Source organism: Artibeus jamaicensis, unplaced genomic scaffold, assembly GCF_021234435.1.
Source record: "Artibeus jamaicensis isolate MK-2021 breed Jamaican fruit bat unplaced genomic scaffold, CSHL_Jam_final scaffold_286, whole genome shotgun sequence".
In the NCBI taxonomy this organism is placed as follows: Eukaryota; Metazoa; Chordata; class Mammalia; order Chiroptera; family Phyllostomidae; genus Artibeus; species Artibeus jamaicensis.
Window position 1 is genome coordinate 1302254 of NW_026522034.1, and position 246602 is coordinate 1548855.

At 46.6% G+C, this 246602-nt stretch overlaps 1 protein-coding gene across 2 annotated transcripts; it reads left to right on the forward strand.

The window, feature by feature from the left end:
• The first annotated feature begins 48189 nt into the window (after window positions 1–48189).
• Window positions 48190–205461, forward strand: INSR (insulin receptor). 2 transcript variants are annotated; one of them, XM_037139999.2, is made up of 22 exons: window positions 48190–48725; window positions 63513–64064; window positions 135191–135512; window positions 140949–141097; window positions 142377–142521; window positions 145709–145923; window positions 146851–146977; window positions 155426–155676; window positions 156764–156931; window positions 161139–161340; window positions 162899–162934; window positions 167718–167992; window positions 168866–169002; window positions 179935–180094; window positions 184214–184316; window positions 185272–185339; window positions 187986–188230; window positions 189607–189717; window positions 189805–189964; window positions 191583–191712; window positions 198715–198849; window positions 200631–205461. In XM_037139999.2, the coding sequence occupies exons 1-22, from the start codon at window positions 48629–48631 to the stop codon at window positions 200971–200973; spliced, it is 4131 nt and encodes a 1376-aa protein (XP_036995894.2). In that variant the 5' UTR covers window positions 48190–48628; the 3' UTR covers window positions 200974–205461. The 2 variants fall into 2 exon arrangements, with proteins under 2 accessions (XP_036995894.2, XP_036995895.2); XM_037140000.2 differs by lacking the exon at window positions 162899–162934 and having other exon boundaries at window positions 48191–48725.
• Window positions 205462–246602: the final 41141 nt, after the last annotated feature.

The window sequence follows — 246602 nt, forward strand, 5'->3', positions numbered from 1 at the left end:
TGCTATATACTCTTCTCTATTGATATAAAATATAGCTGCACAGTAAGGCCTCAGTTAGCATCATTGGTAGGTTCTGCTTGAAGCAAACCTATGTGTGATGGATTCGCCATAAGCTTATGCACGTAAACAGAGTTGGTTTCCTGAAGCATCTCATTGACATTACAATGAAATGATGTTGAAAGAAATGATGTTATTCAAGGACCTGCCATATCTGTCTATGTATCTATCTATCCACCTATTATCCATCATCTACCTGGTTATATGCTGTACAATATCTTCCCAGTTCCATGTTTGGCAACATTGCGCTGGAACTTGTGTGATCAGGGTGTTTACACCATGGAGACTGGCAGATGCAGTAACTTGGCACCCTTCCCCTGAGAGCTAGTTAACACCAGCACAAAACTGTGCAAAGGGACCACGCCTGCAGTCACACACGTGTGGGAACCTGCAGAGGCACACACGAGGCACTAGGGACACACAGGCACGACAGGCCCGTGAACCCCTAGAGACCAGAGGCCGCAGTGACACACCCTGAGAGGGCGCAGGGGAGACGCAGGCACCGGCATTGGTGCTCACCGACGCACATTCGCACAGGAGCCTGTGCTGTCGCGTTGGCCGCCCTGGACACCGTGCGACCACACAGTGGACTCGAATGCACACGCACACAGGTGCAGAGGCTGGGCGGGAGAGGTCATACTTGGAGATGCTGCCTCATGGGTGCCCACGTCTCCCCCGCACAGCCAGAAGCACACAAGCCTCCAGGGCCCTGAAGCCCGCATGACCCAGACCTCCGACTCTTGTCCTCAGGGGTGCACCCAGGACGCCCGGCTACACGGATGCGCGGGCTGGCGTGCACGCGCACGCAGTCTGTTCCCAGCTGAGAGTGTGTTTAGTGCGACGCGCACCCCGAGTGCCCTGTGCAGGCGGGTACTCTGCAGACACCGAAAACGGGACCGCCCCCCTGCTCTGGGGCGCTCACGGCCCAGTGCGGGGCAAACCGGGAGGAGGAAAGCGGCCCCCATGGTCCTTCCAGACAGGAAGTAAACCTGCGCTGTGACAGGGAGGTGGCTGCTCTGGCTGCGGGGCCCGGGTTGGCGCTGGAGCTGGACCTGGAGGCCCAGAAGCAGCGGGGCTGCGGAGCGAGGGTGTGGGGGAAGGGCGCTCAGGGAGGAGGCTGCGGGGCCAGTCCTGCAGGCCTTCGGGGGGCCTGTAGGTGCGTTTATGGGCACCACTGGAAGGGTTTTGGAGTAGGACATGAAGGGGCAGAGTGGGGACAAGGTGGCTCGGAGGAGGCGGGAGCGCACAGCCCCACGCAGAGGCCGGAGGGCAGCGCCAACCGGGGTAGGCGGGCCAGGACCTGCGTTCCCCAGGGGCTGCTGTCTGCCTCTCTTTGTCTCACATGCTCTTCATTTCTCACCAGCCCTTTTAAAATGAAAAACTTTCTAAAACCACAGTTTATGTGCAGTCTTACGTTGTACTAGATTCAGGTGTAGCCACAGTGGCTGGACAATCCTATACAGTCGTCCCTCACTATATCCGGTTCACTTATTGCAGCTTCACTGTATCGCGGATTTAAAAAAAAATCTAATTCTGTATCGCTATAGTGAGGAGTTTTTGCTATATAGTGGGATTTTGCAGTATATAGGTATTTATATAATATTTATTATTTTAATTATTTTTACCAAAAATTTTAAAACAATATAAAATATAAAAAATGTTAATTCAAACATTAAAAGAATATTAAATCGAAATAAAAATACAGCATGTGTTTCATCAGCGGATGAATACCGCCCTGTATACAATGGAAATGCGGCTCGCTGCTACCGCTTGCACAAGTTTGCCCCCGGAGATTGTGCACGGCACACTATTGGCTGATGGAATGGAAAGCGACCAAGCACAGAGCTGTGTTCCGTATCCTGGGCGCTGATTGGCTCAGCGATCACAGAGGCGTCCGTTTGCTCTTCTACATGGTGCACACACGTTCAGCATCTCTCCTTGTCCACTTCAATCGAGGCCTGATCGCTGCGCGAAGTGTTGCTCTGTGGTGTTGTGTTTTTGTGGAATTCTTGTAAAAGTTAGAATTTATTTCAAGCACTGCGATGCCACCCAAATGTTCTGTGCCTTCTAAGGCTTCTGTCAGTGAACCCAAGAGCCAGAGAAATATGCTTACCATCAAAGAAAAGGTGGAACTTTGCAACATGTTAAAGGAAGGCAAAAGCTACACGGTCGTAGGCCGCCATTATGGAATCACGAATTTACTGTTCGCTACATAGAGAAAGATGAGAAGAATACTTGGTCTACAGCAATAATGACTTTTAAGAAGACCGCAAAGAAGGTGGTCACTTCCCTCAATAAGGCCACAGTGAGGATGGAGTCTGCATTGGCCCTGTGGATAAATGGCTGCGGAAGAAGAGTATCTCCCCGGATACCAGCACCATCCGGAGGAAGGCCAAGAAACTTTATGGTAGTATTGTGGGAAGCACTGATGTTCACGACATGACGAGGATGAAGACGAGGAGGACAATGCAGAAGCAGGGTCGTGGAGTGCTTCTCCCACCAGACTAACCCCATTCAGGCCCAGCAAGGGCTGGTTGGACAAACTTCAGAGACGCTTTGGACGTGGGAGCGTTTCTCTGCATGGAGAAGCTGCCTTTGCGGATAAAAGCAGCTCCAGCAACTCCCCATAACTGTGTTCATCACTCGGAGGAAGAGATCAGTTACGCCTATGCCTTTAGTGGAAATAGAAGTTACGGCCCAGGGGGAAGACACTGCACCGCCTGATGAAGCGCCTGATGCAGTGGTGCCTTCAGAAGAGCTGTGATGCTCTTCTTGGCTGTGCAGTACATTCATTTCATCATCATCACTGCCATCACCATCAGTACTGCACAGCTACATAACTCATGATCTTCATCATTTAAATTGTAGCATACTTCACTGGTGAGTACCCATATAGAATTTTATATGTTGTTAAAATTACATAGGTTTAAGAGTGTAGAAAGTGTTTAAGAGCATATGAAGTGTTTGTAAGAGTGTGAGAAAGGTTAATAAGAGAGTGGGAAAGGTTTATAGGAATGTGGGAAGGGTTTATAAAGCCTTAAAATATATATAAATAATAAAATAAATATAACGCTGCTACTTTGAGGATTTTCACCTGTTGCGGGGTCTCTGGAATGTAACTTTCTTAATAGGTGAGGGATCACTGTATTAGGTATTTTATTTGATGCAATTGTAAATAAGATTGTTTTCTTCGTTTCTCTGTCCGATAATTCATTATTGGTATATAAAAATGCAAGCAATGTATCCTGCTACTTTACTGAATTTATTTATCAGTTCCTGTAGTCTCTTGGTGGTCTTTAGGGTTTTCTATCTACAGTATCATGCTATTTGCAGATACTGACAATTTTAATTCTTCCTTCCATGTTGGATGCCTTTTATTTCTTTTTCTTGTCTGATTGCTCTGGCCAAGACCCCCAGTGCTGTGTAGAGTGAGCGCGGTGAAAGTGAACATCCCTGTCTTTCCCTGGCTTAAGGAAATGCTTCCACTGTTTGCTCATTGAGTATGATGTCGACCATGGGTTTATCATGTATGTCCTTTATCTTGTTGAGGTTGTTCCCTCGACTCCCACTTTCCTGAAAGTTTTTGTCATAAACAGGTGCTGGATTTGGTCAAAAGTCTTTTCTGCTTTTATTGCTGGGATCATGTAATTTTATCCTTCGTCTTGTTTCTGTGATGTACCATGTTAATTGATTTGTGAATAGCACAGTGTCCTGGTATCCCAGGAATAATTTCCTCTGGTTTCTCCCTTTCTCTCTGTCTCTCCTCTTAGTCTCCCTTCTCTGGGCTCCCCCTGCTGGAACTTGAGCTCTATCAGGCCTCACCCCTGACTCCACTGCTCCCTACACACCTCTCTGTCCTGCTCCTTCCTCTCATGGTTCATTTGCTTCAGAATGCTGTCTGCATGCTCTGTACCTGCCCCTCGCACTCTGCGCCTAGCCTCCATGTCCACTGCTGGGGCCCCGACTGGCCTCTTGAACACTGACCTCTCACCTATGCACACCTCGGCCCCTCCGCTTCCCCCTGCCACCTCCGGGGAGGGCCCTTACACCTGCACTACCCTTTCCTGCTTTCCTTGGCGGTAAAATAGACAGGAGGTAAGATGTGTCACTCTAATGACAGCTCAGTGGCATTAATCACATTCACATCACTGGGCAGCCATCGCCCCTGTCTACTTCAGAACCTTCTCATCTCCCCAAACTGACCTGGCCCCTTTAAACACTGACTCCCCACCCCGCTCCCCAGCCCTTGCTCCACCATCTACATTCTGTCTCCATGGATCTTGCTCCTTTGGGTACTTCACACCGTGAGGGTGATCACACAGTGTTTGTCTTTGTGTCTGATTTTCTTCGCTGAGAATAATGCTTCTATGGTTTATTCACATTGTAGCAGGTGTGAGAATTCCTTTCCTTTAAAAAAAAGGTTTTATTTATTTATTTATTTATTTATTTATTTCTAGGGAAATAGACAGAAATATCAATGTGGGGTTGTCTCTCATGTGCCCCTAACCAGGGACCTGGCCTGCAACCCAGGCATGTGCCCTGACCGGGAATCGAACCAGTGACCCTTTGGGTCACATGCCGCACTCAATCCACTGAGCCACACTAGCCAGGGCAGAATTTTTCAAGGGAATAATATTCTGTCGTGTAGATGGACAAAATTGCGTTTATCCCTTTGTGTGTTGATGGACACTGGGGTGGTCCCCACCTTTCAGGTTTGTGAATGATGCTGCTGTGAACACGGGTGTGCTGATGTCTGTTCAGGTTCCTGATTCCAATCCTTTTGGGTGTTTACTTCTGGAGAATTTAAGCCCAGGCATATGAACAGAGATCTTTTCAGCTTTAAGACGTGGCTTTTTCTTGATTGCCATTGTTATTATTGCAATAGTCACCAGAGGGCAGTATTTTCCATGGACTTCTCTGGGCGAGCTAAGACCCCAGGTCAAAAACAGGAAAACCAGGCCAGGGCCGAACACCCCTCAAGGCCAGCGTTAGTGAGGGAGGGACCTGGGTGTGGGACACAGATGGCCAGTCGGTCTACCTTTCCTCTTCCCACTTTTGATAGAGATGTGGTTCAGTGAAATATTTCTGTGTTGCAGAAAAAAAATAAAATAATTTCCAGATAGGCTAAAGATAAAATATAAACCAAACAAAAGTAATAAAAATTGTATAAGAAATTCCCAAGGCTATTTTTACAACTAAACGTTAAAAAAATTTTAAAGAGAAAACCAAAACCAAAATCAAACAAAACAAAAAACCCCCAAGACAGTAAACCCAGAAGCCATGAATGAAAAGATAGGAATAACTGATTATATATAAACTAACAAAAATTTTAGGGTAATTATATTACAAACAAAACATGAGAAAGTTAATACCTTCATATGTAAAGAATTTGTACACATTGAGCCCTGGCTGGTATGACTCAGTGGATTGAGTGCCAGCCTGTGAACCAAAGGGTTGCTGGTTTGATTCCCAGTCAGGGCACATGCCTGGGTTGCAGGCCAGGTCCCCAGTGGGGGGTGTGTGAGAGGCAGCCACACACTGATGTTTCTCTCCTGCTCTTTCTCTCTCTAAAAATAAATAAATAAAATGTTTTTTTTTAAATATTTTATTTATTTATCTTTAGAGGGGAGGGGAAGGAGAGAGGGAGAGAAACATCAATGTATGGTTGCCTTTCGTGCGTCCCCTGCTGGGAACTGGCCTGCAGGGAACTGGTCTGCAACCCAGGCATGTGCCCTGACTGGGAATCGAACTGCAATTGCCTGGTTTGCAGGCCTGTGCTCAATCCACTGAATAAAATGTTTTTAAAAAAGAGTTTGTACACATTGAGAAGAAGAAGGCAAACATGAATAGAAAATTGAGAGAGGACATGAGCAGGCACATCTCAGACATCAAGAGGCAAGAACCTGTGCAGGCAGAGTTGTAGGAGCCCAGAGAATGTGGATTGCAGTGACAATAAGCTGTCATTTCACCCCAGTAGAGTGGCCACCACACTCTTGGTGCAGCCCTGGTGCAGGAGCAACCACAGGAGAGTGACGACATGCATTGATTATCGTCTCAGGGTCATTGAAATTGTAGTAAAAATCAAAAACATGTGAGATTCTGTAAGTTTGTTCATGATTTCTAATATTTTCTTTTTTTTATTTTAAAAGATTTTATTTATTTATTTTTAGAGGGAGGGGAGAGGAGGGAGAAAGAGGGGGAGAAACACTGACTGGTCGTCTCCCTCATGTCCCCGACTGGGGACCACCACAACCCAGGTCTGGCCCTGAACAGGACGCCAACTGGCGACCTTTTGCTCTGATATTTTCTAATATTGAACAAGAATTTTTAAGCTGTTGTTATAAAACACGTGAAAGAAAGTGCTAAGAAGCCTAAGAAGGCCACTTCCACAGGGCAGAGGCCGGGTGGCAAACGTGTCCAGTGTGTGGCCCAGCAGCCCTGCGTGGCCCTTGCCAGTCAGCATGGCTGCTTTTGCCGCAGCTCAGCTTGGTCTCTGGGAAGTCCCACAAGTGCCTCCATGAGGAGCTCCACGAGGGCCTCCTGGTGACAGGTGTGTCTGAGATTACCCACAACTCCGTGGGCACAGGTAGCCTGCTTAACCACCTCAAGGTCACAGATTTGCTGGCCATACTGTGTACTTCAGGGAGGATGCAGCCAAGGGCAAATGTGCATTTACCACAGAAGATCATAACGTGTTTGAAAGTGTGTTGTGAGAGCAAGGGAACAGGACAGATACCTGACCACTTGGCGATCCTAGACGTGAAGCGTGGAGTACAGGGGAAAGATTACGGAGAGACTGTGAAGACTGCGGAGCTCAGACCTGTAGAGGTCGAGCTGTGGTACCTAGAAGACCTTTCAGAACCTGTCATTCATGATGTTGTCTACGAGACCAAGCAAGAGGGGAGGATGCACCACACCAACATGTCACCAGCACCCGGGGCCGGCTCTTCAGCAGCTGTTCAATGCTCCGCCTCGCTAGGCTGGCCACTGGTCTTCTACCTGCATTGTTTCTTCCAGGCTCAGAAGTCGATCGAGGAGTGAGTCCCACTCTCGTCCCACCTGGTGTCTCAGCCGCTGGAGCATCACGGGCATGTGCCTGGCCTCTGGCTTCCCACCAACAGCAACCGCCAGGCACGGGGACACTTCCTTGCCAGGACTGGTCTGTCTTGGTGTGGGAGGGTATGGCTTACCACCTGTACCTCACAAGTCAATGAGGGACTTCTTTATTCTCTTTTTGTTTCAGATTTTATTTATTTTTAGAGAGAGCGGAAGGGAGGGAGAAAGAGAGGGAGAGAAACATCAGTGTATGGTTGCCTCTCATGTGTCCCCCACTGGAGACCTGGCTTGCAACCCAGGCATGTGCCCTCATTGGAAATTGAACCCTTGACCCTTTGGTTTGCAGGCTGGTGCTCAATCCACTGAGTCACACCAGCCAGGACAGGGACTTCTTTTTAACTTGATGGGATTTGGGCTGGTTTTACAATAACAGGACTATTATTGGAGTTACCTATCACAAAAAGTAAGATTTACCTAGATAAGGCCACAGCCAGGATTTATACTGGGTTTCCTCCTACAATCTGTTGGAACCATGTTTTCTTGCCTTCCCCGTTTCTGTAGACAGTCAGGGAGTGCCAGGGAGTCTCCCCTGTTGGCTAAGACGAGGCCAGCGGAGGTTCTTACACTGAACGCACTGGAAAGCTAGAAAGATGAATGGGCAGGACCCAAGTGTCCGGAAAGCTAGCAAGGTGGTTGTATAGAGGAAGAGCCCTCCCCTCCCCATAAGGACCACGTGCATGAGAAGAAAGAGTAGGTAGTCTTCGAGATGGGAGTCCCCGGTTATCCCAGGTCGGGTGGCACCTGCATGAACCTCTTTCCTGTTGCACTGTACCTGCCTCGTGAGTCTGGCCTTTGTTGATGCGGGCGGCCAGACCTGCGTTTTGCTTACTGCCTCACTGGCTCACCGGCGTGGGCATCCACTCCAGCTCCTTCACCAGGAGTAGGGTGACCACATGGGGCTCGTTTCGTTTTGATTTCCTTTCGTGTTTCCACGTGGAACACTGCGAAGTTTACCTTAACCCTCAGCTCCTGGTGATGTTCTTTCAAAATTTCACATTTTTTAAAAGGGTGATGGATGTGACACCTTATGGAAATGAGCTCTGAACTATAGACAATTCAAAGAAAATTTTGTTTGAAAGGATTGAATCATTTGTGTTCAAGTGTTTGAGAAAAAGAAAAAACCTAAAAAGGCGATAACCCCTCCTGCGGGCAGAGCCTCGGAGAATGGGCGCTGGCGCTGTGATGGATCAGTCGGAGGCTCTTTCTGCGACGGCAAGCAGGTCTCAGCTGAGCCCCTGCTCGGTGAAGTCTCATTTCAGCACTGAGCTCCTTTCCTCTGGTTTGAGTGCCCTTTCCCACCCTACTCACGGGAGACTGGAGGCAGTATTTCGCCCTTCCTTCCATTTTAAACAATGAAATAGGATTCCTATCGAGTGAAACTCAACCCTCCAGCGTACAGTCTACGAGTTCTGACTGATCCTTACCGTCCAGCATTTGCCACCACCATCGAGACATAACACAGTTCTGTGGCCTACCCCCAAATTCCTCGTGTCCTTTGTAGGCACTCCCAACTGCTGGAGTCCCTGACCTCCCTCCCCATGGTTTCGTCTTTTCCAGGACATGGTAAGTGGAATCGGAGTTCCGTCTGAGTCTGACGCGTTCCACACAGCACGCAGCGGTCGAGAGCTGTCGCGTGGCTGTGTGTATGGGCGAGGCCCTGTCCTCCCACTGACAGGTGTCCATTGTGTGTGTGTGTGTGTGTCCATCCACTGCTGGTTGCCATTCAGCTTGTATCTCGTTGTGGACAATGATGAATAATGCCGCTATAAACATTTGTGAGGAGGTTTCTGTGTGAACAAAAGTTTTCATTTCTCTTGGAAAAATACCTAGGAAAGGCGTTGCTGGGTCACGTGGTGCATGTACCATGTTTAACTGTATAAGGACCATTTAAACTGCCTTCCAAAGTAGTGTGATGGCTGCACCATCCTGCATCTGCACCAGCCTCACCCTTGTCAGTGCAACGGCCCTCGCCGCCGCCGCGCAGTGGTCTCTGCTGGGGTCTGGGCCCCTTGTATGCAATAATGTCAGGAAACGTGCATGTTCCCCTCTGGGTGTTTTGCGATCCCTGCATGGAGAATCGAGGTGAAAGAGTCTGGGGAGCACTAACAATGTGGGGATCAGGGCTCACCTCGTCCTGCCAAGCACGCGCGGGGAGCCCCTTGTGGATATAACCCCTGCCCAAGTGCAGTGCCACCTGGAACACTCCCAGTTCAGAGCTCCAGGGGAAGGGCGCCTGACAGGATTTCGGGAACCGGGCCACCCCGGGCCTTCGAGCAGCTTCTTCTAATGGCAGCTTCCCTTTGTGGGAGTAGTATTCTGGTCCTCTTGCAATGCACAGCTGTGTGTGTGTGTGCGCGTGCGTGTGTCCATCAAGGCCTTTAATCCAGGGTCCCCAGCCTCCCTCCTGCCTGGTCCGTAGCCTCCACAGTTGTTACTGCCTGAGCTCCGCCTCCTTCTCCACCCCTCACCCCCACCCTAGTCGGTGGGGACTGCTGCTTCTATCTGCATTTTCAGAACTAAATGACACTTACAAAAAATAGACTTACAAACATGCAGTAGACATTATCTATTCTGAGAAGAGAGGGTCCCCAGCGCACCTGAGGACTCACAGTTGCCAGTTAAGTATGTGTTTTATTGACTAATTGAGGGACCCCAGTCAGGGACATTTTACTTTAACTGCTATGACCCTGGGGCTGGTTTCCCAAGTTCAAAGAGTAACACGTGGTTGGGGAGACAGGGCCCCTTCTCTTGCTCACCCCTTGCTGAGGAACCCCAGAGAAACCACAGGGGACTCGGGTTTCCAGCAGGAAAGCCACATCTTAATATGACCCAGGAACCCACTGTTCCCATAACCAGATGCCCACAGAGGCCCAGAATTGTTTTCTCGTATTTCCACCTGTAAGGTGCACCCTGAGGGGACTCCCACCCACGTCTGATTTGGGACGTAGCAGCGGGGTCTCCACTCTCTGAGCACTTCCTTTGGGCTCATTTCAACTCGTTTGATCTTCAGAGCCCTCCTGGGAGGCAGGTCCCATTGGCCTCATTTTGCAGATGAGGGAGCTGAGGTATGGTGAGGTGAGACCCTGTGACCCCCCCCTACTTCTGGGCCATGCTGTGTAGAAGCACTTACAACTTCTGCCTCGTTCAGGGCGCGTGGGGAGTGTGAGCCCCTGGGCAGTGGGGCGTCCTGCTGTGTCAGGGCCCCCGAGCACCCAGCTGCTGACCCTGCCTGTCTCTGCCAGCAGCCCGGACCCACGTGGGGGGTAGAGTGAACCTGGACCCTCTGCTCACCACTGCACCCACGGGAGACACATCAGGGAGACACATGCAGGGCTGTGCCCCTGCAGTTCCCCTCCCATCACTGCATTCTCCAGCTCGGGGCTTCAGCCTTCCTGGAAAACACTGGGCATTGCTGTCCTTCGCCAGCATCTCACCACTCTCCGCCCACTCCTGGAGCGTTTTCTTCCAACACCACTCCTGAGGCAGGAGAGAGGAAGGAGGAAACTCCGGAGGTGCCCCAGGGCTGAGATTAAGGACATCCATACAGGACAGAGACCCTGTTCTAAGACCGGTTGTTCCTGCTTTCTGGAAAAGCACTGAATCATGAATGCACCTGTACAGAAGATGCTACTTGACCCCTGCTTCATTATAATAGCATTATCATAAATTAACATTGTGCGACCGCTTCTCCAGTGGCCAATCAAGGAAAATCACGAGAGACCACATGCGCCGCAGCTTTAAAGTAATAACAACCACTTGTACCTGCACAACAAAAGCCCGCCGAGACTATCCGAGAAGGATCCGCCCTGTAAGAACAGAATCCCTCCAGCCACTGAGGTCAGTCTCAGCTCGGAGTTGGCCTGCTCCCATGTTCTGTGGATGCACTGTCACTTAGTAAGTCTATTCTCTCTCTCTCTGCTATAAACTCTCCAGGTGTTCAGTTCAGTTCTTTGTCCGCAATCACCAAGAACCTGGTTACCTGTGCCCACCTGTGACACTCCCTCTCGAGGTTTGTGTGGAGTGGGCAGGGGTCATCCTCAGCTGCCAGGTGGGGCACACAGAGGCTGGGGAGAGATGGTGTCAAGCCCTGTCTTCTCATGATCAGGGTCCCCGACAATGAGAGGTATTGAGTGCCCTGACACCAGGGGCATCCAAGCCCCCTACTAAGGAGAGTCAGACTTTCAGTTTTTAGACTCATTCTAACTGAGGGGATCGCCTAGCTCTGCCTGCGTTGTGAGCCAGGAGGGACTACTGGCAAGTGCTAGGTAAGCGCCCAGCCCCCTCATCCATGGAACAGCAGTGGGACAGTAGCAGGGTGCCCCCTGCCGTCACAGTCAGATGAAACCCGCTTCCCACACAGGATAGCGCATGGTATTTGCCGAGCGTCTGTTTTGGACCAGACACGGTGCCAGGTGTGGGAGGCCCTTGGAGAGCTCAGGGCGGGAAATACAAGCATATGGTATGTGCTCTTGTGGGAGCCCAGATGAACTTGGACGTGGGGGTCCAAGGAGGCTTCTTCAGGAAGTGATGCCCAGTGGACACCTGAGGATGAATGAGGCCAGGGGACCCTGTGACAGGACAGGTCCACAGTGGGGACCAGCAGTGACTGCCCTGCTGCAGAAGGAACAGCCAATACAAGGAAGCTAGAGACGGCGGCCTCTGTGTGCTGGGTCTGAGGGCAGGATTTGCTCCAAGGGCAGTGGGAAGCCATGGGGGACAATATGCATTGGGGGTGGGGGAATGGTGGCAAGTTCTGGGCTTCATTTAAGGAAGATCCTTCTGGCCGACTAGGGGGAGAATGGATACAGAGTGTAGGAGGCCAGGAGGCAGGCTGGGGGGGTACTGTCCCCTGGGGAGGGGGCAGCGGCTTAGCCCAGGCACAGGAGGGAGGGAGAGAAGTGGGTGGCTCTGAAGGAGATTCTGGAGGTAGGTGGGCGGGGTTTTGTTCAAGGACAGGAAGTGAGGTGCCTCCTGGCTTCCAGCCTGGTTCCCTAGAGGACACAGGGAGGGCCCAGGGTCAACATTTTGATCACATAGCACCAGTTCCCAGCAGTTCATGGGTGTAACGCCCCTGCCTGCTTCCTCCTGTTTGCCCACCCGTATTTCCTGTGCCTGGAATTTCCCAGTAGCAACCCCCCGGTCACCTTTGAAGGGAGAAGGCTGGAGGAAGATTCCCCACCCCAACAGCTGACCCAAAGGCAGGTGACCGCCCAGTCCTCCATCCGCAGCTGTCCTCTCCACCCGGCTGCCCGTGTCCGCCCCTCCTACCATCTGGGTGAGTGTTTCTTCCTTAACTCCTTGGTTGTCAGACTTCCGTACAGTTTGATTTTCTGTCAGTTCTGGTTGTTTTTTGTTTTTAAATTGTCGTCCCTCTTTTGGTTGTGCAAGGAGCCCAGTGTGTCTACCTATGCCTCCATCTTGGCCAGAAGTCTGTTCTAACGTGCACAGTTTTGATGCCTAACAAAGCGGTGCATTTTTCATGTCTCTTCGTCATGCATTTCGTCTTTTTCTTATTGATTCATAAGATTTCTTACATATAAGTACTCTTTGGCCAGTGTTTCAAATATTATTTTTTAGAGGTTCTTTTCTTGTTTAAGGTTTAAAAAATGTGTTTTGGTCACTGAATGTCAACTATTGAAGAAAAAATGAAGAAAAAGTGTTTTGGCCCAGAAGTTTAAAGTTTTTATGTAGGATAATTTATTAGTCTTATAAAAAATTATCTCTGGCTGGAGTGACTCAGTGGTTTGAGTGCTGGCCTGTGAACCAAAGGGTCGTGGGTTCGATTCCCAGTCAGGGCACATGCCTGGGTTGCAGGCCAGTTCCCAGCAGGGGACAAATAAGAGGCAACCACACATTGATATTTCTCTCCCACTCTTTCTCCTTCCCTTCCCCTATCTCAAAAAATAAATAAAATAAAATATTTAAAAAAATAAAAATAAAAAATAAAAAGTTATTGAGACTTTTGGTAAATATTCATCTTTATTTTCCTCTAGTGGTGTGCTATTGCTGCTTTTAACTTTTAACTTTTTACCCGTCTGAAATTTACTTGATTTTGAGAGTTGAAGTGAAGGTCAAACTTAATGTTTTTCCAAATGATTCATCAGTTGTCCCAGATCCATTTATTGAATAAGTAGCTTTTTGCATTCAGATTTGAGGGTTCTTACTTATGAATACCAAATAGTTATCTATATTTGAGTCTGTTAAAGACTCAAATTGTCATAATATTGTCATAATATTCTTCCCATCCAGGAATCTTTATCTGTTTAGTTTTTATACATCCCTTAACTATTTTATGATTTCAGTCATATTAAATTAGTATAGTTATTACCAATTATTTCTACGTTATACATAGTTTGCTTTGATATTATAAAATGAGTCACTTCCTTGGTTACATTTTCTGGTAATGGTTGGTATGTAGCAAAACTATTAATATTTGTGTATTTACCTTGTATCCCCTTACTCTCCTGAATTCCTATGTTTTTCAGTTAGACTTTTTTAGGTTCAATAATGTATCATCTGTAAATAAAGATGATTTCATCTCCTTTTCTCTGGACGCCTCTTTGTGTTTTTGTTTTTCCTTGTCCTGCAGTGGCGGTCAGAGCATCCGCGTGCTCGCGGACAAGTACCACGGCGTTCTGACACTGGGGGCAGATTCTTTCCTCAGCTGTGACATGGAGGCTGTGTTTCCCTGTTAATCACGACGCAGCAGCTGCTGGACACTTGGTTTCTAGGAAAGTGCGACCTTTCCCCCCCACATGTAACAATTAATAGCAATAGCTACCATTTATTGCTGGGCCCTTTTCTAAGCGTTTTACAGAATTGTTTCGCTTAAGTCTTTCAAACAGCCCTCAGAGGTAGGTACTATTGTAGTAGACATTTACACGGGGGAAAAAAACTTGTATTTAGAGAACCTTCTCGTCCTCCAAAACAGCCCATGGAATAATCAGAGTTTAAATGCAGGTCATGGAACTTGCAAGCCTGCGTGTTTAACTGCATGCTGTCTCGCCTTCCTTCCCAGACAATAAAAACCTCCTTCCATTGCTGACTTAGTTTTGATGTGAGAGAGAAATCTAGAGTTTATCAAAGAACTTCCTGCCTACTTTGGAAACACATATGCACTGTTTTTTTCTTTCACTTACTAAATTTTGTTTAAAAGACTTTTAAATGTTCAGCAGAGTTCTGGTAAATAGAAGAAAGTCAAAGCTCTTGCCAATTTCAGTGGTGTAAACACTCCTGTCATGGCTGGTTGCAGGCTCCCAACGTGATACTGCTGAGTGAGGAGACGGGGAGGGACGAACTGCCAGCCCTGCGTCCTGCCTGCATTCCTGACACAAACCTCCCAGGTGGTGGTAGATTATTGCTTTAACACGTGCACACACATGTACCACACTGGGTGTGACTGGGTTGCTACCTACAGCCTCAGTGCCCTGTGCAGAGCCTTGTAATCAGGAACATCGATATTTTAGCAGCAAAAATGCTTGAATAGTCACATTCTTTGTCATAAATACTGTAAGGAGGCTCCCACCACTTTGGATCCATTAGGTATTGACTTAGTTTTGGCACCGAACTTACCCAAAAAATCCATTTTGCAGAACTTTCTGATTTTCAGAATTGTGGACAAAAGTCTGTGAACTTGGGTTTTATTTATTTCTTTTTCTCTATTTTTTGAACTTGATCTTAAACTTTGTTTCTAGGTTGTCAGGTTTCATATCAGGGTTGAAATATTTATAGAATGATTGGGACATTTTTCATCTCTTTTGAAAATTTTCACTTGTTTCTTGAACTTTAGAAAGCTGAACAATGGTATAACCATTTGGGATTGACCTTTTTGGGATAGATTATTCTGGATGATGTCCTTAGTTTTTTTTTATCATTTATTTATCCATCTGGGTGTTCTATTCTTTCTCGAGTTAATATTGGTAATGTACATGTTTATAGAAAGCTCAGTTTCTCTGAGATTATAAAAAAATTCAGTACAGAGTTGCATATCATTTTTTAAAATTTAAAGACCCTGTCTTTACCCGTGTTTATAGATTTTTTCCTGTATCTGGTTTTAGATAACTGCGCATGCCTCCTTTCTTTGTTTCTTAACAAACTAGCTTGAGTTGTGGCTGTTCATCTTCCGAGTCCCATTCTTTTCTGCTGTGATCCAACAGGTGAGGAGCTACTCTGTCACCCACAATGAGCTTCTTCCCCAGTTTGTTCCCTTTCTCCCCGACTTCTGGAGTTGAATGCTTCAGAAGTTCTTTTATTTCCCCAGTAGAAGTGTACAGTGGAGGAAGGAGTTTATTTCATGAAATGCAGGAGAGACGGCACAGGAAGTAAACTGGAAGCTGGGTTTTGATGGATGAGTAAGGGTTTCCTAGTGGAGACATTCTGTGTGGTTGAGACAGCAGCCACAGAGGGATGAAAGACCAGCTGTTGTCTAGAAATGACCCCTGGCATGGTGCACTTGAATGGACAAAGGAATGGCATTTGTAATAATGTACATATTTGTTATATTTATAATAAATCAATATCTTTACTACACAATGTAGTGAATTATAAAGTACAGTTTAGTGAACACAGCTTTTTCCTGGAGCTGACGGCTGGTGCAGAAAGACGTGATTTGGCCGGAATGTAGGGACCTGGAGAGAATGTGGTGGGAGGTCAGCAGCAGGACACCCTGAGGGGCCACTGGGAGTCCCGGGAGTGGCGTCACACACAGAGTCTAATGTATTTAGGGTAAAGCAAAGCCCCTGGGCAGCAGTGCTGAGAATGGACAGTAGGGGGCAGGAGCGGAAGCTGGGTGGTGTGGGTTGGGAAGCTGAGGCACTGGAGAGAGGAGAACCTTTCGGCGCCGCAGTGCGAGTGTGTAGAGCTACTTTAGACTCTTGTTTTTTATTGCTATTGGCTTGTTGAGGCATCGCTAGTATATAATAAATTGCACATTTTCACTGTAAAAAAATTGGATTTGTTCTGACACATTTGTACACCTGTGACACTTTATCACAAGATAAAGTAAGATAGAGGGACACCAGCCTAACCCTAACCCTGATCCAAGTTTCCCGCTGCCTCTTATTCCCACAACTTTCCTTCCCTCCCATTTCTCTCCTCCCTCCACCCACAATTAAAAACAAGATAAACCACTGACATGCTTTCCGTCACTACAGACTAATTTGTATTTCCCGGTATTTTATATAAATGGAATCAAACCATATATACACTCCTTTTCTTTTTGTCTGAGCATGTGGTGTGCTCACTCAGTGTGATGATGTCAAGACTGGGCCGCGGGGTCTGTTGTGCCCACACTTGTTTCTTTTCTTTTTCCTGTGAAGGGACGCCCATCCTGCAGGTGAGCCAAAATTTGTTTACTGGGTGTCTCTGCAGTTGGGGTAACTATAAACAGAGGTCTGAACACTGATATGCAAATGTCTGTGTGGACGTGTGCTTTCACAGTTCTGAGGAGACATCCAGGGACTTTTTCTGCAGCCTGGCCAGAGACTCGGCAGCTGGAGTCCAGCCCCTGATGGCGATGGGAGAACCATGCAAGGCCCAGGAGGGCTGTTTGGAAGGGGACTGAAGCGTCTTTGTTCCATGTGCAGTGTTTCTTGCACCTGGCATCTTTTTCAATAAATGTGTATTTTTCATTTTACATGGCTAGATATCTTCTGGACAGACCTTATATACTCAAATAAATAAATAAGTAAGTAGGTAAATAAGAGCCATAAATCTTCCCCAAATGGTATAGTATCATTCATACTTTTCTGCAATTTCTTTTCAACCTAGAAATAGATTGAAAACAGACCTTCATGTTTATCTTTCCATGTTGTGACCCGGAAAACAGGCGTGATATTCCATAGCAAGGTTTGGCGTGCTTTTTCTTAAAGGGCCAAAGAGTACATTTTTTGGCTTTATGGATCAAGTGGCATCTGTTGCAACTACTCAGCTCTGCTATTGTGTTGGGAAAGCAGCCACCGACGCTATATGAATGAATGGACATAGCTCTGTGCCAGTAAAACTTTATTTACTAAAACTGGCCTTTGCTCTGTGCATCCTCATGCATCAGCTGGGAACCTCCCTCTGCTTTACAAATGTAGAAACTGAGGGCTAGAAAGACGTGGTCACAGAAGTGAGCAGGAGAGAATCGAAACAGTGGGGTTTGTTTGCTACAGTGGCCAGTGTCATCCTAATGTGGCGGTTCCCAGAGACATGGTCGATATCTGGAGACACTTTTGGCTGCCTCACTGGGGAGGTGCTGCTGGCATCTGCGAATAACACCCTACACGGCTCAGGATGGCCTCTGCGTAAGGAATTATCCAGCCCATAATCTCCACAGAAACCCTGTGCTAGCTTAATGAACTGCCCTCTTACAATCATTTTACCTATTTTTTTTCTCCACCATTGAGCAAATTCACATTTCTCAACCAAGGAGAGGGAAGGGGCTTTCTGGTCAGGGCAAACTGGGTGTGGGAATTGCTCAGCGTGGAGCCAGCTTATCATTTACTGATTGTTTTGGCCTTGCCTGACGGGTGGGCAGAGCATGTGACCTCAAAACTGACCTTTTGGAGTGAGCGCAAGCATCAGGTTCAGACGGATCTACTCCTCAGACTTCAAGGTCAGGTTACCTTGGAGAAGGGTGAGGCTGATGCTGAGTTCTAGGAGTTTTACTGGCTGTTGACATCCTGGTGGCGATGGTGGGAAATTATTATTTTATTACTGGTGCTGATTGTGATGCTCCACTTTTCAAGATTTAGCCCCGTGGACTTCTTTGCTGTTCTGTCAGCACGCTGGGCTCAGTCCTGCCTCAGGGCCTGTGCGCATGCTGCAACCAGTCTTCTCCCAGGTGCCCTTATGATTTCTTCCTTGACTCCTTCAGGTCTCTGCTTTAATGTCACCTCATCAGAGGTGGCTTCTCTGACCACCCTATTTAAAATCCCACCCTCGCTCCATCAGATTCTCTGCAGTCTGGACATTTGAGTGAGACAGAGGGGCATGTACAGGTAAGGCAAAGTGAATGTGCAAGCAGCTGCTTCTATTTCTTTTAAGAGGAAAGAGAATGGACTCCCCCTTTTCATGCAGATGTGTTAGAGCTGAACTGCGTCTGCTCAGATTTGTATGTTGTAGCCCTAACCCTTAGTACCTCACAGTGTGGCTGTATTTGGAGATTGGGCCATTAGTGAGATAATTAAGTTAAAATGAACCCACGAGGGTGGGTGCTAATTTAAAATGACTGAGGTCCCCATAAGGAGAGATTAGGACACACAGAGAGACACCAGAGATGTGTCTGCAAGCCAAGAAGAGAAGCCTCAGGAGAAACTGACTCGACCTGCACTTGACCATGGACCTCTGGCTGCTCAGCCAGTGGCACTGGGTCACAGCAGCCCAAGCTGACCAACACAGGACATAGCCCTGCTGGTGCCCGTGTCTCTGCACTCCAGCTGCCACCCTCGTCACATCAGAGCCTGGCAGGGCCTTGTGTCACAGATGGGGACCTTCAAGCTTAGAGAGGTGGACGGCCTCTCATTTAGGTGGGATGTGGCAGAGCTGGGGCGGGCTGCCTTTGTCTGGGGCCACAGAGAGGGGTGGGGGTGGAGTGGTGAAGGTCAGAGGCCCAGGACTGTGGGCTGACTGAGGGATGCCATCCTGAGGGTGTGGTGGGGTGGGACTTGCGATGGGAAGGGCTGGCCCCAGATGGGAACAAAGTGCCTCTGGAGAGGAAGGAAGACGAGGTGGATGGGTGTGGATGGAGGTTTGGTACAGGTCGCAAGGGCATGGCATGGACCCTATGACTTCTTTTCCTTCCAGGAGTGGAGAGGAGGTCACCAGCTGGGTGTGTGTGAACTGGATCTGGGAGCTGGTGGGAGTTGAGGAGAACTGGGAGGGGCCATGAATCTGCCTGTGGGGAGCAACCAAGAGACAACTGAAGAGGGACTAGGGGAAGCATGTTCCCGGGGCCTGGAAGACCCCATACAAAAGCCGGTGGCAGCATCTGACGTGTCTCAGCCAGCTGGAGCCTGTCTCGGGCCGCCTGCAGCCCGGAGACGTGCAGGGATTGAGCCCACGGGAGGAAGTGCGGTGCCCTCATGGTTAGGACTGTGAGCTGCAGCTGTTCTGGAAGCAGATGCTGAAAAGGAGTCAGGGTGCAATGTGTTTGTTAGGTCAGACCACCAGATTTCAAAAATAATGCTTGTTGGGAGAAGGGTTGGATGTCTGTCTCCAAAAAAGACATACGAAGGGCCAAGCAGCATTTGAAAAGAATACGACATCACGGTCATTAGGCCACACTGGTCATTAGGTCATTAGGGGGTCAGGTCTAAGCCACACTGAGATACCACCTCACACCAGTTAGAGTGGCTATTATTAAAAACAAAAGAAAAATGAAAAATAGCAATGCTGGCCAGGATGTGGGGAAACTGGAATACTTGGGCGAATGTGAAGTGGTGCAGAAGTTGAGAAAAACGGCTTGTTGGTGCCTCAGAAAGTTAAGTAAAGGGTTACCATCTGACCCAGGCATTGAACTTCTGGGTATAGTCTCAAAAGAATTGAAAATGGTGTTTATTTCATTTTATTTTAATATATTTTATTGGTTATGCTATTACAGTTGTCCCGTTTCCCCTCCCTTTATTCCTGTCCACCCTGCACACCCCTCTCACCATCATTCCCCCCTTTCGGTTCACGTCCATGGGTCGTACATGTAAGTTCTCTGGCTTCTACATTTCCTATACTATTCTTAGCCTCCCCTTGTCTATTTTGTACCTACCATCTATGCTACTTATTCTCTGTACCTTTTCCCCCCTCTCTCCTCCCCTCCCACTCCCCTGATGATAACCTTCCACGTGATCTCCATTTCTGTGATTCTGTTCCTGTTCTAGTTGTTTGCTTAGTTTGTTTTTGTTTTTGCTCTAGATTCGGTTGTTAATAGCTATGAGTTTGTTGTCATTTTACTATTCATATTTTTTATCTTTTTCTTAGATAAGTCCCTTTAACATTTCAAATGATAAGGGCTTGGTGATGATGAACACCTTTAACTTGACCTTGTCTGAGAAGCACTTTATTTGCCCTTCCATTCTGAATAAAAACCTTGCAGGATAGAATAATCTTGGAGGTAGGTTCTTGTCTTTCATGACTTGGAATACTTCTTTTCAGCCCCTTCTTGCCTGCAAGGTCTCCTTTGAGAAATCAGCTGACAGTCTGATGGGAACTCCTTTGTAGGTGACTGTCTCCTTTCCTCTTGCTACTTTAAAGATTTTCCCCTCATCTTTCATCTTGGGTAATGTAATCATGATGTGCCTTGGTGTGTTCCTCCTTTGGTCCAACTTCTTTGGGACTGTCTGAGCTTCCTGGACTTCTTGGAAGTCTATTTCCTCTGCCAGATTGGGGAAGTTCTCCTTTATTATTTGTTCAAATAAGTTTTCAATTTCTTACTCTTCCTCTTCTCCTTCTGGTACCCCTGTGATTCAGATATTGGAATGTTTAAAGGTGTCCTGGAGGTTCCTAAGCCTCTCCTCAATTTTTTTGAATTCTTGTTTCTTCATTCTGTTCTGGTTTAATGTTTCTTCCTTCTGGTCCACACCATTGATTCGAGTCCCAGTTTCCTTCCCATCATTGGGAAGGTACCCTTCCCAATAATGGGTAGGAACCCAATGTATTGGTTCCTTGTACATTTTCCTTTATTTCACTTAGCATAGCCTTCATTTGTTTCATCTAATTTGAGACCAAATTCAACCAATTCTGTGAGCATCCTGATTACCAATGTTTTGAACTGTGCATCTTATAAGTTGGCTACCTCTTCATCGCTTAGTTGTATTTTTTCTGGCGCTTTGATCCATTCTTTCATTTGGGCCATTTTTGTTTTGTCTTGGCATGCCTATTATGTAGTAAGGGGCGGAGCCTCAGGTGTTCACCAGGGCGGGGCAATCCAGTTGGCTGCCTTGTGGTGCTGTATGTGGGGCAGGGGTTTGGGAGGGAACCGTGCTGCTTGCATGGCTCTCGGCCAGCTTTCAGTCACTTCCCCCACTATCCACAAGCAAATTGGGCCCTTCCGGTGCTGATTCCTGGGTGGGTGGGCTTGTGTACGTTCTAGGACCCTGTGGGTCTCTCCAACGAACTAACCTGTGAGGCTGGGAGTTTCTCCCACTGCCTCAACCGCCACACTGTTTTCAGTCAGAGGTTTGAGGCTTTATTTCCCTGCACTGGTACCATGGGTTGTGTGGTTTGTCTCGCTCCCCAGTTGTTCCTCCAGTTTATCTGTGCACGAATGTGGGACCACTCTGTTTGCAATCTGCCTCCTCACTGTGTCCACCAGTCATGGCTTGCTGCACGACCTCTCCACCCAGCTGCCCGTCTCAGCCCCTCCTACCATCTGGGTGAGTGTTTCTTTTTTAACTCCTTGGTTGTCAGACTTCCATGCAGTTCGATTTTCTGTCAGTTCTGGTTGTTTTTTTGTTTTTAAATTTGTTGTTGACCTTCTTTTGCTTGTGGGAGGAGGCACCGTGTGTCTACCTACACCTCCATCTTGGCCAGAAGTCCTTACAAATTTGAAAATGGTGTTTAAACAAAACACTATACCCACATGCTTATAGCAGCACTATTCACAAAAAACAAACTGTGGAAACAACCCAAATATCCATTAACCAATGAGTGAATGCACAAAATGTGGTCTATCCAGAAAACGGAATATCGCCGGACCACAAAAAGGACTGAAGCACTGACACTCGCTACAAATGTTTTTCTTGTTTTTAAAAATATTTTTATCGAGTGGATTGGGGTGACATTAGCTAATAAAATCATATAGGTTTCAGGTGTACAATTCTGTAATATGTCCCTGTATATTGTAGTGTGTGTTCACCACCCCAAGTCAAAGCCCCTTCTGTTGCCTTTCATCCCCTCTCCACCTTCTGCTGCTTCCCCCACCCCATTTCCCTCTGGTAATCAACAAGTTGTCCTCTGTGTCTGTGAGGTGGTTTTTTGTTTTTTGAAAGACTTAGGATAAAAGAAGCAATAGAAGAAGCTGCAGAAGTGAGCCAAGGTAGGGCTGCTGTTAGTTCACTGGGAAGTCCGAGAAGAGGGGCCTTGGAGACAGGTTCAGGGGGTCAGCCCTGGATGAGCTGCTGCTGCCCACTGCTCCCCGGTTGCAAGGCCAGTGGGGACCCTTAGAGTTTAGGGGATGTGTGTCCATGGGGGAAGAAAAGGGGAGAGGGTCCCAGAAGGGGGAGTGTGCCAATTTTTTTTTGCTTAATCTCTTCACCTTTTTCACCTAGTCCCCCAGCCCCTCCCCTCTGACATCTGTCACTCTGCTTTCTGTATCTGTGAGTCTGTTTCTGTTTTGTTTATTTTGTTCATTAGATTCCACATATGAGTGACATCATATGGTACTTGTCTTTATACAACTGGATTATCTCACTGAACATAATGCTCTCTGGGTCCATCCACGCTGTCACAAAGGTTAAGATTTCCTTCTTTTTTATGGCCGAGTAGTATTTAATTGTGTAAATGCACCACAGCTTTCTCATCCACTCATCTACTGATGGGCACTGGGGCTGCTTCCAGATCTCAGTGATTGTAAATAACGCTGCAACGAACATTGGGGTACATGTATTCTTTTGAATCAGTGTTTTGGGGTTCTTCAGATAAATTCTTCAGAGTGGGATCACTGGGTCAGAGGTCGATATATTTTTAATTCTTTTGCAGTATCTCCATACTGCTTTCCATAGTGGCTCACCAAACTGCATTCCCACCAACAGTGCACTAGGGCCCCCATTCTCCACGTCCTCTCCAGCACTTGCTGTTTGTTAATTTATTGATGAGGGCCATTCTGACAGGTGTGAGGTGATATCTCAACATGGGTAAATCTCAAAAACGTAATGCTCAATGAGAGAAGCCAGACACAAATGCCATATGTTTCATGGTTCTATTTGCAAGAGATATTCAGAATAGGTGAATCCACAAACACAGAATGTCAATTCACGTTGCCAAGGAGGAGAAGAAAGTGGGTGTGGGTGGCTGCTTCATGGGCACAAGATTGCTTTTTGGAGGTGATAAAATGTTCTGGAGCTAGTTGCAATAGTTGTACAACATTGTAAGTATACTAAATATCACTGAACTGTTCATTTTAAAATGGTTTTCTGTATGAATTTCATCTGTTTCAACCCTAAATCTAAACCTAATCCTAGCTCTAAACCTTAACACTAACCCTAAACCTAACATTAATCCAAATTCTAACTCCAGCACTTACCCTAACCCTAATTAGAACTTAAACCCAAATCCTAACCTCAAAGCTATCTCTAACCGTAGCCTTAACCAGAACTTTAATCATAAACTCAACCCTAACCATAACCCTACCCCTAACACTAACCCTACTCAAAACCTAACCATAAGACAAAACTTCAAGTTCAATTTAGTCCTAAGTATAACTATTACCCAAAACCTAACTCTAGCCTTCATTGAAACTCAAACTCTAAACTCAAACTAATACTATGACTAAATGTAACTGTAATCATAGAGTCAACTGTACCCCTCACGCTAACCTTAACTCTAACCCTAACTGAGAGAGCAAACCCTGATCCTCACCCTAACACTAATCTTAATGTAAAAATATAGGCACTACACACACATGTATTTGTATACATATAAATATGTATTTATATGTACTTATATACATATAAACACACATGTATACACATACACATAAATGGACGCACATACACACATGCATACACATGCACATATGCACATATATGTAATGATTTCAGGGTTCACCCAGCCTCATATCATGCAGGTTAAAACATTTATTTTGGGTTCAGAAGCAATCAACACGTGACATCGTATTAGTTTCAGGTGTGCTGCACAACGGTTTAGTATTTGTGCTCCGTGAGATGCTCACCAAGTAGGTCTAGTCAACACCCAGCTCCTCACACGGTCACAGTTGTTTTCTCCTGGTGAGGTTTAAACCCTGCTTTGTAGCGGCTTCCGCCCGTGCACACCCACTGTTGGCCACAGTCGCCCGGCCCTGCGTGGCACCCCAGGGCCCGTGTGTCCATGGCCGGAAGGGCTGTCTCTTCTGCCCACCTCCACCCATTTCCCTGCCCCTCACCCCCTGCCACTTGCAACCACCAATCCACTCTCTGGATCTGTGAGCTCAGGTTTGTTTTATTTATTATTATTTTTAGCTGCTTCTTATAACGGCATCATACAGTATCTGTTTTTCTCTGTCCGATTTATTTCACTCAGTATAATGCCCTCTAGGTCAATCCATGGTCTCATAACTGGAGGTGTTTCCTTCTTTTTTGGGGGCAGAAAATATTCCACTGTGTGTATACTCCATGTTCTTTATCTATTCACCTGCTGATGACTTTGGGGTTGTTTCCACATCGTGGCAATTGTGAGTGATTCTGCAGGGATCACAAGGGTGCAGACATCTCCTCCAGAGAGCGTTTTCGTTTCCTTTGACGAAATGCCCGGGAACGGTAGTACCAGGTCACACACTGTCTCTATTTCTACTGTTCTCGGGAAACTCCACGCTGTTTGGTTCCCACAGTGGCTGTGCCATTTCAGACCCTAGCACGAGTGGGCGAGGGCTCCCTTTTCTCCACATCCTCACCAGCACGTGGCATTTGGTGTCTTTTTGATAATTAACTCTGTGTATTTTAAATCAGAGTATAGTTTCTAGAAGTCAGCTCCTTACTCACCCTTCCACTTAATTACCTGTGCCCTTCAAGCAGAGTCTATAAACCTTGATGGTGAGAATTGGTGTACAAGCATTTGAAGGGGTAAAAAGTGCTGTTGCTTTCCTATAAGTTCTAGATTTCGCATCACACACATACCAGCATCTGGAGCCACTACCAGTGTGTTTGAAATTTGTCTAGGTAGATACGCTGCTAATAGCTGGGAAGCATCTTCGTGCTGGTGTGGCTGGCCGTGGTTCTGTTTAGTGTGCTCCACCAGCTGCATGGAGTTTGAAATGCATACTTGCCACCACAGACCTCTGGTGCTTAATTCTGTCCCGTTGAAATGTCTGCAGCATAATTGTAATCTCTAATGTAACGGCGGTCTCCATTGCCCAGGATGGCTACTGGTTTAATTCTTATGGACTTACTTTGTAATTAGAGATGGTGGCAGAATTACTGTATCAGAGGTGATACACTTTTATGAGTCTTGGTGTTTTCTTTTTCCAAACTGGTGGTGGTGGCATTAATGTAAAAGCAAAGGACAAGAGGACACTAGGTTTGCCTCCTCTCCAGCAGGTGGCCACACCACTGGGCGGTCCCCTGTGGCATGCTACTCTTCTTGGCCATCTAGTGTGTGATATTTTTAATATGGTATCGCATTCCAGTGTTTTATTTTGTTCACAGCTCTTGCTGTTATCTGCAATTATCTTTATTATCACTTCCCTCCCCCCTGCCCTCATGTTTAAGGCTTGTTTTCTCCACTGCACTTGACAAACGAGGCGGAGATCTTCTTCGCTTTCCTTAAAGCCACATGCACCAGTGCAGTGGGTGGAACGATTGCCCCTCCACAGATGTCCACATCTTAATCCCTGCAACCCGCAACTGTGTTAGGTTACAGAGGGAAGGGTAATTCAGGTTGTGAGTTGGCTGACCTTGAGATGGGGAGATAATCTGGGATTATCTGGACGAGTTTGGTGCCATCACAAGCTCCTCAAATGTGGAAGAAAGAGGCAGGAGGAAGAGGGAACCAGAGGGACAGCACTGCGAGATGTGCTCAGCCTGTGGCTGCCAGCTGTGAAGATGGAGGAAGGACCCGCGGGCCAAGGAATGCAGGTGGCCTCCAGAAGCTGGAAAAGGCGAGGGATTTTTTTCCTTAGAGCGTCTAGAAGGAATGTAGCCCTGCCAACTCTTTGATTTTCACGTAGCAAGACAATTTTTAATTTTGGATCTCCTGAACTGAAAAAAAAAATATAAGAAATGTGTTGTTTTAAGCTCCAGTTTGTTACAGTAGCGATAGATAATGGACACACCCAATTTGGCTCTGAGGAAATGTTCAGTAAACATTTGTTAAATGAATGACCAGAATGGCGACCTCCAGACAGGGGCTGGAGAAGACAGAGTAACTTTAAGTTAGAGAGGCTATAAGGCAGCCAGGAGTTGGGGGTAGGCCTTGGAGTCAGTGGGGAATGCCTGAGTCAGGCAGTGAGTGTGAGGGGGCGTGGATTTCAAGGTCAGAGCTGGCTGGTGCCCAACTCCCAGAAACACTCGGGAAAGAGCACAGGGTTGCTTCCCAGTGCTGTTTTCATGGCATCCCGGGGATGGTGTTTGCCGAGGGGTCCAAGACATTCTTCCATTTCTTTTTTAAAAATTATTTTAAGATTAAAAATCCTAAAATTATTTATTTTAAAAAAGATTCTTTATTTTTAGAGAGAAGGAAAGGGAGGGAGAAAGAGAGAGAAACATCAGTGTGTGGTTGCCTCTCATGCACCGCCCCCTGCAACTGGAGACCTGGCCTACAACACAGGCGTGTGCCCTGATGGGCATGAAACCAGTGAGCCTTTGGTTTGCAGGCTGGTGCTCAGTCCACTGAGCCACACCAGCCAGGGCCTAAAATTGTTTCTTTAAGGCAGTTTTAGGTTTACTGAAAAGTTGAGCAGAAAATAGAGAGTTCCCATATACCTTCTTTTCCCTCTCCCTCAATTTCCTTTGTTACTAACTCATCCTGAGTTAGTATGAACACTTGTTACAACTGATGAACCAACATCTTCGACATCATTAACCGAAGCCCATCGTTTACAGGAGGGTTTGCTCTTGGTGTTGTGTCTTCTTGGAGTTTCGACAAATGTGTAACGACATGAATTTACCATTGCTGTGTTACATAGCACAGACTCACAAAGCTGTGCTCCTCCTGTGCAGCCCCACCTCCTCCTTCCCGGGAAACCACTGATCCTTTCACTTCATGGTTTCGCCTTTTTCTGAGCGGCCATCCAGTTGGAATCGTAGAGTATGTAGCCTTTCGGACCACTTCCTTCACTGAGTGGTGTGTGTTGAAGTTTCCTCCTCCATATCCTGTTTGTTACTTTTTAAAAAATAATGGATATACACACACCATATATATATATATATATATATATATATATATAATATATATATATATATATATATTATATATATATATAACCTACCTTTTAAAACATTTTTAAGTATGTTCAGCAGCATTAAATACAATCACAACATTGTGTGACCATCACCACCATCTGTCTCCGGAACTTTTCTTTGTGTTTATTGAAGTACAATTGACAAATAAAATTGTAGTGTATGTTTAAAGTGGTGATTTGATCTACATCTGCTTGTGGAATAACCGCAGTCAGGTTAGTTAACACACCTGTTAACTCACACATTGTGTGTGTGTGCGTGTGTGTGTGTGTAGTGAGATGCTCATTTCTACTCTCTTAGCAGATTCCCAGATTTTTTTTTTATTCTGAACTGAAATCCTCTACAGTTAAACAGCTTCCCTTTATCCCCTCTCTCCAGCCCCTGGTAACTTGGTAACTTCTAATGTACTCTCTCCCTATGAATTTGACTATTGTAGATACTTGAAAGAAGTGGAATAATACCATACGTATCCTTTTCTGTCTGGCCTGTTTCACTGAGCATAATATCTTCAGGGTCCATTTACATTATAGCAGGTGTCTGAATTTCCTTTCTTTTAAAAGCTGAATAATATTTTAGGGCATAGACGGGCCACATTGTGTCTGTCCGTCATCTGCCAGAAGACATGCAAGCTGTGTCTACTGTTCGGCTGTTGTGAATAATACTGCTGTGAGCACGGGTATAAAAACACTGCCTTCAGTTTTTTTTTTGGAGGGGGAGCATATACCTAACAGTGGAATGGCTGGATCATGTGTATTTGTTTCCTTAAAAAAAAACAACTGACAAGTACATCAGATAAATTGTGGCGCCCACGCAGGTTGTTTTCTTGGGTGGAGAGTGAAACTGAACACTTGGCCCCTTGGCAGTTTTTTTTCTCTTGGAAACAGTCCCTTCACACCATGTGGTTGTCCTATTTTCCCTTCTTCTCAGCCCGCAAACACGCCTTATGTACAATAGATACAAATTTATTTATCCTGCTTATTGAATATATTTTCCCATTCTCTTGCTTGCATTTCTATTTTGGTAATTTCCTTCTGGATATGTAGATATTTTTATTTTCATGGAGTGGAATATTGATGCTGTAACTATTTCTTTGGTGACTTGGTGACAAATGCTCTCTTGGAAGATTGATTCTTCTTCCATTCTATATCCTCCTAAGTTGTTCTGGAAAAATAGAACTATTATTAATTTTTAACTTAGCAAAAATTTTAATTTAACAAATTATAGTTAAATGTTCTTTCAGATCTATTCATTAAAGACTCTAGATTTCCCTCTCAAATTATCAGGCAATTATCCCACTCCTTTTTGTTGAATGACAGTGTTAGAGAAAAAAAATTTCATTCTAAATTACTGGAATGTACTTAAAAATAAATTACTAGATTCAAGAGGGTGGCGGAGTAGGTGGATGTTATACTCACTACCTCCCAGGACCAAACTGGATTTACAATGAAAATATAGGGCAACCCACCTGAAAAACCAACTGAAGACCAGCTGAAGAGAAGTCTCATAACCAATGATTTACAGAAGAAGCCACATCACGGCAGGTGGGACAGGCAGAGATGAGAGAAGGGCTGGCCCCACTCCCATGGCTGGCAGCTCAGATTCTGGAGGGGTATCTCAGCTGCAGAGGTCCCTCCTGACAAGCGTGGGGGTCTCAACTCCACGCCAGTCTTCTCAGCCCAGAGCATCAGAGCTGGGAAGAGGTGCCCGCATACTACCTGCCTGTGAAAATCAGTGGGGATTCTTTCCACAAGGGAGAGTTGGGAATCTGCTGGAGATACACCCTCTTAAAGGGCCAGTGCACAAAATTTCATTTGCAGCCACTTACCCTGGACTCTGGTGGAGTGGAGTCAAGTCTCCTGAGGAGAGATGGAGGTTTGTGGCTCTGCAGAGAGGGGCGAAGGGGCAGCCACAAGGATCCCCGTGTTGAGCCCTCTCCCACACCACAGATGCCATCTTGCTTGGTTGCATCAGCCTGAGTGAGCCTTGGCTGCATGGCCCCTCCTCCATGCAGCATCAGCCTGAGGAAATGCAACAGCCTCATTCTCTGGGCTCCCTGTTGCACCTGCCCATAGAGCTTGGGCCCTGTAAGGAGTCAGCTGCCTGGGCTAGGGCGTGGAGGTCTGGGCAGACTCCAGGGGTGTCCATGACTAAGTTGTGTGGTTTTGGGGTGGGACATTCCCCACACTTTCCTGTGAACTTGACCCACAGTGTATCCCCTACACGGGAAATCCACTGGTTCCACCTTTCCAAGTGCTGGTGGCTCTGCGCTGCTGAGGTCTGGGAAGAATCTGGGATAGTCTGAGTGGTGGCTCTGGGGTCGGGGGGGTCACTGTTCCCACCTTCCCCAGGCCTGACTGACACCTCCTACTTGTAGGAGATCTACTAGCCCTACCCTCTGGACTGTCCCTGCTGAGCTTGGACAGACTCGGGGACAGACAGTTGTGTGGCTCTGGTACACAGTCATTTTTTTTCCTCACATGCCAAGCTGGTGCAGAGCCCTCCCATCACAGGGCCAGATCTTGGTCTGTTTGGACCAGATAAACTCTGCTGGTCTCACCTGACTCCCTGAGACCCAGCCCCACCACAAAGGTGTGCGAGCAACCAGCTGGTGGCAGCTAGACTTGGTATACCTGGAATGTTAGCTGAGTCCACTCAGACCCAGAACTGGCACCACGTTTGAACCTGTTTCAGTCTGGTGAACACCTCTCGGCCCTCTCTGGTGTCTCACTGAGGACCCGCCTGTGACAACTTGACTACAGCCAGTGGCTGAGCGTGATAGGCAGAGGCAGCAGAGGTGGATCTAAGGGTGCATTGGGGCTTTTGCTGATCTACCTTAGGGCATGGTGCAGGTAAAAGCCAGCCTTGGTGTGCTGCTTGGTCCTCTCTATGCACACCTGGGCCCAGCAGAGGCAGCCAAAAACTGTAGATCATTGCGTAGCTCCAAACAGGTTGCCCAGAGTCAGTCACAGGCGGTGTCTGACATCGGACTGCCCCAGAGTCCCTCCCGGCAGGCCCAGAACCAACTCGCTCAGTGGCCAGCTTCAGACCACATCAGAGCAGGGTCCAGTTAGCTTCACAAGCAGCATATTTATGGAAAGTCTCAGCAGGCACCAGATCCTGCAGAAGCAAATGCTACTCCACATGGTCAGCACCTGCACAACAGCTCGTGCAACATGGTCAGGGTTGATCAGCCAGCCTGAGGGTCGAACCCATGCATAAACAGGCCACTAGCAATCAAGACTCAATTACAACAGGAGGATCCACATAACCCACACAAGGGACATTTCTAGAATACCTAGCTCAGGTGATCAAGGAGACTGCCACTGGACTTCACAGGACGCCTCGTACATAAGTCTACCCTATAGAGACTGGGAGTCACAGCAGATCTAGCTAATACATAAAACAAACACAAAGAGGCAGCCCGGTGGTGAGAGAGAGCAACCTGCCTCAAATAAAAGAACAGAAGAAATCTTCAGAAAAAGAGCTAAAATCAAAGGAAGCAAGCAATTTATCAGATATGGAGTTTTTAAAAAATGGTTCTAAAGAGCCTTAAGGAGCTCAATGAGAATTACAACAGCATGAAAAAGGATATAGAAGCCATTAAAAAAACTCAATCAGAAGTGAAGAACTCGATATCCAAAATTAAGAATGCACTGGAAGAAGTAGAGGTTGTATGAAGCAAAGGATGGATTCAGCAATTTGGAAGACAAAAGTAGCAGAAAACACCCAATTGGAGCAGCCAAATAAAAAAGGAATAAAAAAATAAGGAGAGTTAAGGGGCCTTTGGGACAACATGAAGTGAAACAACATTTGCATCATAGAAGAACCAGAAAAAGAAGAGATAGCAGAAGGGATTGAGAACCTATTTGAAAAAATAATAACTGAAAATCTCTCTAACCTGGGGAAGGAAAAAAGACATACAAATCCAGGAAGTGCACAGAGTCCCAGACAATCTGAACTCAAAGAAGCACACACCAACACACATCATAATTAAAATGGCAAATTTTAAGACAAAGAGAAAAACTAAAAGGCAGCAAGAGAAAGACAGTTACCTACAAAAGAGCTCCCATAACACTGTCATTGATTTTCCAACAGAAACATTTCTGGCCAGAAGGATTTGCATGTGAAAGGGTCAGGCCAGCTTTCTGACCTGCCTGACTGCTCATGAGTCGGTTATCCCGACTCACCTGGTAGCTCGCAGCTTCATCAGAACTTTCTCCCACCTTGCATAATAGACACCTGGTACCAGACACAATGGCCAGTGGTCAGACTGACCTTCCTGCACCTGGGAGTAGCCCAGCCCTTTACCTAACCCATGGTCCTGACTCACATCCTAAAACTCTGAGGCAACAGTCCAGAAGAACAAGAAACTAACCTCTACTTTATTCCCCCACAACCCCATGCTTTTTCTTTAAAAAACCCCATTCCTGCCTCCCTCAGCTGCTGCAGTCTGCTCAGACTCAGCTTGCTTGTAATGCAGCTCCAAACGCGGGCATTTGGATCAGATCATCCAGCTCCTCCCATCTCTATCTCTTGTGCATTTCTGACAGCGTGGGATATTCAAAGTGATGAAAAACAAGGACCTATAATTGAGATGCTTCAGAATTTAGGCTAACATTTAGAATTGAAGGACATCTAAAGAGCTTCCAGACAGGAAAAAAACTGAAGGATCTTATCTTTTTTTTTTTTTTTACAAGAATTGCTAAAAGGTCTTCTTGAAGAAGAAGAGGAAGAAGGAGGAGAAGGAGGAGAAGGAGGAGAAGAGGTAAAGGAACTTAGTTAATAGAATAAAATGGCAATAAGTACACACCTATCGATAATTGCTTTAAATGTAAATGGCTTAAATATTCCAATCAAAAGATATAAAGTAACTAAACTGATAAGAAAACAAGACCCATGTATATGCTGCCTACAAGAGACCCACCTCAGAACAGAAGATACACACAGACTAAAAGTAAAAAGATAGAAAAAGATATTTCATGCAAATGTAAATGAAAAAAGCTGAGGTAGTAATACTTATATCTGAAAAAACAGACTTTAAAACAAAAACTATAATAAAAGACAAAGAAGGACACCACACAATGATAAAGGAGCAATGCAACAAAAGGAGATAACCATTGTAAACATTTATGCACCCAACATAGGAGCACCTAAATATATAAGACACATGTTTATGGACATAAAGGGAGACATTGAAGGTAATACAGACAGAGTAGGGGATTTTAATACCCAATTGACATCAATGGATAGGCCTTCCAGAAAAAAACCAACAAGGAGACAGAGGTCTTAAATGACAGACTAGATCAAATGGGTTTAATTGATATCTCCAGAGCATTTCACCCCAAAGTAGCAGAACATACATTCTTTTCAAATGCACATGGAACATTTTCTAGATAGACCACGTGTTAGGATACAAAACAAGTCTCAATAAATTTAAGAAAACTGAAATCATATCAAGCATCTTCTCTGACCATAATGTTATGAGACTAGACATCAGTTACAAGAAAAAAACTCTGAAAAGCACACAAAGACATGGAGGCTAAATAACATGTTACTAAACAGTGAATGGGTGAACAATGAGATCAAGGAAGAAATGAAAAATACCTAGAAACAAATAAAAATAAGAACACAACCACCCAAAATCAAAGGGTCACAAGGAAAGCAATCCTAAGAGGGTAATTAGCATTACAGCCTACCTCAGGGACCAAGAAAAATCTCAAATAAACAGTCAAGACTTTTACTTTAAAAAAGGAAGTAGAAAAAAAACAACAAGGAACATAGTGAGTTGGAAAAAGGAAATAATAAAGATCAGAGCAGAAATGAATGAAATACAATCCAGAAAAAATAGTACAAGAAAAAAAGATAGAAGGCCCAAATAAATAAAAACAGACATGAAAGTGGAGAAGTAACAACTGACACCCAAGAAATGCAAATGGTTGTAAGAAAATGTTACAAACAATAACTATATGCCAAAAAAATTGGACAATCTGGAAAAAATGGATAAACTTTTAGACATATACAACCTTCCAAAATTGAATTAGAAAGGACCAGAGAGTCTGAATAGACAGAGTATGCCTAGTGAAATTGAAGTAGTAATAAAAAAACTCCCAACAAACAAAAAGCCTGGGCTGGATGGCTTCACAGGTGAATTTTACCAAACATTAAAAAAACTAACGCCTATGCATCTCAAACTATTCCAAAAAATTCAAGAGAAGAGAAGGCTCCCAGGCTTATTTTATGAGCCCACCATTATCCTAATTTCAAAACCAAATAAAGATACTACAAAGAAAGAATATTATAGGCCAATAGCCCTGATGAATGTAGATGCTAAAATTTTCAGCAAAATATTAGCAAACCAGATCCAGCAATAGACTGAAAAGATCACACACCATGATAAACGGGATTTATACCAGAAATGCAAGCTTGGTACAATATCTTCAAATCAATAAATGTGATACATTAAATAATCAAACTGGATAAAAACCACATGATCATATCAATAGGTGAAGACATATCATTTGATAAAACCTAGCACCCATTTATGATAAAATCTCTCATAAAGTGGGAATGGAAGGAACATACCTCAATGTAATAAAGGTCACAGCCAACATCATACTCAATAAGGATAAATTATAAGCATTTCTCTATAGAGTGAGAACAAGACAGGATGTCCATTTTCACCTCTCTTATTCAACATAGTACTGGAAGTCCAGCCTCAGCAATCAGACAAGAAGAAGAAATAAAAGGCATCCAAATTGGAAAGGAAGAAGTAAAACTGTCATTATTTACAGGTGACATGAGATTGTATATAGCGAACCCTAAAAATTCCACCCATGCTGGCAAGGATGTGGAGAAAGGGGAGCCCTTGTGCACTCTTGGTGAGAATGCAGATTGGTGCAGCTACTGTGGAAAGCAGTGTGGCAATACCTCAAAAAAAATTAAAAATGTATCTTCCTTCTGACCCAGTAAAGTCCAAAGAAACCTTAGACAGTGATTTGAAATAATATATGTATTCCTATGTTCACTGTAGCATTATCTGTAATAGATAAGATTTGGAAGCAAACCAAGTTCCTGTCAGGAGATGAGTGGGTAAAAAAGCAGTGGTATAATTCTGACCAGTGTGGCTCAGCTGGTTGGGCACTGTCCCGAGGAACAAATGGTTGCTGGTTCAATTCCTGGTCAGAGCACATGCCTGGGTTGCGTGTTTGATCCCTGGTTGGGGTCCACAGGAAAGGCATGTTTCTCTCTCACACTGATGTCTCTTCTTCTCTATATCTTTCTCCCTCCCTTCCCCTCCTTGTAAAAATAAATAAATAAAATCTAAAAAAGAAAGCAGTGGTACATTTATACAGTGAAATACTACTTGGCTATGAAAAAGAAGACATTCTTACTTTTTGGGACAGCATGGATGGACCTGGAGATTATTAAACTAAGTGAAATAAGCCTGTCACAGAAAGATTTGTACCATGATATTTCACTGGTATGTGGGATCCAATGAACAAAACCTAACATTATAGAAACAGACTCACAGATGCAGAGAATAGACTGACAGCTGTCAGGGCAGAGGGGTTGGTGTGCTGGGTGAAAAAGGTGAAGGGATTAAGCAAAAACAAAAAGCAAAACACAACACAATTTATAGACACAGACAACAGTATGGTGATTACCAGGGAGAGAGAGAGAGAGAGGGCGGGGTGGCGGGTAGGAGAGGGTTAGGGAGGAAAAACGGTGAGGGAAGGAGACTTGTCTTTGGGTGGTGAACACACAATATGATGTTATAGAATTGCATACCTGAAGCCCATAGAATTTTACTAACAAGTGTCACCCCAATAAATTCAATAAAATATCCATATACTTAAAGCATAAATTACTAAAAACTAGGGTATATTTCTAGATGACTCATTCACACATATTGATTCAACTGCCCTTCCTGGTACCGATTTACATTTATTTTAGCTTTATAAGATTTAAAAGTTTCTATACCTGAGAATGTTAACTGCCTTCCCAAGTACCTTTCTTTCCCAGAGTTTTTCTATATGCCGATTTAATTGTTCCTTTCAGAGCAGTGGTTCCCAGCCAGGATTTTGCCTCTCAGGTCCCCCTTGGCAATGTTTTGAGACATTTGTGGTTGTCCTCTGGCACCCAGACCAGCGACGCCTCTCGACACCCCGGATGCACGAAACTGCCCGTTGGTGAGGGGTGGCCGGGCCCAGGTGTTTGCAGGCTGGAGACGGAGGGGCCTTCCTGCACATGAATTCCAGAAAGACTTTCCTACATTCTTTTAGACATAGATTTTGATTTGAATTGGATTTGTAAATTATTTTTGAGGTAGAGGAGAGAATGGTCCCTCTGGTTTTCTACCCAGAAATAAGGTCTGTTTGTTCATTGAAGCCCTATGTAATGTCCCCCCGGAAGTACTATAGTTTTTAAAAATGGGAGCGCTGCTGATAAAATATTTCCTCTGCATTTTATTTTATTTCAGTTTGTACATGTGCTGGTGTTATTCTGAGAGGTGATGGTGTCTCATGCTGATTTTTAAAAAGAAAATGTACTTGCAGGGTTAAAACAATCCAGACAGACAAAAAGGATTTCCAGTTTCCTGTTTATTTGGGGGGAGATATTTGTAAGTGTGGAGACATCTATGAATGAGTATATATGAATTTGTGTTGATCCACCTCTTGTAAAATACAAATGGCAGTATTCTATTTAGATTACTCTTCATTTATTATTATTTTTGTATAAGAAGACATACCATGGAGATTTTCTCATTTCAGTACACATAGATTTAACTGATTTTCTTAGAAGGTCATGGTGTATTACTGAATATTTTCCCATTTTTTAAATGTTAGAAAACAGTTTCTTTAATTATAAATTTTTCCATAATACTTTTCTACCTAGGTTCAAGTGTCTTGTCACTACTCTCAGCCCAGTAGGAAAGGGTCCTGTACATTGCAACTATGAAAATAAATGCTTTTGAGAAGTAGAAATATTTTTACATGGCTTCCTCACGTCTTCCACCTTTCTCGAAAACTGCGTTGGGCTGGGCGGGAGGACAGCAGGCAGAGGCGGCCAGATCGCAGTTCTGTCTACCCACGCATCGGTGATACGTCCTTAGTATTTTTTTGTCCTATTCAGGTACAAATAATAGTTCTAAGTGGAAGCTTCCCCATCTTCTAAGCATTGTACTCCATGCGTTTCATTGCCATTCAAACTCTCTGGAACTTACTAGGATGAAACCTCAGTTTTGACGGCACCCTAGCAGCACCAGGCGCCCTGGGCTGTGCCTGCACCACGCCCCAGGCCTCGAACCACGTGGGCTGGGTGCAGCCCCGGGGCGAGGGGCACCTCTGAGGACCCGCGTCCCAGTGGAAACTGGAACGGCATTTAGCCATTAGAAAGAGTGAGGCACCTTACAAAACGCAGCTGAAACTTGGAAATACTATACTGTGGAGTGAAAGGAGCCAGCCACAGAGGGTCACATACTGTAGGATTCCATTTATAGGGAACATCTAGAATCGGCAAATCCATAGTGACAGAAAGGACACCAGCAGCTGCCAGGGGCTGAGCGGAGGGGGAATGAGAGGTACTGCTTTATTACAGAGTTTCCACCTGGGGCGATGAAACATTTTGGAACTAGACCGTGGCAGTAGTTGTGCAACATCGTATGTTGTATGTCACTGAATTCTACACTTTAAAGTGGTTAAAGTGGTAAATTCTCTGTTATCTGTGTTTCACCATGAGAAAAAGTCAAACAAAACCAATAACCCAAAGTATTCGAATAAGGGCCAGAAACGGAGATTTTAGGAGTGACAGAGCACGTGGCATTGTCGTGATATGTCTTTGTGTAGATGGATAGTCACAGACCTCTTAAGTATAAGAGGCCTATTTACTTCTTTTATTCCTTTTAAAAATAGTGTGCTATGCCCTGGCTGGTGTGGCTCAGTGAATTGAGTGCTGGTCCACCAACCAAAGGCTCGCTGGTTGGATTCCCAGTCAGGGCACATGCCTGGGTTGTGGGCCAGGTGCCCAGTAGGGGGTGCTTAAGAGGCAACCACGCATGGATGTTTCCCTCTCTCCCTCTCTTTGTCCTCTCTAAAAATAAATAAATAAAATATTAAAAAATATGGACAAAACACTGTGTATGTTTAAGATGTACAGTGTGTTGGTCTGATGCACACACCTCTATTGTGTAACAAGTTTATAATTTCTTTGTGTGTGTGTGAGTGTGTTGAGAACAGTTAAGGTGTAGGCTCCGAGCAACTTTGAAGTAGTAACTTAGCATCACTGACTGTATTCACAACGTTGTGCATTAGAACTCCAGAACTTATCTGCTAGTTGGAAGCTGTGGCCAGCAGCATCTCCCCAGTTCTACGCCCTCCCCTGGGCCCTGGTAACCACGATCCCGCTGTTTTCACTAGTTCAAGTGTCCATTTTCTTACACCAATTTCACAGCCTGGCTCCATAGCCTCAAAGTTTCAAAGGGGGGAAAAATAAAACTCACGAAAAATATTAGAGAATAGTTTACATTAATATAAGAACTTGATGCAAATCATATGTGAGTGGTGTCAGAGAAGAAAGAAAAGAGGAATAACAGGAAATGAAAAATGTTTGAATCGATTAGGCAGTTCTTGTGGAGAATGTATAGGTGTTGCTGAAACATTGATTGGTTGCCCCTTGTACACTGACTGAAACCTCAGCCTAGGCCTGGGCCCTCCCTGGCAGTAGAACTGTGACCTTCCACTTTGCAGGGTGATGCCCAACCGACAGAACCACAGTGGTCAAGCTCAGTTGGATATTCTTTTGAATAACTGCCAGAAGGGAGACCCATGGGAAAGAGGGTCAGCACAATTTAGGTGTTGAAAGTCATTCCCAAATTGCCACTGGAGTTGAAACTGTTCACACTGGTGATTTTTTGAGAGGGTCAGTTTTCTCACAAACCTCTGCATTATGTTTTGTTGTGTGTTGACAAACTCAGTGACATGGGAAGGCTACGAGGCCTTTTCTATGTTTAAATACCTTTGTGTTTCTTTTTTTCTTTGTTTTCAGTGGTCTGTTTCTGTGAGCTGCCTATTTATATGCATCACCATTAAAATTTTTGGAAAACAAGGGTTTTGATTATTTTTCTCACTGGAAAAATTAAATTATGTATTACATATTATATATTATAATGGAATGTATGCCTTTATCTGTCATTTGAGTTGTCTATTTTTCTCACTTTTAAAATGACTTTCGAGTTTATGCATGATTTTTTCTTTTCATGTAATCTTAATGTTTACATAGCCAAATGTCTTATTTTTAGATTTGGGATTCATGTCTTGAGTAAAGAAATATTCCCTGTTCTGAACTTATAAAACAAAACTTCCACAATGTAGAATCTTCTGGTTTCATTTCTGGATGGCTGCAGAATTCATCACATACACGTGTAGTAGCAGGGACGAGCCCAGCATGAGCCTCCGTCCTTGCCCTGTGACTGCAGTGACCCCAGTGACTAGACTTCCTAGCACCGAACCATTTTTGCCGTCCTGGTCCGAGTTCCACTTTGTCCTGGTGGTTGTGAGGGGTTCTTTTAATCTTCTGCCTGATTCTGTTGTGAATTTTCTCTGTTGGATTTTTGCACTGTGATTCACAAATGAAATCTGTAGTCCTCCCTTCTCCACTCTCCTACATGTAATGTATTAAAGCAGGTTTCCACGACAACACCAGAATCAGGATTTACATTAAATTTCCTGCTTCAGTGAAATGGAAAGAAGCTAGATGGAGCGAGAGTGTGCCCAAGGGACCTGCTAAAGACAGACCCCAGGTTGTGGGGGGTCTCCCCAATCCCTCCTTGATGGGAAATGAAAGTGGAGCACTAGATGCTGATGTTCCTGAACCATGAACCCATCATGTATCAGAATACCATGTGTTTAAATGTCAATCCAAAGCCAACTGAAGAAAAACAAACAAAACGAAGAAAAAACCCAAATGGTTTTTCAAACCTTAAAACTTCTTACACTGACATGATGACCGCAGGAAGGCTGAGCCAGCAGTGTGGGGAACCCATGCGCACCTTTTTCCCTGTCCACCACTTTTGTCACCTCGATCACATCTGCTCTGTCTGCTTTCCCTGCTTCTTTTTCCCCCTAAAACACTTGAGCATAAGTTGTAGACATTATGTCCCCTTGGCCCCACATTCTCCATTTAGTATGCATTTCCTAAAATCGGGGACATCCTCTAACATCACCTCAGTGCAATGATAAAAATTAATATTGGTACAATCCCATTATCAAATTGACCTTTTCAGTCTTCAGTTGTCCCATTAGTGCCTTTTATTACAAAATATATTCAGGACCAACTTTGATCACTTAATTAAAGGGCATGAGGACAGGTGCAAGATGGCAGAAAAGTGAATGAAAGTCACCCTAAACGTCTTCCCAGAGCCAATATGGAATTACAACTAAATTGTGGAGAAATCACGCAGAACAAACTGAACAATAGTGAAAGGGAAGACTTATAATCTCGGACAGACAAAAGAATCATCTTCAGCACTGACTGACTGTAAGGAGTGCAGTGGAGACTCAAGAAGGCTGGCTGGGTGCACACAGGCGGCAGTGCCAGAGGGACAATTAAACAACCGGTTGGATCTCCCTGAGAAATGTGGTGTCTAAACCCTAACCTGGGATCCCCAGCCTAGAGCACCAGAGCCCGTAAAATACACAGATAACAACCAGTTGTGAAAAGCTGCAGGGTTGCTCTCTGCCAGACACGAACAGCTGGAGATGCAAAGAGCTGTTTAAAGGGCCAGCACATAAATTTTCATTTGTAGTCACTTACCCTGGGGTCCAGCAGGGGCCGGGGTGGGGTGGGCTGGCGAAGCCTTAGGAGAGACTAAGGACAAAGGATTTGGGGAGAGAGACCTGAGAAACTGGTGACTGGGATCCTGATACTGAGTCATCCCCCATACAGCAGCAGCCATCTTGCTCGGGCAGACCACTCCATTCCAAGTGGCAGCAGTCTGAGGGGGAACAATAGCCCCAACCCCAGGAGGGACTCTCTCCCAGATCTGTGGTGCTGAAGCCTGGCTGCTGAGTGCAGAGTGACTGGATGAACTACTGAAGGAGTCAGCCACAGATGGTAGATCCCTAGCAGTCTCAGAGCAGGCTGCCTAAGGTCAGACGGGGTCAACATCTGAGATCACCAGAGGCAGATCTGGAAAGAAAAAACAGTGGCAAATACTAGAGACTACCAAGATGAAATCCAATGTGGTCTTCTCCATGATTTGTGATATTTTCTTTCCTACATAGCTTTTAAACATTCATTTCTTGTTCATCAAATATGTGCATGTTAAATCTCTAGATTTTATACTATAGTTTATTTCTCTCCTTTATTATAATATTCTTAATTTCTTTACGCCCTTATTAATACTGGTCATTTGCTGTCGAGAATGGGATTGCAGGGGGTGCCGAGTCATTTTTGCAGATGTGGGTTTGTTTCCTGGGTTTCGTTCTGGCAGCACCTGCACAACAGCATACAATATATTGTGGGCAGAGTGACCCTCAGTCAACCAGCTTGAGAGAAGAACCCACCAAAGAATGACCCAACAATAATCAAAACTCAGTTACCTCCAGAGAGCCAGCATATACAGCATAAAGGGCATCCCAAGAGCATCAAGTTCAGAATATTAAGGAGACTGCACTACTGAATCTCACAGGCCTCCTACCATAGAAGTTCACACCACAGACTCAGAGAGTCAAAACAGATCAATTTAAGAAGCAGAAGCAAAACAAGAAGACTCTCACAAATACTTGTAAGACAAAAAAACAACTCCCCAATCAAAAGGAAAGGAGGAATCCTCTGAAAGAGTGCTAAATGAAATAGAGGCAAGTCAACTATCAGATATTCAGGTCAAAACAATGATTATAAAGAATATCAATGAGCTCAGTGAGAATTACCAACAACTACAGAGAAACTATGAGAAATTCACTGCAAACTATACCAGCATGAAAAAGGATATAGAAACTATCAACAAGGCCCAAAAGGAAATGAAGAATACAATTTCTGAATTAAAGAACACAGTAGAATGAATCAAAAGCAGGCTAGATGAAGCAGAGGACTGAATCAGTGAGCTGGAGGACAAGGTAGAAAAAAACTCCCAGATAGAGCAAGAAAATGAAAAAAGACTAAAAAAGAATGAAGAGGGGTTAAGGGAACTGCAGGAGAACATGAAACCTAATAGTATCCATATAATAGGGATACCAGAAGGAGAAGAAGAGGAGCAAGAGATACAAAAACCTGCTTGAGAAAGTAATGATGGAAAAATTCCCTGATTGGATGAGAGAAAAAGTCACACAAGTCCAGGAAGCACAGAGGGCCCCAATCAAGAGGAACCCAAAATGGCTTACTCCAAGACACATAATAATTAAAATGGCAAAATTCAAAGACAAGAGAGAATCTTAAAGGCAGCAAGGGAGAAACAGGTAGTAACATACAAGGGAGCTCTGATAAAGCTAGCAGTGATTTCTCAACAGAAACACCACAAGGCATAAGGAAATGGCAAGAAATACCCTCAGTGATGAAAAGCAAAGGCCTGCAACCAAGGCTGCTCTACCCAGCAAGACTTCAATGAAAATGGGTGGTGAAATAAAGACTTTGCCAGACAAAGTAGACTCAAAGAATATACCTCTGCCAAACCAGCACTGCAAGATATGCTAAAAGGACTGCTTTAAGAAGAGTAAGAAAAAGAGCAAGAGAGAGAACACAGGTATGAAGGAAGTAAAAGGACAATGGATAAGTACACATCAATAATAACCTTAAATGTAAATGGCTTAAATGTTCCAATCAAAATACATAGGGTAGCTGAATGGATAAGAAAACATGACCTGCACGTGTGCTGCCTACAAGAGACCCACCTCAGAACAAAAGACCTATACAGACTGGAAGTGAAGGGTTGGAAAAAAATATTCCAAGCAAATGGATAGGAAAAAAAAAGCCAGGGTAGCAATACTTACATCAGACAAAATAGACTTCAAAAAAGGCCATAAAAAGAGACACAGAAGGACACTTCCTAATACTAAAGGGAAGAATCCAACAAGAAGATGTGCACACTGTAAACATTTATGTACCCAACATAGTAGCACCAAAATATATAAGAAAAATCTTGAGTGATGACCAGGGCAGATCTTGTCATGACTTGTTGCAGCTAGTGTGGAGAAAGGCAGCTGTCAGTGAAGGAGCTTGTCAGGGGTCTGCTGGGAGAGTTAGGACTCAAGAACTGTGAAACTTCAGGAGCCCTGGCTGCCTCCCAGGCTCTCTTTGCATCACCCTTTGAATCACCCACAGAGAGATACAGGTGGTTGCTCAGCTGCCAGCCTAAGGCTTGGAGCATTAGGGTGGAGCAGGGAAGGCTGAACAGGAGCGGGTGGAGCGAAAACCCAGAGTTTTTCTGGGAATTGGCTAAGGTGGGGTTTGAGGGGATGGATCTCAGAATCCCTAAGCACCTCTGGCCATGGGTGAGAGATGTGGGGGAGGTCATCACTGTGGCCAGCCTGGGAGCCTGACATGTGGGGTGAACCAGACAGAGGGATGAAGGTCTAGGGGGACAAGGGTAGGAAAAAAAGAAAAAGAAAAATCTTGGAGGACTTCAAGAATGAGATAAACAGCAACACACTTATAGTAGGGGATTTTAACACCCCACTGTCAAAAATGGACAGATCTTCCAAGCAAAATATCTGTAATAGTAATTGTGCCACTGAACAATCCCTTAGATCAAATGGACTTAAATGATATATACAGGAACTTTCATCCAAAGAAGCAAAATACACATTCTATTCAAATACACATGGAATATTTTCAAAGATAGGTCACATGATAGAACACAAAACAAGCCTCATCAAATTCAAGAAAATTGAAATCATATTAAGCATTTTCTCTGACCACAAGGGCCTGAAACTAGAAACCAACCTCAAGGAAAAAAACTCAAAACCACTCAAATTCGTGAAGATTGAATAGCATGCTATTAAACAATGAATGAGTTAATAATGAGATGAAGGAAGAAATAAAAAAAATTTCTGGAAACAAACAAAAATGAACACGCAACAGTCCAAAACTTATGGGACACAGAGAAGGCAATGCTGAGAAGGAAGTTCATAGCGATACAGGCCTACCTAAAAAAGGTAGAAACATTTCAAATAAACAACCCAAACCTACATCTACAAGAACTGGAGGAACAATAACAAAGCCCAGAGCTTGTAAAGGAAGAAAATAACCAAGATCAGAGCAGAATTAAGCAACATTGAGACTAAAAGAACAATTCAAAGGATCAATAACCAGGAGCTGGTTCTATGAAAAGAAACAAACTCAACGAGCCTTTAAACAGAATCATCAAGAAAAAAGGAGAGAGGACCCAGTAAACAAAATCAGAAATGAAAGAGGAGAGGTTATAACTGATACCACAGAAATACAAAGGAGTGTAAGAAATTAGTATGAACAACTATGTGCCAAGAAATTTGAAAACCTGGGAGAAATCGACAAGTTTCTAGAAAAATATAATCTTCCAAAACTGAATGAAGAAGCAGCAGAAAGCCTGAATAGACTGATAACAGCTGGTGAAATTGAAACAGTAATAAAAAAAAAAACACCTCCCCACACAGAAAAGCCCTGGACTGGATGGTTTCACAGGAGCATTTTAAAAAACATTTAAGGAAGAGCTCACCCCTATCCTTCACAGACTATTCCAAAAAATCCAACAAGCGGGAAGACTCCCAAACTCTTTATATGAAGCCACCATCATCCTCATCTCCAAACCAGAAAAAGACACAAGAAAGTAGAAAACTACAGGCCAATATTGCTGATGAATATAGATGCTAAAATCTTTAACAAAACATTGGCAAACTGCATCCAGGAATACATTAAAAAGATCATATACCATGATCAAGCAGGATTCATCCTAGGCATGCAAGGATGGTACAATACTCACAAAACAATAAATGTAATAAATCACAAAACAAAAGGAAAGACAAAAATCACACGATCTTATCAATAGATATGGAAAAAGCATTTGATAAAGTACAGTACCCATTTTTTATAAAAACAGCAAATTGGGAGTAGAGAGATCATACCTCAACATAATAAAGGCCACATATGAGAAACCTAAAGCCAGCATCATACTCAATGGACAAAAACTAAAAGCTTTTTCACTAAATCAGTAACAAGATAAGGATGCCTGCTTTCACCGCTTCTATTCAACATAGTATTGGAAGTCCTAGGCATAGCAATAAGACAAGAAAAGGAAATAAAAGGCATCCAATTAGAAAGCAGGAAGCAAAACTGTCATTGTTTGCAGATGACATGATGGTGTACATAGAAGACCCTACAGACTCCACCAAAAACCTGCTCAACCTAATACATGGATTTGGCAAAACACTGGGATATAAAGTCAATATTTATAAATCAAAGGCATTTTTGGACACCAAAAATTTCAACAATGAAATATCAGAAACAGAAATCAGGGGGAAAAACTCATTTGCTATAGCAATAAGAAAATAAAGACTCTAGGAATAAACCTAACCGAGGAGGTAAAAGATGTGTACTCAGAAACTACAGAACACTGAGGAAAGAAATTAAGGAGTACAAATAAATGGAAGCATATACCATGTGCTTCTTCATGGATTGGAAGAATTAGCATCATCAAAATGTCTATACTATCCAAAGCAATTTATAGATTCAACACAATCCCTATTTAAATACCAATTACATAATTCACAGATGTAGAACATTGCTAAAAAACAGTTTTCTTTATTTTTTTGAAGATTTTATTTATTTATAGAGAGGGGAAGGGAGAGAAAAGGAGAGGGAAAGAAACATCAATGTGTGGTTGCTTCTCGCACGCCTCCTACCAGGGACCTGGACCACAACCCAGGCATGTGCCCTGCCTGGGAATCAAACTAGGGATCCTGTGGTTCACAGGTTGGTACTTAATCCACTGAGCCACACTAGATAGGGCTTACATTTCAAAAATTTATAGGGGCAGAGCCTTAGGTATTCACCAGGGTGCAGCAGCCCAGTTGGCTGCATTGTGGTGCTGTCTGTGGGGGGAGGGTCAGAGTTGGAATAATGCTGCTTGCTGGACTCTCCACTGGCTTTCAGTAACTTCCCCCACTATCCACAAGCAAATTGGGTCCTTCTGGTGCTGATTCCTAGGTGGGTGAGTTTGTTTACATTCTAGGACCCTGTGGGTCTCTCCACCAAACTCTCCTGTGAGGCTGGGAGTTTCTCCCACTGCTGCAACCCCCACAGATTTTTACAGTCAGAGGTTTTGGGGCTTTATTTCTCCTGTGCTGGAACCCTGGATTTTGTGGTCTGTCTCACTCCCCAGTTGTTCCTCCTACCATGCAAATGTGGGACCACCTGCTCTGCCAGCTGCCACCTCACCTGCCACCTCCATGAGAGTCCTCTCCACCCAGCTGCCCATCTCCACCCCTTCTACCAGTCTAGATGAATGTTTCTTTCTTTTTTTTTTAAGCATATATATTTTAAAGATTTTATTTATTTATCTTTAGAGGGGAAGGAGAGAGGGAGAGAAACATCAATGTATGGTTGCCTCTAGTGCTTCCCCTGCTGGGAAATAGCCTGCAGAGAACTGGCCTGCAACCCAGACATGTGCCCCGACTGGGAATTGAACCTCGATCCTCTGCTTCGCAGGCCTGCGCTCAATCCACTGAGCTATACCAGCCAGGGCCAAATGTTTCTTATTTAAATCTTTGGTTTTTGGACTTCCATACAGTCCAGTTTTCTGGCAGTTCTCATGGTTTTTTTTTTTCCTCATGGGTTTTTTATTTTAAATTTGTTGTTGTCCTTTTCGTTGTGCAAGGAGGCACATTGTATCTACCTACGCCTCCATCTTGGCTGGAAATCTCTATTCCAATGATATTAATAAAAGGCAGAGGTTGACTTTCAATTTCCAGGTGCTTGCTTTTGTGTGTGTGTTTCTAGAGGACGGCATATCCCCTTTCACACCTTTTTCCTCCTATGCTGCATCCCTGTAGTTGTGGTGGCTTTCCTGACTCCCATGGGTCACAGGAAAGCCCACAGCTCTGTATAGGTTTGCACAAGAAGAAAGGGGAACAACATTATCAAATGCATACTTCTTGCAATTCTGGGACTGCAGCGGCCTTCAGTTTCTTCTCCTTGGGTCCATTCTTGCTGTATTGCCAATGGTGAGAAATCACTGGGGAAAACAGCAGATTATGTTAACCCTTTTGTGTAAACCCCAGTGCCTACCCATTTCTTCTAGGGTTAGTGTGACAGGAATCCTCAACCTGGCGTGCTTGAGGTTCTGCTCCTTCTTGTCCAGCCCATGAATTCAACTTCCTCTTCCGTGCTCCAGGTATGGTGCCTGTTTCAGTTATAAGAATACCTGTCCGTCCTCCTCTGGGCCTTTGCACATGCTGTCCCCTCTACCTGGAACACTTCTCTGATAGTTCCCTTGGCTGGTTACTCCTCCTCATCTTCAGATTTTAGATCCAAATCACTTCCTTGTAGGAACCCCTCACCCCCTATGGCTGTTTAATGAATGGTCCTCTTCCCCCACTAGACTGAATCTACAAGGAAATGGATCATGTTACTTTGCTTATTGTAAATCTCCATTACTTATTGCATGTTGATTCTTTCATTCAATAAATATTTATTAAGCAACAGAAATATCAGGCACTGGGTGTAAAACAATGAACAAGATGGATGAGGTTTCTGCCTTCACAGGGAGGGGAAAACATACACACATGCAGAACAAACAAAAATTTCAGGTGGACATACAGTTGTGATGTAAACAGCAGGGAAGAGAACAAAGGGATGAGGGGAGGAGTGTTCAGCTCACCAAATCTGACAGGCAGGTTATACAAGAGAGGCCAACTCGAGAGAGTGAAGTCAGTGGTTCAAGGTCACATGGGAAGTGAGGCCTGAGGAAGCCAGACTCTTACTCCTGTCTGGTCTCCTATACTTCAGGTGCCTTACCTCCCTTCAGTAAGGTGAGCCGACCGTCCTCATGCCCTATTTTGAATGGCATTTGCTTGATATTCAGGCAAACAAGGAGTTCAGGTCTTCCAGTTGAAAATTTGGTGTTCACCTGCCTGGTACCCAGGATGTCTAGAGCCTGGTTTGCACTTCGGTGAGGTTCTACACATTCTCTCAGATGTTATTTTTCCTACTCCAACGACAGGCTGCCCACAGAATTGGTGCCTGGAGCCCATTGAGGGCAGGGGCTGTGCATATCAGGGACCTGCGGTGAGGCTGGGAGAGAGTGGGGGTGGGGGTCGGCCAAACATGACGCCCATCGTATGGGCTCTGGGGCCGGGTAGGGGGCTCTAGGACCAGACTCGCTGGCTGGGCTGAGAGAACTCTTAAGGGAGTAACAAAAATTCAAGTGACCAAGATGAACCATATTGGAACGTAGTATTAAAAATTTTATTCATTGATTTTAGAAGAGGGGAGAAGATGCAGGAGGAGGGGGGGAGAGATTAATTTGTTGTTCCACTTATTTATGTATTCATTTATTGCTTTACCCTGGCATGTGCCCTGACTGGGAATCGAACCGCGATTGTCTGGTTCGCAGGCCAGCGCTCAATCCACTGAGCTACACCAGCCAGGTAATGCAGTATTTTTAAAAAATCAAAAGGAATGCCCCAAAGGCCATGAAGAACAATATAGCAAAATGGGTTGGGCATCTGGGGCGCCCCCACGCTCTAAGACCGGGAGCTCAGTCTGGGCAGGGATCTGGGGTACCCCCTGCGCTATTGCGTGACGAGGGCCTCCAGCACCTGGGCCCAAGAGCTCCAGACTGGCGGGAGAAGAGGGACTGCACCTCCCTCTGCCGGACCTCCCTCAACCCCTCCCATGCCCCTCCCCAGGCGCCGAGTCCCTTCCAACTTTGGATCCGCGCCGCCTTTTCTCGCTGCCTGCACTGGGCCCAGCTGACGCGCTACGTTGTTTACGGGTCGAGCTGCTCTTGCTCCCGCCGCCCGCTACCCGCCAGCCTAGGTGTCCGTCTGTCCTTCTGTCCGCGTGTCTGTTTGTTCAGGCGTCCGCAGATCGTGGCCCAGAGTGTTCAGGTCCGGGAGCCGAGAGGCCCAGGAGGCAGCGCGGGTATCCGGGCCCGGAGATCACTGAACGGAGCCCGGGCCTCAGTGGCCTGGGGTTGGGGCCGCGCTGCTGGATTTGTAGTGGCTGAGGCCGCGCGCCCCTCTGTAGGGACTGAATCAAGGGCGGGATCTGCGGCCCGTAGGTGGGCTGCCGGTGTGGAAGAGTAGAACTCACGGCGCCTCCCAGGCAGCCACCTCGGAGCATGACCCCAGCGGTCCCACGCCACCCGCTCTGATCCGCTGGGACCCAGCGCTCCCGCAGCCATGGGCGCTGGGGGCAGACAGGGGGCGGCGGCCACGCCGTTGCTGGCGGTGGCCGTGCTGCTGGTGGGCGCCGCGGGCCACCTGTATCCCGGAGAGGGTAAGTCTGGGGTTTCAGGATTGGGTGGGAAGCAGCGTGGTGGGGAGGGGACCCCTTACCAAAATGGAGCCGCAGTTGGGGACTCGGAGCTCTCCTCGGTGGAGAGTGGGTGGACGGGATCGTTGCTTGGGCTCTGCAGGGGCAGGAAGCCTCTGACCTTGGCCTTTGCCCGCTTGGGCTAGCGGCTCTGTGCCCCTGTGCGGGCCCCAGACTGGAGGAACCTTCCCCCAGTCCTCACCCCGCGCCGCCGTGGGCGCCTCTTGCTAACGCGCCTCTGATCCGTGCCTGGCCCTCTCGTAGCCCTACTCAGTCCTCACTGGGTCGCCTTTAAATGGCGAGATCCCTGGGTCTGGGCGGCCTCTGATAACCCAGTGCCCTGGATACACGCAGTTTGCAGCCAGAGTCGAGGGGAACGGACTAGAGGGTCCTTTGTGGTCCCTGCTGGTAGGTGATACTGCCAGGGTGGGTCATTGTAACCCCCTCCCCCCCTGTCAGGGATCTAGGCCCTTGGCCACCTGGGACTTCAGGTCCATGTTTACACTTTTGGCTCCTGTTTCCAGATGTCCAGAGGCAAACTCCAATGCTGTGGCAACAGCACAGTATTACTAGCAGTGACTGTTGTTACCAGGTTTATTGTAATCAGCGTCTCTCTGAATGCCACTGTGCTGGGCCATCTTATCTCTGGATTCTCATAGTGGCCCCTGGAGGCAGACAGTGCTGTCCACCCATTGCGAACAGGAGTGAACAGGAGCAAACAGGTTCGGGGAGCAGACACAACTTACTTGCCGGAGGGAGGACTTGGACCTCTCTGTGTAAGGCCTTGTGGCCAGTGTCTCTCCGCTCACGTCCTCCCACAGCTGTGCCTGCATGGAGGGTCTTCCTGTTGGCCCCAGGAGTTCTGTCACCGTGGGTGAGCCTCTCGGTCCACCTAGTCCTTCCTGGGCGTCCCTGTGCTGGCAGCAGGCTGAGGCAAGCCCCAGCCCCAGCAAGACTTTCTGCTGGTGGGACAGTGGCTGGAGAATCCGTTAAGAGGATATAGCTGGCCTGTTTCCCCGTGGGGTCCGAGGCCCCACTTCAGACATAGCTGTTGGGTTCCTTCAGATTTGCCCGTGAAAGAAAATCAGTCTCGATGAGGAAGGACTTGGGAAGGGACCGAAGCTCCTGAAGTCGGCGATGGGGAACGAGGCCCTGGGAAGGCACACATGGGCCGTGGGGCCGACGGAGCCCGATAAGTGCCGCCGCAGACTACACAGTGTCTCGAGGCTGTTGAGTGCCTGGTATACCGTAGGCGTTCAGTGAAGGGCGGCAGTCGGTTTGGGTTCTTGTTAAGAAAATCCAAGACACGTTCTTAGGCTTCCACAGGCCTTGTGTTTGTGCGCGTGCGCATGCGCGGCTCCCTGCGTCTCTGTTTCTTGTGACTTTGGTAATTGTGGATTTGTGCCTGGGCTTCTGGGGGTCCGTGGATGGCATTACCCCTTCTTTACATGTGTACAGTTTCCACAACGGCAGAGGCTTATGTTTCTTGCATTCATGGCTGCATTTCCAGAGCCTAGAACGGTGCCTGGCACCTAGTAGGTGTTTGTTAAATATTTGTTCTTGATTTGGCTCCTACCTCATGCTCCCACTGGTACTCCTTTATTTGCCAGACAATGCTGAACTAATAACAATAGCTAATACAAGGTGGGTGCTGTTTTATATGCTTTGCATATGTAATTCCAGTTAATCCTCACCACCACCCTGTGAGGTAGTATGGTTTATTGCCCATTTTCCAGAGGGTGAGGAAACTGGCTGCAGAGCCAGCTGGAGGCGGAGCTGGGATCGGGACCCCACCCAGCCTGGTCTCAGCGCCCTGACTTCTTCCCAAGCAGTTCTTCGCTTGGTCTGGGACTCTGTCCCAAGCCCTGCAGTAATGGTTAACAAAATCCTATCAGGTGAATAAGATAGGGTGCCCCGTGGGAGGTTTGGGGACGGGGTGGGGGGGGGCAGGAAACTTTACAGATCATTAATCTCTGAAGTCAAGCAGTAGGGCATTCTGGCTTGGGTGGGGGCAAGCAATGTGATTTTTAAGGAAGGAGGGACTTTTTCTCGGAGTTGTCCTCAGCCCAGTTCATCTTCCGTGAAGTCTGTGTTGCTTTGCTGGATGGGACAGTGGCTTTCTTCTGGGGTTAGCTGGTTCTGGCCCGAGATTACCAGTGGGCACTGCCATGTCAGAGAAGAGCTTCGGGGAGTCTGGTGACTTGGCTGATTGGGGTGGGAGACACTTGCTTTCAGATCCCCTTAATTTCTCAAGGCAGTGTGAGATGTTTTTGTTGTGTTCTCTCTCTCTTTATATGGGGGTTTTAAAGATTTAATTTTAGAGAAAGGGGAAGGGAGGGAGAAAGAGAGGGAAACATCAGTTTGTGCTTGCCTTTCAGGTGCCCCCTGCTGGGGACCCGGCCTGCAGCCCCAGGCATATGCTCTGACTGGGAGTCAAACCTGTGACCTTCCTGGTTCACAGGCCGGCACTCAACCCACGGAGTCACACCAGCCAGGGCTGTTGTGTCTTCTCATGTGAGCCCCAGGGTCCTAGGAGCGGAATGTCCACCTGCTCCGTCACCTTCCTGGTGTGATTCCTAACCTTTGCTTCTCCTAGAGACCTGCCCCTTGTCCCTGACCACCTCACTCATAGAGGTCATTGGCATGAACCCCCTGGGGTCCCCACCGTACCATACTCCATCACTGACTTCCATCCTTTTTTTTATTAGAGCACTACCTCTCACTCTCAGTGACCTTGACATTTGGGTTTGGGTTCTGTTGGTTGTGGGTTATACCATGTTGAGCAGTGTCCCTGTTCTCCACCCACTAGATGCCAGGAGCACCTCCCTTCTCCAGGTCAAGACAACCAACAGCGCCTGCAGACATTGTCTCCAACTGAGAGTCCCTGCATTCGAGGAGATAGCTACTTCTCATCTAGTGCACGTACCCACCTGGGTCCCTGCTCTTTCCCCTGTTTGTTTAGGGATTGCCATCTGCCCAGGAGCCTTCCCCTGAACTCCATCACTCACTGCCCAACTCTGGCCTTGCCCTTAAATCCCTCCTCACCCCCACCCCCTTCTTGCTGGTCATCACCACAGTTGCTGTGTAACCTTTCACCCACTGTTCTGCCCCTGGCATCTGGCTTGTGTCTCCATTGCTTTGCTGATGGCTCCAGAGATGGTGATTCCTCACCTCCCAGTTTTCTTGTTTCCTGCAGCCTCACCCCAGTCGACCTCTCTGTGTTTGCCACTGCCCGCTTGCTCCTGGAAGGCACAGGTTCCTGGGAGGTTTTCACCTGCAACCGGCTTCTCCTGGTCTTCTCTCTTCCCCTCCTCTGTCCCCCCTATTTCTCACTCCCCTGTCTTTTTGAAAAGATTTTATTTGTTTATTTTTAGAGAGGGAAAAGGAGGGGGAGGAGAGAAACGTCAGTGTGTGGTTGCCTCTCCTGCGCCCCCTACTGGGGACCTGGTTCACAACGTAGGCATGTGCCTTGACTGGGAATCCAAGGGGCAACCCTTTGGTTTGCAGGCTGGCGCTCAGTCCACTGAGCCACACCAGCCAGGGCCTCTGTCCTCTTTTGGGCTAAGATGTTCATGTTCTTCGCAGAGGGCCAGTCCTTACCCTGACCCTTTCTCAGCCCACTTTAAATTTATATGTATAGTCAAACTCACCTAGAACAAGAACCAGCAAACTGAAATGGGAGGGCCAAATCCTGCCTATTCACGTCTGTTTTTATAAATAAAGTTTTATTGGTAGTGGCCATACTCATCATTTAGGCATCACCCGTTGCTGCTTTTGTTCTCCCAATAGAGGCTATTGCAAATGCATGGCCTGCAAAAGCGTTTACCCTTTGGCCCCTTACAGAGAAAGCTTGCTGACTCTTGATTTAGAACTAAATCCTTGAGGATCATGAGAGCCTTGCCTGGTCAGCTGCTCCTATGGCCCCTGAGTGTGGATGAGTCTGGTCACATGAACCACCCGGGGATGCAGTGTCATTTTTCTCTGCAGAGCGAACCCTACGAGATGAGTGGATGCATTTGCTGTGCTGAGTGCGTGGGCTCTGATAGTGAGAAGGTAATGGGGGTGCTCCCTCGTTAGCTGTCCTTGCAGGAGGGTTCTGTGCCATCAGCTTTGTCTCTAAAGCCCAAAAGAAGTGGCTTCTGCCATGAGGTTTTCTCTCAAGACCCCTTGTGTTAATTACTATCAAAAATAAGTAAGGGGCCCTGGCTAGTGTAGCTCAGTGAATTGAGCGTGGGCCTGTGAACCAAAGGATGGCGGTTCAGTTCCCAGTGAGAGCACATGCCTGGGTTGCAGGCCACTTCCCAGCAGGGGATGCACGAGAGGCAACCATACATTGATATTTCTCTCCCTCTCTCCTTCCCTTCCCCTCTAAAGATAAATAAATAAATAAATCTTTTAAAATCAATAAGGGGTCGTGTGGTTTATGTTTTGCAGTTGGACTGTACTTAAGTTTTTTTAAAAAATAGAATAACAAGTAATGCATTTAAAAAATAAATATCATTTATTTTTTATTGTTTTTCAAGTACAGTTGTCTTGATTTTCCCTCACCAATCCCCCCTGCTGCAGCCGTCCCTGCTTCCCACTCTTGATCCTTCCCCCTTTGGACTTGTCCATGGGTCCTTTATACATGGTCCTTGACAGCATTTCCCCGGTTTTCCCCCATTTTCCCCCATGAACCCTTTTTCCCTCCCCTCTGGTCACTGTCAGTTTCTTCTTTATCTCAATGTCTCTGGGTATATTTTGCTTGCTTGTTTGTTTTGTTGATTAGGTTCCACTTATAGGTGAGATCACATGGTATTTATCTTTCACTGCCTGGCTTATTTCACTCAGCATAATACTCTCCAGTTCCATTCATGCTGTCACAAAGGGTAGGAGTTTCTTCTTTCTTTCTGCTGCATAATATTCCATCATGTAAACGTACCATAGTTTTTTGATCTGCTTACTTACCAATGGGCACTTAGGTTGCTTCCAGCACTTGGCTATTGTAAATAACGATGCTATGAACATTGGGGTGCATAGGTTCTCTCGAATTGGTGTTTCAGGATTCTTAGGGTATAATCCCAGCAGTGGAATTGCTAAGTCAAAAGGCAGTTCCATTTTTAGTTTTCTGAGGAAATTCCATACTGTTTTCCACAGTGGCCTCACCAGTCTGCATTCCCACTAACAGTGCACTAGGGTTCCCTCTTCTCCACAACCTCTCCAGCACTTGTTTGTTGATTTGTTTATGATGGCCATTCTGACCAGTGTGAAGTGGTATCTCATTGCAGCTATAATTTGTATCTCTCTGATGGCTAGTGATGCTGAGCATCTTGTCTTATGTCTCTGGGCCCTCTGTGTGTCCTCTGTGGAGCATTTTTATTACAAAGAAATAGAAAAGTATAGAGAGGAAAAAACAAGTACTTAATTTCAGATGTATCTTTAAAATTTTCTAAACAATCATACAGTAAAATTGACTCTCTTATTTTTGGTTGCAGTTTTTAGTTTCGACAAACCATGCAGAGAGTTGTGTGTCTGTCCCCAAAATCAGGGTGCACAGCAGTCTCTTCCCTCCTGGCCCAAACTACCTTAAGCCGCTGTTCATCCTCCACCTCCCTACTGCCCCCCACCACTGATCTGTTCATTTCCAGTTTTCTCCAGACTTTAAAAAATATCTTACAATTGGTTTAATGTACTTAGGGTTGACAGCTTTAATTTAAGGACTTATTAGATCCTCATTGTTCCTGGATTCCATATTCATGAATTCACTATTTGCTAGAATTTATTTGTAACTCTGTAATCAATATTCAGAGCTCCTTTGTGGTCACTCCCAGACAAACAGAGCACTGAAAACTTTGCCGTGAGAGTCCCAGCCGTGATTAGCCGCGGCCGGGTCTGCTTTCTGGCTTCAGCTCTCCTTGTGTGGATTCATATAGTCCTCGAGGATTAAAACAAGGGTCCTTTTTGTGATATATCGACTGGTATGTTTTCCTAATTTTTGTGCTTCTTGGTGGTGATTTTGTTGTTTAAAATGCCCCCCTCCGTGCACAGCACTCACGCGCCATCTAGACTCCGGCAGCGGCAGCGGGAGAAGGCTTTGGCGGGCTTCCCCAAGGAGCGCCCGTGCTGCGCAGGCGTCCAGGACACTCCTCGTTCATTCGGTGCCGACTCCACAGTGCACATCAAGTAGTTGTTTCAGGCAGGGTCGCCCTTTGATAGATCCTGGTCTTGGGGGCGTTGGCCCAGTGGCTTTTGGACTTTTACAAACATGTTGTTTTCAACAGAACAAGCTTTCCTGTTCTGTGTTGCCAAATGCCGATGGGCTAGAAGTTCCAGCTGGAGCTTAAGTCAGACTTGCGAGGATTAAAATCTGATTTCAAATCTGGACTTCCAATTTCATAAGGGTATGAAGGGTGTGACGTCATGGTTGTACAGTCACCTGTGTTTTGTGTTCCCAGGAAATGCTTGCTTCCCCTGCATGCCCTTTTGGGAATGGGGAAACACAGGTGCTTCCCAACCCCCGCGTTCTTGGACAGGGTGGGAGAAGTGGGGCTTGGACAGGAGGGAGAGAGACGGTGCGGCCGCACTGTGTTCTGGGGGCCTTGCCATGGTCCTTGCTGCCAGCTTGTTTTCAAAGGTGTGCCCTCTCTTGCAGAAGGCCAGAGAAGGGAGGTGTGTTGAGGTGTTCCTTCCCAGGTGTACACAGGGGCATCGTGTCAGAGCCACCTGCCGCCACTTCTCCCACCTCTCCTTCCTGTCTCCTCTGGCACTCTCCATCCCCAGTGTAAACCAGGAGGTGGGACTCCTGGGGACCCTGGTGCGCGATGTCCTCAGGGTCACAAACCTACGGTGCCGACTGGAGAAGTTAACTTGGGTGCACCCAGGTTTCCCGCCATTTTCAGATATCAGAGGCGTTGGTGTAAGGGCAGCTTCAGGTCTTTGGCCCCCTCTCTAGTTCCCTGTCCCTAAACACTGTGCCCTCCCAACCCCCTCCCATCCTTTTCTCCTCTTAGTTGCCCCGTCTCCTTCTGGTTATGTCACCTATTGTCGCCATTTCCACTAGTGCTCACTTGCCCTTTCCACAAGCTCAAGACCCACACCGTTCTATCGACCCACGTCTGTGCCGGATCTGTGAACACCCCCAAGCCCTCACACACTTAACACACCCTCAAACTGAGCTTGTTGTCCTTAGCACCCCTAACCGGTCCTATCCCAGCCTCTCCAGGTTCATTAATAACCTCCCTCACTTCTCCTTCCTCTCCTCCACCTCCCTGGAGACCAAGGCCCAGTGATTCTAATTCCCCAGCACCTCTGTGATCTCGCTCTTCTTGTGCCCACTCCTGAGATGGGCCCCAGGCCCTGTCCTGTGCAGTGGTGGTCCCAGCCTGCCCCATTCAGCCCCTTCTCTGCCCTGCTGCCAGAATGATGCTTCTGTGATCTCCGGGGTCCCTCCCTGGCCTCAGGCTCAGTTCCTTCCCCACCACTGGGTCTGGCTGCAGCTGTGTGCAGCCTCACCAAAGCGGACGGCAGCAGCTCCTGGAGCTCCCTGTTCTGCATGCGTCTGCATTTTTGCTTGAATTTTCTGTGCTCCAGTCTTCCTTCTCCCCTCTTTTCCTCCACAGCCTCCTTCTTATTCCTCACAGAAGCTGATCAGAGGTCTTCCATTCCTCCGTGGCCTCATCACCCACCCCTTCTCTTTCCCTTTCAGCACAAACTGGGAGTAGCCCTCTGGGTCCCCATAAGCATTGGTCTGCACGTCGGAGATGTGTTCTGGGACCCTTCTGGTCCTCTGGCCACTCATTTCCTCTCCCCAGGGACAACCAGTGTTGCAGTTTTCTTTTTTGGGACATGTTTACCCTTCAGGAGACTAGTGTTTGCATATATTAGTAGGCATGCATGTGTATTTCCATATAAGTTATAGCATCTTTTTAAAAAGATTTTATTTATTTTTAGAGAGAGAAGAAGGAGAAGGAGAGGGAGAGAAACATCAATGTGCAAGAGAAACAGAGATTGGTTGCCTCTTGCCTGCCCCCAACTGGGGACCTGGACCACAGCCCAGGCATGTGCCCTGACTGGGAATCGAACTGGTGACCTTGCAGTCCACAGACCAGTGCTCAATCCACTGAGCCACACCAGCCAGGCTGATCATTTTGTTTTTTACTATTAAGATCATATCCCGGAGATCTTAGCATATTACCCATTAGGAGCTTCCTTGCTCTTTTTTTATAACTGTGTAGTATTCCATCTTATCAGAGGTTGATACATAACAGCCGTAGGTCAGATGTGGTTCACCATCTGCTTTTGTACAGCCCCTGAGCTGAGAATGGTGTTCACACTTTTAAATGGTTGAAAAAACTATCTGTGGCCCTGACCAGTGTGGCTCAGTTGGCAGGGTGTCATCCCACAAAGAGAAAGGTCGCTCGTTTGATTCCCGGTCAGAGCACATGCCTGGGTTCAGGGTTCAGTCCATGGTTGGGAATGTACAGGAGGCAACCAGTCGATGTTTCTCTCTCACATTGATGTTTTTCTCCTTCTCTTTCTCCTCTCTCTAAAAAAATAAAATATAAAAAAACTCTGGCTATGATTTTGTAAATTATATGGAATTTGAATTACAGTGTTTCTAAATAAAGTTTCCTTGGAGCACACACGTCACCTTGTTGCCATGGTTTTAGTGCCGAGAAGAGTTGAGAAGTAACGGAGATGGCATTGCCCACAACACCAAAAATGTTTGCTCTCTGGCCCCTTATAGGAAAAGTTTGTTGACCCCTGCATTCTTATCATTGGTTCTTGGACCTGATCATTTGTCAAGGTCACCCAGAGGGCATTGTCAAATGCAGGTCCCGGGGCCCACAGCCCCAGAGTTTCTGATTCAGGAGGTAGACATGAGAATTTGCATGTCTAACAGGCCATCAGGTGATGCTAACTCTGAGTCCTGTGGAGGGATCATCATTGGTTTGACAGGTACCCTTTTGATGGACAGCTGTGTGGTTTTGGTCTTAGGCCGAATGGACCGGGCTGGGTTGGATGACCAGCACAAGCCCCGTGTTTCACGCTGGCCTGCTACAGACTCTGCCAGAGCAGGGGTCTTGGGAGCTTCAAGGCCTCCGCCTCTTCTGCCTCCATAGTGCCTGTGCCCAGCATGATGGCCAGGACACATTTCTTGAATGAATAAAGGAGTGATTTTCACACAGTTGACTTGTAGTTCTAGAACCTGCCACCTGCTGCAGCTCCCTTGTGTCTCCTTTGTGGAAGTCAGTTTTAAGAGCCAGTCTTCCAGATGCGCAGAGCACCGTAAGGGCATCTAACAATGCAGTGTGTCCGAGCTCTAAATCTAAAGGCAACACATCTGGGAATCTGTGATTTGGAGGGGAGACGAACAGCAGTGTGCGTCCAGACTGCACGTCTCTTCCCCTCCTCACAGCTTTTACCACGCTGCTGTCCTTGTTTACAGGTGAGGATGTGACTCAGGCTGCACAGCTGGCAGGTGCCAGTGCCAGGGTGGGAAGCCAGGTCTGTTGGGTTTCTGTGGTGCCCCCGAACCAGAACGGGTGGTGGCCCGACCCCTGTACCCAGGCTTATTGGTGCGGAGCCCTGACCTTTGGAGTGAGCCGTGTTAAGACTGGAAAGAATGCAGAAAGAAACATGTGACCCTAGAATAGGTTCCTGGGGAGCATTTTAAGAATGCTCCTCCTGAGGAACGAGCACATTCCTGATTGAAAGCAGAGAAGTGTGACACTCCTAGCACTGTACAGGATTTCCAGAATCTTCTAGATACCTCCGAGTCTGCCCCCTTACACTTTTCCTTTGCTGCTCTCACGGTGGAGAGAAAACCAGGGGACAGGGGGCGCTTTTCAAGACAGCTGTCATGTCAGTCTTTTCTGGGAAATTCCCAGCTTCCTCTGGCAGCAGGGAAACGCAGACCAGCAGCAGGTCCTGGATGAAAATTCTGTGTCGATGGACAGTTCTGCGTCTGCACTGTCGGGGTGGTGCCACTGTCCACACTGGGGGCTCCTGGAATTGTGCCAGCACGGCTGAATTTTTTCTTTTATTTAATTTTAGTTTACTTAAATGCAAATGTAAAGTTTTGTTTAACTTGAGTTTATTGAAATTCCAAAAAATCAGTACTTGATTCTGGTACTGGTAAACTCTTCTGGTGTTTGGACCACCTTGGGCATGTGGACCTGCATTTTCAAGGTGCCGTTTGTGAAATCGGCCGATGTGGATCAAGCGTTTCTCATGAAATACGGCATCTGAATTGAGACATGCCGCATGTGTAAAATGCAGTGGCACTTTAGAGGCATAGTGTGAAAAAATCCTGTAGAGTATCTCATCGATGTTTTCTTAGTATTATTTACATGTTAAAGTGAGGTTTTTGGATACACTGGAGTAAATAAAATATATTGCATTTCATATTTCTCTTGTTAGAGGAAGTTTAAAACACCATATGTGGCCCACATATTTTTATCAGATGCTGCTGCTGGAGATCCTACACACTGGTCATCCACAGGGAGGAGCTATCATTTGCCATCGCCCTTGACCTTCCAGTGAAGTAGGCAGAACTGATGAATTCTTACTGCACTGTTTGTTTAGGTTTTAGTCCTGGCGTCACCTCCTCTGGGAAGCCCTCCTTAATTGCCCCAGACCAAGTCAAAGAGTGCATTTTTATGAAGTCTTGTAGATCCTGGAGCTCTCCTCCGTGGTGTCCTCTTCAGTCACGCTTCAAGTTGATTTGGGTAGTTAATAGCCACTGCTAGTCTGTGCGATCCAGGGCAGCATCTGCCCGTGCCCGCTAGAACTTCCAGCACTTGCAGCAGCGGCTGGCATGGAGCAGGTCCTCCGCAGATATTTGCTGAAGGATTGAGTGAGGGAGGTTCTCCTTATCAGCTCTCCCCTGTTGTCACAGCGCGGCAACTCCTGCATTGTTTCCTGAAGCCTGGGGCACCTGCTTCTTCACTCTGCACGTCTTTGAGAAAAAGAGTGCAGTAGAGTCACACCGCAGCAGCAGTTGCAGCGCCGACTTTGCCTTCGACGCAGGATTGCAGTCGTGTTGGCACCTCCTCTGATGGCCTGTGTGTGTCTGTGGGCGCAGCATCTCCTCTGGGGGTGGCGTTTGGAATCCGACAGGAGAGAACGTGCTCCAGAGCAGGGGCCACGAGCTTTCCTTGCAGGGTGCTTAGAAAACACTAGTGTCACCGGCATCCGCCCCCTCCTGCTTCTCGCCGTCCTTCCCCACCTGTGTGTGGAGTGGCGGTTGGCCAGGCGGCACTCACTAAGAACTCGAATGATCCTTGGTTTCCAACCCGGGGCATCAAAAGCCAGCAGAGGCCCCCTGTCTATTTCTGGCACCATTTCTGACTTCCTCTGGGGAATTTTTGTCCCAACAGTACATGCATCTATTGTCTCAGACTAATAGGGACACATATGGCTTCAATGAGTTGAGTTAGAGTCACTGGAAATTGAAAAGAGGGCAGTGCTTTATTGTCCCTTGTAATCATAGTCATTTAATCTTTTTTAATAACAGCTTTATTGATCTATAATTCAATAGCATGCAATTCACCCATTGAAAGTGTACAATTCAGTGGTTCTAAGTACACGCACAGAGTTTTGCAGCCATCACCACAATCAATTTTAGAACATTTCTTCCCTTCCACGAGAAATTCCATCCTCTGGCTGTCACTCCCCAGCCCCTTGAAACCACTGATCTGTTTCCGTCTGTACGGAATGCCCATTCTGGACATTCCATGTGAACGGAGTCAGACGCTGCTGTGGTCTTTTGTGAGTGGGCTCTCTCACCAAGCACCATGTTTTCAAGGTTCATCCACAATGCATGGCAGTAAGTGCTGCATCATTCCTTGTTGTGGCTAAAGATGCCCCCACTGCATGGCTGGACCACATTTTGCTCGTGCATTTGTCAGTTCACAGGCATTTCAGTGGCTTCCACTTTTTGACTATTATAGTTAATGTTACTTCAGGCATTTGTATATAAGTCTCTGTGTGAATGTGTGTGTTCACTTCTCTTGGGTGAATACCTAAGGGTGGAATTGCTGGGTCTCATGTTATAACTATTTGCTCAACCTTTTGAGGAACAGCTACACTGTTTTCCATAGCAGCCACACCATTTGCATTCCCATCAGTGATGTCCGAGGGTTCCGATTTCTCTACACCCTTGACAACACTTATTGTTGTCCAACTGTTTGATTTGAGCCAACCTAGTTGGGGCGAAGTGCTGTCTCATTGTGGTTTGGATTTGCATTTCCCTGATGTCCAACAGCTTGTTAATCTTTGAATGCGTGTTCACATCTGATTTTGATTCTGTCACAGCCTGGAGAGGATGGTGGGTGTTCTTTGTGCTGGCACTAATTTCACGTGTGTGTGTGTATGTGTGTGCGTGTAAAATAATAGAGGCTCAGGCTTGAGGAGCCTAGAGTTATGGCCAAATTGAAGCTGTATTTTGCCAGGTAAAACACAGGACACCCAGTTAAATTTTGATTTCAGATAAGCAACAAGTACTTTCTTAGGACAAATATATCCCATGCAGTGTTTGGGATATCCTTATCCTAAAAAGTTACTCGTTTCTATGGAATTCAAATTTAACCGGGTGTCCTGGGTTTTTATTCACCAGATCTGGCAGCCATGCCTGTCACTCATGGGCTCTGTTCCCTTGGGTGACAGGGTTTGTCTCTCAGAGGCCCGATTGTCCCACCGGTGGGGTGGGGGTGGGGCTTGCTGAGAGGCATCAGTGGCTCAGTACCGTAGAGACCTCTGCCTGAGGGTGCTGTTGGTGTGACGGTCACAGGGAGCTTCAGGCTGGGCCTGGGGGGGCGTGAGTGTGTGGGCCGGGATGTGTGTCCTTGTCTTCTGCAAGTCGCTGCCCAATTTCTTAATGAGGGAGGGAGTGGCTATGCATTTTCTCTTGATTTAGCCTAATCTGTTCGGAATGTGACCCAGGAACATTGCTGCTTTGTTTTCCCCAGTTTGTTGCTTGGCTGTTTATATTCTAGTTTGTGCTTCTTTTGCCAGTCACTCTCAGGGTGCATTTTAAAGGGGATTTTTCTATTATCCTCTAGAAAAGTTCCATTTGCCTCAAGATCAGAGAGGAAGGGTTAGTGCCTTGGAATACAGTGAGCAGGGGCTGTGCCCTGAGTGGCCTGTTACTGAGGGCTGTATGTGCGTTTGGCAAGGAGAAGATGTCCGAAGAGTTTGATTCTGGTGAATGTTAACTCAAGTACAAGGGGCACAAGAAGAGGAGAAAGATCCAAATAGATGTACAGAGGAAAGGAAAGCAGAGAAGGCTGCCTGGAGAAGGTGGCATTTGAACTGGATCTTGAAGGATGACGGGCTGGATCGAGAAACAGGGAGCTGAGGTTTAAAGGACTTTGATGGCCCTTGTGGCCTGTGTGCCCCTGTCCAGGGCAGTGGCCACCAGTCTTGTGTGTCTGTTAGCTAAGGTGAAGTTCAGTGTTCAGTTTTTCAGTCTTACTAGCCACAGTTCAAGTGCTTGTGAGCCGCAGATGGCCGGTGACTTCCACAGTGCGTGGTGCAGATACAGGGCATTCCCATTACCACAGAGAGTGGTTGGACAGCATTGGACTGGGGCAGGAATGGCCAAACTACAGCCAGAGGGCAAACCTCTGGCCTGCTGCCTGTTTTTGTAAATAAAGTTTTATTGGAACACAGCCAGTTGCACTCCTTATATTGCCTCTGGCTGCTTTCACAGTATAATGACAGAGTGGAATAGTCTCGGTGCAAACTGACCACAAAGCTGAAAATATTTATTATCTGAGCCTTTATAGAAAATACGTGCCTATGCTTGCTTTAGGGGAATGAAGGCACAGAGTCTAGAGATGACTGGTAACGTTTGGGAGAAGTAAACAATAATAACATAGCTGACATTAATAAGTACCTACTGTGTGCCAGGCACTGCTTGTGGGCCAGCCCTGCATCGCGTTACTCCTGGGTCATGCTGCAGCGGGGGACGCAGAGCCTTGGCGCTGTGTGAGTGGTGGGCAAGTCTGTGTCATGCAGCACAGAGGAAGGAGGGACGAAACCTTGAAGACTGAGGGAGGAAAGGGCAGGGTCGTGGGGAGCCATGGAGGGCGTCTGAGCCTGGGAGGGACTAGCTTCAGGAGGATGGGTGAGCGGGCACCCTGAGTGTTTGTCAAGGAGAGAGCAGACTGCTGGGAGGCCCTTGCCACTCCCAGGTAAAAGGCGAGGAGGCCTTGGCTGCCGGCCCGGAAGGAAGGAAGTCGAGGAGAGCCAGTGGGGTGAGAAAACTAACAAACAAGCCTGTCACTCCTTGTGGGCACCTTGACCCCCACAAAGTCATCTCCTGACTACTTTCCCCTGTGACTCCGTGGAGCCAGCGCCCCTCCCATCCTGCACCTGCCACATTGCTCAGTCCCCGTGATCCCAGTGTCTCCGTTACGTCACGTCTCGTGCAGTGACGTGAGGCTTCTAAGAGGTACTGCCAAAGGAGTTATTTTCTTTGCATCTCTAAAGTAATTACTTAGACACAGAAACCACAAGAAAAGCCGCTAATCAGGGTTGGCTATAGAACTCGTAGGTCTCAGTGCAGAATGAGAACATGGAGCCCTTTGCTCAAAAATGGTTTAAAGGTTTGAAGATGGATGGGAGAGGGTTAAGCCAAGGGCAGGACCCTGATGAGCAAGTCTGGGACTCAGGTCGGATGCCCATGAAGCTGGCCCTGCCATTGATTTTATGATTCATCTATTGTGTGCTTGCTCACTTGTCACGCTCTCTGCATTTCGTTTGCAGTGTGTCCCGGCATGGACATCCGGAACAACCTCACGCGGCTGCACGAACTGGCCAACTGCTCAGTCATCGAAGGACATTTGCAGATACTGTTGATGTTCAAGACGAGGCCTGAGGATTTCCGAGACCTCAGTTTCCCCAAACTCATCATGATCACTGATTACTTGCTGCTGTTCCGAGTCTACGGGCTGGAGAGCCTGAAGGACCTGTTCCCCAACCTCACGGTCATCCGGGGCTCCCGTCTCTTCTTCAACTATGCGCTGGTCGTCTTCGAGATGGTTCACCTGAAGGAGCTCGGCCTCTACAGCCTGATGAACATCACCCGGGGGGCCGTCCGCATCGAGAAGAACAACGAGCTCTGCTACCTGGCCACCATCGACTGGTCGCGCATCCTGGATTCGGTGGAGGATAATTACATTGTGCTGAACAAAGACGACAATGAGGAGTGTGGGGACATCTGTCCAGGCACGGCGAAGGGCAAGACCAACTGCCCTGCTACGGTCATTAACGGGCAGTTTGTCGAGCGGTGTTGGACTCACAGCCACTGCCAGAAAGGTATGCGGGGTGTGCAGGCGTCAAAGCCGTTGCTCAGGCCTTGTTCCAGAGACGGGGGGCGGGGTGGCCAGTCTTCTCTGAGAAGCCTCTGGTATCACATCCGTTAGGCTTTGCAGGCTGCATGGTCTCTGCCGCAGCGATGCAGTGTTGCCGTGGGAGTGGGAAAGCAGCCACAGGCAGCGCGAGTGTGTGGCTGGGTGTGGGTAAAACTTTACTCACAAAACCCAGTGGTGGGCAGGATTTCCCATCTCCTGTGCTAGACAGACCATTGAATGTTTCTCTTGCTTGAGGAGAGGGGTAGGAGTGCATAAGTGTAAAATTTGTGGTTGAAGAAACACATTTATTTCTTATCAGGTTATAGAAGTAACATTGCTCGTGATAGACATTTGGAAAAAGAAACATGGAAAGAAAAAAAAAACAGCAATCCTTGTTCCATGGTTACTTGGGCTCTTTCTTCTGGTGGTTTTGTTGTGTATTAACCTACTTAACTGTTCCTGTCATTGGGTGTTTAGGTTCTTGCCAGTTCACAAAGAGGGAGATGAATATCTTGGGGCTGGAGGTTTACTGAGCATTTGTTTCTTTAAGGCCTGCATTTTCAGAAGTGAAATTTCTGGGTCAAAGGTTCTCGATCCTGATTGCCCAATGGCTTTCCGGAAATGTGCCAGCAGAGCTCCTCCTAGCACGGGCTGAGAGGGAGCACATCGGCCGGCTCGGGTCGGCTGGGATCACTGGAAGAGTCTTTCCTAACTCACGGAGGGCGGAGCGGCTTCGTCATAACTGTTCTATTTGCATTTCTTTGATTGCTATCAGGGTTGGATCTTTTAAAACATATTTGTCCTTTGGGTTTTCTCTTCCTGTTCATATCCTTTGTCTGTTTATTTTTTAGGACCTCAGCGGTTTTTGAAATATTAATCTGTAGGCGGTTTTCATAGATGCAGGCCGTTAACCCTTTGCCGGCTGTGCTCTCAGGCATTTTTGTTCAGATGCTCTGGGTGGCCACTGCCAGGCTCACTCAGGAGGTCTGTGAGTTCACAGCTGGATTTGCACGTGCTTCTCGGGTTGCTTTATGCCTAGAGAATCCCTTTGTCCAAAAATGAGTGTTTTTTCCTAAGTTTTCTACTTCAATTGCTACTGTTAAAAAATATTCACCCTGCTCATTTGGGATCCATTTGTGCGCATGATTCGAAAGGGTATCCATTTTCACCAAAATAACAATTGGGGTCTCAATGCTGTAGACTGCAGAAATCTACCCGTTTGTCGTTGACTTGGGGTCTGGTTCTGGGTATTTGTAAGTACATCTGTCTTTTCTGGCACCAGGGACATTACCATTCTGATCACTGTCGTTTTATAATGTTTAGACATCCGGGGAGGGAACTTCCAAACACACACGCATTACTCATTTATGACCCTTTCCTACATGGTGGATTCCCTGGGAAGAGTCAGTGCACATGAGATCAAGGTGGAAGGATGTGAGTGGGTTGTTGTATCACACAAAATAGGTGAAGGGAAAAGGGAGGGTCTTCTGAGAGGCTGGGCAGTGAAGGGAAGGAGAACCTGGAGGGTTGTGGGCGGGGGAGAGGCTGTGGTTACTATATTGTGGAAAAAATCTTGAGAATGTTGGCAGCTCAGGGACAGAGAGAAGCTAAGCTACAGCTGCAAGGGAAGCTCTGTTATCCTTGCTTTAGAGACCAGAGAGGTTACTTAACTAGCCGAAGACCACACAGCTAATAAAAGACAGCTGGGATTTGCACCAGGTCTGAGACAAAACAAAAACAAAAACAAACACATGTGTGTCTCTTTGGGGCTTGTCCCCTGTGTTTAGGAACAGGAGAGCCCCTTCTGGATGGGGAAAACAGTGAACACTGTTTTACCCCAAGGCTGAGTTCTCCAAATTTGGGAGCCTGTTTGAAATGCTCTGGGGTCATGTCTTGGGATATAATTTAAGACATTCTTCTTTGGGTTTATTTATGTATCCATTTTAGTCAAAATGTCCGGGACAGTATTATCTGCAAATGGCCCTGATATTTTCAGTTTTTTTTTTAAACCCTTTTGCTCTTGAGAAGAGCTTGTTTTTCCAGCACTGGTGTCTCCTCACCGGGGACGGTGCTGCTCCGCAGGCGGCGCTGCAGCTGACACTGGCCGGGGTACTTAGTTCCTGGCACTGGGCCGCTGGCTCAGCTGCTGCTGGTGCGTAATCAGTGGTGGGTCCCCTAGGTGAAGCATTGTCCCGTCCTGGTGACAGATGTCTGCAAATCGTGATTCTTTGAATTGGTGCCTATCTATTTTTTATTGTGATAAAATACACATAACATAAAATCTACCATTTTTACCATTTTCAGTGCGCAGCTCAGTAGCATTTAAGTACATGTCAGCATCTTGCAACCATCGTCATCACCCATTGCTCGGACTTTCTCATCCTTGAAAAGAACACTGTCCCCATTGAACACTCACTCCCCACCCCCGCTCCCAGCCCCCGCTCCCTGCCCTAGATCTCCTCTCCGTCTCCATGGGTCTGGCTCCTCTAGGGACCTCCTATGAGTGGACTCACAAAGCCTTCGTCCTTCTTCGATGGGCGTCACTTAGCATGACATCATCAAGGTTCATCCATGTTGTAGCAGGTGTCGGCGTGTCTTTCCTTTTTAAGGCTGCATAACATTCTGCTGGGCAAATGGACCACATTTGGTTTGTCCATTTGCTTGTGGATGGGCCCTTGGGCTGCTGCCGGGTTTTCGCTCCTGCGGTTAGTGCTGCGGTGAACATGGGTGTGCATCTCCAGCTGGTTAGATGTTCACCTCGCCCGTTGTTGTGGCTTCTGAAGTCCTATTTAATTAATGTTGCATGGGGTTCCTGAACGCCAAGCAGACCAAAACGAGCCCTTGGAGGCTCTCCCCTGTTTTGGAGACACGTCTGGTCTCCTGGAACCCTCTCGAACACCCTCGAGCATCCACAGGCTTAGTCTTCTTCCTGCGCATTTGCCAGGCTCTGGGAGCCTCTGGGGACTGCTCAGCATTGGGGACGAAGATGTGGGTGGTCCTCTGGACCCAGTTTACACATTCTCCGCAGTGTCCCTTTTCCCACATGTCCCTGAAACGATAATGCTGTAGGCAAGAGAGCACAGGAAAGTTCTTAATGGCTAGGGTTCTTAATTTAAAGGAAAAAGTCACTTTGGTGTGTGGCTTGAGACTTTTCTTCTCCATCATTCTGTCTATAGATTTTGGGTGAAGAAGCCAAGAGAGGCCGAATGCAAGGAGCTCAAGGCACGCAGGGGGAAGAAGCCCGATCATGTTTGTCGAGAGCTGTGTGCCGGGATTGCGGGTCTTCGGAGAGGCTCTTCTGGTGGCACATACAGACACTGAGCACATGATGGAGTCCGCTTGCAGGGAGGGTCACAGCACTGAGATGTCTGTGGGTGAAAGCATGGTTGAAGCCTTAAACTTGTCCTTGGGGTCGGAGAAGCTGTGTGTCATTAAGCCCTTGCAGTTGGCCCCACCAGGTCTGTTCCAAAGTGTTTACAGGAACGCTGGCGGGGGTCCAGGGAGTTGCTGGGAGTCCTGTTCAGCGATTTTGGAGCAAGCCTCGGTTTTCTCATTTGAAAAGTGGGGGTAATTACGGGACCCGCCTGTTAGGTTTGTGGTTCCGGGGTTCAGTGAGATAGTGCAGGAGGTGCACTCAGCCCATTGCCTCTGCAAGTGTTCTGGAAGCTTCTCGTAAGTGCCATGGGTCCACCACTCTTTTTGGGCAGACAAGCCAGTGAATTAATGAAAACCTGTCAGTGTCAGCTGTGTTTCTGTCTTTAGTGTGAGGGCCGGCCAAGGAGAGCCCACCACACGAAGCAGGTTGGGCATGGGGCCTGCCATTCCAGAGCGAAGACCACCCTGCTCCCCTGTGCCTCAGCTCCCACTGCTCCGAAGACCTGCAGTTGGGTTCTCAGGGGTACCCGAAACCATGGGCCTCACTTGACCAGCTGCTCTAGCCAAACTCACTGGCATTTTTTCCCTGGGAGGCCACTGCAGCTGCTTGCTGCCAATCAGAGGGGTGGGTGAGGCGGGACGTGCTGGGTGCCAGGAAGATGGCTGGTGATGCCACGTACAGACACCAGCAGGAAAGCAGGAGCAGGAAGCAGAGGGGACAGGCCCTCCTCCCTGGGCCTGCATTTCCATTTGTGTTTTAGATTCTCAGAAAGTTGGGTGCTCTATTTATATTAAACATTAAATATTTAAATGCATGCCTGCTCTTGAAGGGTTTGCTTTTAAGCTGAAGTTTAGCTTCATGTTGAAACTTTTTATTCCTTCTCTAACGGTTTGGCTCTGCCTTTAGCATTTTAACAGTCGGAATCTCCTTGGCAGCCCGTGCTTGCTGGGTGCAGGGTGCTGCGGCGCTGCGCTCCATGCTGCCGGCAGTCCCTGTCACTGGCGAGGTCACCAGGGCCCTTGCTCCAGGTCAGATCCCTAGTAAAGCACTAGAGAAAGGATTCAAACTTGAAACCTGGCTATTCTGGCTCAGAATCTGAGCTCTGAACCGCCAGAGAACAAAGAACTTGAGGGTGGAGGGGCCCCTAGAATTTGTCCCTGCCAACATTCTGGCTGCCTCCTGTACGGGCCTTTCTCATTCCATCTTCAGTTAGCTGCCTCCCCCATCAGGCTGAGGTCTCTTGAATATGGGGACTGTGGCATTTATTGCGTACCCAGCACCTGTCACGTAGACAAGTAGTGGCATCTTTGACCACTCGTGACTGATGTGATTGGACGCTTGCTAGGTGCTGAGAACTCACGGAATCCCCATCATAGGAGAGGGTGTTACTTCCGTTTTTCTGGACGGGAGTGCTGAGGCTCGAAGAAGAGTTCACTTCTCTAGGAGACCTGATTGGGAGGTGGGTCGACCTCAGGCTCGTCAGGTGCCCTTGGCCAGAGGCCAGCAAACTACTGCATGAGGTCCAAGTGTAGCTTTTGGATTGCCTGTGAGCTGAGAGTGCTTTTTATCCTTTAAAAGTGTTTTTTGGGTAATCTTGAGGATAATATTTTGTGAGAGGTGAAAATGATGTGAAATAAACATTTTGGTGCCGCTGAGTGAAGTTCCACTGAGATGCGGCCGAGCTTGCTCACTTGCCCATGTTTCCTGGTGCTGGGAGGGGAGTGGGGCAGTCGAGACAGAGGCCATGTGGCCCTTTACAGACAAAACAACGCTGACCCAGTTCCCGGCTCTGCACCTTGTAAAGATGAGTGGGCGTTTGGAGATGGAGGCTGTTCTCAGAGAAAGTTGGAGCACCACAGGATCAGTCTCCCCACTCCTTGCTGACCCTGAGGGGTGACCAAGTGCGGGATGTCATTCCTGACCCTCAGGAGCTCTTGGTGTAGCTGGGGAGTTAGAAGGCAGGAGTGGCTGACCATTCAAGGCAGCAGGGAGTGCCACAGACAAGGTAAGCCCCCTGTCTGTCATCGAGCTGGTGGTTCTAGATACCTTTGGCACCAGAGCACCTGGAAATCATGATGTTCCTAGACAACTTGACAGAATCTTGATAAATTATGTTCCTTTGTGGCTGTGTCACTGTAGTCCCTGTAGAATATGGGAAAGTTTAGCATGTACCCGTGGTAATAGTGACTTTTAAAAGAATGGCAGATCATGTAGCACATGAGGTTAATTCATATTTATTCCTTTTTGTATTGTCACAGATCTTTTTAAAAATCTAGGACAGAATTAAAAGCACTATACTGAAAAAAATTCTATGGTCATTGTAACTTCTTTATCTTAGGATGATTGGAATTTTTCTTTCCCTTTTTTTTTAAGAGGGAGGGGATGGGAGGGGGATGGAAACATTAATGAGAGAGAATCGTCGATTGGTTGCCTTCTCCACGCACCTTGACTGGGGACCGAACCCACAATCAGGCATGTGCCCTGACTGGGAATCAAACCCACAACCTCTTGGTTTGTGGGACAACACCCAGTCAACTGAGCCACACTGGCCGGGCCAGATGATTGGAACTTTTTTTTGGAACTTTTAAAATGACTTTCAGTTTTGGAGATGGTTGGATCTCGAATAGTGGGGAAAGAAGAATTGCTCTAGTGTGTGTGTCTCTGAGCCCCCCTCCCCCCTTGCCGGACTGATGATAAATTACCACTGGCCTATGTGGACGGAGGGAGATTGTTCCAGATGGTGGTGGTTATAATGCTGTGGTTTGGTCTGGGTGGCAATGACACTTGGAAAGAGAGGAGGAGGCGGGTAGAGTGTTCAGGGGGGTGGGAGGCAGTGACGGAAGCAAGGTCTTCTATGGACATGAGTGAGAGGGCTGCCTCGAGTTCTGAGGGGCGGCCTGGGCCAGTCTGTTCACTGAAGGCAGACATGCCCCCATGGACATGAAGGAGCAATCATGCAGCTACACTGGGGTTGTGTTCAGGATGTGCTCTTTCTGCTGATACTGACAGTGCTGGGCCAGGCATGTTTCCAGGACCCCAGAGTCCTTGTTGAGTTGGGGAGAAAGTCAAAGAAGTAACTGTAAGGTTGCAAGCCAGGTAGGCACAAAGTCTTACTGTAGGGTCAAAGACACACTGGGAAAAGGTAGACCAGTTGGCCACATGGGCCTCCCGGGAACAGTACTGTCCACAATTTTAGTAGTGAAGACCCAGACTTGCAGTTTTAACAAGAGCCCAGCTTTCCCAAGGGGACTCAGGGCTTAGCCACCTTAGCAACTTAGCTAGCTTTTTGCCTAGAGAACTAAATTGGTCCAATCCACTGGCAGAAGGTGGGATGGAGTTAAATCTCATTCTGGAAAGGTGGCTGTGTAGTAACTTGGTAATTAGTCTGATGAGTTGTTTTTTTTTTCTCCCTCCTACTTGACAGAATTCATTGACCAGCTATTTCTTCCTGTGTCACTAGACCCTTTGTCAGAATTATAATCTCTGTTCTTTGTGACTGGACACTTGAAATGCCCCCGGAGGTCCCCGGGCCCTCAGCTCCTATCAGACTGGGAGCTTGGGGCCTGGCTCCCCGTGGTTTGTCCTCTCGCCCTGCACCTGCACCTGCCAGAATATTCTGTTTCCCGAGTCGTGTGCCTTTTCTCCTCACCCCCTCCCTCTTCCCTCTCTGCTTCCCTCTTCCCCCACCTTCCCCTCTTTTTAGCTCAGGCTAAATGTCTGCACACACTTAGAGATAAATAGTGTTGACAGTGGGAAGCAGACTAACCAGAGACTTGCTTTCTTTTTGGCCTGTCGTGGGTGGGCCACGTGAGTGACCCACACTGGGCTGCTTTTCTCCGATTTCAGGTGAATCTGACGCGCTCTCCCAACCCAGCCTGAGGAGGCAGGGAAAGAGGAGGGGAAGGAGACATTGGGGGGAGGGGGAAGGAAAGCGGTGGGGCCCTGGTCTTAAAGCCTATAATCCTTAAGTACCTGGAGGGTTTTGGGTAACCAGTTACTTGACCTTTTTTATAGAAGTTTCTTTGCTTCTGGCTTTGTCCCTCAGGGAGAGTCCTTGGTCTGTAAGTATGGCTGCAGCCAGGAAAGCAGGTCCGCTGTGGGGCTGCAACTGCAGAGTGTTTCCAAGTGGTTGCCTAGGAGGGAGACTGTTCTCATCTGAAGGTCTGGTCGGAGCAGGATCTCAGGAGCCACGCTCCAGTCGCTTTGGCCTGGGCCTGTGCAGTCCCGATGCTGGCTGTGGACCACATTGCGCGTCTGCGCAGGCGCGCGCGCACGCACACACGGCCGGGGTTCCCGTCCCAGGCTGCCTCATTGGCGGTGCCCAGGTGAAGGGTTTTCACATTTACAAAGCAAATGCATACATAGCAGGAAATAATGCAAAATAAGACGGGCTGGATCCCGAGCATTTCAGATAGCTCTTTAAGGAACAGTGTTTTTTTTTATTGTAGTAAAGTGCACGTAAGATTTACTGTGAGTGACACCTTAGCACATTTGTGGTGCCACACAACCACCGCCACTGTCTAGCTCCAGAACATTTCATCAGCTCACAAGGAAACACTGTTTGGGGAGCAGCCACGCCCCACTCCTTTCCCGCCAGCCCCTGTCAACTGCTGCTGGAGTTTCCTTCTCCGTGGACTTACCTGTTCTGGATGTTTCCTGTGAATAGAATCATACATCATGAGACTTCCGTGTCCTGCTTTGCGGACGTCATATAATTTGGAGCTTCTACATTGTAGCATGTGTGAGGACTCCATTTCTTTGATTGCTGACTAATACTCCGTTGCACTGACTGATGGACATTGCGAATAGTGCTGATGCAGGTGTTTCTGTCAGCTTTTGTTTGAATACTTATTTTCAGTTCTCTTGGGGGAATATATCCAGGAGGGGCATTGCTGAGTCATTTGGTAATTCTGTGTGTAACGTATGGAGTGAAGGTTCCTTTTTTTTTGCTTTTAGTTTTCTTTTCCTTAAAAAATGTCAAACAAACAGAAAACCACACAAAACAAAGCCTAATGAATTACTCTAAGGTGGACAGCCTTAGCCCCCACCTCAGCTGAGAAATAGTTCTGTGCCAGCACCACCACCCCCTCCCGTGGAAGCCCTTCCCTGGGCTCCATCCCCAACAGGGGGATGGAGATGGGGGATTCCCGCCCCCCCAAAGTGGACACTGTCCTGTCTGTCCTGCTAGTTGCTTCCTTTCTGTATAGTTTTATCGCTCAACTATGAATCTCTAGACAATACAGTTAAGTCTTGCCCATTAAAAACATTGACATGTCTCTTTGCACCTACAGCAGTGATTCTCAACTGTGGGTGACTTGCCTGCCTGGGGATAATCGGCAATGTCTAAAGACAGTTTTGGTTGTTACAGCTTTGTGGGGGGGGATGTGCTACTGGCATTGAGCCAGTGGGGCCAGGGATGCCGCCCAGCACCCTGCAATGCAGAGGGGTCCTGACCACCAGGCGTGGTCCCGCTCTCAGCCCCAGCACCCATAAGCTCCAGTCTGCAGGTTTCCTGTCCCCTTTCCTTTCCGTACACTCTCCCAGCTGGAGAATGAAACTGCTGGGCCTGACGCATGTGCCCCAGTGTGAGTGGGGCTGACTGTGCTCTCGTGGCCCCATGTCCCCTCGGCCCAGAGTCAGGGTCAGACTCAGGCTGTCCCTGCAGTGGGTTTTATTTACCGTGTACCACCCCCTCCAGCACAATGTACTGCCAGCCATTTCGGAGGGGTCCCTCTGCCCCTTCCCTGGGGCACAGCTGTGAGAGGTGGGGTGCACTGTGGCTATTTTTTTCTTTTTTAAATTCTACGAATTTTGTCATTCTGTCCAGTGGTATTCATGGGCCTCCTTTTATAGGTTTTGGTAAACAAGGCACACGCTGATCTTCCTAATAAAACTGTCTTCTTTACAAAGGCAAGATTTGCTGAGAAAGTTATGTTGATGCAGGCAGGAGGTCTGACGGTCATTTGCAAAGGAATGTCATAAGGGCGAGAGAAAAACCAGGCGATCTTGGGGTCACGACTGTGAGGAAGACAGAGCAGGCAGCCGGCCTGGAGACTCAGGGCAGAAGGGGACCGCAGATGGGCCTGGCAGAGCCAAGGTGGCTCACATGGCGCTGAGTCCGAGGAAGAAAGAAGTCGTCTTACAGATGCCCACGTGGTTCAGAGGAGGACATAATTTTTTTAAACTTAATTTTAATTGTTGACACTAATAGATGTGCCCACTATCCCTGGCTTTGCCCGCCTCCATGCGGCCCCTCCACTCCCTTTCCCTGAGGCCATCACCACACTCTCGTCTGTGTCCATGACTTCTACATGTGTGATCATTGGCTGATGCCTTCACCTTCTGTCATCCAGGCCCCCGACCTCTCCCCTCTGACAGCTGTCAGTCTGTTCCATGTGTCCAGGCCTCTGTTTCTATTTGGTCAGTTTATTCTGCTCATTAGATTCCACATATAAGTGACATCATATCGTATTTGTTTTTCTCCGACTGGCTTCTTTCATTTGGCATAATAATCCACACGGTCCCAGAGGGTAGCATTTCCTTCTTTTTCCCTGGCCATGTAGTATTTCATTGTGTAGCTGCACCACAGCTTTTTCTTCCACTCATCTGCTGATGGGCACTGGGGCTGCTTCTAGACCTCAGCTATTTAAATAACGCTGCTTATGAACATAGGGGCTTATGTTCTTTTGAATGAATGTTTCAGGATTCTTAAGATATACTTCCAGAAGTGGGATCTTTGGGTCATAAGGTAGTTTCATTTTTAGTTTTTTTTCAGGAAATTTCATACTGTTTTCTACAGTGGCTGCACCAATCTGCATTCCCACCAATAATGTGGTTTTCTTCACATCCTCACCAACACTTTTTTGTTGATTTATTGATGATGGCCATTCTGGCAGGTGTAAGGTGATACCTCATTGTGATTTTAATTTGCATTTCTCTGATGATTAGTGACATTGAACATTTTTTCATGTCTCTTGGCCTTCTGTATGTCCTCTCTGGAGAAGTGTCTGTTGAGGTCCTTGGCCCATTTTTTAATTGGATTGTTTGTCTTCCTGGTGTTCAATTATATAAGTTCTTAATATATTTTGAAAATTAACCCCTTATCACATGTATCATTGGCAATATGTTATCCCATACAGTGGGTTCCCTTTTCATTTTTTTGATGGTTTCTTTCTTTTTTTTTAATGTGTGGGTTTTTTTTAAAAGATTTTATTTATTTATTTTTAGACAGAGGAGAAAGGAGGAAGAAAGAGAAGGAGAGAAACTTCAATGTGTGGTTGCTTCTCATGTGTCTCCTACTGGGGACCCGGCCCACAACCCAGGCATGTGCCCTGACTGGGAATTGAATTGGCGACCCTTTGGGCTGCCAATTCAATCCATGGGCTGCACTCAATCCATTGAGCTATACTAGCAAAGGCTGATGGTTTCATTTGTTGTGCAAAAGCTTTTTAGTTTGATGTAGTCCCATTAATTTATTTTTCCCTTTGTTTCCCTTTCTGCAGTAGTAACATTGGAAAAAATACTGCTATGAGAGATCTCTGAAATTTTACTGCCTCAGATTTTTATCCATTTTGAGTTTATTTTTGTGTATGTATAAGTTAGTGGTCTAGTTCCATATTTTTGCATGTACCTGTTAAATTTTCCCAGTACCATTTATTGGAGAGACTGTCTTTATTCCATTGTATGCTGTTGTGTCCTGTGTCAAATATTAATTGACCGTGGGTTTATTTCTGGGCTCCTTGTTCTGTTTCATTGATTTATATGCCTGTTTTTATGCCGGTACCAGGCTGTTTTGATTATAGTGACCTTGTAGTATAGTTTAATATTAGGTATTATGATACTTCCCACTCTGGACTTCTTTCTCAAGAGTATCGAGGCTATTTGGGGTCTTTTTTGGTTTCGTGTACATTTTTGGAATATTTGTTCTAGATCTGTGAAATAGATCTTTGGTATTTTATTAGGACCTATGTTGAATGTACAGATTACATTGGACAGTATGGGCATCTTAATGATGTTAATTCTTCCCATCCATGAGCATGATACATGTTTCCACTTATTTGCATCTTCCTCAGATTCTTTCTTCAATGTCCTATAATTTCCTGAGTCTTTTACCTGCTTGGTTAAATTTATTCCTAAGTACCTTATTATTTTCATTGCAATATTAAATGGGATAGTTTTCTTATTTTCCCTTTCTGGTAGGTCATTATTGATATATAAAGATGCCACCAATTTCTGAATATTAATCTTGTATCCTGCTACTTTGCTGAATTCATTTTTTAGATGCAGCAGTCTTTTAGTGGAGTCTTTAGGGTTTTCTATGTACAATATTACATCATCTGTGAATAATGAGTTTTACTTCTTCTTTTACAATTTGGGTGCCTTTGGTTTCATTTTCTTGTCTGATTGCTGTGGCTTAGTCTTCCAGTACTATGTTGAATGAGAGAGGTAAAAGCCAACATCCCTGTTTTGTTCCTGATCTGAAGGAAAACGCTTTTAGTTTTTGCCCATTGAGTATGACGTTGGCTGTGGGTTTGTCATATATGGCCTTTATTATGTTGCACTATGTTCCTTCTCTTTCCACTTGGCTGAGAGTTTTTATCACAAATCGTTGCTGGATTTTTTAAAAACATTTTTATTGTTGTTCAAGTACAGTTTTTTGCCTTTTCCCCCCAGCCCTCCCCACCTCCCTTGCCTGTTTCCACCCCCCCCTTGTTATTGTCCATGTGTCCTTTATAATTGTTCCTGCAGACCCTTCACCCTTTTCCCCTATAATTCCCTCCCCTGTCCCCTCTGGTTACTGTCAGCCTGTTCTCAATTTCAGTGCCTTTGGTTATAGTCTAAGCAGCCTCTGGGACAACTTCAAATGTAGCAACATTCAAACCATGGGGTGCCAGAAGAAGAAGAGGAAGAGCAAGAAATTAGAAACTTATTTGAAAAAATAGTGAAAGAAAACTCCCCTAATTTGGTGAAGGAAATAGACATACAAGTCCTGGAAGCATATAGTGTCCCAAACAAGATGGACCAAAGAGGACCACACCAGGACACATCATAATTAATATGCCAAAGGTTAAAGGTAAAGAGAGAATCTTAAAAGCAGCAAGAGAGAAGCAGAGAGTTACCTACAAAGGAGTTCCCATAAGACTCTCAGCTGATTTCTCAAAAGAAACTTTGTAGGCAAGAAGGAAATGGCAAGAAGTATTCCAAGTCATGAAAAGCAAGGACTATAACCTAGCTTACTCTATCCAGCAAAGCTACCATTTAGAATCAAAGGGCAGATAAAGTGTTTCCCAAACAAGGTAAAGTTAAAGGAGTTCATCATCACCAAGTCCTTATTATATGAAATGTTAAAGGAAGTGGTTTAAGAAAAAGAAGATCAAAACATGGCAACAAATTCACAACTATCGAAAACTAAAAAACAAACTGAATCTAAAAAAAACTTGTTTGTTTTTTAATCTAAAAAATGAACTGAGCAAACAAGTAGAACAGGAACAGAATCATAGATATGGAGATCATCTGGAGGGTTGTCAGCAGGGTAGGGTGGAGAATGGGGGAAAAGATGCAGGAAATAAGAAGCATAAATGGTAGGTACAAAATAGACAGGGGGAGGGTAAGAATAGTATAAGAAATGTAGAAGCCAAAGAACTTATATGTATGACCCATGGACATGAACTAAGTGGGGGGAATTGCTGGAGGAGAGGGGGTACCCAGTGGAGAGGGACAAAGGCGTGAAATTGGGACAACTGTAATAGTGTAATCAATAAAATGTATTTTTTTAAAAGAACATTTATAGAGGACTTCCCTAGGTTTGGTGGCAACCCTGTTCCCCTCATACTGCTTTCCCTTTAAGGTTTTGTCTTTCAATTCCCACTCTCCTGGTTGTTGGTTGGGATTTAGGCAGGTGAGGTTGTTGAGGGTCCCACCTTGATGGTGGTGTAGAACCACATTGGTGATATGCTAGAGCCAGCCAGTAACCCACTAGCCATGTAGCTAAGTTTACATGGATTAAAGTTAAATAAAATCAAACATTCATCCCTCAGTTGAGCTCACCACGTTTAGACAGTGCAGATGTAGAATGTTTCCATCATTCCAGAGAGTTTACTGTTAAGCAACACTGCCTGAGAGCATGTTATGTTATGGTAAAAGAGAGCTCTGCAGTTAGACAGACCTGCATTTGAACCCTTTATCTGCTGTGTGACCTCGGACAGACTGCCTGGCTTTTCTCAGCCTCTGTTTCCTTGTCTACAGTGAAGAATTTGTAGAGGAATCAATATTAATTTTTCTCTCAATTTTTAATTGATATCCTTTTCTTTTCTGATGAAAATAAAAATACTATTCCTCTTGTATACTTTGAGTTTTCTCCTTAAAAATAAAATAGAACAATCAGTTTTCCCCCCCAGCCTCTGTGCCCCTTTGAGAATCTCTGGAATAGACAAAGAAGTGTTTTGGGAAAGTTGAACAAAACAAAAAGGCTATTATAGGCACATGTGGCCGAGAAGAAAAGAAAGGAAGGGGTAGGTATGTTGACTGGGGCTGAGAGTGTCATCATGTTTGTGGGTGGCCAGGAATGAGGCACGTGTCAGATCCTTCCTGGCTTCTCCTCTCTCTCTGGGAACAGGGAACAGAGTGCTTTTCAGCATAAGCAGAGTAGAAAGCCTGCGGGTCCAGACGAACTGGAGTCAGAACAGGGAAGCAAGTCTGGGAGGGAACCTCAGCCTGAATCTGTCTTCTTGCCTTAGGGTTGAGCATCTCAGTGACCTGGGGATTACAGGAAATGAGAATCTACTCAGACTAACTTAAACCCACAGGGGGCAGTTTGCTGGGGAGAGAAATAGGGCCTTCTCTGGGAACTTGTCTCAGCTACCTTTTGCTGTGTAGCAGAATGTTCCTAGACATAATGGCTTTACACAGTTGTTTATTTGGCTCATGGTTCTCTGGGGCTGGTGGCTGGTGGCTGGTGCTGGCTGTCAGCTGGAACGTTTGGTTTTTCTCCCTGTGGCCATGCATCCTGCGGTAGACTAGCTTGTACTTGGATCTCATGGTGGTTCTGAGGTTCCATGGGCAGCAAGAGATGAATCCTTAGTGCCTAGTGCTTTTCTCTCTGTGCATTAGGTGTTCTGATGTCTCTTTGGTCAAAGCAAGTGGCATGGCCAAGGCAAGCGTGAGGGAAGAGGGAGTATAGAGACTCCACCTGCTGACTGGGGGCGTCAACCATGTCGTTGGGCATCAGTGTAGCACCAACAGGAATCCTCCATTTGGAAGGCAGTGAAGAAGGAAACCACTCAGTGTAAACAGCTCAATCGGATACAGCATGGCTGTGAGACAGCTAAATAGTGTTGCAAATCACTTACAAAGCAGCAGGGCAGTGACGTGGCCCTGGGGCCAGCCCCCTCTCCAGCTAGACAGCTCTGCTCCCCTTTGCTGCCCTGCCCTTTCTGTTCTCTACTCTGGTGCAGCAAGAGACATCTTTGGTGTTTCAGCTCCAGCCAGGCAAATGCAGTCTTTGGTGGAAAGGAAAAGTTCAGGCTTCCTAAGCCAGAGGGGAGCTAATGTAGACAGAAGTCTCTGCCTCCCAGTCCCTGATTGACTTGTCATAATGCAGATGATGCAGTTTGATTGGTCCAAAAAAAGCATTGTCCTGATTGTTCAGAATAAAGATGCTCCGATTTGATTGGTGAAGATGTTGATGGGGATATAGGGGCACAGATCTGATTGGATGGGGAAAGCCTTAGTCCTGTTGGTAGAAATAGGATACCAGGACCTCTGTATAAGGAAGGGCTGGCGCAGAGGACAGAGGCACAGTGCAGGCGGGCAGTTCAGTTCAGGGGGAGGCAGACACCTTAGTGCTGGCTTTTTCCTTAGTGCAGCCTGCGTGTGAGGCCCCTGTGCAGAAACTGCCGCTAGGCTCTGTTTATAAATTTGAGCCCAGTGAGCCACCAGGAGCCCTTCTTGGTAAGTATCTTCTATCTTAAGGTCTACAAGAGGAAGAATTTGAGGCCATTTTTGCCATCTACCACAGAGCCCCAAGGTGGGAAGCACAGTGGTAATCATGAGGCATTTACACTGGGACCTGGAGCTCCAGCAAACACCTAAGTCTGTGTGTGGTGCAACTGAGAACCTGGAGTGACTTCCCGAGTAGTTTTTTAATTTCCTGACTGTCGGTTATTGAAGAATCAATTGTTTTCCCAATGACTTTTTAAAAAGATTTTATATATTTATTTTTAGAGGGGAAGGAAGAGAGAAAGAGAGGGAGAAGAACATTAGTCAGATGCCTCTCATACATTCCTGGATCAGGGACCAAAACTGTAAACCAGGCACGTTCCCTGATCAGGAATTGAACCTGTGACTCTTTGCCCAACCAACTGAACCATACTTGTCAGGGCTCCCAGTGACATTTGATTTTTTTTTTATCATTTACTAAATCCAACCCCAAACCATGGTCTGTTTCACTCATCTGTGTCCATTAGGCCAGTACCGTACAATTTAATTGCTATGCATTTAGATCCATTCCTTCTCTGTTACACTTCTTCAAAGTGTGTATTTTTGTTGCTCAACTTTCAATTATCCCCAAATCTGCCTCCTCCAGTACATGTAAAACCCACTGAGGTTTTGATCAAACACTGTTAATCTGTAAATTAATTTTAGAAATCAGTACCTTAACATTTTTCCTTTCCTCACAGTACATGATCAGTTTTTCCATTTGTTCACATCTTTTCATATTTTTCTTTCAAAAACATTGATTCCATCTACTTCCTGCTGTGATCAGTTCTGATCCCTGTATCGCAGAGATCTTGGTGTTAGTTGCTGCTGCTGTGAGTCAGCATATTTATACTGAACACCTTGGTGAGGTTGATTAGTAGGTTTAAGATTTTTTTTATTCACTGTGTGCAATTTTATCCTTTAGAATTTTTGAACATTTTTTTTACAAAATCTTGTCTAAATGTTGTACCTCTCATTTCAGTTTTAAATTCTATTCCATTGACGAGGGCTTCAAGACTCACATTAAATATTTAACGATGGTGTTACCTGACACCTGTGTTTAACAGATTTCCTAACATAAAGTTGTTTGCTTCCCTGCGGCAAACCATACTTGAGTGCGATGAATTATTCTCTTAGCATAATGTTGGATTTGACTTGCTAAGTTTGCACGTTTAAAAAGTTTTTATTTTTGCTGTATCTGTTCATAAGTGAAATTGTGCTGTGTTATTTGGTTTGTTCTCTTTTGCAATCTCTTCAATTTATTACCTGATAATCTAGCCACATAAAGTGAACTAGGTAAGCTTTCGTTTTACATGTTTTAAATGATGGCATCAACACTTCTTGAAAAACCAATCATTTGTTGGAAAAATGGTGCTATAATCTTTTGGGGAATTCTTTGATAACTTGATAATTTTTTATACTAGATTGTTTGAGAATTCAGCTTAAAATTTTTTTTAACCTTTGGTAAGATCTTTTTAAGTCAAAATTAAAAAAAAAACTTTTTAATCCTCACCTGAGGACATCTTTTTCATTGTTTTTAGAGAGAGAAGGAAACATGGATGAGAGAGAGAAGCACTGATTGTTTGCCTCCAATATATACCCAGACCAGGCACTGAACCCACAACCCAGGCTTGTGCCCTGATGGGGAATTGAACTTGCAACTTACTGGTTACAGGACAGTGTTCCAATCAACTGAGCCACATTGGCCAGGGCTAAGTCAATTTTTTTAAAATAATTTTTTATTTTTCAATTAAAATTGACATACAATATTATTATATTAGCTTCTGGTTTACAATATAGTGATTAGACTATAATTTACAAAGTGACCAGCCTGGTAAAACTACTCCACCGTACTTAGGTATCACAGTGTTATTGACTATATTTCCTGTGCTGCAGGGTACGTCCCCATTACTATTTCGTAAATACCAATTTGTACTTCTTAATCCCTTCACCTTTTTCACCCAGTCCCTCAAGCCCTTCCCATCTGGCAGCCATCAAAATGTCCTCTGCGTCTATGAGTTTGCTTCTGTATTGTCTGTTCATTTATTTTGTGTTTTAGCTTCCACATATAACTGAAATCCTGTGGTATTTGTCTTTCTCTGCCTAACTTGTTGTACTGAGCACAGTACTGTCTAGGGTTGTGTTGTCGCAAACATAACTGAGTTGTATTCCCTTGTGTGTCGCCCCACTTCTTGGTCCAGTCACCCAGTGCAGGGCGCTTAGGTTGCCTCCATGTCCTGGCTCTGGTAAACACCACTTCAGTGGACATGGATGCGTATGGTTTTTTGAATTGAATTAGTGGCTCAGATTTATTCGAAAAGCGGGTGTTCATGGTGGAAACCATAATACCTCCCTCTCTTCTTCCCTTCCCCTCTAAAGATAAATAAATAAAATAAAAATAATAAAAAAAAAGAAGTAGATTTTGCTGGGTCCTTCAAATTCAACTTTTGTGATTTATGTATTGTTAGGCATCATTTCATTAAGATTTTCAGATTGAATAGCATGTTATTAAACTTGGTGAAATCTTGATAGTATGTCCTCCTTTACCTCTATTTTAGATTTGTTCATTTTACTTATTTTATTTTTCAGAAAAGTAGATCTTGGATTTATTTATCATTTTTTCCCTCAATGAGTCACCAGACACCTGAATCCTTTTTGGGATAAATTGGGTAATGAATGAATGAATGAAGAATTTAATACCATTTTTTTTAATACCTTGAAAGCTTTTAAGGCCATGAATTCATCCCTGAATATGGCTTTAGCTGCCCTCATGGATTTTGGCTACATAACATTGTTTTCTAAAGAGTTTATGAAAATAATTTTGATGTGCTAATTTTCATAATCATCATCATGAAAACTGCTATTGAGTGTCCACGATTTTTCAGTCACTTTATATAAATGTTCTCATTTACTCTTCATAGCAACCCTAGGAATTATTCTTGTTTAACAGCCTTTTTTTGTGGGGGGCAGCTTTCCTCACAAGTTCCCCCATGTGCAACGGATGAGAGTAAACATGACAGAGACATGTTGTGATCTGCTTGGGGAGGAGAGGTAGCCAGTTTCCCAGAGGAAAAAGGCCTTGAGCAGTGGTCAGTTTCTCAGGGGAAAAAGGCATTGAGCCCCCTCCTCTAGAGACTTTTATTGGGTTCTAATACACAGGAATACAGGGTGGCAAGGATCAAAGAAATCTGAGGGCTTAGTCTGAGTCAGAGTCTGTCAGGCAGAGAGTTTTAGAGTTTCCTGCTTGAACCCTTAACATATGAATGAAAGCACTCTTAGCAGAGCATATTTCACAGGTTTTTCAGGAAGTCTTTGCAATGCCAGATTTTTCCCCTGGACGTGCTCTAGCAAGGCAAGGAGCTGCACCCCTCCCCATCAGGTAGGTATTCAGGCTTAAGGGGGTTAGAGCCAGGAAGCAGTTCTCCCAGAGGTCATGGGGACTCGGGCTATCTCAAAGCCCTTGTGGGGGCAGGGAGAGCTGGAAGGGGCAAGAGTCCATTGCTCTTTAGAAGTCCAATGCGCTATCCATTGTGCCACGGAGCCAGCTAGTCCATTGCTCTTTGTTGCAGCCCCTGAGTCCTTCCATGATGGCCTCCCAAATGATTGTGTCTGGCCTAGGTTGCCTTTCTCTTGAGGGGGCATACCCGCCATGGACATCGACCATGCTTTGGGGGAAGGAAGGGAACTGAGGCAGCATTTGCTACCAGAGACAAGCTTTGTCTTGTGCGGCTCACATTCCAGAGGTCACTGACTCCTCCTTAGCCACAGGGGGTAGAGTTACAATTCCTAGAACCAGGCAGAGCGGTCCACAACATGTTTTGACAGTGGAAGAAACCGAGTTCCCAGAGAGGTTAGGTGACTTGCTCAAGGTCGCACAGATAATGGGGTTGGGGTGGGGAAGGCCTGGAATTTAGACCATGGCTTGTTTTGACTCTAAACCATGGGCGTTTCTGACTCCACTACATGGCCTCTCCAGTTGACTGAGTTTTAATCACTAGTTGTTAGGGTTTAAAAAAATTAACTTCATTTTAATGGGTTTTCTCAGTCTCCAAGTTGATGAGATTAAAAAAATTAACTTGTGACCTGTAGAGTTTCTGCAGTTGCTCGTGGCCCCTGGTTAGCTCAGGGACTGTTGGACCAGCCTCTGTAGATGTTGATGGGAGCTGGAACCATTGTCCAGCTCTGAGTCAGAGCTCGGAATCTGCAGTTGCACAAGGAAGACTTCCCCTGGGGCCCACATGCACGTGGAGCGTGAAAATAAAGGCTTAACTTTGCTGGCAAAATGTCTCTGCCCCAGAAGACTTACAGAGTGTTTCTGGAGAGTTCTTATTTCACAGTCGCTCTATTATCCCAGCTGCCCTGCCTCCCAAGGTAGCTGGAACTGATTTTTCCAAACACACTGTTTCTGTCCGTCTCCCATCCTGTGCGTATGGTTTTGTGGTGCTGGCTGGAAAGGGTGAGGGCCCTGCCAGGTAGGGGACTTGACCTGTGGGCTGACTGGCCTTTTAGCCCTGAGTTCTATTTCTGGGTCTTGCTCTCATCACGACTTGCTGCAAGTCAGTGTGACTTGTTGTAACATAATGTAGTCAAAGCCTTTCCTTTAAATTAGGCTGTGATTCATCTTTATTTTTATGGTGCTCTATTATATTAGAAGTACTATAGTAGGAATTTTCACTTGAAATCTAATAAAGGTTTTAATCTGCCACCTGGAATCTGTGTTCCTTACACTTTTTTATTGTTCATGACTAAGAGTGGTGTTGCGGGGAGGGTCAGGAAGTGGGTTTGGACAGAGTGTTGGCCTCCGTCGGAAGCGGGGTTCCCTTACCCAGCCCTCATTGTCTGTCTTGGCTGTGACAGGAGACGGAGAGCAGGGTGCTGGTCCTGAAGTGTCCTGCCCTGGATTTCTTTTCTTTTCTAATAGTTTCGGAGATATACAACATGCACATGTTTCCAGTGTTATAATTTTGCACCATAAATTTTCTCTTATTTAACATAGAATCATTGATGGGATAAAAAAAAACCTTTTTAAATTAAAATTGAACATAAAAAGAAGAACAAAATGGAGACTGATGATTTTTCTAAAGTCATCAACTATAAAAAATTGTTAATTTTTACTCACACTGGTAGGAAATTAAAGTCACCATTTTTTCCTCACCTTTCCTCCAAATGAACAATGTTAGACTTTTTAGTTTGGGTGAGTGTGGAGGGTGTGGATGGCACATTGGTGGTGGCTTTACGCATCATCTTGATCACCTAACAAGCTGGCCATCTTCTGTGACTAGAAGCCCCCCCCATATTTATTGACCATTTATATTATCTCTTGTATTTTTCAGAAAAGCCTATGGAGGTATGTATGTATTTATTTATAGGGGGCAAGAGAGAGGAAGAGGTGGAGAGAAATGTTGGTGTGAGAAAGAAACATAGATCAGTTGCCTCTTATAACACGCTCCGACTGGGAACCACACCTCTAACCTAGGCATGTGCCCTGACCAAAAATCCAATTGTTGACCTCGCACTTTGTGAGAAAATGCCCAACCAACTGAGCCACGGTGGTAGGGCTATTTTTTTCTTTTTTAAACGTGATTACTTTATGCAGGGTTTCTCAACCACAACGCTGCTGATATTTGTGCTGAATGATTCTTTGTCCTGAGGGCCAACCTGTGTATGTAGGAGGTTGAGCAGCATCCCTGCCTCCTTCTCCTACATGTTAGTAGCACACCCCCAAGTTGTGACAACATATACGTCTCCAGACATCATTGCCAAAAGTCCTCTAGTTGAGAACTACTATTCTAGGGTGAATGCCTTCATTACTTTCACCGGCTCAAGAAATAGCACTTTGCCAATTCCCACTTTAGCCTCTCCATGAGCCTTGTCTGGTCCGAGTGCCTGTTACTCTCCTCAAACTAATCACTGTCCTGATTTTTATAGTGATTACTGTCTTGAGTTTCTGTAGAGTTTTATGACCAAAAGGAGTATCCTGGGACACATAGTTTAACTTTGCCCACTTAAAAAATATGTATGTCAACTTCTGGCCAAGATGGAGGCATAGGTACCTACAATTTACCTCCTCACACAACCAAAAGAAGAACAGCAACAAATCTAAAAATAAAAAATAACCAGAACTCTCAGAAAATTGGAACTATATGGAAGTCCAACAACCAAGGAGTTAAAGAAGAAACATTCATTCAGACGGTAGGAGGGGCGGAGATGGGCAGCTGGGACAGAGAGGACACAGGCAAGGTGGCAGCTGGTGGACCAGGCGGTCCCACATTCACGTGCAGATAAACACGGAGGAACAACTGGGGAGCGAGAAAGACTGCACAACCCAGGGCTCCAGTGAGGGCAAATAAATCCTAAAAACCTCTGACTGAAAAAACCTGGTGGGGGTTCTGGTGGTGGGAGAAACTCCCAATCTCACAGGAGAGTTTGTTGGAGAAACCCACAGGGTTCTAGATCATACACAAACCCGCCCACCTGGGATTCAGCACCAGAGGGGCCCAATTTGCTTGTGGGTAGCAGGGGAAGTGACTGAAAGCTGGCCAAGAGCTGAGCAAGTGACCTTGTTCCCTCTGTGACCCCTTCCTCTCACACACAGTGCCACAAAACCACCAAGTGGGTTGCCTCACCCTGGTGAATACCTAAGGCTTCACCCCTTACATCATAACAGGTGCACTAAGACAAAGAAATATGGCCCAAATGAAAGAAATCAAAGCTCCAAAAACAGAAGTAACAAAGAGACAGCCAACCTATCAGATGCAGAGTTCAAAACACTGGTAATCAGGATGCTCACAGAAATGGCTGAGTATAGTTGAAAAGTGGAGGAAAAAGTAAGGGCTATGTAAAGTGAAATAAAGAAAAATATACAGGGAACCAACAGTGAAGGGAAGGACACTGGGACTCAAATCAACAATTTGGAGCAGAAGGAAGGAACAGACATTCAGCCAAAAAAGAAAAGAAACAAGAATTTAAAAAAAATGTGGAGATGCTTGGGAACCTCCAGGACAACCTCAGACATTCCAACATCCAAATTGTAGGGGTGCTAGAAGGAGAAGAGGAAGAGCAGAAATGGAAAACTTACTTAAAAGCATAATGAAGGAGAACATCCCCAATATGGCAAAGGAAATAGATTTCCAGGAAGCCCAGGAAGCTCAGAGAGTCCCAAAGAAGTTGGACCCAAGGAAACACACACAAGGCACATCATCATTACATTATCTAAGATTAACGATGAGGAGAGAATATTAAAAGCAGCAGGAGAAAAGGAGAGTTATCTACAAAGGAGTTTTCATAAGACTATCAGCTGATTTCTCAAAAGAAACCTTACAGGCAAGAAGGGGCTGGAAAGAAGTATTCCAAGTCATGAAAGGCAAGGACCTCCATCCAAGATGACTCTATCCAGCAAAGCTCTCCTTTAATTTAGAATTAAAGGGCAGACAAAATGCTTCCCAGATAAAGTCAAGTTAAAGGAGTTCATCATCACCAAGCCCTTATTATGTGGAATGTTAAAGGGACTTATCTAAGAAAAAGAAGATCAAAACTATGAACAGTAAAACAACAACAAACTCACAACTATCAACAACTGAACCTAAAAAACAAACAAACAAAAGCTAAAACAAACTAAACAACTAGAACAGGTTCAGAATCACAGAAATGAAGATCACATGGAAGTTTATCAGTGGGAAACACAAGGGGGAAAATGGGGGAAAAGACACAGGGAGTTAGAAGCAGAATAAGTAGGCACAAAATAGATAGGAGGAGATTAACAATAGTATAGTAAGTGTAGAAGCCAAAGAACTTATATATATGATCTGTGGGCATGAACTAAGGGGAGGGGATGCTAGTGGCAGGAGGTGCAGGGTAGAGGGGAATAAAGGAAAAAAAATAAAACAAGTGTAATAGCATAATCGATAAAATATGAAAAATAGATAATATTTATGTCTTGAAAAAAATGCATAGTCTTAGCTTCTAGTCAAGACAGTGGAGTAGGTAAATGCTGTGCTCACCTCCCCCCACAACCACATCAAAATTACAACTAAACCACAGAACAACCATCATTGAGAAATGCCTGAAGTCTAGCTGAACAGAAGTCGTATAACTAAGGATAGAAGCCACAAAGGCATGAGCAGAGAGAAGCAACGGGCTGGTCCCACACCCATGTGTGGTGGTTAAAAACTGAGGGATATCTCTGCTGCAGAGATCACCCATGAGGAGTATGGGGGTCCTAGCCCCACACCAGGCTTCCCAGCGTAGGTTTCCAGTTCTGGGGAGAGAAGTCACCATAACTCTGGCTGTGAAAACCAGCAGGGACCTAAGCTGGGAGAGAAGGAGGTTCCTGGAATCACAGGTGTTCCTCTTAAATGGACCATGTATGGACTTGCTCGGACTCACTTGCTGTGAGCTCCAGTGCTGGGGCAGTAGCTCCTGTGAAAGGTGCCAGGGACGTAGGGAGGAACTGAATTATCTGGCTTTGCAGTCAAATGCTCTGCCCCAAGGTATACCCCCACTTTGGCTTTGTGATGAGAAATGAAGGGGCAGATTTATTTCAAACAGAGGGACTGAGAGAGGCCATTGTTCCTTTGCTGAACCTTTGGGCTGCAGCTACCATGTCTGAGTCTCCATCAACCTGGTTGACACTTTGCCTCACCCTGGTGATTCCCTGAGACCCTGCCCTACCCAATTTGTGGGCCCACCCAAGCTGCTTCCAGTGGCTTTGCCATACTAATTTAGGTCTGTCTTGGCTCATGCCGTGGACTTCCTAAAATCTCTCAAAGGTTCACAAACTCCAAACAAGCAGCTTCTGGCCTTGGCATGCCCTGTTCCTCTTGCTAAGTGACCCCAAGACCTGCACGAGTGGCAGCTGGACTCTCCTGGCCACCTGCAAGCCCAGCACAAGTGGCAACTAACTATAGATTATTTGTAGTTTATACCAGGTGGCCTGGGGCAGGGCACAGGGAGTGGTTGATATTGGTCTGTACCTCATAGGAGGCCTCAGAATCAGCATACCCAATGGCCAGCTTCAGAGTCTACCAGAATACCAGCCAACCACCTCTACCAGTGACAACACTCAAAGGACAGACTTGGTGGGCACCAGAGCTCTGCTGAAGTGAGGCCTGCTCTGTGGAGGCTGGCCCCTGCACAGCTGATCCCCCAGTGTAGTCATGGCCAGTCCTCCCAGCTAATCAGCTTTAGGGTCAGTCTCCCCCATTGATGTGTCAATAGCACTTAAGGGTCAACTACAAAAAGGGGTACACACAGTCCACACAAAGGACTTACCTGGAGCACCTGGCTCAGGTAACCAAGGAGAATAGTCACCAGGCGCCACAGGGTACCTACTACATAAGGCCATCCTACCAAGATGGGGAGATGTAGCAGCTCTACTTAATGCATAGAAACAAACTTAGGGAGGTTGCCAAACTGAGGAGAAAAAAAGAAACATGTCCCAAGTAAAAGTACAGAACAAAACTTCAGAAAAAGAACTAAACAAAATGGAGACAAGCAATCTACCAGGTACAGAGTTCAAAACACTGGCTATCAGGATATTCAGTGATCTCAGTGATAACCTAAGGAAAGAGGTAGGAACCATAAGAAAAAAGAACCAGTCAGCAGTGAAGAATACAATGGGTGACCCCCAAAACCCAGAATTTATTTATAAAAATGTGTATTTATTCTTACATGTTTAAACTTAAGTCACCTTTGAAAGTGCTCAACATGGCAGGGTAGGGTTGAGTGTAGGAGGTGGGTGTGGGTGGAGTGAGAGAGCGGTGGGAAGGGGAGTGGGGTAACTATAGTTGAACAATAATTTTAAAAAAAGTTTTTAACCCATCAATTTTGATGACTTTTAGTGCCTCTGCCATTTTTTCACCTCTTCCACACTGGCAAAATGTTTCCCTTTGAGGACTTTTTCATTTGGGGAAATGAAAAGTCCCTCTGGGTGAGACCAGGTAAACACGGAGGGTGGGGCATGGATGTCACGCCATTTTTGGCCAAAGACTGTTGAACACTTGGTGTGGTGTGGGCAGGTGCACTCGTAAATCACCCATAATGCAATGGGCAAATGCACTGGAAATCCTAAAAAATTTCACTGAAGCCAAGCACAGCCTCTGACAGCAGTGCCAGCTGGTACAGTGATACAGGTGGGTTCCTAGAACACTCACCTAGCGGGGGAACCCTGTACTACAAGGGATCCACCCTCCAGAAGATAACTCTGGTTTTTTGGGGGGTCCCCTCTTGTACATTACAGGTAATCAACAGTAGATTAGATGAAGCAGAGGATCAAATCAGTGATTTGGGGGAAAGTACAGTAGAAAACACCCAGTCAGAACAGCACACACACTAAAAAAGGTAGTTTAAGGGTCCTCTGGGATAACGTCAAGCATACCAACATCACATCATAGGGATACGAGAAGGAGAAGGGAGAGCAAGGAATTGAAAACCTATTTGGAGAAATAAGGACTGAAAACCTCTCTAACCTGGTAAAGGAAATGGACATACTAGTCCAGGAAGTGCAGAGTTAGTTCCAAACAAGATGAATACAAAGAGGCCCACACAAAGACACATCATAATTGAAATGGTAAAGGTTAAAGACGGAGAGAGAGTATTAAAGGAAGTAAGAGAAAAGTGGTTAGTTACCTACAGGGAAACTCCCATAAGGGAAGCCAGCTGATTTCTCAACAGAAATTTTGCATGCCGGAAGGGATTGGCAAGAAATATTCAAAGTGATGAAAAGGAAGGACCTACAACCTAGGTTACTTTGGCCAGCAAAGCTATCATTTAGAGCTGAAGGATAGATAAGGAGTTTCTCAGACAAGATAAAACTAAAGGAGTTCATCTCCAAACCAGAGTTACAAGAAATGCTAAAGGGACTTAAGAAGAAGAAAAAGATAAATACGAATAATAAAATTTCAAGAACTGCATATCTATTAACAATAACTTTAAATGTAACTAGATTAAATGCTCCAATCAAAAGACTTGGAGTGGCTGAATGGGTAAGAAAATAACACCCACATATAAGCTGCCTGTAAGAGATTTCAGCTTTAAAGACACACACAGATTGAGAAAGTAAGGGCATGGGAAAGATATTTTATGAAAATGAAAAAAAAGTCGGGTACCAACACTAATAGCAAACAAAATAGACTTTTAAAACAAAGGTTGTGCTCTGGCTGGTGAAGCTCAGTGAATTAAGGCTGGCTTGCGAACCAAGGGGTCACCGGTTCGATTCCCTGTCAGGGCATATGCCTGCGTAGTGGGCCAGGTCTCCAGTGAGGGGCGCGTTGAGAGGCAACCACACACTGATATTTCTCTCCCTCACCCTCTCTTTCTCCTGTCCCCTCTCTGAAAAAAATAATAATCCTGAAGAAACAACAAAGGTTGTAAGTAGAGAAAAGAAGGACCAAACATCTCCACTTCCAGACATTTATACAAAGAAACCTAAAACACTGATTTGAAGAGACACATCCACCCCTGTATTCAATTGCAGCAGCATTTACAAAAGCCAGGGTATGAAAGCAACCTAAGTGTCCATCCGTGGGTGAATGCATAAAGAAGAAGTGGTGGACATGTACAATGGTATAGACCCGGTCATAAAAAGAACAAAATCTTGCCACCTGCAACAACATGGTAGGGCTGGAGGGTATTACGCTGAGTGAAGTAAGCCAGGTAGATAAATTCCCTTACATGTGGAATCTAAAACACAACGACAAAAAAAGGACAAACAAAACAGAAACCAACTCATAGACACAGGGAACATTTTAATAGTTGCCAGATGGGCGGGGTGTTGGGGAGATGGGTGAAAAACAGGAGGGGAGTAAGAAGTACAATTGGCAGTTCTGAAACAGTCACAGGCACTTAAGTGAGAGCACAGGAACAGAGTCGGCAATGTGGTGACTGCGTGTGGTGTGAGATGGCTGTCAGACTCACCGAGATGACGGTCACTTTGTGAGGTATGTAAATATCTAATTACTATGTTGTATCCCTGAACTAATCCGTGTTGTATGTCAGCTGTGGTTGAAAAATAGAAAATGGCTAAAAACAACAAAACAATACAAAATGCATATTCTTCATTTTGTAAGTTATCTATGTTTATTTTAGAAATCTGTAGATAAAAGGAAATATATTAAGTCACCCTAAAATCCACCAAGAGAGCCTTGACCTCTTTTTATCTGAAATAGTCTGTAATTATTCCTGCAAATGTATGTGTAACCACTGGAATTGTATTGTGCATCAAAGAAAATCATGAGGTTGTATGATTCCAAATGATACCTAGGTTGCAATCTACTTTTTTCTTTTAGATCTATGAGAACTCTGTATATATGAATCTATATCACACTTTTAATTTTTTTAGGTTTATTTTTTAGTCAAATTTATTGGGGTGATATTGGTTAGTAAAGTTGTATAGGTTTCAGGTGTACAATTCCAGAATGCGTCATCTGTATATTGTATTCTGTGTTCACCACCTCAAGTCAAGGGCCCTTCCATCTTTGAATTTCTGTACTGGTGGACATTTTGAGATTGTTTCCAATTTATTGTTGACATGAAAGAATGCTGTGACAAAATTTGGTATATTTATTTTTGTCCACTTTTCTGATTGTCTTCAACCTGTTTTTCCCAGCTTTATTAAGATACAGTTTACAAACAATAAAATTATATACGTTAATACACACACATTTGAAGTGTATGGTTTGAAGCATTCTGACAAAAGTATACACTTGGGTAACTATCACCCCGATCAAGATATCAGTATTTCCCATCAACCCTGAAAGGGTTGGGGCTGCAGGCGGGGCTGCCACCTGTACCAGGCCCCGCCCCTCACGGCAACCCCGGCTTCTGAACCCCACCCTTGTCTGCAGCCCCGTGTTGCGTAGATGCTCCTCGTCACCCACTTTGTCCCTCCGATCTCTCTTGCACGCACTGCACACCGTGTTGGCCCCTCCTCATAGGTCTTCTGAGACTTCCATCTTCTGGATGGAATCAGATCGAGATAGAAACTCTGCCTGATTCTGGCAGCTCCCGTTTCGTGGTGATCACTCTGTGCCGGACACTCTTCTTACAGCTTTATATGTACTGGTACACTTCATCTTCCCAACAGCCTGGAGAAGTAGGTACTGCTGCGGTTCCCATTCCCTGGGTGGAGAAACGAAGAACAGAGAGCATAAGTGGCCTGCCCAGGATCACCCCGCTCGTCTGCACACCGAGTCTTCCCTCTTACCTCTGTGGGTTCCTACTTCTAACTCTTCTTTGCTCTTGGGCAAGACGCTGAACACACACGAGCACACTATCCCATGTGTAAAACGGGTCAGCAGCACTTGCAGGTGCCTGTTGTGAAGGTCAGTTGTCAGTGCAGGTGGTGCTCAGCAGGTATCTTCTAGCCGTGTGGTTCCCGAGTCACAGAGTCTCACCATCTGAAAGCTTCGAATCTCACCAGCCCCCATTTGGTGGCAGCCCCAAATACCTGCAAAAGCCTGTCCCCAAGTGTATCCACTTCTAGCATCAGTTTTCCCCTCAATTTTACCTTTGGGGAAGTTCCCAGTGGTCTCCTCCTTTAGACAGTTTGAGCTGGGGACTGGCTTGTTTCTCCTCTCAGACCTCTCTCCCAAGCTGTTTGAAGCTGGGCATTCCCTGAGCACCCATGAACGTGGGAATGAACCGGTGACTTAGTGGGTTAACTTTGTTTGTTCCTGTTTTATAAGACTGTTCTCCTGTGGTTATTGGTACTTTTGGGATTTGAAGGATTTTATAGGATTTGAAGTCAGAAGGTAACACAGCCACAGGATTCAAAGCACTGACAGGTACTAGATTCTTACTGTGTGCTCATAATCAGCCTAATCCTCGTGACAGTCTTCCGAGGGAAAAGCTTTCAGCCTCCCCACTTTATAGATGAGGAAACCGAGGCATGAAGAGGGTATCCTGCCCCGAACCACAGCTTCTGGAACCGCTCCATGTGGTGCAGCTGTGTGGTGCATCCCTGCCATGCGTCACACCTGCTGGCCACGTCTCCCCCCATGACCACTCGTGGGTACCTCCCTGGAAGCCCTACTGGGACCATGCCGCTGCACACAGCTGTGTCCTCGCCAGGCCTACAGGGTTGTTGCTGGAATCCATTGTGATGTGGAGGCAAAGCTCTCTTGTCAGCTCTGTGCCACCCTGTGGTACCTGGGAGTGGGCACCTCAGGTCCTGGAACTCTGCAGGGAGAGGAAGGGTGCCCTGGGCCACAGGAGGCACATGCCCTGCAGAGAGCAGACCAAGCGTGTCTCTGACGCCGCAGGCGCCCTCCTCATGGGTCCATAGGATGCCACATGGGGATGGGGCCCAGTTCTGCTGGTTACCATCTGACTGGGGCTCTTCGGGGCGGGTTCTCGCCAAGCCTCCCCGGGTGATGTTATCCTCCTTCTACATGCCTTGCCCTCCTGTGCCCCAGGGTCCTTCTCGAGAAAACTTGGAGCAACAGAACCAGGAAGGTGACCTTGGGTAGGCGTGTCAGTCTGCTGGGCTTGCTGTAACAAAATGCCACAGAATGCAGGGCTTGAAACGACAGACGTATATTTCTCACAGCTCCGTAGGCTGGGAAGTCCGAGGTCATAATGCCAGCAGATTTGGTTCCCAGTGCGGGTCTGCTTCCTGGCTTGTAGATGGGCCACTGTGTCACTGTGCCTCACATGCCCTTTCCTTGGTGCCAGCTCTTGACAAGAGATCTCTCTCTACGTGTGTACGTGCTTATTTATGAGGGCGCTGATTCCAGCATGAGAGCCCTGTCCTTGTGACTAAACCTCGTGACCACTTCTGAACCTGCTCTCCTCCCAAAGGCCTCATCTCCAGATGTCTCATTGGGGTGAACCTCCCTAATGGGCTTCAACATAGGAATTTTGAGGGGACACAAACATTAAACCCATGATATTTCAGGTGGCAGACTCATTTGGACAATGGCTTGATGCCAAAGTACTGAGGAAGCAGTGTGAAAGCAACCCGAGTGTCCATTGGCTAAAAAAGATGTGGCCGGTCCATAGAATGGAATATTATGCAGCCTTGAAAAGGAAGGAAATGCTGATGCCTGTTACAACATGGATGAACTTTAGGGACATGACGCTCAGTGAAAAAATCCAGTCATAAAAATACTAGAACTGTGGGAGTCCCCTCACAGGAAGTCCCTGGAGGGGTCAGATATGCAGAGACAGAGGAAATACGGGGCAAGGTCTGGGGGAGGGAGGGAGAGGTAGTGTTCAGTGGGGACAGACTTTCAGTTTGGGACGAGAGAAAGTCCTGGAGACAGGTGGAGGTGATGGTCACACCACAGTGTGAATGTACTTAATGCTGTTGGGCTGGACACTTAAAAATGGTTAGGATGGTAAATTTTAAAAGTACCTATTTCAAGTGTACAGGTGGGTGAGTTTTGATGAAGGTGCGCACACCCATGTAACTACCACCGTGGCTGTGACAGAGAACATCTGCATCCCCCGCCATAGTTCCCTGGCGGTCGCTCCTCTGCATTCTGTCATCACGGATTAGCTTCCCTTCCCTAGAACTCCAGCTCCAAGCCAGCGGAATCGGGCCATATGCAGGGTGGGCAAAAGTACGCTTGTGGTTGTGAGTGCGTGAGACAGTTTCTTCTTGTGTTATTTGTTAATTGTGAGATTTTCCATCCAACAACTGTTAACCTCCTTTCGCCCGCCCCTATTCTCCCTTGCTCAGCCTCGAGCTTGGAGATTCATGCACCTCACTGTGTTTATCGATGGCACCAGCTTTCCAAATTGCTGAGGAGCACTCAGTGTGCGGGGATGCAGCAAACTGGTGTGTTTACCTGTTAAGGACATTTGGGTCGTTTTCCGTTGTGGCCATTATGCACAGCCTGCTGTGAACACCTGGGTAGGGGCCTCTGTGAGGACGCTCACTTTCGTCTCTCAGAGACACACGTAGGAAGGGTGTGGATGGTTCACAACCCGCCGCACCTGTGGCTGGAGCGCTGGTCCCACACTGGGCTGCCCTCAGCAGTGTGCGGCAGTTCCGGCTGCTCCCTGTTCTCGTTAGCACCGTGCAGTCCGTCTTTTTAACAGTGGCGGTGCCAGTGGGTGTGACTTGGTGGTTGCTGTGGTTCTGGTTTGCATTCGTCTGATAATTACTGCCATTGCACATTGTGGTGTGTATATTGGGATCCATGTGTGTTTTGAAGAATGAATGTTGAAATTTTCTGCCTGTTTGTTTTTTGTTTGTTTTGGGTTTTTCCTCATTATTTATACACTTTGGAATCAAGAATGTTAGTAGCTTAGTTCTTTATTTTTCTTAACTGTACTTTTTTTTAAAGATTTTATTTTTATTTATATTTAGAGAGAGAGGAAGGGAAGGAGAGAAACATCAATGTGTGGTTGCCTCTCATGTGCCCCCAAGTGGGGACTTGGCCTGCACCCTGGGCATGTGCCCTGCCTGGGAATGGAACCAGCGACACTTTGGTTCGTAGCCCGTGCTCAATCCACTGAGCTAAGCGCATACTTCTACAACACACCATCTGTACTGCCTGTATATTCACCACCCAAGTCGAGTGTCCTTTCATCACCATTTGCCCCCCTTTGCCCTCTTCACCTTCAACTGTCTTTTGAAAGTTTAAAAAAAAAAGATTTTATTTATTTATTTCTTAGAGAGAGGGGAAGGGAGGGAGGAAGAGAGGGAGAGAAACATCAATGTGTGGTTGCGTCTCATGTGCCCCCTGTTGGGGACCCGGCCTGCAGCCCAGGCTTGTGCCCGGACTGGGAATCGAACTGGTGACCCTTTGGTTTGCAGGCTGACAGTCAAGCCACTGAACCACACCAGCCAGAGCAAGAAGAGCAGTCAATTTTTTACAGGGTGAGGTTATTAATGTAATTCGGTCCAAGTTGTGGCTGTGAAAATTTTCCAGAAGCTCCAGCCCCAGACACACAGACATTTGTGGAATTTTATTCTTTTTTTTGTTTATTAATAGACTTTATTTTAAAAACCAGTTTGAGGTTTACAGAAAAGTTGAGTCGAAAGTAAATATTTCCATATAGTCCCTCATTCTCCTTAGCAGTTTCCCTTATTATCAATATCTTTATTAGTGTGGTAATTAAACACTTTATTAGTGTGGTTTTTCGTATGTGATGAGCCAATATGGATATAGTGTTACTAACAACAGTCCACGGTTTCCATCAGGGCTCACTCACTGTGTTGTACAGTCTTTGGGTTCTGACAAAATAATGCACAATGGAAGTATCGACAATTACAATATCAAACATTCTGCCTGGTCCCCCCTCCCTTTTCCCCACCATTTTATTCTTTTTTAAAAATTGAAATATAACTGACGTATAATCTATTAGTTCCAGGTCTACAACGTTCAAACACACAACACAGTGTCACCAACTACAGTCGCTGTGCCTTGTGTCACTGCCGGGACTCACCTGTTTCATGATAGAAGTCAGTGCCTTCGGACCCCTTCCCTCCCTGGCTTCTTCACTCCCCACACTGCACCTCTGGCGGCCACCCATCTGTTCTCTGTGCGCTTTTCTTTCTAAAGATTCCACGTGGAAGTCACATCACACGGCGTTTGTCTTCCTCTGTCTGACTTAGGTCATTTACAGTCGTATTCATCACTCATGTTTTCGTGCCTGGCAGGATTTCCTTCTTTTTTAATGGCTGAATAGTGCCCCGTTGTTTATACCTCCGTATACACAGGAGTGTATGTCTGCACATGCAGCACGTTTCGTGTGTCCGTTCTTCCACTAATGGGCACTTAGGCTGTTTCCGTCCTTGGCTCTTGTGAGTAAGGCTGCGGCGAACATAGGGGTGCAGACATCTTTTTTGAGCAGTGTTTTGGGCCCCTTCAGATAAATACCCAGAGGTGGAATTGCTGAATCATGTGGCAGTTCTATTTTTTTTAGTTTTAAAAATATTTTATTTTTTTATTTTTAGACAGAGGGGAAGGGAGGCAGAAAGAGGGGGAGAGAAACATCAATGTGTGGTTGCCTTTTGCGCACCCCCTGGCCCACAACCCAGGCATATGCCCTGACTGGGGATCAAACTGGTGACCCTCTGGTTCACAGGCTGGCTCTCAATCTATAGAGTCACACCAGCCAGGGCCTCATGGTAGTTCTATTTTTAATTTTTAAGTAAACATTGGCCTGTTTAAAATTTTTATTTACTTGTTTATTTATTTTAGAGAGAGTGGAGGGATAAAGAGAGGGAGAGAAACATTGATCGGTTGCCTCTTGAATGTGTATGGGCCCCGACTGGGGACCAATTCCACAACTGAGCCATGTGCCCTGTCTGGGGATCAAACTGGTGACCTTTTGCTTTGTGGGCTGAAGCCCAACCAATTGAGCCACACAGGTTAGGGCCTATTTCTAATTTTTTGAGAAAACTCCCAGAGTAGTAGTAATTCTCCTTCATGTGTGAGAGAGTTGGGAGCAAAGGTTTTAGGAGGACTTTTTGTCTGTAAGTAAAACACATGAGAAGTTAAGTAGTTCAACACGGTCTTGGAAGGGAGGGGAATATTCAGTGGTAGAATGAGCTTCTCAGGGTCTTTCAGGGGTGTTTTGAAAAGGTGGTGATTGAGCCTTGCCTTGTTTTTGGACTGTTGACTGGGTTTAAAGCTCAGCAAGCGAGTGCTGAGGCAAGTGAGGGCTGACTGATCGAGCTGGATCTGGTTCTGGCATGTGCCCTTATAGTATCTGTGAAAAATCTATCTCCAGAAGTATTTTAAAGAAGAGAGTAAAAAAAAAAAACCCAACCCAAATCCTCGTTTTCATGGTTTGAATGTATGAACGTGACTATTTTGAAATCTCATGCTTAGATCCTGGAGCAAAGGATGTAAAGTCGTAAGCCTGGTACGTAAGGGAGCTGGTACATTAACAACACACAGCTCTGTTTGTAAAGGGTATTCAGGAGTGTCCATCAAGTGGGTTGTGTCCACAAACATCAAATTGCCAGAATTAAAGATTCAAAACAAAACAACTTGGCAGCCATGTTCAAGGAAACACTTTGTCATTGTAATTAAGGGCTTAGATGAATTTAAATCTGAACCCACTGTTAACCAACAACTGTGGACAAGTCGTTTATCCTTTTGGGGCCTCTGCTTCCCCCCCTGTAAAAGGTAAGCTACAATCCAGGCTTTTCCTGGAGCTGTAAGACACGGCACCTAAACGGCTCGTGCAGAGTGAGCGGTCACGTGCAGCCAGGGCGTGCAGTCCAGACGGAGGGGCAGGGAGGGGAAGCAGTCCACCTCAGCCACGTCAGCCACAACCTGGGGACTTCCGGTCAGCGTGGCGGTAAACTCACCTCCTCCCACAGCACATCAAGTCATAGCTAAACTACAGAACAGCTGTCACTCAGAACAGCCTGAAAAGAAGGAGCCACGTCAGGACTGGTAGGAGGGGCTGGGACACGGACAGGCTGGTGCCACACTCATGTGTGGTAGATAAAAGGCAGGAGGGATGTCTCAACTGGCTGTGGAGGTCGCCCCTGAGGAGTGAGGGGTCCCAGCCCCACACCAGGCCCCCAGCCCAGGGTTCCAGTGCCAGGAAGAAATGTCCCCATAAGTTGTGGCTGTAAAAAGCAGCAAGGATTGAGGCTGAGGTAGATAGGCTTTTGGAGTCCCAGGCAGTTCCTCTTAAAGGGCCTGTGCACAGACTTACTTAGCTCTCTCCATCTGAGCTTCAGCTCTGATGTGGCAGCTCAAACGGTACCAGGGACATATGGAGAAGAACTGAATTGTCTGGCATCAGGTTGAGAGCTGGGAGGCAGCTTGCTCCAGACAGAAGTGCTGGCAGAGGCCATTGTTCCTTTTCTGAGGACCCCTCCCCCCCCACCAAATCTGGCAGGCAGGCGCCTTATCTGAGTCTCCATCAACTTGGCTCACACTGTTTGCCACCTGTCCTCCCTGCCCCCGCCACCTGTGCTGCCCTGAGACCCTGCCCCACCCAACTTTTGGGCCCTCTCTAGCTGTTCCCAGTGGCTTTGCCATATGAATGGCCTGTCTTGGCTCATGTTCCATGTTTTATTAAAGCCTCTCAAACTACCAGCATCTGGCCTCAGTGTGGCCTGTACCTCTTGTTAAGTGGCCCTAGGCCTGGCTGTAGCAGCAGCTTGGCCTTGCTTGGGCATCTGCAAACCCAGCACAAGTAGCAGCCATCTGCAAATTGCTCTGCAGTTCATGCCAAGGGGTCCTGGGCAGAACACGGGTGGGGCTGAACTTGGCCCCCACCTCCCAGAAGGCCCTAGAGCTAGTGAACCTGGTGGACAGCTTCAGACCATGTGGAAGTACCCACTCAACCACCTCTGCCTAAGGGGCAGGCTCCGTGGGCACCAGAGTGTCACTGAAGTAAGTCCTGCTCTGTGGAGTGGGACCCTGTGCAGCTGGTCATCTACATTGATTGGTTGGTGCAGCCAATCAGCCTGAAGGTAAATCTCTCCCATTGACGTGCCAACAGAAATAAAGGCTCAACTACAACAGGAGGGTGTACATGGCCCACAGGGCGGGAGGCACACCTGAAATGCTCAGCTTGGGTCATTGAGGAGGCTGTGCCAGCGGACCCCACAGGACACCTGCTACATCAGGCCACTCTCCCAAGCCTGGGAGATATAACGGCTCTACTAATACATAGACACAAACACAGGGAGGTTGCCAAATGAAACAACAGAACGAAACTCCAGAAAAAGAACTAAACAAAATGGAGACAAGCAATCCACTAGATGCAGAGTAAAAAACACTGGTTATAAGGATGCTCAAGGAACTTAGAACTTCAACAACATAAAAAAAGACATGGAAACCATAAAACAGAACCAGTCAGAAATGAAGGGTACGCTAACTGAAATGAAGAATAATTTATAAAGAATTAACAATAGAGTAGGTGAAGCTGAAAATCAAATCAGCAATTTGGAATATAAGAAAGCAGAAAATAGCCAATCAGAACAGCAAAAAGAAAAAAGAATTAAAAAAAATGAGGATAGTGTAAGCAGACTCTGGGACAACTAAGTGCATCAAAATTTGCATTGTGGGGGTGTTGCAAAGAGAAGAGAAAGAACAAGAAGTTGAAAACCCATTTGAAAAAAATAATGACAGAAAACTTCCCTAACCTGGTGAAGGAAATAGACATAGAAGTCCAGAATGAATCCAAAGAGGACCACACCAAGACACATCGTAATTAAAATGCAAAAGGATAAAGACAAAGAGAGAATCTTAAAAGCAACAAGAGAAAAGCAGTTAGTTTCTTACAATGCTGATCCCGTAAGACTGTTGCTGATTTCTCAAAAGAAACTTTGCAGAAGAGAGGGATTGGCAAGAATTATTCAGAGTGATGAAAAGGAAGGACCTACAACCAAGATTACTCTACCCAGCAAAGTTATCACTTAGAACTGAAGGAGAGATAAAGAGCTTCAAGAAAAAGCAAAGGAGTTCATCATCACCAAACCAGTATTACATGAAATGTTAAAGGGTTTTGTTTAAGAAGAAGAAAAAAGATAAAAAATATGAACAATTAAGTGGCAATAAATGCACATATATATCAACACAAAGAAAATCAATGAACAAGCAGAACAGAAACAGACTCAAAGATACCGGAAACATTTTGATGGTTGCCAGATGGAAGAAGGCTGGGCTGGGTGGGTGAAAAAGGTGAGCGGGTTAAGTACAAATTGGTCATTAAAGAGTACTCATCGGGATGTGACGTGCAGCATAGGGAACGTGGTCAGTAATATCCTAATAACTGTGTGTGGTGCCAGATGGGTGGGAGATTTAACAGGATGATCACTTAGTAAGTTACATATGAAACTAATAATACTGTATGTCAACTACAATTGGAAAATGCAAAATGACTTAAGTAAAAACCAACCAAGTGAAAAGAAATGAATCACAAGGTGATTGGCACACACAGACTCGTAGAAAGCTACGTGACCACCTCCAGTGCGGATCCGCGCTCACAAACTGTGCAGGGCCCCTGGGGTCACCTGCCCGCATCCGGCCCTGCATCTGGCTCTCCAGCTCACCTGCTCTCACCTGGCCAGCTCTCGGCGGAGTTGCCCTGTGCAGAGGCCCACGTGACAAAGAACTGAGGGCAGCCTGCAGTGAGAGCGAACAGGGAATCGAAGGCCTCAGTCGAGCCAGCCAAGCGGCATCCTGCTGACGTCCCCGAGAGACTTGGAAGTGGCTCTTCCTCACCAGAGTCCTCCTGCCATCACCGCAGTGGGAGCCTTTGAGACACCCTGCGTCAGAGAATCCAGCTAAAATGAACCCCCAAATTAGTTGTCTATATTTGTGTCGTCAAGAACAAAACATCATGCGCACATGTACACACACATAAATATAGGTGCTACGTCTTTGCTTTACTAAAGAACTTCGTCAAGAGTCACAGTAAATCACCTTTCAGTAGCTAGCTTTCCCGGGCTGCTCAGAGTTGCAAGGACCTGACGCTGGGTGCGGATGTGTTGTCCATCCAGGGTGGTGGGGAGGTTCAGTATGCGTGTGCGTGAGGGCAGTGGGGGGGGTGGTTCTGTCGGGGGCAGTGGCTCACGGCGCTGGGCTTCAGAGCTGCTTCCGGGCATACACTTTACTGAAAAGCTGCGCATGTTTTATCTGTTTCTTTGTTGTCCTCTCTACCCAGAGCATGCCGGGGAACAGAGGAGAAACTGATTTGTAACCTGGCACTGTCCTTTACTAACTGTGGGACCCCAGGCAGGTTGCTGGCATTCTGCCGGGCCCCTCAGTATTCTCGTCTGTAAAATGGGAACAGAAACCTATCACAAGGCTGTAAGGATCAAATCAGATAGTGCAGGAACAAAAGACATTGCAGTTACATTGTCACTGTTATTGTAGTTGTAAATTGCACAGTAGTTTCCCCTTATCTGAAAATATTATATGGAGAATTCCAGAAATAAACAGTTCGTACCTTTTAAATGGCACACCCTTCTGAACTGTGTGATGAGATCCCTCTCTGTCCCACCCGGGACGTGGCCCTTTGCCCAGTGTCTCCACGAGGGACATGCTCCCTGCACGTTCGTCACTGAGTAGTCAGCTCAGTTGTCAGATCAGCTGTCGTGGTGTCGCACACCTGTGCTCAAGTGACCCTCTTTTACGTCACAGTGGCCCCAGAGCTCAAGAGCTGTGTTGCTGGACGTGCCGCAGAGGAGCTGTGAAGTGCTTCCCTGAAGTGGCAAGATGAGGACAAGCCAGTGAGGGGGACACATTCATGTAACTTTTACTTACACTCTGTTGTCACAATTGCTCTCCTTTATTATTAGTTATTGCTGTTAGTCTCAGTAGCTAACACCAACTGTGCCTAGTTTATAAGTTAAACTTGACTGTCCGTCTACATGCGCAGGAAGAAGCGTCTGCGGGCAGGGCGGGCGCTGACTGCAGTGTCAGGCACCCCCTCGGGGCCTCAGAGCGGACGCCCGGCAGATAAGGGGACCTGGCTGGAGTCGTGTTGTTGCTGGCGCGTTGTTCTTTTTAGTTAATTGTAACAACAAAGACGTGTAACGTGTAATGAAATGCGCAGATCTTAGGTGTTCAGTGACTTTCGACAACTGTAACCTTGGACAAAACCAAAATGTAGACATGACCAATGTCCCAGAAGTTCTCTGACCTTTCCGTGAATTTCCCCAGCTCTAGGTGTGTTGTGTTATCGGGGTTATTTTGTATCATTGTCATCGATTGGTATTGTTCAGATTTTTTGAAGAAGAGAGTGGAGAAGGAGTGGGTAGATAATGGGGGAGCTGGGCAAGGGTGGGGGTGGTCCACCCAGGAAGCTTTGGCGCTCCAGACTTGTCACACTGGTCATGCAGAATGCCCGCGAGGAGCCCGAGACATGGCCCGACAGAAGTTGTGTTGAAGCGTTGCAGCCCTGTTGGCGGTTGTGGTAGGTGAGGCTCAGTGCTGTGAGCCGTGAGGACTTGAGGACAAGCGTGTGGTAGAGGAGAGAAGGATGCGTGGCTGATCACTGTGTGCCAGACGGCAGCCTGGACAGCCAGTGACTTTGAACTTCATCAAGACAGCACAGCACTGGAACCAAAGCAATGTTTGCAGAAGCGAGTTCAGGGTCAGAAACTTTTTCCCTCTTTGCCAACCAGGTAGAACGGCCCACAGAGACTTCCTGTTTTCCGGTGGCCTTGGGCGCAGACTGTGCACGCGCTGACTCAGCAGGTGGTACATCGCACAGCCCCGGGCTGTGGCTCCTGAGGCTGCCCCAGGGCTTGGGCTGTCCGGGGAGTGCACTTCTCTGTGCCCCGAGCCAGGCGGGGAAGCAGGAGGCTTTGAAGGCCACAGCTCCGCACACAGACACGCATCCCTTTGGCATTGGCTTTGTTGAAGATACCTTCCCTGTAGTTTCTCTTCTGCATGGACCTCGGGGCCTCCGCTGCTGCGCAGCCTTGCCTGGTCCGATCTCTTCTGCTGATCAGAGGCTGTGAGCTCACATTTGGGAGGAGGGAACCTGGACACTGTGTGAATTACTTCACCGACTCTTCAAGTGGGCCACCACCGTATTCATTCCATGTCTCGAAGGAGGATTCGGGAGCTTTGAGAGAAATCAGGACCTTGCTCCCAGGGACATGGACTCACCTGGGTCCACAGCTGGAGACTTCCCTCCCCCTCACTCCTCTGACCGGTCCCTTAAACTCCTTAAATGGCCTTCATATCCATCTTCCCTCCCCAACCTGCTTGGTCACTCACTAAGTGACAGGTGCTGTTCTAGGCTCTGAGGACATGACTGGGAGCAGCAGAGACGGGGTCCCCACCCTTGTGAGAGGACAGACGTCGTTAATAAACTGCAGGCCAGTGAGATGCCACTTGTCACACCCACCAGGATGGCTACGGTAAAAAAGCAGAAAATAAGCAGTGCTAGTGAGTAGGACCTGGACGCCTGCACACTGCTGCCGGGAACGTGAAGCGGGGCAGCCGCTGTGGGAAGTAGTCTGGCGGTGCCTCAAAGAATTAAACACGAACGCCCACGTGACCCAACAGTTGCACTCCTGGGTACATAACCCACAAGAATCAAAAGCAGAGACTCAAAGAGATGTTTGCATGCACACTGTTAACAGCGACATCATCCTCCGACGCCAGAAGGTGGAAGCAACCCAAACGTCTCCTGACAGATGATAGATGAACACAGTGTGGGATACATCGTGTGCACGCACACACGCACACACACTGCAATATTCTTCAGCCTTGAAAATGCAGGAAATTGAGGCATTTACTACAGCGTGGATGAATGGTGAGCACTTTATCCTGTAGAGTAAATGAGTCACAGAAAAGACAAATACCATTGATTTTACTTATATAGGTCCCTGGAGGAGTCAGGTCCATAGAGACGGGAAGGAGATGGTGGGAGCCAGGGGCTGGGAGGGCGGGGCTGGGGGATTCGGGGTTTAATGGGGACAGAGTTTCAGTCCGGGGGGTTCTGTAGATGGATGGTGGCAGTAGTTGCCCAACACCGTGAATGTACTTTAGTGTCACTGAACTGGACCCTTAAAATGATTAAAATGGGAAACTTCGTGTTATGCATGTTTTATCGCAATTTAAACAGCAAATTAAAAAGGGAAAAGGAACTGAGCTGTAGGCCGTGGGAAGAAGTTGGAATTTTATTCCAGTGTGACCTATAGCAGTTAGGCTTGGGAGTGTCTTGTCTGACTTGGAGAACTTTGTGCTCTTTCATCTTTTATGTCTTCAGGACTGCTTGGTGGCTGTAGCCAACCTCGTTGTCAAGAGGCAGGCAGTGGTGACAATCAGCAGATGAAGGAGTGAGGAGTTGGGTCAGCTGGGGGAGGCAGTGAGCACTGTTACTCGGGGCAAGGGGACCTGCCAGACAGGAAAGTGGAGAAGAGAGAGGTGGGTTCTTGTGCTCTGTCCAGGGTGGGCTTGCCGTGGTCCAGTGGTGGTGTTTGCCACATCCTGGGGCCCTGCAGCCTGAGTGGCCTCTGTTATGGGTTGAAATGTGTGTACCCCAGAAAGACATGTTGGAGCCCTAACCTCCAGGAGCTGAGAATGTGACCTTATTTGGAACTAGATTCTTTACAAAGGGATCAAGCCCCACAGGGTTACTGGGGAGGGCCCTGGTCCAGCACGACTGGTCTTGGTGGGGAAGGCCAGTGGACAGAGTAACCCGTGGTGGGAAGCCCGTGGGAAGAGGTGCAGAGCGAAGAGTCATCTGCAAGTGAGGGGAGGAAGCAGCCCTGCTCCACCTCGATTTTGGCCTTGGGCCTCCAGCAATGGGACAGTGAAGTCCTCATGTTCCAGCCACTTGGTGTCTCATCCACTGGGTCTGTGGTGCTTCTCTGCGGCACCCCCAGACCCCAGGCGCAGGGCTGTCTCGGAAAGGGAGTGGACCTCCATGCTGGGGGCTGGCGCTCGCATGGCGCCTCCTCAGTCGACCCCATTTGCTCCACCTCCCAGCCGCCCACCAGCGATTCCACCCTTGCTTCTGTTCTGGCATTCTTTCTCAACCCACTTGTAGGAAATGTCCGTTTATATTTCAGATTTGAAAAGGAATAGTGCTCTGCTCGTCACATGTGTGCTGAGAGGCGAGAATTCGGCATCAGAGCGGGTCAGCGCCGTGGGCTAAAGGCCCAGCGCACGGGCCGGAGCCCACACTCCCTGTACTTCCTGTTTGTTGGTTGGGTCCTTATGTAGCAGCTTGTGCTTCTAGCCATTTACTCTAAACCATCAGTCTTTCATTTCTTTTTGCTTTCATGTTATAATTAAAATGAACTTAATTTCCAGATAGTTCTTCCTGCCCGTTTTTCGAAAGCGCACCTAGCTTTGTTTACTCTCCCTACGATGTACAAATTATAGCTACGTTCCAAGACAGAAAAAGGAGAGAGAAAAGAAGAAAAGACAGACCCGGGGCCTTCGGTGGGTTGCACTGTGGTGAGTGAGCCTGCAGGTTGATTTGGACAAAAGTGGCACCTTCATAGGGTTCACTTGCACTTACTCGCTTTCCCAAAGGTTCTTGATTGTTCTTAGAAATGTTTTATGATTTTTTCTTCAGACAAAAGAAAAATCTCATTCTTGTGAGTGTTGTTCTTGGGTTGGCTAGCTTTCTCTCCATCCTACCACCCACTCATCTGACCCCCCACTCACCCACCCATCCTCTCACCCACCCGCCCATCCACCCATCTAATGAGAGAGATTTTTAAGAGCACTGGGAGTGGGTATTTCCCAGAATATGGGACAGGGACTGGGTCTTCTCTGCTGCTGCTTCGTTAAGAGCCTACAGACTCCAAAGCCATGCGGTTGATTCCCTTTGATTTCCCGACTCTGTAATCAATAGTAGCACCTTCAGATAATGAGGACCTGCTGCCCTTCACCAATAATTACATTGGCTTTTGCTGTTACCTTGTTAGTGGGAACTTTCTGAGTAGTTGCTGTAGGATGGATTTGCATGTGGGAAGCCTGACCGACTCCTGATTGGAAGGGAATGCTTCAGCCGTTGACGGCAGAGAATAATTGTGTGATTGTCAAGACAATGGACCTTCCTGTCAGCCTCTTGCTCAGTAAACGGTCTGTGATCATGAACTCTTCGCTGTCTTAAACCCCAGAGACACAGACGACATCTGTCCATTTAGAAGGACAGCGGATCCATGTGCTAAGCTGCTGAACTAACTAGCCTTTCCTCCCGACCTCCGTCTGTGAGCAGCGTGAGTGCTGGCCTGTCATCTCCTGCCACACGGCGCCTTCATTCCGGGCCGGCGTTTCTTGTTCCTGGGGTGTGAAGAAACGGAAAAATACCTTTTAGGGTATAATTCTAATCATTGGTAATACATGTTGATTTTCAGGGAAAAAACCCAAAATGATTACACTTATGCTGTGATTTTCTTTGAGGCGGGCTTTTCCCATCTGTCCCCCGCATCTCTCATCAGGCAAACTGCTGTGTGACTTTCAGGGGGCGGCAGTGACGGCAGTGACGGCCGGACCTCCTGGTGAGAGGGAGGAGCCCTGTCAGAAGTGTCCGAGCCACTTATGATGATACAAAACGATACAAAACTCTACGTTGTTTTTGAAACGCAACCGATCTTTAGGCAAGAATACAGTGGTGCCCCTGACCCCAGGGACCCCGCCCAGTTCCAGCCCAAGGGGCTGTGTGGCAGTCAGCAGTGAATGCAGTAATTGTCTGGTCTTCTTCGGTGCTTCTCATTTCCTGGTCACCTCATCTTTCACACCAAGACTACTGAAAGGAAACGCCATTCTAGAAACATCCATGTTTTCCACCTTGGGGGCAAAAGTCACAGAAAGTGTAATGCTTAGCATTGAGGGTAGAGGGTTCCAGGTGGCCCGTGGCTTGTTTTTTTTGTTCAGTTGGTCTCAGAGGTGAGATTTGAACTGGCTGGTCTGGCACAGCTCTCTGGTGTCCCGGGGGAGCTGCCTGGGTGCTGCTCCAACGTAGTGAGGGAAGGGTGTCAGGTCAGGTTGGTGCAAGGGATCGTCACTGACATTTCGAAATTTGGAAATCTGTGTGCAGTGAGGGTAGAACTGGGATGGGGTCTAGAACTTACCTCCTCTTTTGGACTTTAAAAAATTTTTGGTTTTGCAGCCAATAGTTTGAAAAATAAGATGTTCCCCCTAAGCTGGTGTTGGAGGTGGAGACGCCGTGATCTTGGCTTTGATGCGATAGGGGCACCTCCTCGATCTGGGACACAGGCACTGCCCAGACACCTAGGGGCTGCACGGTGGGGTGGTTCCCCTGGTGGGGGCTGCCCGGGGCTCTCCCACTCTGTGCCAGGGGCACCCCTCCCCACAGCTGCGACAACCACAAGTGCCTGCAGACACTGACAATGTCCCCTGGGTGACACAGTCGCCTCCTTTTGAGAGCCACCGGACTAAGAGGACTGACTCTGGCTGAGGGAGGGCCCTCCGTCGTTGTTCTCTGCTCCTTTTCCGGGCAAAGTGGAAGCCAGGAGCCAGCTGTCAGCCACACTCATGCAGACTCGGTGCCTCGGCACGGAGAGCTTCCTGCACACGATCGTGCTGCCCTGGGGGGGTGAAGGGCTCTCGGGGAAAGTGGTCATGGTCCAAGACAGGTGGTTTTATGGGTTTTTTAGGTGCCTAGCTAGGAAGTGAGGACACGGTGGTGGGGAGCAAAATAGACAGGGGCCCGCCCTGTTGGACACCGTCTTTTAAACACCTGATCAGTGACGTCATAGACTAGAAAAGCATTTTAGTCTTGACTGGTGTGACTCAGTGGGTTGGGCATCCTTCTGCAAAGCGAAAGGTCACTGGTTCAATTCCCCATCAGGGCACATGCGAGCCACACCCCTGGTTGGGGTCCTTCAAGAGGCAACCCATCAATGTTTCTCTGGCACGTCGATGTTTCTCTCCCTTTCTCCCTCCCTTCCCCTCTCTCCAAAAGTAAATAAATGAAATCTTTAAAAAACAAAACAAAACAAAATCAGTTTATTTGGTTTGGGGTGGAGGCTGGGAACTTGAGCCGCCCTTGAGCTGCTCTGGAGGAAGAGTCAGGGAAGGGGCCTTCCAGCATTTTCCCTGGAGTGCTTCTCACACGGGGCTGGGGGCTCAATAAAAAGCAATCACCTTGTACCTGTGATGGCAACTTACTCACGGCAACATGGGTTGTCTCACTGTGGCTGGGCTACTCACTGGTGGGCTATGTAATTGCTCCGTGCCTCGTTTTTTTCATCTGTAAAATGGGGATGACGGTGGTACCTCAGGTTGTCGGGAGGAAGAGATGGAACAGTACTCGGCACGCAGGAAACGCCGAATGTCTGTGGGCAGCCTGTCCTCCTTCCCGCTGCCTTGATGGGGCGCTTGCCTCTCTCTACACTGACTGCCCTCTTGTCTTTCCTTGGTGGGCTGCAGCCCTCCTCCCCCTACTCTGCCCCCAACCCTGCCATTTTTCCTTCTTTCCCCACCTCTGGTGTCGTTAGGCTACAGACTTCCAGCTTGGAGGCAGGCGTCACTTGGGTGTTTAACAGTTTCAAGTCTTCTGCACAGACCCCATGTCTCTGTGACAAAAGCCCTGGTTTATTTGCGCAAAACCGCACCTGTTGCTGGTTGGCCCGGTCCATCTCCGCTGTGAGACATGAGCCTCACCAGGGCTGGCTTCCTCTGCTGTGTTTGGCCACAGTGCGTTTCCGAGGGGCTGTGGGCTTAGGCTCCCCTGCCCCTTGCCACGTGGACCACCTGAGACCTTTGTCCTCCAGCAGCAACAATGGCTTCCTTCGTGTGCCTTCAGTCGAGATGTGACTTGCTTCTGGAGCAGGGCTGTCAGTGAGCCTCTGCTTCACGGAGGCTCCTCGTCCCCGTGACTGACGGCTCATCCACACGCCACGGCCTGGCACCTTCGAGCTCTCCATGAGTGGGGTTTCAGAACTTGTCCTGCTGACTCCACTGCGCGCCTCTCTGGGCTCCTGTGCCGTCACGGGAAGAGGCAGAGCCACGTGGAAAACAGCCCTGCTTGGTGTCGGGACTGGAGAGTAATGGAGAAGGACTGAAGTGGAGATGTGTGTTTACTGGTTGCACATGTTACAGGATTTTATCTTATTTGTTTTTAAATTGTGTGCTAGTCTGTTCTGGTGGTTCAGAGAAGGGCAGACGGGGAACCCTGGGTCTGGCAGGTAACAGATGCAGCAGGTCAGGGCTCAGAAGCACTCGGGAGCACCTAGAAGATGCTTTTGGTTATATACCATCTACCAGGCACACGACCCTCAAAGCACCTCTTCATGGAGCTAGGACACAAACCTAGATTCTGGCTCCAGAAATTCATCTTTTTCTGCTATAGATTCTGTCTTACAGAGGAAAGGGGGCTTTAGTACCAGGTTTTGAAGGGCAAATAGGAGTGCGATGAAGGAGAAACACATCCTTGTACTGACTTTGGCCTCCAGGGCCTCCTAGATTTGGCCCTGGGCCAATATTTGGAAACCGGAATTAGGCTCTAGGGCGACCAGCTTGCCCTGGTTTGCCCAGGACTTGCTTAGTTTTTGTGTTAAAAGCTCTGCTTTCTGAAAACCCCTCAGTCCTGGGAAAACCGGAACAGTCGGTTTCCCCAGCCACAAACATTTACACCGGAGCTTGGTGACCCCTTTCTCACTTGCCCAGGCCACGGCCTTTCCCCAGAATGCTCCCTGTGCGGCTCCGTGCTGGGCTCCTCCCTGTAGACTCTTCCGTTTCTCGAGTGGGGTAAGAGTTAAATGAGGTAATTCATGCTTGTGACAGGCTACGCACACCTGACTCACACTAACCCTCTGAGTTTGAACCCTCTTCCCACCTCTGGATGGGAGCTGGCGCTTCCATCCCTGGAGTGAGCTGGCTTTCTTGTGGCCTCTTCTGAGGACGCCCAATTAGTCCAGCCTGGCCCTCCCCAAGGACGTAGCTGTTTGCCCCGAAGAGCGATAGGTGAACACAATCCCCATCAGTTAGGGAGGCACGTGGGTGCTGGTGCTGCCCGGGCATCGGGTGTCAAGTGTTTGGCTTAGTGGGGTAAACAGGAAACAGATTCAGGCTTAGGATTCAGGGCCAAGACAGCTCAGGGTCATCAGAGGCCAGGGATTTGAGTGCAAGCTGCAGCCCAAAGGGTCAGGCAGGGCCGGACGTTGGTCAGGAGTCCCTTCTCCTCTCAAGCGCTGGTGCCCCTTTCCTTTTTCACTGTGGCTGTGGGCTGAGCAAAGGAGGCCTGCTGACCACTCATGGGGAGCATTGCACTTGGAGTCTCTGTCTGGCACGTCACGAACAAGTGCCGTGCAGGCAGATAAGCAGGGCGGTGGCGCCAGCCGGCTGTCCTGCCTGGATCGAAAGTCTGGAAGATTGGCGTTTCAGTCATGATTCTTTCCTCCAGATTTAGACGGTGACACAGGGCACATACGAGGGTCCGTGACCTTCCCTGTGTCCTCTCTGGAAGAAGCCTGGGCTGCCTGTGCTGACCAGTGTTCACATTGATGCAAGCAGAGACGAGCCCGTAGTTTTGGGTTCCAGTCCCGGTTCTCCTACTTCCTTGCTGTGTGACCTTTGAACTTACTTCAAATGTCTGTTTCCTTTTCTGTATAGTTGGGGTAGATAATTGGTCCACCCCGTACTGTCTTTGTGTGGTTTACGTGAGGCAGTCTTTGCAGCCACACCCCCAGTGCCTGCCAGGCAGCTAGCGGGCCCCCGTCCATTATCCTTGGGCTCCAGCTATGCTAGGTTTGAAACCCCCAACCTTGGCCACCTTCAAAGAAGGTATTTTCTCTCCTGGCTGAGCATAGTAGAGAGGAACAGAACCCTCAGGTCAAGTCAGAGAGGACTGGCTTCGTGACCTTGGGAAAGCTTTTAACTTTTTTTTATTTTCTTTTTTTTAAAATTTAATTTATTTATCTTTAGAAGGGAAGGGAAGGAGAGAGGGAGAGAAATATCAATGTATGGTTGCTTCTGGTGCATCCCCTGATGGGAACTGGCCTGCAACCCAGGCATGTGCCCTGACAGGGAATCAAACCGAGATCTTTTGGTTCGCAGGCCCATGCTCAATCCACTGAGCTACACCAGCCAGGGCCAAAGCTTTTAACTTTTGACTCAAGTGCCAAGGACTGGTTCCCCCCGCTGACTGGCAGCTCAGGAGTCTTGGGGTTTCTGTGGCCTCTGAGCTCAGTGGTTTATTTCTTCAGTCCACGTTTATGGAGTGTGGACACGGGCAAATATGACCCAGACCCGCTTTCTCCGGCACTCAGACAGACAAGTAACAGAAAAGGCATTGGGAGGAGGGGGTTGAGGGCTGGCGGGTGGGAAGAGGTAGTGGCCTCCCTCCAGGGAAAACGTTTTTTCTCACACCTGGTTCACTTCCTAAACTGAAGTTCCCCCTTTGGGTGAGTAAGTGGTTATGTTTTTAAGTTTTAAGACATTATTTAAAGGTTTTATTTGTTTTTAGAGAGAAGGAAAGGAAAAGATAAAGAGGGAGACAAGCATCAATGTGTGGTTGCCTCTCGCACACCCCCTACTGGGAACCTGGACCACACCCCAGGCACGTGCCCTGACCGGGAATTGAGCTGGCGACCTTCTGGTCCACGGGTCAGTGCTCGACCCACTGAGCTCCTGCAGCCAAGGCAGAATTTTCTTCCTTTTTAAGGCTGCATGATGTTCAATACATTGTGTGGATGGATCATGTTGTGTTTATCCGTCATCCGTTGATGGTATTCCTTTTTGTTTGTTTGTTTTACTTTATTTTATTTATTTAGTTTTAGAGAGAGGAAAAGGGAGAAAAGAAAGGGAGAGAAGCACTGATCAGTTGCCTCTTATACATCCCCAACTGGGGACCTGGCCCGCAACCCAGGCATGTGCCATGACCAGGACTCGAACCAGCGGTGACCTTTCGCTTTGCAGGACAATGCCCAGCCACCTGGGCCACACCAGCCAGGGCTAGTTTTAAAAACCAGCTTCCCACTGACATCTTGCACACGTTTCCGGGGCCAGGGGCAGCGAAAAAGTGTACCATCTTGTGCACGTGCAGTAGAAAGCCACGCTTTTCCATCCCTGGCTTTGAGTCTTTCCCTGGTTTTCAAGTCACAACAAGTGGAATGGTGGAGACACACTGTGTGAGCAGATGTGGGGGACGGTGGCCACAGCTTGCTCCTCAGCCAGATCCAGAATCTTTGAGATCGCTCTGTGTTCAGTCAGGATTCTTTCCCGCAGATTGAGACAGTGACACTGGACAAACATGTAGACCCGTGACCCTGGTGGCGCATCAGTGGGAAATGAGACCAGTTTCACAAGCATGTGTCACAGGACGGCCACGGTGGCTGGGTGCAGCAGGGCGTGTGCAGTCCTCCCGCATGCTGACAGCAGACCTCGGTGCTGCGCCCTGCCCTCCCACACGGTGGGCGCCCGGCTGTGGCATTTCCTCGGGGGCTTTTCCCGTCTGAGGTGGGAGGTGCCTGCGGCACGGGGTTGTCGGCAGTGTCCTTTGTCTCGGTAATTTCAGCGATTGGGTCCCTGAATAGATGTGCGTGCAGATGGTTTACAGCCTTCATTTTTTCCTCTCTGAGATGGTCTTTGTCTCGATAAAGTGAGAACCTGAGCGTTCCCTGGTGAAAGAAGCAGAAGGACAGTGGACGCTGGGGGACCATTCTTTGTACCCCTCATCGTGGGTAGGTCTGCAGTTCCCGGTTGTGGTTCAGGGACCTGCAGTGGTTGTTCCCAAACCTCACGTTTGAAATGGAGCCCTCACTGCTGGCCTGGGCCCCCCAGGCTGCAGGAGGAGGAGGAGGAGGAACGGGGCAGGTGGGGGGCTGCCGAAGGAGGCGCAGGAGCACAGGGAAGCGTCTCTGGTCTCATCCGCCTGTGGGCCAGGCAAGCGGCATTGTCAGAGCAGGGGCAGCAGACATCATGACCCAGCACGCACTGCACCCCTGGCGAAACCCGGGCAGGTGGAGGGTGCAGTGGCTCCCATTTGTGTTCAGGGTGGGGGCTGAGCTGCAGTTGCAAGACTTGAGTTGTGGGGACAACTGGAAGCCAATGTGACCACCTGGAAGCCTGGGGGGTGGTGTGCTGCGGCCTCTGAAGCTGTGACTGAGGTCTGGGTGGACAGACAGACAAGCTCAACCATTCTGACCCCATCTATTGGTCTGACCAAAAAATTTGTTTAGTTTTTTCCCATACGACAGCTCTAGTGGTGCTTAGTTGTCTTTAACTTCATTCAAAACAATTTTGTTAGATTATTGTGACACCTGTCATACCAGCGTGTACTTGAAAAAACTTATCAACATTGGTGAATTTTTGTATAGCCATTTTAATGTTGAAGGTGGAAGATATGCAACATTTTTGGCATATTATGCTTTATTATTTCAAGAAAGGTAAAAACGCAAATGAAGTGCAAAAAAAGATTTGCGCCATGTGTGGAGAAGGTGCTGTGACTGACTGACTGAACGTGTCAAAAGTGGTTGTGAAGTTTGTGCAAATACTTCTCTGCTGTGGGGCTGTCTCATGCACTGGAAGATGTTCAGCAGCTCCCCTGGCCTCTATCCACTAGAAGCCAATAGCGGGAGAGAGGCAACATACTCAAAACATCCAAATCAATAAAGTTATTAGTGAAAATGAACAACGTGACCTTTACTTTATGGAAAAGCATAACGCACGTTTTGGCCATCCCAGTGCTTTCCTGACCCCCATCTCTGCCATGGGCAGTGCACCAAGCATCCCGGGACATTTGTGGTGTCACCACTGGGCTGGGGGTGCATCTGGGGTCGAGTGGGTGGAGGCCAGTGGTGCTGCGCCCACAGCGCATGGGGCAGCCCCTGGGACAGAGCGTGACGTGTTCCTATGCATCAGCAGGGCTGGGACAGCCTCGGACAACAGCGGTGGGACACCAGTCCCAGAGAGCTGGGAGAGCACCCAGCATCAGCAGGTGTGATGCAGGCCCTGGGAAAGGCAGCCAGCAGGGGTTCTGGCCCGCCTTGGAGAGACCCACAGTCCCTCCAGAGCTGTTTGGCAGTTGTGTTTGTTGCCTCTGGCCCACGGTATCTCCCTTGATAAGCTTTGTGGGTTGTTCCAATTGCATCGATGGGACACCTTCCCACTCACAGCTGCCAGCCAGAGCTCTGGCCTGTGGGAGTGGCGGCAGCTGCTGGTCCAGCGCTTTGCCCCACGTACCTGTGCTCACATGTGCTTTGTTCAGGGGTCACTGGGTTGTGTGCTTTCCTTTTGTTATTCATCAATTTAATTGCCACTAATAATAAAATGTGGGGCTTACGTGGCCCTGAAGCCAAAGGTCATGGACAAAGCTCAGTGGCACGCAGGTCATTTTCAGAGGTGGAGGATGGAGTGGAATCTGTCTCTGGAGTGCAGTGACCACTGGCACTGTAGGGACACTCTCCTGAACTCCGAATTTAGCAGACTGCTGAGCAAGCCGACAACTGGACACTGAGGGGACAGTATTTCTAGAATTACCTGCTTGGATCAAGGACAATTTGGTCTCTGGATAAGGGGCCCAGGCACAAAATTGAAGGTGGCACCAAAAAACTCCGCACTTCAATGCGGCGCCTTTAAAGCCAGAGTGTCCGGGAGGAACATCGCAGTATCTCAGATGCAGGTGAGGTCTGGTCCTCGCCACCTCACCCTCATCTTGACCCTGTCAAGTCCTGTCCTTGTTTTATTTTTTAAAAGATTTTATTTGTTTATTTTCATAGAGAGGAGAAGGACAGGAGATAGAGAGGGAGGGAATCATCGATGCAAGAGAAACACTGATCGGTTGCCTCTCGCCTGTGCCCCGACTGGGGACCGAACTGGCAGCCCAGGCCTGTGCCCCGACCAGGAACCGAACTGGAGCCCTTTGGCACACTGCGGCGATGCCCACCCAACTGAGGCGCAGCGGTCAGGGATCCTGTCTTTACTTTAAATTTTGTGCACTGTGGACTTCTGGGTCTTAATTTTGACTTTTTAAATGTTACATTAAAAGATTATTTGTCTTGATGACTCCTTGAGGACCCTTTGCACTTTGGCACCCAGGCCCCGTCCTCGGCTTCGGACAGCTTTCTTGGGCTGTTCTGGCAGCGGGGAGACAAGGCTCCTGGGGGCCCGACAGGCCACAGGTCATGCAGCCGCAGGCACTGCACTGTGTGGCCTGGAAGCTATGCAGTTCCATCTCGGAAGATTTGGGTTGTGGGGACAAGTGGAAGCCAGTGTGACCACCTGGAAACCTGGGGGGTGGTGTGTGCTCGTTTTGACCATGCTCTCCGGGCTCCCGGGTTTGGCTGGTTTACCGAGTTTGTGTATGGGTCAGGTGGGCAGAGCTTCTCCTGTTAACTTGTTGACACAGAGAAGACACCTCTGTTTTCTTTTGGCTTTTACCTTCCTGAATTACATAATGTCACTCAGCGGCAGCCCTGTGACACCAGCGTCCTCACATGCAGACGTCAGGCCTCTGCAAGGTCAAGTGTCTTGGCATTTAATTGTTCCAACCATCAGGTTTCTACCTATGTGTGACTCTTCACTTTGTTAATTAAGAAATTTTTATTGTGGTAAAATACACATAACATAAAATTTAGCATCTTAACTATTTTTGAGTGTGCGGTTCAGTGGCATTAAGTGCATTCACGGTGCCGTGGAACCATCCCCACCCTGCACCCCGCCCTCCACCTGCAGAACCTTCTCCCTTCCCCGGATGAAACTCCATCCCCATTCCACCCCCCACCCCCAGCCCTGGCTCCATCATTTCCTCTCTGGCTCCATGAGTCTGACCCCTCCAGGGACCTCACGGAAGTGGCATCACAGTGCGCTTGTCCTTCGGTGTCTGGCTTGTTTCACTGGGCAGAAGTGCCGGGCCCGTCCCGGTTGCAGCAGGTGCCGGATGTCCCTCCAGGTTAAGGGCTGAGGAGTATTCCACTCTCTGGATGTGTGTGTGGGGGTGTCTCATCTCTCTGTTACATTTTGTTTATCCATTCAACCTATTTTTTAAGGTTTTATTTATTTATGTTTAGAGAGAGGGGAAGGGAGGGAGAGAAACATAAATGTGTGGTTGCCTCTCACATGCCCCACAGTGAGGAGCTGGCCTGCAACCCAGGCATGTGCCATGACTGGGAATCAAACCAGCGACTCTTTGGTTTGCAGCCCGCGCTCAGTCCAGTGAGCTACACCAGCCAGGGCTGAACGTATTTTTTAAAAGGTTATTTTATATACAATGGTCCAAACCATTTTGAAGAGGTTCACAAGGAAAAGCAAGACCTCTCCATTCCGTGCCTGTCCTCTCCGCAGAGGCAGCTGGCCCTCTTGAGTGTTTGTTCACTTGGAGAGAATTCTGTGTATACGCTTGTGTGGATGCCGCACACACCCACCTGTCCCCTCTGGGACAGGCGTTCTCCTTGCTGCTCTGCGCCTTGGCACTCCCCCGTAATGACACCGTGTGGAAGTCACCTGGCTCTGTTTCTCTGGAGGCGTGCTCACCTGGGGTCCTGTCCCCGACTCCTCAGGCCACTCACATCCCCGGCCCTGTGTTGTGACACCGCCGGTGAAGCAGCCAGCTGGCCTCATAGTTGACGCACACAGAGTTTTTGCTTCGGTGATGCTGCCCCTGAGCCCAGAGAATACGTAACCTTTGTTCTGAGACTGAAGACAGTGGAGGAAGTAGCATTTAAAGGTGAGGGTGGGGCAGGACGTTATCCTGAACCCACACGGATCTTCTGTGGAGCGAAACACATGACATTCAGAGTCAACCTCGACTTTTGCCTACTTGGAGAGTGGATGCCAGAGATTTCCGATAAGTGTCCGGCTGATGCTGCCGCTGCGGTGAGGTGTGAGTGACACGCGCTGCCCTCTGCGAGGCACGCTTGGAGGGATTAAGCCTGAATTATCAGGGGAAGCCCGGGCTTGAGCTGAGGCCCACCCCCACCAGGGCCTCTGGTGGGCTGTGCCACCAAGCTCCAGGGCGGATGGCGGCCCTCAGCGCTCCACCTGCCGGGCCTGCTTCCGAGGCTGTACAGTTGGCTCTGGTTTAATGCCAGATTTGGAGACTCAAATTTGTTCCAACAAAATGGTGGTGCAAAGGCACAGTTTAAACTTATTGCACATTTCACCTTTGCTTCTGGGCAGTCTTGTCTCAGAAAAGTTAGGTGAACTGAACTTAAGAAAGCTGCCCTGAGCGGAACCAAGTCATGTTGGCAAAAACGCACGCACACGTCTGAAGTGTGTACCCTTCCCGTGGACCCCCTCATGGGCCGTCAGCCACTGCCGCTGCCGCCCGCGTATGGGGTCCTGTCTCAGTGGAAAGTAGGCTCTTCCCCAGGATGGCTAGGGTGGCATTTCAAGGACCCACGCGTGGGAGAGTGTGGTGCGGTGAGATCTATTCATGTGGAGATAGAAGCTGCCTCTGGGTTTGCAGTGCCCCCCCCCTCCACCCCACCATGGAAGATCAGGGCAGAAACAGAGTCAGTGTCGGGAGATCCTGGGCTGTGTGGAAGTGCGGTTCAGCCCAGCGTCCAGCTGGTTCTAGCGAGTGTTCCCGCTGCAGCCCATTGCTGTGCTGAGGCGTTCAGGCCCCTCGTGAAGCCGCGTGCGGAGCTCCTGTGGTCATGGGCCACGGGGCTGCTAGAGCCACTGGGCTCTGGATAGAGGACTCCCAAGTACAAGGGGCGAGTGCAGGTCTGGGGCTGGGGGCGGTGTGGAAAATCTTTGTTTCCCAGGGGTTACATTAGCTTGAGTTTGGGAGGGACCAGGTGCTTATTCAAAACGACCAATGAGCTTCTCAGGCTTTTGTGGGCTTTGGGTGTGTTCACACTCCCTAGTCAGACTGATAGGCCTCTATGGCCCCACACCTCCCGCCGTGCCTCTACCCCCCACCCCCCCCAAATCTGGCACTGGAGGGGGAGGGGAGGAGTGTTAAACCCCTTGCTGGAGCACCATGCTGTGATCCCCCGGGGTGTGAAAAGCTATAGCTTCCTGGTGCAGCAACAGGCTCATGCTCCCTATTTTATTAAGCTCATTGTGTAGTTCCCTTTGCCCCCCTTTCCTGGCTAAATGCCAAAGGTGCCCGACTTCCCGTCCACTTCAGACCACCCCCTCCCGATCTCTTCACACTCCCAGCGGCAGCCCTGTGACACCAGCTTCCTCACAAGCAGACCTCAGGCCTCTGCAAGGTCAAGTGTCTCACATTTTGTAGTTGTGTATTTCTTAGCCGTTTGGCTTGTGCAAAATGGTGTTTTATCATGTGTCACTGATGGCGTGTTTCAGTGCTGTGGCCTCAGCCTGTCTTCCCCATAAATGCGGTGGTTTTTCGGAATATGCGTGTGCAGCAGGACGGCTGCACTTACTCCCAGACCTGGCACTGCCCTGTAATCTAGACCGTCACCCGTAAGGCTTCAGACTCTGGGGCCTGCTCCCAAGCTCTCTGGGAGCTGGTGGGAAGCTCACTCTGTGCGAGGACGTTAGAAAAACAGCAGCTACTGTTTGTGCAGCTCTTGCTCTTTCCTGGGCTCTGGGCTCTGGGAGTAAATAAAAATCACAAGGGGCCGCAGTCCTGGAAGGCCACCCTCCAGGGGGCCTGGCACTGGGTAGACAAGTTAACTGACAGATGGCAGCGGCAGCCTCAGGTGGTGGTAAGTCCTAGGAAGGAACTTCAGTCAGGGTGACAAGACAAGGAGGGGTGGAGAGATTACCCAGAGAGGATGGGGGAGCCTCTGAGGCTGACATTTGACTGGACTGGAAGAATAAAGGGGAAGTGGCTGTGGAAGAGGCTGGGAGGTGGAGTGAATTCTAGGTGGCCAGGCTGTACGTGCAAAGGCCCTGAGGTGACCAAGTGGTTTTTCAGGAACACATTTTTATTGCCTGGTTACTCTGTGCTACCACTGAGTGATGGAATGAGCCTCACAGGAGCACTAACAGGAGGCGGCCTAATGATCTTCCGTTTTACAAAAGGGGAAACTGAGGTACCCGTGAGTCAGAGTCAGAGTGGCAGTCCACCTTGGATCTTATTCTCTGGTCTTGGTTTATAACCACTGGCATGCTCTCCTCTAAACAGAATACCAGTGGGGGTGTCAGGACAGCATTGCCCCGTACCCCTCTATTAGACCACCCCCCTCAGCTTAGCAGACGCTCCCACCCTTTCCTGGAGGGGCTGCTGGCTGTGGTGCCGGTGGCCTGTGCCTGTCTCGACCCCTCATCCAGCCCTGTGTCCCCGCGCACAGCTCCAGCTGTCCCTGTGAGCTCCAGCGCACATTCGTGATGATTGTTCTCTGAAGCCGGTCCAGGTTCTGACGCTTGTGTGTGTCAGACCCCATTCTTCTACTGCAAAGTTTCTATTTGGCCGTCTGCTGTTTAATTTTCCAAGTTTCCTCTTTTGTGATTGTTGTTGCCAAGGAAAAAAAGTGGGTTACATTTTATCTTTGCATCCTGTGGAACTCCTGAGTAATGGGCGGCTGGGAATGAGAATCTCTGAGGACACAGAAAGCAAGCAGATTCTGGGAGAGAACCAAGATGCGCCTTTGATCTTCAGATTTCAGAATGGGGAATTTAAGGGAGTAGGGATTAGGGGCCCACCCAGGGAACAGTCTACCCAGCAGTGCAAGAGGGGCAGGTCTTTGTCGTAAGTCTTTCACGTCCAAGGTCATGCTCCTTGTGCCCCTCCTCTCTTCAGTCGGTTTGGGAGGTGTAACGGGGTTGGGGGGGGCTGTGTTTTAGTTCAGAACCTTATTTCTGTTTGTGACGATTTCTCTCGTGTTGACCTTTTTGTGCCCTTTCCAGCTTTCTCTCCGTGTCTGTATTTATGAGGTGGGACTTAGCTACTACATCTCTTGCTGTGAGTCTCACTCTTTCTAGTTTGAGCCCAAAGCTGCTTGAGGCCCAGACCCCCAACTGTCCCCAGCATTGCAGGATCACAGGCCTCCAGGAGAAGTGTGCCGATCGCCGTCCAAGTGTGGTTTCCCTAGGAGGCTATTAAATCTCGATTTCTGAGAGGAAAATTGAGCATCTTGTGTTTTCCCTTCCAGTCTGTAGTTTTATGCTCTTGTGGGTCAGCTCTTCCAGAAATTTCCAAGTGGTTTCAAAGGTGCCATGGGAACTGTGGCTGTTTTATGAAGTAGTTGGGCTTTAGAAAAAGCACATTATGCCCTGGCTGGTATGGCCCAGTGGATTGAGCATAGGCCTGTGAACCAAAGGGTCGTGGGTTCGATTCCCAGTCAGGGCACATTCCTGGGTTGCAGGGCAGGCCCCTGTTCGGGGGTGCTTGAGAGTCAGCCACACGTTGATGTTTCTCTCCCTCTCTTTCTCCCTTTCTAAAAATAAATAAATAAAATCTTTAAAAAAAAGAAAAGAAAGAGCAAATCTTTCCCTGGCCGGGTAGCTCAGTTGGTTAGAGCGTCATCCCGATACACCAAGGTTTTGGATTCAATCCCCAGTCAGGGCACATACAGGAGTCAACCAATTATTGCATATGTCGGTGGAACAAGAGATCGATGTTTTTCTCTTCTCTCTTGCTCTCAAATCAATACACTTTAAAAAACACATCACATGTTTTATTTTATAGCACCTTGGAAATTTCTTTTAGGTGTTTTCCTTTGGGGGAACATGTGAGTGTGAGTTGACAGAAACATGGAGAGGGTGTGGGCTCAGGTAGAAATGGGCGAGAAGACGTGTCCGGCTGTGACCTTTCTGTGTTGGCTGGTGGGCCCCGGAGGGCAGGGCGGCTCCAGCTGCGTCAGCATCCCGTGCCCGCAGCAGCTGCCGGGTTCACAACAGACAGTCATTTGCTCTTGTCGAACTGCCTGGGGCGCAGCCCTGGGCTGGATTTCCAGGATCAGCCCTCAGTCCAGGGATACCAATTCTCCATCCTCCCCGCCCGCCTCCTCCCGACAGGTGTGAGGAGTAACATGCAAAAGTGGGGTGAACACAGTGTGTACAAGAACATGTCAAGGGGAATAATATGTCAAGGGGAAAGTTTCTTGGGACATGCTTTCGATTTAGTCACTGAGCCCCACCCCCTGCCATGCAGGAGGTAGGGAATGCTGTTTGCGGGGCATGCGGGGTACAGAGCTGACAGAGGAGGTGCCTGAAATTGCTGCTGGTGCTGACACCTTTAAAGTTTTTTCCTGGGCTCTGTCAGGGGCCAGGTGCCGCGCCGAGCCTGTTTCAGGCGTCATCCCACGGACCCTCAAGATACTGTGATCGTCCCCATGCACATGTGGGAAACTGAGGCACCGAAGGCATAGTCATGTGACCAGGAAGTGGGCTGCCTGACTCCATAATGCTTTTTGCTCCACACTTGGGTGATTTGAACCATGTGTTCCAGGTCTGATGGAGAGCCTCGAGGGAACAGATTGCACAGTGTAGAATTTCTCTGAAGCCCATCATTGCAGTCCTGGGGTGTGGCTAACTGTCCATACACCTGTTAGCTGTGTCTCGTGGCAAAGACAGAGAGGGAAGCTGGGGGATTAAGACAACCAGCAGGTTCAGAGAGAAGACACATTTGGCTCTCTGGCTGTTTAATGCAAAAAAGAAACACTTCAGCTTTTACAAAATCACCTTCTGAGGAGAGTAACAGTCACAGCCCCTTGTGAATTTACTTGGAGTATCAGCACAATTTGTGCTAAGTGTTCTTGGTTTGTAACTGACTAAATGTTCTTGTGCTGGTGAGCTGATGGCTTCAGAACTGTCTGTGCTTTTCACCACCTGGTGTCCAGAGTGTGGGATGCGGCAGCTTGGATCTGTCCACCCAGGGCGCCGGGAGGAAGATGGTGATGGCAACAGGAAGTGTTTTGCTGCTTAAACCTTTTCATTAATTGAAGAGTTGGTGGTCAGGGAGCCTGTCTGAAGAGGTTGAAGGGGTTGCTAGGGCATCTCCCGGAGTAAATATCAGCCAGAGAGCAAGGGTGGGGACATCATGGTCCTAGTATGTATGTAAAAGAAGGTTTTTACCAGTAAGCTTTCTTCCCATCAGGGTGACTTACTTGGGTGCTGAAATGCTACCCAGCATCCAGTCCGATAGGGAAGCTTTGGCACAGCTTTATTTTCCTTCATGCGTCTTCCCCCAAGAGCAGCATCGGGGGGGGGGGTCAGGAGTTCCAGGCCCCGGCTGTGTGCTCCAGTGAAAGAACTGGTGAAGTCTGAGGACCCAGCGGCCAAGGGGCAAATGCATTCTTTTCTCTAGTGAAAATAAACAGGGGGAGCAAATGGGTTTTTTCCCCAAAGCAGGGAACTCCCTCTTTTCAGAATAGAACGGCCACGTCTACGTTGTACACGGGGCAGTGTCCCAAGAATAGCCCCGGGGCTCCCGACCTGGAGGTGGCACTTAAAAGTTTCTCCTCTCTTCCAGGTGGAAAATAAAGCAGCTAGACTGGCTTTAGGAATGAACTCAATAAGGAAATAAGCCAAATGTTCTCTCCTGTTGGTCACAGTGGAATTTGAAATAGGTGTATTTTCATTGACATGCCCTTCTGTTTCATGGTATCTGTGCAAAAATTTGGTACATTCTGCTGTTTACTCTTTTCCTTCGTAAGTTGGAATATTCTCCATTCCCTGTTGCTGTGCCTGAACTCTGTGGGTGCAGCAGCTCCCAGGAAAATGGCTTCTGCCAACCTGTGCACACTGAAGACCCCCACGGACTTGTCACTGAACAGCTGTTGGTCGTGTGAGCAAACCTTTCACCCTGGAGGCTGTGGGCAGGGATACACCTTGCAGTTCAGACCTTCTGCCCCTGCTGGCTCGCCCTCTGGAGGCTGCCCGCATGCTCTCTACCTCTCCCGCTAGAAGATGGGTTATACCTGACTCCAAAAATGACACAGAACACCAAACCTGTGGGTGAACCGAGAAACAATGCAGATCATCAGGGCAAAAGGCATTATTAGGGAGAAAAGAAAGAAGAGCAGTTTTGCGTTGTGTGGAGGGACAATCCTTATTGCAAGTCACCTAGTACAGAACCAGACTAGAGAGCAAACTGCAGGAGCTACAAGGAGAGTTGAGAAACCTGGGGAGGGGGGCAGGGGAGACTCAAACACAGCCTGCCTTGATCAGGTAGATAAGCCTCAGTTAGGCAACAAGGAGTTTGAATAACAAGGTTTTAAAAGATCATGGTAACAGACGTGGTGAAACTTTGTTCTTTGTAAGCAACACATTTTAAAGTGTCCTTGGAATATTTAGAAAAACTAATCATCTGTCACATGTGAAAAAAACCCAAACCAGCCCCCCAAACCCATCCCAATACATTCCAAAAAGCAAATATTGCAATGGCTGTAAATCTCTGTCTGCAAGTAAATGTAACTGGAAATTGATTTTTAAAAGTTTAACCAAATAAGCATGCAAGGTAGACTCCTATCTTATGATAGTTAATATAATTCTTACCTTTGTTCAAGGAGAGTCTCAGAACTGCAAATGTAGTGGTATGGATGCAGAGTCTTAAACGATTGTACACAGAGAAATGGGACTGAGCAGTGGGACAGGTCTGCACAGGAAGAGGGAAGTGACTAGTTAGCAGGGACTAACTAGTCAGAAAACAAACAGAACTGACCCGTTCAAGAGCTGGATCTTTGAGAGCTGCACTGCCTACTACGGTCGTCACTAGCCCCAGGAAAATTCAGTTTCTCGGTCATATCACCCAGATTTCTAGCATTTGGTGGCAACATGTGGCTAGCAACTACTGAGCTGGACAGCACGGACACAGAAATTTTCTGTCAACTCAGAAAGTTTATTTCTGCTGTTTGTGCTATTTGTGCTGTTTTAGCAGAAAGAATCTATTGTATGTAGTAACTAAGAAAAAGGGAGGAAAGGGAGGGAGAAAAAATATTACGTATAAAATTAAGAATGAAAATGGAGATGTAACTTAAAATCCATAAAAATTAGTAAAGACAGCTCTGATATTCAATCATTTGGGAATAATATTAAAATAATTTTATTTACTGATTTAAGTGTTTATCTTATTTAATCATTTCCTTTTGCAAGAACAGCTATGCCAGCATCTCATGAGTTGTGCTGTTTTGCCATCATCAATTTTTAAAAAGAGATTTTATTTATTTATAGAGAGAGGGGAAGGAAAGGAAAAAAAAGGAGAGAAACATCAATGTGTGGTTGCCTCTTCTGCGCCTCCTACTGGGGACCTGGCCTGAAACCCAGGCACGTGCCCTGACTGGGAAGCGAACCTACAGCCTTTTGCTTTGGAGTGCTGTGCTCAATCCACTGAGCTACACCAGCCAGGGCCATCATCAATTTTTAAAAATTTATTTTATATATTTTTTTACATTACCATTTATCCCCTTGATGCTCCCCTGCTCCCCACAATCACCACCCTGTTGTCCATGTCCACGAGTCCTTTTTTCTTTTTTCTCCATTCTCTGCACCCAGCCTTCCCCAACTTAGCTGTCATCCTGCTCTCTATCTATGAGTCTGTCACTGTTTTACTTGTTAGTTCATTTTGTTCATTAAATTCCCCATATAAGTGAAAGCATATGGTATTTGTCTTTCTCTGACTAGACTATTTCATTCAGCATAATGTTCTCCAGGTCCAACCATGCTGCCTTCATTAATTTCTAAATAGCCTGTAAAATTTAAATTGGCTCAAGAAGCAGAAAACCTGAGTAGGCTGAAACTCAACAACATCTAGGAAGTTATTTCTATAGTTAATCACCTAAAATGTGTATGTATTACATACACAAATGAGGAAAAACTTTAGAAATATCCACAACCAACAAACAAAAACCCATGTACCTTACTTAGCAAGTTAGTTTGCAGGAGTGGACTGGGGTGTTGGGAGGCATGACTTAGCAACACAGCCACAGCCAGTCGTGGGTGGAAACCCCAATACCCTGGACACGACACCTCACACCCAGATTCTCCCGGTTTGAGCTCCTTGATTTCCTGTCTGCAGTTTCAAGGTGGAAACTTGGAAGTCATCCAAGTGATAAGTGCTGGTGGCCTCGCTTCCCTGATGGCATCAGAAGCCAGCCTCTTCCTCCTTGTTCCCTGTGCCCTTGCTTTCCCCTAGTCCTCCACCAGAGAGCCAGCAAATTGGCCCCAAATACGGATCTGGTGGTATCTTTTTGGTCATTCCTCCTGTGGTGCCAAGTCCCAGCCCCTCTGCGCCCTAACCTTTCTGTCTGGCCTGGTCTCCCACAGCTCCTCCCCTGTACTTTGCCCTTTGCCTCTGAACTGCCGAAGGCAACCCTGGTGATTCACGCATTTGCATGGACTGTCCCTCTCCTGCTGGGATAAAGCCAGTCACCTGTCCCCCCATCTTTTTTTTTTTTTTGTATGAGCTTCATTGTGTACTTACTGTGTGCCTGGCTTTGGGATGCAGTAATAAGACAGTCAGGGCTCTCCCCTTTACAGGCTTACATATCTCTTTGTGCCTCTGAAAGCAGAGCAATATCTCCATCTATTTCTGTGTACCACTGCCTTGGAAGGACCAGATCCAGGTGGGCCAGGGTGGGGAACAGGTGAGTTAAACCCACAGCCTAACTCCATGATGCCATACCCAGTCCCATTCTCCCTGGGAGACCTAGGTTTGAGTTTTAGCACTTCTGCTTGTTTAGCTGATCTGGCTTTAGCAACGCAGCCATTTTGTGCCTCAGTTTCCCATCAGTAATAGATGGTTATTTGAATAATAGGGTTAGTAAGAGCATATTAACCACTATGGCTTGAACGTTGTATTCTGCAAGTGGAGTCCACATTTCAAAATATGTTCGTGGTGGGGTGTAGGGGTAAGAGATAATGCCCGTTTGCTGTTTAATGGAATTGCAAAAACACGTGCCACACACTGGTTTGATGTGTTCAAATGCACAGTGAACATTGGCTGGAGGACAGCCCCCCAAAAGCATCCTGTAAATTTTCTTGAGAATGTAATTCTTGGGGGTGGAAATGGAGGGTGATAAGGAGCACTGGCGAGATGGGAGTAAAAGACAAAGAACTGTACTTGAACAACAATTTAAATAAATAAATAAATAAATAAATAATGAAAAATATATAATTCGTGAGTATGGAAGGCCTTTGGTGTTCTGGGGAGTGGTGGGTGAACACACTGTGGGGTAGGTTACCAGAGTGCACTGTCCCCGGAGCGCGGACCCTCCCTCTCCCCTAGTCTAGGTGATGTTGCTACATCACTCCTTCGAGCCACTGCCCCTCTCAGAGCCTCGTTTGTGAGGCCTGGGGCGAGGGCGCCCCTCGGCTGCCTTCGGGGCTCTGCCAGGAGGTGACCCCATCTCCCCTGGGTCACAGTTCTGCGTGGGTAGCTCAAGCCGCCCGGTGAATGCTTGGGGCGGCCCGCACACCGGGGGTCTCCTTTTCTTTCACTTTTTCCAAAGTGCCATTTTTCGCAGGCCCGCCCTTCAGGGTCTGCATTCCCTAGGGGCCCTACTGGGTGTCTAGCTCAGAGTGCCCAGCAACTGTCACAACCCCAGCGCCAGTTAGGCGAGCGGTGTTCCGCGCGCCAGGGCGGGGACAGTATCGGAGCAGAGCGCGCGCCCATTGGCCGAATGCGAGGGCGGTGCTGTGGCTGCTGCCACCGCCTGGCCCCGGAATCCACGGACCGGAGTGTGCGGCGGGTTCCCGGGGGCGCGGCCTCGCAGGTCCTAGTCCCCGCCCCCCGTCGTAATGCAGTCACAGAGTTGCCTGGAGCTGACCAATCCTGAGGCTGCCTTAGTGGGGAGGTGTCCAGCCTTGTCTCCGCCCCTCCCTGGCTAGCGCACCCTTGTTTCTGCAAAGAACTTTGTGACTCTGGTCCAAAGGGCACGTGGACTGCAATTCTGCTCACTGTGGGGGCGGCATTGCGGGAGGAGGAGGACGGCTTCAGGGAGTCGCGTTCCTGCTGCTGTCCCCTGGGTATCCAGAGCTGAAAAGGCATCTGTTGATCACCCTTCCCGCTCCCCACCCTGCCTTTAAATCATTTACTAGATTGCAGTGGGAGGAATTTCGTACTTGGTGCTGTCTGCGCCAACCTCAGTCCTCAGTGTCCGGGCTGGCGTTGGAGGAAAAACCTTCGAATGGAAACAAAGTAAATTATTCTAAGGGAGTTTGTGAAATTCACATTTGGAGGGAGAGCCACGGAGTACTGTGGTGCATGTGGTCTGCAGGCCCACAGGCAACTGTTGCAAGTGTTCCATTTGGAAATTTCTGGAAAGCCATAATTTTTGGAATAGTAATTCTTCAGTCTTTTTTTAAACTCCAGGCTTTGGAAAAGAATGAAACTAAATGTTATTAACATATGGAAACATTAATAATGATTTTTTTTTTTTTTTGCTTATACCACGCAGTTTAGGAAAAACCAAACTGAACTCTAAAAGGCAAAGGGTGAAAGGGGCTGTATTTTTTTAGGCTGAGTTTGTCTTTCCTGCTTCTCCTGTTGCCCCTCATCAACAATGTTTTTTCCCGGTCTGGGTTTCAATCTAGGATCACACTTTAGTTTCCTTGATTGTTGGTTTTGTAATGAGGCAAAAATCATGTTAAAGAGGTCCTGTGTAAAAGCTCTGGCTGCTGCCAGTCAGCTGTTCTTACACAATCGCGACTGGAATATTTGGGGTAGAATTGATCAATAACATTTACTCATTGTCTAGCAGAGGCTTTTAGAAAATGTATTTTAAAATATGTATTAGTTTTAAGAGAGTAATACACATAAATTGTGGACAATAAAAATCAAATTGTGCCTCCACAGACTGTTCTGGGTGCATGTCTGTGGTTCTCCCAGGGGAACATACGTCTCATCTGTGTTTTCCTGTGCCCCACCCCCATTTTAAGGTGCGCTTTTGAACAGCAGAATTTACCCTTTCTGGTGTAAAGTTCTCTTTGAGTGTTGACTGCACAGCCTTGTAACCACTGCCTGGAGGTCTCATCACCCCCCTGGAAGTGCCCTTTTGGAGTCAGCACCATGTGTCCACTGCCCTTACAGGTGTGCCCTCTCCAGGATGTCATATAAATGGGCTCACACGGTGGGGAGCTTTTGAGGCCATCTTCTTACACAATGTAATGCACTTGATATTCACTCACGTTGTTGTGGGAGAACCCCCCCTTTCCCTCTGTAGTGCTCATTGTGGAGGTACAGCATTTGTGTATCCTCTAGCTAAGGATAGAGGATACACCTGGGTTGTTTTCCATTTGTGGTGGTACGAATGTAGACACTGTAAACATTCCCGTATGAGTGAACATGTTTTGTTTTTCATGTAACCTGTGTAAACCTGCAGGTTGCTTCATAAGGGTAAGAAATATACACATAACTCTATAAGAGACTGGTAAACTATTTTATAAACTAGCTGTTCCATTTTTTTCTAAAATTTTATTTCTTTATTTTTAGACATAGGGGAAGGGAGGAAGAAGGAGAGGGAGAGAAACGTCAGTGTGTGGCTGCCTCTCATGTGTCCCCCACTGGGGAACCTGGGCCGCAACCAAGGCATGTGTCCTGGCTGGGACTCAAGCCAGCGACCCTTCCTTCGGTTCACAGCCTCTGTTCAATCCACTGAGCCACACCAGCCAGGGCATTGTTTGTATTCTCACTATGTATGCGTCTTTCCTTTTTCCACAAATGAGTGTTGCTCCGAACTCCCTTTTCTTACTTAATGCTGTCTTGGAAGTGACTTCAGCACCAGGATGCACAGAGTCTCCTCCTTTTTTAGAGCTGTGCACTCTGCCACCTCTGCGATCCACAGTAATTTGCTTACAAGTCTCCTGCTGTGGACCTTTAGACTGTTCCCAATCTCTTGCTGTTACAAACCAGACTGGCCAGTGCCCCATCGGCTGAAGAGTATCCTGGTTCAGGAGTCTGCATGCACACTGCTGTCCTGGCTGCGGGTTGAGTCCTCCAAGTAGGAATTCTGGGCCACATCGCTGTTGCCTCCTTTGCCTTGAGGCGCCTCTCTAAATGAGTTGGACTTTCTGTCCCTCTGTCATCTCTCTAGGGACAGTGTTGATGGGAGGGGTGTTGCACTTAGTTCACAGGGTTCAACTAGAGGATTCTGACACCACAGCCTCCTGCCCACTCCACCAATTTATTTAGAGGTCAGTTTTCAATCTTCTCAGCAAGGTGTAGTGAAAAAGCCACTTGAGGTAAAAGTTCCAGGGAGGTGGTGTTTGTGTCTCCTAGGGGATGTGGAAGCCCCGGGGTTTTGGAAACTAGGGAGAATTGAGAAGAAAATGGGGCCAGCAGCCCAACACAAGTTGGGGGTAGTAGGGGCAGGGGATGGGGTAGACGGACAGACAAGGAACTTGTGTGTTTGGAGGGGAAGGTGCTTGCCGTCTCCAGGGAGGTCTGAGTACATCTGCCCTGAAAAGTTGATGGCTGCTGGGTTGCTTGGCATTTTCTGAAAAGGCTGCATCCTGTTTGGCAGAAACAGCACCGGGGTGGTGGACCTCTGGGCCTGGGATGCTGGGACTCATTTGGTGTCTGGAGCGGAGAGCCGGGCCGGAGGCATGGGGAGATCAAAGCTGGCTCTCCCTGTCTTGCATTGTAGTGTTTTTTCACCTTGCACAACACGTGGTTTTCTTGATTCAGCCTGGAGGGGCCATAGTGGTGAGGGGTGGCCACCCTGAGTGGTATTTCTATTAAATAAGATAAAGTACTTGGAAACGGAGTGGGAGAGACACACAGAGCCAGTCTATCGTTATCCAAGTTTAACTTTCTCCTAAAGTTAAAAACAGCACTTAGGCAAAAACAAACAAACAAACAAACAAACCAGAAAGCAGGAAAGAACTCTTGTCATCTTTTTAAAACCCTTTAGTGAGGGGCAGGGCGGTAAAGCCAAAGCATTTGCAATCACTGGAACGGGATTGCAAAGTTAAACATCGGCTGCTTAATACCCTGTGGACAATAAAACTGCCCTTTGTGGAGGTTACCTCTTCTGTTCGGTGAAATGACTTAAAGCACATCTGTCTGTAAGGTGACATGTGGCTTTCCAGAGTTGAGGCCCTAATAGAAACAGCAATTGAACCACAGGTAGGTCTCGTTGGGTAAAGGGTTGGCGACTGCTTCTGTAAATACAGTTTTATCGGACACAGAGGGCGTGGGGCTGCATTCAGGCTACAGCCACAGAGTGTCGAGTTGCAACAAAGACCTCATGGCCCCAAAACTTGCTGTGTGACCCTCTGCAGAACAAGGGTGCCAGCTCCCGTGCAGAAGAATGAAACAATTCTCTGGTAGGCTCTTTAGTCAGGGCTTCAGTATGAGATATGAAAAGTCCCGTCCGTGGTCAGCCTTCAGCCTGTTTGCTGGCGTTGCATCATTTTCTTAGCATTGTCTGGTCTGGAGGGGTTATGTGTTCAGGAAGTTTTTGTTAGGTCTTTGATGACGCCTCCTCTGAAGTTAAGGCTTGACCCTCACATGCAGCCCCAGCCCAGGAAACAGGCCCTTCCTGCTCTTACATGGGGCCTCCCCGAGGCTGGGGTTTGTGTGGGTCCTTGTATTGCTTCCTTCCATTGAGTTTCAGCTTGTGTCCCTGCAGACAGACCCTTAAGAATGATGATAATAGTAATAATAATGCCCGTGGTACCTGATACCACACCTACAGTGTATCTGTCAGGGAATCCAGTGCTTTGCCCACATCATCTCATTTAGTTACAAGAAGCAGTTAAGGGACTGTTGTTATTACCCTCATTTTACAGATGGGAAAACCAAGGCTGCTGTTGGTTCTTTAAAGAAACCTTTATGGGGTTCTGGTGGGACATCAGGTCCTCCATCGATAAAGCCAATCACTCTCCCCCTGGACTGCGTGGACTCTGAGGTCGACTTGGCCGTCCTGCAGACCCAGAAACACGAGGTTCAGAGCCCAGACGGCGAGGATCCGGTTTTGGCTCCACTGTGGCTCCGCTGAGCCAGTTTTCTTGCCTCTGTGAAACGGAGCCTCTTCGCTGGGGTCTTTGCTTAGAAGTGAGTAAAGTGCTTATGGGTGGTACATGAACCCCAGAAAAAACTACACAGACATTGGTGGGTTAACCCCCATCCTGGTCCTTAATTCTTTCTGGATCCATGGAGAAAATCAGAACAGGCACCTACACGTAGGTGCCTCAGATTTTGCATGTGGTTTATAAGGATGTTTGTGGAGCTCCTGCAGCTGGGAGTTTTTACAGGGATTCTTGAGCGATAAGCTCAAAGTTGGGAACTTGGAACTGTTCCAAATCCCTTCCTTTGCCTCCTCTGTGTCTAAGTGGACATGAGTCCACTGAACTCCTGCCGGGCGCAAGGAGAGGCCAGTGCAGTGAATAGTGCAGACATGGCCCGGCCCCTGAAACTGCCCTGTAGATACAACCCGCAGGCGAAGCTCCCAGGTACATGAGGGGCAGGACAGAAGCCAGGGGGCTGTCACCTGAGGCTGGGAGGCCTCAGAGAAGCTGGCAGGCCCCAGACCACATGAAACTTCTTGGCCTTGGCAAGGAGTTTATTTTTATTCTCTAAGCCTCTGCTTTCCAGTGCAAGAGCCAGTGGCCATAAAAATTAAAATTGAAATACAATGAAAAGTTTGGTTTCTCAGTAGAAATTGGAACCTGTGCACATTCTTGGCAGGAATGTGAAATGCTGCAGCCACTGTGGACAACAGCATGGTGGTTCCTCAAAAAACCAGAAATGGAATCACCATATGTTTCAACAGTTCTGCTTCTGGGCAGACACATACAAGCATCGAAAGCAATCGTGAGGAGAGATTGGCGCATCTATACCCACAGCAGCGTTGTTCGTAATGGCCAAACGGTGGATGCAACCTAACCGTCCATGGGCAGGTGATGGATAGACACAACCCGGTCCATCTGCACAACGGAATCTTACTCAGCCTTAAAAGGAAGGAAATTTTAACACACGATGGACCCAGAGGACATTACACTCAGTGAGATACGTCAGTCACAGATGACGGACGAAGGCTGTGGGAGTCCCCCCACAGGAAGTCCCTAGAGGAGTCAGATCCGCAGAGACGGAGAGGAGATAGTGGGAGCGGATATAGCGGGAGCCGGGGCTGGGGAGTGAGTGTGTGATGGAGGCGGGGTTTCAGTTTGGTAGGATGAGCAAGTCCAGGGGGCAGACTGTAGGGGTAGTCGTCTGGTAATGTGAACGTGCTTAATGCCACCGAACTGCACGCTTGAAATATAGAGGGTGGCAAATTTTGTCGTGTGTATTTTGGCACAGCTTAAAAAACTGTGATTTCTCATTGCATTAACCACAGTCAACAGATAGCCACAGGGGAGGGGGGCTCCCATGTTGGACAGGCAGGGCACAGACTGAGGAGAGTTCTGGCATCGCAGAAAGTTCTGTCAGACTGTGCTGCTCACGTGAGCGTGCCTTCAGGTGACACTTCTGTTCCTTGCGTCTGGTTAGTGGGGTCCACTCGGGCTGTTTGCTGCAGCCATCAAAGAGCCTGTGGATTTGGAGCAGATAACACTCTGCAGTGTCCAGGTTGTGCTTCGGGCCACTCGGGGAGCGAGTGGAGAAAGTGCCTCCGGGGACGGGCCCTGCTGTGGCTGAGGTCTGTCCAGCTGCAGAGCAGCCATCTGCCCGTGACCGTCTGGGAAGGAAGGGCTGGTCATCGTGGCCCAGGCCAGATGCCAAGGGACCAAAATCAAGGGGTAATTAGGAAGCAATGAGTCGTGAGACATGGGGAGGAAGAGGGTGTGTAACAAGCTGCTGGAGGAAGCCAGGAGAGAGTCCAGCCTTCTGCTCTGGTTGGTGTGGCTCCGTTGGTTGGGCGTGGTCGTGAAGTGAAAGGTGGCCGGTTCAATTCCCTATCAGGGCATATGCTTGGAGTGTAGGTTTGGTTGCAGTCAGGGTGTGATCAAGAGGCAACTGATCATGTTTCTCTCTTGCATCGGTGCTTCTCTCCCTCTCTCCCTCCCCCTATATAAATATCTTTTAAAAAATGGAGTTCAGCCTTCTGTGGACAAGTTCAGTTGCACAAAATGAGAAATATCCTCTGGCCACAAAACCCACACTCTGCCACCATCCCCAGGGCCCCGTCTTTCCTGCCCGTCCGCTACCTCCTTCCAGCTGCAGCAGGAGCGTCACCTCCTCACCTCCAGCTGGTGTGTGCTGTGTACCCAATTGCACGCACGTGTGTTTGAGGAGCTCAGGTGCCTGCTCCATGAGACAGCGCTCAGTAGGCGGGGTCTGTGGTCCTGCAGTGGCCACAGTGTCCAGATCAGTGCGATCACATCCGTTGAAGCAATAAGTGACCATTGGGCAATTTGCTTAGTCTTCTTGTGCCTCAGTTTTCCCATGTGTAAAACAGAAAACGAAGACAGTAATATACATCTGTTTATACCAGCACCGCAGATGTGAGTTGCAGCTGACTTGCTGAAGCCGATTGTTTGGTTTTCAGGAAACTTGTGAACCAGTTGTTAAACAAGCTGTTATTAAAATTTAAATAACATAAGCTTACAATGAATAAAGTTATGTTAAAAACAAAGGTAATAAATACTGGAAACTCCCTGCACCCTGACATCCTTGCTCTGGTCTTCTGTATGTAGTCTCTTCTCACCCGCAGTTTCTCTTTCCCTGTTTTCAGTGACCTGGGGTCCAAAAATGTTACAGAAAATTCCAGAATCAGGCAATCATAAGTCTTAAATTGTGCACTGTTCTGGACAGTATGCAACGTCCTGCCAGCCCACTCAGCCCCTCCCAAGACGTGGTTGGCCCCTTTGCTCAGCGTCTCCATGGAGGACACGGCCCCTACTCAGTGGTCGCTGGGCAGTGCCCCCATTACCAGATCAGCTGTCGTGGCGCCTCGCAGAACTCGTGCTCACGTGACCCTGTTTTACTGCAGGAAGCCACACCCACACAACTCTCACGATGATACATTGTCATAATCGTTCTCTTTTATTCGTTACTGTTCCCTTTTATTCGTTACTGTTGTTAATCTCTTGCTGTGCCTGGTTTGTAAATCAAACTTTACCGTCAGTATGTGTGCACAGGAAGAAACATCGTATGCATAGAACTGGGCACTATTTAAGATTTCAGGCATCCCCTGGTGGTCTTGGGACGAATCCCTCACAATAAGGGGGGAGCAACCTTATTTATGCTTTTGAGGTTATTTGCTGCTATTGTATCTTTATGGTGGAGATTCTGTTTATGGTATCATGTATGTAATCTCACTGGCTCTGTGTTCAGTCACTTTAGGTTGGGGGCATTTACACCATGGAAATTGGCCAAAAGTACAAGTCAGAGCCTCTCTGTCCCCCGCTCTGTTCCCCTCTTTGAAGTGGTTGCTAAGCATTTAAAGCACACCACTGGCATGGGGGCTTAAATGAGCTCATGCTTTTGTTAAGTTTTGTGCCTGAGGAGCAGCGCTTGCCGTGGAGGTGAGGCTGCTGTTACTGTTCTGCTTGGCTCGCACTCGCCGATCCAGCATTGCCGTCTGTGCAGACAGGAGCTGGGCAGCCACTGACCCACTGTTTCCTCCCTCTCTCCAGTCTGCCCGACCGTCTGCAAGTCGCACGGCTGCACTGCCGAGGGCCTCTGCTGCCACAGCGAGTGCCTGGGCAACTGCTCCGAGCCCGACGACCCCACCAAGTGTGTGGCCTGCCGCAACTTCTACCTGGATGGCAGGTGTGTGGAGACCTGCCCGCCTCCATACTACCACTTCCAAGACTGGCGCTGCGTGAACTTCAGCTTCTGCCAGGACCTGCACAACACATGCAAGAACTCTCGGAGGCCAGGCTGCCACCAGTATGTCATTCACAATAACAAGTGCATCCCCGAATGTCCCTCTGGCTACACGATGAATTCCAGCAAGTGAGTTCTGGGTGTGGGTTCCAGGGGCGGGAGCAACAAAGATGGGAAGGAACCTGGGGTTGGTGACGCAGGTGCCCCTGTTAAAGCTGTGGCGGGCCGCACTCGATGGCTGCGATGACTGGGGTAGGCTTGGGTCTCCTGCGTGCTGCGTCTGCCTCCTGTTTTGGCCCTGGCCTTTGCAGAACAAGTTGACAAACTGTCTCTGTCAGGGGCGGGAGAGTAAGTATTCTGGGATTTTGCACATGACTTTTAAAGCTTCCTGTGGCTGGCTTTGGGAATACAAGGCATACAGACAGGAGTCCTTGGCTTCCTGTGATGTCCTTCACATTTATGGGGCCGTTTCCACCGTTGTGACTTCCAGGCTGTTGCACCCAAAACGGAGCTCAGGTTTTTTATGTTTCTTCTGATCTGGAGCTGGACAGTGAGCTGAGGTCGGCCCACAGCACAAGACACAGAGACTCAGTTCTTCATTATCCCTGGGCTTTGTTGTCCTTTGAGGCAAAGTGCCATGAAACCATTTCCTACCGTTTGGGTGACAAAGGGCAGCGTTTTCGTTCTTCGCTGCGAGTCAGAAGGCCTGCACCCCTTACACATTTTTTGTTCATGTTGTTAGCTTCTTAGATGAGCTATTTTGGTTTCTTAGGGCTATGACCAAGTTTTAAAAAACCTGTTTCCTGGTTTTCGTGTTGTGGGTTTGAAAAAAAGCCTCCACAGAAACAAATTAGAAGCAGATTCACACCAAGGGGCCTTGAGCTGACCTGCTTACGTAAAAAATCCTCCTCTTCAGACTTGAGAATTAGCCAAGCGGGAGTGTTCGGGGGCAGTTTTGTTTTCCCGGGAGGGGAGGGTGCGGAAGACAGTCTGCATGTCAGTGCTTACCAGCCTGTTTTCGAGTGTTTGTGAAACCTGCAAGTACACTGTGTTTTATTAGTTTTTGACAAAAACCTATCCCGTGGCTTTGTTAACCAAAAACAGGCAACTATAAATCACTTTGCATGCCAGAGAGAGCTATTTTTTTCTTTTGGGGGCCTAAGTTTATCAGTAAGGTTTGGGAAATGACTATTTCATTTTGATTCGTTTTCTGTTTGTTTTTTATTAACATCTTCTGGTAAGATGTTTGTTTAAAAGACATTGACTTTAAATACAAGATGCACCAGAACAGACCCTAGAAGCAGAGTAACCTCCTAGAGCCGACCCCCGTTGATGTTCTCCAGGTGGCGCAGGGCCCTGGAGCGCAGGCAGACCTCCGGGAAGGGCTGTGTGTCCAGCATCGCCGGCGCCTTTGCTGAGAGAGGGCGAAGTGAGCGATGCTTGTTAAGACTCATTATAGCACAGTTTTATTAAAAAACTAATATTTTTCCTTCTGAAACTTTCATTTTATGGAGGACGTTAGCTCTGGTGCATTTTCTCGTGTAGTTTGATATCGAGTAGGACCAGGTGTGCTCTTTTCCGTTCTTGTGGCCGATGCAGGAAGTGGTTCTTGGTGTTTTCAGAGCAGAGATCTGGGGCACATGTGGAATCACATAGACTCACGTAGAGTCACGTGGAATCACGGGGTCGCTCCCAGACACCTGGGGGGAGCAGGGCGTGGTCTTCACTGAGGTGAGGAGGACTCTGTATTGGGGGCGAATTTTCAGTGTGTGGCGGGTGCGGGGGGTCCCCATTCCCTCCCCCTCGAATGCTCTGCTCCTTGACCTTTGCATGGCTGGCTTCTCCTTGTCATGCAGGTTACAGCTTGCCCTGTCTGACCACCTTGTCGGAATTAGCCATCCACTTGCTCTTTGGCACATCACCCAGTTTTAATTCTTTTCATGGCATCTACCACTAGCTGGTATTGTAATTACCAGTTTATTAATGTTCCCCAGCTCCACCGCACACTTTCCAAGGGTATTAGTGAGCTCCTCCCACAGAGCAGACCAGCCCAGCACTCATTTATGATTTCTGCGAACCAGGTGACGGGTACTTTGTCTGGCATGGGCAGGGTCAGCCCTGCCCGACAGCATCGAATAGCCTCCCTCCATGTGGTTTCCCCTCCTGACAGCGAGGAAGGACGTGCTCCAATGGGCAAGTACTTTTCAAGCCTCTGCTGGCAACACATTTGCTAATATCCAATCGGCCAAAGCAGTGCGTCTGGCCAAGCCCAAATCCACGGGATGGAGAAACAGATCCTGCTTCCTGATGGGAAGCCTGGAAAGAATGCGTGGCCATTTGTCGCGTCCCACAGGGGGAGCCAGTGGTCTGTTCACTCTCACGGGCCTGTGGCCTAGAGTAGGCGTTGGCAGCGGGCCAGTTTTAGCTCCGAAGGCCACGTGGTCTCTGCTGCAGCTCCTCTGCCCTGAGGGTGTGGGGACAGCCGTGGATGACCCTTGAATCTATGGCTGTGGCTGCGTGTGACATTATTTACGGCAACAGGTGGCCAGCTGGCCCTGGCACATGGGCCATAGTTTTGGGATCCCTAGCTTAGAGCGTCACCTGCCACATAATAAGTGTTCGGCGAACGGCTGTAGAGCCAACAGAAGGACCCAGTAGTTGCAGAACTAGCAGAAGGACCCAAACATTTGGTTGCGACTCTTTACTTCAGCTGCTCCGACATCAGCGAGGAACACTGCACTGTCGGGGGACACTGGCCTCCCGGATTCGAGTCACACCACAGGTCGCAGGCTCTGTCCTCTGCGAGACTGCCCTCGCTTCAGACACCAGCTACACTTCAGGGTCCTTAGGCTGCCTACACCTCTGGTCAAAAATGTGGGGGCCCCCACAAGCCCTCGTGTTCAGCAGTTCGTTGGAACAACTGACAGAACTAAAGTGAGGCAGTGCTGCTGCTGGTGCCCCGCCTCCCCCCTCCCCCCCCAGGAACGCCTGCATGTGCGCATTGCTGGCAGTGAGCTATGCAGGCACCACCCCCGCCCAGCCCCCTGCTTACGGCTGGACTAGCCCTCATGGTTCTGATTATGACCCCTGGACGCACTTCAGAAAGAAACCTCAGGGAGCTCTGATAAACAGATGTATTACTCACAGATTCTGGAGGGTACATGTTATGTCCAAGAGCCAGGCCTTGGGCAGAGAGGACACAGTGGGAAGAAGAGGAGGGGGGAGGGGGGAGGGGGGAGGAACCTGGGGCTTAGCCTTTAATAGGGCCTGAGGGAGGCGTCTAAAGTTTCCTGGGTTCTCTCCTTATTTATTAAAAGTTTTTTATTTATGGATTGATTTCAGAGAAAGAGGAAGGGAGGAGAGAGAGAGAGATCAATTCGTTGTTCCACTTATCTATGAGTTTGTTGGTTGATCTCTGGGTTCTCTCTTTATTGTCAGATTTACAGCCTAAGAGCAGGAATCAAAGTCCAGGAAGAGAGAAGCAGGGCCCTCCCGGTGGTCAGTTATCTGGGCGACTCAGAGCTTTCACAGGAGGCGCCTTCGTGGACAGAGAGCCCGATTCCTTATCTGGTTGTTTTACTAGTAGCTGAGTCATGGGACTGGCATCGTGCTTGTTCACGATGGATGTCTCCTGAAGTGGACGCCTCAGCTCGAGGAAGCGCAGTGTGAGGCGCACACCGTGTCCTTCCAGTTACAGCTTTGTTGTAAAGGATGCACGTAGGGCGAGGGCCGGGACTGTCGCTGACCTGGAGCTCCCGTGCCTTCCCCGAAGCAGGGACATCACCCTCCCAGCATGTGGATGTGTTCAGCAGCCAGAAACGTCCACCGAGTTTTTACCGGGTTTCATTACATAGCTGTGATCCATTAAATCCTTAGCCACGTGATGGAACTCCATCTCCAGCCCCCTCCTCTCTCTTGAGGTCAAGTGGCTAAAAGACCCAACCCTCCAATCACATAGTTGGTCTTTCTGGTGACCAGCTCCATCCTGAAGTTATGTAGGGGCCACCACAGGCCACTTTGTTAGCACAGCACAGGTGCTGCTACACTCAAGAAGTTCCAAGAGCTTTTGAAGCTCTGTGCCAGGACCGGGGACAAAGACCAGCTGTGTTCTTTATTTTACCACCATCGCAAGATCATTCTGAAGAATCGGAATATACAGGCATGTGGAAATAACAGTGGCAATGAAACCCCTAATAAAAAGCAATCACCACAGCAGTGACAAATACATTTTCTTCTCTATGTACCGAGTGCTTTAGGGGATATATATCACATAGGCTACATCTCGAGGGTGGGTACTGTCATTCTGTCCACTTCACAGATGAGGAAACTGAGACTTTGAGAAATTAGCAGTTGGTATTGTTGAGGTTGTATGTAACCAAACCCCAACTCAAACTGGCTGAAGCAAGATTAAAGGAGTTTATTGGTGCCTGTAACCAAAAAGTTCAGGGAATAGCTTCAGGTACCACTGTAACCAGGAACTTGTGATATACACAATTGCTTTCTTTTCCATCCTTGATTTTATTTCTCTCTCCATTGGTTTTGTTCTCAAGCAACCTCTCCCCAGCTTCTTGCCCCATGCTAATAGTATAGCAATATCTTCGTAGCTACCCCAGAAGGAGGACAGTGTCTCCTTCCAGGAAGCGCTAGCCAAATGCCGACTGCGTTGACTTGGTGTGTCTGAGCCCTTGAGATGGAATGTGGTGCCAGGCCCAGCCTGGATCCTGTGTCCTGCCTGGACCCAGGAGAGCTGTGCCAGCAACAGCTGATGGACACAGAGACCCCATGCAGGGGAGGGTGCCCAAAGGGCTCCTGGGGACTATAGAGTTGAGGACATCAGGCTGCAGGCAGGTGAAGCCAAAGTCTGCCCCCAGCCACTCTTCATCAGACCCGAGGTCCCGTTTTAACCGTGGTTGTGGCGAACCCCGCACACAGCGAGCGTGCTGAGAGTGACGACCTCAGCTCTACCACACCGGGGTGAAGCAGCAGTTCTGCCACTTTGGCACAGTAGCAAAGTGAGTCCCATGTAAGGCCCATCAGCTCGACTTCATTCCATCACCATGGTAACTCCGGGGGGGTCCCATCAGTTTGGTGTGATAGTGGGAGCCCTGTCTTCACGGGGTAGAAGACAGTTCTTTCTCCATGGGGTGCGGTGTGAACGCTGTCAGTCTGGAGCACAGCAGGAGCTCTGTCGAGTTGGGGAGGGAGCATCGGTCCCCTGGGCCATGCTGCAGGACCCACTGCTGCGGAGAAGCAGGACCAGTCTGCTGTTGCAGACAGTGGTTTTTACCTGGGGCCAGTTGCCCTCTTTTCTCCAGGGGACAAGTCTGAAGACATTTTTGGTGGTCATTCTTTGGGTCGGGTGGAATTGGGAATCAGTGGGCAGAACACATGTAACACACGGGACAGTCCCACACGCAGCATTCTCAGGCCCCAGGCGTTAACTGTGCTGTGGATGTAGTACCTGCTCTGGGCTGATGGTGGCAGTGTCGCGTTGCTTGGGACCCTGTGCAACATGCTGTCTGTGTGTCTAGACCCCTGACCCCTCTCTTTCCACTTTTTACTCAGCTTGATGTGCACTCCATGTCTGGGCCCATGTCCCAAGGTCTGTCACCTCCTAGAAGGCGAGAAGACCATTGACTCGGTGACGTCTGCCCAGGAGCTCCGAGGCTGCACCGTCATCAATGGGAGCCTCATCATCAACATTCGAGGGGGCAGTGAGTGCTGGCGGGTGCCCTGCTGGGGCCCACGTTCCCTAGGAGGGGAGAAGGAAGATGGTCTAGACTTTGCATTCTACCTCTTAGGTTATTTTAAGCCCATTCTGGGTGGTTCCCAGATCATTGGAGCCACCCAGCCATTTGCTTCCAAACCTGAAATTCACAGCTCCATGTGCTCTAACTGTCCCCACTGAGAAGAGATTCTGAATGTCCACATTGGTAGCTGAAACATCAGGAATTTACATTTTTATTTTTTATCCTCACCTGAGGATTTTTCATTGCTTGCTTTCTCTCTCTCTCTCTCTCTCGACATCAATGTGAGAGAGAAACATCGATTGTTTGCCTCCTATATGTACCCTGACCAGGGATGGAACCCGCAACCTAGGAATGTTCCCTGACTTGGAATTGAACATGCAGCCTTCCAGTGTACAGGACAATGCTCCAACTAACTGAGCCACACCAGCCAGGGTGGGAATTTGTGTTTTTAACAAGCAGGCAACATGCCCTATTTCAGAGCTGGGGGCCATGTGTCCAGAGATACTATTGCAGGCCAAAAGACATTCCTCTCTGTATTTATTCAGCAAACACTTGCAAAACATCAGGCAGTCTTTGCATGATGAATCTTGCAAATAAGCAGATCCACATAGGATGTAAACTCAGGTAGTGGTCCTGCTGTGAAGGAAACAAAGTAGAATGACAGAGGGAGGGCAGTGGGTAACCTTTTCTTATAAGGGACCACATAATAAATATATTCAGCTTTGCATGCCAGAGGGTGTCTGTCATAATTACTCAAGTCTGCCCTTGTAGAGAACATGTGAACAAATGGGTGTGCTCTGTGCCAATAAAACTTTATTTAGAAAGCAGACTGGGCTTGGCCAGTTGGCTAGAGTTTGCAAACCTCTGAAACACAATAAGAGGTTGCTGTTTTAGAAGTCTCCAGTCAGGGGGGCTGTGTTTTGAGTTGGTGGTGTTACGCACTAAGCACATGGGTGGGAGAGAGATGTTCTGGGGAGAGGAGGCAGCAGGCAAAGTCCTGAGGCAGAAGCGCACCTGGTCTGCCCAGAGAATGGTGCAGGGGTTCACGTGTCTGGAATGGGGGGAGCAGGGTACAAGGTGGAGGACTTGCTGACCCCATGGTAAGGGCTTTGGATTCTCTTTTAATTATGATTCATTTTGAGCAGGACATGTTAGCATGTGACTTATAATTCCTTACCATGGGAAATTAAGGGAAGATTAAAATATTTGTATAAGACTCACTGATATTCTCTTCTTTCCGTAGACAACCTGGCAGCTGAACTGGAGTCCAACCTTGGCCTCATTGAAGAAATTTCAGGGTATCTGAAAATCCGCCGCTCCTATGCTCTTGTGTCACTTGCCTTCTTCCGGAAGTTACGTCTGATTCGGGGGGACACCTTGGAAATCGGGTATGTGGGCCCAGCTTTGTGGCTGTGGCCTGAGCAGTAACTAGGAAGTTTGTGTATTATAAAAAGTTAGGGGCTTTGTCAGAACAAGATAAATGAAGAAAGTGAGTGTGTGTGCATGTATACACACACGTACAGAGAACGTTATTCAGGCATATTATTTGTAAAAAAGAATGAAATGCCGCCATTTTGTGACAACATGGGTGGACCTAGAGGGCGTTATGCTGAGTGAAACAAGTAAGACAGAGAAAGGTGAATCCTGTAAGATCTCACTTACGTGTAGAGTCCAATAAAACCAGCAAGATGGCAAATACCGAAACCAGATTGGTGGTTGCCAGAGGCAAGGTTGGGGCTTGGGGAGTGGATGAGTGAAATGGGTGAAATGGGTGAAGGTGTTCAAAAGGTGCAAACTTCCAGTTATGAAGTGAGTGCTGGGGATGTGCAGCGTGGTGACCGCAGTTGGCAACACTGTAGCATGTACTTAAAAGTTGGGAAGAGAGTGGATATTAACACTTCTCACCACAAGAAAAAGATATTTTTTAACTGTGTGAGGTGATGGATGTTAGCTAAACTTAGTGTTATAATAATTTTGTAATATATATGCAAAATTGTTATATTGTACACATAAAACTAATATTAGATGTCAGTTATGTTGCAATAAAACTGGGGGGAAATAGAAGAACTTGGGGGTTTCCTATTGTGGTATAATTGACGTATAACTTTATTATTTTTAAAATTTTTAAATTGTTGTTCAAGACATATAACATTATGTTAGTTTCAGATGCAGGACATGATGATTTCGTATTTGTACACATTGTGAAATGGTCCCACAGTCAGCACCGTTAACATCCATCACCACACACAGCAACAAAAAAATTACTTTTTCTTGCAATGAGAACCTTTAAAGTCTATTCTAATGTTCCGTACAGTATTGTTAGCCACAGTCACCACCATGCTGTAACTTAGGGGTTTTTAAAGCCAAAAAACGTCTATTAGGAGGACGTGCCTGGCGCCCCTTGAAAGGAAGGAATGTGTGCAGGACCATGTCTGAAGGTCCAGCCGAGGAAAGTGATGCTTGTCTTACTGTCTGTTGGAACTTGCGGGGGGACAACTTCACTGTGTGCCCTCCTGGGGCTCCAGCTGGAATGAAACAGGGCGTCCAGCTCTCCGGACTTCACTGCGAGCTGGAGTTCAGGCTTGACCAGGACCCTTCGATAGCTGCGTCCAGGACCTTCTCATGTCCTGGTCCCATTGCTGTTGATTGCACCTGTTCCTCTATGAAATCTCATCTCCTCTGGCCCATGGGGTTCTAACTCCCCAGGATACTCTGCTGGCCTCCTGGATCTCCTCCCTCATTCCTCTCCCAGCTTCCTTTTGCGAGTTGGTGTCCTGGGCTCCCAGACTCGGCCATCTCTCTAGTGATCTCTAGTGCTGAGACCTTTAGTCCTGGCTTACCACCAAGTCTGTCCCCAGCCAGGTGACCCCCAGCAGCCTCAAATTCAGCAAATTCACCCTCAGATTTCTCGGATTTGCTCTTCTTGAAGTCTCACTAACCCTATTTCAGTTAGTGAAACAACAGAAATCCAGACTAGCCATGTTTCATGCAGATTGAGGTGGACCAGAAGGGCCAGAAGTCTGAGGAAGGCCATCCAAAAATTTCATTGAGGAAAGGACCCAGGATTTTTCCATCTTTGTGTTCCTCATGGTCACAGAATGACTGCCTCACCCCCAACCTTATGTCTGTAGAACCAACAGGAATAGAGGAAAGGGACAAAGGTATATGCCGATTGAGACTCTTTAAAAAGATGTTACCCTGAACCTCCCACAGTCTCACCCTCAACACTGATTTCTGTCTATATCTCGTCCAGAACTGGGTCATGTGGCTGCTCCTAGCTGCAAGGGAGTCTGGGAGAGTGAATATTTACCTCTTTCTTTACGTCTGTGTAGGCAAGGGAAAAGAGGGAATGTACATGCATTTCAAGTAGCCAGTCCACAGAATTGTTTAGACTACCTTCTTGAATGAATCACAAGCTCATGCTAATTTTTCTGCTATAAAACTGCCTTTTTGATATTTAAACCTTCCATCTGTATTATTCCAATGGTTTCCTAGCTGGGCATCCTAGAACTAGAGCTGTGCTGTCCAACAGAAATATAATGCGAGTCATATGTATGACTTGAAATGTTCCAGTAGCCACATTTAAAAAATTTTAAATGAAATAGGTGAAATGAATTTCAGTAATGCATTTTACTTAACCCATGTCATCTATGATGCCATTTCAACTTGGAACCAATATAAGCAATAACAAAGAAGATCCTTAAATTCTTTTTTTTTTTGCATGCTAAGTCTTCAAAATTTGTTTTTTTACTTCCAGTGCAGTTCAGAATGACCACATTTCAAGTGCATAATAGCTAAAGGTGTCTAGTAGTTTCTGGGTTGTACAGCACAGGCCTAGATGCTTTGCTCCTCCTATCCATTACATGCTGGTGGCCCACTAATAGTTGTAAGGCTCAGAGCTAAGCAAGATAGTTGTTATGAGACCCTCGATGGCTCCTCTCTGCTACCAAGGAAGGTCCCATGTTCTTAGTCTTGGCCTGGTGTGTGGTATACTAGAGGACTTGGCCCGCTGCGGCTCTCCAGTCTTGTTTCCTGTCACCTGTTGGCCAGAGCAGGCTACTTTGCTCATCCTTGGGCCCAGCCCAGGTGCCCCTTGTCTTCATTCTTTTCCCTCTGTGAAACCCATGTCTCAATCCATCACAGTCTTCCTTTTCTTCCCCGCAATATGGAGCTCAGACACCTTCCTGGCCATGAACACTCCCTCAATTCTCCTTGCCCCTTCCACCCCTCATTCAATACTTACTGAGTTTGTGACAAGCGAGGGATTAGGGCTGAAAATGTGGTGCCGAATAAGATCGAAGTAGCATAGACAGTAGATAGAAAATAGATAGGGGGAGGGCAAGAATAGTATGGGCAATATAGAATCTAAAGAACTTGAGACACATGGTCATAAACTAAAGGGGGGGGAGTGGTGGTGGGGTGCAGGGTGGAAGGGAATGAAGGGGGAAATAGAACAACTGTAATGGCATAATCAATAAAATAAAAATTAAAAAAAATCAAATCCAGCCTTAGCCCCACCATCTTGGAGTTGGAGACTGTAAGTTGATGAATGACTAGGTGTGCGTGTTTCCACAGGAACTACTCTTTCTATGCCTTAGACAACCAGAACCTAAGGCAGCTGTGGGACTGGAGCAAGCACAACCTTACCATCACTCAGGGGAAACTCTTCTTCCACTATAATCCCAAACTCTGCTTGTCGGAAATTCATAAAATGGAAGAAGTTTCTGGAACCAAGGGGCGCCAGGAGAGGAACGACATTGCCTTGAAGACCAATGGGGACCAGGCGTCCTGTAAGTGGTCATACCCTATTGCTTCCAACCTGTGGACCAGACAATTTAGCTTGCATTCCCTTCACTCACCATGCTGGCCCCCAGGGGTATCAGTGTCCCCCTAGTGAGCTTAAACAACTCTTTGTGTGATAGACTTTTTAAATACTGAGGACAGGTGTGTATCTTGTCTCTGTGTCTCCTGCACCAGATACAGTGCCTGATACTGGAAGATGCCACATAAGCATTGAATGAATGAAAGAAAGACACCTCTTTATATGTGACTTTGGCTCAAATGCTACAGCAGGTCCTGTCGTTGCTACAGCTGGGGACTGTTAGCCCACCAAACTCCTGTGACAGGCTCCCTCTTGAGGAGATACCTGCTTATTGAGCTGCCAGGGATCCCACAATACCCTCATGTGGATTTGATTCCTTACAGCAGGATGTGGTCCATGCTGTGGGAGTTCTGGGGAGGAACAGTGAGTTTGGGGTTAGCATAAGGGAAGGTTTGCATTCCAGGCAGAGGAAATTACCCTTTCCAAGGCCTGGGAAAGCCAAAGAAGTGTCTCTCCGAGGTATGACCTGTCCACTCGTTAAATTCACTTAACATGCACTCGTTTGCACCGGAGTTGCACCTTCTGACATGTCAGGCTTGGAAGTCCATGTGCGTGACAGAACTGTGTCAGGTCTCTCAGAAATCTGTAATTATTGGCCTGTTGTTCTTTCTGCATTGGTGCCAACTGCTGTTATTCGGTTGAGCATCTGGCCAGGTAACTGACTGGCAGTAGGACCAACTGCCATGACCAGTTCTTGCCTTTAAATCCTGGGTGACGTGGAAGAGCAGGTTGACCTTTCCTTTTTCGTGGACATTCTCGGGAGAGTAGGATCACTGCTTTGGGCTGAAACAAATGATGAACTACTAATACTGTCTTTTGAAAAAATTTTTTCTAGGTGAAAATGAATTGCTTAAATTTTCTTACATTCGGACAACTTTTGACAAGATCTTGCTCAAGTGGGAGCCGTACTGGCCCCCTGACTTCCGAGACCTCCTGGGATTCATGCTCTTCTACAAAGAGGCGTAAGTACCGAGGGAAGAGGTGTGGGTGTTACGTGTGTGCTCGTGGCTCCCCTCTGAGGCTCCTCTCTGTCTCCTTCCTGCTTGTGGAATAAATTTGTGGAATAAACTTGTGGAAAAGCCAGTAATTAAAGCAGACAGGTTTCATCTGGAAATCCAGATGGGCCAATCTCCCAAAGCAAAATTCCATTTTGCCTTTTATATGTACATCTCAGCAGCTCTCCTCAATGAAAAGTCATTCCATTTAGTTAATAGTTTTTTTAATTTCATTTTTTGCCTATTTTGTATTTTTCCAACATTAAGAAAATTGTGGGAGGGAGACCCAAGATGGTGGCGGAGTAGGTGGATGTTATACTCACTGCCTCCCAGGACCAAACTGGAATTACAACGAAAATATAGGGCAACCCACCTGAAAAACCAACTGAAGACCAGGTGAAGAGAAGTCTCATAACCAAGGATTTACAGAAGAAGCCACGTCACGGCAGGTGGGACGGGCAGCGATGAGAGAAGGGCTGGCCCCACTCCCATGGCTGGCAGCTCAGATTCTGGAGGGGTATCTCAGCTGCAGAGGTTCCCCCTGACAAGCAGGGGTCTCAGCTCTAAGCTGGGCTTCCCAAGCCAGAGCACCGAGCCGGGAAGAGGTGCCCACAGAATACCTGGCTATGAAAACAAGCAGCGATTCTGCCTGACAGCAGTGTGCTAGAGACGCAAGTACCTTTTTAAAGGGCAACACACAAAATCTTGTTCACGGCCACTGACCCTGGGCTCTGTCAGAGGGAGGGTGGAGTAGAGTAGAGCTGCTTGAGGAGAGATGGGAGGGAGTTTATGGCTCAGGGGAGAAAACTAAAGAGATAGCTGCCAGGATCCCTGTGCTGAGCCCTCTCCTGCACCACAGACGCCATCTTTCTTGGGTGGAGAACTCCCCTCCGTGTAGCATCAGCCTGGGGAAATGCAGCCGCCTCATTCTCTGGGCTCCCTGTAATCCACCCCTGCTGAGGAGTCAGCTGCCTGGGCCAGGGTGTTGAGGTCCGAACAGACTCAGGGGACGTCAGTGACTGAATTGTGTGGCTTTGGGATGGGGCCATTCCCACTTACCTGTGAACTTGACCTGTAATGCATCCCCTCCATGGGAAATCCACTGGTCCCACCCTCCCAAGTCGTGGTGGCACCACCCTGCTGAGGTCTGGACAGAATCTGAGTTGTGTGGCTCTGGGGTAAAGGCCATGACCCTCAACCTCTCCAAAGCCTGACCAACATTTCCATCTCGTGGGGCTCAACTAGCCCTATCCTCTCAACACCCCCACCAGCTGAGCTTGGGCAAACTCTGAACAGACTGAGTTGTGTGGGTCTAGTACAGGGGCCATTTTTTTTCTCACATGCCCAACCTATGTCGAGACCTCCCATCAGAGGGCCAAATCTTGGTCTGTTTGGGCCAGATAAACTCTACTGGCCTCACCCTGATGACTCCCTAGACTCGGCCCCACCACAAAGGTGTTTAAGCACCCAACAGGTGGCAGGTAGACTTGGTGTACCTGCGACATTTGCTGAGTGGCCTCAGACCCAGCACTGGCACCACGTTTGAACCTGTTTCAGTCTGGTGAACACCACTCAGCCCTCTCTGGTGACTCACTGAGAACCTACCTTAGACAACTTGACTACAGCCAGTGACTGAGTGTAACAGGCAGCTGGCAGGCAGAGGTGGATCCTAGAGTGCATTGGGACTTTTGCTGAGCTGCCTCTGGACCCACTGCTGGTAAAAGTGCCCTTAGTGTGTGATTTGGTCCTCCCTGCACATACTGAGGCCTAACAGAAATAGTGACAACTGCAGATTGCTTTGTAGCATCAGGAAGGTTGCCCAGGGCCAGTAACAGGCAGTGTCTGACATTGGACCACTTCAGAGAGTCCATCCCAAGAGGTCACAGAACCAACACACACAGTGGCCAGCTTCAGACCACATCAGAGCAGGATCTGATTAGCTTCACAAGAGACACATCCAAAGGGGGGATCTCAGCAGGCACAGGATCCTACAGAGGCGAATTCTGCTTCACGTGGTCAGCACCTGAACTACAGCTTGTACACTGTGGTTGGGGATTATCCTCACAGCCAGCATGGGCCAGTAGCATCAAAATTCAGTTCCAACAGGAAGGCCCACATTACCCACACAAAGGGTATTTCTGGAAAACCCAACCAAGGTGATCAAGGAGACTGTGCCACTGGGTCTCTCAGGACACCTACAATATAAGTCTACGCCATGAAGACTGGGAGTCCTAGCAGATCTACCCAATACATAGAAGCAAACACAAAGAGGCAGGCAAAATGGGGAGACAAAGAAACATGCTTCAAATGAAAGGAGAAATCTTCAGAAAAAAGAGCTTAATTAAATGGAGTCAAACTATGTATCAGATATGGAATTCAAAAAGAATGGTTGAAGGGATGTTCAAGGAACTTAGTGAGAATTACAACAGCGTGAAAAAGGATATAGAAACCATAAAAAGGGACCAGTCAGAAATGAAGAATACAATATTTGAAATGAAGACTACACTAGAAGGAACAAATTGTAGGTTGGATGAAGCAGAGGACTGAATCAGCGATTTGGAAGACAGGGTAGCAGAAAATAATCAGAGCAGCAAAAAGAAAAAAAGAATTTCAAAAAGTTGCGGATAGTTTAAGGGACGTTGGGACAACATGAAGAGTAATAGGATCTGCATCATAAGGACAAGAGAGAGCAAGGGATCGAGAAACTATTTAAAGAAATAATGACTGAACATTTCCCTAACCTGGTGAAGGAAAAAGATACACAAGCTCAGAAAGTGCAGAGAGTCCCAAATAAGATGAACCCTAAGAGGCCTGCATCAAGACAAAACAATTAAAATGGCAAAAGTTAAAGACAAAGAGAGAATCTTAAAAGCATCAAGAGAAAGGCAGTTAGTTACCTACAAGGGAGTTTCCATAAGACTGTCAGCTGATTTCTCAACAGAAGCACTTCAGGCCAGAAGGGATTGGAATGAAATATTCAAATTGATAAAAAGCAAGGACCTACAAGTAAAGCTACATTACCTGACAAGGCTATCATTTGAAGCTGAAGGTGAAATAAATAGCTTCCCAGATAAGAGAAAGCCAAAGGAGTAAGTACCTATCCATGCTCACTTTAAATGTAGATGGCTTAAATGCTCCAATCAAAAGACATGGTAGCTAAATGGGTAAGATAACAAAACCCACATATATTCTGGCTACAAGAGACCCACCTCAGAACACAAGATACACACAGACTAAAAGTGAGAAAATGATAAAAGAGACTTCATGCATATGGAAATGAGAAAAAAAAACAAGCTAGCAATTCTTAATGTCTAATGAAATAGACTTTAAAGCCAAAGTTATAGTAAGAGAGAAAGACACTGTATAACAATAGAGAGAGAAAACCAACAAGAGGATATAATCCTTGTGAACATTTATGCTCACACATGAGCACCTAAGTATTTATGTGAAGGAAATCTCAGTGGGTGTAAAGGAGAGATTGAAAGTAATATCGACATAGTAGGGGATTTTAACACCCAATTGACATCAGTGGATTGATCTTCCAGACAGAAAAGCAACAAAGAGATAGTAGCGCCTTAAATGACACAGTAGATCAGATGGATTTAATTGCTATCTTTAGAATATTTCACCCCAAGGCAGCAGAATGAATACACATTCATTTCAAGTGCACATGGAACATTTGTAGGACAGACTATCCGATAGGACACAAAACAAGACTCAGTATATTTAAGAAGGTTGATATGTCATGCATCTTCCCTGACCATAATGGCATGAGGCTAGAAATCAATCACAAAAAAACCGCCCTGAAAAACACAAAAAAGACTTAGAGGCTAAATAACATGTTAATAAACAATGAGTGGGTTAATAATAAGAGATCGAGGAAGAAATCAAACAGTATCTTGAAACAAATGAAAATGAGAACACAACAACACAAAATTTATTGGACATAATGAAAGCAATCCTGAGGAGAAAATGTGTAGCATTACAGGCCTATCTCAATAAAACAAGAAAAAGCTCAATAAACAACCCAAAAAAAAGCCCAAGGTGAGTAGAAGAAAGGAAATAATAAAGATCAGAGCAGAAATAAGTGAGTCTAAAACAAAAATATAAAAAGATCAGTGAAATTAAAATGTGGTTCTTTGAAAAGATAAACAAGATTGCCAGACATTTAACCATCCTCATCAAGCATAAAAAGAGAAAAGACACAAAGAAATATAATCAGAAAAAAATCAGAAAAGAGGGAAGTAACAACTGATAGCATACTAAGAAAGTACTATGAACAACGATATACCAACGAATTGGACAATCCAGGTGAAATGGATGAATTCCTAGAAACATACAATCTTCCAAAACTAAATCAAGAAGAATCAGAAAATCTGAATAGGTAGTTACAATTAAATTGAAGCAATATTAAAAAAAAATTCCCAACAAAGAAAAATCTGGGACTAGATGGCTTCACAGGAGAATTTTACTAAGCATTCAGTGAAGAACAAATACAAACCCTGACTGGTGTGGCTTGGTTGGTTAGAGCATCATTCCCCTATACTGAAGGTTGTGGATTCAGTTCCTGGTCGGGGCACACACTTAGGTTATAGGTTTCATCCGTATGAGGCAACTAACCGAACCCATCAGTGTTTTTCTCTCACATCCATGTCTCTCTCTCTCTTTCTCTTTTCCCCACTCCCTTATTCTGTCTCTAAAAGCAATGAACAAAATGTCATAATGTGAGGGTTAAAGAAAGAAAGGAGAACAAACAACTGTCCTTCTCTAATTACTCCAAAAATTTCAAGAGGAGGGAACACTCCCAAGCTCATTTTTTGAGGCCAGCATTATTCTAATTTTAAAACTACATACAGAGTCTTCAGAGAAAGCAAAATTACAGGCCAATATATCTGATGAACATAGACGCTAAAATCCCTAACAAAATATTACCAAACTGGATTCAACAATACCTTAGAAAGATCATACACTATGATCAAGTGGGATCTATTTCAGAGATGCAAGCTTGGTACAATATTTGCAAATCAAGGAATGTGATACACCATGTAAACAAAACAAAAGATAAAAACCACATGGTCATATCAATAGATGCAGAAAAAGCATTTGATACAATCCAGCACCCATTTACTATAAAAAAAATCTCAGGAAAGTGGCAGTAAAGGGAGCATACCTTAACATAATAAAGGCCATACATGAGAGACCCACAGCGAATATCATAGTCAATAGGCAGAAACCAAAAGTATTTCCTCAAGAATCAGGAACAAGACAGGATGTCCACTTTCACCACTCTTATTCAACGTAACACTGGAAGTCCTGGCCACAGCAGTCAGACAAGAAGAGGAAATAAAAGTCATCCAAATTGGAAAGGAAGAAATTTGCAGATGACATGCTACTGTATATGGAGAACCCTAAAGATTCAGCAAAAAAACTACTAGAAATGATAAACTAATTCAGTAAAGTAGCAGAATACAAAATAAATTTCAGAAATCAGTTGCATTTTTATATACCAATAATGAACTATCTGAAGAAACTAAGAAAACAATCCCATTTACAGTTGCATCAAGAAAAGCAAAATCCCTAGAAATAAAATTAACCAAGGATGTAATAGACCTGTATTTGTAAGACACTGAAGAAAGAAACTGAAGAAGATACAAAAAAGTGGAAGCACATACCAAAGTCATGCATTGGAATAATTAATGTCATTAAAATGTCCATACTACCCAAAGCAACCTATAGATTCAACGCAATTCCTATGAAGGTACCAATATCATATTTCACAGAACTAAAACAGATATTCCAAAAATTTATATGGAACCCAGAATAGCCCGGAATAGACCCGGAATAGCCACAGCAGTCGTGAGAAAAAAGAGCAAAGTTGGAGGAATCACACTACCTAATATCAGACTATACTAAAAGGCCATTGTAATTAAAACATCATGTACTGGAACAGAATAAAAACCCCTAAAATAAGTCCATACCTATATGATCAATTGATCTGTGACAAATAGGCAAGATTATACAATGGGGTAAAACCAGTCTATTCAATAAATGACATTAGTAAAATAGGACAGTGTCTGCAATTTCAGTGTAAAAAAGTGAAACTAGACCACCTTCGTAACCCCATACACAAGAATGAATTTGCCCTGGCTGGTGTAGCTCAGTGGATTGAGTGCGGGCCTGCGAACCAGACATAAGAATGAATTCAAAAATAGATTAAAGACTTAAATGTTAGATTCAAAACCATAATAATCCTAGAAGAAAACATAGGCATAAAATCTAGGACAGTTCTTGTTTCAGTATATTTTCTAAAATATTTACTTGGATGAGAGAAACAAAAGAAAAATAAACAAATGGGACTACATCAAACTAAAAAGTTTTAGCATAGCCAACAAATCCAACAAAATGAAAGAAAACCCATTGGATGGGATAACATATTTGCCAATGATACATCTGATAAGGGGTTAATGGCCAAAATTTATAAAGGCCTTATAAAACTCAACACCAAAATAAAAATGCAATTAGAAATGGTCGAAGGACCTAAATAGACATTTCTCCAAAGAGTGCATAAGATGGCCAATAGACATATGAAAAGATGCTCAACATTGCCAATCATCAGAGAAATGCAAATTAAACTATACACCTGTTAGAATAGCTGTAATCAATAAGTCAGTAAACAACTGCTGGCAAGGATGTGGAGAAAGGGGAACCCTAGTGCACTGTTGGTCAGAATGCAGACTGGTGGTGCCACTTGGAAAGCAGTATGGAGATACCTCAAAAATTAAAAATGGAACTGCCTTTTGATCCAGTGATTTCACTTCTGGGGATATACCTAAAGAAATCTGAAATACTAATTTGAAAGAATCTTTGCATCTCTATGTTCATTGTGACAGTATTTAGAATAGCCAAGATTTGGAAGCAGCTCAAGTGTCCATCAGTAGATGAGTGGATAAAAGAGCTGTGGCACATTTACAAAATGGAATACCACTTGGCCCTAACAAAGATGAAAATTTTACCCTTTGCAACAGCATGGATGGATCTGGAGAACACTATGCTAAGTGAAATAAGCCACTGAGTGAAAGACAAATACCATATGATTTCTCTCATACGTGAAATGTAATGAATAGAAGAAACTGATGAACAAAGTAGAAATAAGGACATGGACAGCTGTCAGAGGGGAGGGGTGTTGGAGGAATCAGTGAAAAAGCTGAACAGATTGAACAAGAAACCCCCCGTAGAAATCTCATAGAAACAGTCAACAGTATGGTGGTTACCAGATGGAAAGTGGGATTGGCAGAGGGAGGAGAGGGTACAGGGAGGTAAATGGTGTTGGAAGGAGACTTGATTTTGGGTGTTCAACACACAACACAGTGTAGAGATGAATTGTAGAACTGTACACCTGAACCTATGTAATCTTATTAACCAGTATTACCCCTAGAAATTTAATTAAAAAATAAAATGATAACTGTTACAGTGCTTCAAAGGGCAGGGTCATGGAGAGTGGGCTGGCCCCGGAGGTCAGGGGGGGCTTCCCCGGAGGAGTGAGAAGGGACTGAAATCGCAGGCAAGGGCCAGAGTCACAATGTCAGAAAAGCCAGAGGAGGCGCAAATGCAAGAACAAGGCGAGAGCAGACACCTCTATAACCAAGTGACAGGTGGAAAGGAGGAATGTGAGGCCTGGTGGGAGAACAGGCTGGAGAGAGGTAATGGAGGGTCTTTTTACATGGCCTTGTTGACCACGTAAGAAACTTGATCTTTACCAAAACCACTGAAGAGAACAGAAGAATCGTGGGAAAGGCACATAACAAAACTGATGAGCATTCGAACTGATCTAAGCGTCCAGCCAGGGCACTGTGCTCGCTGCTGGCTCTGTGCAGCCCCCGCGCCCACCACAGCTCTCTGAGTTCCCACGTTCTCAGATGGGCACAGGGGTGGCGTTAACATCCAAGGTGGCTCTACTTCTTGGGACTGACCATGTGCGCCGCCGAGAGGCTGCGTGCGTGCTCTCATGGAACCTCACCAGCGACTCCTGCGGTCGCTGCTGTCAGGGTCGTCATCATCACCTTTGTTACTGGGAAACAGCGTTAGTCACTACTAAATATTATTCCTTATTAGACATTATGTGATGTTATTTATTACTGTAACTGCATGTACAGGATATATAATATTATGTGTAATGTACTATATAATTAAATTAAACAGTATATAATGTTGTACAACGCTAAATAAAATGTGTTATTAAATAGTATTAGTCACTACTACTGAATATTATGGTTGAGAAGTCAGCGGAGGTGCTGGTTTTCCCTGTGGCACAAAGCTGCCCCTGAGAAGATGCGGCCTGTAGGGTGTGACTGACCTGGCTGCATCTCCGGTCCTCAGAGCCAAAAATGGTAACTGTCTTCTCTTTCACCTTGAAAGCCCTTATCAGAACGTCACGGAGTTCGATGGACAGGATGCATGTGGGTCCAACAGCTGGACAGTCGTGGACATCGACCCGCCTGTGCGGTCCAACGACCCCAAGTCCCAGAGCCACCCCGGGTGGCTCATGCGGGGTCTCAAGCCCTGGACTCAGTATGCCATCTTCGTGAAGACCTTGGTCACCTTTTCTGATGAGCGTCGTACATACGGGGCCAAGAGCGACATCATCTACGTCCAGACAGATGCCACCAGTGAGTATCGCATGCGGCTTCGGGGTTTGCGCAGGAACCAGAGGTGTTGCCTTTACCACGCGGCGTGGCGGTGTGTTGTGAAGGGCGTCTGGAAGGACTGGTGCCGAGGTTTGCCGTTTCAGAGGACGAGGCAGCAGCAACCAGCCGCTGGAGGGGAAAATTTTCAAATACTCACAAAAGTAGAAAGAAAAGTAAACCCCATGAACCATCCCTCAGCTTCAACGGTCATCATTATTTTGCCATTTCCCCCATCCCCATCCCACACCTGCCCTGTGTTTTGGGGTGTTGGGTTATTGCGGAACAGTTCAGTTGTATCTATACTTCTCCTGTAGTAGTGGTTTTCAGTTGAGGGTGATTCTGCCCCCAGGGGACCTTTCTCGAGGTCTGGGGACTATGCATTGAGCCAGGGGAGCCTCGGGCTGCTGCTCTGCACCCGCAGCACCCAGGATGGCTCGCACGCCAGCAGAGCTGCGGGCAAGAAACCCTGTCCTGCAGGGTAGAGCCCAAACTTCGTGAATCACTCCCAGCTTTTTCAGCAAGTGCCCTCTCATCCTGTACCCTCTGGCAATACCGAAGGACTTAGAATTTCTGGGAACTTCCATCTCTCAGGCGTTTGTACACACTGTGTCCTGTGTGTCATCCCTCACAACTCGCTCAGCCACCTCCATCTGCATGGGAAGGTTTTGTGCTGCCACAAAACCTTGTGGTGCCAAAAATGGCATCTAGCTGCCAAAATTTGCCCTATAACTGGGTTCAGTTTGGGGTGTTAACCAGAAAATACGAGTTTGTCTCTTCCTTCCCCAGCATCTTCCCAGTGCCCCAGACAGAGCCTGGCCTGTGTTGGAGCTGGGCGAAGGGAGGGACAGACGGATGCCCGCGGGATCTGTGTGGTCCGTGGCAGGGACGGACTGTGATTCCATACCCGCTGTCCTTCCCAGGCTAACACTCTGCGTGCCCCCAGTGTTCTCGGACGCTGCATGTCACTGCAGCAAACACCTTCAGGTTTCTCTGACCTGTGTGTCCCCTCACACCTGCCCTACGGCTTGCTCCCTCCACATAGAGGACCTGTTTTCTTTTACCCCTCCAGATCCTTCTGTGCCCCTGGATCCCATCTCGGTTTCTAACTCCTCATCCCAGATCATCCTGAAATGGAAGCCTCCCTCTGACCCCAACGGCAACATCACGCACTACCTGGTTTTCTGGGAGAGGCAGGCGGAGGACAGTGAGCTGTATGAGTTGGATTATTGTCTCAAAGGTGAGTGTGGGCAGATGTCCCACATCCAGGGAAACATCTCTCTTCCATTTCCTGGTGTGCGCTTGAGAGCAGGCTTGCACACACTGCTCTGCCTCACACAGAAACACACATGCACATTTCTAAACATGACAGCGTGAGCTCACACTCTGAGGTCTTGTGTGGAAACCAGGTATTTCCCACGTTTTGGCACCATTTCTGTCTGGGATTTTCTCCTCCCCCACCCTGCCTGGTGGGGGTGTTGCTGGGTTCGCCCACGGGAGCCTGCCTTGCTGGACTAGAGCCAACTGAGCGTGCTGAGAGTTGCCTGAAAGAGTCAGGGAAGGACTTCGGCCCTCAGTCTAGACCTTCAGGTTTTGAGGGAGTGATGATCTCTTTCCTCCTGTGCTTTCTATCAGAAATTTATGCTGATGCTGATTTTCTTCAGTCTTTCATCTTATTTACTTAATGGGTTTCCTTCTTTCTGCAGGAAAAATGAAAAAATATTTGAAGCCTCAAACTAGTTTGTATAAATTAGTTTAAGATTATTTTTAAAATGGCCCTGGCTGGTGTGGCTCAGTGGTTGAGTGCCAGCCTGCAAATCAAAGGGTCACTGGTTCAATTCCCACTCAGGGCACATGCCTGAATTGCAGGCCAGGTCCCCAGTAGGGGGTGCTCGAGAGGCAACCATGTGTTGATGTTTTTCTCCCTCTCTTTCTCCCTCCCTTCTCCTCTCTAAAAAATAAATAAAAATCTTTTTAAAAAAGGTTACTTTTAAACAGATTTTAAAAGACTCCAGCAAACTGGAGAAACAGGTCACTTTTTTCTTTAGTTGTTTTTTGATTGTTATCATTTTTCTATAGATTTTTTTTTGAGTTAGTGATCTTTAGTCTTTGACCTTGGGGTTGCTGGAGAGGCATGGCTGAGGCCAGGAGCTCTTGGTCATCTCTGGGCTGAACTTCCGACTTGCTGTAGGGCTTTGGGCAAGTCACTGAGCTTGTCACCAGCTGCCTCCTTTTTGGGAGAAGGGGCAGAAGGACAGGTGATCTCTGGTAGCTGTCCCAGCTGTAGGTTAATGGGCTATGTTTGTGCCTGAGACCTCATTCTCTGCCTTAGCTGAGGGCTGCAGGTGGGATTTATTTCCACAGGCGCTTTGTATGACTTGAGAGTGAGCCCAGTCATGGCCTCAGCAATGAACTGCTGGTCCCACATCACAGACGGAGACTGTCAACTTTTCCCTTTTTTTTTCCAAACAGCAAAAACTTTTTAAATTTATTTATTTATTTATTTTACTTTTATTGTGGAAGTCTAAATCTGTCATTGCAATGTGATTATTTAAACGTGGTTTGATTTCTGATGATCCCAAATTTGTGTAATTAAAAAGGAAACCTGCTGAGGGTGGACACTGTGTGGCTCACAGGAGGTCCCCAGAGGACTCGGGTCACAGGGACAGTGACTGGACTAGACGCTGGGGCAGGGGCTGGGGAGGGGGAGGAGTTACTGTGTAATGGGAGGGGCTGGGGGACAGGGAGGATGGGTGTGTAAGGGGACAGAGTTTCAGTTTGGGAGGGTGAGGAAGTCCCACAGACGGAGGGTGGGGATGGCCACACAATAATGTGAACGGACTTAATGCCACTGGACTGTGGGCTTGAAAATGAGTAAGACGGTGAGTTGTGTGTTAGGCGTACTTTACCTAATTTAAAAAACCCCAGTGCATACCCGAATTTATAAACTTACTAACACACTCAAAATAATTGAATATACTAATCATGACCAGTAGTGGCTTCTTATTAGTATCCAATATTAGGTTTTTTTAGCTTTATTGAGGTCGCTTACAAATAAAAATTGTAAGATATTTTGTAAATATTTATTTATTGTTTGATATTCATTATTTGATATTTAACTTCTAAATATCATACAAATTAAAATTCTAAGGTATCTAAAGCATACATCGTGATGACTTGACATACGTACATGTACATTGTGAAAGAATCCCTCCCATCTTACGTATTTTGGGGACCGTAAGATGCACCTAGGTTTTAGAGGAGGAAAATAGGGAAAAATTGAAGCAAAAAATGTGGTAAAATATTTCATAACCTATGACCCTGCTCTACCGTCTCCCTCCCCACCCCCACAGTGAGCCAGGCAATCGGACTATAAGACGCACCCCTGTCCTCCCAAATTTGGGGGGAGTGTGTCTTGTAGTCCAAAAAATACGGTGGTTACTTAATATCCATCTGTCACTGCACACATCCATCTTTTCTTGTTTGGTGAGAACATTTAGAATACATGTTAACTCAGCATATTTAAATTATACAGTACAGTTTTATCAACTGTATGGCTTTTTATTGTGATTAAATACGTGTGACATAAAATTTATCATTTTAATCATTTTAAGTGTGAATTCAGTGGCATTAAGGACAGTTACAGTGTTGTGCAGCCGTCACCACCCCCATCTCCAGAACCTTCTCATCCTCCCAAACTGAAACTCTGTCCCAATAAACATTAACTCACCACCCCTCCCCCAGCCTGTCTCCCACCATCTACTCTTTGTCTCTATTTGAGTGTCCTAGGGATGTCCTTATGCTTTATAGTCACAGAAAACTGTGGGACACCAAATGTGACGAGTGGGTGCCACAAAGGGTAACAGGTATCAGGAGCTACGCTTGCACCTGATCAGAAAAGTCTCTTCTCTCCAGAAAATTGTGAGAACATGCCCCCGTCCCCAACCCCTGCCACGAAGGAAACCTAACTTTTTTCTATCTGTAATGCTGTGATTGGCCCTCTGACATTTACCCAGCCAGGTTATTCCACATCTACTAATAAATGTAAGAAGTACTTTTTAAGAGTCCCTTGCAGCCCCTAAAGCTTTGTGAATACTTGGGCTTCCAAGCAGATACTCACCATTTATAGAAAAATACTTAGGGCTCATTGTCTAAGGGACCATTCAAGGGGAGAGGAAGGACGGAAGTTCCTTGGCACGGCAGACCCCGGCAGGCGCCAGACAGCAAAGGCTGGTGAGACTCAGAAGGGCGGTCGTGGACTTTGCCCCTGAGGAGTGGTGTGCGTTCTCCACCAGAAGTGTGGCTGTGCAGTTTGACCTCAAGGGTCAAGACACAGCCAGCCGTGTCACTCAGCAGCTCTGTGATTGCACAGCTGCTATCTCGAGAGGTGGCTTTTGTTTTTTTTTATTCCCTTTTCTGAGCTGATTCAAACAATTACCCCCCACTCCCCTCTCAAGTCTTTAGTCCGGGCTTCCGCTGCTCAGCAGAGTAGGCTTTCCCGGCCGGGAACCCCTGGGGTGAGGCCGTTCTGAGAAGTTCAGGCTGACCAGCAGCGACCCAGCCTCTGCCCTTTGGAGGCCGGTAGTCCCATCTCCCTCCACGTGTCCCAACTACCAGCACTACCTCCAGATCTTGCCCAGTGTCTATGGTGCAGCATCAGCCCCTGGTGAGAACCACCACTCTGATCTGTCTTAGGAATTCCTGAAGGAGCTGTAAATTCTGGCATTTGTGCTGCACAGTTTGAGGGCTCAGTGTGATGATCACCAGTTCTCTGAGCCAAACACTGCAGACATCCTGGTAAATTCTGCTCTGTCTTCTGGCCTCCACAGCCATGTGGTTGGTTGATTAGCTTGATTCGTTCATTCCACTGTGACTTGGCTCCCCTGCTCTTTTCTAACCCTGCCTCCCACTGTTCTCTCCCACATGGTCTTTTGCTATATTGGGTCCTTGGTGTCCTTCAACATGCCAGGAAGTTCCCACCTCTGGGCCTCTGCGCTCTGTCTGAACAGCTCGACACCACCATGTGCGCACAGCTCCTGCTCAGCCACTCTCTCTGAGGCTCCACGATAAAGAGCACTCCCTTATCCTCTCCTCTGACCCTGCTACCAGACCCAGGGAAGGTTATTTATTAGTTTATCGTGGTGTATTCCCTGCTCTTCTCAGCAGTGCCCCTGCACTAGAAAGTTCCATGAGGGCAGGGGCAAGCCTGTCTGTCCAACAAAATCTTCAGCCCCGTGGGGATGTGGTGTCTGGCAGTGTCTGGAACATGCATCTTCTCAGTTGGCATTGTTTGAACTCTCCTGTGAAGGGGCTTTTCACAGTAGAACTTGAATCCAGACCCTGGCTCCAAGCTCTGTGCTGTTTGCCCAGCTGCTCTGAGCAGGTCCCCGTGGCTCTGCGTGTGTGTTTCGTGGAGGTTCAAGTCCATCTGCTCTGCCCTTCTGCAGGGTTGAAGCTGCCCTCGCGGACCTGGTCCCCACCGCTCGAGTCAGAGGGCTCCCAGAAGCACAACCAGAGCGAGGAGGAGGAGTCTGCTGGCGAGTGCTGCTCCTGCCCGAAGACCGATGCTCAGATTCTGAAGGAGCTGGAGGAGTCCTCGTTCCGGAAGACATTTGAGGATTACCTGCACAATGTGGTTTTTGTCCCCAGGTCAGGGGCTTTCATTGCTTTGGGGTTGGGGGTCATGACCTAGGGAACAAGATGAAGCAGGGACCCAGAGAGTCCGTGCTGAGTCCCTTCCCTGCACGGAGGAAGAGAGCCCATGGTTTCAACAGGACCCTTACTGGGAAGAGCAAATAGTCATCAAAGACGGGGAGAGTTTAGAATAATGTTAACCTTTGCTTTCCGACTCTCCAGAACTCTTTAACCCATCCTGTGGTATCCATCCGAGTTCTTAGACGAACTTTGTATGGTTGTTAATGTCAGTCTTGAGAGATGGCCTAGGCTTCATTTATCACCAAGTCTCAAGCTGAGAGCATTCTCTCTTTTTAAAATCTGTGTCAGCTTCTCATTCTTCTGGAACTTTCTATAGCATCTTCAGACCCAGAAACTTCTCCTGTTTAAATATGTTGCATCTCCTGTTAGTTCATGGAGGGATTTACTAATGTACATTTGATCTGCTGAGAGATTTTGCAGTGAAAATGACTCTAGGCTTTTCAAGCATTTTTACTTGTACAAGCAAGTACCCTTAGGTACAAGGCAAGTTTTGCGGGGGTGGGGGGTGTGCGGAATCTCAGGTTGTTTCACCTTTTTCAGTGCCTCAGTTTGCTCATCTGTAAAATGAAGGTAGGAATAGTCCCTGTCCTTTAGGATTGTGAGATTCCACGAGTCGTACCAGGAGTCCTGGCCTTGACACTACTGGTGTTTGGAGCCAGATAGTTCTCGGTGGTGGGGCTGTTCCGGGCATTGTGGGCTATGGAGCAGTATCCATGGCCTCCCTGCGTTGAGGCCTGCAGCACCGTCTGCATCACGTTAGTTTATGTTTACAGCCGCCCACTGAAGCAGGTGTTGCCTCCCTCACTCACTCTCGTCAAGCCTGTGTTTCTGAGCAGATGAGAACTTGCTCCAAGTTATCCCAGCAAATGTGTGATGTGGGCTTTGATGGCCTTATGCCTTTTCACCTTTGACCTCTCCTCTTCACCCTTAAAGACTTTAGCAGACGGCTACCCAGAAATGTCTGATATAATGGGCCATTCCCAAAGCGGATGGAAACTCCAAAAGGTTTACATTGGGATAAAGCAAGATTCTAAAATGTGTCTCTTCAACCTCCACCCTCACTTGTCATCCAAGGAGATTAGATGTTTCCTTAGATCCGTCAGCATGACCCTCCTCCCTCCCTCCCTTCCTCCACACAGCAGGCATTGAGGCAGTTACCATTTACTTGCTAAAAACAAAATGCTGCTGAACTTGGGGAAATAGCTGAGGTGGGTGTGATTATGGCTGAGTTTAAATGAAGTCAAGTTTGACACCCAAGGGAAACCCCAGATGACAGGTCCCTGGGGTTATTTTCTCTATTTTTTCTCCCTCTTGCTAAGTTCTCCATACCTGTGGGGGAAGATGTGGCTCGAGTGATGGGAAAAAGTGGTCCATGGTGAATGGCAGGGTGCCTTTGTGCTGCTTGGACAGAAGGTGGCCTCCAGGGTGTTAAAAGCAAGAGATCTGTCTGAAGTTCTGTCTGTACTCAAAGTAGTTGGTTTTGTTTTCACAGAAAATCCTCTTCAGGCTCTGATGCTGAGGACAGTAGGTATGACTCACCTGTGGGACATGCACATGGCCCCTGGGGGCTGCTCAGCGCAGGGCCAGTGGATCAGGCAGGGCAGAAAGCACGCTGCACCCCTCTGCGGCCCAGGGGTCCTGTGGCTCGATGCACTTACAGGGCAGCTCTGCCAGGACTGGGTGCTTCACAAAGTCACGCCTTCGCTGCCTTCACCCTGAAGTGGGATTCGGGCACGAACTCGGGGAAAAGTCTGTACTAACACTTCTCCTCGATGCCACATGTTTTCTCCCTGCATTCGCTCACTGACCATTGATCTGTGCCTGCTGTGGGCATAGAACTCTTCCTGTGCCCCAAGTCTAAACCGTGTGTAACAGGTAGTAGGGAAGACTGGCCTGGAAATAGAACATTTTTATTGGGGGGTGACAAGTGTGGGACTCCAGGTGTGACTAGGTGTGCCATGCTGCTGGGCTCCACTGGACTGTGCTGTGCCGCCCTTTGAATGAACTTCGTTTGTTCACTTCAGATGGAGTGTTGTGTTGGAGGCGAGGATGATGGGCAGGATAGGACCAGAGGGCTGGCAAGGCGGTGGAGCGAACTGTGGGCTCTTGGGGGGAATCGGAGGCAAGACTGGAGAGGTAGAGTGGGGCCAGGCGAAGGATTTTCAATTTTATTTTTACTGAGGTAACATTATATTATTTTCAGGTGTACAATGTAAAGATTCAATATTTGCATCTATTGCAAAATAATGATCGCAGTAAGTCTAGTGAACAGCCGTCACTTCACATAGTCACACATTTCTTTAGTCACAAAAAGTTCAAAGTCACAAAAGCTCTTGTGATAAGAACTTCTGAGATCTACTCTCTCAGCAGCTTTCAGATACAACATGTTAACTGTGTCCCCACTGTGCACTGACCCCGGGACATACTTGTTTTATAACTAGGAATTGTACCTTTTCTTCCACCTCATCCCCTTTGTTTGCCCTGGTGATTTTATTCTGTAAGCAGAGTTTGCTTGTTTGTTTACATTTAGGCTTCGGTGTGGCCCTGGTCTGCCCCCAGTGGCTGCTTGCCATATAACCTTGCAGAGAAAAGGTCTAGAAATTGGAGGCCTTGGTCCACACCCAGGTTTCTTGATCTCAGCTCTGTTGACACTTGGGGCCAGATTGTTCTCATTTATGGGGATTTCCCAGATCTCCCATCACTTGATTCCAGCAGCACCACCTCTCCTGCATGCAGTGACAACTGAAAATGTCTCCAGACAGGCCTCGTACCCCTGTCCCCGGTCTGGGACGGGGCGCAGAGTACCCTGGTTGAGCCCCCTGGCTGAGTGGTCTGGCACACAGGTGCAGGGCAATAACATGCCTTGTTTGTGGGGAGTGGAAGGACCAGCTGATATTTGGTCATGGGTCTTTTGAGACCAATTTGTGGTCTTTTTGGAGATAATCCTTGTGGCATATACGGTGCATTTTGCCTCTTTGACGAGATCATTTTATGTCTTAGTTGTTGAGGTGCAATTCCACATCCGCGCCTTGGTAATTTTTTCACGGCCCACTGTGACTTGCAGGGGTATTTGGGTCTTGTTGATACAGATATATCTTTGGTTTCCATCTGAGAGTGTCACTGGTCTTTCCATGCAAACAGACCACACTGAGAATCTTGATGAGCAAGCCTCAGAGCAGAGGCTGTTCCCTGGCCACAGGCCTTCTGACTACAGGGCAATAAACAAACACTGGAAGTTGACTTTAAACATGTGAACAGAAAGCTCTACTTCCTGGTAATTAAAAGCCAATTACTTAGATATCTTTTCAGTCAAAGCAGAAATGGAAACTTTCATCACTGTCTGTCTGAAAAATAATGGAGATGTGAGTCACATACCTTAACTTACGGAATATTGCAAAGCTGGGCTTTGAGACAAATCAGTAGACTTACATGGTTTCTTAAGAAAGAATTTAAAATGTAAAACTATAAATGTATCAGGGAGCAAGGGGAAAATCAATATAGCTAAATTTGTAAATAAAATCAAAAGGGGAAAATCACAAATAACTAGGAGTTACAAAGTTGATGAAACTAGGGTCAAAGGAAGATTTTAATACATTGAATTCTCTTGTAGGATGCAATTTGAATATGCAGTTTCAATGAGGTGGAAATTTTTAACTTGTCAGAGCTGATTCAAGAAGAAGTACAAAAATTAAATATTCTTATAACCTTGAAAAAAGACTAAGAAAAGATGTTCAGTTTCTTTAAAAAAAAAAAAAACCCAAGACCCTTGACCTAGAGAGTGTTACAGAGAAGTTCGTTCAGACTTGAAAAAAGCAGTTTTCTTCTTATAATATGGAGACTTTTCCAGAGCATGGAATCTATTCACCAAGTTTTTGCCTTCTTTTTACGGAACTAAAATAATACCTCTTAGCAGTACCTGACAAAGAGGGCCCATTGAAAGCAAAGCCCAGGACTAGCTCCTAGGCAGCGTCACATGCCGGTGTCACGAGCAGAACACGCGCCGGCAGGGCTGTGTGTCCAGAGGGGCGAGACCCGGAGACCCGGGAACGTGGTCTGACTCATCAGGGGCCCAGTATGAAAAAGCAGGCAGTTCACTTGGTAATATTGAGAAATTCTAATTTAGAGAAAGAAAGGAAAAAGGCCGCAAGACCAGTATTACCTACACCTAGCCAACAGCTGAGCCGTGGTCGCCGACCTGGCTCTGGGCACCCAGTGAGTGCAGTTGACAGGAGCAGAAAGGGGAATTTAAGAGAGCGGACTGTGGGGCACGAGATCCTCAGCGCTGGCAGACGCCGCGCCCAAGCCGGTGCCCACCGGAGAGGAGGTGTGTTCACCACTCGGCCTGGCACCCCCCCCCCCACCCCCGCCCCGTTCCCCTCGCAGCTGCGCGGGGGCGGCTCGAAAACCCTCGAGGGTGGAGTGGTTGTCACCAAAGCCGCGTGCCCCATGAAACAAGATATGTACCCTCTAACACGTGTGGTAAAAGTGCGCTGGCCTAGTTTCTGATGTGTTCCTTGAAAACCCAAGGAGACCAACTGTGAAACTCGTAGCGTGAGAATTCGGAAAAGTAGGGACAATGTAAATAAACAAAAGCTCGAGGATATACTAGAAGTAATTCGCATATAAAACAGGGGGGAGATTGTTTTCGTAATTGCCAGAAAACCTAAGTAACCCCACGTACAATTACCTGTGGGGAGCTTTATTTTAATGTGTATTTATGGTTTACGCTGTCCCGGTTTTCCCAGCCGTCGTCCCCCCAGGCCCGCTCTGGCCGCTTTGCCGAGGTAGAAAACGCTGCAGAGCGCGGGAAAGGCTGTTGCAGGCCATTCGCGGACAGCGCGCTGGGGGGCGCACGGACCCAGGCGCGCCGTGCGCTCAGTGGGGGCGGCCCCTGGGGCAGAGGGTGCAGCGCTGAAAGACGGGAGAAATGGGGCTTCCTGGAGAGCAGGATGAGGTGCGCAGCTCCCTGCACAAGCACCCGGGGAGCAGCAGAAAAGGAAAGAAAAATTCCCACGTAGCGGTATGAAGAGGTACAAATAAAGCAGTAGAGTGGTACTTGAAAAAAAAAATATCTCTCAGGTTAAAAAGCTGAAAAACAAAGAAAAGAAGAATGAAACCCCTTCAACCTCAGTCAGTGGTGCTGGAGTGTCACGGGCCACTGGGAGGCTGCTGGGGGCCTGAAACTCAAGGTCAAGGTCCAGATAGGAATTGAGCTGAACGTATTAAGAGGCATGACCTAGTGATTCTCTTCTAGGAATCTGTTTAGGACCTAATAAGACCATCAGACAATGATCCAAGCAATATTTATAATAGCAAAAAGGAATGGGGAAAAACGTTCTTACATTAAAATTACAGGAGGATGTCTGAATCCGTTGTGACTCGCGCATGAACTGGACTGTACAGCTCCCCAAGTTCTCTGCAACAGCATGTTAGTTCCACAACGAGGAGAAAAATCCTCATTTCACACTGAAAAAGAAAAAATGCAAATTGTGTTCTATCAAATATACTGTTTTCAGGAAGATGTTTGATAAATGCTCCTAATACAAGTGAACAAAGTGTATTATAAAACTAACTTGGTCCTCATCACAGTCACATATCATATTTCTAGGAAGAACATCGCCCATAGGAAACAGCAGGCATTGGAAAGATGAGTCATTAGAATTTTCTTTATACAAATATTTTTTGGTATTTCTAAACTTTTAGGCTACCAACATCTAGATTTTTCAATATAGCATTTTAAGGGAAAAGAATGTATAGGTTGCATGGGTGTTTCTTTGGAGTTACTGGGACCAGCCTCTCTGGTGATGTTCTTTTGCTAACAACTGAAGTTGAGTCACTCAAATTTACAGGCGCCCTAGAGGGTTGTAAGACTTGGAAGACGCGTTTCTCCTTTTTAAACTGATGGTCAGTAGCTCAGAGTTTTGGGCAAGTGCCATTTATCAGGGCTTCCTGAAAAGCTTGACCCTTACAGGCTTTCGGCATCTTATTTTTTAACGCTGACCCTGGCTGGTCTGTTAACTGCAAAATGGGAACCTGAATCACACCCGCTGAGGGCAGGCTCCTTGCGTGTCAGGATGGTGGTCCTGACATCCCCAGCCCTATCTGGGTGGGCCTTCCCATACTTCCTTCCAGTGCTTCTAAGGACATCTCGAAAGCTGCTCTGGGTTGTAATTCCCGGCAATTTGCACTTTAATTCACCTGCTCCCTCAAATCCCAAGCTCCACAGTCTTCACTTTAAGCCTGGCATTCTCCAGGAGCATTTACTTACAGGTGGCACTTGCGTGACTGTGTGTGTCCTGTTGTTGTGACAGGCCATCGAGGAAACGCAGGGCCCTTGGTGAAGAGGGCAACGTGACAACGGCTGTGCCCACAGCTCCTGCTTTCCCCAATACCTCGTCTACCATTGTCCCCACGGACTGGGAGGAGCATCGGCCCTTTGAGAAGGTGGTGAACAAAGAGTCACTGGTCATCTCCGGCCTGCGCCACTTCACCGGCTATCGCATCGAGCTGCAGGCTTGCAACCAAGATGCCCCCGAGGAACGATGCAGCGTGGCAGCCTACGTCAGTGCCAGAACCATGCCTGAAGGTAGGCGGCACCTCACAGGGCTGGGCACCCACACAGACCAAGCAGAAGCCCTCTCCCCTCCTTAACTTATTTGCCTTTATTATTTGTCCTTTACTGTTAGTCTTCCCCAATCTCACTGAGGTACAGTTGACATATAACGTCATGTAAGTCCTCTAACACAGTGCGCAATGTGCTGATCGACTCCCTCACACGTGCGCTCTGATTGAACTGTGTCTGCCACCATGATGGCAGTGGACACCCCCGTCAGATCACACTGTTACCAGTTGTGTGTGTGTGTGTGTGTATGTGTGTGTTTGTGGTGAGAACATTTAAGTTCTACACTCTCAGTACACAATACAGTACCGCTAACTATAATCACTGTGCTGTACATTATTAATCTCACAACTGGGAGTTTTACGCTTGACCACCATCTCCCTGTTTTCCCACCACCCAGCCCCTCGGAGTCAGCAGTGTGCTCTTCGTTCAGCTTTTCCGGATTCTGTGTGTGAGATCACACAGTGTTTATCTCTCTGTGTGACCTATTTCACATGGCATAATGCTCTCAAGGTCCATCCATGTTGCCTATTTTATTTCTAGTTACATTGGCCATACAGAGCTGGCATATAAACATGAAAAAATGCACACAAGCCATAAGAAAAAATAAAAAATACATACATGTAGTGGGTTCTCCAAAAACACAGAACTAGTGGGACGTAAGACAGACATAGGTATGTGAACAGTCCTGTGAGGTGAGTCTCATGTGTTCTTTCTCCAACAAGGGAAATGGGATATAGGAGATTATGTAACCAACTCAAGCTCAACAGTTGGTATGTGGTGGAGACGGGATTTAATCCAAGGTCAAGTCCCTGCCCCTAACAACCACTCACCTTACAGCCAAGGCAGATGACATTGTTGGCCCCGTGACCCATGAAATTGAGAGCAATGGCGTCCATTTGATGTGGCAGGAGCCCAAGCAGCCCAACGGTCTGATTGTGCTTTATGAAGTGAGTTACCGGCGATATGGCGATGAGGTAAGACTCTTGACACCTGGGCATGGGCCTGCAAGGTTGCCGTTGGTACCTCCTCCCTTTCCTTAAATTCTCGCCCAAACGCTTCTCTTGTTAGATACTTCCCTGTTAGGACTGAAAGCCTTGATACGTAACTTTCCAGGGAGGTGGGGCAGAAATGCCAGTCCACAGACTCTGTTCAGTAGTTTCTCATGTTGCTTTTCAGGTCTGCCCAACAAGTTGAATGATGGCTGCCTGCATTTGTCCTTCTGGCATGACAGCAGACTTATCTCAATTTAGAGGGTTATCTGAGTCTGGAAATACATAACTAAAAACCATAATAAGTGACTTTTGTTGGGTGCCTGTCTTTCCTACCAGACATTGTGCAGGGTGAGGGGTGAGTGCCAAGATGTGCATGACAGGGGGTCTAAGAACAGAAAGCAGCCAAGCCACCCCGAGGGCTCACTGTGTGCCATGCACACGCTGAGGTCTTTACATACGGTATCTCATTTATTGTATTTAATCACATCTGAGAAGTGATTAGAGGCCGAGTTATTTTTATGGACCACTAAAAAACAAAAAAAGATACTGCCACCTCTAACTGTGAGGTGGTGTTACCTCTAAGATGTGTTCCAATTCTAGAAATGTCAAAATGTGAAGACGATATGCCCCTTGGATCTGATGGGAGTGCAGTAAATGCTCAGAATAACTCGGTGAGCTTTGTATTGAGACTTCTAGAATTTAAGCTGTGTCCCAAGCCATACGAATAGAGTCAGGGTACAAACCCGAGTCTATCCAAGGGTTGGCAGCAGTAAAGGGCCAGCTAGTAAATATGTTTGGCTTTGTGGCCAGTCTCTGTTGCAGATACTCAACTCTGCCATCATAGCGTAAAAGTCACCATATAGATGATGTGTAAATGAATGGGTGTGGCATGTACCAATAAAACTTTATTTTTAAATATATTTTATTGATTATGCTATTATAATTGTCCCTTTTTTTCCTCCCCTTTATTTCCCTCTGCCCTGCACCCCTCCTCCCACCAGCATTCCCCACCCTCCTCAGTTGATGTCCATGGGTTGTACATATAAGTTCTTTGGCTTCTCCATCTCCTGTACTATTCTTGACTTCCCCCTGTCTATTTTGTACCTACTATTTATGCTTCTTATTCCCTGTACCTTTTCCCCCATTCTACCTCTTCCCCCTCCCCACTGATAACCTTCCATGTGATCTCCATTTCTGTGATTCTGTTCCTGTTGTAGTTGTTTGCTTAGTTTGTTTTGGTTTGTTTTTAGGTTCAGTAGTTAATAGTTGTGAGTTTGTTGTCATTTTACTGTTCATATTTTTTATCATCTTCTTTTTCTTAGATAAGTCCCTTTAACATTTCACGTAATAAGGGCTTGGTGATGATCAACTCCTTTAACTTGACCTTATCTGGGAAATACTTGATCTGCCCTCCCATTCTAAATGATAGCTTTGCTGGACAGAGCAATCTTGGATGTAGGCCCTTGCCTTTCATGACTTTGAATGCTTCTTTCCAGTCCCTTCTTGCCTGCAAGGTTTCTTTTGAGAAATCAGTTGATAGTCTTATGGAAACGCCTTTGTAGATAACTCTCTTTTCCTCTTACTGCTTTTAAGATTCTCTTCTCATCTTTAATCTTGGGTAATGTAATGATGATGTGCCTTGTGTGTGTTTCCTTGGGTCCAACTTCTTTGGGACTCTCTGAGCTTCCTGGATTTCCTGGAAGTCTATTTTCTTTGCCGGATTGGGGAAGTTCTCCATTATTTGTTCAAATAAGTTTTCAGTTTCTTGCTCTTCCTCTTCTCCTTCTGGAACCCCCGTGATTCAGGTGTTGCAGTGTTTCAAGTTGTCCTGGAGGTTCTTAAGCTTCTGCTCAGTTTTTTGAATCCTTGTTTCTTCATTCTGCTCTGGTTGAATGTTTATTTCTTCCTTGTGCTCCAAAATTGTTGATTTGAGTCCTGTTTTTTTCCCTGTTGGTTCCTTGTATATTTTTCTTTATTTCACTTTTCATAGTCTTTACTTCTTCTTGTATTTTGCAACCATACTCAGCCATTTCTGTGAGCATCCTGACTACTAGTGTTTTCGACTCTGATAGGTTAACTATTTCTTTATCACTTAGTTCTATTTTTGGAGCTTCAATCTCTTCTTTCATTTTGGCCATATTTTTTTGTCTCAGTGTGCCTGTTACATTCTAAGGGGCGGAGCCTTAGGTATTCACCAGGGCAGGGCAACCCATGTTGCTGCTTTGTGGTACTGTCTGTGGGGGAGGGGTCAGAGAGGGAATAATGCCACTTGCTTGGTTCTGGGCCCAATTTCAGTCACTTCTCCTGCTACCCACAAGCAAATTGGACCCTTCTGATGCTGATTCTTAGGGGGTGGGCTTGTGTAAATTCTAGGATCCAGTGGGTCTCTCCAACAAACTCTCCTGTGAGGCTGGGAGTTTCTCCCACTGCTGCAACCCCCAAAGGATTTTACAGTCAGAGGTTTTGAGACTTTATTTGCCTGGTGCTGGAACCCTGGGTTTTGTGGTCTGCATGGCTCCCCAGTTGTTCCTCCCAGTTTATCTGCACACAAATGTAGGACTGCCCAGTCCTCCAGCTGCTACCTCGCTTACCTGGTCATCCAGCCACTGCCTTGGCTGCCCATCTCCGCCCTTCCTAGCAGTCCAGGTGAATGTTTTTTCTTTAACTCCTTGGTTGTTGGACTTCCATACAGTTCAATTTTCTGGCAGTCGTGGTTGTTTTTTGTTTTTAAATTTGTTGTTGTCCTTCTTTTGCTTGTGAGAGGAGGAGGCAAAGTGTATCTACTTACTCCTCCATCTTGGTCAGAAGTCCCAGTAAAACTTTATTTACAAAAGCAAGCAGTGGGCCACATGTAGCTTATGGGCCATAGTTTGCCAGCATTTGAAACTGCCTGATTTCTTGGACCTTTAGTGTCCTGTAACCAGGTGGGCACAGTATGGCTTCCCCAAGCCAGAAAGAACAGGTGGGTCTCCCACTGTCAACCTCTCCTGGAACCACCTCTACTCTTGGTGCCCCAATATTCAGCTTTGACAATGATTTAAAACTGAAATCAAACTACAGGCCTGTGGTCAGAATCTTGTCTGAGGCCTGTTTTTATACGGCTGCAGAGGGTTGTAAAAAGAAATAAAGAAGAATGTGCTCAGTGTGAGTACAGTGGCCAAGCCAGCATCAGTGCAGGAGGGGCCTCTCAGGGTTGCAGACAGAGAGGCATGACTCATGGAGGGTCGTTGTTGCCAGACTTGTTAGTATCTTAACTTGTGTATGTTAATCCCATATGTCCCAAGGAAGTAACTCAGAATGAGGGGTGATAAAAACTTTATTAATAAGATTTTCATCCGATTTTGCTGTGTGCAGCAAAAAGTGCACACATACAAGATGTATGTCTGTTTGAAATGGATACATAGAAAATGGTATATCCAAAAAACAGGTGGATGCACAGGTATTTATTTATTTGTTTTAATTCTCACCTAAGGACATGTTTATTGATTTTTACAGAGAGAGAAACAGCAGGAGAGAGAGAGAAGGAGGGTGAGAAACATTGATGTGAGAGAGAAACGTCAGCTGGTTGCTTCTTGTGCGTGCCCCTACTGGGTCCGAATCCACAACCCAGACGTGCCCTGACCTGAAATTGAGCTCTCGACCTTTTGGTCCATGGGACAACGCTGTAACTAACTGAGCCACACTGGCCAGGGCTGAATGTACAGCATTTTACAAGGGTGTTTGGGAAGACCTTTGTTCTGTATAATGTAAAGGTTGAGATTACAGGCTCTGGGCTTTAGATCCTCATATTCCACCAGCACTTCAGAAACCCTCCTGCCCTCATCAGACTAACTTATGGCACAATGGAAGCTTATTAACTCCCATAACTGAACAATTTAAGGAGTTCAGGCATGGCTGGATCCAGAATTCCTTTGGATCAGTTGCATCCTAAGGATTCTTGCAGTGAGCTGAGCAGCTCCTGATTGTCCTTCTCTGGTTTCTGTTGTTCCAAGCCTCGTATCCTCTCAGCATCAATACTGCCAGAAGAGAGTGTCCTTTGTCCCAGCTTGAGGCCAGGGGACATTCAGGCACCAGTCCCATGGCCAGGTAGTGCTGTACTGCTGATGGCCTCAAGCATGATGGTTTTTTCGTAACAGCGTTATTGAGATACATTGACATGCTGTAAAATACACCCATTTAACATGTACAATTCAGTGGTTTTAGTGCATTTACAGAATTGTGGAACCGTCACCACAGTTCACTTCTAATATTTTTATCACCCCCCCAAATAAACCTCATATTCTACCTTAGGCATCACCCCCTAGTCTTCTTGTTCTTGGCCTTCTCTGTCTTCACTTTCTGGCCATGACTTCTCCACTCTCTGTCTCTGTGGATTGGCCTGTTCCGAACAGGTCATGTGAATGGATCGTGTATATGTGGCCTTCTGTCACTGCCTTCTTTCATTAGTATAATCGTTTCAAAGCTCATCTGTATTGTAGCTGTATCAGTACTTTTTTCTTGTGTGTATGTGTGTGTGTTTCCTTTTTAAAATTATTTTTTAAATTTTATTTTAATTGTAGTTCAAGTACAGTTTTCTGTCTTTTACTCCCATCCCAGCCCACCCACCCAGCCCTTCCCACCTCCCTCCCATTTCCACCACCCCTAGTTTTTGTCCATGTGTCCTTTATATTTGTTCCTGTGGCACTTTTTTCTTTTTATGACTGAAGACTATTCCATGTATGAATAGACGATGTTGTGTTTTTCCATGCATCCATTAATGGACATTTTTGTTATTTCCATCTTTTGGCTAATAGAACTAACGCTGCCATGAACATTTGTGTACAAGTTTCTGTGTGGGCACATGTTCCCAGCTCTCTTGGGTGCATACCTAGGAGTGGAATCCCTGGGTCATATGGTAACTCAACGTTTAACTTTAAAGGAAATGCTAAGCTCTCTCCCGAAGCAGCTGCACCATTTTATATTTCTTTTTTTAGTATATTTAAAAATTAACTGATGTTCAGTTATAGCTGTCCTCATTTCCCCCCCCCCCATTATTCTTCCCTGCACTACACTCCCCCATTTCCACATTCAGTTCCCTCCCACCCCGTGGTCTTTATCCATGCCTCCTTTATACACACAGGTTCCTTGACCCTTCCCCTTCTTTCACCAGTTGTCCTCCTTTCCCAGCCCCTCTGGTCACTGTCAATTTGTTCTTTATTTCAGTGTCTCTGCTTCTATTTTGTTCGCACGTTTGTTTTGTTAATTTGGTTCCACTAATAGGTGAGATTATCTAGCATTTGTCTTTCACTACCTGGCTTATTTCACTTAGCATAATGCTCTCCAGTTCCATCCATGCTGCTGCAAATGGTAGGAGTTTTCTGCTGTGTAGAATTCCATTGTGTAAATGTACCACAGTTTTTTGATTCATTCATTTAGTGATGGGCACTTGGCTATTGTAAATAATGCTGCTATGAATATTCAGGTGCATAGGTTCTTCAGAATTGGTGATTCAGGATTCTTAGTATAATCCCAGCAGTGGAATTGCTGGGTCAAAAGGCAGTTCCATTTTTAGTTTTTTGAGGAAATTCCTTACAGTTTTCCACAGGGGTTGCACCAGTCTGCATTCCCACTAACAGTGCACTAGGGTTCCATTTTCTCCACAGCCTCGCCAGCACTTGTTGTTTGTTGATTTCTATATGATGGCCATTCCGACTGGTGTATAGTGGTATCTCATTGTGGTTTTAATTTGCATCTCTCTGATGGCTAATGATGCTGAGCCTTCTTTCATATGTCTCTGGGCCCTCTGTATGTCCTCCTTGGAGAAGTGTGTGTTAAGGTCCTTTGCCCTTTTTTAAACTGGATTATTTGTCTTCCTGGTCTGGAGTTGCATGAATTCTTTATATATTTTGGAAATCGAACCTTTGTGTGAGGTATCATTGGCAAATATATTTTCCCACATGGATGTTTCCCTTTTAATTTTGCCAATGTTTTCTTTAGTCGTGCAGAAACTTTTTATTTGATGTAGTCCCATTTGTTTATTCCTTCCTGTATATCCTTTGCTCTAGGGGACATGTCAATGAAAATGTTGCTGTGTGGAATATCTGAGATTTTCCTGCCAATGTTCTCCTCTAGGATGCTTATGGTGTCACAACTTACATTTCAGTCTTTTATTCATCTTGAGTTTATTTTTGCGAATGTTGTAAGTTGGTGATCAAGTTTCATTTTTTTGCATGTAGCTGTCCAGATCTCCCAACACCATTTGTTGAAGATGCTATTTTTATTCCATTTTATGTTCCTGCCCCCTTTGTCAATTATTAATTGACCATAGTGACAAGGGTTTATTTCTGGGCTCTCTCTTCTGTTTCACTGATCTATGTGTCTGTTCTCATGCCAGAAACAGGCTGTTTTGATAACAGTGGCCTTGTAATATAGTTTGATATCAGGTATTGTGATCCCTCCTGCTTTGTTCTTCTTTCTCAAAGTTGCTGTGGCTATTCGGGGTTGTTTATAGTTCCATATAAATTTTTGAAATGTTTGCTCTATATCTGTAAAATATGTCATTGGTATTTTAATAGGAATTGTGTTGAATCTATAAGTTGCATTGGGTAGAATGGACATTTTGATGATATTAATTCTTCCAATCCATGAACATGGTAAATGCTTTCATTTGTTTGTGTCTTCCTTAGTTTCTTTATTCATTGTTGTGTAGTTTTCTGAGTACAGGTCTTTTCCATCCTTGGTTAGGTTTATTCGTAGGTACTTTATTTTTCTTGTTTCTCTAGCAAATGGGACTTTTCCCCTAATTTTTGTTTCTGATATTTTGTTGTTAGTATACAAAAATGCTTTTGATATCTGGATATTGACTTTGCATTCCATTGTTTAGTCAAATTCACTTATTAGGTTGAGAAGCCTTTGGTGGAGTCTACAGGGTTTTCTATGTACACTATCATGTCATCTGCAAGCAATGACAGTTTTGCTTCCTCCTTTCCAATTTGGATGCCTTTTATTTCTTCTTCTCGTCTGATTGCTGTGGCTAGAACTTCCAATATTATGTTGAATAGCAGTGGTGCAAGTGGACAACCTTGTCTTGTTCCTGATCTTAGTGTGAAAGCTTTTAGTTTTTGCCCATTGAGTATGACTTTGGCTGTAGGATTCTTATATATGACCTTTACTATTTTAAGAAATGCTCCCTCTAACTTCCACTTTTCTGAGTGTTTTTTTCAAAAATAGGTGCTATACTTTATCGAATGCTTTTTCTGCATCTCTTGATGTGATCATGTGATTTGTCTTTCCTTTTGTTTATGTGACATATCACATTTATTGATTTGTGAATATTGTGCCATTCTTGCATCCCTGGAATGAATCCTACTTGATCGTGGTGTATGATCTTTCTAATGTATTGCTGGATGTGGTTTGCTGATAGTTTGTTGAGGATTTTATTTTTATTTTTTATTTTTTAATTTTATTTACTTATTTTTCAAGTGAGGATTTTTACATTTATGTTCATCAGCGATATTGGCCTGAAGCTTTCTTTCTTTGTTGTGTCTTTATCTGGTTTGGGGATTAGGAAGATACTGGCCTCATAAAAAGAGTTTGGGAGTCTTCCCTCTTTTTGGATTTTTTGGAGTAGTTTGAGAAGGATTGGGGTTCACTCTTTCTTAAATGTAAAATTGTCCTATGAAGCCATCTGGCTCAGGGCTTTGGTGTGCCAGGAGTTTTTTTTAAATTATTGCTTCAAATTTACTAGCTTTTATCAGTCTTCAGGCTTTCTACTTCTTCTTGGTTCAGTTTTGGAAGATTATATTTCTAGGAGTTGTCCATTTCATCCAGGTTTTCAGATTTCTTGGCATATAGTGGTTTGTGGTGATTTCTTACAGTACTTTGTATTTCTGTTGTATCAGTTGTAATTTTTCCTCTTTTGTTTCTGATCTTGTTTATTTGGGTCTTCTCTTTTTTCTTGATGAGTCTGGATAAAGGCTTGTCGATCTGTTTCATCTTTTCAAAGAACCAGCTCCTGGATTTATTGATCCTTTGAATTGTTCTTTTAGTTTCTCTGTTGTTTAATTCTGCACTGATATTATTTCCTTCCTTCTACTCGCTCTGGGCTTGGTTTGTTGTTGTTCTTCCAGTTCTTGTAGCTGTAGGGTTAGGTTGTTTATTTGAAATATTTCTATCTTTTTAAGGTAGACTTGTAATGCTGTGCACTCCCCTGTCATAAGGCACAACTTAAGTTTGTTTATTGAATGTTGCCTTTGTTGAAAAGAAGCCATTTTTATCTGACAGTGTTATTAGAGAGGCCTGATCAACAGTAAAGAGAACTACCATTAACTAATTGTCTGGATACGTCACTCACTCATTCACTTACATCTTTTCATTTGCACCCATTCATTGAACACTACGGAGTACCTGCCGTGTGGCAGGCATCGTGCAAACACGTAGCACGGGCAGGGGAGACGCTGTAGTGTACTGATTGAGATAATGAGACTGCCTCGCTGTGCCTTACAGATTTCGGACTGTTGTGTGTTCATTTCCATTTGTTTCCAGAAATTTTTTTATTTTTCCTTGATCTCATTATTAACCCATTGATCACTTAATATTATACTGTTCAGTCTACATCAATTTGAATGTTTTTGAGTTTTAGACTTGAGGTTGGTGTCTAATTTCAAGCCCTTGTGGTCCAGGAAAATGCTTGATGTGATTTCAGTTTTCTTGAATTTGTTGAGGCTTGTTTTGCGTCCAATCCTGTGGTCTGTCTTTGAAAATGTTTCATGTGCATTTGAAAAGAATGTGTATTTTGCTTCTTTGGGATGAAAGGCTCAATATGTATCAGTTAGGTCCATTTGTTCTAGGGTGTGGTTCAGAGCTTTATATCCTTGTTGATGTTTTTGTTTGGAAAATCTTTCCATTGTTGACAGTGGGGTGTTAAAGCCCCCTATTATAAGTATGTTGCTGTCTATATCTTTCTTGAAGTCCTACAAAATTTTCTTAATATATTTGGGTGCTCCAGTCTTGGGTACCTATACATTTATGATGTTTATGTCTTTTTGGTGGATTATTCCCTTTAGTATTATGAAGTGTCCTCTGTGTCTCTTTTTATGGCCTTTGTTTTGAAGTCTGTTTTGTCTGATATGAGTATTGCTACCCCGGCTTTTTTTTTCCTGTCCATTTGCTTGGAATATATATTTTTTCAACCCTCCACTTTCAGTCTGTGTGGATCTTTGGTCCTGAGGTGGTTTTTTTTAATAGGCAGTATATGTGCAGGTCATTGTGCGCCCCCTACTGGGGACCTGGCCTGCAACCCAGACATGTGCCCTGACTGGGAATCGAACCCATGACCCTTTGGTTTGCAGGCTGGCACTCAATCCACTGAGCCATACCAACCAGGGCACACAATTCTTGCCAGCTTTTACAAAAGCCTTTTGGTGTCTGTGGGGAAAGCTGTGTCAGGTTCTAGTTCAGGGGTGTAAACTTGTTTTCACCAGGGGCCACATCACCCTCGCAGTTGCCTTCAAAGGACTGAATGTAATTTTAGGACTGTATAAATGTAACTATTCCTTAACTATTAAGGAGTTGAAGTTACATTCGGCCCTTTATAGACAACAGTGAAGCTGATGTGGCCCTCAGTAAAAATGGCTTTGACACCCCTGTTCTAGTTCCTTCCATCATGCTCCCTTCTCATCCACACCCTAGGCACTGGGTGAGTGACTGAGGTTGGGGGGGTGTCCCCTTTGTCCTGGAGAGCTGCTGCCTTTCGTTTCTATATTTGCTTATTTGTCCCTTTCTGCTTGATGACTCATCCTTCTTGGAAGAACCTTTGGAGCGGAGCTCGCAGCCTGCTCTGTTTTCTGGCTGCTCTTGTCACATGATGAACACGGGAGTCTTTACGTTTCCTTCTCTGCCCCTGAGACTTTCCAGGCCGGTTCTCTGCCTGCACTAGGAGTCTGAAGTCGTGTTAGAAAGTTCTCACAGTTCGGCCCTGAGCGCATCACATCTTTCCTGATAAGCTCTGGGTTTACCTCTGTACATGTGTCTGTCACTGGGGTGTGCGTGCTTATCTTCTCTTTTCAGACCTGTAGGCAGGTCCCCAGTGTTTTAAGTGGCAGTAGAAGAAAGGGAAGGGAGGGAGGGTAGGAGGGGAGTTTCAATTTATTCTTAAGACATTAAAGCCCATGTATCCATTTGGTTCTAATGAGGTAGAGGCCAGCAGGTATAAGGTAAAGGCCCAATATGTGATTTAGGTGGTGTGGGTCCCTTCTTTCCTGCCCTTCTGGGACTTCCTGGAGGCTGGGTGGAAATATCCCTCAGTGGTTGCAAGAAGTTTTGGAGGCAGACAGTTCGGGGCTGAAGGGCTGGCCCTACCAAGTATCATTTCACTACCTCAGCTGCACGTGTGGCCGAGTTCGTGCAGAGCCCACGGGCTCAGAACTGCTTTCGCTTCTCGACGTGGTTGGGGGACCATGGGAAGAAGAGGAGCATTGAAGGTGCAGGTCAATGACGTGGAGTTCAGCACTCCGCCCCCACCGTGCCCACGGACACATGGCCATGCCTGTTTGTTTACAGATGTTACAAATTGGGGGTTGGTTTCTGACTGTTTTTGCTGCTTTTGACGGCAAGGTTGAGTTGGTGACGATGACCACCTGTCCCCTCGAAGCTGAAAATATTTACTGCCTGGCCCTTTACAACAGAAGTTCGCCGTCTCTGTCTGGAGCCTTACTTTCCTCACCTCTGAGGGGAGACTAAGCCGCAGGGCTGCGAGGGTTCAGTGAGGTGACCCAGGCCAGATGGCCAGCTCTGGTCAAGGAAGGTGGGCTGTCACTGACCGTGAGAACTCCCTGTGCGTCATTTCTGAGCAGACCCTGTCTGTGACAGTCTCACCCAGGCCGCATACGCAAGTGCAGGAAGCACGGCCCCCACCCCTCCCCTCCTGTCTTCCAGGAGCTGCACCAGTGCGTCTCCCGCAGGAATTTTGCCCTGGAGCGGGGCTGCAGGCTGCGTGGGCTGCTGCCGGGGAATTACAGCGTGCGAATACGAGCCACCTCCCTGGCGGGCAACGGCTCCTGGACGGAAACCACCTATTTTTACGTGACGGACTATGGTGAGTCTGCATGGCAGCTTGGACGAGCTGGGTCTGTGCTTGCTGCTGGGAACGACAGCACATTTCAGAGAATAGTGGGGGGAGGTTGGAAGGGAGGCCTGCTGGCTCTGGACTTGACCTCTGGCTACACCAGTGGCTGCTGTGTGACTGGGGTGAGGTGCTTGCCCGCTCTGAGCTTGTACTTCCTCATCTGTCTATGGGGGTAATAGTAGGACCACCTCTGGAAGTGAAGGGAGGTTTTGATGACATCATGGAGGTCATGTGGCCTGGAAGGGGACCAGACTGATAAGCACATCAGCCCCTTTGAATCTCTGATATTAGATGGGCCATGTCCTCCCACGGAGGATGCTCTTAATGTTCACACCGTAAGTACTGCCCCTGGGCCAGCTGGACACACTGCACAGCAGGGTGGAGAGAGGTGGGGAAGGCAGAGCTGGTCAGGGAGTGCTTCCTGGAGCCGGTGTCCAGCTGGCCGAGACCTGAAAAATGTACAAGCCAGGGCGAAAGAGGACATTTAGTCTGGCATGTGGCCAGAGCTGAGACTGTGGGATGAGAAACAGACGGACAGCTTGGATGGAGGGAAGGCTCAGACCAGGGGGAGGAGCAGGGGTTTGGTGGGGAGGGGTGAGGCGTGGCTTCTGCTTGGCTGGCTGGATGCCGGAGACCTGGCCCAACGGGAGTGTGCAAAGTGGGGGTGATTCTTACCAGGGTAGCTCTGCTCAGGGTCAGGCCCAGGATGAGAGTTTTGACCCCAGCTGGGTGTCCTGCGCCATGCTTTGGATGCTGCCCACTGGGGTCACCACAGAACCCACCAGGGCAAGAGCGCAGCTGCCAATGAGACCACTCTAACCGAGATGCCAGGTGCAAGTTTGGGGGTTTTCCAGGCCAACTGCACTTCTGTCCAACTGGCCACAAATTTGGGGATTCCCATGACCCTTTCTCTTATGTCATTTCTGTTAGATCATTTGCTAGAATGGCCCACAGAACTTAAGAAAGTGCTATAATCACAAAGACCGTTTTACTTTAAAGGAGGTAAGTCAGGACCACTACAGTGAAGAGACACACGGGACAAGGGCCAGGAGACCTCTGGACACAGGGCTGCCATTCTCTGCCCATTGACGAAGATCCCTCGTGGCACCCTCTTGACACGTAGATGTGCTCATCCTCTCAGCTTTGCCATCAAGAGTTTTTATCGGGGTTTTACTACCTAGGTGTGGTTGATCGAATCATTGGCCACATGACTGAACTAAATCTTGAGCCCTGCTCCCCTCTCTGGAGGTCAGGTTGGCTGGAAATCCCCCCAGCCCCAGCCCCCCAATCACATGCTTGCTCTTCTGGCGACCAGCCCCATCCTGAGTTGCCTCACCTCCTGGCATGAACTCAGGTTTCTTCCAAGAGGCTCATCAATAACAAAGACACTCCTATTACTCAGAGTGTCCAAGATTTGGAGTCTCTCTAAGAAGCAGGGACACCATGGGTGAAATTCAAAGGAAAATACTCTCAGAGTGGGAAAAGTGTTTATAACACATGGACAAAAAGTTAACACCCTGAACACGGAAGGTACAGCTGACTCCTGAAGTGCACAGGTCTGTGTACACTCAGATCTTTAAAAAAATAGAGCAATGTGTTTTCTCCTCCTCGTGATTTTCTTATTAACGTTTTCTTTTTTTTAGCTCACTGTATTGTAAGAATACAGTATATGATACGTAGAACACACAAAGTATAGGCTATTAGCAGTTGAGTTTTGGGGGAGTCAAAAGTTAAATGCAGATTTTCAGCTGTGGAGGGGGTTGGAGCACCAGCTGCTGTGTCGTTCAAGGGTCACTTACCTATTATATGAGTAAAAGGTAAATGTCCTAACATTGAAAGTAAGCAAAGAATGTAGAAAGCCCATGTAAAAATAAATAGAAAACATAAGGAAAAATGTCCAACCTCACATAAAACCACACTAAAAAAGAAAAATGCGGATTAGAACAAGTTGTAATTTTCAGCATATCACACTGGCAAAGTTTTTGTTGGTTTCTTTTTTGTAATTACAATGCTTAGTGCTGTCCAAGAGTTCAGGCACATGGGATTTTTTTTTCTTATGGTTGGTCACTGCTAAAATGTAGATTTAATGCACTTAAATAATGTGCATTAGAAATCTTATCAGAGATCTACTATTTGAGCCAACAACTCTTGTTCTAGAAATGTATTCTAAGGAAAAAGTCAGACGTGTTTTAAAAAGATACATGTTCAAGGAAATCCATCACAGTTTCACTCACAATAGCCAGAAGACTGGGGAGTTCAATGTCACACTTCAGAGGACCAGCGGCACTTACACAACACCAGACAAGGGGCACAGACCCTCCAGCACCATCAGAAATCCCTGTGTAACTTTCAACTCCTCAAAAACTCAACTAGTAGTCTGCCGTGGACAGGAAGTCCTACCCATAACATAAACAGTCGGCAAACACATTTTGTATCTTCTATGTATTATATACTGTATTCTCACAATAAAGTAAGTTAGGAAAAAATATTGAGAAAATACATTTACAGTACTGTATATTTATTGAAAACAATCTACGTATAAGAGGATGCATGCAGTTCAAACCCGTGTTGCTCAAAGGTCAACTACACTCTTAAAGATATTCTTGATCATATAACAATGAGGGAAGCAAGGCACCATGGTGAACTGAAGGAGGTGCTGTCCGTCAGGGGCTGCCCCTGCCCTAGCTTGACCGAGAGCAAGAGCTGCTTTCTTTTGGATTTTGCACCCAGGGGACCTCCCTTCCATCAGTATAGTTTTGGCTGCCACTGGAAGCTGAGGAGCGAGCAGGACAGTAGGGTCTGGGAAGCAGAGATGGGGGCGCATCGTACTGAGTCCTAACCACTTGGTCGCCTCCAGGTTTCCTGCTCTTTAGGAAAAAGGGAAGGGAGGAGCGACATTTAAACATCCAAACACACAGCTGCACATGACTACACGCTTTCCATTTCCCAAGTCACATTTGATCACTAAACATTTGTGGAGACCTTCAGCTGGCCAGAGGCCTCTGGAGGCGGCTCTGACGGTTTGCTCTCCGCTGGGGAGCTACAGGAGGATAAGACATCTCAGGCTAGAGCTGGCCCCCAGAGGCAACGTGAGGCATTGGTCGGAGCTCGCTCCGACGGCCGGGGTCGGACGCATGCTGTTCTGTGGGTTGGTTCTGGGACTGTGGGCAGGACCTCTCCCTTCCCTGCCAACTGGCATTAGTCGGAGTACCTTCTGCCTTGGCTTATGGGACAGTTAAATAAGATTGCCACACAAAGCACTTTAAACAGAGCCTGGCTCTTAGTGAGTATTGAGTAAACTGCTATTATTAAAAGGCCCAGAGGACCAGATTCCTTCTCTGCTTTTTCCAAACCCATTTTCTTCCTTGGCTTGGAAGAGTTTGGAGACATGAGCATGTTAACAATCTCAGACAACTTAGCCTTGTACGTGAATTTAAAAAATAAAGGCCGTGTAATGTTTCTTCAGCTACGTAGTCAAACAGGTTCTTTGGGGGACGTGCACTTATTTTGCGTGGCGTTCTTCCAAGGTTCATGGGCCAGCCGTCCAGTGGGGAGGGGCAGGACCTTCCAGCTCACACAGGGCACTTCTTGGTGGATTTGTCATCTATCAGAGCTGCTGTTCCAAATCAAGGCAGGCTGTTTAATTCGCAGGGCTCAGAACAAAATGAAAATGCAGGGCCCTTGTTTTAAAATTAGGACTTTCAAGATAGTGACTGTGGACTATTAAACTCAAAGCACAGCCCTTCTGAGTGTGGGGCTGTGGGTGGCGTCCTGGTGGCATGGCTGGGTTGCCTCACCTCACCGGGCGCCTCACCGGGTGGCTGGCCCTGGGTGGGAAGAGAGGGCTGGCAGCAGGCAGTGAAGTGGGGGTCAGGGTGTGCTTCCAGAAAACTGACCTCTGAGCCCGCTGCCCAGCCCCAAGGAGCCAAGTGGTGTTTCAGGACTGCTGGGAAATAGGTTCTAGGAGACCAGCAGAGAACCTCAGGGACAAAAGGTGGGAGAAAAGCTCCACACCTTTATATTTGTAGATGTGGCTTGTGATATGAACACATTTTGATACAAAACATGTGTTTTCTTTTTGTATTTCAGTAGTCCCCTCACCAGATATTGCAAAAATTATCATCGGCCCCCTCATCTTTGTCTTCCTCTTCAGTGTCGTGATTGGGAGTATTTACCTATTCCTGAGAAAGAGGTCAGTGCGGCGGTGGATGGTTAACAACTGGCTCTGCAGAAATATTAGGCCTAGAAAGATACATAGATGTAGATACAGCTGCATCTAAGTAGCATACACTTTCCAGCTGAGATCGTAAGGCAATATGCCATCCACTTTGTTGTGATTTTCCTCTCCAAGTGCTTCCATCGATTTTCCCCCTGAACCTTTGTGTCTGTAGCCAGCCTCTGGTTGCTGATAGACAAGTGTTGGTTTTGTGTTGAAGAGTGGGCCAGAAATGAAACGAGACGTACATGTTTATCCATCACAGGAGCGGCTTTGCAGAATCAGCTGTGTAGTGATCCCTGAATACTTGATATTTGCCCAGTGTTTCATGCCATTTCCAACATCATGGCTACAGATGACATGTTTAAGTTTATTCTACATTATTAATATTTTTTCTGTCACTCTGTCAAACCCAGACAAACAACAGAACAAGAGATCCAGTCTTAGTTTGTAGTGTTTGCCCATTTCCGTGGTGTGAATACTCCCACCGTGATCAGTTTTGAGCTCAGACATGACGCCCTGGGTGCAGAGCTGGGAGGGACGTGCAGTGGCCCCGACATGTGGCCTCGCTGCCAAGTGCGTACAGCGCCGTGAGCAGCGAGGCAATGCAGCCCTTCAGAGCGCTGATGGTAGTGAGGGGTAGTGTGCTAGTGAGGAAGTGGTGAGTTTCGAATGGCGTCATCTTTGCTTTTAATGGAACTTATTTAATTATAAGCCTATCTAACTTATTTTTGAATGATGGTTTATTTAAAAACTGGCTTGCAAGTTCCCCCAAATTTAGCAGTTGTTTCTCATGAGCTGGGACCAGATGGCCCCAGAACAGCACTGGGGCGCTGGTGCTGCTGTGGTTGCTGCCTGCACTGGGGAGGCCTGCGGAGACCTCGAAGGCCTGGGGAACCTCAGCCGGAATGCCTCCCTTTTCCTTTTCCAGGCAGCCGGATGGGCCGCTGGGACCGCTATATGCTTCTTCAAACCCTGAGTACCTCAGTGCCAGTGACGGTGAGTGCCATCCTCTTACCTGTGGGTAGCCAGAATCCTACTGTCCGGTTTCCTTCACCACCATTGTCAAGTGAAAGCCAAGGGTTGACACCCCAAGAGGCTGAGACCAGCCCTCTTATTCACTGGGGCTGAAAACTTGCCCCTTGCTGCAAAACCCCCTCCTGGGAGCAGTCATAGACACCTGCTGACTGCCACCTGTGTGTGGATGGGTTGGTCCAGCTGGTGTGGGACCCATGGGCTGGGCTGGGCTGGGCTGGGAGGCCGAGAACCTGGTGCCCAGCATTGGGGGTGTGGACCTTGAGGCCTGTGCCAGACACAGTGCTGAGGGTCAGAGCTGGAAAGCTGTGTCTGAACTTGGTGCCCAAGCCAAAGGTAGGAATTGGAAGCCAAAATGGGAGATTGTGAATCGGTGAGCAAGATGAGAAGCAGGGACAAGATCGAGCAGGTGGGAGGTAGTGTGGGTGCTGGGGACACACCTGCTGTCGGTGGTTGCAGAGAATGATTGTCATGCTTGGGGCAGGAGCATTGGTCTGATGCCCATATTTCCCTTGGTCGCACCAAAGAACTGGCTGCCTTCCCAGGGGAAGGCGACTGTTGCATTGCAAGTTTCTAAACTGCTTCATGCAGCAAAAATCAAAAAGCGACTTCGAAGGCATGGGTACCATTGCCCGCAGGATGCTGGACAGGGATACAGGGGTGGGTGGTGTTTTTAAGGGTACCCCTGATTGGTTTTATTGAGTCTGATAAGACATGCAGGCATGGAAGTGACTGTCATGAAGGAAGATGTTTTTGCTCATAGTCCCCGAGAAATAGGAGGCACATACCCTGACCAGGGCCGTCAGGAGGCAGAGGGAGGGGAAACCTGGGCCAGCGTGGTTTCCGTGGGGAGGGAAGGGTGAGGCAGGGTGAGTGGGATCGGGACTGGCTCGTGTAAATTATTTTGGCCGCTCTGGGGCACAGGGGCCGCCCTGTTGTCGGGCACCTGCCCTGTGCCGAGTAGTGGTGATGGTGGGTGGACAGTGGTGCTGAGGGTGAGAGCTCCGGGCAGCAGATGGTGTGGGCTCTGGATTAGCTGGTTTGCACAGAGCTCCTGTGAGTCCTGACCTCTCTGGGATTGGGCCACCCTTCAGCTGGGGGTGGGGGTGGGAGCAGCACAGCCCTTCCAGGATATACTGGGCCCCTGGATGTCAGAGCATCCGATCAGAGAAACTAGAAAAGGTGGTTATTGCAGGTGGGAATGTGCGGAGGGCACAGGAGTGGGAGCCTCCTCCCGCTGTTTGGGAATGGCACTGAACTTGCACATCCGAGAGTGGGAGCTGGGCCTCAGGGCTGCTCTTGGGCTCCGCTGCTGGGGTTGAGGCTGCGATGCTGCTCAGCGCTGCCTCTGCGGCTTGCCATTCTGCTTCCTTCTGGGAATGTACCAAAGGCCGAGGGCATAAGGGCACCCGGTCTGGGCTGGTAATTCTGATTCGAGGGTCTTGGAGGTGGGGAAAGCCTGAGCCAAGGCATGCACACAGGGAAAGATCCAAGCCCAGGCCCCTGGCAGGCAGGGCACCTCTACTGGGCATCTGTGAGTTCTCTGGGGAGCAGAGCTTTTGTGGATTCAGTGTCCTCGCATGAGCGTTTGGTGCATGTATGATTGGCTCTGGCTGCTGTAACCATGTAGCACACACTGGGTGGCTTAGAAAGCAGTTTTATTTTCTCACAGTTCTAGACAGTGAGGTTTTGTGGCTGGAGCGATAGCAAGGCCGTCTTCTCCCCCCACACATGGTTGTCCCTCAGTGTGTCACTGTCCTAGTTTTTTTTTTAAGATTTTATTTATTTATCTTTTAGAGGGGAAAGGAAGGAGAGAAGAAGAGAAATATCAATGTATGGTTGCTTCTCATGTGTCCCTTGCTAGGAACTGGCCTGCAACCCAGGCATGTGCCCTGACTGGGAATCGAACCACGATTGTTTGGTTCTCAGGCCCATGCTCAATCCACTGAGCTGCACCAGCCAGGGCTAGTTTTCTCTTCTTCTAAGGATAGGGTCAGGGCTTCCGCAGAGGACTTTGGGGAGGGACCAGTTCAGCTCATCACAGTGGCCGAACAGGAAAGGCAGAAAGCGTATGGACTCTTCCCACGAGGCCTCCGTGCGCATGTCAGTGTTTATTTGCTATGTAAAAAACTGCCCCAAACAGTGATGGAAAACCACCACTCATTAGCTCCCAGCTGGGTGGGTCTGCCCCAAGGGCTGTGCTTCGCTGGGCAGTTCTCCTGGCCTCACTGATGTAGCTACCTCTGCCTGGGGGGGTCAGTGGATGCAAGGTAGTCCTGAACGGTGTTTCACAGGCCAGGTGGTCCCCCAGCCCCTCGGTACCAGTCTTAGTTGGGAAGTGGCACCCTTGGACTGTGCACCTCTGAATCACACAGATAGGATGGGGATGCAGGCTCAGGGGGCACTTACTGGAGGACCCTGGACTGGTGTGGCCCCTTTCTGAGCTTTTGCCATCCCCGCTGTGACAGCAGGGACCCACGGTTGTCCTGTTCTTGGTGGTGTGCCTGGCACAGGTTCTGGACCACAGGAGTCAATGAGCATTTGTGGGGAGCTTGGGTCAGGGGTGGTTGGGGGACCCCCCAGGATGCTGTGTAGGTAAATGAGGAGTAGTGTTCCCATGTTCTGTGTATGTGCCGGACGAGTGGGAGGTGCCTCGGGAGAAGATCACCCTCCTGCGGGAGCTGGGGCAAGGCTCCTTCGGCATGGTGTACGAGGGCAACGCCAAGGACATCATCAAGGGCGAGGCAGAGACCCGGGTGGCCGTGAAGACAGTCAACGAGGCAGCCAGCCTGCGGGAGCGGATCGAGTTTCTCAACGAGGCCTCCGTCATGAAAGGCTTCACCTGCCATCACGTGGTGAGTCCCGAGTGTGCCCTGGGAGCAAAGTCTGCTTTTGTTAACCAGAGCTGAGGTTCAGGCTACAATAAAGAACGTGATGCACTTATTTGAGCAAAAAGTTGAAACCTGAGAGACCCTGATTCAGATAGCAACTACACTGTCTGCAGGGAGAACAAAGAAAGGCAGGGGTTGAGGAGGTAAACACCCCCGAGTGTCATTTTTCCTGCGGATGAAGGGTGCTGGCTGGGTTGCCTGGGCTTGGTTAGTTACAGTAAGCAGAGGAGGGTGTGAAAATGACAAGCAGATGCTCAAGTCCCTGTGTTGTTCCAGGGTGTTATGGCTCAGCTTGAGCTGAGTTTAGCAGCACGTAAGCAACTTAGCAGCTCTGAGAGCGGAGGCTCAGTCTTGCAGAGGCCCTCGTTCTCTAAGAGCCTCCTTTCAAGTCATTCTTTTAGCAATGCTCGTTGCTGTTACTTTTGCCCCATTATCGCTTCCCCATCAGTTCCCTGGTCTTGCTGGGCTCCATGAGAAAGGTGGGTGTGGGCCCCCTGCCCAGTCCTTACCCTTCTAAGCATCCTAAAAGTGGGAGGAGGGTCTCCCTTCTCCAGTCCTACCTCACCTGGAGCCAAACTTTTTTGCCCCGGTGCTTTCTGGATGAGGTCTTCCATCTCGTCCTCCTCTCAGCTCCTTTTTAACCCTTAAACATACAGCGGTGCCCCTCAGCCCGCACCCCCTAAGTCAGCACACACTCTCCCTAGCCCCACCTTCCCTCGCCTGGTTTCTCCTTGAGCCCTGTGTCCCTTCATCTTCGCCCCGCGCGAATGAGCAGGGCACTTGCTCTGTGCTGAGCCCCGTTCTCATCTCTGTGATGCCCCGTTCTCATCTCTGTGATGCAGCAGCTTTTTGCAGCTTTCAACATAGTGGGTGGAGACAGACTCTAAACCCAACAGGTTCCTGACTAGGAGATGCTGCTGTGGCAAATGAGAAAGGAGTTGGGGGGTTGGGAATTCAGGAGTGGGGAAAGTATGTTTGAACAAAGACTGAAAGGGTACAGGGACAGCATGTGGGCCTGTACGGGGACAGAGTCAGGCCGAGGGAACAGCTGCTGCATAGTCCTGAAGGTGGAGGTGTGTGCTCAGAGACATCAAGGAATATCCCATGATTTGCCTTAGAATGTTTCAATGTGCGGGCAGGCCCGTGTGTGCCCCCACCCCCCAGACTGTGAGTCCTGAATTCTCTCTCCCTGCTCTTTCTCCCCTGGGTGGCGGCCCTGGCATGTGAGCTGGACAGGCCAGGGTTCTGTGTGTGGTCAGACAAGGAGACCTGGGTGAGTCAAAATCTTCCCACAAACCCTCACCCAAGACTCCCACCCACCCCACATCCTTGCTCTCCAGGTCCGCCTCCTGGGGGTGGTATCCAAGGGCCAGCCGACGCTGGTGGTGATGGAGTTGATGGCTCACGGAGACCTGAAGAGCTACCTCCGTTCCCTGCGGCCTGAGGCTGAGGTGAGCTGCCCCGGGTACCCCGAAGGACACTCCCTCCTGGCTGCGTGTCCCAGTGTTGCTGGACACAACCTCTTGTTCTGACTTTAGAATAATCCCGGCCGCCCTCCCCCGACCCTGCACGAGATGATTCAGATGGCAGCTGAGATTGCAGACGGGATGGCCTACCTGAATGCGAAGAAGTTTGTGCACCGGGACCTTGCAGCTCGAAACTGCATGGTCGCCCACGATTTCACTGTCAAAATTGGAGGTTTGTCTGGCTTTCTGCTCCGGAACGTGTGGCTTCGTTTCAGAGGGCTTGTCTGTTGTGGGTGGTGAGGGCTTTTCCCGTGGTGGAAGCCGCAGGGTTTCCGACGGGGGCTCGATCCCCACACATTTTCCAGTTTTGAAAATCTTTTTTCCTTTACTTTAAGTTTTTAAAAATTTTATTTTTCAGTTGCATTTTATATTCATTATCAGTTCATATTAGTCGAGACAACCATATACTTACAAACTCCCACACTGTGATGGAACTGCATTCGTTCACTAACTTACTCATTCACTTCTTTACCTCACACCCATGCGCCGTGTGTGCAGCCACTGAGCAGGCGCCTGCGCGTGACGACGCAGACGTCACCACGGTTCTTCTGCTCCCACGAGCTTGCAGCTTTGTCTCTGCCATCCAGCACAGAAGCTGCTGGCCACATGCAGCCATCTACATATAAATTAACTCACATTAAGGAAAATTAAAAATTCAGTTTGTTGGTCACCTGAGCCCCATTTCAGGTGCCCAGTGGCTGCCATATGGGACAGTGTGGGTGTCGGCCATGTTCATCACCACAGAAAGTTCTGGACAGAGGTGTTCTAGGTGGACAGTGGAACAGCTCACAAGGTGGAGGAGACGGGAGAGGAGCACTCCCGTGACCAGGGGAAGGGCACCCGTCTGACGGGAGGCACCACCCCCCCGAACACTTGGAGGGTCAGAAGCTGACCTGAGTGACAGCGTCCTGGGGGCAGTGGCAGGTCATGCAGTGGCCGCGAGGCTGGAGGGGTGGCTGACATATGAACAAGACGAGCGTAGAGGGGACAGAGCAGCACAAGATATGAGGCTGGGGAGACAGGCAGGAGCCAGGCCCAGAAGGGGTTCGAGAGTCATGGGGAGGCATCTAGACATTATCCTAAGCAGCCAGCGAAGAGCAGGGAAAATGTGGTTCCATGTGTGATCCAAAAGGACGTTTCCCTACTTAGCAGTCATTAGGAAGCAGGAGATTACATTATTCTATTTATAATCCCCAAAGATCTTGCCCTACATCAGCAAAAGAGGCGGGAAGCAGCAAAGCGATGCTGTCCTATTCATGTAGCTTCTGTTGCGGAGTGGGCTGCCAGGGTCAGGACGCAGCGAGGGTCCTGCGGGTGAGGGGGTGGTGGGCCTGGTTGGTTCCAGGGCAACGGAGAGGAATAGATAGTTGGTTAGAGGGGGACGTGGAGGGAGGGTGGGTCGAACTCACCACTGTTACACGTGTGCGGAAAGAGTGGTCAAAGGAGGGGCTGACTCTGGGGTTTTGGTGGGGCAGCTGGCAGTTAGGTGGGGCCATATCCAATGGGGAGCAGTAGAGTCAGTATTTGGGACGCCTGGGATTCCCAAGCTGTGGCTTCCTCGCCACTTGGTGGTCCCTTTTCCTTCCTTTAAGTGGTGGCCCATCCTCCCCCTCCCCTTCCCATGAGCACCTTCAGAACCCATTCTCCCCGGATTTGGCAGCCACCCAGGCAAGCATACACCTGGGCCAGGTGAGCCCATGTGAGGGCTCTGCCAGTGGCGAGGCAGTGAGGGTGGCAGACATCCGAGCCACAGGCTGAAGGGTAAGAGCTTGTGAACGCTTTGTTGTCAGACTTTGGAATGACCAGAGACATCTACGAGACGGACTATTACCGGAAAGGCGGCAAAGGCCTGCTGCCGGTGCGCTGGATGTCGCCCGAGTCTCTGAAGGACGGGGTCTTCACCACCTCCTCTGACATGTGGTGAGTGGCGTGCGGGCTGGGGTGGAACACTGGGCTTGAACTTCAGGTTGCTCCGCTGGTCTGAGGAAGAGGGGCGGGTAAAACCTGCTCTCCTCACAGCCCTCAGAAAATGAAGGAAGCGTCAGGTCTGGGGACTCAGGAGCAGCGAGCCACTGTTGCATTCCATTTGGGGCTGATCTTAAAGGCATTGCTGGATGCAGCATAAAAATGTTTTTTTCATTTTTATTTATATGTTTAACAATTATAGTTGACATTTAATATTATGTTAGTTTCAGGTGTACAGCATAGTGGTTCGATATTTGTAATTATTTACAAAGTAATCCCGCCAGATGAACTCGGCACCCACCTGGCACCGTACAAGTTATCACGATATTATTGCCTTTATTCCCCGTGCTGCACTCTTCCTCCCTGTGACTGTTCTGTAAGCACCACTGTGCACCTCTCAGTCCCTTCACTGTTTCCGCCCAGCTCCCCAACCCCCTCCCACCTGGCAACCTTCAGTTTGTTCTCTGTATCCACAAGTCTGTTTCTGTTTTGATTGTTAGCTTATTTTGGTTTTTAGATTCCACATGTAAGTGAAATCACAGTGTATTTGTCTTTGTCTGTCTGACCCATTTCACTTAGCATAATACCTGCTGGGTCCATCTGTGTTGTTGGAAATGGTAAGATTTCATTCTATTTTGATGGCTGAGCAATATTCCATTATAAATATACGTATTGTACCACATCTTTATCCAGTTTTTTATTAATGGTCATTTAGGTTGTTTCCATATTTTGGCTGTTGTGAATATAATGGGTCAGTGAATATAGAGGTACATATGTATCTTTTCAAATTAGTGTTTTGGATCCCTTCAGATAAATGTTCAGAGGTGGGTCATAAGATAGTTCTATTTCTAAGTTTTGAGAAACCTCCACACTGTTCTCCGCAGTGGCTGCACCAACCTGTAGTCCCACCAACAGTCCATGAGGGTTGCCCTTGTCTGCATTCTCGCCAACACTTGTTTGTTGATTTTTTTTAATGGTAGCCTTTCTGACAGGTGTGAGGTGATATCTCATTGTGGTTTTAACTTGCATTTCTCTGGTGATTAATGATGTTGAGCATCTTTATAATAGTTAACTGGCCATCTGTATGTCATTTTTGGAGGAATTCCTATTCAGGTCCTTTGCCCATTTTATAATGGGATTGCTTGTTTGGGGGATTTTTTTTTTTGGTGTTGAGTTGTATGATTTCCTTATGTATTTTGGATATTAACACCTTATCAGATGTATCACTGGCGAATGTCTTCCCCCATTTGGCAGATTGTCTTTTTTGCTTTATTGATGTACAAAATTTTCTAGTTTGATGTAGTTCCGTTTGTTTATTTTTTCTTTTGTTTTCCTTGCCTGAGGACTTACATCAGAAAAAAATATTGCTAAGAGAAATGTCATACATTATACTGTCTTCTGTTTTCATTTAGGAGTTTTATGGCTTCATATCCTATTTCTTGTAACTAGTTAAGAGATGGTCTAATTGCATTTTTGCATATATCTGTTTAATTTTCCCAACACCATTTATTGAATAGACTGTTTCTTGCCTCCTTTGTCAAGTATTAATAGACCATATCGGAATGGATTTATTTCTGGGGTCTGTGTTCTGTTCCATTGATCTATGTGTCTGGTTTTATGCCAGTGCCATGCTGTTTTGATTATTGTAGCCTTGTAGTATAGTTTGATATCAGGTCATGTGATGTCTCCAATTTTACTTTTATTTCTTGAAATTGCTGTGACTCTTTGGGGTCCATATAAATTTTACAATTATTTTCCCTGACTGCTGTGGCTCAGTGGATTGAGCACTGGCCCGCAAACCAAAGGGTCGCTGGTTTGATTCCCAGTCATGGCACATGCCTGGGTTGTGGCCTGAGTCCCCAGTGGGGGACACATGAGAGGCAACCACACATTGATGTTTCTCTCCCTCTCTTTCTCCCTCCCTTCCCCTCTTTCTAAAAATAAATAAATAAAACCTTTTTAAAGTATTTAAAATTTTTACAATTATTTGTTCTAGTTCTGTGAAAAGTTCCATTGGTATTTTCATAGGCATTGCATTAAATCTATACATTACTTTTGATAATTCTTCCAATCCATGAGCGTTGTATATGCTTCCAATTATTTATATCTTCTTCAGTTCATTTCTTTAACATCTTATAATTTTCCAAGGATTGTACAAGTCTTTTACCTCCTTGGTTAAATTTATTCTTAATTATTTTTTATGCAATTGTAAATGGGATTGTTATCTTAATTGCCCTTTCTGATAGTTTATTATTAGTTTACAAAAATGCAACTGATTTCTGAACATTAATTTTTGTATCCTGCTACTTTACTGAATTCATTTATCAGTTCTAAATTTTTTTGGTGGACTCTCTAGGGTTCTTTATATGTAGTATCATGTCGTCTGCAAATAATGACAGTTTTACTTCCTCCTTTTCAACTCGGATGCCTTTTATATCTTCTTCTTGTCTGATTGTTGTGGCTTGTTCTCCCAGGACTATTTTGAACTTGAGGAAAATGCTTTTAGCTTTTCCCTTTTGAGTATGATATTAGCCTCTATTATGTTGAAGTGTTTCCTCTATTCTCACCTTGCTGAGAGTTTTATCATAAATGGGTGCTGGATTTTGTCAAATGCTTTTTCTGTATCTAGACATGATCATATGATTTTTATCCTTTTTATTTATGTGATGTATCATGTTAATTGATTTGCAGATATTGAACCAAACTTGATCTCAGAAATAAATCCCACTTGATCATGGTGTATAATCTTTTTAATGTATTACTAAATTTGGTTAGCTAATATTTTATTGAGGATTTTAGCATCTCTATTCACTAGGGATATGGGCCTATAATTTTTCTTTTTTGGAATCAGGGTAACGATGCTAGCCTCACAAAATGCGCTTGGAAGCCTTCCTCCCTCTTGAATTTTTTGGAATATTTTGAATGAAATAGGTGTTAATTCTTCTTTGAATGTTTGGTAAAATTCACCTGTGTAGTCATCCAGTCCAGGACTTCTGTTTGTTGGGAATTTATTTATTACTGATTTGATTTTGTTAGTGGTGATTGTTCCATTCAGATTTTCTGTTTCTTCTTGATTCATTCTTGGAAGATTGATGTTGCTAGGAATTTATCCACTTCTTTCAGATTGTCCAATTTGTAGGTATATAATTGTTGGTAGTATTATTATCCTTTGTATTTCTGTGGTGTCAGTTTGTTTAATTTCTGATTTTATGTATTTAGGTCCCTGTCTTTTTTCTTGATGAGTCTGGTTAGAGGTGCATCAATCTTGTTTATCTTTTCAAAGAAACAGCTCTTGGTTTCATTAATTTTTTGTATAGTTTATTTATACTCCAGCTGATTGATTTCTGCATGGATCTTTTTTTTAAAAATATTTTATTTATTTTCAGAGAGAGAGGAAGGGAAGGAGAAAGAGAAGGAGAGAAACATCAATGTATGGTTGCCTCTCATGTGTCCCCTACTGGGAACTGGCCTGCAACCCAGGCATGTGCCCTGACTGGGAATCAAACCGCGATCGCGTGGTTCGCAGGCCCGCGCTCAATCCACTGAGCTATGCCAGCCAGGGCGGATCTTTTTTATTTCCTTTCTTCTACTTACTTGGGGCTTTTTTGTTGTTGTTTTTATGGTTCCAGTTTCTTTAGGTGTAAGATTAGATTGTTTATTTGAGATTTTTCATATTTCTTGAGGTAGGCCTGTGCTGCTATGAATTTTCCTCTTAGACCTGCCTTCACTGTGTCCTGTAGATTTTGAGTTGCTGTGTTTTTATTTTTATTTTTCTCAAGGTATCTCGAGAAGAAATGAGATTATTTCCCATAATCTCATCGTCAACCCATTCATTGTTTAGTAGCATGTTATTTAGCCTCCGTGTGTTATGTGTTTTTCACATTTTTTGTTTGTGATTGATTTATGTTTGAAGAAGATGGTTGATACAATTTCAGTCTTTTTAAATTTATTGCAACTTGTTTTGCGGCCTATCATTTGGTCTCTCCTGGAAAATATTTCAGGTACAATTGAAAAGAATATCTATTCTGCTGCTTTGGGGTGAAATGCTCTAGAAATATCAATTAAAGCCACCTGGTCTAATGTATCATTTAAGACTGTTGTTTCCTTGCTGATTTTCTGTCTGGAAGATCTGTCTGTTTGTGTTAATGGTGTGTTAAAGCCCCTTACTGTGACTGTATTTCTGTTGATCCGTCCCTTCATGTCTATCAGTATTTGCTTGATGTATTTAGGTGCTCCAGTGTTGGGTGCAGAGGTTTACAAGGGTTATATCCTCTTGTGGTATTGATCCCTGTGTCATCGTGAAATGTTTTTTTCTCTCTTATTTTGCTGTTGTTTTAAAGTCTAAGTATTGCTACCCCAGCTCTTTCTTCATTTTCATTTGCATGAAATATTTTTTCCATCTTGTTACTTTCAGTCTGTGTATGTCTTTCAATCTGAAGTGAGTCTCTTGTGCTCAGCATATATGTGGGTCTTGTCTTCTTACCCATTCAGCTGCCCTATGTCTTCCGATCAGGGCATTTAGTCCATTTACATTTAAAGTGATTATTGTTAGTTATGTAGTGTTTTCCATTTTATTATTTATATTTATGATTTTTAAAATAATAATCTTCTTGAAGAAGTCCCTTTAACTTTCTTGTTACACTGGTTTAGTGGTGATGAACTCCTTTACTTTTTCTTGTCTGGGAAGCTTTTTATCTCTATTTCAATTTTAAATAATAGCCTTGCTATGTAAAGTAATCTTGGTTGTAGGTCTCTGCTTTTCATCACTTTGACTATTTCGTCTCAATCCTTTCTGGCCTGGAGAGTTTGTTTCTGTTTAGAAATCAGCTGACAGTATTATGGGAACTCCCCTGTAGGTAACTAACTGCCTTTTTCCCCCCTCTGCTTTCAAGATTTTCTTTTTGTCTTTAACCTTTGCCATTTTAATTATATTGTGCCTTGGCGTGGTCCTCTTTGGCTTCATCTTGTTTGGAACTCTCTGTGTGTCCTGGACTTATATGTTATTTCCTTCACCAGGTTAGGGAAGTTTTCCATTATATTTTCAAATAGGTTGTTAATCCCTTGGTCTCTCTGTTCTTCATCTGGTCCCTTCTTCTGAATGTTGTTGCACTTGATGTTGTCCCAGAGGACCCTTAAACTATCCTTATTTTTAAAAATTCCTTTGTCTTTGCTGTTGAGGTGCTTTGTGCTGCCTTGTTTCCAAATTGCTGGTTCAGTTCTATGCTTTATCCAATCTTTTGTTGATTCCTTCTAGCATATTCTTCATTTCAGTTGGTGTATTCTTCATTTCCGACTGGTTCTTTTTTATGGTTTCCATGTTCTTTTTTTGTGCTTACTATCTCTTTGTTGCAGTTTTCACTGAATTTATCTCTTCTTCCTCTAAGTTCCTTGAGCATTCTTTTAACCTGTATTTCTGACCTCTGTATTTGGTAGGTTGCTTGGCTTCATTTTATTTAGTTCTTTTTCTGGAGTTTTCTTACATTTTTCATTTGGGGCATGTTTCTTTGTCCCCTTATTTTGGCTGCCTCTCTGTGTTTGCTTCTATGTATTAGGTAGAGCTACTGTGTCTCCCAGTACTGGCAGGGTGGCCTTATGTAATATGTTACCTGTGGGGACCAGTGGTACCGTCTCACAGGTCACCTGAGCCTCGTGCTCCCAGAGTGTCCCTTGTGCGGATGGCATGTGCCTTTCTGTTCTAGTTGAGCCTCAATTGCTGTTGGCACTGCAGTGGAAGGCATTAACCCTCAGGCTGTCTGGCTATAAGGACTGGTCACTACCACAGGGAATGAGCTTTTGCGTGCGGGCTGACCTCACCAAGTAGAGTTTGCCCGAGTGGACTCTGATGCCAGCGGAGACAACCCTTTACGTGTGTCACTTGTTCACCTAATCGGGTGGTTCTCTGTCATGGTGTGAAGGTGGCCATCGGGTGTGTTGTTTCTGAGGCCTCGGGAGGTACAGGTCCACACTAGCCACTTCCCGTGACTGGCCCGGGACTACCTTGTGGGAGCTGCAAGGTGTTCTGTGGTTGGTAGCTGCCTGTTCTGGATCCGGAGGTACATGGGAGAGGGCACACTGTGAACTGAGGCCTCCTGCCACCAGTACCAGGCCTTGGGACGCTTAGTGAAAGGCAGAGGGTGCCCCAAGGCCTGTTGCTGCCTGTGGACTGCTCATACGACTCAGCTGCTGAAAGACTCGGGCAGTAGGTGAGCTGGGTCAGGTACAGTCTCACAGCTGTCAGTCAGGGTCCGGTGAGTGGAGTTCGTTCGGCTGATGCCCATTCACACTTGGCTGTGTGGTAGGAGGGCTCAGCCTAGGGACAGTGGCAGCTGTTCCTCCAGCCCTTGCTCTGAAGCCACACAATTTGTTTCTCTCTGTATATCTCTGGTGACAACCCCTCCCCCACCCCTACCCCTGCCCCCTGTGTGTGAGCCCTTTAAGAGGATGTCTGAGTTTCCTTTCCTCTCACCCACATGGACAGAATCCCTACCTATTTGTACAGCAAGTATTTCGTGGGCTCTTCTTCCAGCACTGGTGCTCCAGGCCGGGGAGTCCCGTGGGCCTAGGCCCCCTTGCTCCTCAGGGGAATTTCTGCAGCTGAAATATCCCTCCTGATTCTCAACCTCCACACAGGCGTGTGGGGCCATCCTGTTCTGTGTCTCTGCCCCTCCTAATAGCCTCAACATGGCCGCTTCTCTGTGCCCTTCCTTATAAGACTTCTCAGCAGCTAGTCTTCAGATGCTTCTCCAGGCTGATTGTTTTATGACTCAGCTGCAATTTTCATGTGGTCCTGGGAGGGCGCAGGCTGGGCGTGTACCTGCTCTGCCATATTGAGAGGACGTGGATCTGAGTCATTCAATTAACTGGCCCTCCAGGTCCTAGTAACTAAGAAAGTTGTGTGTGTGCATGTGTTTAAATATTTTTTTATTCTTTGTTGTTCTTCTCAACTGTTGTCGGCAGGTCCTTCGGCGTGGTCCTCTGGGAAATCACCAGCTTGGCAGAACAGCCCTACCAAGGCCTCTCCAATGAGCAGGTGTTGAAATTTGTCATGGACGGAGGGCATCTGGACCAGCCTGACAATTGTCCAGAGAGACTGTGAGTGTCAAAAGGGGTGTTTCTTTATTTACTTAATTATTTTAAAATTTATTCTTTATTGAGTTTACTGGGGAGACATTGGTTAATAAAATTATATAGGTTTCAGGTCTACAGTTCTACAGCGTATCATCTATATATTTTATTTTGTGTTCGACACCCAAACTCAGGTCTCCTTCTATCACTGTTTATCTCCCCTATGGGTGTTCATTTAAAAGGCATTGCCTATTGCACACGTATTTGTGTTTGTGTGTCATGTCTACATGTGTGCTTGTGTTTGCACATTTTATGTCTCCATGACCTCTGAGTGTGTATATCATAGTTTTGGAAGGGAACTGGGGAGTTGGGTGGGAGACTGAGGTGTAATTCTCTATTCTTTATGTTCTTTATACACTTAAAATTTTGTCATGAGTCTAATATAATGTTATATTCAATTATATCTCAATAATAATGGGAAAAATAAGTCAGTAAGCATAAACATTAAAAAACTTTTGTTTTAAATATTTGTTATAAGATCACATGAACACTTATTCATATACACATACCGTTAAACAGTTGCAAAATCATTCAGCCCCACTAATAGTCCAATGAGTATAAAGTAAAGGAAAGGAAAGGACTGTCTTCTTTAATGAACAAAGAAAGGAAGGAAGGAAGGAATGGAGGGAGGAAGGGAGAGAGGAAGGAACGCAGGGTGAGTTTAACACTCAGCACTAGCAATGGTATGGCTAGGTAACCACCATTCTTACCTGCCTGTTATAAGAGCTACACAGAGCAAAATTATTGTGAAAGTCTCAAAAAATTGAAATGATTTAAACAGATGATCCAACAAAATGAGAGTTGCCAAGTAAATTGATAAATTAATATGATGTAGCAATTGAAATTTCAAATGATGCTTATAAAATGTTTTATAACTCAGTTGTTAAACTGGTTAAGTAGTAAGTGAAAAAGTGTGTGTGTATTATACTTCCAAATGTGTCCAGATAAAAGATGAGAGGTTGTATCTGAAGGAGAGTACTGTGGGAGCTGCATTTTCCCTGGATTTGGGGGTGTTTTCTAACTCCTTTATCAGTGTTGCTTAAGAAAAAAGTTTGACCTGAAAATTCATGGGGAGAGGCCATTTCTGTGCTTCGCCCTCAAAAGAATAAGACACTAACTTCAAAAATATGGTTCAAAGAGACTGCATATCAAGAAGAGTATGATGCAGAGGTATTTGAGTCTCTGAGCAAAGCGCCTCGAACTGTTGCCTCGTGGAGGCCCTCTCCTAGCCGGTCGGGACGAGGCCAGGAGCTGTGGCTCCAGGACCAGGGAACTTCGGCAGCACGAGGGCAGGGCTCCGCAGGCCTTTTTGCAAAGGGCCGTGTTGTTAGAATTTTCACTCTGGGCCATGGTGCTCGCTGTCGAAGCCACTCAGCTCTGCCGCTGTAGCTGGAAGGTGGCCCCCACCTACCAATAAGTGTCACGGACAGAAACGCTCAGGGTGATCGGGTTTGTCCGGTTTGGTTAGGGGGCTGATGTTTGCCAACCCTGCCCTGGAAGAAGTTACGGTGCGGAAAGGGAGGGGTAAGAACAGAAACCTCAAGCCCTCAGCGCCTGTTCTCTTTGCTGTTGGCCTTTCAAAACTGACCGTCACCCCCAGTAGAATTGCTGCTTGTGCTTGGCCGTCACCTGTACACGTAGGCACTGTCTGAAATGAACATGCCATCTGGGGTGTGGGCCAGCGGGCTGGGCTGGGACTGCTTGGCGGGGAGCCTGGGCTCACCCTCGATGTGTCCTCTGTCCCACAGCACCGAGCTGATGCGCATGTGTTGGCAGTTCAACCCCAAGATGAGGCCAACCTTCCTGGAGGTTGTCGACCTGCTTAAGGACGACCTGCACCCCAGCTTTCCAGAAGTTTCCTTCTTCCACAGCGAGGAGAACAAGGCGCCCGAGAGCGAGGAGTTGGAGATGGAATGTGAGGACATGGAGAGCGTGCCCCTGGACCGGCCCTCACACTCCCCGAGGGAGGAGGTGGTGGGGTCCCCGCTGGGCCTCAAGCGGGGTTACGAGGATCGCGTCCCCTACACCCACATGAACGGGGCCAAGAGAAACGGGCGGGCCCTGACTCTGCCACGGTCCAGTCCTTCCTAACAGCACCCGCTTGCGGGAGGGGCTCCCCACTTCACTCTCCTCTGGTTGGAAGGTCTTCAGAAAACTCAGGATTTTCCCAGGACTCGGCCGGTGCCCAGTGGAGCGGAGAGGCCATTGTTCTCCGCATGTGTTCATCGCGCGACCTAAAACCACCGCTGTCCAATTGCTGGTCTGACTGTGGCCGGAGAGTCTGGCTGAACGTGGAGGGCGGGGTCACCACAGCTGCCGCCCTGGCCACAGCTGCCGGGTCGGGCCAGGATGTTACTTCCTTCTGCAGTTGATTGAAAGAAAGCACCTGTGAAAAAGGACTTTTCGTGGGGATGAGGGCTGGTGTCTGAGCTACAGTGTAAAACATAAAAGTTGTTCATGGAACAAAAGTTTGAAAGAAAGGAAAAACACACTGTTCCAGTAGATTTTCAAGCTTTATGGAGTGAACTTTAGGGAGGTTTTTCTCATCCAGGCTGAAGAATTTTTTTCCTTCACAAAAGTAGTTCCTCAAATTGACCAATAGCTGCTGCGTTTGCACCTGCCGTCCCCGTGTGTGTGCATGTGCGTGCAAGGCAGGCAGGGCTGCTGTGTGTGAGCGTGCGAAGCCCCCGTGCCGAGGTGCAGCTCTGGGGCTCGGCCCGTGACCGGTCTCCCTCTCCCCGTGTGTGAGCGTCCTGCTTCCCCTCCTTCCTTCCCGTTCACCAGAGACCGCGCCCTCGACGGAGTCTCATGTGCCCGAGTCCAGCCTCAGAGTCCTCTGTCCCTTCACTCTGGTGAAAACTAGTTTTCCAGGAGCTGAGGGAGTGGTTTGGAGTATTCATGGATCTTTTAAAGACCAAACAGAGCTAGGACATAAGAAAAAGGAAAAAAAACTGAGATGATAAACAGTTTTGAGAATATATTCATAACACATTTTATTTTGAAAAAATCCCCAATCGGCCCCGTAAGTTATTGACTGTTTCCTGGGTCGGGGGCAGGGTTGGTGGGTCGGTCCGCCTGTGCGGGAATAGGGCGCGAGGCAGGAGAGGCCTCTTTGCTCAGTCTTCAAGGCATCTGTCTTTCTGGGAATAAAGCCACAGTTGCTGCTAACCCTTTGGATGTGCTGGGGCCGTGCCGAGGGCCTGGACAGTTGGGTTTGACGGATGGGTCGGTTTCTGCGTGGGTAAGCTGGCAGCCGCCCGGAGCTGAGCCCTACCTAGATATACTTTATGGCTCTTGGATCTCCTGTGTGTACCCGAAGCTCTTCCTCCACTCGGGGTACACATCCTCCAGTTATTCTGCAGACAGGACAAAATCAGATCCCCGTGTGTGATGGCACAGATGGACTTAGAGGACACTGAGCAATATGAAGTGAGGGCCTATCCATCCATCCCCTGCAACCTCAGGGCATCCAGCTGTCCTCAGAACTAGTCTCCCAGAAGCTGCTCTGTGCCGTGACCTCAGCTGGGCCAGGTGTGGGGCCTGGGCAGAACTCTCAGGTGCTTACAGTGTTGCAGCCCCGACGAAGTAGAGCCCAGGGGAGAACAGGCCAAGGACTTCACACTCCCCCAGACTCCTGCGCCAGCGTGAATCCAGTTTCTTTATTCGGTGAAAAGAACCACAGCTGCTCAAGGAAAGAACGCGGTGAACTTGTTACTTTGGTTCGTGAGAATCGTCGCCCCGATCACCCCTGAGTGCATTTCCTCACAGGTTTTTGACGGCTTCCTTCTCTTCTCTTGAGTTGTGGACTCAAGAACAGAGAGGGACTCACTGCAACCTCCGAACTTTTGAATTCCTGATTAACAACACAGATAGACACAAAAGCCCAATTGTCTATTGCTCTCCTATTTATAAGATTTGAGAAATTAGAGCATGTGAGATATTTCTGGGGAGCCTCCTTGATTGGGTACGAGGAGCAACGGTACAGAAACTATTTTTACCAAGTTCATTCTGGTCACAGGAGAGAGTCTGTACGCAAATTTAAAAAATACCACACAGATCTAGACATTGAGTTCTTTTCGTAGTAAATTTGTAGTGGCTCTAGATTGTAGTTGCAGCAGTTTTCACATTTTTCTAATTCAGATAGTTTTTCTTACATCAGGGGAAAATAATTTATTTTAATATAAAATCACTGTAAAAATCATTTTTCTAGGAAATGGAATGCACATAAATTTTTATCAAAGAAAAATAAACAGGCGAATGCGGGATGGTGAGCCTTTCCCATCATAGTCTACCTCAGCACTGTCAGGATGAGGTTCAATACGGATGTTTTTGAGACTTCAGAGCTCTGCCAGGGTCTGATCCGATCAGAAAAACTCCACATCCGCCGAGTCTGGATGCCAGGGACCAGTCAGAATTTCGAGGGGCGTTTGGGGTGAAGCGTGGCCTTCTGTGAGTAGTAGACCCTTTTTCTAGCAGTTGATCGTCTTCTCTGATTTTAATCTTTGTGACTTTTTTTATTTTGTTTTTTACTTCTCTCCATTAACACCATGCTTCCCATGTAGGGACCGAGTTTTGGGTCATGGTTATGTCTGTGATGTGGCGGGGCCCAGGCCTGGGCTGCTCCTCCCCGGAGGGAGTGGCCTCTCAGTCTCCCTCCGGGCAGCAGGCTCCGCGGCAGCGCTGGCCTCCCCCGTCCCACCGCATCCCTTCGCGGTGAGCACCAGAGGTGCCCTGGTCGCTCTGTGACCTGTCCCCACTGCTCTCAGATGGGGAGGCTGTGCGAGGGTGGATAGAATCACTCTCACGGGCACCTCACCCGCAGACACCCAGTGCAGTGTCTCCTGGGAGGCATGTCAAGAATCCCAACTCCAAACGCACCAGCATACTGAACACGTCTTTTAGCAGCAGAACCTGGCACCTCTGTGTTGTGGTGTGGTGATCTCAAGCCGATACTGTTCCACCTTGTGGGGCTTTGAGAGCCAGTGCGTGAGTGTGGACCGGGCCAGCGGGACTGCTGTCGTGCTCACCAAGCCCTGCGCACCTGTCGTACTCTTCAGCACTGCCTTGTGGACTCCCCTGTCTCTGCTTGCCCTGGAGAGGTGTGGTGCCGAGGCGGGTCCCGTGCAAACAGGACTCCGCAGACTGTATTCAGTTGTCTCCGCTGTTGCAGTGCAAAAAGCGAGCAGCCGTCGGAGTACAAACCTCCTCGTGCACCAGGCGATGGTGACTGTGATGACAGGACTCCGGTCCCGGGAAGTCGTGATTATCCTGGGGGTTGTAGTGATGGCTAAAAAGCAGCCACGCCAGCCTAGGTTGACAGTTTTCAAAAATGTCTATTATGAAAACCCTTCTCGGTCATGTGGTGAAACCCATGCAGTTTCTTCTTCTGGGAAGCGAACACCGAACATACGCTTTCTCCCCAGACCAGTGACGGCAAACGCACGTCTGGGAACGCTTGTGTTCCTGGAGCCGTCCCGCATGCTCTCCTGCTGTTCCAGCTGGGAGAGGTGCTGCTGGCTCTCGGAGAGACACTGAGCATGAAGGAGCGAGAACGTGGGAACCGAGGCCAGGCTCTGCGAGCGAGTCCCTGGACCAGAGACTGCTGCGGGCGGACAGGACGCTCGCTGCCCCGAGGTGGTTGGGTTGGCCTGTGTTCATCTGCAGTTGTCAGAATGTCGGTCGGCGGGCAGGGACATCGCCGGGGCGCGGCCCCTGCCAGCTGTCTGGGTCAGTGGATGTGCCGTAGTCCCGACGCCAGTCATTTTTCTACTTTGGTGGAAGTAGGTGTTAAAACACTTGTGGATGCCACTCGGCGAATCCTCGACACCTCGGGCTGTTTAGAAATTATGATTTTTGTTGGGGGTGGGGAATGGGGAAATGCTGATTGTACATAAATGGTGCATGTAGAATGGTGTCCTTTCAGAAAACCTTCCAGAATGTTCTTCAGAATATTGATTTACACCAGAGGTGAGGTTGGGAATGGGAAGAACCAGCTAGCGTGTGTTCTTTTCAAACACACAAGATAAGTTTTAGGGGCTGCGACCAAAGGCAAATGTTTCCTTAGGGTCCCCCCAGAAACAGAAGGGACAACGACTTTTTCCCCTCACTGTCACCTGATACCCGTCAAGGTCCAGAACCAACCTCCGGCCAGATTTTCATTTGGGCATGGCCCTAAATGTGCTCGTTAGGAACCAGATCATGAATCTGAGACTCCTGGTTCCATTTGAGAAGGCAGGAGTAGCCCCCAAGTGAGCGTGTGTCCACACACACACTGAGGAATAGCGTAGTTTCCCCACTGTGCGTGTCTGAGTGGGGGCGGCCTCGGCCTGTGCGTCAGCAGCAGACGCCTGTGCACCCTCAGCCTCACAGGGTCAAATGTGCCTTGGCTTCTGTGGAGAACAACGTGGAAAGACAAAACACACCAGTAGCTCAGTTACAATTTGCAATGTTTTCCTACAAGAGCCAAGTAATGCCATGTACAGAACATGCCTTTGGGGGGGGTGTTGAAATCATGCTGCATGTAAAACATGGGGTAATTACCTGTTTATATGAAAATTCTGAATAAATTATCTGAGAAGAGTCTTGTTTCTGTGTGGTGTCTGAACAAGTACCTGTGAGCTGTGTGGCGGTGTGGCTATGGGGTGGGCTGGGTTAAGGGAAATCTTCCAGGAAGTTGAGGGACAAACCCCTAGATTCTTCAAAGCAACAAAGCAGGAGGTCAAATATTGTCACCAGTGGGGCCAGTGATGCACTGATACCCACCTTGTACAGTTGGACTGGTAGTTTAATAACAAACTGTCCGTTCCAGTTGGTATATAACTGCTCCCTCAATGACTCTAGACCTGCCAAGCTCCAAGCACTAAGGGGCTCATTCCAAGAATAACAGGGACCTCTGGGATCTTGTTCCATTTCAACATGCTAGAGACTTACATGCTAAATATTTTACACACCATCCTGGGAGCATAGACCTCTGCCCAGGGCGGGTGGCCAGCAGGGGACTGCAGGCTGCAGGAGGATTGTGAACAGCCTTCCTTGAGCTAAATTCAGGGTGCTGTGGGTGAGGGGAGACTCCAGGCCTTCAGCAGCCTGTGTGACTTTCCTGAGTCACATAATTTCTTGTGTGGGTTGTTGCTGTGTAACAAACAGTCCCAAAACTTATCAGCTTAGAACAACACACATTTATTCCTCAGTTCTATGTGCTGGTGAGGCAGTCCTTCACAGTTTTCCTGCTGTGTCTGAGGCCTCTTGTGAGGCTGGGGGCAGGCGGTAGGGACGACTTATCTTCCAGGAGGCCCGCTGAGATTTGTTGAAATGGTGGGGGTTGCAGCATACCCTTGGACAAGAGACCAAGCTCCAAATGTGCAAGCACTTTCCAAAGTTCGACATGTGTGGTGCTTGCTATGGTCCCAGTGCCCAAAGGCAGTGACATGGATGGGCTGAGTCAGCATGGTGTGGGGAGGGGAGGAGAGGGGAGGGACCGAGGAGAGCTGGATACCAGAAGGTGTGCACCAGCTGGGAATCAAATCCTACAACAGTCACCTGAATGTCTCACTTCATCCATCTATGAATGAAGATGATAAACCTACTTCATATGAACACAGTGTAGATCAACTGAGGTAAGGCTTATTCTTCATGATCCTCCCAGGATGTCCTCCCCACACCTACAAAACCCTCCAAGTTTTCCTGTTCTCCAAGAAATCGATGCCACTGCTAATTGGGAGTGGCGGTGGCTTGAATTATGCATCCCTGGGTTGATGAAATTCAATAGGAATCTCTTGGAAAATAAAAATGCTTTTCTCCCCAGAAAAGACTCTCAAAGGATGCTTGAGTCTCAGGATGAGCATGTGGGTCAGTGGTCTGTCTGTCTGTCCAGAAGGGCCACTCAGGCTCCTCCAACTCCTGGCCAAGTGACGTCAGTGCAGCTTTAGCGGGGTCCCTGGGGCCCTGGCCTGGAGTGGTGGTGTCTGACTACAGGGTCCTGAAGCTTCGTCCTGAGTCTTGAATGTTAGAGGAGCTACCACTCAGAGAGTCCCACCTCTTAGCAAGAGGAGCATCTTCCTAAGCCACACCTTGGCCCCCTCAGTGAGCACCTCCGGGGCAGGGGCTGGGCCTCTGTTTAATGAATTCCCCTACCCCCAAGTGGACTTGGCCGGTTCAGTTTCCGGTTTTGCCAGCCACCTGAAAAGTTGTCTCTGTCTTAGTGTTTCAGGAATCCTGTCCAGAGCCCTCACCTGGCTTTGAATCTGCTCTGCCACGAGGAGCTGTAAGGACGTCCCATTATTTCTATTCCTTGTCTGTGAGGTGGGGCGATAATGATCCCTACTTTATAGGGCCATCGTGGGAGACAAAAGGGCTTGTTTTTGTGATGTCTGCAAATCGGCCTGTGAGCAAACCCACGGTTTCTTTTGAGGCGCCCCACACCCATTAGGACCACCTGTTAGAATAAATCTACACCCTGGATACTGCTGACCATAGAGCATTCCCAATTTTCCCTTTTTTTGTTTGTTTGCGATTTTGTAAAAGCTGCAGTGAGTCGTATTCTGGTACATCACTGCAGTGCCCAGGGTGATGAGGAGTTGGGAACTTTGGCACATGGTTGCTCTGGGGTTGGGTTCTGTGGTCAGCTGACATGCATGTTGAAAGAGAAAGAATCTCCTGACTGGGTAGGTAAAGCAATTTGTACCCTAAGAAGAATCAGTATTTGCAGATTACAAAATGGAACACTGACCTCCTCATTGGCTGCTCACTGTGGTTCCCAGGGAAACTTGTTGGTTTGTGGTTTTAGCATGAAACACTGCCATCTTTAGGGCGTATTGAGGAATTAAAAAGGACTCCAGAGGAGTTTTTTGTTGGTTGGTTGGTTGGTTTGGTTTGGTTTTTGTTAGCCTTTGGAAAAATGCACAAGAGTTTCAGAAAGCCCTAATTCAAACTGGATAGAGCAGCGATTTTCATCTGGTGTGCCGCAAGAATTTGTAAAACATGCAATACCTGGCTATTTACTTAGTCAGGAGCACTGACCTCTTTTTCCTTTGATTGTCAAATTAAAAAATGACAGCAGCCAAGGCAACAGTAACCATCCATTGTGAATGAAGCAAAATTATGCCTCTTTTTTGCACATCCCTTCATATTTAGTGCCTCTAAGTAACTCAGACCACTGAGCCACACCAGCCATAGCATGCTGATAAATTCTTTTTTTAAAAACAAAATAGCATTTCATTTGTTTTTAATTTAATTTATTTTATTTGAAGATGTTTTCTTGAATTACTTCTGCAGAAATCAAAATAGAACTACTTCCCCTAATCATTTTTCTTCTAGAATTCCCTGAAAACTTTTTATCAGCTTTGCTCCAAAGAGTACTTTTTTAAATCAACTTTGTGACTCCTCTGCTTTAGGTTTACCCTAATTATTTGCATCTCCAGTCAGTGAGGTCAAAAATTTCTTCACAGCCATTTGTTTTTGAATGCAGGAATAGATGTGAGTGAAGACTGCATCTGACTAGTATTTGATTGGCCCCTGGTCTTCCAAGACATCATTCCCCACAGCAGCAGGGGCTTCCAAAGGAAGCCGCTGTTTGTCAGAAGAGCACACTGGGAAGGATCAGGCACAGAAGGAGCTGGTGGTTCCTCTTGATTTCCATCTCTTGCCCAAGAGTCTCCCGAGGAGCCCTCTGCCCTGCAGAATACTGGGGCTGGCCTCCTGAGAGGCCAGAAAAGGCTCCACAAGCTGTTTGTCCTTCGAGCTGTACCAGAACTTGGTACTGGCTGAGGGTTGGCTATGATCACCAGCAGCTGGTTTTCACTCTGCCCTGGCCAGCATTTCAAAGCCCATCATTTTGTAGAGCTTGTAGTTCGGGATGAGCTGTAACAGCTGGGAAACGCCACAGCTGTACTCTTACTGGGCGAACAGGACTTGAAGTTCTTACTTATTTGTCATTATTTCTGATTTATATATCGTGAGTAATTTCCAGACATAAAGTGGAGATAGTTCACTTCACTTTAAATAAAAACAGCTACCAAGTTTAATGGGAAATATTTTAGTCTTTAATTAGCAGTAACAATGTGAATGAATGAATTTGCATTAGAGCTAGGGCCCCTGAGTTTCCTTCAGAAATTTTACGGGCAAGAATGGATTCAAAAAGCAACAAACACTTATGTGTATTATGCTTCCAAAGGTATAATTCTATTCTATTACAAAGCATCAATTCTCCTGAGGTCTTTATTTAATTTTTATGCTATTCAGATACATACTGATTAATGTAAAGTTTTTTAATTTTTAAATTATTTCATTGCTGTTCAATTGCAGTTGTCTGCATTTACCCCTGACTACTTCCCCACCCAACCCCAACCAAACCCACCTCCCTCCCTTGCTTCCACCCCCCCCCCACTCACTAAGTTTTGTCCATGTGTTCTTTATAGTTGTTCCTGAAAACCCTTCCCCCCATTATCCTGTCCCACCTCTCCTGTGGTTACTGTCAGGCTGTTCTCAATTTCAGTGTCTCTGGTTATATTTTGCTTGCTTTTTTTTGTTGACTAGGTTCCTGTTAAAGGTGAGATCATATGGTATTTGTCCCTGACTGCCTAGCTTATTTCACTTAGCATAATGCTCTCCATTCCATCCATGCTGTTGCAAAGGGTAGGAGCTCCTGCTTTCTCTCTGCTACATGGTATTCCATTGTGCAAATATACCATAGTTTTTTTATCCAGTCATTTACTGATGGGCACCTAGGGTGCTTCCAGCACTTGGCTATTGTAAATTGCGCTGCTATAAACATTGGGGAGCATAGGTTCTTTTGGATTGATGTTTCAGGGTTCTTAGGGTATAATCACCACAGTGGAATTGCCAGGTCAAAAGGCAGTTTCATTTTTAGTTTTCTGAGGAAATTCCATACTGTTTTCCACAGTGGCTGCACCAGTCTGCATTCCCACCAACAGTGCACTAGGGTTCCCTTTTCTCCACAACCTCTCCAACACTTGTTTGTTGAATTGTTTGTGATGGCCATTATCACCAGTGTAAAGTCATATCTCATTGTGGTTTTAATTTTCATCTCTCTGATGGCTAGTGACACTGAGCATCTTTTCATGTGCCTCTGGGTCCTCTATATGTACTTCTTGGAGAAGTGTGTGTTCACATCTTTTACTCATGTTTTAATTGGGTTGTTCATCTTCCTGGAATGGAGCTGTGAGAATTCTTTATATATTTCAGAGATCAAACCCTTGTCCTATGTTTCATTGGTAAATACGTTTTCCCATATGCTTTGTTCTCTTTTCATTTTAATGCTTTTTGTTCAGTCATGCAGAAGATTTTTAATTTTGATTAAGTCCCATTTGTTTATTCTTTCCTTTATGTCCCTTGCTTTATGGGACATATCAGTGAAGATATTGCTGCATGGAATGTCTGAGATTTTCCTGCTGATATTTTCCTCTAGGACTTTTATGGTGTCACAACTTACATTTCAGTCTTTTATTCATCTTGAGTTTATTTTGGTGTATGGTGTAAGTTGGTGTGAGTTTCATTTTTTGCACGTAGCTGTCCAGTTCTCCCAACACCATTTTTTGAAGAGGCTATTTTTACTCCATTTTATGCTTCTTCCCTCTTGTCAGATATTAATTGACCATAAAGACTTGGGTTTATTTCTGGGCTCTCTGTGCTGTTCCATTGATCTATGTGTCTGTTCTTATGCCAGTACGAGGCTATTTTGATTACAGCAGCCTTGTAATACAGTTTGATATCAGGTATTGTGATCCCTGCTACTTTGTTCTTCCTTCTCAAAATTATTGCAGTTATTTGGGGTCTTTCATGTTTCCATATAAATTTCTGAAATGTTCATTCTATATCTTTGAAATATGTCATTGGTTCTTTGATAGGGATTGCACTAAATCTATAAATTGCTTTGGGTAGTATGGACATTTTGATGATGTTAATTCTTCCAGTCCATGAACATGGTAAATGCTTTCATTTGTTTGTGTCTTCCTTAGTTTCTTTCTTCAGTGTTGTATAGTTTTTTGAGTACAGGTCTTTTCCATCCTTGGTTAGATTTATTCCTAGGTACTTTATTTTTCTTGTCGCTCTAGCAAATGGGATTTTTTTCCTGATTTCTGTTTCTGATATTTCCTTGCTGGTGTCCAAAAGTGCCTTTGATTTCTGAATATTGACTTTGTATCCTGCTATTTTGCTAAATTCACTTATTAGGTCAAGTAATTTTTTGGTGAAGTCTATAGGGTTTTCTATGTATACTATCATATCATCTGCAAACAATGACAGTTTTGCTTCCTCCTTTCCAGTTTGGATGCCTTTTATTTCTTGTTCTTGTCTGATTGCTGTGGCTAGGACTTCCAGTACTATGTTGAATAGGAGTGGTGACAGCAGACATCCTGGTCTTGTTCCTGATCTAGTGGTAAAGCTCTAAGTTTTTGCCCACTGAGAATGATGTTGGCTGTAGGTCTCTGATACATGGCCTTTATTATGTTGATGAATGCTCCCTCTATTCCCACTTTGCTAATAGTTTTTTTTCATGAATGGGTGCTGTACTTTATCAAATGCTTTTCCTGCATATATTAATAGGATCACGTAATTTTTGTCTTTCATTTTGTTTATGTGATGTATTATATTTATTGATGTGCAAATATTGTACCATACTTGCATTCCTGGGATGAATCCCACTTGATCATGGTGTATGATCTTTTTAATGTATTGTTGGATGTGGTTTGCTGATATTTTGTTGAGAATTTCAGCATCTATGTCCATCAGCAATATTGGCCTGAAGTTTTCTTTCTTTGTTATGTCTTTATCTGGTTTGGGGATTAGGACAATGTTGGCTTCATAAAAAGAGTTTGGGAGTCTTCCATCTTCTTGGATTTTTTGGAATAATCTGTTAAGGATAGGGGTTAGCTCATCCTTAAATGCTTTGTAAAATTCTCCTGTGAAACCATCTGGTCCAGGGCTTTTGTGAGTCAAGAGTTTTTTTTATTACTGCTTCAATTTCATCAGCTGTTATTGGTCTGTTAACACAGGCTTTCTGCTTCTTCATTCAGTTTTGAAAGATTGTATTTTTCTAAAATTTTGTTCATTCCACCTAAGTTTTCAAATTTCTTGGCATACAGTTCTTCATGGTAATTTCTTACAATCCTTTGTATTTCTGTGGTGTCAGTTGTAATCTCTCCTCTTTCATTTCTGATTGCATTTATTTAGGCCCTCTCTCTTTTTTTCTTGATGAGTCTGCTTAAGGGCTGTCAATATGGTTTATCTTTTCAATGAATCAGCTCCTGTATTTATTGATCCTTTCGAATTGTGTTTTTAGTCTCTATGTCATTTAATTCTTCTCTGATATTGGTTATTACCTTCCTTCTACTTGCTCTGGGCTGTCTTTGTTGTTGTTACTCAAGTTCTTGTAGGTGTAGAGTTAAGTTGTTTATTTGAAATGTTTCTATCTTTTTTAGGTAGGTCTGTATCATTATGAACTTCCCTCTCAGGACTGCCTTTGCTGTGTCCCATAAGTTTTGGACTGTTGTGAGTTCATTTTCATTTGTTTCCAGAAACTTTTTGATTTCTGCCTTGATCTCATTCTTGACCCATTCACTGTTTAATAGCATGTTATTCAATCTCCATGAGTTTTAGTGTTTTGGGGTTTTTTTTTCTTTGAGGTTGGTTTCCAGTTTCAGTCCCTAATAGGTAGAGAAAATTCTTAATATGACTTCAGTTTTCTTGAATTTGTTGAGGCTTAATTTGTGTCCTGTCATGTGGTCTATCTTTGAAAATGTTCCATGTGCATTTGAAAAGAATGTGTATTTTGCCTCTTTGGGATGAAAGGCTCAATATGTATCATTTAGGTCCATTTGATCCAGGACAGTGTTCAATGCCGCAATACCATTGTTGATATTTTGTTTGGAAGATCTATCCATTATTGACAGTGGGATGTTAAAATCCCCTACTATAAGTGTGTTGCTGTCAATATCTTTCTTGAAGTCCTCTAAGATTTTCTGTATGTATTTGGGTGCTCCTATGTTGGGTGCATATATATTTACAATGTTTATTGTAAACATCTTGATGGATTCTTCCCTTGAGTATTATGAAGTGACCTTCTGGGTCTCTTTTTATGGTTCTTTTTTTGAAGTCTATTTTGTCTGATATGAGTTTTGGTACCCTGGTTTTTTCCCCCCTGCCCATTTGCTTGAAATATTTGTTTCCAGCCCTTCGCTTGCAGTCTGCATACGTCTTTTGTTCTGAGGTGGGTCTCTTGTAAGTAACATATGTGAGGGTCATGATTTCTTATCCATTCAGCTCTTCTATGTCTTTTGATTGGAGCATTTAAGCCATTTACGTTTAAGGTTATTATTGATAGGTACTTCTTCATTGCCATTTTTCATACCTGTGTTCCTTTCTCTCTCTCTCACTGTTTTTTTCCCCTGTTCTTAAAGCAGACCCTTTAGCATCTCTTGCACAGCTGGTTTGGAAGAGGTGTATTCTTTGAGGTTTCTTTTGTCTGGGAACCTCCTTATTTCACCATCCATTTTAATTGAGAGCCTTGCTGGATAAAGTAGTCTTGGTTGCAGGCCCTTGGTTTTCATTACTTGGAATATTCCTTGCCATTCCCTTTTGGCTTGGAGTATTTCCATTGAGAAGGCAGCTGCAAGCCTTACTGGGAGTTCCTTTTATGTTACTTCCTATTTCCCCCATGCTGCCTTCAAGATTCTCTCTTTGTCTTGGAAATTCGCCATTTTAATTATGGTGTGTCTTGAAGTGGGCCTCTTTGGGTTCCTCTTGATTGGGACTCTGTGTTTCCTGGATTTGTGTGACATTTTCTCTCATCCAGTTAGGGAAGTTTTCCATCATTCCTTTTTCAAACAGGTTTTCTGCCCCTTGCTCTTCTTCTTCTTCTCCTTCTGGTATCCCTATTATATGGATACTATTCTGTTTTATGTCATCCTGCATTTTCCTTAAACCCTCTTTATTCTTTCTGAGTCTCTTTTCCTTTTCTTGCTCTTTCTGAGTATTTTTTCTACCTTGTCCTCCAGCTCACTGATCTGATCCTCTGCTTCATGTAGCCTGCTTTCTAATCCTCCTACTGTGTTCTTTAATTCAGAAATTACATTCTTCAGAAAGGACTTCTGCCAAGATGGAGGCGTAGGTGGAAACACTGTACCTTCTTGCACAACCAAGTTTAAAAACAACAAAGTTTTAGCAACAAAAATGCAACCAAACTACAGAAAATTGAACTATACAGAAGTCTAACAATAACAAACCATTCAGCCAAACCGGTAAGAGGGGCAGAGCCAGCAGCACAGAGGGGTCGGGAAGGAAAGATCCACTGGACAGACCCAGGTGCAAGACCCAGGAGCACAGGAAGCAGTGGGCAGATCCCAGGTGTGGAGTAGCAGTAGTCAGACCCACTGAGGGCACAAGGCGGTGGACCCACTGAGGGCAGACCGCAGTCATACATTTGTGTGCAGATAAACCAGCGAAGGAGAGAGCAGTGACACAGACCACGCAGGCCCCAGTGGCAGAAAGAAGCAGAGGGGACCACTATTGTCCCTCTCTGACCCCGCCCCCACATTCAGCATTGCAAACCAGCAACCTGGGTGGCCCTGCCCTGGTGAACACCTAAGGCTCTGCTCCTCATATGTAACTGGCACGAACAGACCAAAACATAGCTCAAGAAGAACTCAAAGCCCCAGAGCCGATAACTCTAAGTGGTGAAGAAATAGCCAAACTTTCAGATGCACAGTTCAAAACACTGGTGATCAGGATGCTCACAGAACTGGTTGATTTTAGTCACAAATTAGAGGAACATATGAAGGCTAAACTAATTGAAATGAGGGGAAATGCACAGGAAACCAATAGTAATGGAAAGGAAACTTGGACTCAAATCAAGAGAGTGGACCAGAAGGAAGAAAAAAAATGACCAAACAGAAAAGGATGAAGAAACAAGAATTCAAAACAATGAGGAGAGGCTTAGGAACCTCCAGGACATCTTTAAACATTCCAACATCTGAATTATAGGGGTACCAGAAGGGGAAGAGGAACAGCCATGAGTGGAAAACATATTTGAACAAATAATAAAAGAGAACTTCCCCAATCTGGCAAAGGAAATAGACTTCCAGGAAATCCAGGAAGCTCAGGAAGTCCCAAAGAAGTTGGACCCAAGAAGGAACACACCAAGGTACATCATAATTATATTAGCCAAGATGAAAATGAAGGCGAGAATCCTAGAAGCAGCAAGAGATAAGGGGACAGTCACCTACAAAGGAGTTTCCATCAGACTGTCAGCTGATTTCTCAAAAGAGACCTTACAGGCAAGAAGGGGCTGGAAAGAAGTATTCCAAGTCATGAAATCCAGAGACCTACAACCAAGATTGCTCTATCCAGCAAAACTTTCATTTAGAATGGAAGGACAGATAAAGTGCTTCTCAGATAAGATCAAATTCAAGGAGTTCATCATCACCAAGCCCTTATTATATGAAATGTTAAAGGGACTAATCTAAGAAAAAGAAGATAAAAAATATGAACAGTGAAAGGACAGCAAACTCACATTTATTAACAACCATACCTAAAACAAAAGCAAACTAAGAGGACAGCTAGATCGGGAGTGAACCATAGAAATGAAGATCACATGGAGGGTTAGCAACAGGGAAGTGGGAGAAGGAGAAGGGGGAAGAAGGTACAGAAAATAAGTAGCATAGATGGTAGGTAGAAAATAGACAGGGGGAGGGCAAGAATAGTATGGGAAATATAGAATCTAAAGAACTTGAGACACATGGTCATAAACTAAAGGGGGGGAAATGGTGGGAAGGGTGTGGAGGGTGGAGGGAAATGAAGGGGGGAAATAAAACAACTGTAATGGCATAATCAATAAAATATATTTTTTTAAAAAGAAATTGTATTCTTCATTTCCTCTTGGCCTTTGTTGATAGTTTATATCTCCTTTTTTATGTTGATATAGTTTGCAGTGAGTTTATTGTAGTTTCCCTGTAGTTTTCAGTAATTCTCTGTGAGCTCATTGAGCTTCCTTATAACCACTGCTTGAACTCAATATCTGGTACTTGACTTGTCTCTATTTCATTTAGCATTGTTCCTGAGGCTTCCTCCTTTCCTTTCATTTGAGGGTTTGTTTCTTTGCCTTCCCATTTTTTGTGAGAGTCTTCTTGTTATCCTCGGCTTCTTAAATTGATCTGTTCTGACTCCCTGAGTTTATAGTGTGAACTTCTATGGTAGGAGACCTGTGAGATTCAGTAGTGCAGTCTCCTTGATCTCCTGAGCTTGCTGGTCTTGGGCCGTCATTTATGTTGGCTCTCTATATGTCTTTGGTGTTTGATTGTCATTGGATGTTTCTTTGGTGGGTCCTACCCACCAGCTGATTAACTGAGGGTCACTCTGTCCACCACGTCTTGTATTCTGTTGTGTGGGTATGGACATGTTGTGTTGAAACTAGTTCTTCTGTCAGGAAAGAATAAACAAGTGGGACTTCATCAGAATAAGAGCTTCTGCATGGATAAACAAAGCATCAGCAACATGAAAAGGGAACCAACTGTATGGGATAACATATTTGCCGACGATACCTCAGACACGAGTTTGATCTCCAAAATATATTCACATCCTTCTTCTTTTTTGTCTTTTTTTCCAATTATTTTGTTGTTATTCAAGTAGAGTTGTCTGCATTTAGCCTTCACCACTGCCCTCCCACCTCATCCACCCTCAGTTCCCTCCCCTGATTCCACCCACCCTTGGTTTTGTCCATGTGTCTTTGATAGTTGTCCCTGAAATCATTTCTCCTATGTCCTCCCATTATCCTCTCCCACCTCCCCTCCTGTTACTGTCAGATTGTTCTTAATTTCAATGTGTCTGGTTATATTTTGCTTGCTTTTTTGTTTTTTATTAGGTTCCAATTAAATATTTTCATCTCTTAAAAAACATTTTATTTATTTTTAGAGATACAGAAAGGTAGGGAAAAAAGGGACAGAGATATCTATTTGCCCCCCTGACATTCTCCAAACAGAGGCTTGGCCTGCAACCCAGGCATGAGCCCTGACTGGAAATGAACCAGTGACATTTAGGTTCACAGGATGCCCAATTCACTGGGCCACACCAGTCATGACTCTACTTGTTTTCACCTTCCTCTTATCTTCCTATGCTCTCAGTTAATCTGTGTCTTTCTCTTCTCTAACTCTTTGTGGGGCTGACTTTCTGTAGCAGTTTATTCTGTAAGGACCAAGGTACTGCCAAATATTTGATGATGTGCAAGGAAGCTAAAAACTAAATGACTGGACATAATATGTGAGTAATTTATACACATTAAGAGCCCAAGTGTGGACACACACACTGTGCATATTGGGTATTACCTTTCAAAATATTCGTAAGTGGGGTGGGTTTTGAGACGCTATAGGATGAGGACACAGCCTCTGCGATGTGTCAAAGGTGTGTTCTCTGTAGGTATTTAGTGAAAAGGATTTGATTCACTGTGTTTTGTCCTACGCTATGTAATAAATATTGCAGGGGGTATGGTGGGCGCTGACGGTTAGAAGAAAGCAATGGGACTTGTAAAGAGAGGTACGTTCTAGGTGGAGAGCCAGAAAGAGCTGCGGTTGAAAAGGAGACCCAGTTTTAGAGAACTGGTTGTAAGAGTCTCTGATGTGCTTGCTTGGGAATCTTCCCGAGATGTCTCATCTGAGGAAGCTCAGTCTTGAGACAGAATAAAGGGGAGCCAATATTTGTGTGTTTGAACACTGGTGTTTTCGGATTCTGTGCTTTTGATGAAAAAGGAGGTGAGTGGACAATTTATAGAAACAGGGCTGTTAAGGATCGAATGAGCAGGGCTCTCGTTAGTTGGAAGTTAAGCAAACACAGGGGAACTGTCACAAGTAGGAAGGTTGGCGCTCGGGCTAGGGTTTGGGAACCTGGTTTAGGAAGAGGAAACCAGCATAATCACCACAGGTTTAGACATTAATATCCCAAGCAGGGGTCTGTTCAGCCCTCTACCTTACCCCTCGTGTCCAATGGTTTTTTGGATTGCCTAACACAAACCAGCATGTCGTGTGCTGCACTTCCCATAAATTACCTGCTTATCTCCCATTTCACATCTGCAACACAAGACCCTGTCTCCCCATACTCCAGAATGTCATGTGTACCTGATATCGCCTTATTGTCTGGTATTCATTCATACTCATGTTGAATATTTTGTATTAATCTGATTATGTTAGTTTGATTTTTATCCCAGGTGGTGGATCTGACGAGGTTGGTGGAGAAGAATCACTTTTTAATCCCCCACAGTTTTGAAAAGCTGGTAGAGTGGAATGAATGGTGAGACAGTGCTAACTTGTGAACCTGTTGCAACTGAGAGATCATGGATGTCTGCCATCCAAGGTCAGCATCCTTTTTGTTGTTCTTTGACTGATTGCTTCTGGGTTTGGTAAAATTTTGAAGTTTGGACTTCTGGAGAAACATGGATTTTGTTTGATGGAATCTTACGTTTGTTTACATTGTGAAGATCTGTTTCAGCTCCTGCCTCTGGCATCTGGGGGCCTGGCGTCTGGCTCCAACTCTAAATTCTGACCATGGCACCCAGGTGGGTTCTGTGTCCAGGGTCAAACTGTATTCAGTTGTGTGTCTGCAGTTTTGCATCTCAGGACGTGGCTTTGTGTCCTGGGTTCACATGTGAGGTCCATGTGCAGATAAAGCTTTTGGTTCTAGTGTATGGAATCTAACATTAAGGGTCTGATTTCAGTCCCTGGCATCTGGTGTTTGGCCTTCGGACCATATGGTCTGGTTCGGGTGAGGGCCCCTAGCTTTGGGTTTGCGGCTTTGAGCTCGCAGCTTTGGGCCTGGAGTCCAGGTTTTGGTTTGGCGTCTGCTTCAGGGTCCAGGATTCAGAGTCAAGGGTCTGTGTCCAAGGTCCTGAGTTTGACTGTGGTGTCTGGTGTCTGTCCACTGAGGGTCATTGTGGCAATGTGAGTAACCAAGTTTATGAAGTTGAGGCCAATTAAAATCCTCAACTTTGGAAAACAAGCAAAACCCTTAAGACAGAGGACCCAGCATGCACGGCTCATAGAGCACACATGCGCCTTCCCTTCTCTTCTTTCCTTAGCTGAGTATCTTTACTTTGTTTCTCCTTATCTCCAAAGGGCCCCAGGAGACTTGCAGCCAGGGGGGCAGTGGGCAGCAGTGGCCTGTCCCGGGCCAACCCCCGATCCTGTCCCCAGGGCCCTTCTTTGCGCCTAACATTTGTTTCCCTACAAGCAGCTCCACCTCTGCTCCCTCGTGGGCTGTGATTTCACCCCTTCTCTCTGAAGCCCTTTCTGTGTTTCACTGTCCTCACATTAATATAGAAACTCCCAAAACGCCCTCGCTTTGTGTTGTGACATTTGTACTGCAGGAAGTCCAGAAGCTACGCGTAAGAGACCTTGGCAGGGCAAACCTCCCGTGGTTCCGGTACCTTTTCAGTGACAGAACCACCAAATTTCGTTCATTCATTTATCTGTGGATGGACATTTGAATACTTTCTACCTTTCAGTTGCTGTTAACAGTGCTGTTATGAATAATCACGTATAAGTTTGTTATAACAGCTGTCTTCAATTTCTCAGGTGTATATTTCGAAGTAGAGTTATTGAACACGGCAGGGTTTTGTGTGTTCACAAAACAATTGTGTGTTCCTCGATTGTTTTGAGGAAGTGCCAAACCAGTTTATACAAGGTCTGCAATATTTTACATTTACATAAGAAACGGTCAATCATTCTAATTTTTGTTTGTGATTATTAGTATTTCTCGGTTTGCTTTCTCATTATAGCATAGATAGTGTCTGGGGAGGGATACTGTGTCATGATGTAGCCATTGAACATATTTTCTGTTTTTTTTTATACCACTTGTATGAATGTCTTCTCTTCAGAAGGGAAGACAAGTTTTTTAAAAAATATAGATGTCTGTTTGGGTGGTGTTGCTCAGTGGATTGAGCTCTTGTCTGTAAACCAAAGGGATATCCCCAGTGGTTCGATCCCCAGGCAGGGCACGTGCCTGGGTTGTGGGCCAGGTCCCCAGTAGGGGGCACGTGAGAGGCAACCACACATGGATGTTTCTCTCCCTGTCTTTCTCCCTCCCTCTCCTCCTCTAAAAATAATAAATAAAATGTTTAAAATAATATAGGTGATTCTTCACTGATGAGTCATAAAGGTCTTTGTTGTGGAAGAAAGAGTCTGATCGAAAGTATAATGTGTAACCATTTTCTTAAATTCCATGGGTGGTCTTCTTACTCTGTGAATAGCTTCTCCTGCTACCCAGAATTTTTTAATCAGGAGGACACCACATTTATTCATTTACTTTCATCGATTTTGTTTTCAAAGTATATGTATTGATATGAGGCAGCAGCTTCATGCATCTCCCATTGCCTCATTTAGTTTGCTTGATTTAATATAACTTGTTTTGCAGAAACCTGCTTTATGTTTTTAGACATTAGATGTTTAGGTTGCAAGAATTTACAGGTTTAAATAGGAGGAAAGACTGGTTTTCTGTGGTATGATGTCCAGAGTCAGGCATCTGGAGTCAGGGACAGGCCTTGGACACCCGGTCTGGTGCCTGGTGCATGGCATGGTTCAGGGTTAGGATTAGGGGTTGGGGTGGATACCATGACTTGTCTTTAACTTCATTTGAAACCATTGTGTCAGGCTGTATCATGACAGGTGTATTATCAGCTTGTGATAAAAAAAAAATTTCACCACAAGTGGTGAGGGTATGGTTGGCCACTTTCACAGCGAAGATGCATGCACATAAGCAACATTTTTGGTCTCTTTGGCTTTGTCATTCCAAGCAAGATACAAGTACAAGTGTAAGGCAAGAAAAGATCTGTGGTGTGTGTGGAGAAGCTGCTGTGACTGCCGGAAGGTCCGAAGTGTATTGCGAAGTTTTGTGCTGGAGATTTCTCCCACAGGCAGGCAGACCAGGTGCAGTGGAGAGCCCTCAACAGCAGATGTTCACTGAGGACAGATCACGTCATGGCCGGTGGGAGATAGGCAACAAGTTCAAAGTCCTAATCAGGCTTCGAAGATCATTTGCACCAGCTTGGTTTCAGTAATAGCTTTGCCATTTGGGCTCCACAGGAGTTTAAGAAGGATGGTGGGGGACCCTTCATGAGTGGATTTCCACAAGTGGCTCTCCACTGAAATGTAAGGAAAATGTTCCATTTCCATGAAGATTGTTGGGGGGGATGAATCTATTTGAGAATGTGGAACGGGAGAGATTGTGGGCAAAGGAACCACCACTCACCCCTTCCAAAGGGCAGTCTTCACCCAAAGGAGGTGAGATGCTTTTGTGGTAGATTCAGGAGGGAGTCCTGCTCCTACTGCAGTGAGAAAGCCAGCAGGTTATTGGCAACGAGTGTTGCTCCCTGTCATACCAACTGAAAGCTCTGCCTGAGTGAAAGAGTCTGGAATTTGTCAGCAGAAGACATTGGAAGCTTCATGATAAAGCAAGAATGCACATTTCTCTTTGGTGACCAGTGAAAAACGGTTCCAGCCTGGCCGTGCAGTCCTGACTCATCCGCAGTGCTCACCAGACCTTGCACCTTTGCATGGCCATTTAGTTCGTCTCTCTGAATTTTTCTTTATGGAGAGAAATTTTCATTCCCTGGAAGACTGCAGAAGGCACCTGAAAGAATTCTCTGCTCTGAAAGAGAAAAATGTTGTGGGATGATACAATGGTGAAATTGCTTGAAAGGTGGAAGAGGGCAGTGAAACAAAGCGGAGACAACATTGTGCGGTCGCGATGTTGGGGAAAAATGAAAGCTGTCCTTGTCGTGGCATCTGATGGTTAGAAAGCAAACAAACCTTTCCACCGAGCCAATAGTTCCATGTGTTCCAAGTGTGGATCTCTGCTGCCATCTCGTGGCTATTTTGTGGAATGACACCTGAGTAAAGGTCAGCAGGAAAAGTGGTTGATTCCAGTGGAATATCAATGATTTTGGATGGCAGGGGTATATGCACGTGCATTTGAATATGTCTAAATGTCAGGGCTGTCCAGTTACCTTGTCACTGGACAGATTAACAACCAAGAGAGCAATAAGCATGTTTTATGTGGCATTTCTTGGATCTGGCTGTGTAATGTGATAGAGTCGGGTTTCTACAAGTTCCAGGTGTGCTTGAAAATCATTTGTAATTTTCTTTGTTGCAGAATCTTTAAACAACGAGGAGGTAAAATTTATTTAAAAATTTCTACCAAGATGTAAAGGAAAATACAAGCATTTTCATTTTCTGTATGTGCCCCAGTGGATATGTTTATGGGCTCATTTTCTCTACTTTGTCTAGATTCCTTTACTATTTTAGGTTCATGGTACGGGTAAAAAGCGAAGGAACCTTTGTGTGAAGCCAATGCTAGAGTGTTCTAACTGTCATCTCTTCTGCCATCTCGTGGTCATTTGGGGGAATGACACCTAAGTGCAGGTCAGCAGGAAAAGTGATTTCTTCCAGTGTAATATCAAAGACTTTAGATGGCAGTGGTATTTACAAGTGCATTTGAAAACGTCTGAATGTCAGCACTGTCCGGTTACCTTGTGACTGGTTTGAAGGTTAAGGGCAAAGGGAGCGATGAATGTGTTTAATATGACATTTCTCAGAACTGACTTTGTAGCGTTGACAGAGGCAGGTTTTTACAAGTGTCAAATGGGCTTGAAAGTCATTTGTAATTTGCTTTGTTTGTTGCACCTTCCTTAAACAACACAGAGGTGGGATTTATATATAATGCTGTTACAAGAGATATTATAGAAGCAAAGTAAAATGCAAGCGCCATCATTGTGTGTATGTGCCCTCTGGGAAATGTCTATGTGTTCTTTTCTCCACTTTGCCTGGACTTTGTCTACTATTTTAGATTCCTCCTATGGGTGCAAAACTTGCACATTTCCAGCTTCTGATTCTAACCTGTGCATTCAAAGGTAAAGACTTTTTTCTCAAGTTTTGTTACAGAGCATCTTCACTATCACTCAGGTAAAGTTACTTTGTAATTCCAATGGTGGTTCATTTTGGAGTTTCTGTAGGAGTCTGTTTCATAAGTCCCGAACAACAGAACTTTCTAGTCATCCATTCCCTGTGAATGCTGCTTAAGTGCTATAAGGCAAAAAAACATACTGTATAGGATTTTGAGGCTGCGATGATGGTTGAAACTTGCCTTAAATCAGTCCGGGAAAAACGTCAGTTTGGTCCCCCCACCGCATCACCTCGCTCTGGTCTCACATACTTGCCTTTAACATCATTTGAGAGACTTCCGCCAAGATGGAGGTATAGGTGGATGCGCCGTGCCTTCTCACACAACCAAATTTAGGGACAACTAAATATTAGCATCAGAAAACACAGCCAGAACACGGAAAATTGAACTTTTCGGAAGTCCGTTAACAACAAATTCTTCAGCCCGACCGGTAAGGGGCGAAACCGGCGTCTCGTGAGGGGTTGCACAGGAGGACTCCGGTCGGACGGACCCAGGCGCGGAATCCAGACGCGAGAATCCAGGCACGGGTTCCAAACCCAGGATTGGACCTAGTGAGCGACCGAGCAACCCACCGGGTGAGCGACTGCTGAGGAGACAGTGGGGAGGCGGTGCTGCGTGTTGACTGCGGTTGCCTATCTGCGGGTGAGCGGACAGGCGAGGGAGTGGGCGGTTGGACCGGCCGGAAGGTCCCGTGGCATGCGGCAGTAGAGGGCGCCGCCATTTCCCCACTCTGACCACGCCCCCACATACAGCGTCACAACCCAGCGACCTGGGAGCCCAAGGCACCGCTTCTCACATTTAAAGGGCCAGAACAGACCAAAAATGTCGCAGGAAGATCTCAAAGCCCCAGAGATAAATCTAAGCGACGAAGAAATAGCAAAACTCTCAGACGCACAGTTTAAAACACTGGTCATCAGGATCCTAACAGATCTGGTTGATTATAGCCACAAATTAGAGAAACATATGAAGGCTAAACTAAGGGAAATGAATGGAATTCCACAGGAAACCCATAGAGATGAAAAGGAAACTGGGACTCAAATCAATGGAGTGGACCAGAAGAAAGCAAATAATGGCCAAACAGAAAAGAGTCAAGAAGCAAGAATTCAAAGAAATGAGGAGAGTCTTAGGAACCTCCAGGACATCTTTAAACACTCCAATATCCGAATTATAGGGGTACCAGAAGGGGGAAAGACACAACCACCAGTGGAAAAATTATTTGAACAAATAATAAAAGAAAATTTCCCCAATCTGACAAAGGAAATAGACTTCCAAGAAATCCAGAAGCTCAGAGAGTACCAAAAAAGTTGGACTCAAGAAGAAACACACCAAGGCATATCATAATTACATTAGCCAAAATTAAAATGAAGGAGAGAATCCTAAAAGCAGCAAGAGCTAAGGGGACAATCACCTACAAAGGAGTCCCCATCAGACTGTCAGCAGATTTCTCAAAAGAGACCTTACAGGCAAGAAGGGGCTGGAAAGAAATATTCCAAGTCATGAAATCTAAAGACCTACAACCAATACTGCTCTATCCAGCAAAACTTTCATTTAGAATGGAAGGACAGATAAAGTGCTTCTCAGATAAGATCAAATTCAAGGAGTTCATCATCACCAAGCCCTTATTATATGAAATGTTAAAGGGACTTATCTAAGAAAAAGAAGTTAAAGAAACATGAACAGTGAAAGAACAACAAGCTCACAGTTATTAACAACCACACCTAAAACGAAAGCAAACTAAAAGGACAGCTAGATCAGGAGTGGAAACATAGAAATGAAGATCTCAAGGAGGGTTAGCAACAGGGGAGTGGGAGGAGGAGATGGGGGGAGAAGGTACAGAAAATAAGTAGCATAGACAGTAGATAGAAAATAGATGGGGGGGGGCAAGAATAGCATGGGAAATATAGAACCTAAAGGACTTGAGACACATGGACATAAACTAAAGGGGGGTAATGGTGGGGATGGGGGGCAGGGTGGAGGGGAATGAAGGGGGAATAGAACAACTGTAACAGCATAATCAATTTAAAAAAATAAATTAAAAAAAAACATCATTTGAAACTGTTTTGTTAGACTGCATTGTGACAGCTGTCATACCTGTTTGCGTTAAAAAAAATCTGAACACAACTGGTGAATGTGTGTGTGGCCATTTTCACACTGAAGACACATGAACATATACAACATATTCTGCCCTCTAGGTTTTGTCATTTCGAGAAAGGTGAAAGTGCAGCTGTGAGGCAAAGAAAGATCTGTGGTGTGTGTGGAGACATTGCTGGAAGTGACAGACCGTGTCTGAAGTGGATTGCCAAGTCTCATTCTGGAGACTTCTCCTGTGCAGTTGTCCCACGGGTCAGTTTCACTGGGGAGCCATCAACAGCAGATGGAACTGAGGACAGACCACGCTGTGGCATCAGGCTTCGAAAATCATTTGCACCAGCTTGGTTACGTTCATCACTTTGCTATTTGGCTTCCACAGGTTAAGTGGGGTGATAGGGAACCCTCTTGACTGCATTTCCACAAGGGGTTCTCTTCTGAAATGTAAGGAAAACATTTCATTTCCAAGACCAGTTGTGAGGGGGGATGAACCATCGACATTTTACAGTAGTATTGAATGGGAGAGATTGTGGGCAAAGGAATCGCCATCAGCAGCCCCTCCAAAGGGTGGTATTCATCTAAAGGAGGTGATGTTGTGTGTGTGGTGGATTCGGGAGGGAGTCCTGCAGTGGGAGTTCCTTGTGGAAAACCAGGAGGTTACTGGCAACATGTATTGCTCCAATCAGACCAACTGAAAGCACTGCCCAAGGGAAAGAGCCTGGAATTGGTCCGCAGAAGACTCTGAAGCTTCAGAAGACTCTGAAGCTTCAGAATGAGGTGAAAGCGCAGATTCTGTGGCGACCAGGGGACAATGGTTCCAGCCTGACCGCACAGATGTGATTCCTCCACAGTACTCACCAGACCCTGCACCTTCACATGGCCATTTATTTTGGTCTTCCCTAAATTCTCTTATTGGAGAGAAATTTACATTCCCCCCGAAAGACAGCAGAAGGCAGCTGGAAGAGTTCTCTGCTCTAAAAGATAACAATGTTATGTGACAATGGAATGGTGAAGTAGTCTTAAAGGTGGCAGAGGGCAGTGAAACAAAACAGGGAGGACATTTTACAGTCACGTGGTTGGGGGAAAATGAAAAGTGTGCCTGTCACTGCATCTCAGGGTAGAAAGCAAAGAATCCTTTCAGCCCAGCCATTCCAAGTGTCAGTCTCTGCTGCCATCTCGTGGACATTTTGAGTAATGACACCTTAGTAGAGGTCGGAAAAGTGGCAGATTATAGTGATCAATGACTTTTGATGTCAGTTGTATTTACACGTGCATTTCAAGACGTCCAAATGTCATCACTGCCCAATTGTTTTGTGATCGGACTTCAGATTTACAGCCAGGGGCCAAGAAGCGGGATTTATGTGACATTTCTCAGGTCATGCTGTGTAGCTTAATAGATTCAGGTTTCTACAAGTGCCTAGTGTGCTTGAAAACCATTTGTAGTTTGCTTTGTCTGTTGCAGCTTCCGTAGACAATATGGAGGTAAAATTTATTTAAAATTCTCCATCAAGAGGAAGAAAAATAAAGTGAAATACAAGCACTTTCATGTTACGTACACGCCCTTCCTACATGTCTACGGCTTGTTTCCTCCACTTTCCCTGGACTTTGTTTACGGTTTCAGGTCCCTCGTCCAGGTGCACAGCATGCACACTTACAGCCTCTGTCTCCAACCTGAGCATTCGAGGGTGAAGACTTCTTTCTCGAGTTTCGGTACAGAGCATCTCCACTGTCACTCAGGTGAAGTTATTTTGTAATTCCAACGGTGAGTCATTTTCAAGGTTATATAGGAGTCCATTTCATAAGTCCCGAATGACAGAACTTTCTAGTCATCCATTCTCAGTGAATGCTAGCTTAAATGTTATGAGAGCAAAAAACATGTCATATAGGACTTTGATGCTGCAATGCTGGTGGAATATTCTTTAACTTGGGTTGGCCACAGAGTCATTTCATTCTACCCCACCCCTGCCTGCCATGTGACTCTGGCCCCATATACTTGTCTTTAAAGTTATTTTAAATTTTTACTATTTTTAAAACGAACTTAAAAAAGATTTTATTTATTTTTTTAGAGAAGGGAAGGAGAAAGAGAGGGAGAGAAACATTAATGTGCAGTTGCCTCCCATGCACCCCCGCTGGGAACCTGGCCTGCAACCCAGACGTGTGCCCTGACTGGGAATACAAACCAGTGACTCTTTGGTTCACAAGCCAGCACTGAATCCACTGAGCCACACCAGCCAGGGCGAGATTATTTTTTAAGACTCTATTATGACAGCTGTCATATCCGCTTGCATTAAAAAGAAGCTCATCAGAAGGGGTGAATATTTGTGTGGCCATTTTCACACTGAAGATGGATGAACACAAACAACATTTTCGGCACATGAGGCTTTGTCATTTCCAGAAAGCTACAAGTGCAACTGTAAGGCAAAAAAAAAAAAAAAAAGATTTGTGGTGTGTATAGAGAAGGTGATATGAGTGACAGAACATGTCAGAAATGGATTACAAAGTGTCATGCCGGAGATTTCTCATGTGTAGCCGCCCCATGGGTAGGCAGAGCAGCTACAGGGGAGAGCCATGAAGGGCAGGCGTTCACTGAGGACAGATCACATTATGACACCAGGGAGACAGGGGACATATTCAAAGTATCCAAATCAGGCTTTGAAAATCATGTGCACCAGCTTGGTTATGTTAATCTCTTTGCCGTTTGGGTTCCACAGAAGTTAAGTGGGCTGGTAGGGGACTCCTCTTGACCGCATTTCCACAAGCAGTTCTCTACGGAAACGTAATGAAAGTGTTCTGCTTCCAAGACAAACTGTGAGAGGATGAACGGTTGATATTTGAGAATAAGGTGGAATGAAGGAGATTGAGAGAAACAAAGGAACCACCACCAGCAGCCCCTCCGAAGGGTGGCCTTCATCCGAAGGTGATGTGTATGTGGTGGATTCCTGAGGGAGTCCTGCAGTGGGAGCTCCTTGTGGGAACCCAGTGGGTTACTCCCAGCAAGTATTGCTCCTATCAGGGCAACTGAAAGCCACCTGTGGGAAAGCATTTAGAATTTGTCAGCAGAAGACACAGAAGCTTCAAGACAAGGCAGGAACACACATATCTCTTTAGTGACCAGGGGAAAACGGTTCCAACCTGACTGGACAGTCTCGATTCACCCGCAGTGCTCTCCAGAAATTGCACCTGTGCAGGGCCATTTAGTTCAGTTTTTTCGAATTTCTCTTAGTGGAGAGAAATTTCCATTCCTTGGAAGACTGCAGAAGGCTCTTAGAAGAGTTCTCTGCTCTGAAAGATAACAATGTTGTGGGACCATGGAATGGTGAAACTACCTGAAAGGTGGCAGAGGGCAGTGGAATACAACGGTGACAACGTTGTGCCGTCACGTTGTTGAAGGAAAATGAAAAGTGTGCCTGTCATTGCATTTCATGGTGAAAAGCAAAGGAACCTTTCAGCCAAGCCATTAGCGGGATATGCGTTGCATCCTGTCAATCTCTGCTGCCATCTCGTGGTCATTTTTGGAATGACACTTTAGTGCAGTTCAGCAGGAAAAGTGGTTGATTCCAGTGGAATATCATTGATGGTTTTTGACGGCAATGTTATTTACAAGTGCATTTCAAAACGTCTAAATGTAAGGACTGTCTGGTTACCATGTGATTGGTTTGCAGGTTAAGGGCAAAGGGAGCAATGAACGTGTTTTATGTGACCTTTCTAGGAACTGGCATTGTAGCGTAATAGAGTCAGGCTTTGACGAGTTGCAGGTGTCCTTGAAAACCATTTGTCGTTGCTTTATCTGCTGCAGTTTCCTTGAAGAAGGATAAAAGTAAAAATTACTCAATATTTTCCACCTAGTAGTATAAAAAGGAAAAGAATACCAAAGCGCTGTCCTCATATGTCTGTGTCCTTCCAAACAGGTCCACAGCACTTATTTTCTGTGTTTTATTGTTTGTTTATCCTTTCAACTTCGTAATATGGATGCAACCCTTGTACATTTTGTGCTTCTGTTCCTCAGTTGTGCACCTAAGGCTGAATATTTTTTCTGAAGTTTTGGTATGTAGTGTTTCTAGCATCATTCAGGTCAAGTTATTTTGTAATTCAAATGGTGGTTCATTTAGGAGGCTCCTCTGGAGTCTGTTTCAGAAGTCCCAGATGACAGAACTTTCTAGTTGCCCATTCTCATTGAATGCTAGCTTGAGGTCTATGAGAGCCAAAACATATCATATAGGATTTCAATGATACGATACTGGTTGAACTTTACTTTAAATCAGGTTGGCTACAAAGTTAGTTTGGTCCCCCATTTGCTCTGCCACCCCAGTCCTGCCTGTCACATGGTCCAGTTGCTCGTACTTGTGTTTAACATCATTGAAAAGCATTTGTTAGACTGTATCAGGACAGCTCTTCTATCAGTGTGCACTAAAATAAAACTCACCACATCTTTTGAATGCTTGTGTGGCCATTTTTATGCTGAAGATGGATAAACATTTTCGACACATTAGGCTTTGTCATTTCAAGAAAGGTAAAAGCACAACTTTAAAGCAAAAAAAGAGACTTGTTGAGTGTACAGAGAAGGGGCTGTGAGTGATGGAACATGTCAGAAGTGCTTTGCAAAGTTTCATGCTGGAGAATTCTTGCACGAAGATGCCCTTACTGGTCTGGCAGACCAGTTGCAGTTGATAGCCATCAACTACAGCTGAAGACAAGATGTTAACTGCGGACAGCCCATGATATGTCACACAGGAGACAGGCGACACACTCAAAGAATGGAAATCTAGCATCAAGAATCATTTGCACCAGCAGTTACGTTAATCGCTTTGATGTTTGGGTTCCACAGAAGTTAACCAGGGAGCGGGGGGGAGAAGGCGGGGATCCCTTCCTGACAGCATTTCCACATCAGGTTTTCTATTGATATGCAAGGAAAACATTGCATTTCCAAGACAAATTGTGGAAAGGGGGGATGAATTGTTGATATTTGACACTAATGTGGGTGGGGAGAGATCGTGGGCACATCAAGGGAACCACCAGTAGCTACTCCAAAGTGTGGTCTGCACCCAAAGAAGGCGATGCTGTGGACATGGTGGGATCACTAGGGAGTCCTGTACTAGGAGCTCCTTGCTGGCAACCAGGCAGTTACTTCCAAAGTACTGCTCCCCACTGGACCAATGGAACTCACTGCCCCAGGGAAAGAGTCCCGAATTTGTCAGCTGATGACACGTAATAGTCCATCAGGAGAAGGTGAGAACGCACGTTTCTCTCTGGTAAACAGGGGAAAGCAGTTCCAGCCTGGCCCGGCAGTCTTCATTCACCCGCGGTACTCACCAGACCTTGTACCTTCCATGACCCTTGAGTTTGGTCTTTGTGAATTTCTCTTATTGGAGAAAAATTTCCATTCCCTGGAAGACTGCAGAAGGCACCTAGAAGAGTTCCCTGTTACAAAGATAAGAATATTGTAGGAGGATGGAATGGTGAAGTGGCCTGTAAAGTGGCAGAGAGCAGTGGAGCAAAAACAGTGATGACTTTGTGTGATCACATTTTGGGGGAAAATGACAACTGTGCCTGTCATTGCATCTCATGGGAAAAAGCCAAGGAACCTTTTAGCCCAGCCATTAGTGGGATATGCATCCCATGTGGTGTTCTCTGCTGTCATCTCGTGGCTGTTTTGGGAATGACACCTTTGTGCAGGTCAGCAGGAAAAGTAGTTGATTCCAGTGGAATAGCAATGACTTTTCAAGGGAGTGGAATATGCAAGTGTATTTGAAAACGCGTAAATGTTAAAGCTGTCCAATTACCTTGTGACTGGTTTGTGGGTTAAGGGCAAAGGGCACATTGAATGTGTTTTATGTGACATTTCTTGGAACCGCCTTTCTAGAGTAATAGAATCAGGTTTGACAAGTTACAGGTGTGCTCAAAAATCATCTCTTGGCTCTGTCGCAGCTTCCTCATATAGCACAGAGGTAAAGTTTTTACATAAATCTTCACTAAGAGGTACAAAAAAAGGAAAAGTAAAATATCAGTGCTATCGGTGTATGTGCGCTTTTTCCCTCCACTTTGCCTCGACTTCATTTACCACTTTAGGTTCCTCACAGGGATGCAAACCTGGTACATTTCCAGCTTCTGCTTCTAACCTGTGCATTGAGGGGTGAAGATTTCTATCTCAAGAGTTGGTAACTAGCCCTGGCTGGTGTAGCTCAGTGGATTGAGCACAGGCCTGTGAGCCAAAGAGTCACAGTTCGATTCCCGGTCAGGACACATTCCTGGGTTCCAGGCCAAGTCCCCAGTGTGGGGCCTGTGACAGGCAGCCACACAGTGATGTTTCTCTCCCTCTCTCCTTCCCTTACCCTCTAAAACTAAATAGATAAATAATCTTTTAAAGAAAGAGTTGGTAACTAGTATCTTTAGCATCATTCGGGTCAAATTATCATGTAACTTAACTGGTGGTTCATTTTGGAGTTTCTGTAGCAGTCTATTTCCGAAGTCCCAAATAACAGAACTTTCTCTCATCCATTCTCTGTGAATGGTAGCAGAAGTGTTACGAGAGCAGAAAGCACATTGTGTAGGATTTCAAGGCACCTATGCTGGTGGAAACTTGCATTAAATAGGGCTGACCAAAACGTTTGTTCCACCAAAATGCCCTTTGGCCAGGAAGTGTGTTTGGCCAAAACATCATTCAGCCAAAAACTGTTTGGCCCCCAAACCTCCTTCCACTGCTGTCCCCCTACCCCCTCACTGGGCTCCAGTTGCACATACTTGCCTTTAATGTCTTTTGAAACTGTATTTGGACTGTGTGGTGACAGCTGTCATATCAGCATGCGTTATAAACATCTCATCACAACTGGTGAATGTGCATGTGCCCCTTTTCACACTGAAGCAACATTTTGGGCCTCTTAGGCTTTGTCATTTCCAGAAAAGTACAAGCACAACTGTAAGGCAAGATCTGTGCTGCACGTGGAGAAGATGCTGTGACTGACGGAATGCGTCAGAAGTAGATTGCAAAGTTTCATGCTGGAGATTTTTCCCGTGCAGTTGCCACATGGGTAGGCAGACCAGCTGCAGTGGAGAGTCACTCAGGGCAGACATTAACTGAGGACAGGTCATGTTATGGAACATGGGAGACAGGTGACTGCCACATCCAACGCTAACCATATCGTCTGACAAAGTCACGGCATGGGGACTACGACTTCACAGAAGCGTGTTCTGGCCAGGTGGGTGTCACATAAGTGGATATATGGTGTTGATTCTGTTCTTACTGTCTCTTGGTATTCTGACACTCACTGTTTTAATAATTTGGAATCTCCTAGAATTAATGACCATCCTTAGAGCTGACCAACAATTAAGTCCATCAGGGCACAATATGACCAATAGTTCTGCCTTGACCTCTCCCAAGAATCTCACTTCCCTTGAAGGAATAGATAAGAAAACACCTATAAAGCCCAGCTATCTCGGAGGAAAGAACATCTCCTTCCTCGAGTAAGCAACTGCAAAATCAAACTCTAGTTACAGCTAAGAAACCGAGCCCCAAAGGGCCTCTCCACAGTTTAGTCCCCAGAAGCAGGAAAAACCTAAGAGAATGAGCAAACTCCCTTCTACTGTTAAAACTCCCTAAGGCTCAGCAACTATAATTAATGGGAGAGTTTGGCACCCTCCTAGGGGACGGCTCTTGCAGTCCCTTCCCAAGTCTACTCTCCCCTATCATGGGAGGCAGGGTTGGTTATAGTTCACAATTAATGGCAAAAATGTTCCTAGCTCAGAGCTCAGTCTCTGGGAGCAGATCAGATGAAGCCCTGGTGTGTGATGTCCTTAGAAGAAAAAATAGAACTTAAGAGAGAACTCAAAGATTATTTTGATACTCACCAACCTAAACAAACAATATCAGAAGGAACTAGAAGCCCTAGAGAAAGAAGTAGCCCAACAAAAAGGTTAACGTCAGCAATTAACTAACCATAACAGAAAGCACAAAATCAATAACTAAGAATTTTAAGCTTAGCTTAGCTTTAAACTAGAAATAGAATACTTAGTCTCACACTTCAAAGATTAAGCATAAAAATAAAGAGACACCGTCTGCTTAAGTTCCTGAACAAATCAGGAAGTAAATTTCTTGATGATGAAAGATCTGTAACCGCAAAGGCTTGTAACTGCCAAAATATACTGTATGTAAGCTTGCTTGCTAGACAATAAAATTTGAATCAGTGCTCCACCATCCTCTGAGGTGTGTAGTTGCCTGGTCTCCATTGCGGACTCCTTACCCACCTTCAGGATTTCTGGACCCTGCTGAGGCTGGACCCCAGCAGATGACATACTCAAAGTATGCTAATCAGGCTTTGACAATCTCATGCATCAGCCTGGCTACGTTCATTACTTTGATGTCTGGGCTCCAGAGCAGTGAAATGGGGTGCTGGGGGACCCTTCCTGACTGGATTTCCACAAGCAGTTATCCACTGAAACATAAGGAAAATGTTTCATTTCTATGAATATTGTAGGGCAGAGGAGATGAATCATTGATATTTGAGAATAATGTGAAACATGAGAGATTGTGGGCAAACGAAGGAACCACCACCAGCAGCCCCTCCACGGTGGTCTTCATCCATAGGAGATGATGGTGCCCTTGTGGTGGATTCGGGAGGGAGTCCTGTGGTGGGAGCTCCTCTCAGCAAGTACTGCTTTGGTTCAGACAAACTGAAAGCACCACTGGAGGAAAAGAGTCCGGAATTTGTCCACAGAAGACACAAAAACCTCAGCATGAGGTGACGGTGCATGTTTCTCTTTGGTGACCAGGGGATAAATGGTTCCAGCCTGGCTCACAGGCGTGATTCATCTGCAGTACTCATCAGACCTTGCACCTGCTTATGGCTATTTAGTTGGGTTTTTCCGAATTTTTCGGAGTGGAAAGAAATTTCCGTTCCCTGGAAGACTGCAGAAGGCACCTGGAAGAGCTCTGCTCTGAAAGATAACAATGGTTTGGGACGGTGAAATGGTGAGCCTGCCTGAAAGATGGTAGAGGGCAGTGGAACAAAATGGTGATGACGTTGTGCAGTCACGTTGCGGTAGGAAAAGGAAAGGATGCCGGTCAATGCATCTCGTGGTAAAAAGGGAAGGAACCATTCAGCCCAAGCATTAGTGCAAAAATGCGTTGCATCTATCGGTCTCTGCTGTCATCTAGTGGCTGTTTTGGAGAATGACACCTTAAGGCAAGTCAGCAAGAAAAGCGGTTGATTCTTTGGATGGCAGTAGTATTTACACGTACATTTGAAAATGTCTAAATGTCAGGAATGTCCAGTTACCCTGTGATTGGCTTGTAGGTTAGGGGCAAAGGGAGAGATGAACGTGTTTTCTGTGATGTTTCTTGGATCTGGCTTTGTAGAGTAATAGAGTCAGGTTTTTACAAGTTCTAAGTATGTATGAAAATTGTGAATTGCTTTGTCTGTGGTAGCTTCTTTAAATAAGAAAAAATAAAATTTATTCAAAATTCTCTACGCAGAAGTAAAGTAAATTAAAATAAAATAAAATAAAATAAAAATAAAATAAAATAAAATAAAATAAAATAAAATACAAACATTGTCATTTATTAGCCCGAAACTGCCCTTTTGGACAACTCTAGAGGCATGTTCCCTCCAGTGTATCTTGGCTTCATTAACTGTTTTTGGTTCCTAAAAAGGTTGCAACTTGTGTAGGATATGAGATTTTGTGGCTAACCTGTATGTTTAAAGGTGCAGATTTTGTTCTCAAGTTTCAGTATGTGGTATCTTTAGCATCATCCAGTTTAAATTATTTTATAACTCAAATGGTGGTTTATTTTGGAAGTTTTTAAAATATTTTTTATTGATTATGACATTACAATTGTCCCATTTCCCCTCCTTAATTCCCCTTCACCCTGCACACCCCTCCCCCACCATTTCCCCTCTTTAGTTTATGTCCACGTGTCACAAGTTCTTTAGATTCTATATTTCTCATGCTATTCTTGCCCTCCCCCTGTCTATTTTATGCCTACCATCTATGCTACTTATTCTCTGTACCTTCTCCCCCCTTCTCCTCCTCCCACTCACCTGTTACTAAGCCTCCATGTGATCTCCATTTCTATGGTTCTGCTCCTGATCTAGCTGTCCTCTTAGTTTGCTTTTTTTTTTAGGTGTGGTTATTAATACCCATGAGTTTGCTGTCCTTTCACTGTTCATATTTTTTATCTTCTTTTTCTTAGGTAAGTCCCTTTAACATTTCATATAATAAGGGCTTGGTGATGATGAACTCCTTGAATTTGACCTTATCTGAGAAGCACTTTATCTGTCCTTCCATTCTAAATGAAAGCTTTGCTGGATAGATCAATCTTGGTTGTAGGTATTTGGATTTCATGACTTGGAATACCTCTTTCCAGCCCCTTCTTGCCTGTAAGGGGTCTTTTGAGAAATCCGCTGACAGTCTGATGGGAGCTCCTTTGTAGGTGACTGTCCCCTTAGCTCTTGCTGCTGCTAGGATTCTCTCCTTCATTTTAATCTTGGCTAATGTGATGATGATGTGCCTTGGTGTGTTCCTTCTTGGGTCCAACTTCTTTGGGACTTTCTGAGCTTCCTGGATTTCCTGGAAGTCTATTTCCTTTGCCAGATTGGGGAAGTTCTCTTTTATTATTTGTTCAAATACGTTTTCCACTCATGGCTGTTCCTCTTCCCCTTCTGGTACCCCTATAATTCAGATGTTGGAATGTTTAAAGATGTCCTGGAGGTTCCTAAGCCTCTCCTCATTGTTTTGAATTCTTGTTTCTTCATCCTTTTCTGTTTGGTCATTTTTTTCCTCCTTCTGGTCCACTCCTTTGATTTGAGTCCCAGTTTCCTTTCCATTACTATTGGTTTCCTGTGCATTTCCCCTTATTTCAATTAGTTTAGCCTTCATATGTTCCTCTAATTAGTGACTAAAATCAACTAGTTCTGTGAGCATCCTGATCACCAGTGTTTTGAACTGTGCATCTGAAAGTTTTGCTATTTCTTCATCGCTTAGATTTATGGGCTCTGGGGCTTTGAGTTGTTCTTGAGCCATGTTTTGATCTGTTCGTGCCTGTTACGTAGGAGGAACGGAGCCTTAGTTGTTCACCAGGTTGGGGTCACTCAGGTCGCTGGTTTGTGACGCTGTATGTGGGGGTGGTTCCCTCTGCTGCTTCCTGCCACTGGAGCCTGCACGATCCATCTCACTGCTAGCTCCTTCACCGGTTTATCTGCACACAAATGTATGACCGCGATCAGTCCTCAGTGGGTCTGCCAGCTTCTCCACACCTGGGATCCGGCCATGGCTGCTGGCGCACCTGGGTCGCGCTCTCAGGTTTGTCCGTTGGATCTTTCCTGCATGACCCAGCTCTGCTGCTGGTTTTGCCCCTCTTACAGGTTTGGCTGAAGGGTTCGTTATTGTCAGACTTCCGCGTAGTTCAATTTTCTGTGGTTTGGCTGCATTTTTGTTCCTAAAACTTTGTTGTTTTTAAACTTAGTTGTGCGAGAAGGTGCAGTGCTTCCACCTACACCTCCATCTTGGCGGAAGTTCTGGAATACTTCTTTCCATCCCTTTCTTTCCTATAAGGTCTCTTGAGAAATCAGCTGACAGTCTTATGGGCACTCCTTTGTAGGTAACTCTCTCCTTTTCTCTTGCTGCTTTCAAGATTTTTTCTTTATCTTTAATCTTGGGTAACTTGGTGATGTGCCTTGGTGTATTCCTTTTTGGGTCCACCTTCTTTGGGACTCTCTAGACTTCCTGGAAGTCTATTTCCTTCACCAGATTGTGGAAGTTTTCCTTCATTATTTGTCGAAATAAGTTTTCAATTTCTTGCTCTTGTTCTTCTCCTTCTGGCACCCCTATAATTCAGATGTTGGAACGTTTAAAGTTGTCCCAGAGGTTCCTAAGCTTCTCTTAATTTTTTTTGAATTCTTATTTCTTCTTTCTTTTCCAGTTGGATGTTTATATCTTCCTTTTGTTCCAAACAGCTGATTCAAGTCCTGGTTTCCTTCCTGTCACTTTGGTTCCCTGAATATTTCGCTTTATTTCACTTTTACGATGGTCTTCATATGTTCTTTCATTTTGCGACCAAGTTCAATCAGTTCTGTGAGCATTTTGATTACCAGGGCTTTGAACTCTCCATCAGATAGGTTGGGTATCTTCTCAGTGCTTAGCTCTATTTCTGAAGTTTTGCTCTGTTCTTTCATTTGGGCCATAGTTCTTTGTCTCCATGCACTGGTCTGGTTGGTCTGGTTGACTGTTTCTTTAATTCCTTGGTTGTCAGAGTTAAATGCAGTTCGGTTTTCTGGCACTTCTGGTTTTTTATTTTTACATTGACTGTTATTCTCCTTTTGGTTGTTCGAGGAAGCAAAGGGTTTCTACATATGCCTCCATCTTGGCTGGAACCTTAAAGAATCTGATATTGTTTTTTGAAACTTGCTCCATAGTACAATATGGTCAATGTGTTAAAAAAAAAAGTTCAAAGCATGCTTCTCTGCTGCCATCTCTTATTCATTTTGGTAATAACACCTTAGTGCCTGTCAAGAAAAATGGCTGATTCTAGCAGAACGTCAATGACTGTTGATGGCAATGGTACGTAGAAGTATATTTCAAAATGTCGAAATGTAAGGACTGCCCTTTTACCTTGTGACTGGTTTCCAGAGTAGGGCAAAGGGAGCAATAAATGTGTTTTATGTGCCATTTGTTGGAACTTGCTTTATAGTGTAATAAAATCAGGTTTGTAGAAGTTCCCAGTGTGCTTGAAAATCATTTGTAATGTGCTTTGTTTGTTGCAGCTTCCTTAAACAATAAAGTAACATCTATTTAAAATAAATTTTAACCCAGGAGGTTAAAAAAATAAAACTGCTATCATTTTATAAGTAAAAATAGAACAAACCGTTTGTCCAAGCCACTAATAACGTGTCCCAAGTGTGCATCTCTGCTGCCATCTCGTGGGAATTTCGGGGAATAACATCTTAGTACAGAGCCCCAGGAAAAAGTGGTTGGTTATAGTGGAATATCAGTGACTGTTGGGTTTTTTAAAAGACTGTTTCGAGGTACAAGTCTCAGGTCCAAATGTCAGTGACCAGTTCCTTGGGATCACTTTTTATGAGTACATCATGTATACCAGACACTGGATTTGGTGGTGCACCTTTGGTTCTTTTCTTCGAATTTGTCTTCAACTTATTCTTTGTGTATATAAAAGATATTTATTTCTAGATGCTATTTACCACACAATTTACTAATTTGTATTATTTATGATAACTTTAGGTTGATAGTCATGAGTTGTCAAGGTAAATAAGATATCATGCAATAATAAAATTACATTAGTTTAGCTGTATAAAACATGAAAAAAGAGTTAAAGCTTGGAATAAAACATGAAGATATGAAGAGCTAAAATGTGTTAGTTATAAGTTCATTAATAATTAAATAAAATAGTAACATGATTCTTAGCACTGTAAATGAATTTAGGACCTGGAGCAATGGTGTTCTAGAAATCAGAAGTTTTTTTGTAAGTAAAATTGTGCCCCTTGTAGGTTATCTGAGGAACTCACAATATGGCAAAGGTCCACGTGTTCAAAGCAGAGAATATTCAGTGGTGAATTATGAAATGTAAAAGAAGAGGGGTGCATGTGTTGATTTATTATGATGCTATTATAATGAAGCAGGGGTCATGTAGCACCTTCTGTGCAGGTACAGTCATGAGTCACCATGATTCAGCACTTATCCAGAAAGCAGGAACAACCGGTCTTAGAACAGGGTCTCTGTCCTGCATGGATGTCCTTTATCTTAGCCCTGGGGCACCTCTGGAGTTTCTTCCTTCCTGACTATCTCCTGCCTCAGAGTTATACAAATGATACTTACAAAGAAAAAAAATACCAAGACACCCAAGTGAGATGCTGGGCAGAGACAAACCACAGTCAGGGGCATTGGCAGAGGTAGGGTTGGGAGCCAGGGGTCAGGGGCTGCGTGCCTTTTCACAGGCTCCTAGCTCCCAGCTTCATTCCCTCCCAAGATCCAGAGTCCAGTCAGACAAAGAGCACCGATTCTGCCAGCAGGGGCTGAATACCTCACAGCCCTGGTCCTAGGTGCACCGCTGGCAGAAGGAAGAGGCAGCAGTGGCCATGAGAGGCTGTGCCAAGACTGCAGACCCTCAGACCCTGAGTCTGGCTGTCAGCCCTGCAGGGCTGGGAGTGGAGCCAGAAGTCAGGCCTGGAGTGTTTCCTGCTGCCAGTCCCCGCCCCCACCCCCACCCCCAGCCACCCTGCACCACCACCACCTCCCTGTCACAGCCCCTCGACTGTGTTTTTGAGGAGAGCGGATTTCTCCGTCCTGAGCCAGGCCTGTGCAATCTTCAGTACAGCCCAGCTGAAATGCCCAGCAGCTCCAGGTGAGACCCCGACATCTGTCCGTCACCTTGGGGGCAATGCTGTTTACTGCTCGGGATCATTTAGATGAGAGGGTAGTGTCCAGATGTGCTTTCATATTTCTGTCTCTGGAACAAGAGCACAGACCCCTGCCATTCTCTGTGTCCTGGAATCTCTGTCTTGGGATCAAACGACACAAACTGTGGCTTCACCCAGAGTTGGGAGGGCTTTCCAACTGTAACAAGCCCAGCAGTAGCAGCCTCCCAGTTCAAAAGAAACTGACTCCCACTCCCCTAACTCCCGGTCTCTGGGACTGGACAAGTGTGATGCTGGAAGTGCAGGAGCCCCTTGCTACCAGGAGGACAAAAATCACAGGCCCAGGAAGATGGAGCAGAAAGACAGGTAAAGCCATGTGCCTGCTGCTGCTTGGGCTGCCTGGCAGCTGGGCCTCTGGGCCTGGACTGTGTGATGGAGTCATAGGCCAGTCATGCTCTTGAACCATCTTGCTGACATTTCCGGGCATGTGGCTGAAGGTGTTTCTGCCTCATAGATTTGAGACCATGCAGGTAAAACATGTAGCACATGCTGCTCAGTAACCTGGAACAGACAGTTCTTCCTGGTCAGCCAAGGCCCTGAGCAGAGACCCAAGAACTTGGCTTGTCTGGCTGCTGTCTGGACAAGCACCAGCCATGGGGAAGCTCACGCATCCTGGCAGCTGGACCATCACAGGAAGGATGCCTGTGCCCATCCCTGACACCACTGTGATGGGAATTTGTGGATGGAGTCAGAGCCCCTTGCCTGACCCCAAAGCAACTGTATCCAGACTTTGTCATGGACTCTGCCTGCTGCCCTTGTCTCCCCATTCGAGTTATTGCCCAGGCCAGAGATGGCTGCCTTTGCCCTGGGACAGAGGGTTGGTTGGTGTGTCACAGCAAGGCCCTGAAGGTTCTAATGAGCCACCTGGCTGAGGACCATGGGCCTGGGTGACACTGCAGACCAACACAGTGATACTCGAGCCCCCAGTGAACACACTTCATGGTATGTGTGCTGGCTTCTGCTGGACACGGTCAGGCTGGTGATGGGAGGGTGGCTGTTGCTGTCAGTGAGTGTGAGTCTAGCTGTCACTGCAGAGCTTAACTCATCACCTTGGAGGTCGTCACCTTGAACCCTCGGCTGTACATGGGCACACTCTGCAGACAGACACTCGGTGATTTGCCCTGGGGATCAGAAGCAGATTTGGCTCATCCACCTACTGCTACCCAGAGAGCAGATGAGGGGCCCCTGAGTCACCCACCCAGAAGGACCATCCTCTCCATTAAATGACCAGCTTCTGGGTCGGGTCCTGTGAGGTATTCAAGACCAGGCTGACAGGCAGCTCAGCTTCTGCCTCGGCCCCCCACTCCACAAAGAGGCAAAGTTTGGTGATTTGAGACCATCCCCTCCCAGAGGAGACTTTACCTGGTTTGGGATCTGATCCGTATATTCCCAGTCCCAACACCAGATAATGGGTTTGGGGACCCCTTTAGTTATGTGTTCCACACTTATGGTGGCGGGCAATGCTTGGAGTGTTTTCTATTTTCAGCAGAAGTTGTGCTCTAATTTTGTGAGAGGCCATTTCATCCTGCTACATACAGGGCAGTCTTGTGAGCACATTTCTGATGTACTCTGGTGATTCCTTAGGGCTAACTCTGCTCAGGGCTTGAAGTCAACCTGTGGGCACCAGTAGGACCCAGTCTGCAGCAAGTGCTGGTTGGTGCAAGTTCTAAGTAAGACTCTGTTCTGACTGGCTGGTGTCTGTGCCCACCAGCTGGAACAAATATACATGGACCACACCACCCAGTGGCCCCTCCTGCCCCACACCCTGTTGGTCTGGCCTTGAAGTGACCACAGCGATGATGCCCATGTGCTGAGTGATGGTGAGCGTGCTGTGCTGAGGCACCGTGATGTGAGCCGTGGCTGCGTCGTACGTGTTCATGTCGGCGACTGTGTCCATTGCTGTGACTTGAATCCCGGCTGTGACTGCAGGGAAAGTCGGAGGGGAGTTGATATCCCAACAGCTATCAACCAGCATGGTAACAAAATTAGCACAGAAGTCTAAAGTGCAACATCCTCCCTTTTAGTCCACTCACTGTCTCACTGTGCAGATGATAGTACTGCCTGTCAAGTGATACAAGCGGTGTAGTCCCCCACACTACCATAGCAATTTCAGTGTTATTTGTTCACTCATTTGGAAAGATTTAGGGCTTCTTCTGACATGGCTGTAGCTGTGGGAACACTGTGACCCATTAACATGAAACTATCAGTGACCTGAGGAAAGGGCATGTGGCGGTCCCAGGTCTCATCCTCCCCCTGTCCCTCTGCTCCCAGGCCCTCGTCCCTCTTTCCCTGACAGTGTCAGGGGAGTCCTGTCTGGACACTGGCCTCGAAAGTCAGAGCAGAGAGCTGGGTCAGGGGAGTGAGTCCTGGTCTCTTAAACCAAGACTTTGGACCTGAGGTGGCTATTCCCCTCATGTGGTCATCAGGGGGTGGTTGGTGCTGGCTGGTGAGCAGAGGTTTACTGTGGGACAAAGCTGCCATGATGGCAGAAAAGGGAGGAAAAGGGGGAGAAAACAGCAGTGGCTGCCACTGACAGGCGAGGGGGGCCAGAGATCAGCCCGTTAGAAGGTCCTTTCATGTGGAATTTCCAGTTTCATTTATTTTTCAGCTGCTGCTGTTTACTCTGACCTCAGAAGCTGGCCTACCATGGAACCTTCATGTCCAGCAAGGCCCAGAGCTTGTCCATGACGAACACAGCTCAGATCTGTGCACAGCCTTGCCCACCTCCACCCTCTTAACCTTCGTGTGCAGCCCCTGGACTGTGAAAGGGGCTTTAAAATGTGTCATGAATAACTTCACAAGACAAGTGGCTGTCTGGAGTATTTAGGAAGGGAGGCCGTCACCCCTGTTCTAGAACTCCCTGAAGCCACATGGTAGACACTTGCAACAGTGCAATTCGCTTCTCCCCGTCCAGGGATGTCATCACCTGCAGCCACTGACTTTCCCTTCTTATAACAAACGCCAAAGGAGGTTTGTCAGTCTTGGTCAGATGATCAGTTGGTTGGAGCATCATCCTGCAACTGAAAGGTTGAGGGTTCCATTCCTGTCAGGGCACATAACCTAGGTAGAGGGTTTGATCCGTGGTTGGGACATGTATAGGAGACAACAAATCATCACACCAATGTTTCTCTCTCTCCTTTATCCTCTCTCTCTAAAAGCAATGACAAAAATGTCCTTGGGTGAGAATAAAGAAAAAGAAAAAGAAAAGAGGTGGGTCAGCGCCTGGGCCAATGATGCTGTAGGAAACCCGGACTTTCTCGTCCTTGTTCAATCTGATCTGAAGATGTGACACAGGAACAGAACCTGCAGAGAACAATCCCCATCAGGTCTCACTCCCCTCAGCTGGGCTCCTTGAACGAGACCAGAGTTTTCCCTTTGCTGTTTTGACCTACATTTCTGGGAATGGGCCTCAGTCATTCTCTGGGAAGTTGATGGGAGGGATATCCCAGTCTCTCCTTTGCCTCTTCAGACCAAGGGGAGCATTCGGGGACACCAGTACTCCGTCTTGTACCCAGAGAGAGCTTCCTAAAAGGACAACAGGAGAGAGACTACAGCACAAGTGTCCAGTAAGCCCAGCGGCTGTCAGCGCCATGCGACCTGTGGGAAGGGCTTAGGTTTGCTGCCTCCTGACCTTCCGTTACCAACCACAGCGTCTGAGGCATCTTGGGGGCCCTCATTAGAAGGCATCACCTGAGCAAAAAGCTGCAAAACCAAAGAGAAGCAGGCTAGGGTACGGAGGACAATGCCCATGGGCCCACCTGAGAGCCACCACTCAGTGTCATGTTTCTCCTCTGCTCCCCAGAAAGCAGTGTCCCCACCCCCACCATGGCCTCAAGGATTTTGAAACACCTTCCTCAGGAGAAGAAGGCTGAGAGGACACTGACATCCTGCGAGGCCTGAAGGTAGAGTGTGCCCTCCCCTTAAATGCAGGACACTGGGGAGCTTTCCTGGGCCCTGAATGCACCGCACACACTGCACATTCCTGTCTGTACTGAACAAGGTTGACACGTGCTGTATAGACTCTCCCTGGAAACACCATTCTTGTCCAACAAGGGGGGGTTGGTGAAACCTCATCCCATCCTGGGGTGTGTGTGGGACCCAGTGTAACTGGAAACTGGAGGAAGGTGTCCAAGGCATTTGGGAGGGAAAGAGGCTGCTAAGGAAGTCAGACGGGGCTTGGTACCGTTTGTAAAGGAAAGGTGTACGGGTGTGCCCATCTGTGCTGTGAACAGAAAGCTCTAACTCACTGTGTTAATTGGTGTGCCCTCTGGATTATGGAATAATGGGTGCATTTATTTCTGTATTTCCTAAACTCACTTTTTAAAAACAATAACTGTATATCATCAGAAAAAAAATAATGTTCCCTTCAAGTATGAGAGTCTACAAAAGAAGATCTTAAAGTGCAAATTTCACAATGTTACAGTAGTTTTCTTTAGGTGATGAGATTAACAATTTCTTACTGTTAGAGATTAACAATCTCTAACAATCTCTCTCAAAATTATTATTGTTTTTTAAATTTATTTATTTATCTTTAGAGGGGAAGGGAAGGAGAGAGGGAGAGAAACATCAATGTATGGTTGCCTTTCGTGCGTCCCCTGCTGGGAACTGGCCTGCAACCCAGGCATGTGCCCTGACTGGGAATCGAACCGCGATTGTCTGGTTCAAAGGCCTGAGCTCAATCCACTGAGCTACACCAGCCAGGGCCTCAAAATTATTTTTAATAAAGCTTTCTTTAGTAACTTTTAAGAAGTCTGATATTTGAAGTCAGCACCTATGGGTAACATACCTCCCCAAGGGCGGCTCTCAGCGGCTGGGTCAGGAACTTTCCAGGGCAGTTAGGACTGGGGCCAGACCAGGAGCCAGACCAGCAACAGACAGGGAAGGGTCTGGGCGTGAAGACAAATCTGCCAAATTTCAGAAGGGCCTACCTGATCCTGGCTTGGAAGGCAGTGAGCTGGTCTGTGTTCATGGCTGACCATTCTGGCGAGTAACCCCCTCAACAGCCCAGCTATGGTTCCCAGCCAGCCCACAGCTCCCTTACCTGGGTGGCAGACAATCAGAACAAAAACCAGGTGGGGCTGGCCATGGCTGCGGTGGTCACTGTAGTCAAATGTGTGAGGGAGGCCAATGGCCATGCTGTCCCGTTGCCTCAGCCACTGATGTTCTTTTTGCCCAAGGACTATTGCCCTGCCCCATCCAGCTCAATCACAGTGTTGTCATATGGAGGAGTCGGGAAGCCAGCAGGTGCGGCTACTATGGCCCTGGAGGCATACGAGGTGTCATGGGGACAGCATAGTGACTTCAGCTGCCTCGTAATGGCAAGACTCAAAATCCAGCAGATGTCAGGCTGCACTCACTTCTTGGAGCCTCCTCTTCCAAACAAGGATGGTGCTGCCAGTCACTGATGGGTGGGCAGGAGGGGTATGTAAACACCCAGCTTCCTGCACAAGATGGTCTGAGACCGTGTGAACTATTTGAATATGACTTAGCTTTGAAAGCTGCACATCATTTTCACAACACAGATCAGCTCGGTTGTGTGAAGGAGGGACTGTACAAGGGCAGGGGTGACAGCATGTGGATTTGGGGGATACCTTGGAGGCTGACGGCTACACTAGGCATGTGGTTTGCTGCTGAAACGGAGGGAGCCAGAGCAGACCTCTGTCTACTCATCTTAAATTGCTTAGCCTTCTGGGAGGGCTCCAGGGTCTGTCCTGGTCGGGGGTTGTGGGAACCATCACCTGGAAGTCTGTGGGTTCCCCTCCAGCATTACACCAGGACTCTGTCCCTTTCCCATGGCCTGTGCTGAAAGCCACACAATATTGAGTTTATGGTGTTCTCTGTGGGCTATGGTGGTGGGGGGAGAAACAGGGAAGGGAAACAAAACCCAAGAGAGACACCTTCCTTTAAAAAATCATAAAAGACAACAATAGGGGATATTTATCATTGAAACCCACATAGTTTATGCAGACACTCTTCACAAACCTGGCACTGGGAGAACAGAAAGGTCATTGTTCCAGGTCACAGGGTTTGGGTGTCCCACTTTCGTGAACCCACCCCAGCAGGAACAGGGTGGGTCATGCTTAGGTCTCCCTGATGCAGGAGAGGGTGTGGTGCTGTCCTCATTAATTGTTCACCATCTCTCCATTGAACTCAGCTCTGGTTCTAAGATAAGTGTGACCTCTGGGAGCTGTTAGGACTCTTGCTTATACAGATGCAGATATTTACCCTGTTCTCACCCTGAGTCTTGCTGGACTCCCAACCATTGGGTCCACGGGAATTTTGTGTTCTTGGGCCACTGTGGACATTATCTGCAAATGGGTGGCCACCAATGCTCAACATTGTGCATGCCCATTATGCCATCAGACTTCACTTCACGAACAAAAGTTTAAAGATACAAGTACTAATTTCAAGGTGCTGTCAGTGGTGTATTAAACTCTGTGGAGCCCAAAGTGCATTACAGAAGCTGCTGTGTTGTGGGCTTCATGAATGCCATATGCAGATTGGGTGTACCTGTCACAGGAGAAAGTCGGTTCTTCTTGCCAATACAGTAAAGGATTACAGATCAGCAAGTGTATTAGTGTGCAAGCAGGGTTTATTAGTGATACATTCTCATGGAAGAGGACAGGTCTTGCTGAGGTGGGGGTGAAAGGCAAGTTTGTGAGGGTGGCAAGAGCACCAGGCCCTATGTCCTGAGGACTTACATAGTTGGTGGGATGGGGGTGAAGAAGTTACATGTTGATTGATGGGTAAAAGGGTGCCAGCTTTCATAAGGGATGTGACTACCCAGACTTAGGTATGTGTGTGGGGGTTGTTAGCCTGAATCCTTATCTTGCTTCAGACCCCAATTGGCCATCTTGTAAAACAGATACAGGACAGGAGACAGTTACAGTTGAGACAGTTACCCAAATTTACCAATGGCTCTTTCTGTAAGCACTAGGGATCCTCTCATAAAAGATAGTAGACAGAGGAAGGCTATTAGCCAGATTTGTTTTATGGGTCCTTTACTTGACTGCTGTGAATCCCTTCCCATCTTCGAGGACTTGGGATGAATAAACTTTGAAAGCCTTTCTTTGCCAGATAGTGGAAACAATACCTAAATTTCAACCTGTCAGCATGGAGCATCTTGTCATTTTGGAACATCTGGCAATAATTAAATTCTAAATTAAATTTAGAATTAAACCAGGTTCAGAACTGGTGACTGGGTGAGACACGTCTTCCTTGTCCTCCCTGCCTTGGCTTCTCATTTATCCTAACACACCA

Excerpts from the sequence above, each read along its gene's own strand:
- INSR (XM_037139999.2), top strand. The coding sequence starts at position 48,629 with ATGGGCGCTGGGGGCAGACAGGGGGCGGCGGCCACGCCGTTGCTGGCG. Across the intron at positions 162,935-167,717 it reads TCTGATGCTGAGGACAGTAG|GCCATCGAGGAAACGCAGGG; the intron begins GTATGACTCACC and ends TTGTTGTGACAG. Across the intron at positions 198,850-200,630 it reads GACAATTGTCCAGAGAGACT|CACCGAGCTGATGCGCATGT; the intron begins GTGAGTGTCAAA and ends TCTGTCCCACAG.